At 31.6% G+C, this 243,793-nt stretch overlaps 8 protein-coding genes across 8 annotated transcripts; 6 read left to right on the plus strand and 2 right to left on the minus strand.

The window, feature by feature from the left end:
• Nucleotides 1–14,693: 14,693 nt before the first annotated feature.
• Nucleotides 14,694–18,460, minus strand: LOC121127363 (cytoplasmic aconitate hydratase). The gene has a single exon (XM_040722697.2). It carries the CDS (start codon nucleotides 18,458–18,460, stop codon nucleotides 15,446–15,448), a length of 3,015 nt encoding a protein of 1,004 aa, XP_040578631.1. The 3' UTR covers nucleotides 14,694–15,445.
• Nucleotides 18,461–39,237: 20,777 nt separating this feature from the next.
• TTLL12 (Tubulin tyrosine ligase-like 12) lies at nucleotides 39,238–42,335 on the plus strand. The gene is made up of 9 exons (XM_040724295.2): nucleotides 39,238–39,827; nucleotides 39,987–40,096; nucleotides 40,158–40,505; nucleotides 40,567–40,729; nucleotides 40,791–40,981; nucleotides 41,044–41,259; nucleotides 41,315–41,437; nucleotides 41,499–41,721; nucleotides 41,787–42,335. The coding sequence occupies exons 1-9, from the start codon at nucleotides 39,693–39,695 to the stop codon at nucleotides 42,138–42,140; spliced, it is 1,863 nt and encodes a 620-aa protein (XP_040580229.1). The 5' UTR covers nucleotides 39,238–39,692; the 3' UTR covers nucleotides 42,141–42,335.
• A 611-nt stretch (nucleotides 42,336–42,946) lies between these two features.
• LOC121128705 (neuropathy target esterase sws) lies at nucleotides 42,947–47,595 on the plus strand. Its single transcript, XM_071892869.1, is given in 4 exon segments — nucleotides 42,947–43,271; nucleotides 43,436–43,714; nucleotides 43,785–44,075; nucleotides 44,078–47,595. Coding segments are annotated over 4 exon segments (3,492 nt in total). The 5' UTR covers nucleotides 42,947–43,075; the 3' UTR covers nucleotides 46,804–47,595.
• A 3,186-nt stretch (nucleotides 47,596–50,781) lies between these two features.
• On the plus strand, nucleotides 50,782–54,410 carry LOC121127744 (zinc finger and BTB domain-containing protein 21). Its single transcript, XM_040723225.2, has 3 exons — nucleotides 50,782–51,166; nucleotides 51,863–52,966; nucleotides 53,107–54,410. The coding sequence occupies exons 1-3, from the start codon at nucleotides 50,948–50,950 to the stop codon at nucleotides 53,629–53,631; spliced, it is 1,848 nt and encodes a 615-aa protein (XP_040579159.1). The 5' UTR covers nucleotides 50,782–50,947; the 3' UTR covers nucleotides 53,632–54,410.
• A 5,884-nt stretch (nucleotides 54,411–60,294) lies between these two features.
• Nucleotides 60,295–63,707, plus strand: LOC121127765 (protein spinster). The gene is made up of 6 exons (XM_040723250.2): nucleotides 60,295–60,752; nucleotides 61,559–61,711; nucleotides 61,996–62,343; nucleotides 62,412–62,772; nucleotides 62,822–63,059; nucleotides 63,130–63,707. The coding sequence occupies exons 1-6, from the start codon at nucleotides 60,355–60,357 to the stop codon at nucleotides 63,189–63,191; spliced, it is 1,560 nt and encodes a 519-aa protein (XP_040579184.1). The 5' UTR covers nucleotides 60,295–60,354; the 3' UTR covers nucleotides 63,192–63,707.
• A 7,420-nt stretch (nucleotides 63,708–71,127) lies between these two features.
• LOC121127444 (uncharacterized) lies at nucleotides 71,128–74,484 on the plus strand. The gene is made up of 3 exons (XM_040722806.2): nucleotides 71,128–71,477; nucleotides 71,547–71,763; nucleotides 72,071–74,484. The coding sequence occupies exons 1-3, from the start codon at nucleotides 71,312–71,314 to the stop codon at nucleotides 74,187–74,189; spliced, it is 2,502 nt and encodes an 833-aa protein (XP_040578740.1). The 5' UTR covers nucleotides 71,128–71,311; the 3' UTR covers nucleotides 74,190–74,484.
• On the plus strand, nucleotides 74,484–80,011 carry LOC121127653 (DNA topoisomerase 2-binding protein 1-A). The gene is made up of 7 exons (XM_071892880.1): nucleotides 74,484–74,660; nucleotides 74,725–75,006; nucleotides 75,062–76,420; nucleotides 76,511–77,031; nucleotides 77,204–77,214; nucleotides 77,555–78,756; nucleotides 78,825–80,011. The coding sequence occupies exons 1-7, from the start codon at nucleotides 74,493–74,495 to the stop codon at nucleotides 79,593–79,595; spliced, it is 4,314 nt and encodes a 1,437-aa protein (XP_071748981.1). The 5' UTR covers nucleotides 74,484–74,492; the 3' UTR covers nucleotides 79,596–80,011.
• A 28,275-nt stretch (nucleotides 80,012–108,286) lies between these two features.
• Nucleotides 108,287–242,899, minus strand: LOC121127747 (prestin). The gene is made up of 10 exons (XM_040723228.2): nucleotides 242,438–242,899; nucleotides 229,498–229,677; nucleotides 217,749–217,865; nucleotides 181,292–181,611; nucleotides 173,504–173,608; nucleotides 164,013–164,146; nucleotides 159,642–159,804; nucleotides 157,605–157,781; nucleotides 108,810–109,362; nucleotides 108,287–108,577 (listed from the first exon to the last, which is right to left on the minus strand). Exons 1-10 carry the CDS (start codon nucleotides 242,508–242,510, stop codon nucleotides 108,393–108,395), a joined length of 2,007 nt encoding a protein of 668 aa, XP_040579162.1. The 5' UTR covers nucleotides 242,511–242,899; the 3' UTR covers nucleotides 108,287–108,392.
• Between the last annotated feature and the right edge of the window lie 894 nt (nucleotides 242,900–243,793).

Below are 243,793 nucleotides of genomic sequence, written 5' to 3' on the forward strand. Positions count from 1 at the left end.
ACTATGAACAAATTTTGTTTCATTTAGACATAAAAATGTCTCACTTTCTTAAATTATTGGACTTATACCAAACGATATTTATCCCTCACCTCAATAACATTTTTTACACCCAACGAGTTACAACAATTTAATAATTATTATTTATATTACTTTTGTTATTCCTTTAGCACATTTTTATTAAAGAATTACTTTTAATAAAGTGTTTTTACTTATAATATAATGGTAAAAATATATTTAGTATTGGAAGGATAATCATCTGTTCAGTTGAATAAAATTCTACAATATATATTTTTTTTTTATTGATAGAGGCCCTTAATTTATTAAATAGGAGTTTTAATCTTCAAAAGTATATTTTCCATAATATGAATATGTTATAGAAAAAGGTGGAATATATTTGGTATTTCTACAGCAGATGGATCCTTCCTATAACTTATAAGACGTATAAGACATTTTCGATGTTAATTAAATTATTATTCCAAAGGTTAATAGAAATACAAGGTTTTACCATAACGCATGTACGACTGATGTTTGACTTCCACCATACTTTTAAAATTGACGTCATAGTAGATGATTGGTTGCGTGTTTTGTCAAGACTTGTTTTTCTTGCCCAGCAGTTGGAACGATATATTAAATTGACAATTCTAGCAATAGTGACGTCATAGACTATGAGTGCTTGAATGTTTTGTCAAAATCTGCCTGCCTTGCCTAGCAGTCGGTACAATATATCAGATTGAAAATTATAGCAAGCCCAATTACAATATGGTCTAACCCTGTATTTCTAATAACCTTGATTCCTCTTAGTCTGTGATTCTATAAAATGGGCGTGCTTAAAAGCCCCTTAGTCTCCCGTAAAGCTTTAAACCAAGTTGCAAAACGCAACCTGGTAGCCTGAGGAGATATAATGGTGCAGCGTTTTAATACTTTTTCGCAAGATGTCGCTTTTCAAATAACGTTATTCTATCATTTTTTCTTACTGCCGAGGTAGGCTGGGATGTAATAAAGAGAGTGATATCGATGAAGTACCCTTATCCCACTCTAAAATTGCTGTGAAACAAGAAATTATTTAATTCCTTGATTTTTAATTTTTTGAATTTCCCATTAAAGTGAAGAGGCCGGAGTTTTCAATTATACATTTATGATTCATTGATTGTTATTATAATAATAAATATATGATTTAAGATACAATGGTTTATCATTTTTAGAAGCGGGAACTTGGACTCCCCTGTTTAATATAAAATATATATTTTTACATTAATTACATATGAAAAAATAACACAGAATAAACATCAATCTTTAAACTATAATAAACAAATTATTGGGTTAACAAAACTCCATATTATAAAAGTCTTCTCGAGATAGCCTAAGTCTGTTTCCCGACTTAGCCGAATGAACATCTTTTAAAAAATAAAATATATTAGATAACATCATAACTCCTAATTACTGGGTGTCCACGATGAATTGGAACTATCTTAAAATTCAACCTGCTTGATAAAAATGGAATTTGGAGTGTATTTATTAATATGAAAAAGTTAGACATGATATTAAACAATAAGTTTATTCAACAAGTCCTCCCTCAGCAGCTACCATCTTCTCCATCCTGCCCCTAAAGGATTTGCATGCCCTGATGACTTCCGCGGAATCGACAGCATTCCACTCCCTCGTAATGGAGCCCTTCAGGGCCGTGATGCTCTTGTGGCTGACCTTCCACACCTCCCTCTCCAACTTCCTCTACCAGTAGTAATCACACGGATTGTGGTCGGGTGAGTTGGAGGGCCAGGTGTTGCGATCCCAGAAAGTGATGTCGTGGGAGTTGAAGAGGTTAGTGGTCTTCATGGCGATGTGTGCTGGCGCTGAGTCTTGTTGGAATATGAACTCCCTCCCAGCGGCCGTATCCTTCATCCAGGGGATGACGAACTCCTCCATGACTTCCCAGTACCTTATCGTGTTAACCCTTTCCTTGGGATTGAAGAAGAAGGGGCATCTCCTCACCAGTGCTGCAGATGACACCCAGGTTCATCATGGAGGCCAGGAACTTTGTGGTTAAGACCGCAGGGACGTCTTCTCTCTCCTTGGCAAGCAACCTGTCATTCTGGTCGTTGTAGCTTCTGTCGACAGTCCAGTTATTCTCGTCGGAGAAGAAGATGATTCTTCCTCCATGACTCTTCAGGTCATTGAGGAGACGCTTACCGTTGGTGAGCCTGGTGGCATTCATGGATGCCGTGAGGATGTGTTGTTTGGCCATTCGGTATGACCTGTACCCGAGGTCCTCATTCACAGCCTTGGAGACCATCTGCTTGCTCACTCCACGGTTCTCGGCCAACCTGGACAAGGAAGTCCCCGGGGAAGCCTTGATGGACTTCCGGAGGCCTTCAAGGAAGCGGGGAGTGCGGATTCGGTCACTTCTCATGTTGTGGGCCTTGCGACAGACATTCTCCTCAACCTCCCAGGCATTGAAGACCCGGTACATCGTGGTCTTGGGGTAGTTAAGAAGCTTGTAAATAGCAGAGGGCTTGTGTCCCGCACGAGCCAATTCGAGGATGGCGTCTCTCTTTGCTTGTTCCATGATGACTATTGTTTGTTGTCAAAACAATTGTGGTGGAAGTTATAGTGTATTGTTCATGCAACCTTTTATATTAGTACGATTTAACCCCAAATATCCACATTATGGATCTGGATTAAGTTTAAAGTAGTTCCAATTTATCGTGGACACCCTGTATATCTCCAAATAATAACTAAACAGTACCTCTAGCAAAAGAAATATTTTCTGTACACCAATACATTTTTGAGCTATTGATCACGTGGGGCCTTGTTTTGCTACTTGGTTTAAAGTTTTAGTCTCCCCTACTAATATGGATCCCTTTTAGAAGCTATACACTCCATTTTTTTTTTATAAAACACACTGATTACTTATTCGTTATTCACAATTAGTAATGACATTGCTTCTTTGAAAGATAAGAACAAAATATAGATTATTGAAATGGCATGGGAAGAAATTTCAATACTAAAGTGCATAATGTAGAACTTATGGTGAAGCATCGGAACTATGCTTCAGTCTCGTTGTCTAGACATATATTAAAAGCATTCAATTCTTCCAAAAATATTCTCAAGGAAAGACATGGAAAAACAGGAAGTCTCTGCGATACACTGACACAAACAATATTCATGGGATTGCGAGGTATTGCTTAGAAGTTCTTGAGTTGGAATGATTTCTCTTTATCACGGGATTTATGTATCTACTAATGAAGTCATTAGCTTTTAAATGTAGAATATAAATTCCTGAACTCACTGTCGGTATAGAGTTTCTTGTATTAAACTTCTCTGATAATGATCTAATCAATTCAACCATGGCTGGAAACTTATTGAAAATCACATCAGAGTCCTTGGAAATATATAATTTAGGCCAGAGCACTTGTTTATCATATTTTTGGGGGAAAAAAGGAAGATATTTATCTTTGATTAAGTAAATATGTCTTTCAGTTTTTAAGATATTTAAATTTTTTTATAAGAGCAGTAAGTAAAAGGGGTTCAACTATCATTTAACAAAATTTCATATGTCTAAGATTGACCATATTACCACTGATCACTTACATCTGGCTTGGTCTAGCAAATCTGTAAATTTAATTAACATCAATTGATAGATTACTCAATAAACTTATACATAACATTTTTTTATTAAATATGTAATTGTAGATGACTGTATTTTCTAATACATTGATTAATTAATAATTATTATTTTAATTGATTGAATACATATTTATTTATTAAGGCTCATAAACATGTTTTATCAAATATGTAGATAGAGGAATTGAGTTATGAGTAACATAAATAAACATTTTAGTTTAAAATAATTCCCCTTCCGTGCTGATACACAGAACCTTTTTAAAATATTTGGACAATTTCTTCGACCAGAAATACCAATTGGAGAGTGTATTACGACAAAAAAAAAAAATGACGAGTAACACGAGTATAAATAATTAGTTTCATATGATCTAATAATTCCTTTCAAAGTATTTAAATATTTTGTTGATATTTTCGGACCAAATCAGCTCTATGTTGTCATATAGATCCCAACAATTTTCTGGAATCCTCAAAGAAAAGGCCGAGTATCGCGCAGTAGCAGATATAAAAAGGGTTTGTAATTCTTCAGTATCCAGGGGTTAATGAGCACATAACTTGTTGTCAATAAGAGATTTGGTATTAGACAAAGGAAACCCTAATGCCTTAATATTTTTAGAAGAGGTTTTAATACTAGATACTCCAAACAATATTATCTATAAAAAAAGTTTGGGAAAAACTTTTTTTTTCCCTAATGGCGATTTTTTTTTTAATGGACTGTCTCAATTATTACCTGACTAAATTTAATATGTCTGATATCCAAATTTTAACAAATTCATATCCTTAGGATAAAAAAAAAGAAAATATTTATAAGCAGCTTTTCAGTGATAAGATATTTCTAGCTGAGGAGATATAAATATTCAGAAATGAGAATTTGTAATTTTCTAGCTTCAGCTTTTCGGCATATTTTTTTAAGCATGCTCTCAAACTTAAAAAAAAATTATTCATTATTGTTTATAATTGCCTAGGTGTAGTCAATTACATTCATAATTTCAGGATAAGGATCATCAAGAAGGATAGAGCTTATTTTTTTGTTTTATCTTCCTTTTAAGAAGCGAAAATTTGGACAAATATGTCTTTATACTCAGATTGTTGTGTTTCTATCACCCTATATGACTTCAAAGATTATTTTAAGAAACCTTTGAATATAACATGATCTATCGGAGAGGAAGCAAGTCACAATGGTCTATCATATGAAAAGAAAATATGACTAACAAAATCGACCGCAGAAAAACTGTTGCGCGAGGATGAAAATTTGATTGATTACTGCTAATTATATTAGTTTTACATTTAAAAAAGTATAACGGCAGGGAAAATATTATGAATATATTTAAATTCATATATATTAATTTATAATGGATTTTAAAAATAATTTACAGAAAAGATAGACAATAGCGCTTACTTCAAAGGGGAAGTTAACACCACGACGACCGATTAAATAATGAACAAAAAAGAAGAAAGAGCGCGCGTAAAAACTGGTTTTCCTTTTCTAATTTCAAAACTTATTTTTGTCTTTACAAAAATGACAACCTTAATAATCGTCTGCATTTTGCGCATGTTAATAAAAGAAATCGAAAATAAACATAGTAACCCTGAAAATTTGATGAATACTTTGGAGTAGAGTAGCTTAGGTGTCACGACGTTTCATTAGATTAGCGCCACGCAACTGTGAAAGGGGGAACAAGGAAATAAACATGGGCTTTGGCAAGAATTACTCCGATCTTGATCCTCAATTTTACTCTGAGTCCAACAAGGACTTACAATTATAACTCCACAACAAATCCCTAGGGTTAATCCCCATCTTTTATGAGTACACACAAATGTTCAATCTGGCTTTGTACGAAAATTGAGATAGCAAAGGTTGCGAAAAGTTACGTATTGATAATAGAAATGAACACAGATAAATAGATTTTGAATGGACACCCCAGACCCCCTTCCCCCCCCCATTTTGCACTCAAGGGTTACCCTATGAAGTTAAAACTTTTTACTATGCGTCATATAAAATAATAAATTCATTAAAAAATTGTACAGGGATTCCCCAAGGGTGCAAAGAACAATAAAGGTTTACGCGCGCACCGTTTGATAAAAAAAGTAGGATTTCTATAACTTGATAGTAAAAAGGCAGAAAGAAAACTTTTGCCCTTTTTGCATAGAAAATACAAAATTGTTGAAAGGAAGGATTTTCAACATATTTATAAACCGACTAACAAATTAAAATTATAATTGATCCAATCACTGATGAGGAAACAGATTAGGGAAAAAGAAGTAGAAACATCCACAGCTGACAACATAATACAGAGTATATTTTTGTGTTAGTAAAGTAACACCGTGTTAAGTTTTAACTTAGCTGTGCCAAATTGATGCACATAGAATCAAAATTGTAAATGTCATCTGACCTAAAGAGACTAAAAAAGAAGGAGGAGACAAGATGTTTGAAATAAAAAGTAAACAAAAATTATGTATATGAATTATGTTCAAGATTCACGTAACCTCGATCAAACAATATAGAGTTTAAATACCCTTTGTGGATGATTAGGGTTATGTATTTATCTTTTAAAATAACTTTTTTAATTTTTTAGAGCATACTTATGATAAAGATACAATAAACTATGGTTTTAATTAATAGTTTATGTTTCAGGTTTATTCTAAAGAAAAGTACATAACCCTGTCTGAAACGTTGACTTGTATTAAATTCAGATTTGTTGATCGGAGATTTTTCTGATCGACAATCAATTGAAATACTATATTGCTGATTGTAGTATTGCAATCGGTTCTGATCTTCATATCGTTATATTGCAACGGAAATATTGAAAAATTGAAATCTAATCAATTTGTACAAAATTACATATCATGTAACAGTGCTGTGGTTCTCGAGACCGGTCTTTGTCCTGAGACTGCTATCAACACTGTTTTTTATGGGTTTGGTCTCGTCTCGGTCTCGACACATCAAATTCTGGGTCTTGGTAGTGAGTCTAATACACTCGGTCTTGGCCTCCGTCTTTCTTTTCGTCCCAAACTTTATAAACTCGGTCTTGACTTTGTCTCGCTCCTTATATATGTCGTGGGAAATGATTTCGGCCGATATTTATAAATATGAATTTTTGGCATTGCAAATACTAAAGAGTATCCCAAAAAGATGGATATGGCCAAGCAGGAAGTGAAAAGATATCTGACTGATGACTCTGAAGGTCTGGAAAATATTTGAATATGATTGCAATTAAATTGATCGTACCGCTGATTACAAATGGCTCTGATCGTTATATCGCTATATTGCAGTGAATTTCTTATCGTAAATTTTGATCGGATCCCCATTTTTTCCCCTAATGGCTTACCAGCCTGTTTAAATTACATGAGATGAATTATAGTCAAAAAACTTAATATAACAATGAACTTCGGAAGAGATGAAAAAGCGCATCAGACGAATCAGAATTAGAGATAAAAAAAAACATTCTTGATAGAAATACATCACACCTCTTTCTCGACGTTACCTCGCTAACACAAAAATACCCTATGTATTTTGTTGTCAGCTGTCGATTCTCTCATCTCGCTTGATACGTCATGGCTATTTCATAATGTCTTATTGTTGATAAATAAACAAAGTAATAAGTTAAGAAATTTCGGCTATTATATAGAAATAAAAATTTATAGCTACACTTTTAATAGAATATTTCTTAGCAATATTATAATACAGTATAGAATAATATACTATGTAAACTTTAATATTACAAAATATATATAAAATTTATTTTAAATATGGTGAGGAAGTAAGTTGACAGTGATAGTCTGTAAGTAATAAGAAATATATAGCAGTTGGTATGATTGACTTATTTGTTTAACTACCATATGATTTCAGGCCTTTTTTTTCTTTTCTTTTCGGCAGAGAGGTTGTGTTATATAATAAAAGTAACGAAAAGGTAAAGGTACCCTTATAGTCTCTTTAATATGACTTATCTGTTGTGTACATACGCTTCATAATTACCTTGTCGTATCGGATGAGTAATGATTCCTTTCATTAATGACTATGTTGATGGTTTGATTATATTGATCCGCTTATTATGGATTATATAATTAAATAATTAACAACGACATTTTTAATTGAATATTTATACTCTTTCTTTTTCATTTGATTCATTGTCAGTAGTGTAAGGGATACAGTTCGAGCACACACAAAAATACCAACTATAAATGAAACTACTGAAAAGGTTTTTTTTGAAATATAGCTTTCAATTCATAACATGCAAATAGCCATAAAGTGTTCAGCAAACAAATGGTCTTATATCCTTCTAAAACTGTAAAATTGTGGGCATATTCAAATTTATGTACTTAACAATTACTTATTTTCCCCCAGACTTATAACTACTGAGGAGTATAAATATAACATAATGGTTAAATTGGACACTTATAAGTTAAATCAGGATTATTAAAAAATTTCAGGAATACATAAATAATATTCCCTAACCAGTCAGTGCAAAGAAAACCCCTAGTCACGACTGCATTCCCTCCTAGAATTTAGAATGCCCCTACTAGGATATTAGTATGGTTACAAGACTCCATGTACAAATCACCAAAGGGCCATTTGCATCCACTTTTGAAACACAATAACAATTAAAAGTTGCGTTATGGATTTTTGATGATTATCTGATATCGTTTTTATTAGACTGTCAATTTTATGAAATTGTTGGAGGAAGGATTTTTCAACATATTTTGAAACAGACTGACTCTGTATGACATATTAAATCAATCACCAAATGGCATAGGTATTTTTACAACATGTAATTAAAATCCTAATTGATTTATGTTGTGTCTAGACTTAGTTTAATTGTTGGTCAAATAGTTATATAATTTTTGTTATTAATTGTTATCTTGGTAATAAAACTGGGAATGAGATTAGTTTTTAAGTCCCAGAACTTTAGCGCCATGTTTTAAATGTCTATAATAATATTTTCTTACTATTTTAATGTGATTTTCTGCATACATAAAGAAAAAGATCAAAAATGAATTAGAGTAGGATGAAATATTGATTTATATGAATTTAATTTTTTTTTCTTTATTTTAAGATATTTTTTTATTTTTTTTTTTATAAATGCATTGTGAAGTGTTGGCAGTCCATCTTTTTAACCTGTTTGGTGTCTTTGCCGTAGACTTTATCAATCCATGGGCCATACCTTTATTTACAATTATGACAAACAAAACCAAACAAATATTCTATCTGAATATAAAACACTCCTTTCACATAACAAATATGAGTTAATGAAAAAACAATAATAAGACAAACGACAATAAAAATCACAGCCTTTTTTTCTTTTTTTTTTCTTGCATAAAAGTACCCAAAAGTCCGAATTAATTACCGTTGTCGTAAAATGAGCTAAAACGTCGAGTTCTTTCTCTATAACACCTTCCAAATTTGTTGTTATGGGTGGTTTCTTGTTACATCTCCAAAAATATATCATAACCTACAATTTACTCATGACGGACTCCACCTTAAAAGCCCTGGAAAGATTCGGATTGGTGCCCACTACCCAATCAGTTTCTGACGTCGAGACTTGTAGTTTTTATTTTTATTTTACTTGTCACATTCTTACCAAAGGATTCACCCTATTACACTCGTAGAAAATATGTGCTGACGTTTCTATTTTCTCGCTACTAAATGAGCAGTTCATATTCTCATCCTCGTTACTCAAATTATTCGTATTAATTAATGAGGTAGAGACTTTGTAGCGGAGCCATTTTTGCTTTGATGAAGTAAAGGGGTTTTTAAATAGTATTTTTGTCTCGAAGCCTATGAAAAAAGGAGTTGGTGGTCCAAAAAGCCTAGTTCCTTTGTACTTGAGGACGAGTGAAGTAGTCATCCTGTGAGTTATAAAGTTGAGGCAAATGCTTTGTGAAGTGATGGCAGTTGTTTTTCACCTGCTTGTTGGCCTTGACGTAGTCTTAATCTAACCATGGGCCCGGTGTTTATTTTGGAGCTCTTAGAAGGGATATATATATACAGTTTTTAAAGTAGCAGAGGTCGTTTTTAGCCTGCATGCTATACCTACCGTAATCTTAAACAACCCATGGGCTCAGGGTTCATTTTGAAGTATTCGAAGGGGGTCTAAATGGTTTGTGAAGGGATTGTGGTGGTTTTTAACCTGTTTGGTGGCCCTTCCATTGTACAATGTGACTATTGGGACGAGGTATTGTGATGTTTTTAGTAAATGTCGGGAAATTTTCGCAATTACAATTTTCCACACTGGAAATTTTCTCCAGGGCAAGATGGTGTTTTATTTTTAACCAGGAGAAACTTCGAATGAGTTTACTTTTATTATTGTCAAATCAATAAAAAATTGATGACATAACTCCACTTTTTTACAATTTATTACCCATTGTATTTTGAAATTTCACAAAAAAATTGAATCATGTTCCTTTTTATAAAAGAAAAAAATTAAACTGTGTTAACACGGCGTTACCTCGCTAACACAAAAATACACTATGTATTTTGCTATCAGCTGTCGAGTCCCTCCTCTCACTTGATACGTCTTCATATTGTATTCTGTTTGATAAATAATTAATCAAAGTAATAAGTTATTCTATACTAATGCTCCGTTTTCAAAAGAACATGAATACAATTTCTCGTTGATCCCTTGTCCTTTATATATATTGACCATTTTATTATTTATAAGAAGAAATTTTGGCCATCATAAAGTAATAAAAATTTATGGCTATGTTTTTAAAAGAATAACTATAAGCAAATTATAATACTGAATCTAATAAAATACAATGTAGATTAAATATTACAAAATATATATCATTTGAAAAATGGTGAAGAATTAATATGACGTTGATAGTCTGGGAGTAATTAAGATATAAATAGCAGTTGGCATGATTGACTTATTTGGCTAACTACCAGATGATTTCAGGCTTTTTTACTGCTTCTTTTCAGAGGAAAAGTAGCGTGATGCAATAAAGATAACGAAGTTTTAACAACCTGATTTCATTTTATGATAAATTTATTGGAAGTTTGAATATTGTCAAATATATCAAAATATTTTGAAATTGGCCAACAAAACTTTTGTCAGGAGAAGAAAAATACTTAGAAGTGTACAAAATATGATCTAGAAAGCGGAAACAACTTTTGAATTTAAGATATACATCACCAACCTATATGTCTTGGTTATATAAGGAGTGAGATTTGTATTTATTTCACAGCTGATTTAATGAAATGTCATGGCAGCTAAGCTGCTTTTCTACCAAATGTTCTTCAAGTTGTCAGTATTAACACGTTCATTTTATGTTTCTTTTATCCTCCAAATCTTATAAAAGACAACAGATAGCAACAAGGGCCTTAATTCAGTAATAACATAAGTCTCAGTCCCACTTCCCAGCAGTCACATCTCTCTCAATCAGATGCTAACAGTCGTGAGAGAAAAGAAATAAACAAACATCCACCTCAGTGTACATCAATCAAGGACCTATACACTAGAATTATTCCGATATTAATCCTCAATTCCACTCCGAGTCCAACAAGGGATTTGACTTATAACTCCCTAGTAAAATATCTTTGTTACTTTGTCTTTCATGAGCACACGTACTTGTTATTAGTAATAACAAGGTTGATAATTTTGGTAATAATACAAAAGCGTGCGAGGAGAAGAGAAGAAATACTTATGGCAAGATTGATTAAATAATATACATCTTTTTCTATCAAGAACGTTATCATTCCCGCATTTATTATTCAATATTAATATAATATTGGATACTGATAGTCGATAGAGAACTGAATAAAATGCCTAAAATAACGTCGCCTTCTCTCTGGATTTCTGAAAATGGAGGCCCAGGAATTTGGAAAATACTTACCGGATGAGAAACAGATGGCTTGTCGGATTTATCGATATAAATGTGCCTTTAGTCCCATGTCTAGAATTACACGCCACTCATTATCCTCATCTCATAACAAGAATATGGATATTGATCTATAAAATCAAGTTAACAATGAATACATTAACTTTAACAGACTTTAACTTTGATCTCACAAAGATGCTTATTGCATGTAATATAACCTTATCCATTGCTAATCATCCTACGTTCAAAAAATTTATGAAGACGGGTAAATTCTTCCCTTCCCGAGGAACCATAATTAATTAAAGGAGGATGTTGGTAATGATGTCATTTATAGAAACACCTCCATTGTAAATTGTGAAGTTAAGATAGTTTTTAGCCTGTTTAGAGTCATCCACACCAAATTACGAAATGGAACTCTGAATTTTGTAACATCTAACAGTAAGTATTCATTTTTTTTTTTTTTTATCTAATTATCAAATATGATTCTGTTTTAGCTAAAATTATCAAGAATTATGATACACAACTCATTAAATGGCAAAAACAAGTGCTTAAATGGTCACAACAAAGGGGGTAGTAGCTTTGGATGGTTTGCAACTAGTTTGCCTGACATTAGTTTCTTCACTTAAAGACTTGGGTATGAATCTTAGGTTTTCCAATATATCATAGTCAATAAATATTACTTTTTTTATCACTTAAGGCTTAGCTATGGTTGATGGGCTCCAAGAAACGGTGTTCAAAAAACTCACAAAAGACAAAAACAACTGCTTAAATGGTCACAACAACGGGGGTAGTTACATTGGGTGTAGCATTATAATTAGCAGCAATTGTGCGTATCCTTCATGATAATAGTATGTTGCTATATAAGCATAAATAACGGGGGGGGGATCTTTCTTGATGCTCTTAATAAGGAGTAATATCGCCCGACATTATTACTACATAATTATCTTTTGCTCTAAATCTTTAAGATGGATTTATTTCTAACATTTTTTTATTAGTATGTTTATTGTCTAATTTTATGATTTTGACATTTACTTTATTATCAATAATTAGTTAGATCTCATCGGTAGAGATATACCTATCCTGTGCACAATTGTATATAGTAACTTCCACATTAGGAAAAAAGGGCGATGATCCTTTTTATTAGATCTGGCTTTTGTTTAGCAATATAAAGTTATGACATATTTAACTGAATTCCGATGTCAGAACAAGAAAATATTATTTGGATCAATCTATTATTTCAATATTCTGCATTTATAATTTATTATTATTATTAGTTATATGATTACAATTGTTTAATTTTGTATATTTAACATAAATGTATGATGTTTTATTTTTTAGTATGTAGATTATATTTAATTTAAGCCTTCCTTTTAAACTTGGAACTTCAAATATATTTCAAACTACTCTACTTTGTCGTTTCATTAGTTATTATTCTGAGAATATGGTTCATAATGAATTACAATTTCATGGAGTGTGACGTTTTCAAATCTACTGTAATGGATAAAAAACGTCTAAGTCAATTATACGTAGTATATCTTCATTAAACATTTTGCTATTAAATACTTTCGTTATACCCTCAAATCATAATAAAGCAGGGAGATGATAATCACATCAGTATTTTAAACAATGATACCATAAGTCTTTCTCCCCCCTTCTCCTTGCACGCGTTTTTCTCTACAGAATTATCAACTTTGGTTATTACATTATAGTTCAAACTGCTTTGTCTTGAAGAATAAAATAATAATGACACCAGTTTAGGAAAATATAAAAGCCTATTCAGATTGCCAGCTAGAAAAATCCACTCCAGCTTTTCTAGAAAATATTTTATAGACCTTTGATTATGGAAATAAAAGCATCCGTATTTTTTAGACCCTAAAAAAAGGTAAATTAATTGATTTATATGTCTCCATTTATATTTATCTCCATCATCAATATTTCTTAGAATTAAATTGACATGATTATTAATCCATAAATTGAATGTTCATTGAATAAAATAGAATCATTTATCATTTCATACAGAGTTTATGTTAGTATCATTCAACTTATTTAATTAAAAATAACATGTAATTACTAATGACCAAAAAGCTACGAATATAATTTATCTTAACTCATCGACAAATTTTATTTCTTTATATAATTTGCAATCATGGTCATAAATTACATTTATGTATGCATGTATATAATTTTAATAAATATGATATTTGTATTATGTGTTCCCGGACTATTTCTTTATATCATCATTTTGAAATGTCAGAAATGTAAGAACCTATTACAATGAATCATTTATGTACGTTTTTGTTTTCTATATATTGGTTTACATTCATATAACATGCAATTGGAATTCAAATAATTTAATGATACGTATATGCTACTTAGTACATCGAGAAATCGATTTTATTAGTCTCTTTGTTCTTACTAACTAATCATTCATATCATGTCTTTCATTGGAAAATGTGTTGCGATACAAGGAAGCAATGAGGACTTTTCTAGTGCTGCTTTTCATGGTGATTCGAATAATGAAGCAAGTCGGATCAGAGTCCCTAATAGTATATTAGAAATAAGTAGAAGCTTTCTAGACAAAATTGGAAGACTATCAAGATCCCGCCAAGATTCAAACGTGTTACAATATATTTTTCCATGTGGAATGAATTGCTTTAGTGACATTCAGAATGACGTAGAAAACGAAGGTACAATATAATCTTAAGTTAAATACAATGCTCAATCAATTTCCTTATTTTGAATCTCAGATGAAGAAATTGAAGAAACCACAAACGCTATTTTTCTGAGTATTTATTCCCTAAAGAATAACGCACTCAGATTTTACCATACTGGGATTCAGTTCCATAATACTGAATATACTTTTTGCTATGGAGTTGGGATCGTGAAACATTCACCTCAAATCTGCCAATGGGCTCAACATTTAGAAAATATTTATTTGGGCCAAGTAAACATGTCACAAGAGGAATTTGAAGAACTTCTAAACAGTGAGTCATCTTCATAAGATACTTAATCCCATGATTCCCATTTTATAACAAGCGCATTGGTAGTTATTTCCAGAAATGGTTTCAGTCCTTCAAACTATAACGTAATGAATAGGTCATGTAATAACTTCACACATCATGTTGCTCTAAAACTTGGATTGGAAGAGAAGTATTCCAACGGCGTCATGAGACAAATACGCATGGGTGAATGGATGGCTCGAATGCACAAAATCCATTGAGAAATAAGCGTTGAATAAATATATATATATTAGTACATTTTTACATCAAATCAACATATTTATTAACGTGGTTCACTTGGTTGTAGTTTTAATAATATATCATGTACCAATATCAAGGTATAAATATAATATGTTGATCTAACAAATTGGGATTTTAAGCATTTATTAACCACATTACTATGAACCAAATGGATTGAATCTGCACTGAGTCCAAAAAATTTAATAAATAACAATAGAAAATGCTATAAAACATGGATTTTTGGCAAAAGATCATTCCTTTTAAAAGTATTATTAATGATTGGCAAGCATTGAATCATGATTAATACACTATTTAAAAAAAGATAATAATTCTCTGACATTTAATTAATGAAGACAAAACAATTATGATAATAATAGAATATCTCATTTTTAGTAGCCCATCTGAAAGAGGCTAAAGGTACAATATTTATTGTCGAACATGAATAAAGATTGGCAACGGAGATTAAAAAAGAAAATATACATATTATAATATATGTATTTATATCATTTTAGCTTATCCTAATAATTCTAATGAAAGTAGTTAGAAATATAAAAAGCAATCTGATGAGATGTTAATAAATAAAACTACCATTAAGAAAAAAAAAGGGAAAATCCTAGATGTAATAGAATGATGGGTCAATAGATAAATAAAAAAATGAATAATGACATTTTGAAGGTGATTGAAATAGAAAAACTTTTGAAATAATCAACTTTACACACATCATTGAAACGTTCCATTGGAATATTTTTCTGTGCTTGTTTATATAGTAATCAAGCTGTCTCGCATGTCGTCTTGTCCTTTGTTTTGCTGACAATTTGTGCAATTACACCCCCTGCATGAAAGACATCTGTTTCATAGTCATTGTCGACTCGAACAACAGCTTTAAAGGATCTTTCTGCCTTTCCAACAACCACATCGATGAGACATTTAGGTGTAATATTGTCTCTTATATCAATGCTAAGGCATTCAGTTCCTTTAAGAGACTCATATGATATACTTGTAATTTGCAGGGGAAGAATTCCAGTTTTGACGAGATTCGAGCGATATGTTGGATCAAAGGAGACGGCTAAAATTGCACGAACTCCTAATAAAAATGGACCTCTAGTTGCCCAATCCCTCGAAGTTCCTCTTCCAAAATTCTTACCACCAATAGCAAATAGAGACACTCCATCGTTTTTATAGCGTTCTGAAGCCTCAAAAATGGTGGTTGTTACTTCAGAGGGCAAGTGCAGTGTATAAGGTCCAACTTTGTTCAATAAATGATTCTGTAGACGCATATTAGAAAATGTTCCACGAACCATAACATGGTAATTACCTCTTCGAGCACCATAAGAATTATATTCCCTCGGAGCAAGTCCAAGAGACGATAAATATTCTGCAGCAGGACTACTACGAGTAATACTTCCAGCAGGGCTGATGTGATCTGATGTTATATTGTCTCCTAATTTTAACAAACAACGCATATTTTTCCAATTACGTGCATTAGAACCTATTTCCTTAATATATTCGGGACACTTTATGTAAGTTGAGTCACTTGACCAAGGAAACTTATCAACAGAATTAGGTACAGACAAAGAGTCCCAGTGTTTATTGCCAACAGATACTTTTGAATAAACTTGTCTATATATGCCAGGAATAACTAGTTTTCTCTCTATCTCTTGAATTTCTTGTCGAGAAGGCCAAATATTCTTCAAGAAAATGGCTTCTCCTGTGTGAGAGTTAAAACCCAATGGTTCTCTATCAAGATTTATATCGATACGACCGGCGATAGCATAAGCAATAACCATAAGTGGAGAGGCCAAATAATTTGCTCTAATATCGGGATCTAATCGACCTTCGAAATTTCTATTTCCTGACAAGAGGCCACAACATACCAAATTTCCTTGCTTGATAGCTTGAACAATTGAATCAGGAAGATTTGGCCCACTATTATAAGAACATGTAGAGCATCCATAGCCCACGATTTCGAATCCCAACATGTAAAGATAAGGCATTACACCACTTTCTTGTAAATACGACGTTACGACCCCACTTCCAGGTGCTAAACTTGTCTTTACTACTTTTGGCACGCTCAAACCACATTCTACGGCCTTTTTAGCTAAAAGACCGGCTCCAAGCATTACAGAAGGATTGCTTGTATTTGTACATGATGAAATAGCTGCTAGTAAAACAGTTCCATGGCCTACTGTGAAATATTCTCCATCAATGTTCACAGAAAAAGCAACATGACCTTGTCCTTGTGATAACCCATATCCTTTAGGTCCCTCTTTTAAGTGTAATGCAGACTTAAAATCCGCTGCTATTTCATTGATTGATACTTTGTCTTTGGTCCTTTTTGGACCAGATACACAAGGAATAATATCAGACAAATCAATTTCAATAATAGAAGCAAATCTGATGTTTTCATTTTCATCCGAGGAGCGAAACATTTTGACAGTTTTCATGTACTTTTCCACAGTTTCTATATGAGATTTATCCCTCCCAGATTGTGCAAGATATTGAATTGTAATTTCATCAATTGGAAAAAAGCCAACCAATGCTCCATACTCAGGGCACATATTGGAAATCGTAGCTCGATCAGCAACACTCAATTCCTTCAGGCTGGGACCAAAGAATTCAACAAACGCTCCTTGTACTCCTGCTTGACGTAGCTTCTTCGTTATCATTAACACTAAGTCAGTGGATGTCGAGTAGTCAGATATAACACCTTTTATACGGATACCAACTACACGAGGAAAACTCAAAGTAACAGGATGTCCAAACATAACAGCTTGTGCATCAAGAGTCCCAACACCCCATCCAAGTACACCTAGCCCATTAATCATTGTAGTATGAGTGTCTGTCCCCACAACAGAGTCTGGAAAGAGAACACCTCCTTGACACGTCACCACTCTGGCAAGATATTCTAAATTCACTTGATGCATCACTCCTGTTCCAGGAGGAATCACGGTGATATTTTTGAAGGCAGAATTAACCCATTTTAGAAAGATGAAACGTTCCTTATTGCGCTCAAATTCGGATGTCTGATTTGAACGCAGAGCATCGGCCCAATAAGACATTTTTTGATGAAATGGGCAAATATCATCTTGAATTGGAAGTCCAGGGTTGTCCATTGGAGGAACAGAGCGATTTGAAGTATTGGATGCCGGAGAAGGGGCCACTACCTTGGATTGATAGCTTGAAATGGGGTAGAATGCAGGGAGCGTATAAATGGGCGGAGGTGGAGGATAGGCCAGGAAAGGGGGAGGGAAAGTGGAGTGAACGATCACGGTGGGACAAGGCTGCATCGAACCCCCGAGAACCGGGGTCTTGGGAGAAGGATCAGGCGGACTTGACAGTTGCTGCTTGATTTGGTTGTAGTCCACTTGAACACAGTGATCTACAACCAGATCTGCTGGACAAAGACTGTCCACCACATCCGGACAACCACCGGACTTGGATACAGATTCACGGATCGCTGCTAAATCGATCAATGCTGGAACTCCTGTGAAATCCTGAAGAAGAACTCGCCCTGGATGAAATAGGATATCGTCATCTTCCTCAGAGTCCTCTTCACATCCGCTCAACACACTCAAAATCCGTTCATAAACATCCTTCCAGACTTGTCCTTGCGTTTCCGAACGCTTTCGAACGGCGCACTCCAGGAGAACACGCAAGGAGTAAGGGAGTTCCTCATAGCCCTGGATTTGGGTTACGTCGTAATATTTGTAGCTTCTTTCCCCAACTTGGAAATCCTTGAGAAGGTCTTCATCTTCCATAGTCCCTGATGAGGGCCCTTCTTTCATTAATTTAATTGGAATCGCTGTGGACTCGGACTCACACCTCAGGAGATCAATTCGAACCCTCCTTGTTTTCTTCTTCAAAAATAGAATTAAAAGTTGCAAAGAAAGAAACTATGCAACTGCATACAGGCAAAGAGAGAGAGGAAAAGAGAGAGAGAGTGAATCTCATTTCTATCGCGTATTCAGTCTAGTACTATGGGAGGAAAGAGAGAGAGAGAGAGAGAAAGGAAACACCAGGAGAGATACATTTAACATTTATACAAACTTCATAACTTACATAACATGACGTATCGTCACTCCAAGAACTACAAGAGACTGCAATGGTATCCTTGGTCACCCATAGAAATTATCAAATTTGTTGTGTACAAGTTACAAATTTTGTACCAGTTGCAACTTGTATAAGAAAATTATACAAGTTGAAACCAAAAAATGAGATGACTAATTTTAAATAAAGGATTTACAATACTTGAGATGAGGAACATTGCATTAATGGAATATTCCATGGATGATCCATAAAATAATGGTCGAATTTGACAATTTTAATATTAATTACTAAAATATAAGTATTATGTGGCACATTATAAAGTTCAAATGCCCTCAGTGATAACTTATATGACTCATTAATACATAATAACCATGTCATTTTAATTGACCAAAATGAAATGATAGTATGAACTAATAGTTGGTCATTAGAGTGACTAATATTGTAATTAAATTATGTGTTTTAAGACAAAAAATTTAAACGTTTCTTACAATTTTCTGATGCAATTTCCAATATTGCTGACCTTGTAATATTTATTACAAATCACCGTATTTATTTTAAGTTCAAAGTAAATTATATTTTACAAGATGAATTAACAATATAATAACTTTTTTTTTTTAAACATTTATTAATTCTATAAGAAAATTATTATAAAAAACCAGGTATCACATAAAATGTTTCCTATATTTCTTTAAATGATTAATAAACAGTATGAAAAAAAACAAAAAAACAATGGAAAGTATACAATGAAACTATAGCTTAAACATGTTGTACTGTAAATATTATATAGTAATCTTTGTTTTGGTTTTACAGGTGTTGTTTTTTTGAAAAACTTGTTTTACAGTCTTTTTTGGAGATGCAAAATTGATATCATTAAGATTGTCGGAAGTTTTTAACGCCATTGTAGCCCTACAATTTGTCCTACTACTCTATGGGTCCTAAAGACTAGGAGTAGCCTCACCACGAAATCGATAGACATCTGCCTATATAAGTAACCCGATGTGTGATTGAAGGTATTTAATGTGATGAATAGACAAAATGTTGAAAGGAATGGGCTATGGCATATTTTGTGGTCCCAAGAGTCATTGTTATGATGTTATGAGTATAATTTCTAGTCTCATTTCTATATTTTTCAATTAGGACCATTCAAATCTTAACACTTTTTTGATAAAAACATATCACATTCAAGGGAAAAAAGGTTTCTTTATCTGAGGATGAGTCAAGTATTCATCGAAATCATTTTCTTCCGATAAATCCTCTTCAAGCTCCGGATCTTGCTATTCTTCTTCATCAAGGATATTTCCCAGTTTACTTTAAGAGCTCATTTTTTTTAGACTAACTAATTATAGATTCGATCTGAAATCTCAATAAATTCAAATAACAATTGATTCATCACCATCGAAAACATGTCTTAATTTGTTAGCCCATAACTTTTATTATTTTGCAATTATGTAGTTCTTAACTATGCATTTCTTTGTCATTGTATCATCAAGAGGTACATTTGGGTAACGTTTTTGTACATACATATACTCTTTCTCTCTGTCCAAAATTATCATACTTGGTCTCTACAAGAATATATATTAATATTGGTTTGGAGTTTCCTACATATGTAAAGGATTTTCTAAAATTATTTATAATAATCGGGTTAAAATGACCTGTAAGACAATAGTGTACACAAGTCATTTTCGGTGTTAGTTTTTCTAATGTTGAGGTCTATTAAGGAAAGTCAACAAATTTCAAGTATGAAAAATGTCAATAAAATGTATTCTTTGTAGGTTAAAGTTCAAAACAGGTTCTTTTGACCCGTAAGACGAAACAAGGGTTAATTCCCACAATTCATTGTTTGTATTGTAAATACTGTTATGTATTTAATATTTCCTTACATGTTCTTAACTTCTTGTATATTCGTCTATGTATTAAAGTACTATGTTTTACGTATTATAAATAGTCTTGTATTGTGTAAATAAATTAGAGTATAATTAGAATACACATGATCTTATAAACAGTGTTACATTATTCCTCCACGTGAATTATTCTCCTCATGTCTCTTGGTCATCCTGGATCTCTCCTACTATAAATAAGCTTGTGTCTCTCCCTCGTCAAGACACAACAAATACTTAGTTTAGTTAGTATTTTTAAAGCATGGAATATTTTATTGTCTATCATGGATATCAGTTATCACTCATGAAAGCAACTGCACCCTGAATATCACAATATATATATCTAGTATTATTATTATTTTTTTTTTTTTTTTGCGGACAACACAATGAAGAACATGCCCATACTTAAATAACATTTCAGTAATAATGAAGCAACGCAATTAATAATGAATATGTTTGCAAACTACTACGTATATGAACTAATATTATCGTGAATATTAAAAATAAACGCTTTGGTTTTTGAAATATCGAGTACAATAAATCAGAGAGTAATACTAAGATGAAGAACGCACACTTGTGTACATTCTAATTTTTTCTACACGAGTTAAGTAGACATTAAATATATACAGAGTTTAAAGTTCCAACAAGCCTAGACCATAATGTAATCGGGCTTGCTAGAATTTTGAATTTGATGTACCGTACCAACTACTCGGTAAGACAGGCAGATTTTGACATAACACGCAACTAATCATAGTCTATGACGTCATTATTACTAGAATTTGTAATTTAATGTATCGTACCGACTCTTGGGAAAGAAAGACAGATTTTGACAAAACATGCAACAGTTAATACACTATGACGTCAATATAAAAAAGCGGAGTGGAAGTCAAACATCAGTCGTATACACGTTATTGTGTGACCTTGTATTTCTATTAAACTTAAAGTTCCACAATGCCCCTAAATAAAATTATTTTCAAATCTTATTCCCATTTGAATAATTCAAAGAATTTCTGTTGTAGTAACATACTAAAAATTAAGATGTATGATATAAATGTTTTTGAATTCTAAGAATGTTTCAAGTCATTCTGATATCCCAACACATGAAAAAAATAAAAATCAAAGCACAATACATCATATGTAGTAACTATAATTTTATATTATATGAATACATTACATTGAAAGCCAAACAAAAATTGCAACAATACACTAACTTTTTAATTTTTTCCCCTGATTCATTATTTTTTTTGGCTGTCTTCGTTTTTTTTAATGAAGCTACTATATTACTTCAAAAAAGAAGTAATAGTTGCTTAGTATAGAAAGGAATATTTAAATCCCTATGAAATGCCCATGATATTCTAATGATTGTAGGAAAAAATAGGGGTAAAAAATGTAAACGAAAAAATGGCAAGGGAAACAAAGGAAAAGTGATTAAATGCAAAAAATAGGAAGATTAATTTAATCTGATATATGTAATATCTATCATCAATATAATATATATTAAGATAAAAAAAAATAACACGACAGCAGTTGGAATGGAAGAAGTGCTAATCACTTAATTCTCCGTTATCAGTTATTATGTCATTAGACAGGATGGATTATTCATATTGGACAAGAATATTGGATTGACTAACAAGCATAAGTGACTAGGTACATATGGGTGCATTGAAATGGTCGCAGCAAATGTCAAGAGTTTAGTAGAGGGCATTGAGGCGGCAATCTTTATATTCGATACAGGCGAATACCACCAATTCTATAAATCTGGCCCGTCATTCTCCAAATCAAGAAAATACAAGGAAGAATATATCAAATATGGCTTCACATCCCAGGTCGTCTACGGAGAACAGCACCCTCAGCGTGTTCTGAAGTCCATACTCAAGAGAGTCTGATGCCCGTAAAAATGCTTTGACACCTTTATACTAAGCATTCCCAATTCGCTAATGAACCGATAGAGTTTTTTTTAGGAAAGGAAGGAGTTTTAAGAGGCCAAGGGGAACTCCTAACCCAACAAAGAACTATTTCTGCTAAAGCCCAATGAGCCTCATATGAAGTAGCATGTTTTATTGCAAAGGCAAAAAAACAACAACATACAATTGGAGAAAGTTTAATAAAATCTACCGCTATAGGCATGAATCAGGTTATCTATTGAGACAAAATGACTTCACAGCTTCAATAAGTGCCGCTTTCAGTTAGAACTGTCTCCACGCATCAGTGATATTGCACAGGGTATTAAGTGTTAATTAATTGACGCTCTTAAAGGAAAAAAAGTATTAACTGCAGCTAGATGAATCCACCGACATCTGAAAATTAGAACAGCTTCTTGTTTTTGTCAAATATGGGGACACTTAAAGAATATATGGTATTTCACTACATGATTGAGTAAGCTTGTATTGGAGAGGCTATTTTCAATAGTTCGGACAGGAAGCTAAAACAAGAGTGCCTTTGTTGGAACGAGTGCATCTCAGTATGCACAGATGGTGCTGGAGCAATGCTGGGGAATAATAAAGGATTCAAAACACGAGTACAGCAAGTTGCACGCCACGTATATTTACACACTGTACAGGATAGAGCAGCAAAACGTGTACTCGAGAGATAGATTTAGAAATACATGAATAATTTTCTATTTTCAAGAATAGGAAAAAAAATAATGTACACAAAACATGGAGACAATGTTTTTGCAAAACTTTTTTCATTCAATATGGCCTCATTCATTATCAATCACAGCTGTAAAGACTGGGGGACGGTATAATTTGAAAAACTACATCAGTAACCTTGTGTATGAATAGCAACCCTTGACAATAAATACGATAAATATTTTTACCTCAATATAATAAATAAAAGTAACAATATTTGTGATGAGAATAAGACTATTTTATTTAGAACAGAAAAGCAATTTATACCTCTTCCTGACAATAGCAACTAAATAGCATTGACTGAAAAGAGGGATAATTGTTCAAAGTGAAGAACTCCTTTTGTGGCGTGTATTAATAGTGCGCCAAGTTAGAACTCTTTCTCTCTCTTGGCGCGAATAGACAGAAGGAGAAAATTGGACAACTTCAAACTTGTAATTATTAATTATGCTAACCTGGTTTGTATAACGCAAATTGCAATATTATGCTAAAATGATAGATTTGCCGCGACAACAGTCTTTACACTTCACCTGAAATCCACGCAGGAGTTGATAACAAACTCCTTCTAAAATGTTGTCCCATGAAGCCAATATGGAGGATTCAGTGAGTCCAAATTTGGGTGTGAGATACTGTTGGTTTCCTTCACCAAAGTCGCGAGAAAGGATATCATATCTCTTTGGACCAGAATCGAGCCATGGCACTTGGCAGACATGTGAGAGGGGGGATCCATCTATGGCAAGATGGTGTACCTAAGCACCTTATAGTAGGCCTTGTAGCCGATTTTTTATCCACCCTTGAAAAAGGACGGAGATATCTTCTTTCCATCAGACGCCAGAACGACGAGAACTATTGTTTAGGGCAGTTATTTGGTGGGATAAACCCCTTGGACCTCTTTTTTAGATTTCACAAGCCAACAATCGTTCCAGGGGTTGTGGAATTGATCAACTGTGAAAATCTTCTTGTCTGAGAAAATTGACCAATTTTTCTAGGTCCATGTGAGGATTTTCTTGCATCTCTCGAGCCTCCTGGCTTTCATGCCTTCTGTCAGAAGGTGGCATGGGGTCCTTGTGAAATAAAATAATCCCAAAATGTGCTCTATACTGATGGTACTAGGAGCTGCAGAGAAGTCGTTGGCGAGGCGATTCATCGACTTAGTGGGATCCTCCTTTATATTATTTTCCAAACTTAACAAACCCTCTTTAAATTATGCTTTCCACTTCCTGACATCCTGGAGAGGTCTTCTCAATTTTTTTTTTCCTCTTGACCAACATAAAAACCAGGCTCCTAGAACACTTAACAATGTCTGTAATCTTTATCATATCAACTCCAGCAAATAAGAGATCTGTGACGCACTGCCTTTTTGCTTGTTGCTAGCTCATGAGGATGAAATAACTAAATGATTAGTTTAGTTTGTTTATGTAAAAATGATGAAGGAAACAGAATATCAAAAAATAATCAATAAACCTTTGCAAAGTAATGAGAAAATAAACATTAATAAACAGTCCACGTTTTGCTGCCCTACCCTGTATGATACACCGAGAAGTCCATGTTTATAAAGCATTGAGTGTAGAGTTGAGAGTTGTTTTTGACAAAGTGGTAAAAATTGTTGATTTTATAAAATCACTGCCACTTAACACAAGAATCTTCACTACTTTGTGCAACGAGATGGGATCTGAGCATCAGGGTCTGCTGTCGTATACAGATATATTTCAATTTATGTCAAACTAACATCTTTATTTTTGATCAATATAGTCAAATTACTTATATTATTTGCTCCTGGGTGTACCTTTATAGGAATGATATGGCCTTTAAGTCATCGTTTTGCATAAAATGCACTCTTAATTTTTATATTAATCTCTCAACTAGAGTTATAGGGGTCGTATATTTTTTCCAGCCACATATTTTAAGGGTCGAACTCAATTTTTGGGGGAAACCCTGGTTTGGACCCCCACGATCGTAGACAACAATACTGACGTACCATGAAAAAACTTTATAATAAAGGAAGTATTTATTTTTTTGAAATAAAAAATTTTCACAACGAATTAATATTCTTCAGTGAATATTTATTCTTGTTTGTGTGGAATTATTTAGCAATGAGAAAATATCATATTTCATATCATCAGCAGATTATAATTCGTAAAAATGTATGATAATGCTTTTAAAACAGGTTTTCTTTAATCTTTTATGAACATATAAGTTCGACGCTAGCTTTTAAAGCAGGGCTTCTTAACCTTTTTACATCCATTACTCAATTTCAGAATTGGAGATTTTTTTTTTTTTTTTTTTTTTGTTGCATAGCCCCGTAGCTACCATGACTTTTCATTAGAAGGAGGAAGGGGAAATAGAAATCAACATTGAGTAGGCAGGAACTACTCCGATGTCGATCCTCAATTCTACTCTGAGTCCGACAAGGACTTCCATCTTCACGTTGAGGTCGGAAACTTTTCGGACCAACCTCCTCTTGGTATAAGATGTACAACATGGAACTCAACATACAATGCAGCAGGTAACTTGTTTTTATATATACATACATTCAAACATGTATAAACTATTTTTTACTGGCTAGATTACTTTTGAGTTGAATAAATTTTACTTTTTAAAGACTTTTTCACAACACAGTATTTTTTTTTTTTTTTTCAAAAGAAGAGAGGTTTCACTCAATTCAGTCGAATGGTATCAACTCACTAAATCCTCAAATTGCATACCATGGTCACATAATGAAGAATCCTTATTTCCTTAATGTTTCACTCAATTCAGTCGAATTGTATCAACTCACTAAATACTCAAATTGTAACTCATGGTCACATAATTAAGTATTCTAATTTTCATAATGGTACATCATTTTTTGATCGAAGGAAGAAAGAGTATATATTATTAAAAACACAAGAGTGTACCATGAATTTCTAGACACATGCAACTTAGCTTATTTTTTGTCTGGTTTTCATCACGAAGAATAGAGTGAATAATGAGGGTGACTCATCTTTTTTAATTTATTCAACCAATCACTATATATTATCCTAATGTGGGATGCAAGAGTATTGCATGTGTCTAATAGAATTCCATGAGTGTACACTGTCAATACCATAGAGACAAAATACATAGAGTAGGTATGTTACAAAGTCTAAAAAAAGTCAAAATATGAATTTGAAAAGGGGGTCTTATGTTTTTTTATGTCTTATGGAGTGTTTATATATAACTCAATTATTAAAATCCATTGACTCTTCACTGAGAAATCCAGAGATTTATGGTCGAAAATAAAATCCGTCTTCTCCTTCAATTGCACGTATTAAGAACTGGTTTCTTATGAATTGCGACTTAAATATTACACACAGAGTTAGTTTATTCTCATCTCTCTCAAATTATGTCTCTCTTAATTTAGGACTGTCGTAGTTTCAATCACGGAGCCTACACTTTCCTAGATGTAAATTGTACGAGTTCAGTTACCGGAAAAGAATGAGCATAACACAAACATGACACTCCTCTCATGGTTTATTATCGCCAACAAACTTCTTCATCTCATAAAAACTGATTGCGTCTACCAATTTGTATATTTTTTCCCTAATGAGAGGAAAAATGTTCCAGCATCTTTAAATTAAAAAAAATGCCTAATAATTAGAAGGGTCATTTTTGGCCGAAAACGTCAAAGCCAATTTGTAGATAAAAAAATAGCCTTATTATTTATAAGCGTCAACAAACTTCTTGATCTTATAAAAACTGATTCCGTGAATCAACAAAATACAATTAGTAACAAAAAGTCGTATTAATTAAATATTTCAGGCGTGAGCATCTAGCATCGCATATGTATACAAGGAGAACTTTGGTTTGGTTAAAATGCAAATAAAGAAATATATATTAATTTATATATAATAACATTTTAAACGTAGAAGGTTCTCCTCTTCATAGTAGTAATTTATTTTCTACTCTCAAAATCAAATAGCATACAGCTGATATTAAATAGGATCTTAATTCAGTAGTACCATGTGTCTTACTCTTTTCTTCTCCACGTGCGCTTTTTTCCTTACAAAAATATCAACTCTAGATATGACACAATACTAAGTAGATATTTCAATCCTATACGTACATACGTACATGAATAGACTAAAATCAAGATTGTTTGATTTAAATCAGGTTAATTTTAATCATGCGCTTTCGTCCAAAAGCTCTTGATCTTGTATCTTGAACAATTATTCATACAATTGGCATCCTTGTTGTGTAACTCTTCTACAGGAACTGAGACACTGAGTTCATCACTTTTCACAGGGAATATATTATTATAGGTGTGCACTGGATTAAGAATAGTACATTATAATCTTCCTTAGTTTGGCGCAAGACCTAAGATGAACACGAACAAACTGGTAGTTTTGCTATCGTAGGTATATATTGTAAAATTAAACTAAAATAATGCCACAACAGCCATGATTGTGTTGTTGTTTTCTTCTTGCTTGTGGGACACACAGGCTTAGCCGTACTCAAACTCACGAGTTAACCAACAACTAAAGAGTCCGACTTCGAGTCAGGCTAAAGCCCCAACTCCGAGCGAGTTCGAATCCGACTCTGCAGCTTTGGTATCTAGTCTTGTGAATGTGAGAATAACACTAGTAGAATCCATTAATTGACAATTATGTTTGTATTACTGCTGTTACGATTTTCTTCATAAAAATCGATTTGAATTGAAAAAAATTGGGTTTTAATCATATAATTCTGATTTTTTTTTCTAAAACAACAACCTTGACGAAAATATAAATAATATTTAAAGATGGAGCCTTTAAATTGGAAGCTAAATGAGAGGGGGTTTCCTTCTAAATAAAGCCCAGGGTCTCTTTCAAGACAGAAACCGGGGGTTCTTTGGCCCCAAAAGAATGGAAAGTACTTAGTGAATACCTTTGTTTCTTAGGAGGAAGAGAGAGCCCATACTTCTTTTTAGCCGTATAATAGACGACTCCCAAAGGAAAGGAGACAAACTTCCTTACTCAACTTGATTCTCTAAACTCCATTCATCCTCCTCAAGGACTCCCAGTTTAATTTAAGATTGAAATTCGACTGAAACATGGAAAACTCTGCTCCACATGAAGGACAAGTTGCGGAGCTGTCAAAGCAGATACTTCTCGGAAGACTCTGATAAATAAATATTTAATCTGATCACTTGACATAATTTAATATTTAATCTGATCACTTGACATAATTTAATATTTAATCTGATCACTTGACATAATTTAATATTTAATCTGATCACTTGACATAATTTAATATTTATCAGTTATCATTCCTATAACTCAAACTCTTGTTTTATATTGATTAATATACGAATACATTCTAGTTTCTAACTAGTAGCTAAAGTTGTTATTTGCTTTAAGGTAGAAATAATAGGCTATTATTTTTTATTAGGCTAAGCAAAATAATGCCTCTAGCGCACAAAAAAAGTGAATTTTGAACAATATATTTTTCAGGTGTTGATAAACTGGGTACTCTTCTCGCTTTTGGTTTAGAGCTTTACATGGAACATTCTCTCCTTCTTTCCCTTCCTTTTTTAGACCGACTACAGGGGATTTTTTCTTATTTCTATTAGTAGAATTGTTATGAAATGAAATGGGGAATTGAATAGAAACAATCGTGTAACTAATTAGGGCGTCCACAGGCTTATATTTTGGGGAAGGCTGGGTTTTTGGATTTTTACTTTTTCTTACTCCAAAAATTAAAATTTTTGTGAAAAAAAAATTGAGAAATTAAATTTTTGGAACAAAAAATTCAAAAATCCTCAACTATTTATTTACAAAAAATTTAACTTTTTGGAATTTTTTTTCCAAAATCCAAAGAAACTGTAATAAAAATAAACAAATAAATCCATATTCGTACACAAAAAAATAAAAATTTTGGAAAAAAAATTCAATTTTTTGTACAAAAATTCATCGATATAGAAAGAAAATTATTTTTTTCGAAAAATAAAATCACCTATTAAATTTTCTAGTAAAAAAATATCCTTCATTTGGGAAAGGGGGCTACATCCCCTCCAGCCCGCCCACCGCAGACGCCCCTGTGAATGTGTTTAGGAATTAAAATAACTTCATTTATTCACTAGCGCTTGTACCTGGTATTTAAAGAAGATAACTACCCAAGAAATCCTCAGTGTTACTCACATAAAAAAGAGTTGTTGTGCTAAAATTTTACGCGTCTAAGTCAATTCAACTCGGAGTATTTGAGGCAAAAACAAAAAGTGTCTCTTGAACAATTTTTTAACAGAGTCAAACGCTGAGTACTGTTTGGATGGATTAAAGGGATTGGAGCATCGCTGGGAGAAGTGTGTAGAGCAGGGGTCGGCAAAAATGATGGCACGAATATTCATATTCACTGGCACGCAAACTAGAACACCTTCCAATTGTTTGTGTGTGGTTGTTACCATTACTATTGATAGTGGTACATTCATTGATTAGAAATGTTGAAGTTGTCACTCCATATCTCAAAGGTTGCCTACCCCTGGTGTAGAGATACAAGGGACTATGTTGAAAAATTTAATAAAAGTTCAGAAAAAATGTCTTATATCTTTGGTGGATAGGAAACTTTTTAGACCACACCCGTATTTTTTTGCAATTTTAAATATTTTCGGAACGGCCCTGAATTTATACAGGATCTTTTTTTTCCTGCAAAGTGTTCATTCGTAGAGCGATAACGACCAAAATCGCCCTACGAACGAATAGACATTATCTCCTCAATAATTAAAGAAAAATAATAACAGTATGAGATAAATCAGTGATGATCCATGGAGTATTTAGCCTAGCCTCCGGAACGCTACTTGTCTAAGCCTTGGCTACACACGCTCGATACTACAAACATTTATTATTTATTAGCTTTCTCCCCCATCATATAACAGGAAACTGATAATAACAAGGATCTTATTTCAGTAGTACCACATGTGTCCCTCCCGCCTTCTCCTCTCTTTCTTACACAAATCCCATATCTACTCCTAACTATTGAAAATAGATATAAGTTAATATGTACAGAGGGGGATCCAAAACTTGCAGTAACATATTATTACGATTTTATCTCGTTTATGTTTAATCACCAGGTTTCATTACGCTTTCAAACGATAGTTGAAACAAAAATAAACAAGTTTTGTTTGTATCCCATGTCTTCAAGTGTAGAAATGTCGGAGCGACAACAACAACAACAAAAAAACGCCTTCAATCTCCTCCGAGCAAGTATCAGTGTCAAAAAGGCTGGAGAGACCGTTGGCATCTCTATTTGGACTGCTGTAAACATCAAAAAGTCCATTGAAGAAGGAAACTTTTTTACCTTTGATAGCTGCTATAAGCATCAAAGTATAGGAATTGAAAACTTTTTTACTAATATATATTATAAACAGGGGGGAAAAAATTAATTTTGTTGACAATTGATGACAAATTAATTCTAAGTTAATATACTATTATCAAACAAGTTATATTCTTTAAACAAATAGACATCTTATCTTATTCATAGTTTAGGAAAATTAGCAGTAATAACTTCAGATATAAAAAAATGGTGTCAGAAAAGCTCACCTTTGGAAAACTTGCCTTAGTTAAGTCATATAATACTCTTATACTTTATTATTATATATTTTGCAAAATGCCCGATTTTCCACATTGCTCGTTAGATATAAATATATTCCATTATAAATTAAAAGAAATAGACTATATAAGTTATGCTTGAATTTGTGTTCCTTCCTTCCAACTTGTTTGGACCAAAGCTTTTATTTACTCTTTAGTTTTAGATTCATTTATGGGAGGATACTCACATCTATAGCCATCCAAGAGGATCGCCTCATGAATAATCCGCCTAATCATGTAAAAGGATAATAAGAATAATTGAAGTAATATATTGAAAATTTTAATTTACTTTATCCCTTTGGAATTTGTATTCAAACATTATACGGTCACATTAGGTATTGCAAGTTCCTGGTATAAGAGCGTTTTTAAGTTAAATTGTTTTCTGGAAAAAATATTTATATGTATATATGTAGTCTATAATGGAAACTTTATATACACCACTAATCAAATTATATGGGGAAAATTGGTCCCGAAAACGAAGATCCACAAGATATATTGGCAAACAATGGCAGTGCTTGGATCACTTCAAGGAAACACGGAGGTCAAAATACTCTTAACTAAGAACATAATGAGGAATTGGGGCCTTAATAAATATAATGATGTCTTGAACTCCAGTGAAACTACTCACCCTATAATAGCTTTGCTGAAGCGGTGCCTTCAGTTCTCCTGATTTCATCTTCATTAAAGATGTTACAAGCAAATTTGCGAATAATTTGTGGAAAATTTATGTTTTTAAGTCATACGGATGTTTAATTTTATCTCCTTTCTCCAACTTCCCGTCCGTAAAAGATATACCAAACAAACCTGTACGTAGAATCATCAGTATGAATTTCTTAGTATGAATCGAATTCCTGGAGGATAGGAGAGCGCAAGTCTCTTAAATTTGAACACCATTTTAATTTTTTGTCACTCAGACTTCTAGATGACAATCTCATTGATGCCTTATAAGGGGTATAATTGTGGGTTCTAGGATGATTTGCCGGGAGTATTTTTGCCTTTTGCATATTCGCCTTATGACAATTTTTGTGATAATCACAAAGCACCTATAATATATATATACAAAAGATATCAAGATAATTTACTCCCGGGGCACACAGAGGGAAGCAAAAGGGAAGGGTCGAAGTTAATACAGAAAAATCTATGACTGTGATAACTGATAAGTTAATGAAGTATGTTGATATATACAAGGCGAAAGTGTCACAAGGCGAATATGTAAAGGCAAAAAGGTTCAAGGCAAATCCTCCTGACACGATGAAAGTGGCTTCCTGGCCCCTCCGAAGGTTTGGCTTAAACCGATACCTTTTGACCTTTGGTCATATTATTGGAAAAAACAAGTCTTGTTCAAAATGTTGAAAACGTAAGATAAATAAGAGGGTGACGTCATCGAAAACCCTTGTATCTCTTCAAGCTAACGGTCGCGTTTCGTTACTTGGTTTAAAACTCTAGTAATATGCATAAAGTAGAGTATTATTTGATTCTTATCAATAAATCGATGGTACAAAAATTTTCTTATGAACTTGTTCAATGTATCTATGAGGAAGGTGCGCTTACATCATAATTGTATGATAGTCAGGCCCACGACTACGGTTGTGTATGGGGAAGGGCAATATATCTCCTCCGACCAAAATATTGACAAATTTGAAAGTATTTTTTTTTGTAAAACACTATTATTATCGTCAAACTTTTTAATATATTTTGTCAAAAAGTGTCAAACACTCTTTTTGAAAAAGGTCATTCAAAAATTTATAACTTAAATATGACCTTGATAAAATAATATGACTTAGTCAATACCCAACACTCCCACAAAAACTTGTTCGGAATTTTAAAAAAAATAGTCAACATCCAAATTGAAAATAAACTTACACTGTGGGGATTTTAAATCCATAAATGTAAGGGTAATTTATATTACAATTAATTTAGCAATTCACAAGTATTTTGCTCTTACTTTTAGGGATTGATAGTGAGGTAAATCACTCAAATTAACCACCTACAGCCTCCAACTTGGCCCTGAACCTAGCACAGGCCTTGATGAGGAACTCTTTCTTCATATCGACTACTGCTTCGAGAATGGAAGCCCGGAAGGTATCAAAAGTGTTATGTGCACTTTATTTGACTTTCTCTCTAATAACCTTCACATATAGTAGTCCAAGGGGTTCAGATCTGTTGAACTAGGAGGTTACTTTTCCTTTCCAGTTTTGTCACTTGAATCTGATGAGCAGACTTTTATAAACATAAATCTTCGGATTGCTGAACAAAAAAAGAAAAATTGAACGGAACACCAAAATCTCAGAACGCTTACAAGGCGGGTTGTCCTCCCTGGTTAAAGCTCTTGTCGTCAAATTTGTTGATATGACAACGTTTTTTTCAGTAATTTTTTTTTTTGGTCACAATTTCAAAATTATTGACATACCTTTTTTAAGTATTTTTTATTTGTCTAAATTGTATTTTTCAAAAAAAAAAATCGTCAAAACACATTATGTCAAATATGAATTTATAAATTTCAGCGACGCCCCTGAGGTCAGTAGTGCCAAAAGTTGTAATTGATGAAGAAGACATTCTTTTCATAAATTAATTTTATGATATGATGTATTACTTCACAAATCATATAAATTAGCCATTGATTTCTATCTATCATTGATAATAATTATACTATGTATATGGACGTGTAATTTTTAGGAAGCAATGGTAGGAATTACATGTCTTGTTACATAGTCATTTACTTTCCCTACGTTTTCATGTCACAATGAAGTAAAATAAGTCCTAAGATACTTATATTTATGTATGTACTTACTCAATATTGATCAACTTCAAAGGATTGTTCTGCTTTAATGGAACCTTTTGATGAAGGAATAGTTTGATTCGATACTATTGACTTAAAACAAATAGTCTCAAATAGACCAAATGACTCATTCTAATCTTTCTTATAGTTAGCAAAATATGTTCATCATTAAGGATTGTAATATCGCTCCATCAAGAACAGTGATTAGCTCTCTAAAAGTGTATTTTGAATGTTCCAGATCAATCAATTTGTAAGAATTCTATAAATACATTCTAATTCTACTTGCAAATGTAAAAATAGTGTGTTATAAAAGTAAATTACCTTCAAAATTAGTTTAGTAAACTCGTGTTGACAATGTAATCCTATATGTATCCAATTATGTACATAGTTTTGTGTTTCAATGCACAATTTTAGAATAGTTCGTAATGATGAACTAACTCGTTAATTATAATCACTGTTTTGCAATTTAATATTTATCAACTAATTGATTAATTATATCTACTATAGAGCAGTTCCTCTCAAACTGTGATACACGAGTTCCTTTTAGTCGTACGTGGAGGCACGTCACAAATAGGTTAAGTCTCTGATATAATATATTCGGTTTGCTCATAATTAGGGATGGGAAAATGTCAAAATTGTGGAGCGGGTAAATTTAAAAAAAGTATATACTGGTAAGTTCAAGAAATTAATGTTTAATTTAATTATTTCTTTCTATTTTGAAAATTCAAACCTATCATTAGCAATGTAAAGAGCACTAAAGTTAATAGTGATATCTGTCAGCACAAATTTTGTCTCTCAAAGTGACCATATGACATCCTCTCAGACGTGGTTTTTACGCTCACCGCAATTTGAATAATTTCTCCATCCCTAGTCATAAGTAGTGCTAACTTTTTTATAATGAAGAAATTAGGTTTAGATCTCAAAAGACTCATTCAAAACTAATTCAAAAGAGTCTTGCAACGGAGGAAATGGGTTTCTTTCAGCTCTTTTTTACACTTTTGGTTCCCATACAGCTCTAATGCCCATTAGAGTGTTCAAATTTTAATAGGCCACTTGGTAGAGCAGTACACACCACCCCTTCCCAAAAAAAAGTTTCTCTGGCTCATTCATGAACAAAAAATTTGGGTTTTTTTTTGATAATAGGACAAAAAAAATCAACGCCCTGGCTATTGTCCGGACTCTGGAGCATAGGTGTAGGAGACAGAGGAGGGAAATAGGGGTAATTGCACCCTCTCCCCAATTTATGCAAACCTAATAATAAGTGGGCAATATTTGGTCTTTCATATTTAAAAAAAATGTTTTTATAAACAAAAAATTAGACCCCATCTTCAGGCAAAATTAGTCTTCCCCTCAAAATGATTAATGATGATCATCTTTAACCTCAGCTGTAAGAAAAATAAGTTAATATCACATACTTTTAAGTATGATGTTTATATCAGGATAAACTAGTTACGGCTATAGTTTCATCTTATTCAAACAAAAAATTTAAAAAATGACACTTCATTTCAGAATAGGGGCTAAATAAATCCAGCAACAACTGAATTTTTGAGATTTGATTTTGTTTTGTTTTTGTTTTTTTAAAGCTCAACTTTCGACAAATACATAGGCTGCTAAATATATTTCTGGCCTAAGAACGAAAATGCGAATATTTATCATCAAAAATGGTTTCATTGTTTTTCAAAGTATTCTCCAGCATGATTTATACGCTTTTGCATGCGCTCAAACCAATTTTCGAACCTCTTTTTCCACTCCGATTGAGACACCTCCAAAACATGGTTTTTAAACGCTTCAATAGCATCTTTTGGCGACGAAAATCGTTGATCACACATTTTTTTTCTTGATCTACGGGAATAAAAAGAAGTCATTGGGTACCAAGTCAGGACTATACGGCGGATGACACATCAATTCGACGTTTTAGACGGTCAAAAAGGCGCTGTTTTGAGCCGATGTGTGAGAGCTTGCATTGTCATGGTGAACAAATTATTTGTCCTCCCTTGTTTGTTTTTCGAATTTCTCCGAAGACTTCATGTAAACAAATTGTGATGCACCACTTAGAATTGACCGTCCTACGATGCTTAAGTACAACAGTCGCCCGTTTTGCCGAAGAAACAGGAGACCATTTGCTTCGAAGTGCTTCTTCCACGAACAACTATCGTTGGATTTGGCTCGTCTTCGAAGACCCACACGGTCGATTGTTGTTTTGTTTCGGCCTCATACGCATAGATCCATGATTAGTCACCTGTGATGATCTTATAAACGTCTTTGCACCAATTGGCACGAGCCTTCTTTTGAGCGATTGTCAAATTGTGCGGATCCAACGAGATCAAATCTTTTTTTTACGGCCAAGTGTACATGCAATATCGAATGTATGCTGGTGGATAAAATGCCGAAGGATACCTCTATCTCACGGTATGTCACATGACGATTTTGCATTAGCACTTCACGCACGGCATCGATTGAATTCATTAAACCAGTTTTTTACAGTGCTATAGGATGGTGCTTCATCCCCATACAAAGATTTAAGTTCATCAATGCACTATTGTCGTGATATTCCACGTCGAAAGTTGTGAAAAATGATCGCACGAAAATTTTCACGACTTAATTCCATTTTTTTGCCAAATTAATTTTTTCAAGGCACTGTAAACAACACAAATAATGACAAAACATTCTGACTACAATTATGCTAAAAATTTCAACATTACCAAAGGAAATGTCAAATTACACCTGACAACACTTAGTGACACCTAGGCCAGAAATATATATAGCAGCCTACGTATTATATTAAAATTTGACAATGCATATATTATTCTAATACAATTGCATGTGTAATTATACATATATGTATTTATATCTTACAATGATCTTTTTAATCATAATATTTATAAGGATTATAATCCTTATTCTATACCCTGTTTTATGTAATATGGAGTAAAATTATAGTCATTATGGAATATTAGTATAAGATATAGAATTAGAGGATTAATTGTAATTTTATATTAACTCTTTTTAAGGAACAAATTTAATTTACTGGATTAATCTTCAAATATGGAAAAATATCATAATAACATATCTTTAGCCATAAAGTCTGCTTTAAAGTTCAATAAACAAGAATGCATAAATAATAATGATAAGGGTAAGAAGACTCACTAGGTAATAGTCGCTGAAACCATAATTAATTTTATGACGTTTTTAAAATATTCATTTTAGATTTGGATATGTCATGTGACTTTAAATGCTGGCCTGCACCTTTTGGAATCATCGGAACGGTTTGCACCGCGATAATTCTCTCCTTAATCACTATAATAACAATAGGCGGTAACTTTCTCGTTCTTATTGCATTTGGAGTTAAGCAGAAGCTACGTGAATCCAAAAATTTCTTCATTGTATCTTTGGCTTTTACAGATTTACTCATTGGAATGATTTCATTGCCTTTGTTTTCTGTGTAAGCCAGACATGTATTTTTTTTTTTATATAATAGTTAATAATTATACTTGATGTATTATTTACACTTAGATATATATTGGTTGGCTTTTGGCCACCTCAACTTGGTCCTATCCTATGTGATCTCTGGCTTTCAATAGATCACACAGTCTGCCTTGTTTCCCAATTAACTGTACTCTCCATAACCATCGACCGTTTTTGCTCTGTCCGCTTTCCAGCACATTATCAGATAATAAAAGATAGAAATAAAACTATTTTAATAATAATTGGTACTTGGGCCATTTCAGCGTTGATATTCTTCATACCCATATTTGGTTGGGAACACTTCATTGACAAAAGGGATTTACTCCCCTGGTGAATGTAAAGTTCAATTCCTCAAGGATCCTCTATTTAACACATCCTTAATTATTTGCTACTTTTGGATCCCACTCATTATATTGATTTATTTGTATGGGTCTATTTATCGAACTGCGTGGACTCTTAGTAAAAAATCCATGAATAAACGTGAGTCCAGACTCAATCTTTTAAATAAAATGAACCAAGCTAAAGAGGAATCAAGAAAAGGGCATCAAATACCAAGGCAATTGATTCAAATGAGACCTCGTGAAACAGACAACAATAATTACGTAATTGATGAAGAACACTCGATTCAGAGTAAAGATAATGATATAAAGGTTGCTTCGAAACCAAAGAATCAATTGAGAAACTGGTTCCATCGCCAAAGAAATGACAAGGAGTATCAAGAAGGAAAGGCAAAAAAAAGCATTACGAACAATATCTATGATTTTAGGGGCGTTTTTGATGTGTTGGACACCCTATCATGTTATATCTATTGTAAATAGTTTCTATCCCGCTTCAGTTAATGGTAAGATTTACATGATTTCATATTTTCTTTGCTATGCAAATTCTTCCATAAATCCCCTCTGCTATGCTGCATCTAATCGACAATTTAGGAAGACGTTCAAAAGAGTAATTCTTCATGGAGATCTATCCAGAAAGTGAATAGATATAGGACAATATTAAGTCAATAATGGAAGTTCAAACATACTTATATCAACTAAAATCATTCATAACTTTACACAACCCCTATTCATATCCCATGAATGACTAAATATCTAAAGTAATCCATGCACGGCCATTGGAGATGATAATTTTTATTATTATTATTATTATTTTTGTGAAGACAACTCTAGTTATGGCACCATATTAATAACTAATTTAATGAAAATTTGGGACAAGATTTTTTTTGATGACATTTTAAGATTTTTTTAATAAAAGAAGTTTTCAATTTTAATTTTTTTTTTCTTGAGAAAAATTAAATACCTGAATATATATCTAATTAATTTGGAGGCAAAATCTCTTACGCATATGACTAGTGATGAAAATCGTGTTTATTTTGGGCATACTTAAAAAAAGAATGCGAAAATCAACATTGCCACCCTCACAATTTGAAGAATGTTTAAATGTAGTAGAAAGGGAAGTTCTGTACTCAGGAGTTAAATAATTATGATAATAGCTGAAAAATAAAATATTAATGCTTCAGATTACCAATTCCATAAAATGGAGAAACTAAAAAATACGCCGGATTTTCATCACTGGCTACTGGTTGAGTTTGTAGTAAAAAAAAGTATTTTTTTAAATTAAAAAAGGAAAAACGTTTCTAACATGAACTATTTCTTCTTTTTTGTTCATAATTAAATGGTCGTCTTGGGGTTAAATTCTCCCACTAAAGAATGCATTATTACCTATTTTTGGTGTAAATTGTTTTAAAAATGTGTAATAATATATATATATATTTATATGTGTTATGAATATAAATATAATTTTTAATGTTTTTCTTGAACTAATGTTATTTTATATGTAGAAGGTTCTCTCTCCTCTTTATGGCAGTAATTCATTTTCCCACCTCAAACTCATATAATAAATAGAGGATATTAACCAAGGTATTCATTCAGAAGTACCATATGTCACGCTCCTGCCTTCTCTCCGCGCTCTTTTTTCTCTCATTAAAACTAAAAGACTAATTAAAACTAAAGGACTCTAGGCAAGGAGTGGACACTCAAGGCAAGGAAGGTAGGATTTAGTAGTTCTCAATTTTGATTAGCTTAAAATTAGAAGCTGTTACAGGTTCCTCCAGATATGCAGGCAGTTTGAACGAGATGTCTCCCCGTAGTGGAAAGAGAAGAATAAGGACAACTGCGTCACAACATCAACACGATAGGTCGGTGTTGTGAACATATTACATAGTCTTCCTTGTCTTTTGATTGAATTATTTATTTTTCCCTTAATCGCTCTTTCCTTAAGTCCTTTAATTAAAACTACTCAACTCATAAATTCGATTCTTGTAGTTCTATCGAATTATCTATCAAAGTATTATATTTTGAAATTGTAACTAACTTTTAAATATAACAAGATTTTTAAATCTTGTTATATTTTTATTTAAAAAAACGAAATTTTGGATTTTTACTTAAAAAATATCGATATTAATTATTATTGATATTATCTAGTATATCGAAGCAGTCCACTTCAAAATACACAATATAAAAAATTTCCGTTTAATTTCACTCAACCTTTTACTTGTTATTGTATTATTGCCTCATAGCGAGATTATGTCTCGTGCTTAGTAAGTTCATTACGAATTTGTGGATATTCTACGAAAAGTTTGAAATATGGAGAACAACATTAAGATTGAGAATGGAAAAAATCCATTTGACTTATTTGTTCAAGCCCATAAAACCCAATTACTTTCTTCCGCTGTTCCACAGCATCTATGGAAGTCATTATATTCTAAACTTAATATGGCTGTAAGTACTAAATAGTTAGTAATAGTCACTACTTACTACGAGTAGTAACTATTATTATAAATAGTAATTAAATAAATGATGTACTCATTTGTCTAGTTCTCAAGTATTGCTTCGATTAATCTACGATTAAAACTTTTATATCTATATTATCTTGTATAGGAATTTGACGCCGGAAATTATTTTACACTAGCGCAGGAAGAATCTGAAGATGGGATACTAAAGTGGAAGGTCTTGCTTTTAGATAAAATGTCCAAGTCTAATGAAGATATGTATGAACATCAGATTATAAATAATATAACATGAATTATTAATTGATGAGTACGTTCTTAGGATATTTTTAATTGATCATGCTTGGACATTTCGCCCAAATATGACCCGTCAACAATTGAAAACTGTACCGGGTTTACTCCGTAGAATGGCAAATCTTATGGACATTCCATTTGATGATGGAGAAGAAGAATCAGATAAATGCCTTGAGAAAGTAATGAATATAAAATGGAAATATGCTTGGACATATTCCTTGGGCAATGCTCAAACTGTTGAGGAAAGAATGCCAATCTGGTATATTCATGATGAATTTGGATCTAGGATACAACACAGCGACAAACCCAATTTCCGACTCATTCCCTTTTTTTCAATGATTGATGGTGCTGCATATTCTCTATTATTTCCTATTGAGTGAGGCTTATAATTATTATACATATTCACTGTATGATCCAATGAGTTTACTCTTTTTCAGAGATTGTCATGCAAACGATGAAGTTACGAGAGATTATGTCGAAGGATATTCAGTAACCAATGAGACTGAGACTAGACGTGCTCTTCTGACAGCATGGCAAGACAATGATTTCGCAGAATCTACCTCATGGAAACAATCTGAACCAGAGTCGTCTTTTTTTGAAGTACCTTGATTTCCCTCATTTTTCATTCAAACATAACTTTAAAAAAACTATTTTTTGTTAGACAAGTCGTGAAGTAGAGTCCTTGCCGGATCCCAAACTCTATAACTTTGATATTCCCTCTGATAGAAAGATCAAAGTTTATGCTGAATATGAAGTTATTAATAATAACCTTAAGCATCGTCAATTTGAAATTGTTGAAGACATGAGTAATGCAGATATTTTATGGTTAACTTCTCATTTCAAAGAGTTCAAGTTAGTTAGTTATTGCTTATTGAAATCCTTATTACTTTCATACAATGGTGAATTATTTTTAGGGACTTTAGTGAAACATTTCCTGATAAACTCATCAATCAGTTTCCCTTCGAAAATGTTCTCACCATTAAAGACTTTTTGTGTATTATTTCTCGTCGAATGAAGAGTCAAGAAGAAAATAGTGTAGATGAAACCTTTCCAGAGTGGCTTCCTGTAACTTATAACTTAAAAACTGAATTGCCACAGTTCATAAGCTATTACCAAAACAGAGAGAAAAGGTTGATCATATAGAGTACTATATTTATATAATTGGTGAATTTTTGCTTTTTGTAGAGGCCTGGACAATCATTGGATCATTAAACCATGGAATTTAGCTAGGGGATTAGATATGCATATTACATCTGATTTGCACACTATTCTTAGACTACCATTCAGTGGTCCTAAAATTGCTCAGAAGTAAGTTTTTTTAGGGATATTTACATTAGAAGCACCTTTAAAAATTATATTTGCTTCGTAGATATCTACATAATCCAGTTCTATTCAATCGACCTGAAATCGGTAGAGTGAAATTTGACATCCGATACATTATTCTTTTAAGAAGCGTCTCACCACTCAAGGTCTATATCTATGATAGATTTTGGTTAAGATTTGCAAATCTACCCTTCGAGCTGAAGGAATTCGACAACTATCAAAAGCATTTTACTGTGATGAACTATGATGAATCTTCAGATCTTAAACAAGTATCATTAATTTATCTTCCTCGTCTATAACAAAATCTTTATATTTCTTAACTTTATTTTTTTAGATGTTTTGTCACGAGTTTATTGAAGAATTTGAAAAGCAGTATCCGGGAATTCAATGGAAAAATTATGTTGAGCCCAAAATCTTTAAGATGCTTAAGGAAGTATTTGAAGGATCTCTTAAGCTTCAACCCCCTCAAGGAATTGGTGAGAGCCCTCAATCACGGGCCATGTATGCTGTTGATTTAATGTTGGATTGGAAAAAAGACGTTGGAAGTGAAATAACACCTAAGTTACTTGAACTAAACTGGTGTCCTGATTGCAAAAGAGCATGTGCTTACTATCCAGAGTTCATTGACAACGTTTTTTCGACCTTGTTCCTGGATAATGATGTGAAACAAAATGTCACTCTTTTGTAGTGGACATTCAATGACTTATTTCAATCTATATTGTATTCCAAATATGTACCTAATTCTTGTCATATCTATTACATATTTTATGTACCAAAATGTATATTGATTCGATTCAAATGATAAAAATTATCATCAGATCATGTAAATATTGATTACAATCATTTTATACTATGTTATTTAATTAAATAGCCGTCTAATTAACTGATTTTGGCTCGGATTGTAATAATTCATAGAATCATTCACTTTGTAAAATATGATATCCCTTTTTACGAGTCAAATTTCGTCGTTTTGCAAAATATTAAAAGGGAGATTTGAGCACTACGTATTTCAAGTGTAAACTTGAATACTTTTTGTTGTTGCTTACATTATTAGATATTATCATTTATAAGTCATGTGTCTTCAATCGCATTGCGTTATCAATTCCTTCTCTTTTTTAAGAGAAAAATTTACCTCATCCAAACAAATATTTTATATCTTACATTCATACAATATATTATGTGTGATTCATTGAAGACATGGAAACTACAGTTGCATTATTCTATGTGTATCAAAAATTTTAGGCATCCAAGACTCAAAATAATTTAAGAAATTAATGAGATAATAAGTAATTTCATGATTTAATTGAAGGATAATTAGTATGCATCTGTGAAGCACATTTCAATAATAATATCTCAATAGAAGTATTGTAGTGTAAAAAATAGACAGCTCCTATGATAGAATAATAAATAGTACACAACACCCGGCCCAGATTGTTTTACTTATCAATGTGTGTTCTTTCCTTCTTTTTTCTTTTTCATTACATACATTACTTGCCTTATTAAGTTATTTGAGAGGAAAAAGTAAAAAGTTTTTTCAGCTAGACGTACACAGCCGGATGACTGAGGAGTGAGTATGGATCTGTTTACTTCATTCAGTGAATTTGGAACTTTTTAAATATTGATATGTTTGTCTTCGAAGAGGCCGTTTACATGGCCTATTGGCCTCACATTGTCGCAGTATTTCTGGGATTAATCGTCCTTGGGATGGTTATGGCACTTTTTGGACGTAAGATTGGACCTTCTACCGTGAGGGACTTAGTGGCATCATCAAGAGGTCCCCGATTCCGTAAAAGGGACAAGATTGCCTTCGTTTCGAATAAGGGACTTTTAATGACTCATCATAGAATAATTTAATTATTAATAATGAGATTTATTTAATATACATATATGTAAATCTCGGATTTTCTATCCGTGATTGACGTTCTTCCTTTTGAAGTTTAAACTATTTTATGATGGGTTTGATTGATTCCAAAAATATATATTAGGTTATGCGGAATGCACGAGGAATGGCCTCCTACATCCGTGGTGGCCGTGGTGTGAAACGACGGGCACTTGCTCGATTTGCCAAAAAGATTATACTTTTCAGGAATGATTCACCCCGTGAAGATTCTCAAAGACCTGATTTACCAGAGGCCTTTCTCGAAGAAGCTGTGGATGATTTGAATGAGAGGCAAACTCTTCCTCAAGAATTGGTGTTTGTCTTGAAAAATATGAGAGTATTCGGACACTTTAGTCAAGATATTTTTCTGGAATTTTTAAAAGGTATACTATCGATGTTCCTAAGCTCTAACTCTTTCTCAAATATTGTATATACAATCGTCTCACTTTTTAGAAATCGAAATAATTCGTGTCCCCCAAAACCAATATCTATTTCGTCTCGAAGATGAGGATGCCAATATGTACATTGTTCAATCTGGAACAATCAATGTATTGAATGTCGATCACAACACAAATCAATTGGATTCCAAGTCAGTTGTTTTAAAAAACGTAAAACAGGGTGAGCCCATTGTCTCCCTCCTAAGTTTTCTCGAGTTTATGAATCCAAATTCATCTGACAAACGTACCTACGATACTGTAGCTGCTAAAGCAATAGAAGAGTCAAAAGTTATCAAAATATCCTTTCAAACTTTCAAAAAGCTTTTGATAAACACCCTGAACATTTATCGCGTGTTGTTCAAATTATAATGCTTCGACTTCAGCGAGTCACACTCCTTGCTATTAATAAATATTTAGGCCTTGGAGCAGAACTTATAACGAGTCAAGATCGAGGAAGAATCACAAAAAGTGAAAAATTTATGGAAATGAATTCGAATGAAAATGAAAAAAGGAAAGATTTTGCAATTAGAAAACTAAAAGAATCTTTAGGACTAGGTATAGAGGAAGTCACCATTGAACTTGAATCTGTAGATATAATTGACTTTTCCAAGGGCTCCATCCTAGTTGAAGAAAACATAACTCATGATACATACTTGATATTAGTATTGAAAGGCTGTTTCAAAATCTCACAAAAGACGGATAACATTTCCAAAGAGTTGCATAAGGCCTATCCTGGGGGTCTACTTGGGCAATTACAAGTTTTAACTGGTGAACAAAGTCTTTTTACTATTGAAGCCTGTGCAGACTCTCAGGTTGCTGCTCTGCATAGCTCAGTTGTTCACAAAATTATAGAAAAAAATCCTAATACTTGCCTTCATTTGGCGTTGTCTGTGATAGGCCACCTCTCTCCTTATGTTCGCTCTGTTGATTTTGCTTTGGAGTGGACTCTTGTTGAATCTGGAAAGGCATTATACAAGCAAGAGGATGTCGCTGATTGCATTTATGTTGTCCTCTCGGGCCGTCTTCGGTCTATCATATCTAGATCTTGTAAGAAGGAACTTGTAGCAGAGTATGGCCGAGGTGAACTTACTGGTATTGTGGAAACATTGACAAACTCTAAAAGAAGTACAACAGTGATGGCTATTCGAGATACTGAAGTAGCTAAGTTGCCCTCAGGACTTATTAATTCCATAAAGTTACGTTACCCCATGGTTCTCCTCCGTTTGATAAACTTATTGGGTAAAAAGCTTCAACGAACCTGGGAAACGGGTACTAAGCACACTGGATTGTCCTTAGATGATGACTCATCTTCCTTTTCTACAGTGGCACTCATTTCTATAACTCCAGGAGTCCCTTTATCTGCTTTTGCCCATGAATTGAACCATGCTGCTAGCTTCATTGGACCATCCCTAAGACTTACTGCTGATATTATAAAAAAAGAACTTGGGTCTTCAGCATTTGATAAAACCCATGACTTTCGATTGTCTAACTGGCTGGCACAAAGAGAAGACCAACACAAACTTGTGCTTTACCAGTGCGACAAAGATTTAACGACTTGGTCCCAACTTTGCATTCGTCATGCTGATGTTATTCTATTAATAGCGAATCCAAGTTCAGCCTCCAGTAGCGATGTCTCCCCATTTGAGGAGAAAATTAATAATATTTCGCAAAGGACAAGGAAGGAACTGGTTTTCTTATATCCAGAAACAGTTGAGTATCCTGAAGAGACAAGAAAGTGGCTCAACAACAGGGCTTGGATAAATTCTCATACTCACATTCGTTGTCCACCTCGTGTATTCTTTAAGAAAAAAGAAATCCGTGTTGACGACTATTATTCTAAATTGTTTAATCGTAAAATGCCTATGGAAATATTCTCAGACTTTTCAAGGCTTGCTCGAATGTTGACGGGCACATCTGTTGGTTTGGTCCTTGGTGGAGGTGGGGCAAGAGGTTGCTCACATGTCGGTATGATTAAATCCATATTAGAGGCTGGAATTCCTATTGATCGTATTGCTGGTGTAAGTATTGGAGCCTTTATGGGTGCTTTGTATTGCCAAGAACGTGAAATGACTAAATTTACAGTGAAGGCACGAAGTTTTGCAGAAAAAGTGAATTCTAAATGGAGACAGGTCATTGACATCACATATCCTTTCACTGCTCTCTTTACTGGAAAGGCCTTTAATAGTATAATTGAAGAATTTTTCAAGAATAGGGACATTGAAGATCTATGGCTTCCATTTTTCACTGTTACAACGGATATTACCGAAAGTTCAATGAGAGTGCATGAGTATGGAAGCCTATGGAGGTATGTGCGAAGTTCAATGTCACTGGCTGGTTATCTGCCACCTCTATGTGATCCTCACGATGGTCATCTTCTTTTAGATGGTGGATATACAAATAATCTACCAGCAGACGTAATGCGAAGCAGAGGTGCCTGTCATATTTTGGCTATAGATGTAGGGGCCCAGGATGAGACCAATATGACAAACTACGGGGATTCTTTATCCGGATGGGAGGTACTTTGGAGGAAATGGAATCCTTTTACATCTGCTCTTAAAGTTCCTGATCATACAGACATACAATCGAGACTGGCCTATGTTTCTTGCGTACGACAGTTAGAATGTGTTAAAAAATCAGATTACTGCGACTACATTCGACCTCCTATAGATGAATTTCGAACATTGCAATTTGGTTCTTTCGATGAAATTAAGGATGTAGGCTATCATCACGGCAGAACCTATTTCATGGGTCTTGCTAAGGCTGGACGCATGCAAAATTTCCCTTGGGCTCATAATAATCAATCTTCTGACCCGAGTTCAAGACGTAGTAGTGGATCAATTAATACATTCAATCCGATTTATGATTTAGGAGATTCATCCTCTAGCGCATTCCGTGGTATTCAGTTAGATTATAAACCTTTTAGTGAATCTCCAATAGAACCTGATGATTCTTCTATTAAGGATTTTGAAAATGAAGAAGATATGATTTTTGACACAGATGTAGAAGATGAATCTGGATTCTTGAGTCAGATGTAAAAAGGATGAAAAAAGTACTTAATGATACAGCAATTATTGTATGTGTATGTTATTGGTCATATCAACAGTATTGATTCTTGGATTTCATTCCTTGAAATGTGGAATTCATTTGACCTATATTAAAATTTTAAGATACTTTATTCGAAAACGAAAAAGAGAATTTCTTGAGCTTATGAGAGAAAAGAAGGAATTAAATACTTTATTTTACTATTACAAATTATGGAAAATCATTCATTTCTTAATTATACTCGTATGTAAGAAAAATATTTTATTTTATCTAAATAATTTGTTAGAATGTTTAAATATTACTAGTTATAATTTATAAATGATATTTTTAAAGAAGTTAATTTATTTATATGGTTTTTTTATGTATGTATGTTATTTTAATTGGTGAGATGGAATTGCACTGATTAAGTATAAGTAAACATTATGGTATTTTTTTACAATTACTACTTCTGATCTAAGAATTGTCTTGGAAATTCATATACATAATGTATATTATTTTCTCTAGGAGATATCGAACCTATGAACATTGAGTTCAAGAGAATACTTTATTCCGAGTGTGCTGTCCGTTGAACAACGTCAAAAAAGTAATATCTTTGATGTATTCATATTGGTATTTTAGTGCAATGTGTCCTCATTTTGATTATAGGTCCTAAATTTATTAAAAAAACCACAATATTTCCTTCAAAGAGATATCTTGTGGGCATTAATGTAATGAATATCAAACATGCCATTCTAAGTTGTTATATTTATTGATATTAATAAAATTGACTGCCAAATTAACCTCAACTAGAGGCATCTGGAGGTTTATATATAATTATTTGGGGCGGGAGGGAACTTGGTTTTTGGGATTTTTTCGAAAAAATTTCGAAAATTCAAATTTTTCAGCTGCTGCATAATTTACTCGAATGACGAAAAAAACGCTGATTTTATCAGAACATCATTCCATCAACTTCCTGTAAGACATAGTTTGCTCCCTCAAATCAACAAATGTGTCTCTCTGACAAGTATCCTAAAATTTACATATAGATGGTTAATTTTGTTTAAATTACTTTTACAAGTTTTCATTTAGTTGCATTTCCACAGAAAGATTCATTAAAACATTTTATAAAAACTTGGCCGTAATTACCAGGCCCCTCAATTACAAAAAAAGAATTCTACCCGACTTTTCTATTAAAAATTATTTAATTGGGGAGGGAGCTACAGCCCCTCTGCTGACCCCCCCCCCTGTTTTAGCATAATAAACTTCTGTCCTCACATAATTGTATTACAATTAAGTATTTTGTTAAACAGTCTAATGTAAGGTGATCAATTCATAATTTAAATTATATTTTTATAAAGAGGAGTCGTGGGACTTTTTTAAAAGATTTCTATTTTTAAAGACTTTTTTTTGGATTTTTGTCTTTCCTTCTTAATTTGATTCAAATTATGTTTTCGATTATTTTAAGTCCATTTTTTTACATATTGCACGCTATAAAAAAGTCCCTAGACCCTCCCCGGACAGGATGTAAAATGAGGGAATGTCTGGAGAAAAGTTGGTCACTCTAGACTAGTGAATCCCAACTGGGGCTCCATGAGGTTATCAAGGTAATCAAGAAATGTCTTTTCTATACAAAAAGGTTGAAAAAAATGCTTGAAAAATTACCCTCCCCCTCAAAACCCGCCTAGGGGCTCTGTGGTAATTAAAATGCTGAGAATCACTGTCCTAGACTCTAATGTACTTGATAGATTAATCATATTCAAATTTCATATTAAAAGGTTGATTTTGAAATGGATAATTGAATAAGAAATGATTTGAATGCATTCATTATGCTTGTTGTACTTTGAATAAATAGCTGATTCAAAAATACTAAGATTCTCATTTGAAAGCAGTCTCTATACTCATTCAATGAGATAGTATAGAAGGAAGCTTCTTTTTTACTGTTTCCTAAGAAATCAATTATAGCTTTCCCATATTTCCTACACTGTACATGGTAGATAGAGCTTAGAGAAATGATGGTATAGCTAAAAACTTGACTCTCCCCTTATTCTTATTATTTATTACGTTCAGGGGAAAAATATGTATTCATTTATCAAAATCATTCCACACTTGTTGATATAATTAAATTTCCTCATGAGTAGATCCGTTGAAGAACGTGGGTCAATAATTAAATAATCTATATGCACAAAAAAATACAATTGACATTAGACGGTTATATTTTTATTTTTATGTTTCTTGTGTGATTAAGCGCCCATAAAGAATGTAAAAAAATATAACAAGTTACATGAAATGTGGGTTTGACGCATAGTTCAACTGACAACTGCATACTTACTTCGCATATTATTAAAATTATATTCTTCTCCTCCTCTGTTCTGGATGTCTCAAATAACCTCATAACTAGTATATTCTTATGTAGGTATCTCATATCAATATTTTATATAATATATATAAATATAACTAATTAATTAATTAAAGCGGCTTCTTATAGTCTATGACTATATTTTTTACAAAATATAGTCTTAATTTCTAATATAATTAATTTATAAATCTAACAACTAATGAAGACGTCATTCAATAATAATGTGATTTTAATTTAATGCATTTTGTACCACTCTGTATGTATCATACTATGTATAAGGATTGTATTTGAATTATTAAGGGAAGTAAAGTTATGTTTGTAATTTTTTGATCTCATTAATCCAAGAAGAGTACTTTTTCCTGACATAATTATACAGTCTTACCTAATATATTTCATATATATATATTATAATTTGCAAGATAATTGCTTGCTATAATTATTTCCATATTTATGATGCAATAAAAACTTAAAAAAGTGTGTTAGTAATTTTGAGGTCTATCTGCTGCATAGTATATTAATATCATAATTCATGTCCGCAATTGCAAAATTATTGCCCAACGATAAAATAGATTCAAAGGCTAACTCAATACTTCATCATTAGTTATATTTTTTATATACATAAATGTGTATAACATTGAAAAAGGATTTCAGGAGGAGTGAGAATCGTTGGTGTTTATTTAGTAGAGTTGTATAAAATATGAACAGCTGGTATGCCAAAATAAAAAAAACTTATAATGAACATGGTAATCCTGACAATTTGAAGACTATTTGGGATGAGAGCAGCTCAGCTGTCATGAATATGTCAGTTCTTATTTATTCGGACTATCTATAGTAGAACCACAGAGATAAGATACATGGTTCTAGGGCTCCTATCTTTTCCCCCCTGTTACAATAAATAGCGACCCAACATTCGATCTTTTAACAATCATAAATACGTAATTATTAATTTAACTTAATTATGTATGTATTAGAGATGTTAGATTTATAATAAACATTAAGCTAAACCTTTAAGGATGTTAAATGATAGAATGTTTGGTTGCTATTTATTGTAACAGGGGTAAAGTGCTGGGGGTAAATGGTTCATAGGGTAGAAGGCTGGGAGGAGTGAAATACTAAGGCTTAAAAGGACAGGGGGTAAAAGAACGGGGGGGGGAGCCTTATAACCGACTAGAAAAACGGATGAAAAAAAACAAGAAATATATATTTGAGAGACGTCATGAGGGTCGCAACTTTATAAGTTTTAGGACTGAGATGCACGGGACTGTGTGAAGTCTTTAATCCTAGATTGACTGACACAATACTAGCTGTCATGACGTTTATATTAGATCAGTCGCAAGCAGCTGTGGGAGGAAGGAAATTAATGCGAATCCCGCTCCTTATATAACAAGGACATAATATAGAATTGAATTACTCTGATGTCAATCCTTAATTCTACTCTGGGTCCAGCAAGGAACTTTCCTCATTATTATTCTCTTTCATTGATGAGTATAGGCACTACTATATATGTAGAATAATCAATAGGAGCCTTGGAAAATAAAAAACTACCAAAATTCTCGCTCGCGTTCCATGTCCTATTTTCTACAGCTTAATTAATTTGAGTCATTCAACGCCTACGTCATGAGAGGACTAAGAAGTAGCTTTGTGTGGTTGATTGCCCCTTCCTCATCGAGTTTCCCCTCTTTTTTTCTTTTTTTTTCTCTCTCTCTGTTTCTTCTTTTTTCTTTAATTGTATGAATGTATACTGCTGCTGAGAAGAAAGTTGTTTTGTTTGGGAAATAAGAGGCTTCTTCTCCTTCATTGGGATGCATCAATTCGTGACCCTGAGTCGGGGGGATGCCACCACCTCTGGTGGAGAGGAGGAAGAGGTGGTTCACTACGAAGATCACGATACTTCCACCACAACTCTCATCACGACTGCTCCAGGCACCACTGTGAACATGAATTCCCTCGGATCACACTTCCTCACGGATCCGGATGACTTGGAGCAGAGCATTGGGAAGATTGAAGTCGAAACCATGCCCGTAAGGACGAACTCTCTCTCTCTCTCTCCCCCTTGTCCCATTTAGTCTCCTCCATTCTTGTGAAAGGAAGGTGGAGTGTCCGTCTCTTGAGCCCAGCCTCAAACTCCCTTCCAGGACTCCAATACTCGTCCTCTTGAACTTCTTTCTTTTTCAAAGACAGGCCTTCCCTTGTATCCACATGACAGTTGACACATTGCCTAATCCAATCTAAAGCTTCTCTCTCAAGGACAACTCCATTCATTCACTATTTTGGGGGCAATTCGAGTCAAGAATCATAGTTGCACATTTCTACTTTATAATGGAGCCTTTTCATTAGGATTGGTATAACTATATGTCGAATGAAGCATTATCAGTCTCACGTTTATGTTTTCAATCCTCATAGTTCAAATGTCACATCCTACTTTTATTCGACTTTATGTAATGCTTTGTACAAGTTACATTGTTGTCTAGCTTATTTTAGCTTTGCTATTTTTAGACGAGGATTTTTTAATGAAAAAACACGGATTTTCTTAGCAATATATACACATAAATTATTTTAATGTCCTGAAAAGAAATAATTGAGAATATGAATGCTTCCATATAGAGTATTAATTCTACTTATTTAAAACTTTTTTAAATTTATGATGTGTGTTTTTATGCAAGGCATTTCTGAGTCAAATATGAATATGGTTTAATTTTTTTTCCTTTTTTTTTCAGATTGAAGTTGTTGTAAAAAAGAAAGAAGGCAGTGACGGTGAGAAAAAAGTATGTTTATGGCCTATTGGAGGCGGTATATCCTGTGGAAAGACTTTTACAAAGTTTGATAACTTAAAAAGACATTTAGCTGAAGCACACAAAGGCTCCCGGCCGTTTGCATGTAACCTTTGTGATAAATCTTACGGTAGAAAAGACTATTTGCAGCGTCATTTAAAGTCTCATGCGGTGGCATCTAATTTTTCCATAAACATGAGTTCTCATCAATCCACCCCTACTGTTATTACCACAACAACATCCGCTTCCAATCTAGCTCCTAACAGCGTACAACATTTATCTGATGTAATATCTAAGGTACAAATGACCAATCCTAAGCAGAATATTTTGGTTCAATTACAGCCAAACAATGTATCACCTCATATCGTTACTACTCCCATCACTCAGACAATTTCACCCCAACAAGCACAGTCCCAACAGCAGAACCCTCTTCCCATGTTTAATGTTCAATTGACAGGTGGAAGTATCACAAAACCTGGTGGTAGTAAAATTTGTCGGTGGGTTCAAAATGATGGTACGGTCTGTGGTAAGGCCTTTTCCAAGTTAGATAGTCTTCGGAGACATGTAACAGAACTCCACAAAGGAGTCCGGCCCTACGCTTGTAATCTTTGTGACAAAAATTATGGTAGGCGTGATTACCTCGAAAGGCATATGCGTACTCATGATGCCAATAACGCAAATAAAAGAAAGGCTGGTCCTATAGATTGGGGGCCCAACTCGAGTGTGCAAGTTATAACGAGTGGAGGAGTTTTGTCTTCTGATCAAATAGTTCAAAGAATTCCCAAAAAGAAAAGAAAAGACATACCGGCCGAAGAGAAAAAAATTTGCCTCTGGGTCTTAGAGGACGGAACTGCGTGTGGAAAAACTTTTACCAAGTTTGATAGTTTAAAACGCCATGTCTCTGAGGCTCACAAAGGCATAAGGCCCTACGCTTGTACATTATGTGGCAAAAATTATGGGAGGAGAGATTATCTTCTCCGGCATCTTAAGTCTCACAATGAAACAGATACTGTTGGAATATCTGCGACTCGTGCTCCCGCAACTCAGCTGGTAAAAATTTATTTGTAATATTGATGTGTTTAGTTATTCTCCGTCTGTTGTAATTTTCCGCAATTTTGGAAAAAGTCTGAATTATATTTTTTTTTTCAACAAACTTGATTCTAAAAGACTTTTTTTTATTGCTGTTTCAGGTGAGCCAAGTTGTTGGAACAAATAATACCCTTAATTTTGCACCTTCTGGAGTTCAGCAAACAACCGTTCTCCAACAAGTTGCAGCCGTCGTCTCATCACCTCAACTTGTGCGTACCGTAACCTCACAAACTCCTCAATTGGTATCATTAGAAAACAACGCACCAACCACAGTAACGTTTACCACCTCTCCAGTTCAGCCAACTTCTGGGACGAATGGCACTCAAAGTATTACACAAACTCTAGTGACATCACCCAAAAAAAGGAACGACGATAAGAAAACATGCCGGTGGGTTCTAGAAAATGGAACCGTCTGTGGAAGGAACTTTTCCAAGTTTGATTCACTTAGGAGACACGTTCAGGAGTTGCACAAAGGAATTCGACCATTTGTTTGTTCATTATGCGATAAGTCATATGGTCGCAGAGATTATTTACAAAGACATATGAAGTCGCATGATAATGACAGCATAGCTGGAGCAATAAATGTATCCTCTCCTGGACCAGCGACAGTTGTTGTAACTCAATGAAAACTTTAACAAGGTTTTTTCTGTGCACTTTTTTTTCCACTAGTTATATTGAATTATTATTCTAATTAATTATATTATTATATGTGTTACTACTAATATGTTAAAAAGTAAGTACAATGACTTTGAAAAAAGAGTAAAAAGAAATCCGTTTTATAAATCTATATCTATCTACATATATATATTTGGAAGAAATTGCATGACTACGTCTACATATATTAGGTAATTTTAGGATTTTTATATATTTACATAATATTAGTTAAAGTCAAGCTCTTACTATTTCTTCGATTGTTGTATCATTATCATATACATATATATTATGTATGTATATATATATGTTTTTTTGGTTTTTTTTTTTCAATATCGAATTGATGGTTGACTAAGAAACAATTGATTTGAAATTCTCAAACTTGCAAAAACAAATGTAAAAAAAAGATAAACGCTCGCTACCTTCACGTCACTTTAACCTTCTTTTTCTGTCTTATTTATGGATAATATTTGCTATTGAAATGTGTTAGTAAACGGACGAACTCTGTCGCTAAAATATCATTTATCCTTTTATTTATACGTTTTTTAAAGTCATATTTTCTATTTCAAAAATGGTAGTACTCATTTGTATTGTGTTATATTTAAAAAAAAAAAAAGAACATATTTTGTGTTGAACATTCTATTGACAAACCTCAATAATTAATTTAATTTCCCCCCTCTCCCATATTAACTTGTCGTCTGTAGTAAAAAAAATCCATGAGTTTAACTGTTAATATACAAATAATTTAAACACGCATTGCCTGTCATGATTGGTATTTATCTAACATGATCATTACCTCAATTATATTTTGTAGAAGTGTAGAACAGCCTCTTATCTATATGGGTTTACACTCGTGTAAAGTGTTATTTTCAACATTTGTAAAAGTAATTAAACTGTTCTCTCAAATTATTATTTTTCCAAAGTTTTATTTTGTCTTTAGATATGAAATGACTGTAATATAGCTAAATTATATGACGTATTCATTAATTTGATTGTTTCATTCACATAATCTTGCTGCCTTCCATGTCATATTTATTCAGATAATGATTTATAAATTCACAAGGATCTATTGACATTATATACAATTTGAACAATTATAGTTATAATTAATTAATTGATGTTACAAGTCTTGAGTAAGCTGTTTTTATTTATAGCTGTGGATATGCAATTTTTATTATAAAAAGTCCCTCCTATTCATATCAATTGATGACTTTCGAGTGTGCAAATCACTCTTAATGTATTTCTATATCAATTTCATTAACTTGACTAGAGTTTACTCAATTGCATAGTATAGGAATCAATTAAATTAATTGTTTTAAATTCCTCTCTCTGATTCCGTCATTTTTTGTGACATCATCCATTTATGTTTTAATTGATTCAACTTGACCCTATTCATGATGTAATCTTTTTGACCTCTTGTTTAATTGACAAATGATAACGTACAGCAAGATAATGGTTAGTTTCTATATGGCTTTACAACTAAAGTATATTTTGCAAAGACATGTAGTCTTATCTATTTTTATCGAATTGTATTATGTTCATAGAGTGACATTTGTAATAATTAATTAAGTAGAAATAATATGCCAGTAACTCTAATTAAGTTGGCCTCTAATCATGATTTGAGAATGTAATTAATTTGCTAAAGTTGTAAAATCACTAATTATGTTGTCTCAAACAACAAACATACTACTATTATGTAATTATTTCTTAATTGTGCATAAATCCCCATTTGAATTGACGTTTGAATACGTATTATGTTCCATGAAAGCAGGATACAGTTTAGAGATTATGATGCATATTATGCAGATTCCGGCAAACTAAAGATGAACAGGGTTTTACAACTTAAAATTATATCAATCTTAATATTGCGGATCCTCGTATGTTTACATTTATGCATGGGACCTGAGCAATTGTCTGCTGTGCCCTACCCCCTCTTAAAATTGACATTGACACAATGCCCCCGTTTAACAAATGACTTATTAATTATGTATGTGTATGTGTTATGGATTTCAAAAATCCTACTCTGGGATTATAATTTTAGTTGAAGATGCAGTATGTGGTATACATAATTTATAAAATACATTTTCTTCCTCATGGACGGATTTTAAAATTTATGCTAGGGATAAATGGGATGTTATTCGATAAATTTGGATTATTTATTTCGTGGCTGTAAAAAAAAAACAAATATACAGTCTATCCTAAGAAAAATATCATTTCATATTTGAATCGGGAAATATGGGATGGTCTTTTACTTATCTTATTAAAAAAGGCTATTTAAAAATATAAATTACTATTATTTTCTTTAAAAAAATGTAATTAAATGATACATAAACAAAATGTATTTAAAAAGCCTAGACCTTTACAATGAAAGGTCATTTTTTAAATTAAAACGGAGTTATGGGAAAAATTTTTATGAAGAAAGGCCACTCGTAAATAAACTTTGTGGATGGATTCGCCGTAGTTCATGGACAACACGCTCGGGGGAAGTTATTATCTTAAATTCAATGGGTGTACGCTCGCGCCCAGGGGATTCCTAGATAAAGAAATATACTTTATGCATATGGATTTCACTAAAAGCTTCCTTGTTTAAATGGAGTAAATGTAATATTATAATGTTTACTTATACTTAATCAGTGCAACTCTATTTAACCATTTTAAGGAAAAAAAAAACAAAAAAAACTGGGAATAAAAAGAAAGGCTTATGTAACATATTAAATGTATAAAGGGATCCTAGTTTGAGTGGGATTCATTATAATCCATCTTTATTCTGTTTAGCTGTAGTAGTGTGAACCCAACCTACTTATCTATTTAATTATTCTAAGTAAATAATAATATATGTACATAATATTAACTAATATATTAGCAATTATTGATTTTTATTGAAAAAATTGCTATTTTAGGGTCAGAATTGATGAAAAATTTCTCATCAGTATTATTTAAGGAAAGTTTGTTTGCTTTTCTATAATGGATGATTTTTTTTAGAAAATGTTACATAAGATCTTATTTTCAGGACGTCGGACCTTCTATGATGCTTATTCCTTCACTTCAGCTGGAAGAAAATTTTATCTATAACATTACAATTTGCCAACACTAAATTAAACATTAGAGATTGGATATATAACACATAGGTTTAATTGATTATTTAAGTATTTAAAAAGTAACCTCATTGTTAAAGGATCCAAATGATAATATATTATGATAAAATATTGCAAAAATGAAGATTCTCTCCTGTTTTGTCTACCTAGTGTAATATTAATTATAGTCTAATTTAAATTCTTTAAGTAGGCCATTAAAATTGCTTAAAAGGAAAGATTGACTTTATTCTGCATAAGGAATAGTATTTGATTGTAATGATTTTTAAATTGTTTCAGTACATTTATCAATATGAATTAAATATGAAACCTCTTTCTCATCACCAACTAAAATCCCTTTAAAAAATGTGATCTATAATAAATAATCTGGAAAAAGTCTTATGGAACTCTTATTCAATGTGTAAGACTTCTCAAAGGGTTATTCCTACTTATGTACATACGTATTATATATTTATATAATATGTACTTAAGGATGGATTATGAATAATTATAATATAAGAAAACTTTACCCTCATTTGACATCCTTTTTTGTACTTTAAAATATTCTAATAACTAACAACTTTAATGATATCTTGATCAATGTAACAAATTATATTTGACATGATTAAAAATGTGTACTTCAGAACGTCATATTATGCAATTTTAGAAATGTTATTTTCAGATACAAATTGGCAATTTTTGCAAAATGTAACACTAGTTGAAATGTGATATTTTTTGAACATGAAGAGGGTACATTTTCATTGTTAAAACAGAGAAACTGCAAATCATTGAACATGTCTGGTATCTCTTAAATAATTAAAATAAGGTACACAAGATTTTTAATTAATAACTCGAAAACAAAAAAATATTAAATATTTGACTCGTACCATATATTTAGAATGGTACAAAAGGTTTAAAAATGAACAATTTTGACCCAAATACCCCATTTTTCAGAATAAAATGGTTTTACCACGTCAAAAATGGCTTGAAGGGGCTACTCTAACTTTGTCAAAGTCAGTTTTTTTATTGTCCCAAGCAGAGAATAAAATGTTAACTCGAAAACGGAATAGTCTGATGTAAAGGATTGGAAGAAATGTTTTAATGCTTTAGTCCGATGCAATGGCATCGCTAGCTCCCAAAAATAGAAATATTTTTATATGTAACTAGCAAAGGGTTACTCGGCCTTACTCGGGTCACGGAGGGAGTGGGAAATCAAATTGACAACGGTATTTTTCTTTTCATTTTTTGTCTCTGTTTTTTTTTTCATTAAACGTCAATTTTCATTTTCACCTACAATTACATCAAAACGATGCATTTTGGACATGATTTTTTAGACTATAATATCAAAGTATAGTATTTTCAGAATATTTGCAAAAATGAACTAGTTATCACGGGTTATTTTTTCGAGAACATAATTATCCATAACTTTTTTTTTTTTGCAAGTACAAAATCAGTACTGGTATTTTGTGTTTCTTTTTACAATGCCAATAAGTTCTATTTACTATTTTTTTTTTTGTAAAATCAGTGCAAAACTGTTTTTTCGAAATTTTCTTTGTAAATTTCGATTTGACAATTTTTGACAAAAATAAATAAATGACTTCTCATATAGACAAATTTTTTCATCCATATATGTTGGTATATTATTTCAAGTGATAACATTTTTTTTTTAAAAATCCAAAGCAATAAATTTAATAACAATATATAATATACAAGTGGCTCTATTTTAATCCTCGCTTGCAATGAAGGGGTCTAAGCATTAAGAAGAAATGGAACGACGTAGCTCAATGGACAACACCCTCAGGAGAAATTATTCTCTTGAACGCAATTTGCGTAGGTTTGCGCCCCAGTTGTATATATACTTCAAAGAAGATTCCTGCGTCAGATGGAGTAAATGTAATACTACAATGTTTACTTATACTTAATCCGTGCAACTCCATCTGATCAATTAAAAGAACATAATAAAGAAGAAGAAGAAATGACATTAACCATTGTCAATGTGATTTACCGCTCCCTTCTTGGTCCGAAAAACTGAAAAAAAAAAAAAAAAAAAAATGCAATTTTCACCGATTTCTTATTTTGTCCATATTTTTGATTTTGAATAAATTTAGAAAACGTTGATATTCGTGTAGTAGTTTTCTTGACATTTTTTTTATAAAGCAATATAATAACAATATATAATATACAAGTTTTCGTTCTATAACTCAAGCCCAAATCTAGTCGCCTTGACCTCAAAAAACAGTTTTATGCTTTTTGGGTATAGAATAAACCCCTTAAATGCCCCCTCTCCAAAATCGTTACCCCCGTCTTAGTTTGAGCAGGTTCAAAAGAGGAACCCATGCAAAATTTCAGGCTTCAGGTTCAACGGTGTGCACACCCATAAAGGACGCACAGACAAAAACTCTATTTTATATACAGAGAGATTATATTATGGTTTTGATAATTTTTGGGGCTAAGCCCACCAAAAACGAGCATCGCCCCTGGTCTGATGTATATATATATATAATTTTTAAACATCAAGTGTCAACATCGATTCAAATTTCCCATTTTCTGGCCCTCTATAAGCTTTCAACATATATTACTTATAAGTTATAATTGATCCTCACGGATCATAATGATCCGTTTTAAAACCATTTTTATTTTTTCAAATCAAGGCTGTTTGAATGAGTTCTAATACTATAATAATGATAGAGCTCCATTGTCTGTTTTATATATATATAATGTTTTTCTTTGAAAAGTAATAAGGAATTCTTTACTTTCTTTTACATAGACTAAGAGAGTTTTTGAACTATTTATAACTCTCTGATCGAATGACGTAGATGAAACAAAAAGATCTCATGATTCAATTTTCTTCGATTTTTTTATTTTCACTTTCTAACTGACGCAATAAAATTTTTGTTATTAAGACTCTGCTCATTTATAAATACGGATTTAATCATTTTTCCTTATTCATTAGGAACTTTTAACCAATAACTTACTCTAACATTTAATTATCCGTCTCTTTCAATTACGAGGTATCTAATTTGTTGATCTGATGATTAGTTGGGTAATTAATCATTATCTCATGTTATATTTCTATATATTTATTAAGAGTACTCTTTCTGTGGTTCCTGAAATATCTATAAAATAGTTACTTGCGTATTTTGTTCCTCTCCTTTTAGTGACTAAGTTTAAAGTACAACTTCATTGACGACTTTCCAATCATTTCAGAAATTTTGTGTGCCTACGTTCTCAATGAATAAATACTTTTACTTTCATTGACGGATTAGATAAGTTATTTGTGTACGTTAGAGATGTGTATTTTATTATTAGAAGGAGTATACTCGTACATAATAATTAATATATACAAATAGTATGAATTATCATGATTATTAATTAATAAGAAGCGGCAATGATGGTTCGATGGTGTGATGAGAGCTGCTAAATTAAAGGAAAGTTAAGGGAAACATTTAGTGTATTAGAAAGAGTATCGTACGATTTCTGAGACTCCTCCTTTTCTCCTGAGGCGTGCTCGGCATTGGGCGTGTGCAATTCTTTTCAGTTAGAGTTAATACTCTTTTTTTTTTTTTAACTGAATGAAGTTGAAATTTGAACGTTGAAGTGGGAGATACTGATAGATAATAAAAAATCATGCTAGAAGATAAAAATATAATGAAAGTTCTTCTCCCTTTTCCACAAAATCCTTCGAGCCAGGAGTTAGTAAACCAAGGAAATGCCCTTGGTGATCATGAGGCGGAGGGTATCAAGAGCCGTCAACATTCCAAAAAGTGGCGCTATGTTTCCATTCTCTTCTTCGTGAATCTCATCAACTACATGGACCGCTTCACTGTTGCCGGAATCCTGGAGAATATCAAAGATGAGTACGATATTGCGGATGCAAAGGCCGGAGCCCTTCAAACCGCATTTGTAATAACGTACATGATATTTGCTCCTCTTTTTGGGTATTTGGGAGATCGTCACTCTCGGCGTTTGATTATGGCCATTGGGGTCTTCATTTGGGCCATATTTACGCTCATCGGATCCTTTATGCCAGTAATATCATTAGAAAATCCTTCATTTTAGGTCCATTCCATTCCTTTCCTTTCAATTGTCCTTTTTTCTTTTCTCTTGAAATTTGGAAAGCCGGGCATTTGTTTGTATTCAAGTTCATTTAAGGAATAAAGGTCCAATTGTTCTGCTAATACTTAATAGTCCTTTCATAAGTAAATTACAATACTCTTCCATTATTGTACCCATGAATACAATCACGGCTTTAATTAACTTCGGATAGTCTTGGAAGGCTCCTACTGTTTTTTATAAATAATTAATTAGCCTTCGTTTGATTACGTATTATTATTTTTTTTTGTGTTAAATATGTTAATAATTAAATTGCGTCACTCATAAATATATTTACACTTTTCTTACCTAACATATGTCAAAAAAAAACAAAAAAAATTTGTCCCCACAACTCACAACTTGTGATTATTGATCATATTTTATGTTGTACCCTGTTTGACACGTGTATCGGACTTAGGTGTGCGGAATAATGTAAATTCATTGGAAGTAAACAATTCATTCCTCCCCTCAAACATATGTTTATCACTCTCCCGGACTGTTACATATCTCAAATTACTTATTTTATTTGCAAATTAATGTCCTCATATTGCAAACTTTGATTGAAAAAGATAATCAAATTAAATAATACTTTTGCTATCAAGTATATTGAAATTATTTATGATTTCAACTCTGGATTATGTTAAAAGTAATCTTACCTTGACACATTTTTATAATGAAAACTTTTTGAGTAAATTTGCGTCACGTGATTTGTTTTTTAATGTTGAATTCTTGATTATAGGGTTATTACTCCTTTCTTTTTTTGTCGTGGAATGGTGGGTATCGGCGAGGCAAGTTACTCAACCATTGCACCAACGATCATTAGTGATATGTTTGTCAAAGAGGAACGATCCAAAATGTTGGCTGTATTTTTCTTTGCAATCCCTGTGGGGTGGTAAGTTACATTCATCCATAGAATTTATCTTATGCATATATTATTTGTCCAACAGTCTGAAAACAAACTTCTTTTTTTTTTTTTTTTACTTTTAAATCTTCAAAAAATATTGTCCTATGGAATTTATTTTTCAAATATACATACTAAATTGTAATAATGACGTATAATGATGTTTTCATTTCGTTTCATTATTTATATCATTACCATTATCCTACTAAATATTTTTTTGTTTTGTTTTAAGATATATTTCGTTACTGATTTATAAAAGTTTATTTTTTTTCTAGCGGTTCCGGCTATATGTTAGGATCGGAAATGTCACATTTAACGGGAGATTGGAGATGGGGTCTTCGAGTGACACCTATTCTTGGATTTGCTGCTGTCGTTATGATCTTGTTTATGCTTAAAGATCCCAACAGAGGAGAATGTGAAGGACATGGAAATGAAATTAAAACAACGACTTATTTCCAGGACTTGAAAGATTTGGCGACCAATAAATCATTTGTTCTAAGTACATTTGGTTTCACTTGTGTCGCTTTTTGTACAGGTGCCCTCTCGTGGTGGGGACCTTTATATATTATCAGTGCAATTAAAAGCTTTGGAAATCCGGAACATTATCCTATGCCCGTTAATAAGTAAGTCAATTGTAAAAAAAATATACAACATTCTGGAGCGAATACTAATTCTATTGATTCGTTTGTAGTGTTGCATTAGTGTTTGGTGCTATAACAATGCTCTCTGGAATTGTTGGAGTACCTTTAGGATCGATATTAAGTACCAAACTACAACGCAAGTTTCCTCGGGCAGATCCTATCATTTGTGGCTTAGGACTTGTTATCTCTGCTATTTTTTTAGGCTTTGGAATGCTAACTGTGAGGGTTAATATATATTTAACTTTTTTCTTTTTGTTTCTGGGAGAGGTAGCTCTCAATTTAAATTGGTCGATTGTGGCTGATATTTTATTATATGTGGTCATTCCTACACGACGATCAACAGCTGAAGCTATTCAAATTTTAATTTCACACGCTTTTGGAGATGCAGGAAGTCCTTATTTTATCGGATTGGTAGGTTCAATTTTATACCTGTATTCATAATTACATCATTTTTTTTCAGATATCCGATAGCCTTAAAGGTCATTATGCTGATTCGGGATCATACTGTGATTCATTTCATATTGTGAGCGTGTCCAATTCTACTACAAATACACACCAATGCCAGGAAACAATTGAATACTTTTCTTTACAACATTCACTTCTTTCAAACTGCGTTGTGCAGGCAATAGGCGGAATTTTGTTTTTCGTGTGTGCCATCTATCTCCTGAGGGATCGACGTAATTGTCAGAGGATTATAGGTGAGAGAACTATTATTCAATTATAGAAGCATAGACTTATGTAAATCATTTTTAAATTATTTATTTCAAGATGGAGAATGTGAATCTTGGATGTCGGATGATAAAGAAAGTAATATAACTCAATCGAAATAACTTCATTCAGATCTCATCACTGTCTGGAAATGAGATATAGATTCTATTTCGTTCATTTACAGTATTATTTATCCAGCTTTTGGCACCGTGGCGGGTCAATTCATTTCAATTGTGATATCTAAATCCTCCTTTATTATTCAGAAACCAAATATTGTAATTATCCAAACCCCATGCTCATGTATCTCCACTGATCCCTTTTCTTCAATATTATTATTATGCATTGTTTTTCCATTTGAGATTTATATTTTTTATTTTTCAAGAAGAGTTGAATAGTTTTTAATTAGTATCATATTCTTAAGTGTAGTTAATATTGATATTTTTAAATGAAAGGGGAAAAAATATATTGAATTTTTTACAAATAATTATAAATTGTTACAAGTTTTCTTTCATTGTCAAAATGTGTCGTAGTCGAATTTTGTATAATTTTTACAATCAAGTCATTTCAATATTTAAAGATGTTCCAATATTGTTGTACCTAATAAAACAAGAACTATAATTAAATTATTATCAAATGCATATTATTCTGTCGTTCATTTCTAAATATACTTGTAAAACATTCTCATTTTATTGTTTTTTATCATGACAAATTCACGCTCAATTAGCCCATCAGGATATTTTCATTTAGAAGAATATTAGCAACATAGAGGCATAGTTTAGTGTTCCACTCAAGTAGATATTTGAATATATTGGAGGGAAACACAAACAATTTAAAAATCAGACTTATATGTACAGTATAAATACTGTAAATTGTACAAGCTGTAACTGGTATAATCAAATTGTGTAAGATAAAACTCAGGAGCATACCTTTTGAGTAAATAATTTAGGTATTTTTCATACAGATGATGATGTATTTAAATATTCCATGGTTGATCCATAAATTAATTATTTAATTTTTGACTTTAAAAAAATAAATATTTGACAAGACAATCTGTGGCATAAGAGAGCGTTTCCTGATATACCCAACTCAACAAAGAAAACCCATAAAAAAATTGGGGGAAAAGATGTACTTTTCAAAATAATCTCATTTCAGCTCGATACACCTTACAAAATTTTTTTATTTTTTTTGCAGTTAAACTTCGCTAAATACTTAAATTGGAACTTCTTCCTCTGACTGTTTTTGCTCGAGTGTGAACAAACGCGGCATCCACCTGGTACACAGCTTTCTCATGTCCAATTTTTCAAATAATAGCTAGGTCTCGCACTTTTTGCAATACGTTCAAAGTCTGCTAGCTCCTACACCTTAAGTAGACGATCCACCACTTCCGCTTTGTGGTCTTTGTTCGATCACTGCGATGCTCGTCTTCACAGTTCTTACGGCCTCATTAATTTCAGCTAGCCAAAATATTTGTTGTGTGAACGAAGGAGTAGCCTCAACCCGAGTAAAATCTAGTTAAACTTTTATATTGATCGGGCAGATGCCCTTCAAATAAGAGTATTGTATCATATAACGCTACCTAAAATAAACTAAAAAATGTGGCGCCTTCAAATTGATACTTTATAGATTATGTACTTTCTTACTCGCTGATTTTTTTAAGCAACTACTATCATTTCTTAGGCAGTTCGGATACTTTTGCCACCCCCCTCGTATTAGTAAGTTCTAATATCCACAGTTATTTTGGAAATTTAATAAAATAAAGTAAAGTTTGTCTGCCGAGTCCTTATTTTTAGTGTGCGCTTAATATCTTAGAACTGTGTGAATTCTTGATCTAAGAAATAAAACAATGAACCAACGAGCGTGTGTAACTAAAGTTAAAGGTTGTATGTCTATCGACACCTAATAACACTGAGCGGGTAATCCAGCTAGAATATAATAAATAATTAATTTTGATATGATCTAAATAAAATGAAACCATCAATTAATCATTAAATAGTCGGGAATTAAAAGGACTTAAGTTGTGATTAAATGAAGCCTAATGACACATATAAATTATAACTTGTATAGAACATATAATTCGGTTATGTAATATGATCCTTTATTTTAAAAGCTAAAATAAACAAACAATAGTAGTCTAAATAAATTTGTAAGTATTTGTAGGTTGACGTAGATCTCGCGATATAAACGCAGTATTAACTTTAATTTACTTATTATTTACTATTCTTGATATGAGATGTAATCTTGTATGTGATAACTATTTATAAATTAGAATCTTCTTCTAGACTCTAGAGACAAACAAATAATTAATTATTAGGCGTGAATTAACTCTCTCAAATACAGGTAAAAATATGTTTATTCTATTGTAAAATAATAAAATATTCGTTATTTTACTTTTTCTTATTGTTTACAATCATAAAAAAAATCATTAATGTTTTTCCTATGGAGTTTCCTAAAGGGAAAAATCCCTTAAATTCTAAAAAACAAGTTGTCAAAAGTTGTTATTTCGCTAGCAAATATAATTATAATTCATCTAGGTTCACTTTGTAAATAATATATTCCATACTGTTCATTTTAATCAGGGGTCGGGAACTGGCTGAGGGAGTTATGAACGCCATATATTTTAAAATGTAATCCTTAATTACCCCGCCCCCCTATTTAATTATAGATTTGTCTGTCTGCGGGTGAGATTCCCTCATAAAAAGAATCTCATCTGGCTCGCAAGCCATGGGTTCCCGACCCCTGTTTTAAAGGATACAATTATCTTCTTAACTGTGTTATACATTTAAAATGAATATTTTTTAACAATATCCATATTTGAAACCTTATCAAATATGATGTGTAAGCTTTTACAACATCATCAACTAATTAATCATACGTGGACTCCTAGCATAAAAAAAGTAAGGAAAGGAGGCATATTTGTTTAAAATGATTTTGTTATCGCCAGCAGTTTTGTTTTACAAAAGTAAGAAACATGTAAGAGACGTGTTATTACGGAATTATATCGATGTATTTAAGAGTCTCTTTAGATGAATTCATTATTTTTTGCAATGAAAGCAAATAATATTTGTGTGAAGTAGTTTGCATTAAATGCTGAGACTATATGAAGGGAGACTTCTTTTTGACTCATAAAACTTCAAAAAACGACTTTGAAGTCCATTAATCACCAGTCAGCAATGGAGGGGGGTGAGAGAGGCGAGGACTTGGAAAGATTTTTCATTCATAGTTATTTGGATGGATCTCTCCTACTAACAATTGGATATATGGATCTGCATCCATCCAGCCTTCCCTTGCATGGGGGTACTTGCCACTTGTAGGTATCCTTGATCCTTAAAAACAGCGCCAAAGCATCACATATATCCAAGGAACCCCTCTAATAAAAAAAAGTTCCAAGCCCTCAGATTGCGCGGGGTACTTGAGGGTACTCTTGGATCCTTAATAACCACCGCCAATGCATCACATATATCCAAAGAATCCCTTCAATACCAAAAAATAGTTTAAACCCCTAGGGTGAGGTGTGGAAGTCTTGGCAGTGTTAAAAGTGTCATTGACCGAATCAACAAGGTGCATGTCTCACATTCACTAAAGAAATTTAAAATCTATGTTAGTTCAATGTATACCTCTGTAATATTACTTCAGTAAGCACATATTGTTAACATTTCTTTAAAACCTCTTTGATAGCATATGGAATATAATCATTGTTCAATTTTTTGAATGATTAAAAGCGTGAGACCCTTTCGTGGAGCGAGAACAGTATCCTATATTTTTTTTAACCCATTATTCTCCATCTTCCTGCGCCACCACCCCTCCCTAATAACCAATTTGAAAACCCTTATCTTAAGCAACCTTAGTTTTCGGGTGTAAGGTAGCTGAGGCCCTATTTGTGTTTAATATTATTCGTTGAAATGAAAGAACCGAGACCGATAGAACCGCTGAACCTGACCCGGCAAAACCTTGGTTATTATTCATCATGAAGTTTGAACAAAATACGAGCAATTTTTTTTTTCCAGGGTAATCTTCCACGGGCAGTTTTCCTAGTACCGATATTTTTATTTTCGCATTCATGCTTATTATTTGATTTTCATTTAATAGTCTTAGGTTTCTAGTATAAATTCATTTCTATATTTATTAAAAACATGTACTTAATGTTAACATAATGATATACGTTCTCTTAATTAAAATAAATGACTTAATATATCCCACACTGCTTCTATATAACTACATAATACTAATCAGTCATCTTCTTTTTTCTCTCTTATACCTACTAAGGTATAGAATCAAAATAAGATGCAAGTCCCAGATTAAATGAAACTTAATAGTAATAAGTTAATCTCTTATTTGGATTGAGAGGTTTCGTATTTTTGTTTTAATCGAAGAATTGTCATAATCAATACAAAGAAATAGTTCTTCGATGGAATAAAAACAATTTTCTTTGGCTATCCAATTACACAGGGGAACACCAAATTTTCAACAATCAAATGAAGGCTAGAGTATAATTAATCATTGAGTGTAAAATCCGAAACTGATCTCAGTTTTTCTCTGGGTCGTCAGGTTTTATAAATATTGAGATCATAATAATTCAAGGCTATTATCGTTCAGAGACATTTTTCATCATTGAAACAATCACCAAGTTGAAGTAAGATGAATAAAACTGATACAAAAACCAGTTTTATGACGATAAAGTGTTTTTATTGATTCTGTATCCTCTTCTGAACTCGACACATTTTCATTTTTAGGCTGATAAATTATAAAAAACAACACTCTTCTTGAGACCATTCTAACTTATTCATCATTCATAGTGATAAGGAATATCATAGCTTATATTATAATAAAATATTCCATCTTTTATTTAAAAAATATGCATCTCCAAGGACTTTAGGTCGATTTGGTATTTTTTGCTTGATCCCATTTTTAAGGGGGATAAACCAGGAAAAAACTACATTACTTAATATTGTTTACGATTTCAATTAGTCCAACACGGAATTTTTTTTTCGGTTCGGTCTTAAGTGAGTTTTTCTAGACCGATTTTTCGGTTCATACCACGGTCTCAGACTGTGGACCGATTTTTTTCGGTCTCATATATTATGAGGTTTTTTTTTAATCTCAAAAGTACACGATAAGTTATTATAAAACAAATACTGTATACGTATAAGAGACGGCGGGATCAAAATTAATCCGAGCTATCTACGTTTAAACTTCGTATAACGTCATTGTACTTTAAAAAACATATGATGTGTTATAAACAATTTATGTATAAAACCGTCTAGACTGATTTTTTTGGTATCGAACTAGACCCAACAAATATTTTTGAATGTTATTATTAATATATTTAAATTTTATAATTGTAGCTTATGCATAATATTCATATTCTGATAATACCTAATATTTTACTTTATTTACATCCAGTCTTTTATTTTATTCAATTATAATTGTAGTGTGTGGAAGACTAATGACTTGACATTAAATAATTTAGGATACATATTTACATATTCAACAACGAATTGAACTGAAGTGAATTCTCGATGCTAGTGGAGCTAATATGTTGACATAATAATATAACTAATTGATGATTTGCATTCAAATATTGTAAAAATTATAATTATAACTTTACTTCTTTTCACAAAATTCTTGAATATCTTTAGGTAGAATAAATAAATTTTTTCATCTTTCAACCGACAAAAATTTAGAATCAACCTTCAAAGATACATGGTAATTATGCTCTTATTATATAAAGAAAAATTAATTATTAATAATCAGTGAAGAAATGAAATGGGACACATTCAATATTGTCTAATATAATACTAATATTATTTATCACTTCGATCCTCTCTCTTAATTTTGTATTTAAGATTTATAAAATATAATATATCCTTTATATACATCCTTTTCCAAAGAGATTATTCCTAACTTTAACGGATAAAATGTTCGATCTAAACTTCATTTTTTGTAATTGACTTGTAGAAAAATGTTAAAGGGAATATCTGTAGCAATCTCAGGCTTAAACACTTACTTTACAAAAAAATTTAAAAAGAAAACTTTTTATTCCTGTTAAAAAAGGTTTTCTTCCAGGAGGAAATATTAATTGTAGCAGATGACTTCACAGTTTACATAGATTCTCCGGGACTATGACGATAAAATAAAAAGGTAGTAACATTGTACAAAGTCAATTAGGTTTTTGCCATTTGATTTTTATGTATAAAATACACTTCCACCTACACGAGGTTAAGTGATAAACCCTTTGTCCCCTCCAGATATTAGTAGAACTCATTGCCTAAGCTTCTCTCGTCCATAACATTCTTCAAAAATTGTCAGGGTTACCATGTTGATTTTCGGTTTAATTTTTTAACATACCAGCAGAAAGTATTATTTTTATCAATGGCTAGTGATGTTAATTTTGTGTATTTTTAGCTGACCCGCTTTTTTTAGAATTGGTAATCTATCGGGAATTTTCTTTTCCTCAGTTATTGTCATTATTATTTAACTCCTGAGTGGTGAACTTCTTTTTTACTACATTCTATTTTATTCAAAACCGGATAAAACATTCGTTTGTGCTCATCAAAGACAATGAGGAACCTTGAGGTAAAAAATGGATCTATCAAAAGAAAGAACTAAGCTTACCCATTACAAAAGGAAAAACGGTTTTTGCGTGTGCTCTTTTTTTTTTTTTGTTCATTATTTAATAGGTCGTGGGTGTGTTGACATCTCCTTCTAAAAGAAGAAATATCACCTATCTTGGTTTGAATTGATATATAAATAAATGATAAAGCAAATATAATAGATTGAAGAAAAAGTAATTTTGTATTTTTTGCTTTATTCCAATGCTTTACGTATAAGAAGTGTTCCAATCATCCGATTTAAGCCAAGTATGCCCCGTTTTGTTCAATATCTTGTTGCCACCGAGGATCCAAATTCATAATGCCCTTCTGTTTGATCCCCAGCTTCAAATAGTCAAGTTGTTCACAGTAGAGGGCAGAATTGAGCAGATTTATTTTTTGCTCGAACCTCTGTTGTGCAACACGAACCTAATGAGTATCACCTCCGTATACATCGCAAATTTTCTTGTTCGTTGTCGACGCTTTTTTCTAAGTAAAGTAAAATACAGCAAATTTCTTCCTTTGATACCTCCATACTCGACACATGATAATTCACGACTGAACCGGCCATGTGCAATACTGTCAAAAAAGCCTCTGTAGTATACAGGCATACCTTAAGTTTTTTAAAGTAATCTTTAAAATATTATTAAACTAGTAATTTAAATTGATGAATTTGCCCTTCAAAAATAAAGTGCCTTCTTTGGAGTGGGCTTCTAAAAGATTATGTGTTAAGTTTCATTCAATTACATAATATGAAATTAATTAATTCATAACGAGGATTAGGTATTAGTATGTTAGTTTCTACACAGAAAGGAGTATAAAACTTCATACAGACTGTATCGATTCCTCATATCCCCAATTCATGAGTTTAGAAGTATATAAAATAATTTAATATTTAGTAATTTTAAGTCATTACATTTAATTGAGGCGAGAGTTAGTAAAGTTGCGTGTATTTACACATGACTCCTATATTTGGCGCCGAAACGGAACCAATTGGAAACATCAGTCAGACTTGATCAATTTCCTACATCAGCAGAGTCAAATGTATTCACTCACGGTGTCGGGTTGGAACACAGATAAATATGTATCTATAATTTGGAGTCGCAAATTTTAAAATAGCTACAGATTCGGAGCCGGGATCTCTATATATTATAAATCGAATCAAAAATTCAAATGAGTTTACCAAGTGAAATTGATCAACAACAGGTTGGATGATTCGAGATTGTGCTCAAAAACTGCATTATCCTGCAGCTCATTGGCACTACATTGAATCTATAATAATAAATAATATTTATTTTAAGTAAAAAACTGTGAGATTTAGGTAGATATTTGTTTATATTCAGTTGATGAACTGAATTTCTGCTGTTTTACACAGAAGAAAAGAAGGCTGCCAATTCATCTGGCCGGACTAGTTCTTTATAAACAAACTATAAATAATGTAATATTTTCTTTGCTCGCCCGTAAATGAGACAGAGAGCTAGAGGGAGCTAAGTACGTACTAACTAAATAAATAAACTACTAAAGAACAGAGATTGACGTCCCAAAATAAAAAGGAAAAGAGAGGGAAAAACACGGGTGTTTGAACGCAAAACGATTATTTTCAGAGGGATAACTATTATCATTTATCAATATTAATGTAAAGAGAAAAATCCCATATGGACTCGACTTGTGAATCATTAGATGTGACAGAGGATCCCTTCAACTACGTTCCCTTAACCCTTAGCAAGAAATCCAAGCTGAAAGAGCGGAAGAAAGCGAAGAAGAAGAAATCCTCTAAAAAAAGGGCAAAAATCTCGGATGAAAACATCAACAAGAACAAGGGTAAATAAGAGCTTTGGAATCTTATTCTAATTTCCTGTTGATGGAGTCTTTATCTTTTACATCATGTAGATATTAATGGGCAAGGTGTGCCCTACAATGAGAATAAAGTGCGATGTCCTCAATGTGGAATGCCTTGGACATGTCTGAAACCTTACGAAAGAGTGGGCATGCACAATGGCTTTTGCTCTGTTCAACTCACGCGTCCTGAAGATCGAGAACTCATTCCGGAGTGTCCAGAGGGATCCAATTGTGTAAATACCATGGCATTACACTATGAGCTTAGAAGGTTAATTCACAATCATGTCAAAAGTTCCTTGTACAAATTAGGGTTTTATAGGATTCGGATCTCAATCTATAAATATTGAAGATAAGAAAATTTTAAAAGTGTTTAAGTTCCATGACTGCATTAATATATAAGTTTTTCATGAGTTTTGATTATTGTAATTCAAAGCAATAGTTCGATAAGTCGTAAAAATATCCTGAGTAATTCTAGTTAAGAAAGAGATAATCCATTCGATAGAAATCCCAAAGTGTATACTAACATATTTTATCATAAATTATTCAACCTTTTGTAATTGTTTAATTCATTCCAGACATGAACACATTATCTGGAAGGAATCTACTTTTCCTTCTTCTAAAAAAGTTGTATCCGACGAGGCTGAAGATGTATTCAATAATAACAGTATTTCTATGGATCAAATAGAACCGAGAGTTATTCAGGGAATTGAAAACTTTATTAGAGTAACATCTAGAAATCCTACTTCAATCAGGAGTTGTTCTAAAAGACTTAGTCCTCATGAAAGTCGACTCAATATTGGGTGTTCACCCACTGTTCCTAGCATGAAAGACAAGAAAATGAGAAAACTTTTATCTGAACATCACAAGCCTCTCTTAAATGATGTTGTTTTTTCTGTTGAAAATACAATGTGTGAGTCCATCGATAATCGACTCACTACTCATAAATTCCTTACTCCAACAAAAGCGGACTTGAGTTGGAAGGGTGCTTCAACTGTTTTTCTACCTCATGATTCTAAATCCATAAATATTGCTAGTTGCGGAACTTCTCACAATGCACTGTTTGAACATGAGTCAGAAGGGTCATCCTTAAGTGGAACAGAGGACACTGATTTTCGCTCGATTGAGTCTGATCCGGTTGTAAAGGATTTTATCAATAATGAAATCGAAAGATACAATATCCATAAATCTCCCCTTGTGCAAGTACATTCTACTCCTTTAAAGAACACTGCATTAAATGATTCGTCAATCAGCAATAAACTTGCTGCTCCCGAAGAAGATAATTCCAATGAAGCCAATAACTCTTTCTTAAATCAATCAATTTTTAAACAGTTCATTGATGAGGAAATTCAAAGAAATAAGAATAAGACCCTAAAAACAGTCCAAGAAGACTTGGTCAGTGACAGAGACAGTAATTCTGAAGGGATAACAGAAACACCGATGAAGAATAAGTCTGGAGTGAAAGTAAGTGCCATGTCGAATAAGAAAGACGGTGATATACGGCTATATGTGACGGTAACGGATCCTAAATTGAAGCTTCAGAAACTGGAAATGAACATTCCAAAATCGAGCTCTAATAAAGTGATAAATAAGGATTTTTTCGGTGGTATTTCTAAGCCAGTTGTTAAGGATCCACTAATAGAAATGGAAACTAAGAGATCCAGATTTAATCGTTGCCCCTTTTATAAACGTATAAGTGATACATCGTTTGTTGTTGATGCATTTAACTATGGTTATATTCCAGGGGTTTCGATCTATTTTTTATCTCATTTTCATCGAGATCATTATATTGGCCTTACAAGTTCGTTTTCCAAGCCAATTGTCTGTAGTTTGGTGACAGCTCGTCTTCTGCGCATGCAGTTTCATATTTCAGATTCTTATATTAGAGCATTTGAACTAAACATGGAAAGAACTGTCGATGGAAGTGGTGTCACTGTCACTTTATTAGAGGCAAATCATTGCCCTGGAGCTGTAATGTTTTTGTTCAAATTCGTTGATGGAAGTGCAACGTTACATACGGGCGACTTTCGGGCTATTCCAGCAATGGAAGAGTATCCTTCCTTTTGGGATTGTCAAATTAATAAACTTCACCTTGATACTACTTACTGTTCACCTGAGTATGATTTTCCTGCGCAGGATTTTGTCATTAAAAGAACTGTAACTATAGTAAAAGAAAGACTCAGGAGGGATCCCAATACTATTATCCTTGTTGGAACGTATACCATCGGGAAAGAAAGAATATTCATAGCCATAGCTGAAGCACTTGACAAGAAAATATTTCCAATGGTTGCTCATAAGGCTAGAATTTTGAGTGTTCTGGATATTAATGTTCTTGAACAAAGACTAGTACAAAATAGAAAAAAACCAGACAAATCGTTTCTTCATGTGGTATCTGTCAAGGATGCTCGCAATATTGAATTTCTAAGAAAGTATCGAAATAAATTTAAATGCACATCTCTACTCTCTATAGTTCCTACTGGATGGACTCGCGAATCCTCTTCATTTAAAGTGAACCAAAAGGATAAGGGCATTTATTTACTTGAGGTTCCCTATAGTGAACACTCGAGTTACTCTGAGCTTAAAAGATTTGTTCAGTATTTGAATGTTGATTCTGCTGCCTCTGTTATACCTACTGTGAACATCGGATCCTATACCTCAAGAAATCGTTTAAAAAAAAACTTTTCAGTCTTGGATTGAGAAAGAAGAAACTCCCTTTCGGAAAAATCCATTAATCTCTTGATAAATCAATAATGTTTTAAATTTTCCTACAAATTATGCTTGATTTACAAGTGCATCTATTAATTTATATATCTATATAGTAAATAATTAATCAATGTATCTTTATACGACTGATTGTTCACAGTTTGACTTTATGTAATTTGCATAGTAAATCACGTACTATGTTAAACCTTATTCATATTAATAAATGTTCTTTCATAAATTTAACGAGATTCATGATAGTGAATATTAACAATTATTTTTTCCTCATCAGGATCAATCATGAAAGGGGAAGATAATGTAAATATTCGCTTCGTCTTGCCACTGGGTAAAAATCAAACTACTTGCTCTGAGGATTTAGCCTATGCTTTTGATCAAACTCAGGATATGGGACTTGATCCCATTTGGATTCATCACGATGAAGTTCTTGATTTGAAATATTCAAAAATGGTAATCCTTGAGCTATCTATTGAGTCTTAAAACTAATTTATCTTACATTACTCTTTATTCATAGGACGTCTTTGTCATGGATCCCTTTGATGGCGAAGCCTTCGAATCGATAAAAAACAGTAAAGCTACAATTGTTGGTCCCCGTTGCCTTTTGGCATGTTTACAAAAAAAAGAGCCTGTGCCTGAGCTTCCCTATCCTATGTTTACTGCTGCTATGAAGGGCCTTATAGTTACGTCCACTGGCTTCGAAAAGGAAAAGAAGGCTGAAATACAAAAGCTAATTGAAAGTATGTCTGGTGTATACAGTAACACGTTCCACGATGGAGTGACTCATCTTATCGCTGCCGTGAGAGCTCTTTTATATTTTTAAGCCAGTATTAATAGCAATATAATTATAACAGGTTGTCCATAGTCCTAAATACTCAGTTGCCGTTGAGAAAGAAATTCCTATAATGACAGAGGAATGGGTGCGTAATGTTTGGAAAAAAAGTCAAAATGATAATGTGGCTGCTACAGATGGACAATTTTCTAGGTTTAAATGCCCTGCCCTTATGGGTTTAAACATAAGTGTGTCGCAGATGAATCCAAAGGACAAAGATTTACTCAAAAAGAGTATTGAGTCCCATGGAGGAATCTACTCTAAAGCATTAGATATAAACTCGACCAATGTCCTTATTGTACCCACTCCCGAAGGGGAAAAATTTTCTTATGCAACGAAATGGAAAATCCCAACTCTCAATTCTAATTGGGTCTTTGATTCAATTGAAAAGGGATATTGCCTTGAATCTGATGAATATAAAATTGAAAAAAGAAATTGTTCTACCCCAACTAAAGAAGATGTCTCTCGTCTTACTGAAGTATCATTATGTAGTACTATAATGGGTCCAGTAGGGGATGAAACAACGACCATTAAAGTAAATGAAACTGTAGAAAATTCAGGATCGATTTCTGTGATAGGAAAAAGTGGTATACGTAGTACAGAGAGCTGGTTTAAAAGTTTGGATATTGACCGTGTAATAAAAGCTGGGCCTTTTTTGGATGGATGTCGAATTTTTCTCCATGGGTTTGATGATGTTCAGAAAGAACATCTCAGAAGAGTAATTCAAATAGCTGGAGCAACAAAAATGTCTCAGCTTATCCCCTCAGTCACACATATGGTTGTAAAATCGTTCGCCAAAACAAAGCATCTAAAAGAGCTTAACTTAAATCCCTATCAGGTCACTATTCAGTGGATTGTTGAAAGTATGCACCTTGGTAGAATGGCTCCTGAAAGTGATTTTGCTGCACTAAAAATGCCTTGTCTACCTCCACTTTTTCCCAAAGATGAAAAAGTTTCGACACAAACTGAACAAATTACTCAACTTGGCAACGACATTCCTGGTCAATATGCTGCAAAACAAGATGATACCACCTTGGCTGACCCCCTTGCTCCGGCAGTGAATCAAACAACGACAAATGAGAGCGACCAGTCTCAATCAGCAAAATTCCTTACAAATAAAACGTTTTCTCTTGTCGGGTTAGATGAAGAAACAGAGCAGGAATTGAGTGAATGGGTGGATGAAGAAGGAGGAGAGATAGTATCTGCGGACTACCTGGGTATTTTGGATTACCTTGTCCTCCCTGTTTACGGCTGTAACATTCATAATTTTAAAGCAAAAAATGAAGTCAATCATTTGTGGCTTAGTGAATGCCTTGATAAAGGAGAGTTTTTGAATATTGAATATTTTTGTAAACCGTATTTGATCGATACTAATTTGAAGGTAAGATTTTATATAAATTTATAATGATGTATGATATGCCATACAAATAATTCATTTAGCCTTTGAAAGAAGTTGTAATTGGCATATCAGGATTTGCTTCTCAAGAAAGGCTTTTTTTTACGCTCTTTGGCTGAAGCTCTTGGTGCAATATCCCAAGAAACATTTGTCCGTAAAGAAAAAGAGGATACAAAAAAATCAACTCATCTTATCTGTTTTAGTCCAGATGGAAATAAATATGAGGCTGCCTTAAGATGGAAACTTCCAGTTGTTTCAAAAGACTGGGTAATGGCTTGCATGACTAAAATGGCTTGGATTTCAGAAAAACCTTTCCTACTAGGGAAATCTGATGTCTTTTCCCCTGACAAACCTCTTCCTGAGCATCTTGAAGAGTTATCTAACAATAAAAGTGTTTCTCCTTTAGGCAATGAAGAAGATTTAAATGAAATTAGCCATGATATTGAAAATAAAAACAATGAAAATTCAACTAGATATAATTTCAACACGCCTATCAACAGCAAAACCATAAAAAACTCCATGCTCGCTTTGGAAACTCCTGGGTTAGATATTGAAAAAAATGCGACCGAAGAAGATAGAATTGAGCCCATCTATAGGTAATATGTCTATCAAAACTATCATAAAGTGGTATATAAGAATAACGCACTCCAAAAAATCGGAATAAATATCTCAATTGTGTGACTTATTTTTCTAAAAAAATTTTATTTGTCGTGCTCTTCATCATAATTTTCTACACTAAACCAATTTAATTAAAATTACTTATTTGAGGGTAGAAATAAGTAGGTACAATTAAACACAGTTAATGTATTAACGCTTAATATATACAATAGTTTATAGTGGACATTGATGAAAGTCCTGAAGACATTATAAGACATTTTTTTATAGAGCAAAATTTAATATTTAAATTTTTGTCCATTCAATTATAATACTTCCGCACATCCATTTGGCATTTACTTATATACCTAAATAATTTCAGGAGGAATTTCATTCCAATACTTTTCCCAATTTTTCATTTGTTCTATCTGTTTCTATAAACAAAATCGATTAATCATGGAGAAGTGTAGGGATTATTCTTTGAGTCTTCTTATGCATACTATTTATGTCCTTATTCTGTTTCAGGTGAAAGGTGGTGCCCACCTCCAGATTCGCAACCCAGTCCAAGTCATTTACAACAGTCATATAACCACAAACAAAGCTTGGATGATGACAACTCAAATAAAATATCCGAAATGAAGACACCTGAAAAACCTTTTGGAGCATTTCTCGGTAATGAAGATCCTAGTCCTTACACAAGAAAATATTGGAAGAATCAATATGATATATTAATTTCAAATAGAACTAATGAAAGTGAGAGAATAAAATTGAGGAATGAATTCATTGAACTTGAAGCTTCTAGGTGTAAAAGAGTTCAGGAAAGAGAGTCAAGAAAGTTCAAATTGAAAAATGCAATGAATGAATTAATGGACCCTAAAAATCTTCGTATGCAACATGAAGCAACAATGGATTTTCTTGAAGCTAAAGGACTTACCGTATTGGAAAGGTCAGAAAAGTCATTCGATGATCTAATGGAAGACAAAATGAATAGACAGGGAATGTCTTGGAGATATCCTGGTAAAAGAGTCAAACTTATAAGGGATGGTAGTCCTGGAGATAATAACACTATTTACAAACTACCATTCGAAGGTGTTAAACTATATGTGACAAAAAAATGCTACGGACTTATTGATTGCATATCAAATGCTGTCAATAGACTCGGAGGATCTATTCTTGGTTGCTATGATGATGAGAATGTTACTCATGTTGTTTTCTCTTCAAATAAAGTTAATGATATTACCAAAGAGTTTCGACAGGCGAGATCTGATGGAAAGTATGTCGTTTCCCCAGATTGGGTTTTTGCGTGTGAAGAAGAAAAACGACTGCTGAATCCTTCTAAATATCCTCATACATTGAATGCAAGAAATTCAAATACTATAAATATGAGTGCAACTGTTGATAGTTTAACTACTCCCAAAGCTTGTAAAAATTTCAAAAAGCCAAAAGACGAAGAAAAATTAAAAGATTTGTTACAAGATATAACAAAAATGGATTTGAATACCTCTAAAACCAGTAGTTCAATTAAAAAAATACAAATGAATATGTCATCAACGGAGTGTACTACAGAAATATCTTCTCTTTGTGAAGCATCTAACCAAGATTCGATTGCAATTGATAACCAGACACTTGAACATCAGATACAGTGCGTAGATTCTATGAAGTCTAAAGAAAATATGATATTGTCTGAGAAGGAGAATGCTGATGATAATGCATCTTTAGCTAATAATGTAAGAAATTATGTAACTTATGAATGATATATTATTAGACGTAGTATATTTTCCTTTAAATTTTTTAGAGTGAATTTCAGTCCATGGATATACCTGAGAATATGACCGAAGAAGCACTTTTACAATGTGAAGAAGATGAAACCAATCAGAAATATCGTTTTATGATTGCAGGTTATCCTGACGATCTTAAGGCTGCATTTGGAGATCTGATCGACTCTCTAAATAATAGCAACATTTCTTTTTCAAATCTGAATTGTTGTGACCCAAAATCAACTCATATTATAGCTCCAAAATTATTTCGATCAGAAAAGATGTTATGTTCCATTGCATCTGGAAAAATGTTCCTTCATAGCTCATATTTTGATGAATGTATGTCGCACAAGAGTATCATTACTCCCTTAGACAAATATGAATGGGGACATCCAAATAATCCGTTTCTTTCTCAGTTAGAGGACGGGGGCTTTGAAAAATCACTGGCATCAGCTTCATACAGATGGCGACATAAAATTGGAAGTAAGCGAAAAGGAGCTTTTGAAGGGATTGTTGCCATAATTCATACGACTCCTAAGCGCAGAGAAGCTTTTCAAAGACTAATTGAGTTTGGTGGGGGTAAAGTCATAACTCCTAATCCTCCTTATTATGAACCAGAAGATGCAACTCATTGCTTTGCAGAACCTGTCAAAGTTCCAAAATATAAAATTGATTATGAGAGTCTCGCTACTCGTGGAATAGCCGTTGTAGAACCCATTTTCATCAACGAGTTTCTCATCAATGACCCCCCTCCTCCTGTTGAAACTTATTTGATTGATGAATTTAAAGCCTATTGGAAAAGGCGATAATATATTTACTGCTTGTATCCTTTTTAAGATCCTACAGTCGACGTTGTTGCCCTTCTTGCCCAAAAGAGAAAAATAAACACGAATGAATTTATGTATTTAAACATTGTAATTACTTATCTTAATGAAACTTATAAATTATGTTTGTGTTAGAAAATGGGTCTTAAAAATTCTCATTTTTCTTTGGAAGAAAAGAGCCTCCCAAATAGTCACCTTCAAATAAAAAAAATATCCACATATAATGTAATCAGTAGACTTAGGGAAACTCTAAAATTTTGAAAAATGAGCTCCCAAAAAAGAGTAATTTTTATTTAAAGAAAACTACATTTTTATAATGATAATTTAAAGCTGTTTTATGTTTATCATAATTTATTTAAAAAAAAACAACATTATATTGACTAATCAAGTTTTTAGAAAGATTTACTGCCTTTCATTTTTGCCTCTGATCAGTATTGGTAGTTTTAAACATACTAAAATATGTACGTCCACATTAGCAGTTAAAGCAAATTTGAAGTTGGTGAGATTTTCAAGAGTTTTGTTAGGTGGAGGCATCTTATCATGACCTCCACTGATGTACGTACGACATTTTGCATAAATGGAAGATCATGATTTTATAATTTAGCGCGAAATTATTTCTCCTTTGTTTCAAGATTTAAGTAGAATGATTTAACAGTCAATTTTGTGCAAAATTTCCACTTTCTCTAATTGGCTGTTGTCGGAATCTGGCTCCCTTATATATCCGATCATGCAATCACAATCCTGATTACATCATATATATATTTTTTACATACAAAAAGAGTTCCTAATAAAATAAGGTTTTTTTAAAGCTGTATCTCCCTCCGAAAAATAGCATCAAAGAATCATCAAAAGCTGCAAACTAGAATCCAAATTATCCCTATTTATTTTATACGTTTCATAAAATGATCAATTTTGACACAAAATTAAGCAAAAATAATAATTTCCTGCCAAATATGTCTAAGGGAGTAAAGTTTTAAGAGGGTTGAACGATCGTTCATAAAATCCAAGTCTAGTAATCAGGGACATCCACCACGTCGTTACCTTTATTGCATCAAGCAACCTTTCATACAAAAAGAAACGTAAAAAAGGCCGAATCATCTGGTAGTTAGCCAAATAAGTCAATCATACCAACTGCTATTTATTTCTTTTATATTAGTTAACTATCACTGTCATATTATTTCTTCATCATTTTTAAAATAAATTACATATTATTAAAATCTAAACAGTATTTTATTCGATACTGTGTTATAATATAGCTTAGTAATATTTTATTAAAAGAGTAGTTATCATAAGTTGTTATATTATTTCTATGAAGAAATAGCCAAAAAAATTTCTTCATAAACATACAAAAATCGCCAATATATGTATTATGTGAACGACGAGGGATCAACAAGAAATTGTATTCCTGTTCTATTGGAAACAGAACATATGTATAGAACAGTGCCGTATGTCAGGAAGATTTTTCGGTCCGCTTTACAAGGGTGAACGTGGATATTTAAACAGGGCAAATGCTACAGCATAGATTAAATCTTGCAAGAATATCGTCCAATGGACTGTCTGACCATTATTTTCTTCAGGCAAACATTGGGAAAAATAAAATGAAAAGGAAAAACTCTAGACGGAAAGTCAATGCCGACCTATTCATAAAGGAAGGAGTATAATGGAGTATAAAATGCACGGTGCAAGAATGAGAGAAAATTTTTGAACTATACAATTAAGTCAAACAATTTAAACCTCCTTAAATATTTTTAAAATAATAACGGATGAAGATGATGAACGAGATTATAATATACCATGAAACGGTTACATCGACAGAAAATAAATTATGTTCACAAGTCTTGATGTTCTTAACTCGCATGTATACGTGGTGATGTGTTTGAAAAAAATGAAGAAAAAAATGCATGTGTTCTTTATCATGATTAGAAGAAGAAGTTTTTCCTCTCTTTCCTTGACGCAAAGGTGTCAATCAAACTGTCCATGTCTTCATGTAGCACCTTGTCCACCATCACCCTGTCCATGTTCAAGGGGGTGAGGGAGGAGAGCCTCTCCTGGTCCATGGTGGTCCTCATGTGGTTCTTGAGCCTTCTGAGACAGGAGAATAACCGCTCCGCCTCACAGCTGCTGATGGGCATTGAGGCAAGGATAACGATCACCTTGTATAGCTCCGGCATCAGGCGGAACACTCCCGAGCTTATTAACTCCGCAGCAATTTGTGACGAAACCATGTTTTCTGTGTCAATATCTGCCTAGAGAAACATAAATTACATTATAATATTAACCTTGAATTGCTGGAAGATTGCATGGTCTGACTGAAGCTGCTCGAGTTCAAGTCTGTAGTGCTTGGCGACACGCTCAATGACACAGGTCTCCACTTCACTGTCATTGACGATTGCAATGAGATCCATTGTGATGTTTGTATCGTCGGTGGCAAATCTGCTCTCAAGCTCTAATACAATCTTATTGATTGCAACATCGAAATGGGGTTCACGGAAGTAGGATTCAGTTGTTCCTTTCCACTTTATTCTCCTTGAAATCTTCGCCTCCTTGAATTCCAAATCAATTGAGTCCTCCTGGTCAAATACTGATTTCATCTCAGACGACTTCAACTCAGCAAGTTTCTAGATTGATTCAAAGATTTTCTCATTCTTAAGATCTTCAAGAGTCCTAATCACTAGGTTGACGTGTTTCCGGGCCTTTGTTAGGTCAACCTTTCTGCCTTGAAGTTCATCTGACAAGCTATATGTGGGTCTGAGGAGTGTCTTCAACAGTTCAATGCCGAAAACAAGTTCGTGACTAAAGATGCATTTGAGCAGAGAAGTTGCTGTTGAACTCGACAATGTATCTTTATCTTTTCTCATTATTATGAGGGTCTTCATGATTCTGACCATCCCTAGAGATACAGCGTGTACCGCATCGTAGCGGAGACTCCAGCGGGTAGCAGACTGGTTCTTCAGGGTCATCACCTTGGCATGCTCCTCATCTTTACTTGTTATCTTCACCGACTTGTAGATTGCTGACCTCTTTGGTGACCCTTCAATGAAGTTGTCTAAAATTTGTACTGTCCCCATTGTATTTCTCAACAGGGTTATATTTGAGAGAAGATCCTTGACTACAAGATTGAGGACATGGGCGTAGCAGTGGATGTAGACACACAGTGGGGCTGCTTCCTTCCACCTGGTGGCAAGACCCTTCTTGATGCCGGATATGTTGGAGGCACCGTCCGTGGCCAGGGAGACAGTGCGGGCGGGGTTAAGGCCGAGATCCTTAACAGCCTTCTGAAGCTTCTCAAACAAATATTTGCCGTCAGTCTGAGTAACTTTTACAAACTTGAGGAAGGTCTCTTTCTTGATGCCTTCACTCGTCAGATATCCCAGTAACAGACTGAACTGCTCCGTGTTTGACATATCTGATGTCTCATCAACAATCACAGAGAACCAGTAGTCATCATCGCCGGCACAAGTCTTGACATCTTCAATCATATGTTCTGTCACTTTGGATGCTATAATCTCTATCAGCTCATTTTGGATGTCAGGTGAAGTCCATTTGGAAAAACCTGCCCCAGCTGAACTAAATTTTTTGACTTCGGCCTCCATTTCACCTTTGAGAATATGATTGTCGTGTGAACGCAGGGACAAAAGCTCCAAGAAGTTTCCTCGATTGTTTTCATTAGATTCCGTTAACTATTTTCTTGTTTCGGAATCGCCCCTAAAAGCCAATCCTTGCTTTGCGAGGAACCCAACAGTTTGGGAAAGATACCTCAAATAAGCTCGACACTTCACGACTTCCTCAGCATGTTGAGACTGAACATGGCCGAGAACCGAGGTATTCTTTCTCTTTGATGTGAGGAAATTGATCCACTTTTCCATCGACAGTTTGTGTTTTTTGTTGTTAGAATGAACTTTCAACGAGGAACTGTTTTTCGATATTTTGAACTCAAATTTCCCACGGTTGGAAATGGAAAATTTGGAACAGGCGAAACACTTGGCTGACTTTCCAAACTTGTCATATTCTAGCCACGGGAACTTACGGAACCAATCATATTGAAAGTCTCTGGAGTATTTGTCATCTATCTGAGGACTGTATGTTTGTAACTTGGGCTGTAGAGGATGATGTCTCTCGACTTTAGGCACAGTTTCCCACTCAGTCTCCACTCTGGTTCTGGTCTGGATGTCCTTCCGCTTTGGCTCCCGCCTGGTAAGTATCGGGTCACCCAGCTGGCTCGTGAAGACGACAGGGTACCCTGGGCCTCCGTCCACAAACTCCATCTCCTCAGTCTTGCTCTTCTCACCTCCCTGGACATTGTCGCTAGTCTCAGAGTCCTCTGCAGAGGGAATATTGTTATTGTTGACTACAGAGAGCTGCTCGGGAGAGAAGATTGGTCCGATATCGAGATTAGGAAGTCTTATTCCATGAGAAATCCGTCCGCTGGGGTAATTTGATGAGTCGCCATTATTTTCTGTGTCTGCAGTAATTTTCTCTTCAGCAGAAATGGACTTTTCAGATCTTGGTTCAGGCAGTAAGGCCTCAACTGGAGCAGGGTCATCGGGACAGGAGGAGGCAGTGACTGAGGATGAGGATGTAGCAGAGGAAGTTTTCTTAACAGCAAAGTTCAATGTTTTCTGCTTCTTATGATCAATTTTCACTTGATACTTGCAGCTGGGGTCATTCTTATGGAGTTTAACTTTGTGATCATTAAAGTTGTCCTTCTGTATTTCCTTCTGACAGATAGAACAAATCACCAACTCTCTGTTAAAATGCGTTTTCCGCTTCCCGTGATACATTTCTGATAATTAATAAATTACTGCAACAATCCACTCTAAAAAGTACATAACTATTATTTATGTCCCTTTTAAGCAGTAATAATTTAGTTTATCTTGTATTCAATGAAACAAATTCTCACGCTCTTAAATATTTCAAGAGTACTCCATACGAAAAATGTTGTGTGCGTCTTTTTTTTTTTTTTTTTTTTGGCTGTAAAGTACTTCACATTTGCAACCAGTAACGTTAAACGTAATATCTAACTCAAATATCCACTCAATGTGAAGTACTTTAAATCTATACGAAAAATGTTATGTGCGTCTTTGTTTTTTATTTTTGGCTGTAAAGTACTCTCGAAATAATTGCAGTAATTTATTAATTATCAGAAATGTATCACGGGAAGCGGAAAACGTGTTTTATATTCAAAGGTTCAATCATTTATATTTATAAAATGACAGACAATATTTGAAAGAGATATTACGGTAAATTACAGGATTTGAATTCAAATTTCTGGGATGAATTGAGATACCCGAGAGTGTTAACTGTAGTTTAAAACCTCCATTTTATCTATCTGACTTAATTTGGCCCCAATATTGTCTTAGAGATATAATTTATTAATTTACTAATTCTATAAATGTGCCGGTGAATTTTGGCTACTTTAAGTACAATTTGTGGTGCCTCCAAAGGATTAATCAGAATCACTTTTTCATTTAAATGAACTATAATTTGTTGGAAAATGTATTCCATGTTCAATTTTGAGAAAAATTATCTAGCTTCCTTTTGGGTGGACGTGCTACAAATATGTAATTTTATTATAATGACTCAGTACTATTATGAGTTTGTCATAAGTTACATATATATAATAGATTTTAATAATTAATTATGACTTAATTCATCTATATTTACATACCTATATGATTGGTGGACGGTTGAGTAAGGTTTTTTTTTTTTTTTGGTCCGCTGAAGCGGACAAAGCGCAATACTGACGTACGGCCCTGGTATAGAATAACTTATTACTTTGTCTATTTATGAAAAAGAATAAATTATAAAATAGCCATGACGTATCAAGGAATCAGCAGCTGAAAAAAAAAATACATAGGGTATTTTTGTGTTAGCAAGATAACACCGTGCCCCTGGATTATATTTTTGGGAGGGCTGTTTTTGAAAATAATTCAGAGTGAAGATTTTTCATCCGTGTGGTAATTTCAGAAAAATACCTTGTTTTTAGGGAAGAAATCCTTTCAAAAAAGATAAGCAAGAATCCTTCATATATAGGTAGATGTTAACTCACCCACGACTTATTAAATAATTAACAAAAGAGACGAAAGAACAAACAGATCATCTGTTTTTCCTTTTCTAATCGCTATGTTTAGTTTTTTCTTTACACAAATCCCTTTTTTAGTCATATTCAAAAGTTGTAACATCATTCTCCACACACTCCCTTCTTCTTTTCCTCTTCATTTAAGCATGGACGTCTCAGAGGTATGAGTAAATGAGTATCTGGAGTGGATCAAGGGACAATCACTTAACCTCATGTAGGGTGGAATTGTATTTTTTATGGGTAAAAATCTAATGACAAAATCTTATTGTCTTTGTACAATATTACAACCTTTTTATTTCAATAGAATCAGAAAATCTTTGTCAAGACACGTGCTATAATTAATATCTCTTTCACGAAGACACATTTTAAAACTGAAATAAAAATGTTTTTGATTAAAACACTTGCGTGGAGTAAAGGTGCGTTCATTGAAATGCTTACTCTCAATTTTGTACACATTTATTCTTCCTTTTTATTATTAATATCCTTGAATACATCTTTACTGCAATAGCTCCTTTTATTCTGTGGATCTTTTGACAAAACCTATCCTTTTCATAAATTCAAGTATTTTATTCTGATTTCAAAAAAGAAAATAAGAAAGAAGATATCCCACGTACTGATATGATCAATGAGATTAAAAAGTCTTAGATTTTATCCGTGTAATGCTCTACGAACACCACTAACAGAGGGAAGTTACGGACCGGAGTAAAGCTAATAAGAACACCTTTGGATTGGGGGTACAATCATACACTAAAACATATATTCTATAAGGGATTACACTTAAAAGGATGTACATACATATAACTATTAAAATATATCAACTCGTAAAACAAAAGGTACATTACTATCTATTTAAAACAAATCCCTACGTCATGATCTAAAAGTAAATAAAAGACAATACATAACAGTCCGATAGATTTCGAGAAAGCTTTTGACAGTCTCCTACAGGTTCATTCTGTAGCAATTGTTCAAAGTATCTCTTCCACAACAGTTTCTAAGAACAATAGCCACTTTTCCCTGGAGTGTTCCTAGTATAGTACAAATAGGAGGACATATGTCCAGTTTCCATAGCACAAGGAGGTGTCGACAATGAGATAGTTTATGCCCATCTTTGCTTATATCGTTGATTGATGTCTTCACCGAGAAAAAATGAAAAATAGAAAAATTAAGGGCTTCCAATATGGTGATAAAGTTAATAAATCACTCTGGTTTGCAGATGACCTCACAACCGTCATGGAGGACTCCGGGGAGACCTCAACAAAATCTGTCAAATAAGTATTTCTCCCACTGGAGAGGTTTAATAAGAACTCTGGATACAAAGTTATTTTGGAAAAAAAGTGGTTCTCACGTCCAAAGAGTTAACTCTTAAAACAAAGATAAGATAAATAAAAGGCACATATAATAGAAGAGTAGTTTTATATTAAAGGGTGAAGCAGGTTGAGTGCGTAGTCACAATAGTCCCCCCCCCACCCAATCTAAGAATTAAAGAGGTTTGAGCTGGTTGATATGGCGGGTGGAATTGTCCTCACAAATCCTGATACTCCATAAAGCGTTACCAATTCCTACGATGGTTTCACCAGCTATTCATTTAGGTCTTCCTCTACTATCATAGGTTCTACACCAGAAATTCATATTTGGACGAAATTTTGCAGTACAGTCTTCAGAAATGGACGTTAGTTGGATCATAGCATTTATTCGTGTGCCAATAGGACGACCAAAAAGAAGTGGACCAGGAGATTTCTCCCCTGCTAGAGGAGTCGAACGATATGAAAATAGGAGCTCGTCTAGGGATATGTCTTGATTTTTCCTTACTAACTCCTTCATAATTCGAAAAGCCCTTACTGCTAAACCATTGGATTGATGATGATATCGAGGCGATAAACTATGTTAAATCTCCCATTCGGTTAACTTTGCACAGAAGGCTTCGTTGGCAAATTGAGGCCTATTATCATTATTTTCAAGGGAAACCCGAATCTTGAAAACCATATAAACACTTTCAAAGTCGTTGTCGATTTCATGAACGCTGCTTCCATCCATTTAGAAACTGCACAAATAAGAACTAAAATTTCCAATCCACTAATTTTAGTGTAGTCAATGTGAAGTCGTTCCCACTCAGCTACAAGTGGAAATTGGATGAATTCAGATGGCGGAGACTGTGAGTTCTTCTGACAGGTTCGACAAGCAGCTACAAGTTCTTCAATCTCTAGATCAATATCGGGCCGCCACGCTAAGCTTCGAGCTATTGACTTCATTTTTCTATACCCCGATGAGACAGATGAAGTTCTTCCAAAAATTTCTTCCTCAGAGTAGTAGGTACGACCAATCTTATTCCCCAAAAGAGGCGTCCATTTCTCATAGATAAAAAGTTCCACTTTCTGAGAAAAACAATCTCAGTAACCTTCGACCAGTCACCTGATATGGCTGCTTCAATGGCTAAAGAGAGAGAATCATCCTTCGGTGTGACATTAAGAAGCTCATCTTCCTTTACACTTGATACATCGATAACCATACACATGAACATATCTGCGGAATCATTCTCCCGAATAGGGTCATCTAGAGGACCAAGGGAGAGAGAATTGGGATGAGAGATATTTGAGCCTTTAACATGTTCGATGGGGTAATTAAACATTAACAATCTAATGGCCTCTCTTGAAATTTGTGCAGAAATCACAGCAGGTAGCTCTTTATTCGGGTTGAAGATGTATTTTAGAGGTTGGTGATAAAATGCCTTCCCATGAAGTAGTGTTCAAATTTGTTTAATCCCTATACAATCCCTGTGGCCTCCTTGTCGATTTGAGAGTAATTTCGTTCAGCTTGAGACAGCTTTCATAACGCAAATGCCACGGGACACTCACCTTCTTCACCAACTTGGGATAGAATGGTACCCCAGCCCAACGGTGACGCATCTGTAGCCAATATCAAGGGAACATTTGGATCATAAAACATTAAACATGGGGAATGAGAAATGTTATTCTTTATTTTTTGCAATCCTCTTCCTTTTTAGATCATGATAATTTCACTGAAGCTTTCGTTAGCTCAGGAAGAGGAGCAGCAGTAGAAGAAATATTTTAATAAATTGACCATAATATTGGACAAATCCTAGATAGGACTTAACTTCAGGAGCTTACTTTGTAGTAGGAAAGTCAACGGCAGGACGTATTAAATCAGGATCTAATGATCTACCTTAAGAAGTAACCTCGTATCCTAAGTAGTTAAGTCCACACTGAAGGATAATACACTTGCTCTGCTTCAAGTGAGCACCTACGCTGAAAAGACGCCTAAATACACGCCTTAGAAGTGACCTGTGTTCTGCCTCTGTTTCATTGTAAATAAGCAAGTCATCAATATATACCTTCACTCCCAGTATGCCTTCAAGAAGTTTCTCTTGAACGCATTGGACGATAGCCGGCGCAGAAGCATATAGGTTGAGTGTAATCTGCACAAATTCTTACTTTATCATCCGGCCTTACTACGGTGGCAATAAGTGAGGCCCATTCTGAGTTATCAACTTTGTCTAAAGTGGCCACGGCTTATCATTTCAGATAATTCATTTACAACTTTCTCTCGATGAGCCAGAGGTACTGGTCGTGACCTGATGTACCTAGACCTAGCATCGTCTTTGATATGGACTATAGCTTAAGCATAAAAACAGAGTCCTCAAAAAGAGTAGGAAACTCAGTCATTAAAGAACTTGTCTAAGTTTCTCGTAAAATTGTGGACTTGCAATGAAAACGAGAACTACCATGATTAATAGATAGTAACCCGAGGTTGATGCAAGATTTAAAACCTGGAATTTGGTTGTCGAACGTCTGTTACTAAAAATTGAAACTTGTCTTTAGAAGATCCATTATACTTAACAGGAAGGGTTACCGATCCTTTCGCAGGGACTACTCTGCCTCCAAGAACTTTAAAAGATCCAGCATTCCTACAATCCACAGACTTGCGTACCAAAAAATTTCGAAGAATGTTCACATTGGCACCCAGATCAAGTAAAAACTTGATCCTCCTTCAATTGACACTGAGTTTAGCAAATGCCCGTGCATCCCTCGTACTTGTTATTGCTGTAGAGAAATTACCCTGAATTGTATTACTGACGTAGGATTTACAAAACTGAGTAAAGTGATTCATACGATTACATTTCATCTTTTACCATACGCTTTACATTTGGGTTTTTTTAAAGAAATACATGAACATTACCACAAAATATGCATTTCCCTTCTTTAGAGTAGACTTTTGCATATTCAAAGTTTATATCTTTCCAATAACTTTTCACTTTGGCCTCGATATACTTGTAGGTCCCATGTATTCTGATGAGAAAATAGTTTAACTTTTCACCATTTCTCTCGAGTGATCTTCAGGGGACTCCATGGCTCTACCTGTCTGAACCACATCATCTAATTTGAAAAACTTTCTTTTAAACACAACTTGTCTTAATTTACTAGAGCAGGTGTTTCTTAAAATTGCGCCCACAATTGCTTCGTCCTCATAGGACTCTTTACACCCCCCACAATGAAATTTTCCAAACCGAATCTGTGCCCTTAATCGGGTCATGAAATCATGAATGGGCTCAACCTGCATTTGATTGAGTTCTGACAAGCGAGATATCTCAAGGAGTAACGAGTCTGATGATGAGAAAGCCTCAGTCATTACTCTACAAAGTGCTGTGTAAGCATTCTCTTCTGAAGTAGTGGTTACAGTTAGGGGTTTCCTCCATTGTTGAACATCGGAGCCGGTGTAGTGTAGTAAATATGGAAAAGAGCTCATTTATTCTTTCAAAATGTTTATTGTATCTCGTGTTATGTAGGATTAAACCTCGATGGAGGTATCTCCTCCATCACAAAAGAAAGATATTTTTGAGAATTTTGCTTCTCTTGTGAAGGAGAAAAGGGTGGTTGAAAAATGCTGGGCCCTGTGTATAACTTATATTACTTTTCCAAACAAAATGTATTTATATTTCTCCAGAGGCTGAAAGACAGCTGGAGAGGTGGTCTCTTTAAAGGAAAACTGTATCAAAGCTCCAATTTTAGATCTTTTGACCCCGTCTTAGAGATAAGAACTGATACGTCTCTTCGAGGTTAAGGTATTTATTTTTGCGATGGAAGAGCTTTCTAGAGGCTCTGGAAGGAAGAATTGGATCAGCATATAAGTCAGTTAGAGCTCTGGGCAGTTTACCAAAGTTTAGAATTTAAGGAAACAAGTTCTAGTGTATGTATTGTTTTTCATCAATAATACTACAGCTCTTTTTTTACTTAAAGAAGATTGGTGGGACCTGGAGTAAGATATTATCCGATGTGGCATTCAGAATATGAAGGAAACTGGAGGGGAGATAAATTTGGTCACTTTTTTGTTGGATTCCAACGAAAGAAAACGTGGAGGCAGATTTTCTGTCTCGAGAAGCGCTTTGAACATGGGACTTTCTGCTGTTGACCCAGAGTCTATGATACACATAAAGTCTTTCTCCTCTGGAGGTAACTGATTGCATAGAGACTTAAAATAAAAAGAGATAAAAAGCCTCAGTTACCTAAATCTGGGAATACTTTACTACATGGAATCCACTCCTATTTCATACATTGCCCAACTTAAGGGATTAAAATATTCCTTTACTTTTCTTCATTCAATCTTTCAAGTCTTTTCATTTTTTTGAGGACTAACAAAAAACAAAACAAAAACAACAAAACCTATTCACAATATTAAAGAAGACTACTATCGGAAATCTTAAAATCGACTTAATACCGTATATTATTGAAAACCGAATTTTTCGGTGTGTTGAAAAATATCAGTTTATAGTGAAAGACTATGAGATATATTATATTTTTATAATAAACACCAGGTTGTGCGGTGTCACGTGAACATGAGTCTATTAAAGTACGAATAAAGGCAAAGGAGGGGTTTAGTTCAATTTTTCTCTTTTGAAGTGTTGTTCACCTTATTGTTCGTAATCTATTTAGTCTCAAAGTTTGGTGAATTTGTCAAGTGATGCTTACGTGTTGTCGCCCACCCTGTCGAGCCGGTTATCCTGTTTTAAAAATAGTGAAGAACGATGTTCCTTCGGCTTTCCAACCGAAATTATCCCTCCATATATTTCCAAAGGACAAGGAGTTGAAAAAGAAATGGCTTCGAGTTATACCAAGAGTGGATTTTGTTCCCTCGAATCATTCTCGCGTCTGTACCAGACATTTCCGCGAGTCATGCTTCAGTAAGGAGCGAAAAAACTCCAACTCTACAAGAGCTAAAAAATCAACATATTTTAAAATTCCAAGGCTCAAACTAGATCCAGTCCGGAGTGATAATTTTGCCTTCTATCAAATATTTAAAGAAATTTTCTAGTGCCTTCAATATTAATGGTGGAGTTAACGTTTCGACTAATGAATACCTACAGAGAAGAATAACAACTTTGCTACCTAAAGATAATTATCGTGTCTATAATCATAGATGAAGTTTATTCTACTCAGAGGGTAGAATTTGTTGGAGGAAAAATTTATGGCTGTCAAAATAGTGTATCATTTTCAAAAACATTATTATGCTTCATGATCAAGAGTATTCTTGGTCGATATAGTGATATGGTCGCCATGATCCCTATCCCCAAAATCTGCTCCACAATTATTAAGAACTGTTTCATGGAAGTTTTAAAACTTGTTACAAAAATTGTGAAACGGTCGCTGTCATTGTGGACCCTAATTCAGCAAACAGAAAATTTTACTATAAGGATCTTGGAAAAGACACTTCATCTTCCTTCATCTGGAATCCATGCACGGCAGCTGAACAAAAAATATTTCTGCTCTTCGATCCAGTTCACATTTTCAAAAACTTTTAAAATAATTTTGTTAACAATAAAGCATTATCATGTCCATCCCATGACGACGAGGGGTTTGTCATCTACGGAGACTTTAATAATGTCAAGAAAATGTATGAATTGGAGTCTGACATTGGCTTAAAAGATACGCAACAACTATGTCATAAAGTTATTGCTCTACAACCCATTGAAAAATGTAATGTAAATTTTTGTGTCAGATTTTTTCACGAATTAACAATTAATGCCCTGGAATATTACGCAAAGCAGGAAAAAGAATATCAGCCCTTGAGAGAAATTGCAAAAGTCTTGAAGATATTAAAAAGGTTCTGGGATTGTGTAGATGTTTGTTCGACTTCTTTTCTTGTATCCAAAAAGGATTCTTCTATAAATCCCATTTCAGTAAATGACAGAGAGCAAACAGGCTTTTTAATTTCATTTGCGGATGGCTTACGAAATTGAAAATTTATTGCAAGGCTTAAGGTTTCAAGGGATTGAGCCCGAAAACCTTTTATGCAGCTCATAAAACATCATTGGGGCTGGCTGAATACCTTTTGAATGCAGGAAAGGGAGAATTTATTCTACTTCCAAAATTCAATTCTGATCCTTTAGAGCGTCGATTTGGGTCGGCACCTTGGAGGTGGCAATTACCATCTTAGCTGCCGACAGTTCCTGGAAGCTGAAAAAAAGATTCGTCTGTCTCTGCTTCTTTTGTTGGTAATTACATCTATATCCCGGATGAAGGAAATTTTCTCGTCAGAAACTAATGAAAAAATTGAGGAAATTGATCACGATGTTAAAATAATTTTAACTTCAATTCGTCAGAAATTTGTATCTTCGCCGTGAAACATCGAGTTTGAAAAATCCGATTCCGATGCAGAAAAGCCAAGTGATATTATGTATATATTATGTGCACATATTTATCAATCACTAGATTACAGCTTTAATAATGAATAAATATTTAGTTCTTTAATTGGTATGTCTCATCCTAGATCAGTTTTTGTGAGGGCTGAAAAAGAACTATTGCTTTCTCCTGACTTTACTTGGTTCTGTGAGTCATGTGACCAAGGCCATTCTTTGAGTTCACATTTTATTTTTATATGTACCATTTTTTTAAATATGTCTTTCAAAAACTTTGCTTCTGATTCCAATAGTAAAATTCATTCAAACAGAAAAAGAAATAATTTATCTAAAATATGTAGTACTTCAAAAAAGTTTAAAAATCTAAATTCTAACTAATAATTTTATTATTGATATTAAATAAATTATTTTGAAAATTTATGTAAGTTATATTGTATTTCATTAAACAGAGCCAAGAACCAAAATGAAATAATGGTCAGATTCTTCTTTTGTTTAATTCCCTTTTTCTCAATTTTCTTCATTTAGTATGTCAAAAAAAGGGAAGGAAAAAAATAGGAGCGGATTCTATGTCTAAATATAAGGCTACTTGGGATATCGGATCCTTATCAAGTATTTAGTATGTAAAAGTCTACCATCTGATTTCTCTGACTTGGAACTAGCTACAAATACTCTAGCTTTAGTTGTCCTAGTGACTCTATGCTGCCTCAGTTCTATTAAGTTGATGGGAATAAATGTTAAAGAAAGTGAGAATTCCACAACGAGACATTTAAGAGGTTGGATTACAATATTGCTTTTCAATGAACCTGAGTTGCACCCAGTACGCCATATGCTTGGTTGGAAAGTAAGGGTAGTAAATCTACGGAGTGATACTGAACATTTGTTTCCCACTCTAAAAGGTCCTGTCAAAGAAGCGAAAACGCAATCTCTAAGCACGTGGATAAAAGTGCTTATGACAGACGCAGGGATAAATGCATAAATTTTTAAGCCTCATAATACAAGGTCCCTGTTGTCGTTTTGAGACGAGGTAACGGTTATTCTTTGAATGAAATAATTGATTCTGGGTTCTGGTCTAAAGATTATTGTGCTTTAAAACGTTTTATAATTTACCTTTATTATCTGACACATAGGAAGAAAATAGTACAACCTAGTTCGAGGTACATCCCAAATATAATGTTTAGTAAGATTTTTAATATATGTTTATTTTTCGTTATACATATTATTTTAAAAAGTTTTTTCTATTATATAGTTTAAGAAATACATTTATCTTATAAATTTAAAAAAAAGGAAAATGAGATATTTTTTATATTTTGATAGAATTAAACCAATTTGAAGGAAACTATTGTATATCCACAAAACGACGTGAAATGTAAGAAATTGATTAAGTTTAATTGTATTAATTTCATATTTTACGAGCGAGTAGATATACAATTGGGTCCAACCCGCCGTCCTTTTATTCTCATGATCAAGAATCATCAGGAGGATGAGGAATAGTGATATGGAGGATGTGGGGCCGGTTTTTCTTTTGTTTCTTTGGGTGTCAAAGTGGGAAAAGAAGTATCGTTCTCGAAAGTACGCGGATTAAGGAAACAAACAACACACCCAATTGTATATAGGAAGGAACACGCCACGAAGAATTACTAACCTAAACTGAATGTATTTCAACAAAGTTCTCATATACCATATATAAGGGATCTCAACCTTTCTTATCTTAAAAGTCCTATAATACTTCTCCAAGAGTCTGCGTCAATTACGATCCATTAATTTCTTTATAAAAATGAGTTACATGCGAATACATTAATAAAGTAATTCGAAATATGGATTAAATGAAAGTATACAATTTTAAATTCAGGATTTTTATCACTGAGAGGTGTCTTTGTATGTAGGAAGGATATCCCTAACTCCGAATGCCTGTTTCAAGCTGTAGATTGACACAAAGTCGGTTCAATTTCCCATGTTCAGACTAAAAGTTCTGTCCGACTCAGACAGGACTTTAAAAGGGCGCAAATATTTAGGAGCCAGGGATTGTTTAATCGGCTTATTTCCTACCAAAACATAATCTGACTTCTTAAGAGCTTTCAATGCGGCCCTCACTATTGCTGGGGGCTCGGGGATAACTCTTGGTGGAGCATGCTTCATCTCCTTGAAGCTCTGAAACAAGCTCTTATCGTTGGGAGCACCAGTGCATTAGGCCAACGATAACGGTAACCTCAGAGCAAAACCTAAGACGTAGTGCATTGGAGAAAATATTGCTCCTGGAATGACAGGACGAAGGCCCAACATAACGAATGGAAAAGCATCTACCCAAGATTCACCTTCCTGGTTCATTCTTGAAGCCACAAAATTGACTTGTCGGACTTGTGAAGGATCTTCTAGTGAAACTCTGCTATGGATGCAAAGTATTTGAATTGCCTCGAAGTCCAGGATGGATTACGAGACTCCAACTCTAGAGCCGAAGCCAGTGGCTTGTGATCAGTAAATATTGTGAATGTAACCCTTTTTATGGACCAACAGTAAAGGGATACCATTTCCTTAACAGTGAGGAGTTCCCTGTCGAATGCAGAATAATTCTGTTGTGCTGGGGCGAGGGGTTTGGATCAAAAGGTTTAAGGAGCCCATGAACCACGAACCCACTGCTCGAGCGTTGCACCCATAAAGAGCTGGAATGACTGTACCTATAAAATTTTGAAAAATGAGCTCCCAAAAAAGAGCAATTTTTATTTAAAGAAAACTACCTGTTTATAATGATAATTTAAAGCTGTTTTATGTTTATCAAAATTTATTAAAAAAAACAGCAACATTATATTGACTAATCAAGTTTTTAGACAGATTTAATGCCTTTCATTTTTGCCTCTGATCAGTGTTGGTAGTTTTAAACATACCAAAATACGTCCACATTATCAGTTAAAGCAAATTTGAAGTTGGTGAGATCTTCAATAGTTTTGTTAGGTGGAGGCATCTTATCATGACCTCCACTGATGCACGTACGACATTTTGCATAAATGGAAGATCATGATTTTGTAATTTAGCGCGAAAGTATTTCTCCTTTGTTCCAAGATTTATGTAAAATGATTTAACAGTCAATTTTGTGCAAAATTTCCACTTTCTCTAATTGGCTGTTGTCGGAATCTGGCTCCCTTATATATCCGATCATGCAATCATAATCCTGATTGCATCATATACATATTTTTTACTTACAAAATGAGTTCCTAATAAAATAAGGTTTTTTAAAGCTGTATCTCCCTCCAAAAAATAGCATCAAAGAATCATCAAAAGCTGCAAACTAGAATCCAAATTATCCTTATTTATTTTATACCGTTTGATAAAATGATCAATTTTCACACAAAATTAAGCTAAAATAATAATTTCCTGCCAAATATGTCTAAGGGAGTAAAGTTTTATGAGGTTTGAACGATAGTTCATAAAATCCAAGTCTAGTAATCAGGGACATACCCCACGTCGTTATCTTTATTGTATCAAGCATCTTTTCATCCAAAAATAAATATAAAAAAGGCCGAATCATCTGGTAGTTAGCCAAATAAGTCAATCATACCAACCGCTATTTATTTCTTTTATATTAGTTAACTATCACTGTCATATTATTTCTTCATCATTTTTAAATATTATTAAAATCTAAACAGTATTTTATTCGATACTGTGTTATAATATAGCTTAGTAATATTTTATTAAAAGAGTAGTTATGATATGTTGTTATATTATTTCTATGAAGAAATAGCCAAAATTTCTTCATAGAAATAAAAAAATCGCCAATATATGTATTATGTGAACGACGAGGGATCAACAAGAAATTGTATTCTTGTTCTTTTGGAAACGGAACATATTTATAGAAATACTTATTACTTTGTCTATTTATGAAAAAGAATAAATTATGAAATAGCCATGACGTATCAAGGGAGAAGAGGGAATCGTCAGCTAAAAAAAAAAATACATAGGATATTTTTGTGTTAGCAAGATAACACCGTACCCCTGGATTATATTTTGGGAGGGCTGTTTTTGAAAATAATTCAGAGTGAAGATTTTTCATCCGTGTCTTAATTTCAGCAAATTACCTTTTTTTAGGGAAGAAATCCTTTCAAAAAAGATAGGAAAGAGTTCTTCTTTTATAGGTAGATGTTAACTCACCCACGACTTATTAAATAATTAACAAAAGAGACGAAAGAACAAACGAATCATCGGTTCACAAAAGAAAATTAGAAAGAAGATATCCCACTATCCCACGTACTGATATGCTCAATGAGATTAAAAAGTCTTAGATTTTGTCCGATAGATTTCGAGAAAGCTTTTGACAGTCTCCCACAGGTTCATTCTGCAGCAATTGTTCGAAGGATCTCTTCCACAACAGTTTGTAAGAACAATAGCCACTTTTCTCTGGAGTGTTCCTTGTATAGTACAAATAGGAGGACATATGCCCAGTTTCCATAGCACAAGGAGGTGTCGACAATGTTTATCCCCATCTTTGTTTATGTTGTTGATTGATGTCTTCACCGAAAAATAATGAAAAATAGAAAAATTAAGGGCTTTCAATATGGTGATAAAGTTTATAAATCACTGTGGTATGCAGATGACCTCACAACCGTCATGGAGGACTCCGGAGAGACCTCAACAAGTTCTGCCAAATAAGTATTTCTCCCACTGGAGAGGATTAATAAGAACTCTTGAATTGTCTCGAAGTCCAGGATGGATTACGATACTCCAACTCTAGAGCCGATACCAGTGGCTTGTAATCAGTAAATATTGTGAATGTAACTCTTTTTATGGACCAACAGTAAAGGGATACCATTTCCTTAACAGTCAGGAGTTCCCTGTCGAACGTAGAATAATTCTGTTGTGCTGGGGTGAGGGGTTTGGACCAAAAGGTTTAAGGAGCCCATGAACCACGAACCCACTGCTCGAGCGTTGCACCTATACTTTTCAACAAGGCGTCGGTTGTAAGCGATAGAGGCGTACTATCGACACAAAAAGCTATCAAGTTCCGCTCCAATAAAATTTTTCATGCTTGACCAACAACGGATGCAGTTCGCCTGTGTATTGTACGATATTGGAAACAAATATGGAATAGATTGCACCATACTGAGAAGAGCGTTGAGTTTTTTCCAAAACTTAGGAGGAGGAAGATCCCTTATTGTTTTTACACGATCATTTAAAGCGGAATTACTCTTGATGACACTCTATTTCCAAGAAAATTCAATGGGCGTTTCCCAATTCACAGAGTAAGTCCATAAAGTACTGGAATGACTGTACCTCTTTGTTCAATTCAAATGGCATCCATTAGTACTCAAATGACAATTGCTCAGAAAAGAAAATTTATTCTTCAGATTACCAATTCCCAAAAACGGGACAACTAAAAAAATCACTGCATTTACATCACTGGTGTTGGAGGATTCAAGTCTAGAAGACTAGCACGGTGTTACAAAGAGGTAAGTACTAAAAAAAAGTTATACTTTATATTAGGGGTAGGCAACCTTTGAGAAATGGTATGCCAACTTCAACATTTCTAATCAATGAGTGTGCCACTATCAAAAAAATGTTAAAAAACGCAGACAAACCACAGGAATATGTTTTAATTTGGAATTTTATTTTGCATGGAAAATGTTCCTAACAAATATAAATAATAAAATTATTTTTGTATTACTACTTATATCTTAATCATATGTTACTAACAACACACTATAATTTTTATTGTTGTTATATTGTTGGCCTAGGCATACATACCATAATGCCTGCAGCCACAGCATTTTATGTGAGCAAGCAGCAACTTAACAGTGTAAGCTGAGGCTATATGTCACAATTCATCTGTCCTACAAGTCAGTAGGATCCCTGCCCTTGCCTTTCTTGGTTGAGCTTTCTTATCTTGGGTTCATTGTTTGTCACTTTCAATTGTAAACATGACTCGGAATTGTATGCTGTCAAATAGCTGCGGATAGGGCTGAACAAACTTTTCATGTGCGAAAACACTTGTTCACACAAGGAAGTTGAGACGAAAAATGGAAGAGGACCGCCAATGAAATATTATTTGGACATCCGAACTTAGCTGGAGCAGACACAAAGCATTGCAAAAAGCAGGCTCCGTGCTGTTGTACAAGGATTGATTCCAATAGCTTTAATACAGTGTATCGGGTTTTGTCTCGAAGTGCCTCTTAATGCTGGAATTTCGGGACACAACATTGTCATAGGAGAGTGTGCACGAATTTCGACGTATATAAAACCATATTCTTCTGTCCAGGAGGGATGGAATGCCCTACCTTTGTTTATTTTGAGACGGAGGCTGGGTCATCCGTTATCTCAGGTACTAATTACAGCTAACTGATTTTGATCAAGTTAGATCCAAGTTCTTTAGTTTGATTAGATTAGAGTAGGGTAACTTTATATACACCTATAGGCTTGTGGGAAAGTGGGCAGTAGTTGCAGAGAGTTGAGGTTTATGGCAGTTCAACGACCTCTTTTCACTAGTGAGGGATTGGATCTTCGCGCCCTTTTGCTTGCGCATCTTTTTTCCTTTTCTTTAATCCTGTAAATAACGAAATGTCGTACCCCTCTTCCTCACAACATGAACAAATTTGATTGGAGTATGGTGCTGTCAGTCTAAGATTTTTCTCTGATACTGTCCAGCGTGGTACATGCCAGTGAGTATGCCCCTGCATGGCATCAGTGACACGTGTGCCATAGGTTACCAACCCCTGGTTTATCTTGTTGTCAGCAATCGATGTTTCCGCTTCTTTTCTCATAATCAGTGTTCTGAAAGTTGATTGGTTGAATTATAATAAGCTCTTGTTATGATCGGAACAATTCTCAACAATTATTTATATTAATTAATTATGTATTGTTTTACATGGAACATCGAGCGTGCGTGTCATATTAAAAAATAGTTTTATAGAACTGTATACTGTATAAAAAATGAGTTGATGACTCATTTTTAACAACAATTCTGTGTAGCTAAAACCCAGCCAGGCAACGTTCTAGAGACTAAAGTATTCACTAGCTCAACATGTCATTTTTTGACGCTGTTAATATTAATATTATTTTTGAGAAGAGTTTATCTAAGTATTGAGTAACTGCGTTTGAGAGTACTCATGAAAAACGAAGTATAACATTGAGGATTTCTTGAAAAGTTATCTTCCATATAATTAAATCAAAGTGTGTCTATTCATTGGCGCCTAATAATACCGGGTACGCCGTGTACTTTGTTAGTTGAATGATAACACTATCCAACAAAATGAAACTTTTTTTATGCTCCAGAACAGCATATGCTCAACTTAGTACAGATTGATCCCCTGATGCCACACATGGCCTCATTTTTTTCATTCAAAGGCTAGTGGGCTTCAGAAAAAGGCCATAAGGATATATTATGTTAATATATTTTAAATCCAAATGTTAAAAATTCTGAAATTCTTAAAATGTATGCATCATACTTATAATTCGAGTTATCTTTGTTTAAAGTGAAAAATAGGTGCTTTTTATTCAAAGCCTCATATCTTCAAGACGAATAGATTCAAATAGTTTAAAAGAAAGTATCTTATTGAATAGCTGAAAGTATGAACTTTAATAAAAAAAAAGAATCTCCACTAAAACACTCTATATTGTTGTCAATTTTGAGATAAAGTCACGACAATATTTGCAAAATAAGACTCTTTTTTCATAATAAAAGTCCATATACATATATTGGTATACTGCATACTCTAGAAAAGATGAAAAACAAGGAATTTTTGTATTGATGAAGAAAAAATGATGGTTTTAAAGAACACAGGGAATAATTTTTTTTTAAAGTATTTATTTTCTAAAAAAAATCCTTAGATCAAACTATGGGGTGGAAAATATTGTATCAAAAATTCAAAAACCAAGCCCCTCTCGCCCTTAAACATAATCTTTCATAACCGACTGTGTATATAATTTTACAAATACAAGGGAAGAACTACATAGTATATTGCTAATGATCTAAATCGGGCGTGTTTTTTAGCTGGCCTGTTGATTTGTAATTGATAATATAAAGAAGGAATTTTCCTTTCCTTGGTAGCTGTCATTATTGTTTAATTCCAGAGTATTGACCATCCTTTCCTAAGTAGATTAAATTATATTCAAAACCGGATTGAACGTTCCTGTCTGCTCATAAAAGACAGAGCAGTCGTAATGTCTTACATAATTAGATATGATCTCTTCCGGCCTCCCCCCCTCAATCAACGGATGGACTCCGAGATAACTCACCCCCTACCCTCCTTCCAATACTCCATAAGAGCCAAGTTCACAACTTTTTCAACACAATGAGACCTTCCATATCATTTCGTGACCTTTCCAAGGGCTAATTATCTAAATAACTCCTAAAAGTCGAGATCTTTCTTTTCATCCTTCAATTATTCTTCACTTCCCGTTATTTCGCTTGACGTACCCCAAAGTTATTTATCTATTATTAAAAGGTTGCAAAAATTGAATTTCAACTATACTCTGTCACTGTCTCCAATTTTGAGATAGAAAGAGAAATTATGTCATGCGAGCAAACTTATACTGAATAGCCGTAAATTGTTTAATACAGTAATACGTGCTTTTGCTGACTGATGAAGGAACTTATTTCCCTTAATATATCTAGACTACAAGATGTGTTCCTAACTCCTCTGATATTATTCGGGGTCACATCTAATGTCGCTAAAGCTCCAACAAAGACGTGTAACCTAGAGTTTGCTCTCTCGAGCTGTAAAAGTAGAATAGCTTGGATGTTAACTAAAGTCGAACCAGTCAGAAACCACTGTTCAGCATTCACCATCAAAACCCTTGATCTCGATGCCGTATCGTGGAAATATATGGGGGATCTTATTCGCAACTACCCTTCAAGTTCGAATAACAATAGGAAATTTCTACGTCGTCTTATACACATCCAAAGACAGTTTAAAAAGTTATACGCCTCAAAATTTCAATAGTTTTCTTTTTTTATTGTCATTGAAACTATAGCTTTTGTTTCTCTCTTTCTTATTTTAATATTTGCTGTATTCCTATGGACATATTTTATCAATCTTTAAGAGAAAAGCATGTAATAATGTATATCATCTATTCACTATGTTTATAATGGGTGGCCCATTTAGCGGTTACATTATGAACTACCACTTTTTTGACGTCTGACAGCTGTAGTAACATTCTCATTGCGTCTAGTATGTTGTAAAATGTCTCCGGTTGACGAAATGGTTAAGTTTACGCTCGAAGAAAATTGGGAAATACTGAAGACTTACTTCCAAAAAGGGAGAGTCTTCAAACGAAACTGCAAGAAAATTTCGTTAGTCGAAATAAAGCGCCTTCTAGGCAGTTTGTGGATAAATTTGTAAAGCGTGTGCGCGAAACTGTTTCGTTAATGGATAAAACAACCCGTTCCTGTGTTCGTCCAGTGCGCTCAATCGAAAATATTGCTGCTGTTGCCGAAAGCGAAAAAACGAGCAAGGAGCTGCCGTTACGGTCAATGGTGAGCGTTGTTGGACCATGTTGGAAGATTTTTTGTTTCCCCAAATGGAAAAGGAAGACATCGACGACATTTGGTTCCAACAGGATGGCGCTACGTGCCACACAGAGAACGTTACAGTGGATCTTTTGCCCACTGTCTTCGACAATCGCATCATAAGCCGAAACGGCAACGTAAACTGGCCACGTCGTAGCTGCGATTTGACTCCATTGGACTATTTTTTGTGGAGAACCGTCAAGGATAAATGTTACGCCAACCATCCAGAGACGATTGACGATTTGAAACACGAAATTGTAGTCGCCATTGCAGCTATTGAAGCTCACACAATCGAAAATATATTGAAAAATTGGGTCGATAGAATGGGCTACTGTAAGGCCAGCGACGGCGGCCATATCAATAAAGTGGTGTTCCATTATTAACCGGAATGTTTAGGCTTTCAAATAAAAAAAAATATTGAAAAATATCTTCCGTTTTTTTTTATAGCAATATCAAAAAGAAAAAGTTTTGTGGGCCACTCTTTAGTAATCATGTCTTTTCAGTTCATAAACTATAATGTTTAGTCATATATTTTTGCGTACGTAACTTCCTACACCGATAAAGAGAAAGGAGGAAAAATACCTAAAATCAGTTGGTAGTTAGCCAATTCCTTCCAACTATGGAACTATTATTCAATATTTATTGATAATTGTTAACAGGATAAAAAGGGCTAAATCTAATTCAACCAATCAACGTTCGTAACACTTATTAGGAGAAAAAACATACAAATGATAGATGACAGCAAAATTCACTTTTTACTTTTTGTTAGCAAGATAACACCGTGATAGTACTAATAATATAAAAGGCAGATCATGTTAACAAGGGTTTTATTCGAGTTGTACCATATGTATTGCTCCTGCCTTCTCCTCGCACTCTCTAAAACGTCCATCCGTAGTCATAACCAAGGTCTATAATAGAGAGCATTTTCATTGACGTCATAAATTGCATCACAATTGAAGGAGGATGTCTTCTTCAATTGTGATGCAAAGTCTTGAGGGCAAAGTCTTGAACACTTTTCCAATAAATCTCCATTACCGGCCTTAAAAAAAGACTTAGAAGCTGCATTGATTACTAATGGATACCAATTATAAATATTAATATTTAAATTAAATTAAAGTAACATGTACTGACAATACTTATTATTAATTTTTTTTTTTTTTGATTGATAAGGAAAAGAAAAGTAAGAAAATTTAGGGGGAAATATCTTATTCTTGCTTCATTATTGTTAATTTATTGTCTATACTAAGGAAATAATATTGTATCGGATATTCAAGCTAGTCAATAGAGGGATGGATTTTTGATAGACATTAAGGTTTAGGTCCTTATATTTGTTGGCCCCATTTTGACAACCCATTATTGGGTATTTTCCTAATATTAATAAAAAAAAGGTTTATATTGTTACAAAATTTGGTTGTTTAGGGCTCCAAAATGGCCAATATCAACAATTTTGACATCTAAGGACGCTGCTAGCTTTCATAATTTCGGGGACTAAATGATCAACAACGTAATACTTATACCAATAGGTTTGTTATATATATAGATATGCTAAACATTTGGACGGGGGGAATGAACATTATTTCAGGCTTGTAAGTGTTCTGTTCATTATTTTTGTTCCGTTCAGCGTTCTAATCATAAGGTAGTACCAGACTTGATTGAACAGTTTACATACTTAAACAGGCGTACTCGTTATATGAGCCTGTAAAGTTTTTGAGGCATAAAAAATCTGAAACTCCTAATGAGATTGCTAAATAAGATTGAGCTTAGAAAAACGAGAACGTTTTCATGAATGTCTGCGGTGTCAAAGCTTTTTTTGTCTGAAATTTCTATGGGAATCATTTAAAAAAATAATCAAACTAAAGTTCAAAACACTAATAACCGACTAAAAATAACAATTATTTATTTGCAAGAGTAACTTTATCCTTCGAATGAGAACACACGAAGTGATGTTTTTTTTTTTTTGAATAAAAAGGGGGACGTTGTTAAACCCAAACATAATGGATAAACCTTTCCATACTTTAATTATTCTTTTTTTTCTATTAAAAAGGTGAGTCTTACTCTCCAGATCCAAATCCCCGAATAGAAGGGCCAAGGAAAAAAAAATCAGAAAATAAACTATATAAAATATGGAGCTCACTTCCTTCACTCGCAAAGTAGATTTTGGAAGGCCCAGGAAAAAATCATTTGAATTTAATTTAATTTTATTAAGAGCCCTCTATGACTCAAATTATGTGAGAATTGGATTTTATAATAATCATATAAGAAGTATAACTAATTCATATTTAGGAAAAAAATAAAATATCTTAATATAAACGTGTATTTAATTGATATGTCCCAAATTTGGTACATCAGGCGCACAAACATGTATAATTATATGGTCAAGTATGTCACATTGAGCATACAATTGCAATATATCATAATATATATTTATTGGTCGATAATACTTAAAAGAATGATTCCATGGGCAGCTAGCTCATAATGCTCATAGCACAAAATTGTTAAAGCGGATGAGGAACAATTAAAACACGTGCAAACCTATTAATGTTTAGATGTCACTGAAATACCACGTCTGTTTCTGCAAAATACATAGTGTCAGTGTTGTTCCAAAAGTGTATTTAACTGGTATGATGAGTTTCTAACAGATACATTCACAGTTATTTGATTTATAAGTAATTTTCAAAATATGCCAAATTTGGCACATTGGGTCATAATGACCAAAAGAGATCACCCAAAGAAAAAGTATTCAATAGCTCACCCTCAGCTCAAAGAAAAGAGATAGGATGAGTTTGACAGCTTCTTAACAACAGACGATATTTAAAAATTGTGTATTGATTTATTTTTACTATTTTATTTGATTAAATGAATGGATATTTAAAAAAACTACATGTAATGAGATCGTTTCAGAAATATTTTATATTACATATATACTAGGTATATGATCATGATCCAAATATTATATGAACATTTCATAAACATATTTGTGCCCAAATTTACTTTAATTTTTCGAAAGTTTTATCCTTTTTCTATCATGCCTAGTCAATAAAAATACCTAAAACCTTGTATCATGGTCAAAATATAGTACTTTACTTAAATTCCTAAAATAAAATCCTGCCAATTTTTAAAAGTGTGACTAATTTCAAATTTCAAAATGTAGCTTGGCTTATATGCTGGTGAAGAATAACGACTTATCATTTTTGTAAGCTAAATATTCTACTTGCAAAGAAACTGCTTAAGAAACGCCCTCTGGACGTGCTTCATATACATGGTGGGCTGACTTTTTCTAATTGAACTAGGGATATACAAATGCTCATAATGGATTGATTATCTTATGAACAAAATCATAGATCTTCCATTACGTCATAATCCTCAGCCTCAGACCCTCGGTACTTTACTTACTTGGATGCATGCTAAGTATACAAATAAATAAGGATAAATTATATCCTATTTTTGCCTGATATAAACCCCCACATGCTTCACTATCTGACTTGACATTACTGTAAGTGGAGTTTTCGAGCTGTTGATAACTCTTTTTCTCAATTATAATTCACAATTGGGGGAGAAAAAAAAATACTAAAGTCATATGTTTTTTTTTTCCTTTCCATTATGAGAGACGAGGTTGAGAGTGAATAAAAATCTAGTCGTGAAACAGACTTGATATTGACTTGTGACTAGAGGTTGACTTGTAAAAAGTGACTTGCAACTTAAGTTTGACTTGTAAAAAATGACTTGCAACTCAAGTTTGACTTAAACTGAAATGACTTGTAACTTTAATTTGATTCGAATTGGCCTCACCTCTACTTTCAAGGCAAGCCTCAAAACTGTGTTACTATACAAAGAACATCTATTTTCCTCTGTTTCTCTTGTGCATGCTATAGGCATGAAATAATCCCACGAAAGTATGACGCTAATTTTGGGGAAAAAATCAATACATTAAAAATGAATGGTCAATTTCTGAAGATTTAAAAGTTATTAGCTTAGCATGTAACTAGGCTATAAAAAAATTACTAGTATGAAACCTCCATTACAGAATGTTCCTGTTCCAAAAACGGTAATAGAACAGATTGGAGTTGATTTAGCATCACTTCCTGAATGTAACGGATATTCTTACTTTATACTTGCCATTGATTATTTTTCAAAATGGACTGAAGGAGAGCCCCTGAAAGATAAGACATCGGTTTCAGGCGTAAGCTTTCTTTATAAACTAATTTGTCGTCACTAATGTGTGAAAATTTAAATTAATGATTAAGGGTCAGAGTTTGTAAACTCTATATCCACTCAGTCACATCGATTCAATATTTTCGTAATATGTGTAAAATCACACATATTTTAATTTTAATTGGACGGGACCCCTAATGTATATTGTACATATTCTTATGTTTTGTTAGAGGATTGGAGTTATTCACATATACATATAATAGACGATATTGACCACAACTTTTCTGTTTCCGAATAATTATTGTTCGGTAAGATCTGACATCTTTGTATATCCATTATCCATAGATTACTTAACATCTGGATATATTATTTACTTTATGGATCATACAATTTCTATAATATCGCCTTATTTTAGTTTGTTGATTCAATTCTTCTTACGATTTATAATATTTTACCTTATTCATATATAACAATAATTAATTTAAGCCCTTAAAATAAGTAATTCCATCTTACAAATCAATTTACTTCCTTTTATTTTCTTTCATTATAGTAATCTAATCGGAAAGACCCAAAAGTTGTATTTTTAGGTATACTAATGAAATATTATCTAACTATATATAATGGGTATAATTACATGTTTCATATAATCCTCTTTGATATAAAAATGTCTTTTCCAAAGCTGGGGAAAACCACAAATAACCCCATGGATAAAAATAATTGGCTTCCTTCATATAAAAGAAACCCCAAAAGTTAAACTAATTTCTCAAAAAAAAAAAAAAAATCTTCCAAAATTAATCAAATTTCTCCATAAATTACAGACACATTGTCATTTTACTAGGGCTTTCAAAAATATTGAGATCATAACTTATCATAGGTTTAGCCCTTAAAGCCTTTTGATTAAAAAAATAATAAAGTTTTAGTTTAAAATTAGGCTTTAAAGCATTATTTTGACTTGAAATGACTATTTATATGAAAATTAAAGTGAGCTACATTGTAAATATTAACTATTTAATAAGTTATTTTAATTGAAGTAACTAAAAAAAGTGTTTAATTATAAAAATACCCATTAAAATCAATGGAATGGATCTTATTTGGAAGCTAATACTTTTTCCACTTTATTCAACTGCTTTCTTCTCTCCTATTCTTTCAAAAATGTGTTCCGAAAATACTTTTTATACCTCATGAAGTTACACATTATACCCCTGTCAAGGAAAATGCTCTATGATTTGAGAAGTATTGCTTGGACGTACATTTTCTTTAAATTTTCATAATTGGTTTATTTGGATGAAATTATATTCTTTAAAGAATACTCAAAAATACTTTATTTATTTCTTATAATACTTATATTTAAAAAATATAACAAAACAGAGAAGTGTGAGCTTGCAACTGATGACTAAAAAAATTTCAACATTTTTATAAAACGTTTTTTCCTTTTTCGGGATCCTCTTCGTTATATCCCTGGTTGATATAGTTGGGTAAACTCTTTTCTCTACTTATTATCAATTTCTGTAATGAAATACGTCGATCAGCTTCTCCAATAGTAGAGAATAATGTGGATTCCTTCACTCCACACCGAAGAAGCATTCTATCAGGTTGACCTGGGTACAAAATATAACGCTTAATAAAATTTTTGAGGAAACATGATTATATAATTACAGTTTTTTATGAACTATTTCTTTTATTTTTAGCTTTCTCTAAATTAATTATGTTTCACTGTGATTACTAGTTCGTGAATTATTGAAAGAAATAATTCATAACAACAATTTTATTATATAAATAACACCATTAGATATGATATTAATGACCATTATGATTGCTTATAACACTTACTTCCAGGCGTTGCCACTAAGAAATGATAATGTGGAGCTGTATCTAACCATATTTTTAGATATTTAACAGCCGTTTGGTCAATTTGTGGAGAACAGCTTAAATCCAACACAAAGAAGAAATGTTCTTCTTCATCCTCGTGCCGCTTGCAATTAACTTCCTCCCTCAACTTTTTCAAGGCTTTGATTGCAATTTCATAATTGGTAAAGTCCACAACTCCAATCACTCGAAAAACAATGAGGCCCTCCTTTCTACAAGTCTCCGAACTAGCATTCAGCTCGACCCACAGCTCTTCCTCGTATCTTTTCTCGGAATCCTTGATCTTCTTCATTCCCAACTCTACAATCCTTGGCTCCGAATGACGATTGATGAGTATGAGTAGAGATACTCCGATGGAGGCGTAGAGACCATAGTCGATGTCCAATATAATTGTAAATATAAAGGTTGAAATCCAAATGATTCCGTCCACTTTAGATTTCTTGTAGAATTTCTTAAAGTCATGGATTTGGAGAAACATTCCTTTAAGAGCAACCACGATGATGGACGCCAAAATGGCCTACAAACAAAAGAAAGTAAAAATATATGGCATTATAATTGTTTGATATGGTAAATAGTTACAGCATTTTTATTATCTACATATAAGTTTAGAATAAAAAAATGGGCCTTTACCGATTTAAATATTATTTAAAAAGTTTTTAATGTTAGAATTTATGTGATACACAAAATAGGTATATGTATTGTATACCCCTACAACTGCCTGTATTTATATATAATTTTAAGTTACATAATGTTTCTTTTTTTACTCTCTTAACTAATTTACACAATGGGAAAGGATATTTCTACAGAAATTATTCAGCAAGTTGATGTTCAACTATTAATAACATCAGGGCCGTCTACAGAGGGTGAAACGGAGGGGCTGGAGCCCCCCCCCCCCAAAAAAAAAGGATTTTATGCTTTTTAGTAAACTATTTAATATTTATTTAAAATTTGTATTTTTCTATCCAAAATTTTTTTTTCTGTGAACGTCAATGGATTTTTTAAAATAGCTTTTTGAGAATTGCTGTGTATTTTTAATTTTTTCCAAAAAATTTAATATTTGAAACTTAATTTTTGAATTTTTTTATCAACAGCTGTAGATTTTTTTTTTTTTTTTTCCAAAAATTTAATATTTGACTTTTTTTTCCAAAAAAATTAATATTTGCCTTTTTTTTGAACAACTGTAAATTTTTGAATTTCTTTTTTGAATAGCTATAGATTTTGATTTTTTTTTAAGAAAAATTTAATATTTCAATTTTTTTTTAGAAAAAATTTAATATTTCATTTTTTTGTCAAAAAATTTAACATTCAAGATTTTTCGGAAAAAAACAAAATTAATTTTTCAATTTAAAAAAAAAAAAAATTGAAAACCATGTCACTTTAAAATATTCTCCTGCCGACGTTCCAAAAGATATACGTATTAGGATCAAATGTCTGTCTGTGGTTGTATTTATAAGGAATTGTCAAAAGGACATTTTCCCTTATAATCTATACTAATAAAGCAAAGTTTGTCTGTCCTTATGTATGAATCTCTGAATATATGAAAGTGGGTGCACTGTATATACCGCTCCATGAGTTATATCATAAACATATTTTGATCTAAGAAATAACAGTGTAGTCGTATAAATGAAATATTGTAGACGTGTGTATACAGCATTGAACGTTACTATTATAGCATTAAAGTACTGTCCTTTATTTTTGCGTTTAAAATGGGTGTTCCTTCACTTGAAGTCCTTTGTAACTCATTTTTTCAACTCCCATTATATTAAGGAGCTTGTCAAAGCCATCAAAGCCTAAAGTTTGTGAGACTAAATCAAAGCTTAAACTTCAAGACACGCACTGAGGGATTTATTCGAAATCACTTATCTCTGAAGTGACTACGAATTAGAATGAAATCCCATTAGCTTTACTCCCGAGCACTTTGAGTTTGCCGAGGTATATACGATATTGGTGACAAAAACATGATAAAGTCAATCATATACCTTTGATATATAATATATATCAAAGATATTTAATATAGGGATTCCTCTCAAAATGATGAAAAATAATGGCATTCATTATCAGCAGACCTTATTTTTAAGAATTCCTTAAGTTTGTATCAATAGTTCTGACCTTTTGAAGTTGAATATTGTTGAATTATATGTGAGAATATATATTTTTGCTATAATATATATTTATCTGATGGGAAAAATTATCCGGGTGAAACTTCCACAGGGCCAAAATTCCCGGGGTGAAACATTCTAGAACTTCATCGAACATGTAGACGTATTATTTTTGTTTGTTTTTGTTATTGGTCTGTTATGTATATCATAATTCTCTCATATATCCTGTTGTTAAAAGTGATGTATGTAACAAAAAAACCATATTTTTTTCTTATTGTATAGTTTTATCTTAATTTATAAGCAATACAGAACCTATTTAAAAAAATAAATATTTATGACCGGTAAGTTTTTAAGCTGATTTTAGTAGCACAAAGTGACGTAACTGCCAGGGCTAAAAAATAACCAGTGCAAAATTGACATAACTAACAGTTACGTTAATTTTGTACAACGTAGAACATGGAAAAGTTGGTACAAAATCAATGTAACTGTACGTAAAGACTGTAGACCAGGACAAAATTTATAGGACAAAAAAGTCATTAGTGACTGTTGTTAAGTATTATTACTTATGGAGGAAAAAAACCAAAACAAAAAAACTATCCTCAAAACTGAGTCAATATACATTAAACAAACTTATAATAAACATATCTCCGATTGACAAAATTTTCAGATACATCACTTTTGCACTAAACCCAAACTACAGCCTTCTTTATAGTTAATGCCTCGTAAATATCCTACATTGGAAGCAACTTGATTATTTTATTTTGATATTTTTCCACGACAACTTTCCTGCCGTCTCAATTTCAGGAACTTTTTATATCATGAAAGTGTTGATGGTGTCAGTATTGCTTTTTTACCGCGTATAAAAATGAGCCTTTCCAGAGAATTTGATTAATTTTTTCTTGATTTCTATTCCTGATCTCCTTTTAATTCTTCAAGTATCTAAAAGCAGTCAATTGATTTTTGGGTTACTTGCTAAGAGTTGAAATTATTAGTAAAACATTTCATAAGGAAAATGTTTCCTAATAAAACATAAACACTTAATATATTTTATTTCTATAGATTTTCTCGGTATTTTCTTGGCGCCTTCATTAATGTTTTCTTTTATTCCATTCAGCAACGTTTATATGTAACTATTATTTTATCATAATGCCATGGAATAAACCATTTAAGAAGTTATTAACAATTTAACATCCATATTATAAATAGTTTGTGAGGTGCATATACCTAAAATTGGTTAACCATAAAGGTTAATCATTATCATAGGTGTATAAATATAACCGGCCTGTATGTTAAGAAAAGAATTCAAAAATTGATATGGTAACCCTGATAAAATTCTACAACTATAACCTACATACTTTTGCAGGTGGTTGATTATGATTATAAGTATTACTCTAATTAATCATTAATGTGGGTCAAGCTTGAGGTCCACAACCTGATCTACTGAGACTATGTAATAAAAATCAGTAAATGAGGCTAATATCTGAACCCTAGTATCTTTTAAAAATACTTGAAACTTTGCGTTGCAACTGAATTGTGCATTACTTGTATAAAAAACATTTGAGCCAAATTTAAACGAAACCGGATGTACTTGATATCAAAACATATTTTTATAATCTTATTATGTATATTAATTATTTTTTGCTAAGATTTCCTATGAACCAAATGTCACTCGGGTAAAAATGTTTTCCACAAATCACCACATTATTTATATTTTGACTAAATTGATAGTTTACCAACTTTTGTTCTCAAATTTTATGATATCTTTGCAATGAGTTTTGGACAATAACACAGATGGCAGTCGTTATATATCCAATTACAACTTTATTATGTCAAACTCCTTATGCCTTTCATATTTCTATCATTTTCATATTTATTACTCAATGGAAGACATACATATATGTATATGATGGACATATGATCGATAAAAATATTCCTCATATTTTGGATATGAAAAAAAAATATATAATAATATATATTTTGCTTTTATATATTTCTTACATTTATCTATTGAATTGTTTCAGTCATTTTATTTTATATATTCATTTTATATTATGATTTTGAGTCGTATGACTTACAGGTCATACGACTCAAATTAGTACAAACAATTATATGAGAAATACAAGATAACTGGGAATGTAAGAATGTCTTCCATAGTTTTATCTCGACATGTCTCTTAATTTCAATTTGAATGTGCAACCTATTTACATCTCTATTTTAAATAAAAAAATCCTGATGAAATAGTCTATTCAATATGGTAACAACGATAAAAAAACATTTGCCGTTTTCAGAATGGAATAGTTAATTTTGAAGATGGAGGATTATATATACTTCAAAATTGATTTGGAATGATAAATTGTGGCATATATTATTACATTTTTTAAATTGCCACTTAATCCAAAACCTCTATGTAAATTAACCCAAAAGCTCAATGACTGATATCAGTGGTATTTTTAACTAGAACTGTGCATATTCTTACATCATTATCCAGAATATAAATACAGGAGCGTCCGTAAGATTAAATATATATTTTTATAGGGGGAGGAGGCTTGGTTTTTGGATTTAAAAAAGAAAAAAAAGAAATTCAAACAAAATAGTTTTTGTAAAAAAATTTCAAAAATTAATTTTGTGAAAAAAAGTTACAAAATATTATTTTTTTTGGATAAAAATTACAAAAATCCTCCATAAAAATTTCAAAAATTAATTTCTAAGCAAAAAAGTTACAAAATATTATTTTTTTTTGAAAAAATTACAATAATCTACAGCTACTTAAAAAAAAATTCAAAAATTAAATTTCAAATATAAAATTTTGTTGACAATCTGTAGTTATAATCAAAAAGTTAATTTTTTTGGAAAAAGATTCCAATTACAAAATTTTTGAGAAAGAAAATTAAAAATCGACAGATATTAAAAAAAATAAATTAAATTTTTCGGAAAAAAATTTCAAAAATTAAATTTAAAATAAACAATTATAAATCTATTTTATTGATATATCTAATTAACAGCAAAGTTTCCAAGTATCGCCTACTTCTAAATAAACAGTCCATTAACTTATAATGTTAATAAAATAATGATAAATTAGGCTGAATATAATTTAAACAAAGAATGTTTTTATAGCATTGTTCTTTCTTAATTGTTCCATAACTGTGTAATTATTCTGTGTATTCACTTTTTTTTAATTGGTTAAATGGAATTGTACTGATTAAGTATAAGTAAACATTATAGTATTAAAATTACTCCATCTAACCTAGGAATCTTTCGGTGAAATCCATATACATATAGTATATTTATTTCTCTAGGAATCACCGGGGCGCGAACGTACACCCATCAAGTTCATGAGAATAATTTCTCCCAAGTACGTTGTCCATTGAGCTACGTCGTTCTATTATTAACTTATTGCCTCATTTGTCAGTCTAATACTCATCAAACTTATTCGGAATGGAATATACATTGAATTTGTATATTAAACGTATAAAACCTTTACAATTCAAGTTTGGAAGTCTATATTTGTTTGTTAGTAGGATTTGTGTTGAGGATATACTGCGATGTAAACCTTGTGAATTTTTTAGCTGGTCCATTTTTTTGGAATTGGTAATCAGAAGAATGAATTTTCTTTTTCTTAGCAGTTGTCATTATTATTTAATTCTTCAGTAGTGAACATACTTCCCTAAATAAATTCAATTCAATTCAAAAGCTGATTGAACATTCGCGTGTGCCCATAAACACGGAGTGTAATCCCGGAAATTTGTTGAGGAGTTGTAATTGTAATGCCTTGTTAGACTCAGAGTAGAATTGGGGATTGACATCGGAGTAATTCTCGAGAATGTCCTTTTGTTTATTTCCTTTTCTCCTTCCTTTCTTGTCACAGCTGATTGTAGCTGATCTAATTAAACGTCATAAGGATTATTCTCTTTCTCTTCCTAAACATTCTTCAAATTGACAGGGTTACCATGTAGATTTTCGGTTTATTTATTTTTAAGATGCCCATTATACTCAAGATTTTCATCACTAATGATATATTATGTTTTTAGTATGAATGGTTTGTATTTTCATTTGTTTAACATATAAAATTGCAATAATATTGAAAAACTTCGTGTGAAATGATTCGATAACTTTTAAAAAAAGGTTTTATTTCATCGAAAAAATATTTCTAAACGAAAGAGAGAGTCACACACATAATTGGTCGAGGCTGAGTTGCTGAGATGAAAATTTTTCTGAATAAATTAAAAAAAAAAAAGATTTGCCGCAAAGATAAATTCTTTGCACCACTTAACCTTTCTTTTGAGAAGAGTAAGCAAGAAAAACCTTAGAATAATATGATAACCGGTGTATGTCATAATCTCCAACGGTTGGATTATTCTTTATTTAATATCAAGATATTCACAAAAATTTTGTCATCGAATCTAAGATTTTATGTTAGAGGCAAGAGTAGAGGGTTAAAAAAGCATATGTTATAGTAGGATAATAAGAGTCTCTGCAAATGAGAAGCGCTATAACAAACGTTTTTCAAGTTTCAAGAAAAATAAGTAAATTTTTTTGTAAGTTTAAACTTGTATATATTTGGTATGTGAGGGAATTCTAAGCTCAAATTTGAACTCAAACCTCTGTAAGATCTATCCACTGACTTTTTGTTCATAGACTTGAAGTACAATTTTGTCAAAAACATGGTGCAAATTCAAAATGTAACATTTAAATATAGTTGATAAATGAGACTTGGATCATTTTCACAAATGTTTGCCTCTCAAAGTCTCATTTTTGTAAGATTTAGAGCTCAAACTTTTTAAGTATGTAGAGAAATGATTGACCAATAGAAATATACATAAAACCTATTTTTCTCAAATAATAATATGTACTAATAAAAGTAAAATATGGAGTAACGATATTGAGACTTATATATTTTATTTAAATTGTATATTTTTTTGTTATTCATTAGGGCTAGTAACTGAGTTACTTACATATTTGGTATCAATCCCTTTTTTTCAAAAGAGACTCTAAATAAGCAAACATTCTGTGTCCTGTTCACCAAATTGAAGAAGAAATAAATAGAGCAAACCGATAGTCGTGTAAAAATCTCTTTAACTATTTTCTTTTTAGCTTACTGTTTGTTGTTTTTGAAGAAGATGAAAAAAAAGGAAGAAATATTTTAACAAGAAAAAAATATATTTAAACAAGGGGAAAAAATGGAATTTCCATATTTTTCACATCAATAAAAAAAGATGGATTTTTTTATCATAAGATTTGTCGAATATCAGAGAAAGTGTTTTATGTACATTCTATACGTACATATATTGTATAATTATATGTAGATAGAACTACGTGAAAGTAGTCTATCTTTCATTTATGTAATGAAGGGGCATCCTTTACCATTTGCCTGTATTTTTCTTATCCCAAGGACGCATAAATAGGATACCAAACCAATGGAGGGTGTCCCAGCTGAAAAACCTGACGCTTTATAAATGTTCTAAGATCTTTCATTGTAAATTCTCTACTTGTTTCTTAAATACGTTTAATAAACGTTTTTTGTAGAAGGTTTTGTGTGTTTAAAAAAAATATTATAGGACGTATTGTATATGTCCAGAAAACCTTTTAAGAACGCTGAAAATTCTTTAAGAATGCTTAAATACTCCTTTAAGGGTCTTTAGAAAACCTAAAAGAAGATTCAAAATTTCGTGATGCATGTCAATGTTCTCCGAGATGCACTATTACACCGTGGCATACAGTTTAACAAACTCTGCAAATAACTTTGGGGGAAAAATATAAAATAAATAAATAGGGTTTGAGCAGAACATGAATTACTGCTATAAAAATGAGAACTTTCCATTTGATAATAGCATTTGTACAGTAATTTTTATATAAATTTATATATATTTATTTAAAAATGCATTTTTAAAATAAGTTAAACCAAAATTAGGGAGAATGCTTACTTAAGAAGGAGAACTTAACGCCACGACCACTGATTAAATAATAAACAAAAAAGAAAAAAGATCTCAAACTGAAACCGTTTTTCCTTTTCTAATTTTTTAAACATATTTTTTGAACAATCATGTCAACTCGGTGAATAATAAATTCTATGCAATGCTTAGCATGAATCATAGTCAAATTAATTTACTATTTTTAGCTCAAAGGGCTTTCGGTGAATTGTCATATCTTCGAACCCTTTTCTTAGCAAATGTTGATAAGTCTTATTATAAGTATTTTTGATCTATTATCTATGTATGTATTTAAAAAAAATCCTTTATTGATTTTCGCCAAAGTCTTGCCTCACTAATTCAAAAAATTACATTGAATTTATTGTGAGCAGTGTTCTGAACGTCGATTGGTTGAATTCGAAGAAGCTCTTGTTAACCTATTAACAATATCCATCAATTATAAAAATAATATTCTTTTTCCGTTGGTGGGAAGGATTGGCTAATTACATCTAATTAATTTATGCCCTCTTTGAGTTTATTTTTGGAGGAAAGGTTGCGAGATACAATAGGAGTAACGATATAATGGAGTATTCATTGTTGACGGTTTTCAAAATCGGAGCAACAAGATTTTTTTTGTCCTCTCGCAACCTCTGTCGAAAATCATATTTCATGATTTTATAATACTGCTATGAAATATTCAAGAGTCAACTCAAGAATAACAAGTGAAAGGCAAATCCATTGTATCCTTGTTCATTTATAAAAGCTAGTCGTGAATGAGAGAATATATATATATACTTAATAGTTGGTCCCTGAGTAATAATAAAATATATTTAGTACGGTTCGACGAAATGAGCTTGTGACAAAATACAATTCCATTTGGCAAATTTCCTAAAACCATTCCTTCCCCACTTATTAACAGGAGTGTTCACAGGGGGTGGGCTGGAAGGCCTGTAACCCCACCCAAATTAAGGTTTTTTTTCTTTTTATTAGAATTTTTTTTTCACAAAATTTTTGTTTCTGTGAGTAGCTGTGAATTTTTGAGATTTTTTTTCAAAAAATTTAATATTTGAAATAATTTTTCTCCAAAAATTTAATTTGTCAATTTGTTTTCAAAATATTTAATTTTTGTAAGAAACAATGGATTTTTGAAAAAAAAATATTCAAAAAATCTAATAATTGAAATTTTCAAATAATTTTCAAATTTTTTTACCAAAAATTTAACTTTAATTTTTTATGAATAACTATGTACTTTTGAAAATAATTTTCAAAAAAAAATTTAATTGATCGATTTTTTTAAATTCCAAAAACCAAAACCTCCCCAAAATATAATCCTTCAGACGCCCCTGATTAAGTATAACAAATTCTTTCATAATATGTTTTTTACATTCGACAAAATATTTATTATGTCGAAGAATCATGGATAAATAAATACATGTATATTTGATATTGTATATGGTTTATCTTTATGCATACGATCACAAATACCTCATAAATCTAATGTTTTTTTTTTTTTTTAATTTTCACATTTATCAATGTTTTGATTTTACATGTACATATGTACTCGAATATACAAGTATGAATTCCTTGTCATAAATTACTTGAACTTTCAATCCTATTTATAACATATGAATACATGTTCAGCTATGTATAGCATATTTCACTCATTTTTGGTTTTTTGATATCTTGTGCATGTTTGAAAGCCATTTGGTGAACAATCGTATTTCAAATATTTTGTAACTCGGGCTTGTTATAGTACAATTGTAGTGTGTGATGATTGGTAATATATAGCCCATGTTTCTAACAATTTATTTCTTGGGACTTCACAGGAAAAATAAGATTTATTGAGCTCAAAATATGGAACAGTGAGTTTAATCTGATGATTGATTTCTGCAAGAATATTTAATTTTAGCAGCTGGGATTGCCCGGAGTTATTAATCGTCAACGAACAGACCAGCCTGTTTTAAATAATATTGATAAATCATGAGCACACTCACACGTAGTTACTCAATACTAAGGTGCTCTCCTCTCATGAATGAAATAATACAAATAAAAGCTTAAGAAATATATATATAAACATTGTTTAGGTTGCCACCATACAAAAAAATCGTACACTAAAAAATGCATAGGATTTACAGCCATACATTAATGTACTCCCCTTTTATTTTAGTTTATAATATGGAGGGCTGAGCCTACACACGTTCGTTTCTAATCCATATTTTCATTGTTTTTTATATGTACTCCGCCTTTTTTTTATAAGACGCACTGAAGCTGAAACAACACACGCTCGTTGTTAAAAATGAGTCATTCTCTCTCAGGAAAACAAACAAACTAACCATGCTTTTCCCTTTCTACAAGTAACTATATTTCGATATGAATAAACTATATACCTAGATGAATATCAAAGGTCAGATCAATTTATGAAAAAAACCTTTCAACTTAACAAGATTAGCCTTTAAAAAAAGGTCAATTATGACCGGCTATATGACTTATAACAACAATAACAAATGTGGGTTTTAACCAATGAACAAATATGCTGATACATAGTGTAATAAAAGTAAAATTAAAAAGAAACATTCACTTAAAAATATCACCAAAAGATCTTTTTGGAATTTTTCTGAAAAAAAATATTTAAAAATTAAATTTCTAATATGAGATTTTTTGAAAAAAAAATCAAATTTTAAATTTTGTATAGAAATTTTTTTAAACTACATAGTTATTTACAGAAAATTAAATTAAATTAAAAATATTACATTTTTTTCCAAAAAAATTGTAAATATTAAATTTTCTAGTAAAAAACAAAAATTCCTTATTTTTTTTTTTTTTTTTTGGGGGGTGTTTTTTTGCATAGCTTAGAAAAGAAAAAATAGTGAAATTAATCGTAAATTAAATTTTATTTTCCCGATGCCTTTTCCAGAAAAAACACGAGATTTTCGAATTTCTGATTCCGATTATTCGTCCCATCACTAACACATGTAAGTTTTGTTAGTCTTTTTAAGTTTTATTAATTTCCATGACAGTTTGGAGTCACAAAACAAAGAACATCAAAACTATATTTATAATTGCGATTGAATCTATTAACAAACTAAAAATATTTCTAAAATTTACATCAAATATATAGTTCTGCAATTTCAACAGGATGGAACGACTTAGCTCAATGAAAAACGCGCTCGCGAGAAATTATTATCTTAAACTTCATGTGCGAAGGTTTGCGCCTCGGTTGTTCCTAGCGAAGGAAATATACACAATGTATATGGACTTCATAGAAGATTCATAGGTCGGATGGAGTAAATGTAATACTATAATTTTGACTTATACTTAATCAGTGCAACTCCATTTAAAGAATTAAAGGAACATTAACAATTTATTTATTTTATCATGCCCTCAGCCACATTAGAGTTGCTTTCTTAAAATACAAAATTTAAGTAGTACTAATTTATTTTAATTGACTAAGTTGTTTTTTTCTGTCTAAATCTCAAAATACGTAATAATAAAATCCTTACACAAATAAATATATTTAAGATAAGTATTTGATCTTAAAAAAATTTGTCTCTCTAAATCCCTACCAAAATGCATGATTGTAACATATTTAGGTACTGAGTTGAGCGCACACGTTTTTTTGACATTAACTATAATATCCATTATCATTTAATTGATTATTGTTTATAATCTGAAAAATACTTTTTTATTCGTAAGTGCATCTTGTATAATTTTAAATGATAAATAAAATGACCTTATAGATAAAATTTCGACACTATAAAAATTAATATTCCTTTTAAGTATCATAGTTTTTTAAAGAGTTTATTGGGATACAATGTATTTGTTTATGTGGAGGAACAGAGCAGTAGTAGTTGTCATATGGTAACATTGAAAGGTGACATATCTGCTGACAGAGACCATTATTAACTTTATTTCTTCTTCTGGATATTATCATAGATGGAAATGATATTATCTCCCGGTATGTTAAAAAAGAGACCCCCACTGGTGAAGTCCCACCTATACTAATAAACCACGTGCAAACAAACAAATAAAAAGCTCAAATTGATTTGAAGGATTTTTCTTAAGTCTAAAAATATATTCTCAATTTTATTAAAAACCCAACGTATCTGTGTCAAATTGAGAGACAACCATTAGCAAATTTATCTATGAAATTGATTAACGTTCTTGGGTAGAAGACAGGTTTAGAAAGTGCAATGTATTTCGTATTTCCTTCCCCCTTGTTCTTCTTATCGTCTTGTATTTTCTTTTATTATGTATTAAAGTACTGTCTTTTACGTAGTATAAATAGTCATGTATTTTGTATATTAATTAGAGTAGGTTTTTGTATTATAAAGAATAGAGATGTTCCTTTAATAAGTGTTATATTATTCCTTCACGTGATTTCTTCTCATTTGTCTCTCGGTCGTCCTGGATCTCTCCACCTATAAATAAGTTTGTGTCTCCTCTCCCTCGTCAAGACACAACAGAAAGTGAACTATTTTTTTATATATCATAGAGGAAAAAAAACAACTATATGAAAAATAAATATGAGAAATCAAAATAACTCATATTCTACAAATATTAAAATACTCACTTTAATTCCTTAAAATATTAATATTTTGTGTATTAATTGCATTGGGATTCTTTAACAGCTTGCAAGTCCTTCTCTTTTAGTTCAAAGAAGACCATATCGTCATTGTTACCAACGTACTATGACTATTTTAAATAATTATGAGCATTGTGAATTTAAAAAAATATATGTTTCTGTTTTTCTATTATATCATCTTTATATTTTCTGTTAATTTAGAAAATATATAGAAAATACAAAGTTAATAGAAAATAGAGGACCCAAAAAATCGGAATACTTTATTTTGTCTTTTTATTTGATATTGGTTTAGTAATATATAACTTATCAGAGTGATGAATTGATTGGTATAGAGTTTTAAAGAGAGAAAATTGACAAGGAAAAAACCTATGCCCAGAGGATTGTGACGGTTCCTTCGATTAGTACCGCAATGAATGAACTGAAATTAATATAATTATGAATAAAAGTAAGGATAAAAAGGTTGGAATGATCTCTTTATTCTCTGATGTGGTTTAAATATTGCAACATCTGAAAAGTGATTGTTTAAAGTTCTCGCTATTTGTTTTTAAAGGTTTTTTTAGAAGGATCTCATTCTAGGAAATGAGCCTGGATAACCTTGCCTGTATATTTAGGGAATTCAACAGATGGAAATTTTCCAGGGGGAACTAATCACACAGGAACTAAAAAAAGCTCTTCCATTATAATAATATTTTCATCGATGAATATTATAGAGAGTCATTCATAAAACATGTCATCCTGGTTTGCAAAACAAAAGAAACCAAAAATTCATGTGGTCACCCTAACAATTTTTAGAATGTTTGGGAGGAGACCAGCTAAGCCGTAATAACGTTTTATTGGTTCAACTACAATCACACGTGAGATGAAGGAAGTAAAAATAAGCCCCACTCCATATATACTCCGTTTTTGGCCCTCAATTCGACTCATAGACCAACAAGAGCTTACATCTCCCGGACAAACCCTCATTCTTACTTTTTGTTTTTCAGGCACTAGGGATTCGTTTATACTTATAATTTATCTCTTGAAGGATATTAGAATAATAGTGAGAGCCGTGGAAAAAGAAATATATATTCAGTTAGCAACTACCAACTGCTCTTCTATTGTAATATTATTTTCATCTATGGATATTATATTAAAGAGGGATAGATAACACAAAGAGTATGGTTATGGCTGGATATAAATAAATATAAAAAAGAAGACTTGATTGTAAATTTTATATATTGATAAGTGAAGACGTGCTCGTCCTTCAAGGTGCATAATTAAATCTGAAAAGGGAAGTAAGAGGTTGTTTTTTTATATTGAAAAAAATAATTTTTGGAATCCGGAAGTTATACGGGTTTCAATTAGTTCACATAAGTAGTGTTAAGTGTTAGCATATATATTTTCAACGAGCTTTACACCTTTCATAGGATTTATACTATATTGAGTATGCTTGCTGTCGTATTGTCTATAAAATATCTTCTCCATTTGTACAATGATGGCTTCCAGGCGGTGGTGAAAGACCTGACACCAGGCGACAGAAACTCCAGGTCTTCCCTTTGACATACAACATAAAGGTGGAGTCCAGGGGATAGCATGAGGGCTGTAGGGGGAGGGGCAAAAATGTCAAAAAATATTTCATTGGCGGTGTCAAAAGTGGCCTCTCCACCCTCACAAGGCTCTTGCCACACAATTTTTTTATAGCTCACTGGACAATCCGGCACAGACCTACATGGACTTGAGGGGATTAGCCTGAACTGTTTTCTTTAGTCCAGTTTGGCCATTTTGACAGAGCCTTTCTTCTTTTCCAACGTTTCTGACTTTCTGACGGCGTAGACATCGGTCCTGGAGATACCCATCTTCTTGGAGTGTGTGAATGGAAATTCGTCGACCACGTTCAAGTGTCATTTTCTTAATTTGTACGTAAGCTAGAGAGCTCTAGTTTATTCTGTCGTGTAAATAATTGCTTATGCATTAATATATCGAAATATGAATTAATTTCAATCACTCAATCTTAATTAATTATTGAATTAGTATGTATTCAGATTTCAATGGACCACCCAGTACTACAAGCCTAAGTTCATATCAGCTAGCCACTCTCCCTATCTATATCTCAAAGGTCTTAATCTATACCTTTAATTAGGACATTCATTACATGAGACTCATAGCTACTTCTCGCTTTTTCTCATTTGCATAAGTAGTGAGCAAATGATCCCTATTACCAAAGTCTCTCACACTCCCTTTTTTTCATTCTTTTTCACAATTTGTCTTAAGTATGAAGCTTTTTTTTTAAAGAAAGGGATGGGAAAAAGTAAATAAATGGACAATAATTTTTCAAGTCCAAGGTGCGTTACGTGATCCCTTTCATAATCTTTTTCCTACTTTCTCTATTAATAATAATATTTTAATGTAAAAATAAGGTATGAAATTTTTCGTAGTAAATCATTTTTTATATATGTATAGTGTATACCTATTTTATATTTATAAATATGACTCAAAACCAAAAGAAAATTAATCATTTTAAATAGTTATTCTTAGGTAGAAAAAGTGAAGAAAAATATGTGTAAGGGATCTCATAAATCAAAAAAAAAAAAAATCAATTGAATTGATAATTGACAAGAGCTTGCTACAAATTAATTATATTCGTTTCAGACTTTTTAACTATATATAGGGTTGATCTAATCTAAAAAGCCATTATCAAATAAAAACTGGTTAACAAATAGAAAGCTATTCTAGAAAACTTAATTTAAATCTTAATAAATAGGAAGTTATTCGTCGATTGTCTTCAAATTTGGCAAAAGATGGGCTTTGTGATACAAGATTCCATATGTCAACTTTCGACTTAATTAAAGACAAAAGAAAAATGGAGCAACAAATTTTGAAGCTTCTCTAACGCCACATGTTCCACATGGCTATATCCAAGGAGCTCAAGTGGTGCAGCTTCAGTGATACATGTTTCCAGACCGAAAAATCCAGTTGGAACCATAATCTTGGGCGTTGTGGCCATTTTTTGTTGAGAGGAAGGAGCGATTCAATGCAGATGCTTAAATCGAACTTTTGGGTAAGAAAGTGCTACCTTGGGCCAGAGAAATGTTCGGGGAGAACTTTGTTATCACTCAAGACGGAAGTTTGTATCATTGTACCGCTAAGAGCTAGGCTTTCCAGAAAAACAACATTCTGGACTTTTGGGACCTCAACATGTGGCCGTCCTCATGTCCAGATAAAAAACCCATGGACTTCTTTATCTAGGTTATTCTGGAAGAGAAGGTGTGTGCTACTCCTTACAGGAGTGTCCAGTCTCTAAAATCAGCTTCCATAAAGAAAGAGTGTACCAAGCTCGAGTCTCACTACATAGTCAAGGTCTGCAAGGGAGTTATGTCTTGTACTGAGACAGTTATTAGAGATGAAGGATCACATATTGGATAAAAGTTGTACCAAACATTATTTTGAGATGTTTTTGTTAAATAAATGTCTCATAAAACCTTTTGTTTAAATTTTACTCTTGAAAAATTGGAAGTCATAAAATGTGTATGACTACATAAGATCAACCCAGTATATTTTCCCGAAATCTCAGGAAAAAGAAAAAAAAAAAATACAATACATTGACAAAATTGGCTATGATTTGTATTTCATTAATTAATTATAACATTAAAAGACTTTGATCAAGTCATTGGGTACATTACATTTATAAAAAAAAAATTATCTTCAAAAACTTAATGAAAAAGGTACGATATCAGTTGAAATTGTAATTGGATAAAATTAGATCCTTATACCCAAGAAGTTAAATATTATTTATTTTGTAGATGGTATCATCTAAATAAAAAATAATTATTTAGTTCCACAACCTTACAATATAATTACTAATGATTATAGGACTGAAAAATAATAATAACTGACTTGTGAGTATAAATTTTTATATTATTGAGTACCTTCTCAATATTCAGACAAAAAAAAAAAAAAAAAACAAAAAAACAAACTCAAGGTGTCGGAACAGCTCCTGATCAAAATTGGAATTACAAATTCATTACAAAAGATGAACATAGCGCAGAAAACAAATTCAAACCAATCATAATCAGTTTTTTTTTGGTAGTGGCCGTATTAAAGTGCACAATGCTCTCTAAAATTATAAGAATAAGTTTTGGAATAAAAAAAAAAGGAATAATCAGAATTAATTAGCAACAGACAACAAAATACTGTGTAAATTTAATTTTCTGTAAAACATCAACAAAAATAATGTGTTATCTTTCCACTGTCAATTGGTCTATTCTTACTAATAACATTCTGTGATCTGAATCTGGATTTGCTAATTTCAAATTAAATCTTGTTAAGCTTTGAATATCCCTACTTTTAAATACAGTATCGTACAACAATGGCAGAGAATTACATAATTGCTTAGATACAATATAATTTCAAGCCTTTTATTACACTATTTTTGTATAAAAAGCAGATTGTTATTAATCCAGGCAGGGAAAAAGAATCTACAAGGACTTAATATCCATCTAATTTGAAATTACAAATTTTAAGTTTGTATTTGCAGAAGAGGACATTCGGTAGGACAAATTCATTTGGTGGTCGAATGGAGTGTTTTTCAAACTTTTTTTTAGCCAGGACACCTTTAAAAAATACGTCCCCATTGTAAAATATTATTAAAAATGATACTGCATAGTCTAAACACAAATGATCTGTTTATTTAGACAGAGAATAATCATCAAAGCATACTACTAACTGTAAATATTAATAGTAATAATTTTAACCTCTAAATGCAAGTGCTTTACAAACTTGCCTGACGATCCAAGCAATACAACAACACATGAACCCAACGGCAATACTAGGACAGCTCAAAGGAAATGCCATTAATTAGGAAGATGTTCCATTTGACAGTCAATCATATCCAGTTTTTTAGAAATCGCTCCATGATGTTTTACTCGTACTTTGCTGTTTGTGTAATCTAATGCATTTTCGTGGTACAATTATAAAACAATATGATGCTCACCGCAGTCAAGCTAACCCTCGTGGGCTATTGACAATAAACGAAGTTTAACATTAACTGCGGAAATATTATTCTTTTTTTCCATCAAGAAAAATATTTTTGATACCTCAAACCACTCTTTATTGGAGTACTTCTCCAAAGTTTTTGAGCTGTCGGAAAAATAAAATTTTCAATCTTAATCATAGAGAAAGGTTTTGAATTTTTTTGTTTTATTTTTTAATTAAAGATTCTTATTGAAAAACTTTTCAACCCCATTGAAGCTGCTTCACGTTCCCATTATAAAATTCAATCCAGAGTTTGAGAATCATTGTTTAATTCATGGTATTTATTCGAATAAACTTTATATTTTTTAAAGTCTTTATGTGAAAAAAAAGAAAAGTTATACCAACAATGTGTAAAGTAATACAAAACCTTAAAATTTTTCACTATTTCTATCTAAATGTCGTATGTGTTTTGAAAAAGTCATTTAAAAAGTCACTTTTTGAAGCAGCAATAACGTGTAGAATAAATTTTCCATATAAAAATCATCGAGTTAAGCAAATTATGTGTATGTGTGCTTTTATATACAACTATTTTCATATGTACCTATGTAGTATTTATATATATATGTGGTCCAGATAAATTGAAACAATCTTTAAAGGCTTATAAGAAACGAACTAGATCCAACAACCTTCCAACAAGATATTATAACGATCCACAATGCCAAAAAAGTACTGGATGTTTTGGCCACAAAATGTCCTCACTTTTGGAGCCCGCATTTTTGACTTGTAGCCAATATGGACCTGAACCCTTCGGGAGGGTCATGCATGAGGCCTGTATATAGTATCATTCGTCTGTGGAGGACCTGAAGACGTAGAATGGCAAAGCTGGATCTGCTTGAGGTTCCCCAAACATGTCAAAGCTTCCGGTGCCGTGTGGTTGATGTTATCAAGAAAAACAGATGTTATTATGAATAAGATGTCATTCATGTAGCCTTAAAAAAAAAAAAAAAAAAGAGATTCTACCCCCATCTAGTTTGTTCGATATATGCCTTTAAAGATTTTCCCAATTTAACTGCAACACATTATACATTTATATATAACATAATATTTAAAAAAAAAGTTAGAAAAGGAAAAGAGAAAAAATAATTTAGTCCGAAAAAAGTTTTGACAACTTTCCCCAAGAAAACTTTTATTATATTTGAAACATAGGTTATACTACCTACCTACATATATATATATATACATTCCTTTTTGATGATTGATATATTTTGATACCCTATGCCAATGTCTAGATTTCTTAAAGTGATACACATACATAGAACCATTTTCTACGTTCTGCGTTCCCTTTTTTATACTTTATTTGAGTTCAATGGTGATCATAACTATAATTATAATCTAATTCATAGTTTCAAAGTGAATGAACTCAATTTTTTGTTTATTTAAAATAAAAGTAAAGCAAACTTGTCAAAATGTCAGCATTAAATTTATTATTTTTACATAAATATAATTAAAATTAAGAGAGGCATTTAATATGTTACAATATACACTATATAGGGTGGGGATTTTAAATCTGGAATAAGTTTAAGGCTCAATATCTTAGGAACCTCAAGATCTATGTTTATGAAAGTGTACTCATCCGATCAGCTTTCAGAGCTGAACCGGGGGGTGATGAGTAGCTGGTGCTCGACTTTGGCGCGCTATAACTTTGTTATTAATTGTCGCAGAAAGTTCATATTTTGTGAGAGGTTGCATGATACTTTAATTGATCCTGCGTAGAAAATATGTTTATATTGATTCTGCATGCTTATTGACATATTTGACCATGGAGCAGTTGCAAAAAAAATCGTGGAGCGGATCTTGGCTGGAGAAAACATCTTGCCGGCCAAATACTGCTCGGTTTTGTTGGAAGTGATGGTAAAGATTTTTCTCCCATATTGTTAAACAGAAGTGTCAATGCTAATAACTACAAGCAAGTACTTCAGAGTCAATTTATTCAATATCTTGAGACAACCCATGGTCGTGGGGGCTTCAACTGGATGTGAGACGGAGTCCCTCCCCATTACTCAAACGCTGTTCAGCAGTATCTTTTCTGTCTGTCAAACCTGTACCCCCTTGATTTCAACATTTCAAACATGAGAAGGTTGCCTGTGCTAAATCTCATCTAAATTTGGAGTCTCCAAAGTTTGAGGTGAATGCAACCTAGACCAATATGTCTACCAGCTTTGTTGAGAAGACCTGTACATAACAATGGACATGTGGATTGAAGCTAAAGGCTCAGTTTTTGAGAAATAAATCATCCTTAAAATGTCCTTGATAACCACGAAAAAGCTTTTTATTGTACAATTTCCGACCTTGGAAGCACTTTTAATCCTGTGCATCGGGCGTGCACCAGCTACTTGTCCCAGACGGTATAAGATAAAATGCAAAATTCTTGAGATTTCTTCCACATACGAACACCGTACAATCATTATTGTGTGCTTCGGTGTCGGACGTACGCCCAAGGACGCAAATAACTCTATAGATGATGGTGCAAGAGAGCTTCAATTTATGTTAATAGACTGTAAGAAAAGACGTTATAAGTTATGTCTAAAGATAATATAATATCTTTTTTTCAATGCTGTATCTGTGAATCTCTGCTGTCTTTGGTTGACAAGTTTGCCTCTCATATATCTGATCACTCTAAGAATACTCAAACATCAGTTCCCTTACAGATACCCACTATCTCCTTTGTATGGAGAGATTACATTGGAAGGTAAATCTTTCTTTTTTGTAAACGAATTTTCCTAATTGAAATAGGGTTTTCTTATCTTTTTATATAGTAAATCGAAATAAGATCTTATAATCTCACGCACACATAAGTTCAAAAGCCTAAGAGCCCTGCGTTTAATCTCAAACTAACTATCAGGCTTAAATAGATGATCGTGAATGAAACCTCGTAACTACATGTGCCCTATGATAGTGGTTCCCAATTTTTTTTTGCGCCCATGCATACCAAAAGAAAAAGAAAAAATATTTGACACATCTATTTTAATTAAACAAATTATTTGGATTATATATGTTATTTGAAATAATGGATGGGTTATCACAAGACACACTGTTTGGGAACCACTAACCATTGCCACATAATATTATCTGATTTGAAGGTAGTAATATGAATTATATCAATTTAATAATTGTTTTTAAAAGTAATTGGAATATTTGGCGGAATTGCCGTTGATCTAATCAAGCACAAATATTAACTTCTGATTTATACACAGCTGTCCTCAGCTACAGAATGAGAGAGTATTTTCTATAGGTGGTCAATTATTTAAGGATATAAATCAGAGTTTAATTGATAAACACTTTGGAACAAAATTAATTTTGTCAATGAATCAAATAATTAATAGTTAAATCATTTTATGATTTTTTTAAATTTTATATATAATTTTAGATCTTTAAGTTTTATTTATTATTTTACGTTATTTCTCATCATTTTTTGGAATAAATAATATATATAAGTTTCCGAAATTTAATTGCAAACATAAGGAAATGTCAAATTCAAAATACTCCTGTACGAGCGTAAGCTCATTGCTTAAAAAAACGACCGAGTGAAAGGCGCGTACACAGAAAATTAGTATCTGAGAGAGAGCAAGAGAGCACTCAGGATTTCTTGATTGGAGTTATGCTCTGCTCAAGGCAGTGACCAACATAGAAAAAGAGTTCCTCATTAAGGAACTGTGTCTTAGTGCGTACGCAAGGGTGAGCTGGAGGGGCTGTAGCCCCCAGCTCAAAAAATTAATGATTTATTTTCTTAAAAAAAGGTCATTTAGGCCCGAAATGCAACAGAGTAAAAAATTTAATATATGAATGTTTTTGTGAATAATTATGGATTATTTAAATTGAAAAAAAAAAATGATATTAGAAATTTAATTTTTGAAATTATATTTCAAATTTTTTTTTTTTGTGAATAGTTGTAAATGTTTCAATTTTTTTCAAAAATATATTTGAAATTTCTTTTTTGAATTGTTTTTCCAAAAAATTTAATTTTTCACATTTTTTTCCAAAAAAATTTAATAATGGATTTTTTTTTTGCAAAAAGTTTAATATTTCAATTTAAACAAAAAAAAAATCAGTGATATTGAATATATATTTTAAAAATTCAAATATTTACAACTATTCACAAAAAAAAATAAAATAAAATTTCAAATATAACTTTTTTTTAATTATTCACAAAAAAATTCATATATTAAAATTTTTGTGAACAGCTATGGATTTCTGAATTTTTTTCCCAAAAAATTAGTTTTTTGTGAATAACTATTGATTTTTAAATTTTATTAAAAAAAATATATTTTTGTATTTTTCTGTGAAAAAAACAAAAACAACTCGCCCCTCCCCTTAAATATAGTCCTGTAGACGCCCCTGGTGTCAGGTTCAGGGCCTGATTGGTTTGAGCGATTGACCTCAACGTCATGGTGGAAAAAAAGATTTGTGATTTGCTTAATTAATTTTTAGGTAATTAATTGTAGTATACATTATCCTTAAATTTTTCGGATTTAAAATTCCCATCTCTATGTACATAATACATGAATTGATGGGTATAACATATTGACTTATGAAGAAATAATCATAGGCTCACTTATGATTCACTATTTGCATTTATTGATAAAATCTTATTTCTTTTTTTTAAAATTCTTTTTCATAGTATTAAAACAAACACGATTTTAGAATGAATTACAGATGAAAATTGAATAAAAAAATAAGAAAAGACAAGTACCAAATAATCTGTAATAACTAGGGAAAGGAGTGAAAAGGAATAGATATTGAATATTTATTGAAATTTTATTCAATTCACTTTTCTTTTCCAATTGTTTTTTTAAACATACATTCATATATTTATTTAAATACTCACAGCGTGTCTCATTTGACAAAAAAGTATAATGTTTTAAAGACTCTTAGAAGAACTTTTTTTTTACAAATATTATAGCTTTGTAAATGTGTTATTTACATATATTAAATTTGCTCAAACGTCTCATATGTAACGATACATCTTGAAGGGTTCATTTAAAATAAATTGTCTGATTGTAATCGGTTATTTTATCCCGATATCACTCAGATTATTTGATTATTTTATAAATCTTTATAGTATTCATAAGAGTAGTACTAGAATCATAGGCCCAAATCCACAAAATTCAAAAAATGGGTATTCTTTCAAATTTAGTCACTCCCTAAAAATTTTGTATCTAGAATTTGAAAAAATGGGTATTCTTTCAAATTTAGTCACTCCCTAAAAATTTTGTCACTAGAATTTGAAAAAAATATTTTTTGTCTCTCGTTGAAAAAGTTTTTGTCAAATTTGTCATCAAATCCAAAGACACCCCTGATGGAATCTCCATTTAAATTTTCTATGATGATGACGTCATCAGGGGTGGTGGTAGGTTTTTTTTTTGGGGGGGGGAGCGGCATTGTTTTGGGTTCTTTTTTTATCACAATTTCGACAGAATCTATAAAAAAAAAAATTTAGAAGAGAGGAACAGCAATTTTGAAAAATTTTAGAGTCAACATTTTTGTGGAAGGAATAAAATTTTAAATTTTGTTTGTTTGATTTTATATAATGGTTGTAACCTTTTAACTAGTTCTCTCAAAGCTTACATTTCTGATGTGAAAATGGTTTTTCAATGTCATATGTTTCGAAGGAATTCAAATGGGATTCAGGGGAATAATTTCATTTAGAATATTTATTTTCCCATTCTGTTTTATTTTTGATGTAAAATATGTTTGGAATATATTTTTGTTAATAATAAAAACTCATTAAAAATAACCCTATTTAAAAAAAAACTCCTAAAATTTGAATGTTTTTTTTTAAAAGGCAAGACAGTTTTTTTCTCGATCACCATAAAAACTCTGCTCAAGTGGTGGGTTTCAATGACACCTATGATTCTGGTGTTACTGGTATTGAGGGCCATGTTATTCACTCCGATCGAAAACCCATTAGTTTATTTATTTTTTAGAAGAAACAGCTGCATAAATCTTTTCAAGAATGAATAAGAGATTACACAGAAAGGTAGTAAGTATATACGCTCCTAGTTTACTCATTCTCTTTTAATTTATTTTCAGCAAATTCATTCTTTGGACATTTCATTAGCATTTTTAAGAGGGATATTTTGTGACGTCATATTGTTTATGCTTCTATACTACTGTGTAGCTTTCTCACTTAATACGTAGAATTAAATAGTGACAAGGTCCAAAAAAGAAATGAATTTTCAGAGGTAATAGCCAATAGGAGAAAAGCTATGATAGGATTGAAGTATATTTCCACATGTATCAATTAGTGTTGGGAATTGGTCCAGCACCAATTTTTTTTTTTTTCGTATCAGACCGATTTTTCAGTGACCGCGGTCTGGGAATTTTTTTTTTCGGTCTCACATTGTGCACCAATTTTTTCAAGTCTCAAATTATGGACTGATTTTTTTCGGTCTTACTCTGTGGAACGATATTTTTCATATATTATGAGAGACCCATTTTTTTTTCTTAGTCAACCGTCATTAATTTTTTCAAAAAAATATCAAAACTATCCAATACATATGTTCTAGAACAAATACTCTATACATATTAGAGACAATGGGTTTAAAAATCATCTGAGCTAACTCTATTTAAACTTTGTATGACGTCATTGTACTTGAAAATACATACGATGTCATTTTATAAACAATTTATCGATAAAATTGGTCTCGATGGATTTTTTAAGACCGAACTCGACAGATTTTTTCCTTTAATTGATGTACACTAAACTTTTCCTTTAGAAATATCTAGACCGAAATTTTTCTTTGGTCCAATCTATACCAAATTTTGAAATGAAAAATGAGTTTTTTTTGCTGGACCTAATTAGTTCGGTCCAGAAAAAGATAAAACAGTCTTAGACCGGTCTAGGATTTCCAGACCGAAACCCAACACTAGTACCAATATTCACAAATTCTATTCATTTTTTAAGACATATCGTGACGTCATTTCAAATCCATGTAGATAGAGATAGGATGACCAACCATTCTCTTTCCCCCAGACATGTATTCTTTTTTGATATTTGCGGAGTTCGAGGACTTTATTATAGACAAATGACGTATGTCATATAAGCATTTTAAAGCAAAAAAAAAAGAAGCAAATTCAAATTATCTTAAATAAAAGATAAATATATAATAGAAATTATGGATAGATAGGTATGTATATTTCATTCACAACCACTGGCTCACGTTTAGTTACACACAAAGGAAATTATTTAAAAAAGTTTGTTCTTTTAATTTAAAAAATCATTGTCTTTACTTATGTGGAATATTTTTCGAGTTTGAGTAATACTCTAATATAAATATCAGAGAAGCAACTTAACAGGTATTTATTTAACAGTTACAACGCAGAACACATATAATGTTATCTCCCATCCACATGGTTTACTAAATGTATTTAAACTTAAATATACATTTATGCTATTTTATAGAAGATTTTATGTAAGAAGTAAAATTTGTATAAAGTTTTTAACGAATCCCTTAAATGTCAATTTATATAATATCCTACATAGTTAAAAAAGTGGTCAGATCTAAAATTGGGGGAAAAATCAATCCATTATCCAACTGAAAATAAATAAATAACATCAAAGTCATCTATTTTGAAAATAATAGCACATCAATTTTAGACCTTTCTTCCTAAATCATTATAAAGAGATTATGTCAATAAAATTTTATAATTGATTTGTCATTTCCTATATATTTATTTTCATGAAAAAAATAAAATAATCAAAAACCATTTCTTGACATTCTTTCTTTCTTCCCCTTTATCCTAGCCTCTTTTACTTATATGTACATTGTACATATATATATTGATAAAAAATCCTTAAGAAAGGCAAAAATATTTTCTCTTTTTTGAGGTTTTTTTAAAATACTATCAGATATATAAAGCAATTTGTCAGCACTAAACATGCAATCACAATAATCACACACATAGATAAAACATTCTCATGATTGTGTCATTATTTAAGTGCATTAATTTTAGGTTGAAAATTATATGATACTAAATTTACATTAATACTATTTCATTATATTTAAATGAGCTTTCATTTATGATTCCCATAAGAAGGAATATTCAAATAATGGTTTAAATGTTTATTTCACGTCTAGGAGGTATAAACAACCAAATTTGATTAGAATATGAACCCTGTTTATTCAAGTAAAGATGAATTAATACACGATGCATCAAAATTTAGGTCTATGAACGCCTGGCGGATATAACTCACATATATTATTTATATTTAAGCCGTAGAACACGAAAATGGCCATTACACTCTTCAACCGCAATAGGTTTGGCCTTTATAGCCTTTTTTTAAATATCAATTTTAGAGTATAGTTACAATTCAAAGCTATACCGGGTCGTCGAAAAAAATTTATCCTATTTGATGCATCAATATTTATTTACTTATATATATATATATGTATCATAAATATTAATATTGTATATCGAGTAGATAAGTATTCATATGATTACCATTTTTAATCAATATAGCCGCCTTCGTCAGCGGTGCAGCGCTCAAGGCGAAGTTGGAAGGCGGCGCAGGTTTTCCAAAGGTACTTGGAGGACATTCAGGCCTTGTCCACCGCAGCCATGAGAGAGTTCACGTTGGGGTGGCGAAATTTACAAGTCTTTTCCTCATTATGCGCCTAGATGTTGTAGTCCAGTGACTTGAGGTTAGGACTTTGGGGCGGGAGACAAAAGCCCTTAGCCCAGTAAGCAACTTTCATGGGGAGTTTCTTGCCGAGGAAGTTTTGGACGGCTTTGGTTGTGTGCGCTGGGCCCCGTCCTGCGTCCGAAAAAAATTATATACTGTACTTTCTCCTTTTTTTTAATATTATTAATATGAGTTGAAAAAAACAGCTGCTTTTCTACAGTGCTCCTAGTATATAATACTACTGTTTTCTCTATATATATTGTATTGGCATATGAATCAAAGAGTACTATATATAGTGTACCCGGTGACGTCTTTTCACACACACAGACATTTAGACATACTTAAATTACTTTTTTACTCGCTAGATGGCTCTTAATTGGACTCAGCGTTCGTTTTAAAACATTTTTCAGGACAGTAGGCACGATTTTTTTTGCAAAAGAACAGATTCATTCAAATTGTATTAACTCATGTTAATAATCAAATTGTATATCTTGGTAAAATTATTAAATGCTTAATTTCCTAAATGGACCATCCTTTTAGATCGAAGGAAGCAAGAGTTAATACTATCTCAAATAAAAAGGAGTACCTCTTTGTTATATTAATAAAAAAAATAACTGTACTGTAAATTAAGCGGATATATATTATATGATGTTTTAACAAGGACCATCCCTTGATCTAGCTGCCCCCACTCTACTCTAACTAGTTATTGGTAGTCTACAAAATAAATTAATATCTGCCTCGTGATTGGTATTTACATTGAATCATCTAAATTGTCATAATTTATGTTCCCATCTCAAGATTGTGTACATAGGGAAATAATATATATGATATTACTAACATGTTCATTTATCACTTGACCTCAAAAATGAAATAGTAAATATTCAATTGAGCATTAAATTAAAATAAGAATAATCACTTACAAATGTAGCTTTACAGTTGTAAATTCAAAGCAATTTACTCGCGTGTACTTTTTTTTGCAGTTGGTAGTCTGAACAATGACATTTGTTCTTTAAAGCGGTATTAATTATTTTTTAATTTTTTAGGAGAGAACAACCAAATATAAGGTAACCACAAGTGCCTGCACTCATTAATGAGAAAGAGTAACACAACTTTCTTGAAGAGTTATAACTGTACGAGGGACTAGGGAAGGAGCCTGGTGAGTGTGGAGAACACCAGCATTGAAATATATTAATTTTATCAGTTGCAAGACTCTTTTGAACTAATTTTCGATACTTTTGGTGCACTTTCAGCCCTGATGCTAACCCATTTGGCATCATCTTTTGGGTGCATGTTGATGGGAAGGTCTTCAGTGTCCATCATCCAATCAACAAGGCAAAGTCATACAGTACTGGGGCACTATAACAGAGGACTATATCTGCATCCGCCTTCCACCGCCACCTAGGTGCCATTATTGCCGCTAAGGGCAGCTATATTAATGATTAAGAGAGCTCTGACACACATCTATTTATAGTATTAATTTTGTTGAAATTCTATTGTTAACTATTAGATTATATCTTCTTGAATTTTAAAATCCAGAATGTTTAGATTTTAATGGACCACTCGGCATGTCTAGGCAGAGCATCAAATGAGTAAGTGGAATATTCATCAGTGACTCTTATTTTTTATTTGCAAAGAGGTTTTTTTTTTTAGAATTCAATCTAATTGAGTTGAATTTTATATTCAATTTTTCCTAATATCTATTCCGTATAATTTCCAAAGAAATAGCAAAAAATAATGTTAAAAGTTTTAGTTCAAATCAATTTCTTTTGAAGCAAAAATAATGGAAGGGAGTTCAAAGAAAACAAAGAACTATGTTATGGTTGTCAGAGAGGGAATGAGCCAAAATATGTATACATATATATTATGTAGTTAGATAAGAGAAAAAACCATTTCACACACACACACATACAAAAAAGGACATTTTATATGTTACATACATACATACTTCTTTAAATCAACATAACAAGAAAAGGCGGAATATCTACTTTGTATACAATATTTTAACATTCACACACACAAAAAAATAGACATGAGTGAACTTTTTATGGAGGAAAAATCCATGCTTGTTTTTTTTTTGTTTCTACTAAGAAATACGAGTATATATTCTATAAAATTTGTCAAATCTGCTTTATTACCCTGCAACAAAAATAATGCAATCCATTGATGCAAAAATTAGACGGCTGATTATTATGAATCTTTTATGGTTGAATGTAAAATGTACATAAATCATTTAACGACCCGGATTTGCGGCGGGGGGGTATAATTTATATATTCTTTATTATAATGATTATAATCCATATATATTTGAAGTAATGTTTCAACCGCTTCGAAAAGTAAGGATCGCAAATAGCTTTCATTATGTGACAAACGCACAAAAAGCAAGAAATTGATTGTTAGCGGACTAATTATGTCACATTGCCCACAACTATTGTGCTAATCTCTATTGAATATGTAGTAAAGATATTCACAGCTCAACAAATCAACGTTTAGAACGCTCAACAGCCAAGGAATTGTTCATGTTTTGGAGATATAAATGTAATTAGTCAAGTCCATGTCCATTTCTGTAGTGAATTAAAATATTTTCCTTGTTAAAAATATTAATTTTCTTCTGCTGCCTATGTATAAATAGGATTTGATTTTTTTATTTGCTCTAATAAACATAATGGCTAGAATTTTGTCCATTTGGGACACGCCATTACATTTTCTAAAAACACTATAAAACCATCATTAGGAAAATGATGAAAAATCATTTTTTTTTTCTTATGGGCCTCATCCGAAATACACTTATCATAATCATAAAGTGATATTATAGATAAGTATTGTTTGTAATTGATTATACAATATCTACCTACATCTTACATGCACAAAAGATTCCGTTCTGAAATCTTGTAAGGGATTTTCAACTCTCCTGCCATCTACATACAGTGTGCATTAACAAGCCTTACTGCACAAATTAGAGCTCCACAGACCCATCATTACTTCGATGTAAGGTTAAAAAAAATTTAAATATTTAATAATTTATCAGCTTACAGACGCTGTACTACTGCCTGCAATACGTCTAAAAACAACGACAATGGAGGCAAAAAAGGACTGATGAGATATCTTCTACATGCCCATCACTCTATAAATTGTGAATTTCTCTGTTGAGCTTGTCTATAGGGTTAGGAGTCTCATTTCTAGCTCTGAGAGCCTCTCAAAGAAAACAATTATTATAGCGGGTGTGTAATTAAAAACTAGACATTTTGAATCTTTTAAGTTTAATTTTGGAAACCAGGATAGCTACATTAACTAAAATTTTTAGGGATGCTTACAAATTTGTTGCCATTTTTAATCTTCAATATAGCATCAATCGCCTTAAATAATGGCCTTGATGCGCATCTGGAAGCTCTGACAGGTGGTAATAATGCCATTGGGGCACATAGAGCTCCAAAGCTCATCGACGGAAGGCTTAATAGCTTTAAAAATCGGTTCCCTTGTCCGGAATCTTCTGGCCTCAACATGCGGCCATAAATAAAAGTGAAGTATGTATGTTGACATCTGGCAAGTATGGCGGTTAGATTTTTTTTTGTCCAGAATGGAATGTTTGTCTCCAAAAAGGACTATATAACCTTTGATGTGTGTCCTGGTGCAGTATCTTATTGAAACTTCATCCTAGTACCATTGTCAATGGCCTTTCTGTCGCTGTAAATAGTCTGCTTACATTACTAAGTCATATTTCGAATCCCTATTGGTGTGTAGTCCACTCGATGGAGATGAACAGTATATATTTTTTTGTTTCTTTGTGAGGTCATTTTTCGATTTGTTATGTTGTTGTTTTTTTTTGAAGGTGGCGTCAATACACAGAGTTTGTCCGCTGAGGGGATTCTTCCCATGTCTTTTTCTTATTCTTCTCTTTATAAATTTTTAAACTACGCAACCCGTATTCTAATATTTTCCCAATAAAATCTATGGAATTAAAAAATGATTTCAAATGACAGTCCCTCGTTGGAGGTTTTTATTAGTCACTAAGTAGTTAAATATTAGTGAGCGTTATTGTACTGTACTACCTGCTCTATGTTGGTATTCTTACATATTTTGCACATAAATAATATTTCACTTGCAGATGACTTCTTCCAAATATATTAACTTTACTTATTGTTTCATTTTGTAGGTATTTGTTTTGTTTGTCAACAATGGGATTCATGAGGGAAACCAAAGCAGAGAGAGAGAAAGAGGGAAATTTTCAGTGAACAATACGACCCCCGCCCCCCTCTCCCCAAGTTATATGTCACTTGACTTTTATACATAACATAAACTATTTGATTTATTATATTACTCATGTGCATATAGAGTTACAAAAATGAACCAAGAATAAAAATAAGGGAACATATGAACAGAAAAGTAAAAAAACAAAATAATAATACGTAAATCCAAGTTGCTGTGAAATAGAAGAAAAAAAAAAAGACATGGACAAGAATATAAAAAGGTTCAGATCAAACGAGACTATTGATCTGAGAAAAGAAAAGAAACAAAATCAATAAGGAGGAGCGGGGTTTCTTCAGCACTTGAGTAGAAGAACTACTTATTTGTGCTGCATTAGCATAAGCCTCTCATAATATCTAGGTATGTTGTATCTGTATTAGTGTTGTGTTAGTCCATATTTGTTCGGACCAGTCTTAGGACGGGTTTTATGAGTCCTATGGACCTTCCTTAAGACTGTCAGTACTAGAACTGATTAAAAAGAAGAAATGCAGTTGAGTAACGTCATAACTTACTAAGTTTTAGGACTGATGCAAAGAACTGAACTGTATTGTGTTAGTCCTTATTTGTTCAGTCCAGTCCACTCTTAGCCCCCGTTTTATCAGTCCTTTAGGACCATCCTTAAGGCTGTCACTACTAGAACTGATTAAAAAGAGGAAGATATATAGTTGAGTGACGTCATAAAGGACATACTTCATATGTTTTAGGACTGATATAGAGAAATGAACAATCCTTGGATTGTCCTTCAGACGTTCAGTACTTGAACTGATTAAAAAATGAAGAAATATAATTGAGTGACGTCATAAAGGAGAAAACTTTAAAAGTTTTATGACTGAAAAAACAGAAATGAACTGGACACCAGTTATCAAGAAATCAAAAGAAGAAACAAAGGAACACCTTTTAAAAAGCAAAACAGTGTATTACATTCACTCAACCTACATAAAAAAATACCAGACTATATGAATAAATAATAAACTAGGATTTTATATAATTAGATTGAATGTCTCTGTAGCACACTGAAAAGTATTACTGATAAAATGTAGATTTAAAGGAATAAGAATCATTTTTCTAAATCTTGTGTTGTAAAAAAATATATACAAAAGGCTTAAAACTTCGATTATAAATTGGTCATAACTTCCTTAATATTGAAGCTAGAGACTTGATTTTGGTATCAAAATGTCTTTTTTTACCATTATCTGATAGATAAAATAGGTTTATATGAATAAAAAAAATTGAATTTTAACCTTATGGTATCGATATTTTATCACAGTTCAATCCTGTGATGTGACTCATTTTATAAATTTACAGCTTAGGAGTAATTTTTTCATATTTTAGTAGTTTTCTTTTTGTAACTATATGTGTTTGAAGTCAAAGAGTAAATGGAGAGCAAGGTTGCTCATGCTACTTGGCACAGTCAAAAAATGAAGAACAAAAAAGAATAAACACTTAGCCAAAATGACTTCAAACAAAATTTAGAGCTCTTACAAATTTTGGGTATCATTTTAATTATTTATTTTCTGTATTTGTTTATTAAAATATTTCAAATATGATTTTTTATTAAATTACATTTTGTTTCAATTATAATCATAAATACTATTAATTATTTATTTATTGATAATTACTACTAAACTAACTTGCCGTAGGCCTAAAACAGTCCTTGAAGGCATGCCCAGGGACGTGGCTTAACGTTATTTCCTAAAAGTGCAATTTGAACCCTGTAATAGTGTCCAAGACCATAAATACTGGCCTGAGGATAAAGTAATGCCGCCTTTATAAAAAACGTATCTTTACAGACAAAATTAATGCCCCTGGGTTTCCTACAGAAGAAAATTACTGAACTTTTTGAAGTCCCATCATAACCTAATCATCTATTGTACGGATGCAAAACTATGGACTGACAACAGATCCCACATAAGACAGATGATTGGTCACAGAGAGAGCTAATTTCCCCCACGTCTTTAAAATCAAGTTTCTGGCCAGCATAATTCCCCTTGGGATCATTGGGAGTAACAGCAGTCTCATGGCTTCCAACTTATTTGAGTCAAAACAGAGGGTGGGCGCTGACAGGTACTGTGAACTTCTATCTGACCAAATGATATCTTGGATGAAAGCTGTGACTAATCGTATCGTGTTCCAACAAGACTAGGACCCCCTAACAAAGGCCTGTCCGATCCAAAACTTGTCTTAAAAAAGAGAAGGTGCCATTTTGGGACATCCAGACCTGGCCGTCTAACTCCCCGATATGAATCCCCTGGATTACTTCTTTTAGGGGGAGTTACAGAGGAAGGTCTCGTATCGAGAAAATCATTGGCGAAGATGGGGCACACATTGAGTAATGTTTTTTTGAAATTTATATTACTAGAACTTGTGAATAAAATTTCAAACCTGTAATTACTTTCATTATTGATTAAGATGTTGTTAAACTTTGTCTAAATTTACCTGAATTACCCTGTACATCACCACTGCTTTATAATTATGTCGAAATTATTGATAGATGTATGAAAAGTTTTTTATTGTAATGTGATTTCCTTTCTTTTTGTGTGAATTTTTTTTTGATGTTTTGTGGGCGAATTTACATCAACATCATATGTGATTTATGATTTAATAATAAGTTGAAATATAGTTGTATTTGGTTACAAAAAAATATCCCTTCTACAGTCTGAGGGATATGCCAAAAAGTGCGCCAAATAGCCTTGTTATCCTCCTATCTATAGCAGGATTTTCAATGTTTATGGTTATGTATATAGTAAGAGCGTTAATCTATCTCAAAAAAATTGTAATGATCTAAGAACCATTATTACGCTTGTTATACATCCATACAAGATAAATGGGTTCGTTCACTCAATTTTTTATTTTATTGTGGACTTCTAAACCAAATTGATGATTCAGTTCCGATGATAAGAACCCATACTCCCTTGTAGGACAAGACTCTGACATACATACACACATACATGTTAGGCTGTAGGTGGAATCATTGATCAAAAGATATCCTTGGCTAAAAGAATATAACTGAAAGGGAATTGGTTTGATCAATTATACATAAAAGATAAGAAGTAAAGGGGAGTTTGAAATATTTCCCTTTTGTTGACGTTTTTATACGTCAATTTACAACTAATCTTGATAACCAATTATAATCTATATTGATATGTTTAAAGTAAATTTTACTGTACATTAAATCATTTAAATATGGTTTTTTATTATCCAGGAATAAAGTCGCTTTCTATATACCAAGTGGTTCATTAAAATCTGAACACTTTGAATTTTTAATTTCAACAAGATATAATATATTAATTGAGTGAATGAACCCATATTAATTAGCAATACAATTCCAACAAAATTAATAGATGTGTGTCTAAGCTCTCTTTATAATTAATGTAGCTGCCCTTAAAGGCAATGATAGCTTCCAGGTAGCGGTGGAAGGCTAGGCACACGCTGCAGATGTGGTTCTCTGTCATAGCATCCTAATAGTGCCTTACAGGAGGTTTGAGGACCTCAGTGTTTGGATGACGGACGCTGCAGGTCTTCCCCTCTACGTACACTCAAAAGTGTAGTCAATGGGTTAGCATGAGGGCTATAGAGGAGGGAGGGGGGGGGGAAATTTGTCAAAAAAATAATTAAAAAAAACCCTCGAAAGATTAAGTAAAAACTCTTTCAAAAGAATCTTGCAAAGAAGGAGATGGATTTTGTTCATTTTTGGTGTCAGAAGTGGCCTCTCCACACTCATAGGGCTCTTTCCACCAACTTTTTAAGATAACTCTCTGGACATCAGCCTGGTGTGAAACCTCGAGATCTCTTGCGTGGACCCTCATGGGGCTGAGGGGATTGTCCTGCCATTATCCTCTGTGAAATTTTAGCCTTTTATGAAAGAGCCCTTCTTCCTCTCCAACGTTTAGAACTTGATGGCAGCGTATGTGGTGCTCCTGGACACGCCCAACTACTTAGAGTGTGCAATTGGAAATTCGTCGATCACGTTCAAGTGTCATTTTCTCGACTTGTAAGTAAGCTAGAGAGCTCAAGTTTGTTTATTTTTGTAACTAATTGTTAATGGTTTAATATATTGAATTATGAATTAATGTCAATCGCTCAACCTTCATTAATTATTGAATTAGTGTGACCAATTGACTTCTTTTTATATTATATCTGCTGCGTCTGGGTAATTTGTTATAAGTTCATGAAATGGATGAATTCTTGTGAAACAAATAGAAAATATTAACAATCGAATTATAAAAAATATTGAAGATAAAATTTTCAGTTTTTTAAAAACATAAAATATGTTTTGCAGTTTAGAAAATAGCACATAATCAAAATGTTATTTAGAATAGTAACACTGTTACCCTAAAATTGGCACTGATCAGGCCACGAATAATCTTGTTTAGAAATCAATAAATGTTCACCCTAATATATATTAACTTTTTAGATTTATTCCATTGGCTTACTAAAAATAAATCTCAAAATTATCTCACTACAATAAATATTTACAATGTATATTTTTGTTAACTCTCAATTTTTCTGTATATTTTCCTTTTATTTGAATATAGATCAGATTGCACATAGTAAGTGAAATTATTAATGTACCTGGGGGTTTAATGTATGATTTTATAGTTAATTAGTATCATGAAAATTGGTTAAATTCAAGTAAGCCTTGTATAAGATGCAAACACTTCCAAAAAATTATTAAATATTCATTCTACTAACTACCAACATATTTTGAGCCTTTTTTTTGTTTGGAATGGTTGCACCAAAGATACTAAGATAGATAAAACATTCCTTATCCTTCCAAATGCGTTATTATTTATTTGTCAGGAGAAAAAGGTATCTTATTAGTTATAATAATATATGTAACTAATGACATAAGAAGTCACGGTGAAAGATTTGTGTATAACTAAAATCTAGAGCAGTGTTTTTCAAACGTTTTTGAGTTTGACCCTTAAAATTTGTAGCAGACAATATGCGACCCCTACATCTCTCATTGAAATGTGAATTTGGAGCGGATTTTATTCAAATAAATTACTTGGTTTTTGTAATTTTTACCAATTTTTTAGAAAATAAATACACAAAAATTGTTTATACCCTATTTTGCCGTAAAACTTTTTCATATTTAGACTTCAATAAAAATAAAAACGAAAGCCAAAATTCCTTGATTTGGGTGAGGGGAGCTATAGCCCCTCCAGCCCCCACCTGTAGACGCCTCTAGGCATATCAAATATGTTTTTGTGGATCACTATCTTTTGGGAAATACTTTTTTAAATGATCCAGCAGATATTTATAAAAAATATATAAATTCATCATTATTTAAGTTTTGACGGCACAATCGAAATTGTGTTCTTCTTTTTTGGAAATCATGTCGTGACCCCTCGCTAGTTTCCTACGACCTCCACTTTGGGAACCACGGATCTAGAAAGAGTATGTTTAAACTTTTTTAGAAGTTACAGGCTCAACCTGGAACGAAAATAGTCCCTCCACATCTTTAGCAACATTGAAAGGGTCAAGTATGTTATGCATCATTATTGTTGTATATCAAAATTCTCCATATACTTCTCGTTATAGACGCAAGCATTCAAGTTTGAGTGTCCTTTCTTGAAATATATCATTAAAGGTAGAAAAATACGTTCCAATCCAAAAGAAGCTATACATAGGTTTATCCATTTTTATTAAATAAAAAAGCTCAGATAATGTCAATCAGTAGCACAAATGATAGCAAATTATTGGATTTTCATACAGGTGTGCGCCTCTAAAACTGAACACTCCTTTAAATTTTAAGCTTTTTTCCTTGTCTAAAGGCTTGAGGACTTGACGAGGGGTTTTCTTGTAGACCTTAAGATCTTTATTATCTAGCCGGTCCATGGTCCTTCTGCTGACGTTGAACTCCCTGGAGAGGCCGCTGACGGCAACCTTGCCTGTCTTGACTTTTTTACGGCAGTAACCATTTCGTCCAACCTTCGAGTCCTTGACTTAGATCTTGTGGTCACCTCAGGAGTCCCTTTGGCTACCACGCTGTAAACGGTGGTGCGGCTGGAGTTCAGAACCTTGGCAATTTCAGCGGAAAGTTCCAAAATTGCGACTCGACGTCTCTCAATATTATCGGTTGTTGTTTCACTGGTGCTATTTAGATTTAGCTGGAGTTTTGTTTATAACTTGTCAAGACCCTTGCCTCAAAGTATAAACTAGTTTCAACTTAATAAAATCACGAATATGTGCATGGCGTAAAATTTAAAAGAGTGTTTAGTTTTAGACGTGCACACCTGTATATCCTGTTCATAACTTCCTTCCATATTTTGTCATTTGACGTTTTGTCCACGTATCGTTTCTACAAAATACATATGTTAGTTAGTATTACTTCATTCTATTTTGCATTTAATGCACAATGTCTCTTTTCTGTTATTAAATTATTTTTATCAGTTCGTGTATCTTATTTGCTAATACTGCAAAGATCACGAATAGCAATAAAATGTTAGTAGACTTCTTGAATCAATTTATTTTTCTCCTTTTATCATGTTCTGTTGATTTTAATCATTGTTTTGATCCATCTGGAACGAAATAATGTTATCCATGACTTTCTTTATAGCGCATTTGTTGAGTTTCACTACCAAATTTAGCAAAAGTAAAAGAAGACTAGGCCTGTAAAGACTCTTTATGTCTTATCTACGTTAATGTTATGACCAATATTTTTATTGCTAATATCTTTCTATTTATCTTCTATATCACCAAAGTATGATTACTTTTTAACGATAGAAATAACTTTTAAATGGATATAGCCCTACCTACAAATGCCCTATCTGTGTATGTGTAAACACATCAAATGAAAAACCCAATAACAACTATGTAACAATAAAGACACTAATTTAACTTAATTAAGCCTCAGGTGAAAAACGTATATTTTTTTCCTTCTAAAGGGTCGATTAGAAAGTATATGAGCTTTCATTGAATGTAAAGTTTAGTAAATGATGTTTGTGTCCTTTGATACAACTTATATAGATGGCTACACATATTTAGAGGCGTAGATTTGTCTAGAAAGTCAACTGACCACTTAATTTTTTCATTTGGTATTTCCTTTTCAATTGGTACTTTTTATTTACTTGTGAGCAGTTGATTAATTAATATATATTTTAGAAATATATATAGCTGATCTCATAACTTGATTAAAACGTTATTATATTTAATCAGAGGAAAAAATCAAGGGTTCCAGTAGGTTTCTCCTTGTGAACTTTAGCCTCATATATATATATTAGCAAAATATACCCTTTCACATATAGTTTACGTTTTTAAAATGGTCTATCTCCACTTGAAGTCATTTATAATGCATTTTTGCATTCATTAGCGTAAAATGAGCAAATTTAACTCGATTTTAATATATTTTAAAAATAAAATATAAAGTTTTGGGAACCTAAGATATCTTCGGGGGATTGAAGAAGTATCAAGATTTTTTTACAAATCATAATATGTAAAGTCAGTTTGCTTAAATCAGAAAGAGTCAATTGATAAAAACCCAAGTTCATGTAAAATACATTAACCGATTTTTGATACCCAAAAAGTCAGTCTAAGCTCAAAAATCTAGATAGTATTTTATTGTCACCTGTCGAGTTCTGCTTCTTTTCCTCCTATCTGACCGTTGATTGGGCAAATTAGAATTCTTTTTTATTATGCTGTGAACAATTTTAACAAATATTCAATAATAATGACATAGGTAATTGGGAAGAATTGTATATCTACAAAACTATTTTTGAGGGAAAGGTTTAGTAATATAATAAAAGTAACGATGTGTTAAAGAAAATACACTAATGAATAAAATTCGTGGCCCAATATCATAACTCGGTCGAAATAATTTTAAGAGCCCCAGAATTAGACTAAAATCGATGGCTTTACTCATGATACCTACAACTTTTTCTTAAAGAACTTCTTACTACAAATGTTCAATAGGTGAAGCCGATGTCCCAAATTCTTAAATTTTCAAGAATAACGCTTTCCTTTTTTTTTTTTGGTACTATGGATGGGCCTAATGAACTAATAAAACATTATACATTTGCTATAATGTGTTATCATTCATAACAAAGTTTGAATAAAATACGGACAATTTTCTCTAGGCAGTTTTCCCCACACAATCATTATGAGTCATCTTCGTTTTTGATTCTTTTATCAGTCTTTCAATTTTATTTTATTTTTTAATCAGAGCACATTTCAAATCTCTATTAAACAGTCAAGCAAAGGAAACTGAAAAAGCAACTGCTTAGTACAGGTTACTTTATAAACAAGGTTTCCTATTTAAATTTAAAAACTGGATATGGCCGCTAAGTGCGGCCATATCCTTAAAAAAGGTAACTGTTAGACTTAGTTTGAATGTATATAGTGTCTCAATACCCTTTAAAATATGATGAAAAATTACATAGAAAAATACAATACAATGATTGGACCTGAGCCTGATATAATGCAACTGCAAAGATGGATGAGAGTCAGACACGGATCTCCTGGTCCACGGTCCTCAGTCACTTTCTCTATGATTGTTCTTAATGTGTGTCAGACTTGAAAAGCTCAGACCATATAGATAAGTTTTGAAGAAAAATAACAGAATATCACTACTAAAACCACTGGATACTCCTTTTCCCACTGATGTCTAACACTTGTCAGACACCAGTGTTCTGCACTCTCAAGTGTGCTTGAACTCCAAAGATTACGGACCTAGTCAAAATGTGCATAATACTCCAAAAGAAGATATAGTTTAATTTTAAATACTCGTGCCCCACTTGATGTCCGGTACTTTGCCTCTACCTTACCTTAAACCAATTTGCCAACGGAAATTTAGCCTTAAAGTTAATTTGTTTCGAATTAGATATTTTGCCTTATATATAGGTTTATACATCATTACTGTTTATTTTTGATTAAAATTGACGTTCCCCTTTCAGTTTTTTAATTAAAATAGGTAAAGCTTATTAAATAGTTGCTTTTTTTAGGAGAATGATATAATTATGACCGAATTTATATGCATACCATGGAAATCTCATTATGTAATGAGTTCGAGCCAGAGGCAAAATATGTAATATAGTAAGATAAAAAAATATATTAAAACCCTATTAGATACTGATTCTGTCTCTGTTATAAAGTATAAGTAGACATAATGGATTAATTCGGCATATTGGGAAATAATCATGGATTCACGACATTATCTTGAGAAAAGCAGTAATTTTCACATCGTTATTATCCTTGATATCTTTGAAGCTGTGGCAGTTGGGTGTAGAGAGGCATACCATTGGAGGATTCAGGGAGGCACTCAATGGTTGAACTCTAGGAGCACACACACGAGAAATGAGAGACGTAAGGGAGGAAAACTGTAAAGCTCAGTATAGGTTTGAGCAATTTGGAATCAGAATAGAAAGATAATAATGATGGTCTTCATTTCTTTATGAACCTTTTCTCTATTTTTATTTTTATAGTAATAAACATAACATATTTTCATTACAAAAATAAAAAGGAAGCATTAATTTATATCCAAAAATAAACAATAAAGACGGATAAACCTCATAGGTGTATATATTAAGGTGAAATATCCTTCAGGTAAAATAAATTTCAAGCAAAATGGTTCAAGGAAACATATTTTAAGTCGACAGTACCTATTGCCACCCCACCTATTCTTTATTTTTACCCCAAAATCAATATAAAAAAATAGTATAACCAGAGCCCAGGGTATTTAAAAAATGTTAAATGTAAGAATCGATAATTTTTAGAGGCACCTCAGAGTGCCATGACATTTAGAATTGCTGGGCTGTATTATACCCAGATACCCTTGATCTCTCATGAATTCCTCTACATATTTAGTAAAATGGGTAAAAATATCCTTAGAAGAATATAAAAGTATATTTGATAACATATTCCAACAGCCTTTAAAAAAAGTTCACAAAAACCCTCTAAAAAAGCTTTCATTGATCAAACTTTACTATGTTTCTTCCCACTTCTTTCAACTTTAATTAACAACGCCATATAACTTTGCTGCTTTTATTCGCCCCCCACTCCCAAAAAAAAAAAAAAAAAAAAAAAAAAAAACCACACAGAGCATGTAATATTGATGCGTATAAATTATTCTACCACTATATTTATAGATAACGCATTTCCATACTCTTAAAAACAAAGTAGACTCTTAGAGAAAGTTTAAGTAAAAAAAAATTATGAAAATATTTTACAAACTATATATTTATGCTAAAGGTAGTAGGCGGTATTGCCCGGAGTAGTTAGGCATCGGCTAAAAGATGATATACATAAGAGACCAATAATAAAAAGAAACAAAAATAGTGCTCTTGTCATACCAGGTGGTTCATTGAAATCTGAACACTTAACTTCCGTAACGAGTCGAGAAATGACATTTGAACGTGATTGACATATTTCCATTCGTGCACTCCAAGCAGTCGGGCGTGTCCAACCCATGGGCCCTCCCCGGGAGGGGTCATGCAAAAGATCTCGAAATTCATCACAGATATATCAAAAATTGAGTGGAAATAACCTTTTGAGGACATCAGTAATGAAAGAAACCCCTTCTTTACCCTGTAAGACTCTTTTGAATGAGTCTTTTGAATTCTTTTTTTTCTTACACTTTTGCCCCCCCCTACAGCCCTGATGCCAATCCCCTCAACTAAACTTTTTGGGTGCTTGTCGAAGGAAAGGTAGGTAGTATCCATCATCCAAACACCGATGCCCTCAGAGCCACTGCCAGCCTGCTCTGGCACTGTATGACTTAGTACTAGATCTGCAGCGGGTACCAGGCATTCTGCCGCCTGAAAGCCAACATTACTGATAAGGGTGGCTACATTAATGATTAAGAGGGCTCAAACACACATTTATTTATCGTACTAGATTGTTGAAATTCAATTTTGTTCATTGATAGTGCATTATTTCTTGTTGAAGTTTAAAATTCAAAGTATTCATATTTTAATGGACCACTCGGTGCATGCACATTGCACACGCCTAAAATATTTCATCATTATAAAAATATGTTTATAATATATATACGGGAGCACTCTATACAGGTTGATGCTATATGCAAACCCCTGCAACATTTTATCAATACGACTACATTGTTATTTCGTAGACCAAAATATCTTTATCATATACATCATGGAGCACTTTATCCCGTATACCTTTTAACTTGTTGGAATATATTAATACTGACAAACTTTGCTCTATTAATATTAATAATCTGTATGAAGGATTTATCTCATCAATCTTTTCATTCAAAATATAACTTTATATATGTATATGTTTGTATTTATTTTCCATTTTTAATTATAAAGATGCATTCGAGTACGGAGTTCTATCCTTCTACAGTTCTATCTACATTATTATGAGGGTTGAATTTAAATGAATTTTGTATGAAGATTGTACGACGTACGTACATGCATATGTGAATGCTTTATAATTATTATTTTTAGAATAATGATTAGTTTTGGCCTCGTTACTCTAGAAGCACTCCAAGTAGTTACACAATTCAATGTCCCAATTAAAATATCATATTTAAAATACGTTGTCAAAAAGGAGGAACTTGCAGGACTTATTAATGTTTAGATATGTGAAAATGTGTGTATTTTTAAGGGTGGCAGGATACAGTTATACAACACTTGTACAAGTAATTATAACTCTTTCAAATGGTTTAAATATCGATTACTCTCAGGAACATTGGAGGTTGGTGTAAAATTCTTTAATGATACGAGGAGTATTATCCCGTTTTGTAATGAAGGAAAAGGGACTACTGACACTCTCTTCTGGAGCTGCAGGCTTTTAGGTGCAACTTATGAGTTGATCTCATATGTACTGCTGGATAATTTATGAGCAACAACTGGAAAAGATTAATTTTTAGGACAATATTGTGGGAAGGAGGAAACGCCATTCTTAGAAAAACTCAACAATTAATATATGCAAAAAGGACAAAGTAGGACGTAAGTCTTACAGACATCATCCCCATTATTAACTTATACATCAAAGTCATTAAAAATATGTACTCATTTCTTCAGTAAACTGAGGACTATGACACCCATGCTACTTAATTTTTAATTATTTTCCTGTTTAATTTTATTTTTATTATTAGATTGATAATTTTCTTGTTTTTACGGTTTTTATTTTATTTTAAGCATAAAATTTTATGTGCTTTATGCGATGCTTTTGGTTTTGTCGACAAGCTTATATTTGGCTATGAATAGAAGCAACATCTGATATAAATTTATGAATTCAACTTCATTTAGCCGATAACTAATCGTTTCTTGTAGTTGATATTGAATTAGAATATAATGTGACAATTTTGAACAGGTTTTCTTTACACAATTTTAGTAATATTTATCGAATTACTATATTTACTGTAGAAAATAATGATATGCAAAGTATTTATTTAGGGGTTAAAAGAAATGTTGTGATATTTTAAGTTCATTTGATGACGTTAAATAAAAAAGAAGGATCAATTCAAGTTTTATTGAAAAAAAACCATATCATTTTCTCCAACTCAAATATGAAATGATCTCTGTTTGGATGTATAATTCAATTTTCCAACCGACATACCTTTTCTCATTAATTCAGATGAATAATCATTCCATTTTCAAATGAATGCGTTTTGGTTAAAAATAAATCAAAATGTGAGAGTTTATTCATTTCTAAACAAAGTCCTTAAAAAAAGTAGATTTTTGATATGTAAATATTGACATTTTCTCAGGAATCGTTAATCCTACATGAAATTTAAACTCATATTCGGAATCAAAATTAAATTTTGGAAAGTTTTTATGATGATTGACAATTTCTTTTTTTAATTCAAAAGTTGACTTAAACCAATAAAAAGTGTAAAATAAGCAAAAAGTTCTAATGAAAAAGTCTCTAAAAAATGATTTTACCAAGTCCACTAATCGCGCTATAAAAAAGATGTTCACCTACGAAGGCTTAAAAAAAGCAAAGATTCATAAAACAAACCAGATCTATTTTCTTGAACATCATGCGCTTTGTTTCTTTTATTAACATCTTCATTTTTTTTATTTAATCTTTTATAGATCCTTCTCAAATACTAAATTATTGTTTTTTTGGCTTTTTCTGATCAAGGATTTATAGAAAATATTTTTGCTTTTCTACAGAAAATTAGTCTTAATCCTACATAATATTTTTCATTTAACAGTACAAAAATATTAAATAGTTACATTAACACAATATGAAAAAAAAGTGCTCCAATTGTTCATAGATAAAAAATATTGATTGGAAAAATATGTACACAGTTAAATAATTATAAAAATAATAATAATAAAATCATAGTTGTAAATTAGGATTTAATGGAAAAGTAACAAAAGATGAAGCTATTTCAATTGCCTTTTCTTATAGTTTTAAATACACTCAATGTTTTTCATCATTAAGAGTAGAAAACTAAAATGGGAGTAGAAATATACTCAGTGATATATATTTTTTAAAATATTTTTCATTTTTTATATGTAGTATTTTGATAAGTGTTTGATAATAAAATAAACTTTTCGTTATGGACCGTAAAAATAAATAGGAGAGACTATGTGAAAGTAGGCAAGTGAAGAACACACACACACACATATAGAAAAATAAATATATCATAATAATATGATATTTCAAGTTTAATTTATAGAAAATTAACTGCTTTCACCTTAATCACTAAGGCGAGATACGGAACAAAAGAAATGATTAAAAATGTTATTTCTACCCTATCAGATATGACTCATTCTCTGAAGCGAAAAACCAAAATAACAGCAACAATATGTATAATCATAGAACTCATTCAATATGTACCGGGTGTAAACTAAAATTTTAATGACTTTACAATTCAGAATTGTGAGTTTGCCATCATAAAATCTCTGTTGTTGGCGAACATTGTTGAATGGAGTAACTAAGAGCATCGGAGCGGGACACAAGACTCACAACTTTAATTCCTACAAAGAATCTCCATAGGTGGATTTAGTTACCAGAAATAATGTTTCAATTTAAAAAAAAGAGGTTGAAAGAGACTGGGAAAATCCTTTATATATTAAAACTTCACATCATTGACGTGATATCACAAATTGATAATAAAAAAATATTCTAAATGTTGATATCTTGATGCCCAGATATGGAGATCGATGGAAAAAATAAGCTGTTATTTTAGGAATTATAATATTGTATTAGTTAATATAACTTTGGAAATTTTTAATTCTATTTCTTGATTCTGGGATGCTGAAAATCATTTGTAAGAAGTAAACAACGTATCAGTGAATAGGGAATTATGTTATGAATCGATAACCAGGCACTTTGTTGTTGTAAATGAATTTCAAAAAATAATATTGGCTCTGACTATTTTTTTTTTAGAATGGGAACATTAGAAAAAAGGATGACTCTGGAAGGAAGCATATTATGAATACAAATAAACTCAAGAATATAATTGAGACCTTATCTTCCGTGTCAAAAATATGTGCAGTCTCTCACACTAGAGTAAACAATTCCTTAGTAATGTTAAAAGGAGTATTCTCAGAAAGAGAATGAAGGAAATCCATCTGCAACGATCCAAAGGACTTTTAATGGATCTTTAATACGCACCAAGGGGAAAAACAATGATCATTCTCAAGGATAAACATTAAATGGTGACTCCGTGTCTGGTTGCATGCTTAGATGAAGGCCTGTAGATAACAGCCGTAAGTATTGAGTAAATTAAAGCAGTTGTTGATAAATTGTATATAAATGAATCTGGACTACATTCGTAATTACTGCAGTGCATCTCTTTCCGTGAGATAATTACTACCATGCTAACAATAAATAAAGATATAATTGAATAGAGAAATAATTGATAGTGATGGAGATAGTTTTGTATAAAAAACTGTGTAAAACATCAGTTGCCACCGTGTACATATAAAACAAGGGGGAATTTTGCAAATGTGTGTTTATGTACATTGAACATGTATACCTTTATATACCTATAATATTTTCTTTAGTCTATGAAAATAATTGTTTTATATACTCATATCCATATACATACAAGACGACAATAATAATTAGTTTTTGTAATAATGTGTTTGTGAATACATCCTATACAATACATGCTTAGGTGGTACATATATGTAGCACATATTAGAAGCGAGGATTTGTTTTGTTAATTAAGCATTAAAAGTATTGTTAACATTCGGAAATAGCTCTGTTTTGTTCTTCTATGTATTGTACAAACACAAAAAATATACATATTGACTTAATCTTTTGACGATTTTCAAATTATTTCTACTTATAATATTATTACTTCTTGCGAAAAAGAATGTATGTATTGATTAGTACTAAGAACGTTTTACCACTGGATTACTATGATTTTGGCTGTATTACAATATATACATATTTTCTCAATTCTACGTGAAAATCGTGTACAATTTATGTTAGTATAAATATTTGCCAATATACATAATATGTACAATTTGAGCTAGCTGCATCAGTCCCAGAATGCCTTTACAAGTATGGGCCAATTTTTATAAAAGTGACGTCATTTGGAGTGTTTGCAGTTTTTTTTAAGGCTGCGTGGGCATTTCTGTTTTTTTAGGCAATTTTGACAAAAGTTTTTACGACTGTTTATAAATGAGAAAAAAATGTTTTTGAGTTACAATTCTTTGAAACTGATAAAATTGAAAGAAATTCAATTTTAGAAAAGGGTTATAACCTTTACTCATTTTTAGCAATCGATTGTGATCATTGTTTATCAATCTTATATGCTTAAAAAAACAAATGGGATGGTGGGCTATAACAAAGGGGTATAATTTTAAATTAAAATATTTATTTTCGCGTTCTCTCTCAATTTTTTATTATTTTATGTTGTATGTTTGGTATATTTTTTGCGAAAAAAAAATCCCTTTTTTAAATGACAAATTCAAAAAAAAAAAAATCATCAGATTGTGACATTTAGCTCATTATAAAAAAATCCCAAATGTAGGGGCAATGTTGCATTACCCTCTATGGCTCTACTACCATTGGCTAGGTGTATGTAGAGATGGGGGGATGCCCCCAACTTTTCTAAAGTTTCAATAATCCGTTTTCTCCAGACTTATAACGTTTAATTATGCCCTTGAATCTCCCTTAATTAAAACATCAGAACCGACCGAACGCCGTTTTCTGAGATGGAATTATAATACAAATGGATTGCGATATAATGACTATAAGAAAGTGTGGGTCACAGTACAAGACTGGTTCAAAATCTTTTTGTTACATAATGACTCAATGCCATCTCTCGACATCCCCCATTCAGGCCTACAACTTCATTCATGAGATATAGCATCATTTGTCTAATTGCTCTTAGTTTCCGATACACCAATGTTCCATTGTGAGGATTGATAAGTGCTTCATCTCACATTAGACCATTATCTAGTTCATAAGTCAGCAACGCCCGGCCCGCGAAGCATAAAGGCCCATGAGTGAATTTTGACAGGCCGTCCATCTTATCATTATCTAAATGTAGGCATACTAATCCAAAATGACAGTTATTAACATTAAACGACACTATGAAACTCCCCATAACTATAATAAAAAGTTTTGCTCATGTCATAAACAAATATTTCATCTAGTATGGAAAAAATATCACAAAATAAAAAGAAACAAGTGTCTCATTAAATAATTAATACTTTTTTTATACTAAAATATAGATTTTTTTTACTATTGTGTTTATATTTAATTTCTTTATTATACTTCATCTAGTAAAAAATAAGGGTATTGTTTAAATAAAATTAAACGGAATCCTTGTTTTATCTAAACACACAGAAAATCAATTATAAAATTCAATAACATGGTTTTCCACCATGATTATGCAGCAATAGCTGTTTGGCCCTCCGCTATGATACTACATAGCTGTTTGGCCTTAGTCTACAAAAGGTTCCCGACCCCTGGTCTAGAGTCTAGTCAATTTTATCAATTTATAACTCAAAAAAAGTATTTAAGTTGTACCAACTTATCGTTTGAGTGTAATTTTTCATACTATGAATAAACTTTCTAAGAATTTCATTAAGAAAAAAACTTTTAAAACATATTTGAGCCTTTAATTTGAAGTTTTAGCGTACATTTTGTCATGTTGAAGGTTTAGTTGTTGATATACATGCATGAAACTAAGTGGGCACAAAAAAAAAAAAAAAAAAATACTGGTAACCTTCTTCTTAAGGCTTTACCTATACATAAGGTTGGGTCAGTCCTTATTTAGGACTGAAGAATGTAGTCCCTACCTGTTCACTTTCCGTCAGGTCCAGTTCATTGGTGTATATCAGTCTTAAAAACTTATAAAGTTCAGTCCTTGGTGACGTGACTCAACTTTATTTCTAGTACTGAAAGTCTTCAGGACTGGTCCCAAGACCTGATATAATTTTTTTTGGTTACGCTTCCATGATGGATGACACAGGGAAACAATTAGGGGGGGGGGAGGTGGAAAATCGTGTACAAATAAATTAAAGATAATAATCGGATTTCTCTATGAGTGCAAATCTCTCAGTCAGCTGAATCCCTTAATGTCTGGGATTATACTAATTCGGTACTATTATCGTTCAGAGTCATTTTCACTCTTAAAACAACCACCAAATTAAAAATAAGATTAGTAAAACTTATTATTACGATTATATAGCGTTTGTATTGATTCTGTATCATCTTATGGACTCGATATATTCTCATTTTTATGCTGAAAAAGGATAAAAAACAACACTCTTCTTTCGACCTTTATAACTTATTCTTAGTTCATAGTGATAAGGAATATCATAGCTTATATTATAAAAATGACTAAATGGGGTTCCCCTTCCATACAGATGACATCACGTGACAACGATCTATTGTATTTCTATACATGATTGTGAATCAATAACCAAAAAAGGGAAAATGCATTTTAAATGTCCTTTCTCCGCCCCTCAACAATGAATTAAATGGTCTCTTATTTGTAATATATGTATTGGAGTATTTTTATTTTAAGCTATTGATTTGAAAGAACAAAGACCTTTATTTTTTATGGTTTTTTTTATTAAAAAAATTGTATTTAATCAGCATTATAAGAAATATATAATTTGTTATTAAAAAACGGAACATATTATTTGAATCGGTAAAAGAATTCAATAAATGTAAAATAAAATAATAAGATAACAATATTCATTTAAATACCTACATATGTAAATTACCTTTTTATAGTATTTTAAAGTACTTAATATTGTGTATTTCCTTAAATTTGTATGTACATAATGCGTAGAAGGGTATTGAATTCATTTTAAAAGCAGTATAAATTGATAAAAACTACATGTTTATATAACCATAGGTACAAATGAAATAAATATTCATTTATGTGTAAATAAATGACCTTACCTTCGGCAAATACTTGAAGAAAGGTCCTGCAAAGAAGATGAAGAGAAGAAGAAACGTAATGGAAAAGACGGTTGTGAGCTGACTCTTACAACCAGCTCCAACTTGAACCATGGAACGAGACATGGATGCACCTACTGGCAAACTACTAAAAAAGGTACCAAAAAGATTGGCTAAGCACTAGGGAAATAAAAATAAGGTGTCATATTAATTATAAAAGATAAATTAATTGCATAATTATAAATTGTCAAACTATGCACGTTAAAGGGTATCACGGAAATTAAAAAAATGAGTTATCACGGCCTTAGGCATCTGAAAAATTGCCACAAGTATATAAGAAACCTTGCATTAAAATAAATTTTCCAGGAACCTTTTCCAAACTCAACCCTTTTGCCCGGAAAGTTTTACTTATGTATGAAATAAATTTTTTTTTGTCATAAATAAAAAAGCTTGGCCTATTAAAAAAATGAATTTGTGCTTTTGTATTATATTCTTAAAGTTAAATCCGTCACTTCTAAAGCACGATAAATATTGCACACTCCTGTATTTAGTAAGAAAATAGACGGAAAAATATAAAAATTAATTATAACAAGGAGAAAATTTTGCTAATATTTTTTTTTAGTCTATATAAGTCTGTGTATAATAATATTGATAGCATAAATATTAATAATATTGATAGCATAAATATTAATAATATTGATAGCGTAAATATTAATAATATTTCCCTATTCTTTAATGATTATTATTTTTACATTAATGATATGTACAAATGTGTTATCAAACTTAATACTAAGACTTTGGTTAAAATTTTCTAAGCTTTGCTCTTGATTTTAAAGTTGGCAAAATTTATCTTTGATTGTATTCGTAAGCCTTACAGTATGTCTCTGATTCAAGATTTACTGCCCTTTCTATAGATTTCTTTAATTTGAAAGGCTCATTCTTTACTTCATAAGCTTTTTATAGGACCAATATTGCAAGATTTGGGAATTGTCTTGGACTCGTCAATCATATTCTTAAAATGATTCGATTCATAGTTTATTTCATTAGGGAATGTGAATTGCCAATAGGGGCCATTGAGAATTTTAGCATTCAAGACTTGGTTGAATGCAAATTTATAAAATCTTCATCCACAAAAGCTAATATCAATATCTTTTCATTTTAATCAAAAAAAAAAAATATATTACACAATTTTTTGGTTCCTCTGATACCCCGCCTAATTTACACAGTGTCAAGAAAACAAATTCTTAAGAGATCACGGCCATAGACATATCTACAGTTGTCTATTGAAAAAAAAATACTGAACTTACTTATCCAGTTTAGGATGAAGTATTGGCGTATGAAGTCGAACTTTTTTATTTTTTAATAATGTGTAATATTTTTATAAATACCAAGTTTAGATTTGGTAAAGTTATTAAAACTTATTTTCAAAAAAAAAAAGAAGTTTAGAATTTTCTTCTTGAGCACGAAAATGCTTTTGAATGAGGTTTTTAGGTATTCATGTAGATAATGAACAGAAAGGATCTTGGATTTACTCGGATACAATAGGGAAACATATTTTTTTGAAAATGTTTCTTTAATATTTTGATACTATTTCATAGTATAGATCCACTTAATATTATAAAAAAAATATTTTTCATTCCACAAATTTCCCCCCAAATTTAAAAGAATTTTTTTACGAAGTTTTAATTTCTCAAAATAAAGCTATTGAAAAGCCTAAGCCCATGTTGTTGTTGTTTTTCCTCTCAAAATTCCGTGTTATTTTTACCCTCTAATGTACATAGTATTCAAATGCACCAAAAGAAAAAAAGTAATAAGATTGTTTTCAAATTGCTGTACCGTATAAATAATACAATGTATTTGTTCCTGTACTTTATTTGTATAATAGTTAAATTGCAATTGAAAAAAAAAAAAAAATAATACGCTACAGTAAATGAAGATCAATTTAATTCATTTAGAGAGATTCAGAATATTTCTCTATAATTTTCCTTAATAGTAATTACATAACCCCAAAAAATGATTAGATGGTCTTTTTTTTTTTACCTCTGCAAGAATTTCCTGACCTCCATCTATCGCATAATTATACTTTGTTGCAAAAATTTTCCCCATGGAGAGTGTAATACTAAATCCCACGATGGCAACTACTAAAGAGTCAAAAATAATACGTTTCATAACGACCAACCGTGGAAAAGATGGTGCAGGAAGACTGAAAACAAACACAAATAAATTTGATTATTAAAAACATCCATAATTGTGTCATAGCAGTATTTTTTTATATATTAAGTATAATTTCATAACCCTATGTATAAGTTATACTTGTATTATAAACCAATTTATATAAATTGAGTGTATTTATGTCATAATCTTAAAGGAATATCTTTATTTTTTGTGCGTTTTATTGAGGTCACGTTTCTTTATGTATCTATAGACGAGTATAAAGTTCCGATTTTTTAATGTCATAAAAAAAGCAGTATAAATATTTTTATTACTTTCAAATGCAGTTGAAGAATACATTATATACCTTAAACTACCTAAGTACGTAAGGACGGATTTGTAAAGATGTTACATTCATGCCTATGTATATATTATACTTGTTCATAGGGAAACATTTGTTTTGTAGTTTAATTTTATAACTAGAACTAAATTCATGATCATTTCTTTAGATATCGCTATTTTCGATATCTACTGCATACATACAATAATTTATGATAAGATATAAATATTAATTTATCATAATAGGACTATTAATTTAATATGTCAAAAGATTTGAAAAGTGTTTTTGTGTCTCGTATTCACAAAACCAAGCTATGATGATTATTCTTAAATCTGAAATACATTTTTCCCACTAATCATCTTTCATTTCAATTAATGAATTATAGTAATTAATCTGCAAATTGCACTTAAATTGAAGAAAATGTTGTATGTATTTCATTTGAAAGGGTCAAATTGAAGCCACATAATGTTTTATTAATAAAAAGAAGGATCTACGCAGACCAGTGGTTGTCAAATATTAGATTGCGGAAGGCATATTTCGTGTCCTTCAACATTTTTATAATAAATAATGCCAAGTAAAAAAATCAGGTATTGGAACGGCCGCAGTCTAAAAACCCATGTTTATAATTTTTATTGAAGCTATAGAACACGAAAGGGATCTTTACAATTTGGCAATTGTTATAGGTATACCCTTTAAAATCGGGTTTTTAGAGTATAACTTCTATTTAAAGCCGTATTTCGAAAGGAAGTAACTATATAAATGATAATTAAAGATTATAACAGTTGATAATACAAAGTACAATTCATCATTGGAAAGATAAAGTATGTATTAAGTAAACATGAATACAGTTCCCACAAAATGGGTCTAATCATACAAAATCAAGTGACATGAAAGGTCTTATTTAGAAGCTAATATTTTTGCACACAAAAATATAAGATTTGCAATAAAAAAAGGTCGATTTTGATTGATTTTTCAATTTTATTCTTAATTTTCATATAGAATATTTAACATAAATGTCATGGAAGGTTGCAGGGAAATGTTTCGGAATTAAACATTATTAAGTCAGTTATTTGACTAATTGTAAGATGCAAAAAATATGTTATAGACAGGTTTAACAAATTAATCATAAATAAGTTGATTATATGACTTAATCTGTTATAAATACCAATAAAATAAATTGAATATGAAATATATTTAAATGCCTAAAATATTAATTACTTATTACAATTAGTCAAATAATTGAATAAGTTATATTTAATTAAGTTAATATATTTTATTTATTAGGAATATCTCATTTTCTTCATATGTTTATGATTACATTTAATTTTTATTGTTTGGCGTTGTTGATGAGCTACATACCTATGTAAAAGTTAGACATATTTTTTTTATTTATCGAAACAAAACTGTTTAAAACTAAAAACTCATATATTTTGTAAAAAAATAAAAATTATATCTAATGTCTTTGCTTTTATTGAATTAAATTTATATTCTACTCAATTAGTGAGTGCTTTTTTTCTACATATCTGAAAAAACAAACATGAAAGTAAAGTATAAATAACGGCTCAAAAGAAGTAGCTTCCTAGAAGAAAAAATCAATTTTTTTTCTTTAAATAATGGTTCAAGAAAGAATGTTCAATGCAAATTATAGACATTAACTTAATTTCTAATAATCAATACATAAATGTACTGATATGTACATTAGTGATGAGTCTAATACTCACGTATGTGTAGCAAAATATCAGAATTTGAAAAATATACAAATACACATTCTCATATTTTTTGATAGATATCCCGTTCATAATTTAAAAACAAGTCTACTAGAGATGGAGACTTGAAACAGAATGATGTTGTCTGCTGATTGTGGACAAAAATTCAGTTCATTTATAACTTTTATATTGCATTTGTTGATAGAGTCAAATATATTTTTCAAATTCAAAGACTTGTTTTAATCATCATTTGATTTATTCAAATATGTATAATTTATTCTTTCAAATCCTTTTGAACTTGTGAGGTAAACTAATTTATACAGTAAAAACATATTGCCTATGTGGTGTACTATTATTTTTTTTTTCAACTTTAATCAATCTAATAAAGCAACAATATGCGTAAAGTATGCAGTCACTAAATCAAACATCATTCTCACATTGAATATAAAGATACAAATAAGAAATGTGACAAGTGATAAAATGGACTTAAATATTAAAAAAAAAATTTGTTTAATATCGATATTTTTTTGCTACTTAATAGAAAAATGATTCTCTAAATTTCTAATTGAACCCATTTCAATGTTGCAGTAGCATATTCAAACACATACGAGACATATACCTACTATAATACCTTAGATGTATGATGTATACCAGGGGAAGGCAACCTTTGAGACATGGAGTGCCAAATTTAACATTTATAATCAATGAGTGTGCCACTATCAACAATAATGGTAAAAACCAAACTCAAAGTATGGGAATATGTTCTAATTTGCACGTGCCAGTAAATATGCCTATGCGTGCCAGCAGTGGCACGCGTGCCATAGGTTGTTGACCCCTGGTGTATACGATGTGTGTTTAAAATGTAAGAGGACTTTGTATTTTTTTTTAGGAAAAAATATTTATTTTTTTTTCATTAATATATATGTTATCCCTTTCAAAGTAATACACCTCAGATACAATACAATTTATTTTTTCCAATTCTCGAACCACTTTTCGATAAAGCATTGAACTCTTCCGACGATGCAGTCTTTATCTTCTCTATCATTAGAAATATCCGTCCTTTCATAGGTCTTTTCAGTTTTGGGAATAAAAAAAAGTCACATGGGGCCAAATTCCCTGAATATGGGGGCTGAGACATGATTGTTCTGTTGTTTTTGTCCAAAAAATGCAAGAATTCTCTGGTCATAACTAAGCAGTTTTCTAAAGAAACTTCGCTGACACTCGTTGCATTCCCAAAACGTTTGAAAATTTTATGGAACGAGCCAACCGATATACTAATAGATAGTGATTCGATGGATTTGAAAAACAATTTTTTCCACTGCATCAACGTTTTCATCGGTTGTTGGCAAACTTGTGCGTCCAGAGCAAGGCTCATTATTGACATCTTCCCGGCCATCTTGGAAGTGTTTGTACCTCTTGTAATCTTTTTTTTTTGTTTTACTCAGAACAGTTGTAACGTATGCTGCCATTGTCAATATATCAAATGTTTTGAAGCATTTAGTTTCATTTTTAGATAAAATATGATGCAAATTCTTTGATCCATGTTTTTCAATAGCAAAAATCGCCGAACACACAAAATACTTCTTACTGTTATGCCTCTCACAAACAAACTAAACATATTATATTGCTGAACAGTAAATATATGTTCGTGGCGAGTTTACTAACTTAAAAAATTACAAAAAAGAGTATACAAAATGCCACTAAATTTGAAAAGTCATCTTACTTTTTGAACACACTTCGTTAAATTTTTTTTTTTTAATAGGCTTGATGCTCATAGACAAACTTGCGGTCACAATCAAGCATCATAGTGAGAAATGAAGACAGAAAAAGTCTATCCCAGAGTCGAGGACAGATTCAACTCTATTTGCAAAATCTATTTATAAATATTCATACCAATTTGAAAACTTTTTAGTTAAAATATACATGGCTCAACAGCCCTTTTGAAAATAAGGAGTCTACCTCCATTCTAAAAAACTGGTTTTTTTAGTGGATCAAGGATGAATTAGCTATAAATCTATCTACATGAATAAGAGAATGGAAATTGGTTGTTACTGCATATATATATATATATATACATATAATTTACTACTACAATTGTAAAAGGGGGAGATAGGGGGATGGGGGGGGGAATAAGAGGGCTTCTCCCCCATAAATTCCGATTTCCCATCTCCCTAGTAAAGGGGTAATTTTATAATTAATTTATGTCTTTTTTACCCAGAAGGTATGTCTTGTATAATGGAAACACCATAATTTCCATACAAATCCACTCCAAATGAAACCCCTGCTCCAATGACGACTACAATGGCTTGAATGGGTATAGGAAATTTGCAGAATTTAGAGACACGTGGCTATAAAAGAGTAGAAAGTACATATGTTATTGCATAATAATATCTATAGGTACATAAGTAAGTAAATATAACACTCCTTCTTATTTATCAGATTCTTTACCTATTCGAAATACATTTTTTTTTACTTAATTACACTTTATAATCTCCATCGCTTCTTTACATACATTCATTGAACCCACATGAAAATAGCAATTCATTTTGTAAAAAAAGTTGTGAGGTAAATGCATTATGCATTCAAGCGAATAATATAAGTACTAAATAGGCATTTTGAAAGTTCAAAAATAAGGTGCTTTAATTTTATATTCAAATTACTCACAATATTGTATATATTTTTGTATGTTACAATACAAATTACAAATCATTTTCTAATAATAATAATTTCTTCATGAATATTATGGCATGAACAACTATAAACAAAAATAAAATGTGGGGAGTAAATTCTATTTATAATGACTGTGGGAGTAAACATAAAAACAATGTTGTCATAAATATCAGGAAGAGAAGGAAGCTCTAATATATTTTTTCTAAGTAACCATAATACATAAAGCCTAATATTTCACATACTTACATATTTCGGCTCCCGGAAAACTGGTCATAGAAGATTTTAAATTCTCTGAGAGGAACAAAGGATGGCAGAAAATTTACTGCTCAATTCCAAATCTCTGCTGGAATAATTAAACTTTTTATGCCATACAATGATTGGGGTAAAATATATAATGATACTCTACATGCGGTCGTGGATTGTCCCGCCTTGGGTACTTTAAAGTCCCTGGTAAAGTTAAATATACATACAAGGATTAGAACATGCTAATACTATCGTTGCAAAAGGTATGGTTTTGTTCGGGATTTCCAAAAGGAACAGAGGATTGTAATCTGAAACCAAGGCTTTAGATTTTGCTTTACTGAACTCTAAAGCCTTAATAGTTAACAGAGTAACAAATAATGATGTATTGGATCCTCAGGAGATGAGAGCAATTGTTATTGCTGCAGCAGCAAGATATACTACTCTTTCCATTAAAGTTCCGTCTCTGGGGAATAATTCGTAGACTTTGGCTGGAGAAGAAATTATGTAACTTCCGTCAACTTCAAGATACCATTTAAAAGCTTTAAAAAAGATTTTATGACATTCTAAAATTTAAATTTGAGACTGTTTTTTGTATTTTCATGAATTATCCATGTTTTATTGTGAATGCCCCACTTTCTTACCTCTGATATTATTAATTTTCCAGTTTTATGCTCGTATTTTTTTGTAAATTTTAATAACATTGCGATGTAATCTTATCCTGAAGCTTTAACTTTAAACTGAAATGTTTATTTATGCATATATTTTAAGTAACTGCTTAGGTATTTATGTGTAAGAACGAAAAAAATAAAAAATATAGGATCTGTATTAACATTTGTGCGAGTCCTTATTTGATTTATAAGACTTCATTTTATCTTCATATGATCCACACGGAGCAAAATAGCAAAGTGGACAAAACATGAAAAAGAGAAATCAGTGAGTGTGAGTTCGATATATATATGATGTAAATCCTTTGAATTTTTTAGGCTGCCCATTGTTTGATATTGGTAGTCTGAAAAATGAATTTATTTTTCATAAACTGGAGTCATTATTATTTAACATCAGAGTAGTCACAAAAATTTTCTACTGCATTCAATTATGTTAAAAACCTGATTTAACATTTGTGTGTGCTCATAAAAGACGGAGAGTAACCCTGAGGATTTGTTGGGGAGTTATAATTGTAAGTCCTTGTTGGGATCCAAGTAGAATTGAGGATTGACCTTGGAGTATTTTTCGCCAATGTCCTTGTTTATTTCTTACCCCCCTTCATCCCTTGTTACAGCTGATTGAAGCTGATGTAATGAAACATCATTACACCTAAGCTGCACGTTTTTTATTATTACATACCACCTATAATAAGTTTTGTTTACTTCAATTTCCAGGTTTAGATAGAGTAATTGTAGTACAATTTTCCTAATTGCTTCAATTTCCTCCGTCTAATAAGGGGAACAATCTATTCATTCATGATAATTACATGGGCTTCTTTAAGTTCAATTTATGGCACTTTTAAAGGATTCATCCGAATTGTTCATTGATAAAAATGAACGGTGATGAATTTAAACTAGACTCAATTTTGGAGAAACAAATTTGAGTTTGTTTTTGTGTTGACAAGCTATGATTATGCTTTCTTATTCATGAAACCAACAGGATGTGGAGTTCATACAAAATTCAGTTCAATTATATATATTTTCATATAAAAAAACAAAAAAAAAGAACACTGAAAATATGTGCAATAAATGTTTAATGTCTAATGTGTACTTTATGTTGGACCCCTATAAGATAAAGGAAAATACATGGATTTGTTTGTGGTAGAGTTTCTTAATTCCTATGTAGGCATATACATGTGTTATTTGTATGATTAATCGCCCTAATAATTGGAGCTAAAAGAGACTAGGGACAATTGTAAACTATATCAAATCCTACCACATTTTTTTAGAATTTTTATTCTATAAGTGACAGAAAATCATTAAAGATTAATTAACATAAATATATTACTCTTACATCTATAAATTATAAAAGCTGGTAAAACTGATTGATTTTTAATCACAATAATTTCCATAATTTATACATTTGTAGCGATTATTTTTTTAATGTTCCTTTAATTGGTTAGATGGAGTTGCACTGATTAAGTACAATTAAACATTATAATATTACATTTACTCCATCTAATCTAGGACTCTTTTGGTGAAATACATATTTATAAAGTATATTTCTTTCTCTAAGAATCACCTGGGTGCGAATCCCCACATATTGAGTTCAAGAGAATAACTTCTCCCCAGGGCGTTGTCCATGAGCTATGATGATTGAAACTAGTAATGGAAATAGTGTGTATTTTGGGAATGTTTAAAAAAAACAATCCCAAAATCGAAATTGTAAACCTGAAAATTTGAGTGTAGCTACAATCAGCTGTGGCAAGAGAGGAGTGGAGAAGTAAATAAACAAGGATATAGGGAATAAATACTCCAATGCCAATCTTGAATTTTACTCTGAGTCCAACAAAGACTACCAATTATAACTCCACAACAAATACTCAAGTTACTCTCTGTCTTTTATGAGCAACCCCTAATGTTCAATCAGGTTTTGAATATAATTAGATGTAGTAGGAATGAAAGTTGACTACTCAAGAGTTAAATAATAGTCAAAAAAGGTAAGGAGAGGAAGTGCAAATAAACGGACCAGTTAAAAAAGTCACAAGATTTACATCACAAGCCATTTTTACTGTTCAATGCTTGCTAATACGTTTACTTTCCCTTAAATTATACTTCGTGTACTTTCTTGGGAACAACAACATTAAAATGGACATTTTAGTAATATAAAACCGTATTTGCCCGTGGGTGTAGTTTGTTACATATGATACTATAAGCCTCAATGAATCTATTTGTACCATTATATTTAATACTTGTGGGCTTACAATCTAAAATAGTGAATAAAATTAATATTTTGTAGAATTTAAAATTGCAGAGGGGAAATTAGGGTATATTGCATTAGTTTTTCCCGCAAGTAATACCTTCTCTTTGTGTACCGAAATTGGAGACAAAGACAGCCAATAGTTGGAATTCAATTTTTGCAACCTCTAAATAATGAGGAAATAACATTGCAAAACGAAGAATATATTATTGGAGGAGGAATATCGACTCAATTGATTTAAATTTCTCGACCAAGTTTCCACGTAGGATTAGACAATCATTGGAGTTTATAATGTATATTTCTTTTTATGAATGCTAATTGCTTATGGTACTTTTCAATTTTCCGGAGTAAATGGATTTGATGACATAGAAGTTATTCTCTATGGTACCTATGACGTTGATCCTGTAATAGTTCATGGTAGATACAAGAAAAAGTCGTAGTGCTTTACTTAATGAGATGTGATCTCCTCTGTCCTGTCTCATTCCTTGGTCCATTGATCGACTCCTATCCCCCTTCCCCCCAGAATACTTCATACGAGAAAAACTCAAAGCTTCTTCCACAAAATAAGACGTTCCATTTAATTTCTTTCATGATCATCCAAGGTTTTAATGTTTGAATATCTCAAAAAAGTTTAGATTCCTCTCATCCTAATAAAATAATATATTCTTCCCTTTGCAAATTTATTTCCTTATTAATAAGAGGTCGCAATATTTGAATTTCAACTATCCACTGTCACCATTTCCAATTTATAGATAGAAAAAGAAAGTATGACGTGCAGTCAAACTGATACAATGTAGGTAACTTAAAAAAAAAAATGCACGCCAGAATTTTGACCTTTTTCCCATCCCTAATAGTCATAAAAAGAATTTTTTTCCTTAAATATTAAGGATTCATGTTTTACTCAAATTGGAAGAAAGAATATATATGTGTAGAACATCGTTCTTGCAATGTTTAATTTTGTAGGAGTTGTATATAGATAATCAAAAATTACTGTAATTAATGAATACGTAACGGAAATTAAATGTCAAAAGGTTTCTGTACAACAAAATATTATGAATGATTACTTTTACTTATTTACTTTTCTACGTTGTTGTTTTTTGACTCCTCCTATTTCCTATATGTTGCTGTGAAAAATATGACTTGAAAAAAAAAACAGCCCTAGATTATAAATTCGTTACTGCATATTTAGTAGTGGATTATAATTGAATCAAATTCAATATAGATACCAAAAATTAAGAAAATATTATTGAAAATAATATTTATATAGCACATGGCCTGAAAAGTACGGAGCTTCACGCATAAATAGTGTTTTAAAAAAATAAAATTATCTCCTTTTCAGTTAGTACTAACTTTCAAAAGACATTTGTCAAAATGTTATGAGAATCTGCTCTCTAGTTTGTGACTTGTTGTGCTTAGTGTCAACTAATGTTATTTCTAAAACAATGGATCGAAAACAATTTTGTATTTTAATTTTGCAAGACTATTTGATTATAAAAAAAAAAAATTTCAGTGAAACCATGGATTAAAAAGTGTTAAAGAGACTCCCATAAAGTGAATAGTAATGAAATAAATAATAATATTTTAAGAAAAGGCAATTTTGAACGAAAAAAACAAACCAACGTGTTTTCTTTGTTAAAGCCCAGGACTTTTCACCCCATGTGTTGGATATATAGTTTTATATATACGTAAGTAGTTTTACATTTAAGTTAACATATATTAAGTTATTTTAACGATATCATCTGTTCATTAACAAACCAAAAAGTGAGGTCATAGTTGTTGACATTCTTAGTTATTACACAAAAATTCTACATTATCCTAAGGAAACTTAATCTAATAGATTTAAAAATAAACAAAATACCCTACAATATTCTATAGGATATTGCAAAGGTACAAAAAGACCAAGATGACACACTTTCAAAATAATCACATCACGTGAAAAGTCTCTATAGAGACAATATGTATACATATAATAAAAGTTTAAAAAAAAAACATTTATAAAAGTTAATTTTTGTATTTTTTTGCAAGGATATTTTTTAAGGATAGAAGGGTAATGTGCTTTATTTGAAAGGATCAAGTATAAACTACAGGGTCATCCTTAGAGACTTTTATCATGTGGATACATGTATATATATACGTGTATTTATTCAATTAAATATCTATTTACTTGTACATGTATACACATTTTTTAATGGCACGGTGTATAATTACGAATATTTAAAATCTTATGTAATTGCAAAGATCTTCGAGAAGCTCAAGTACTAAAGCTATTTTACTCATCAAACCATTTAATATCCATACATTAATTTCAAAGCCTATTTAGATGGTTAGATTTTGTTTTATTGGGCGTGGATGTCTTGGTAGTGTTAAAAGCCAAGTGTCACGGCCGAATCAACAAGGTGCATGCCTCATATTTGCTGATTAAAAAAAAATTATAGGGGATGTTAGTTCAATGTATACTTTTGTAATATTGCTTCAGCACGCCCATATTGTTGACATTTTGTTTAACTCTCCTCATGGCATATGCAATATAATCATGATGCACTTTTAAAAAAAATTAAAAGCGTGAGGCCCCTTCCGTGGAGTGAGGACGGTATTCTATATTTTGTACAATTCTTAGGATGTATGTGATGCTTTGGCTGTGATTTTTAAGGATTCAAGGGTACCCTCAAGTACCCCGCGCAACCCGAGGGATTAGAACTATTATTTGATATGAGAGTGGGTCTTGGGATGCATATGATGCTTTGGTGGTGGTATTTTTTTTTGGTTTCAGCCAAAGGATAAGTTTCATTGATCCTCTCTTTATCTTGTTCTGATTTCCATTTTTTCCAGTCACATAAGTCTAACTCTTGATAAAAAATCTGCTGATTTTACCAAATGTGTGTCTTAGAATAAAACCTCTTTCACTAATTTCAGAAAAATGGCGAAAATATTTTGGGTCTACTTTGGGTATTTTTTAAATTGAGCGGAAACAAAAAGTTTATCTTCTTTAAAGCAAATTATTTTTTGCCTTTCGATAGTGTGACTGAAATGTCTAGTAATGCCCCTTATTGCCAGGAATTCTCGAGCAAATGCTGAATAACGTTGTTTTCTTTCAGTGAAAGCTCTACTAAAGAAGCCTAATGGAAGAAACATGCATTCTTTCCCCCGTTCAAGTACACAATCGATACCTTTATCTTGTGTATCCATACATAATTGTATCTCCTACCCAAGAATAAAATTTGATAGGGCTGTAACTTCATTCCGACAATTTTTAACTCCAAAAAGGATCAAAATAATTCAGATGACAATGTGAACATAGCATTGGCTTTTTTATTCTTTATAATATCATAGGAGAGACTCCAAAATTCTCCTAAACAGGCAATGAATTGACGGTAATAGTTCATAATTCCAATTAATTTATTTACTTCTTTGACAGTTTTTGGCATATTGAATTATTTCAAGGTCAATATATATCGATAATATATGACAAGGAATTGACCTTTTGGGTTCAAAACTGGGATTTATTTCGATTGTAACTGAAGCCATTTTCTTTAAGGGCATTCAAAACCTTCATCATTAGTTCATGGTTGTCATATTCTTCTTGTGAGTACAGCAATATGTCGTCGAAATATTCAAAACACCCTCCAATATTTCCAAAAATCCTAACAATTATTCTTTGAAGTGTTCTTGTGGCTTTTTTTAAACTAAATGGTAGTCGATCATACTAAAAAAAGTCAACAGGAAATGGAAATAAATGTGTTTTCTTTATCTTTTTCCAGCCTATTTTTCAGTAATAGTAAATTTTTAAACTAAATGAACAGGAATTAGATTTAGATTCCTGGCTAGTCTTAGTCTCTTTCTTTATTATCTCAGTTTTTTTCAGGTTGAAATTTACGAGGGCGTGCCACAACAGGCATTCCATTAGTTCCTAAAATATGGTAGACCCTATGTAAACATTCTATGAATTTCATAAAATTGGAAAGACTACTATATTGAGTGGGACTCTCTCCACCTAAATTTTCCTCCGTCCTAACACACTCCTAAAACTCCTCCCCAAGACTGTATTTTTCAAATCCTTGTGTGAGATGTTGATGTGAGGAAGATGGATGGCAGGATAAAACCACGTGCTTCACTAATACCTCATCTAGATGGCTATTTTTTTTAGTTTGTATATCAGGTCCCATGCTTTTGCTTCCATTTCACTAACACGTATATTGTTACTTTTTGGAATGAGGTCCACAAGTTCATTTATTAACTGCTTTGTAAAGCCGACGTAGAGTTTTTTCAGCAAGTTTTTGAGCTGTGTGTACGGTTGTTGAGATAACTCACATTAATTCAGTCAAAAATCTGAAAAATTCGATATTATTCTTTCTGAGAGTGCACTAAGAAGATAATAATAGCAATTTTTTTCTTACATTATTTTGGCTAGTTCGAGTTGGCCTGAAATCCTTAAAAAATAACCGGAAGAAGGCTTGGGCGTGAAGGCTGTCAACTTTATGAAAAAGGGATTCACTTCCATGATTTCGGTTGAATCCTCACTTGTCTTGGTCTCTAGAATCCCAAAATTTTTCAAGTCATGGTCACCAATGTAGCTTTTTGATCTAAGTCCACTGACACCTCAAATTTATTCATATTCGAGAATTGTAATAATTAATTACTTGGAATTTTTCTTTTGAATATCTTTTTATTACTGATATTTTTAATAAAAGAGAAACGAATAATAAAAACGTACACGACATAATTTTCCGAAATTAATATTCGGAATCAAGTTGATAATTAAAAGAGCTCACGCACCACACATGTGCCTCAAGACGAGGTACGGATGTCCGGCATGCTCTGAAAATGTTGGTGGAATCAATGGAAGCCCACTCCTATACCAGGGAATCTTTTAAATCAATGATATTATCATGGCGGGTCCTACAGGTCTTCCTCTCAATGCCCAGATAAAAATAATAATCCAGCGGATTCAAATCTGGTGATGATTGGGTCATTTATCCTTAGAACATAATCTCTTTATGTTGTTCAAACACCATTTTTGGGTGAATAAGTTAAGATGCACTTGAACCCGGCTTCATATTAAATAACAAAATCGACTATATACGTACATATAATGTTGTATAAGAGCGTTATTTAAGAATGAATTAAATCCTCGCAGGTGTGTAGGTCAGCTCATATTTTATACATCTCTATACTCTATAGATTTGACAGCGAGTTTGTGTAGTTAAAGCTCTTGTTAAAAAAGAAAGAGGAAGTGCCTTATACACAATGTGACTTGAGTTGTGTGTGTTTAGGTTCAGGCAGAGAGCACTCTAGAGACTAAAGTACTCAACATATCATCAAAAAATTATCAAAGGATTGATATTATTATTTGTTCATTCTCGAGCAGATAACATGAAAGTATTGATTTATTACGTGTGCATGTACTCACTAAAAAAAAAGAAAAGCACTGAGGATTTCATAGGGAGTTATGTTATATATTGTTAAAGCATAGTTTGTCGTTTCCCATAGAATAAAGTAAAAAAAAATTATTTTGTTTTTCTATTTAATAACACATTAGTTTGTATTTCTTGAATATAATTATTCACAGTTAAAAATATGCTCATTACAGCATAAATGTAGAAAACGTCTATTTTTGCTTATTTTACTAATAAAAATTAATCCCTTAAAAAAAGATGAAAGGAAATATTTTTCAATAATTATCTTTACTTTATCGATTATTTATTTTCTTACAAGAGTATTTTCCTACAAAAATCAACCCTTGTTAAAAACAAAACTTTACAAATGCAAATATGAAGGAATGGTATATACCTACATTTAAATTTATTAAAAGTCTTTTTAAGTTCTTTCAAAAAACAAACAAAAAAACCATTATATCCACTTTATATAATATCAATTTTTGTTTTACTTACCTTAATATATTCATTATTCACAACTTGTAAAGTAACAGCTACAAAAGAAACTATAAGTGCTGCAATATTAATGTTGGCGATGTTTTTGAAAAAATCAATGCATATCTGAAACAAAAAAATGTATGAAAATAAATATAAGTATAGTCAGCATGATGAGCTTTTTGTCCAACTAAAAGCCCGATTATAAAAAGAATAAGAAAAATTGACAAAACATTATTATACCTATTTGATATTTGGGCATGCTAAGACAAGTGAAAACTTGTGAATTTATAAATACATAAACTCAGCTGCTATAAAAAAAAGATTCAACTGATAAAATAAGGTGAATATCCCAGCGTTTATCCATAAAAACGGTCCATGGTAGGATACTAATAGTATGATTGTGTTCGTTTTAATATAAGATCAAAAGTCGTAGACAGATTGAGTCTACTCCAGTCATATAACTGTCTCAGAAGATAATAAAAATCTGTCTTTTATGTGATAAGTATTGAGAAATAATTTTTATAATGTTCTTTTTATTGGTCAGATGGAGTTGTATTGATTTAGTATAAGTAAACATTATAGTATTACATTTACTCCATCTGACCTGGGAATGGTCATTGAATACAACATACATTATTAAGTATATTTCCTACTCTAGGAAATACCAAGACGCAAATATACGCACATTGAGTTCAAGATAATAATATCTCCCGCTACGTCGTTCAATTATTTTTATCATCTTCATCAAAATTAAAGATATAAAATATTATTTAAATAACTCTCAATTATTGATAGGAATTTGTTGTTTTCCAAAATTGTTAATTTTTTGAAATGATTACATCTAGTTTATTTGATTCATTTTGGGGTGGTCTTAAAGATTAAGTCTATTTTGGTATTCATCAGGGTTCTAAGCATAACTTTTACTTCAATTGATCATGTGTGTTTTGAATTTAAAGTATTTTTTTTTAACAAGTAGGATAAATAACCAATAAAAATGCTTTCAAACTTGGATCATAAAGCAAAGAACCAATTTTTTTTTGGACTGAGCTGGAAAAGAAGGGATCAATAATTTCGAAATATCAGAACAGGATCTTTAATAGGTATATAAACAGTACATATTTTGTAGTTTTTTTAGAAGGGTTGGATTTCGGCAAGGAAATCCGAGACTGGCATCATACCTTAATAATTTTAAATAATTCAGTCTAACTCTGGACTGAACCAGTCATATACTATTTCAAAATGTCCGTCTTGATCCAATTCCATGTCAGTTTTTTCTTTTTTAGAAAATAACTTTTTATATATAAAAAAGAAAGCTTATATCTTTTCAGATTGGACTAGAAAAAATACAGTCCCTGGCCAAGTTTTATCATTAGTTTTTGCTGACCTAAATAACCAACTTTCAAATGCGAACAACACAAATTTTTGTTTACTTTTTCAAATTAAGTAAATCCCGATATTTTAATATTTCTCCTTCTTTGTAACTAACTTATATTTCGCTTTTATTAATAAATTGTCTAGTGATAACTAAAGTGCTTATAAATATTTTTGTTCTTATTTTGTTATATGTTGTAAATAAAAGATGTGATATGGTATTTAAATTTATGCAATGAAGCTATTTTTAATTACTTGACTTTTTAATTATTTTGTTTCCATGTTTTTTAATTTCATTTGACAAAAACAATGTCAAATAAATGTCAGAAACAACGCAAATTGGAGGGATTATTCATCAATTTTAACAATTTAATGTAAAATAGTGATGAAACAATTCCAAAAAAATCCCGATGGCAATCCCGATGTAATTCTTGTAAAAATTACCGATTCCGATTCATTAATATTTTAGAAAATACCATTTTGCCATCAATATTATTTATGGTGGCTTATAAAAATTAAATTACATATATTCAATTTGATATTTAAAATTGTCCCTGAAATTCTCAATAATTCATAAAATTTTTTAAAAACTCAATGTTATTCCAAAAAAATAATATTTTTTAGCAAAAAAAAATAAAAAATGCATAACTGTTTAAAAATAAATTCAAAAATTTATTTTTTAATGTAAAAAGTTCCATAATAATTTTTTTTTGAAAAATGGAATATTTTTTTTAAAATTACAATGAAAAAAAGAAAAAGAAAGAAAAAAGAAGTTAAATAACAGTAATAAATAAGAATCGGATTTGCAAGTTAAAGATTATTTTTAAGATGCCCATACCGATTCCAGAAACAAATTCACCTATGTAAAGTTCATAAAACCAAAATGCTGTTTCTACTTAAAAATTTCAATTAATATTTATTGGATGACCATTCATTGTTTTGATTGGTTATGCTTGTACAGGGGGCTAAACCTTTTTTTTAAACAACCAACACGATTTGAAAAAGATTGTTTTTCTCCTTAAATAATTTTCCGATTTCTATAAAAAGCTGAATAAAAAAAATGTTATTATTTTATATAATCGCCTTTGGCGTCAATAACATCCTCGACTCGACCTCCGAAACGGGAGCTGGTATTGATGATAGTTTCCTTTGGTAAAATACAAAATTCCGTCTTGATCCTGGAAATCATCTTGGATGTTGTGTTGGAGGAGGATATGTTAGGGTTTTTCTCAACTACACTCCATAAAAAGAAGTCCATTGGGCTAAGATCCAGTGAGCTTGTAGACCAACCAATGGGCACAACAAAGTAAAAAAAAAAGTTTATATATCATCTTCTGATCAGCACACCTTGTTATTGATTCATGATCACCTTCAGATTAATCTAGTTCCTTCCTGACTCTCCAGGCAAAGGACAGGTTTAAGAAGTTTGCAATCCCAATATTGTCTTTTCTGGCAGGAATTGCAACAAGCACACTCCGTCTTTTCCACGATTGTAGAATAAATACTTCGTTGATTGATTATATATATTTTTAAAATTTACTCCATTGACTTTTGGCTAGCCGCCAACATCAAACAACGTCCTACATGCACATGCGCTCAAAGTTCGCTGTTAAACAACAGCTACATGCTATCTCAAATGTTTAGCCTGGACTTACAAACCCTTTATTCCACCATTTTATAGTATGACTTATGCTACACAAAAGCATATGTAGGCATTACGTTATCCCTGTGAATTAACAAAGTCTTTACTAGATTTTATTATTTCCTAGGCAACTTTGTAAATGCTATAATATATCTTTCTTACAAATAAATAACGAAATGTATTAATTGATAGTCAGTGTGTTTGTGTGTTCTTATTCCAAAGGATATTTAAGAAACAATTCATTTAGTGGTGACAAATTAATCCTTTTTTCAGTGACCATTTATTATTATTTATATATAGGTCATCCACAATGAAGTAAAGTTGACTCCAATTTGGTATGTGGGACATACTATAAAATGAAATTTTAGATCCGTAACTCCATCTGACTCTAAGCATCTTAAAGCACGTCGTTACTTTTATTGTATCACGCAACCTTTCATCCAAAAAGAAACAGAAAAAAGTTTATAGTTTATTATAATATTGCTTTGTAATATTCTATTAAAATATTAATTGTACATTTGTGTTTGCGTATTCATCTCTTCATAAAAATAATAAAATGACTAATTTATATCTGATATAAATAATGAACAATCAACAAAAAGTTGTATTCCTGTTTTTTGAGAACGAAGCATAAGTATAGAATAACTTATTACATTGTGTATTGATCAAAAAAGAGTAAATTATGAAATAGCCATGACGTATCAAGCGATATGAGGGAATCGGCAGCTGACAACAAATACAAAGGGTATTTTGTTGTCGGTGAGGTAACACCGTGAAAAGTGAAGAAATTAGTATTTTGAAGAACTTTTGATGAGTTTTCTATTGTTAACAAAAGCAATGCAGGCAAGTCTAATACATCATTGAGATACTTTCAATTAGCTAACCAATTAAAAAAAAAAAGATTTAGAGGAATAACTACAATCTTAGGTTTTAATCTCAAATATTTTATGGTTGAGGGTAATTTTTTTAAATAAAAATTAATCGTCTAAAGATAGAACACTCTATAAAGATGTATTGTAGTAAAGTCATGTGATAAATTTAGTATTAGTTTTACGTAGAAATAAATTATATTCCAACTTTGAGTTATCGGATCTTAAAGATGAAGAATTTAGCAATTTAGCATGCTTGATTTGTAATATATTGTAAACCAAAGCAATTATAGGCAAGTATAATACATCATTGAAATACTATCAGTTAGTTAAAAAAAATTTATATTAAATTTAATTGTAATTTTTGTCCTTTAAAAAAAGTTAACCGTGACCTTAGTTTTTGACACTCATTTTTTCAAGATTACTTTTTGATTATAAACTAACTTCCTTCGATTAGGTTGTAAACCGTCGAAGATGTACAGAAAAACTAAGAAAAAATATTTTGCACCCTTTTATGAACTCAAAAGAAAAGTGATTCCGCTACAAGATGACTACTTCAACCCTTTTTACAAATAAATCGATAGTCGAAGATACAGAAAGAGAGAGACTGCACATTTAGTAAGTCGAGTTTAGAGGCTTCAAGATATCCGTTTTGGAATTTCCCAAAAGTGTTAACATTCTGCACACGACCACTGAGTTTTTAGGAAATACAACAATTCAGAAATAAAGATGGGGAACTTGCTGATTATGTCACTGTCTATACATAGATTTCACTTCAAAATGTAATACTTAATCACTTAAGGGCTATTTATTCTCTAGGCTGCAAGAAGTAAGAACTGTTACATACTTGTCTGGATAGACTCCTCTTAATATACCACGAATTACTGGAGAGGTTCGATATGAATGGAAATGGAATGGTCTTATATTATTGTTTTTTAATTTAATTGCTTAAGCAGATTTTCGTTACGATGTTATTTTTTGTTTGTTTGAACAATGCATAACAAATGATTGTTATATTAATTAATTAATATTATGTTGTGATGAAGTTACTATATGTTTTTTGGAATGTATACATATATGAAATCTATGTAGTGAGAATAAAGTAATTATGTAATATAAAAAAAAATGAAACTAACTAAAGATATAAATCTTTATTAAAAAGATTAGATTGTTAAAGTCATGAATGGGTGTAGGGGTGGGATTTTTAAAAACCATAGCTTCATTTCTATATAGTAAAAAAGAAAAAAGAGGTTTAATCCAACATACACTCTTATATTATAATATAATAAATGTAGAAAAATACTATAAAAACATATAACAATGAAATCTGGATTAAAGCAACAATTCTTTTGTTTCGAGAAAAATGTTAGTCTTCGGTATTTGAAGAATATCTAAAAGTTGATTTAAAAAATGTATTTACTTGTGTATAAGGAAAAATAATTAATAAACCCTATTAAAAATATATATTACATTTAATGGAATTTAGCAAATTTGCTGGAATTGGCAGTTAAGGATCATAAAAGTACTTATGTTGAAGAAGTTCTTATTACGAGCGGCCAATTAAAATCTAAATACCTTGAATTTTAAACTTACTAGATACAATTGATTAATTAAAAATAGAACCTCAACAAAATTAATATAACAAATAGAAGTGGTTGTGAGCTCACTTAATCATTAATGTAGTCAGCCTTAGCGGCAACGATGGCTTCCAGGCAACGGCCGAGGGCCTGGCTCCCACTGCAGATATAGTCCTCTTTCATGGCGTACCAGTGCTTGCTGACAGTGTCTTTGAGGGCCTCGGTGTTTGGATGACTGACACTACACACTTGACATGACCCCAAAAGGTGATGTATAGATTGTTGGCGGCAAAAGTGTCAAAAAAGAACTCATAAGACTTATTCGAAAGAGTCTTGGAAAAAAGGAGATTTTTTTTTTTCATTTTTGATGTCAAAAGTGGCCTCGCCACTCCCACAAGGCTTTATCCAGCCAATTTTTGATAGCTCTTGGTACAATTTCGTGTGGAACCCCGAGATCTCATTCATAGGCCTCTTGAACATGAGAAGATTGGCCGGGGCTGTTTCCTTTAAATCCTCTGGGTCCAGTTTGGTCTTTTTGACAGAGCCCTTGTTCCTCTTTCCCTGTTGAGACATGCTTACAGCGTAGAAGGTTGTCCTGGATACTCTCAACTGTTTGGAGTGTGCAATTAAAAATTCGTCAATATCGTTCAAGTGTCATTTTCTCGAATTGTACGTAAGCTAGGAAGCTCAGATTTGCTTTATTTTATAACTAATTGTTTATGCTTTAATATATCGAAATATGAATTGATTTCAATATTTCATCCTTCATTAATTATTGAATTAATAATGTTCAGATTTCAATGAACCACCCTGTATATTAAAGAATAACCACATTTGTTCCAATCATGTTTGTGTCTGGGTCATTCCATGGGAAATGTACACTATTATATATTTTGATTTAATTTGAATAAAATTTGGTAAGAATAATAACCTATTATTGAGAAACTCGAAAATGAAATTTCAGAATTGTTACTCAAACCAACTTTGAGTGATGAGCTCCTTTTCATGATAAATTTGATCAATAATATTCTAGAAGAGTTTTGCATTTTATAGTGTATTTCGTAAGCCATTCCTTTGATGGATGCATATCCATAAGAAATAAATAAATTATAATAATAATCATTTAGCCATATAATTTACAAGTAAATAGCTTTCAAAAAATACTTAACTCAGTCTGTAAGCATTAAACCCTTCACAACCAATAAATGTGATTGTCTATTAAATACTTATATATATTAAAATAACAAATTTAACCTTCCATATATATCAACCCCAAAGATCACTATTAATCTTTGTTCCAAAAGTAAGAAATTGACTTGATTTTGTTTTCATAGATTTTTTGATGAAATTTATCGGAGCTCTTAACTCAGAGCTGGATTGAGTTACAGATGTAAAATTTTATTTTTAAGCTTCCCAATACTAGGTAATTTGATATACATCCTTAATTTTTCAATTTAAGTCGAATGAAAAATATAAAACAAGTATAACTTTTTTCATACTCGTAAAATTATGGATACCATGTTCGAAGGACTATTGTGGGTAGGGTAAAAGATAAACTCATAGAAGAAATATGCTCTAAAAAATAGTTTTCTATACATATTTGGGAATTTGACAAAGCTTATATCTAGATATTTTTAAAATTTACCCGTTGTAACATTAAAACTTGCTCTTATCTGGATAATTTCTAAGTACACACATTGTTTTTATGCAAAGCACTTTATAAAGTAAACTCACTATTTCTGAAAAAAAGGTTAATCTTATACAATTTGATCATTTTTGTATTTATTTATCTAATAAACAACAACCTTTTGGAAATGACGTCATACAAAATACTTCCTCTACAATTTTTCCAAATTGTTACATGATTATAAGATTAGTACTTGTAAGCAGTAACATGGGGTAAATCATGCAATCTATAATAGGGATGTAATTTTTTTAGCTTCTGAGAAAAGGATTATCAAGCTTCCCCCCTTAAGGTATTAAAAGTCACATAGTCTTACAATTGAATGTTATTTACTAGGAGGAAAAACATAGTAAATATTTTTTCTAGAAGATAGAGCCACAGCTCTATCTTATACTTTTAAATTCAGAGAGCACTAGATTTAATTAATTTTTAGTAGATTAAAACCAATCCAACAATCATATTCCGATATTTGCCCATGTTTTTAAAATTGGATTGGTACAAAACCTCTAAAAATAACCAATGTTCCAACATAAAATCCCCATTTTAATGCCTTCTATTAAAAATTACCATAATGTAGTCAAATAAAAATCTCTCCAAAAAAACAAGACACTTGAATTTACATAATGCAGTAATTAATTGCATTAACTCTATTAGAATACTTACAAAAAGCAACTTAGGTATTGAGTCATGACTTCTTGACATGTAATCCTCCAGTCCAAAAAGTCCCTTTAACTGCGATGATAAGACGTGAAAAGCAGCTGCTGTCGTGTATCCACTCACAAGGACTTCGCTCAACAACCAACTGTATTTCCCTAGTCGAAGTATATAAAAAAGGAGTAACCACAGACTTGAGCAAAAAGTTAATGCAGAAACAATTTCTAACTGTGTTGTATCTTTTGGAACACTTGAGTCTATTACAGTGTCTGTAGGTAGGATATTTGCTAATACATTGGAGACGAGTATTGAGGTAAGTGGATTTGTGCCTGAAAAACAAGAAGAAGAAAATAAAATTGATGAAGTATAAACAATGTACAATAGTCAGAATCCATTTAACATTTATTTCTTTTGATTGAAGTAAAAATCTAGAACAACTTTATTGTCATTTTTGAAAATAAAATGTTTATGACGTTTCAGAACATACTGCCAGACATAAACAAATTTGTCAATACTTAATACTTAATACTTATGTAAATAAGTAAAGGCTCCTTCATAAGTCTTAAAGGTATTATTTTACGCGAAAATTATTGTTAGAAAATATTAAAAATAAAAGTTATTTATATAAATAAAGCAAAGTTCATTTGTATGAATGTTTGTATAGTGCTTCCTGATGTATAATATATAGAAAAAGCAATATAAAGGGGAGGGGGAAATGATTATAATATACAGGGAGCAGTGTATTTAAAGAACTAAATCTTGTAGGGGTTTCGCTCGACTCATATTAAAAAATGTAAAAAGGGAAGTACTTTATATGCAATCAAAAAATTAATTTGTCCTCAAATGAAGTTAATCAACGAGCTAAAGTAGTGCCTTGCTCAACAAATCGTTTCATTTTTTTTCTCAGGCTATTGTTATTAGTTTTTTATTCTTGAGGAGAGAATGTCTAAAAATTGAGGGAGTAGCTACATTTGAGTGGGCTCATAAAACACCAAAAAATTGTTGTGTGGGATTTTCTACATTCCTAAAGCAAAATTTGTTTGTTCGTCGACGCATAATAACTCCATGTGATGCCGTGTACTACAAATAGTAGTCTATAGTTCTGTTAATATTTCATATAAACAACTTATTCAATATAACTGCTGTTCTTAGTCAATACATCCGATAGACTAGAGTGGAAAGTGTTACATGCTGTACGAATGTATTTTCCTGGACGATCTATCCATTTTTTTTCGATGGCATTGTGGAGGAATAAAAAAATCTTATAGGAGTAAACTTTCATCTTTCATTCTACATAACCTTATGCAAAATAATCGAGGGGATTGAGATCTGGACTTGAAGGAAGCTATATCGATTATTCATAAAATTGATTTTTTTTCTTTAATTCCTGAGATTTTCGACCAGAATTTATTGGAGCTCTATCTTGCTGAAAAAGGATTTTGTTGTTATCCGAAGAATGCCACAGCGACGAGCTTTTCGAAGCTTCCGGATTGTATATTCAAATGCACCATGCTGTATGGAGTCATCCAGAGTCCGGTGAGATTTCAATCTTATGAGATAGTATTATTTTTATTTTATCTCTGATAAAGTTTTCTAATAATGACGTAATTCCCATAAATCAAAGTGTTATAATACAAAAGTTGAAGCTACTCTTATTAAAGTTACAAAAATTAAATCCATGATATAAAAAGCACTACTCTTTTATTCTTCGTGATTTATACACATCATTTGCTGATTCATGTGGTAGTCCTTGCTTGAGATCAAAAGATTTAGATAAATTCCTATTTGTATTATCAAAGTTACATGATGTGCATTGTAATAAAAAACGAATAGATTAAAATAAATAAAATGAACAACGGAAACTGATGAGTTATACGTTCTAATATATTTTTCAAAGATTATATAGGAAGTTTTTTTTTCCAAATAATTTGTTGCTGAAGATAAAATCTTGAAATAATTTCACGAAAGAACAAAATAGATGAGAAGTAGATGGTAACCCAAAAATTGTTATCTTAAGAAAAATGAATATTATTTGATAAAAGTGTTTCCAATAATTTCCATTCGTTTTTATAGACTTTAAAAAGAGTATTTCTTTCGTTACAGAAATCCAAAGGCAAGAAATTCTACTTTTGATATTCCATTCTTACCTCCATTTTTGCGAAAATATTCTATTTAGGAATTGATAGTGGCAAATCAGAGTACAATATTCCAGGTTTTTAATAAATTTATAGGAAGAGCTTTTGCACCATCAAAAATTTAAATATTTGTCCCTTTTCCACAATCCCATCGTCAAAAAGTTACTTCCTCATGTTCTAAAGGTCGGATCTCAGAGATATCACAAACAAATGAACAACAGATCGGGGGACTTATTATAATATACCTAATCGACAAAATAATGGCGTCAAAGGATTGAATAATATATTTAGTAAATAACTTCATTTCAGATCAACCTGTTAAGAACCTCATTCTACTCATATAAATGTTCATTTATACTTATAATAATAAAGTTTCATTCTTTGTCATCTTTGAGAGGATATAGCGTAATCAAAAATAGATAAACTTCTATTAAAAATTCATTTAAATAAAATTAAAGATTCTTAGCAATAATTGGTGGTATTTTTTTTTTTTGAATGTTTGGGAAAACAAGTAATTCCTGGTGTGAGTAAAAACTACCCTAGAAATGAGTTGATAAAAACTATAGTGATTTAGAGAGACATCATGTCAGTTAATATGCTGTCGAGTCTTAAATGAAGGAAGCTATGTAAAAGCTGTTATTATTTAGTAGCTTATCTAAAGGCAGTCTATATTTAATTCATTTGGTGAAGCTGTTACGAGAACGTAGTAAGGAGTGATTCTTAATAAAATATGTTAGTAATATGAGCCACTTTTCATTTCATTTTTTAACATATTTGTAATGTCAAAACAAATGTGTCCTACACTAAAATGAAGAATGAATGATGTCAACTTTAAATGAAATGAATATATAATACATTGGGTAATCTTTCATAATTCAACGCTTGCCGGAAATGACCTTTTTCAATCACCTATTTATCTTTACAGCGTAGTTTCCTTACGCGTAAAATTTATCACTGTGCCCTTTTTTCTAGGGGAACTTTCCTCAATGTACTCTTTCCATATGTGGTGATAAGGGTCCAGTGAACCTTTTAACACAGGTTATTAGTTAGTGTTGAGACTCTGATTGACTTTTTTTTGGGGTTCGGTATTAAGCTTTTTTTTTATATACCAATTGCAGTCAATATTTTGGTCCATCCCACTCAGACCTTTGACCGAAATTTAATGTTTTTCGAATGCATATTTTTTTTTTTTTTTTTTTTTTTACAGAGAAATGCAAATGTGGCATTTGTCGGACCCAGGACGAGACGAGTGATCAGTTCCTCTTTGGATGTGATTTTACTTTTTACAATACATAAAGCCAGTGGCAAACTTTTACATGAGCAATTTGTTTTTTGTAACTTGAAAAAATATGATTTCTTGGCCTTTTACTCCGTAAAAGAGGAAACTGTTATTAACCCAGCTATTACAAAGGCTCATCATATTGTAGATGGGAAACGTGCTTCCTCGGAGTATGATATCTCCCGTGTTGTATCCGATGTGAAACTTCACCAACATATTTTAAACAGATAGTCCTTTTTCAAACAAATTCTACAATTCACTATTTTGAACGATAGGTATTTTTCCTTATTCTTGATATTTGTTTTTTTTTAACATTCTTTATTTGGTTAATATATTATACAGAGCTTATACACTTTAATAAAACGAAGCAATTCCGTAACAAATACACAAATAAACATTATAGTTGATACTTAATGCTCTGGGGTAGAATTTCCACTAAGCGCTCAGCATCAATCTTTAAAATAAATAAATAAATAGTAGTAATGCAAATTAACAATCATGATAAATATTTCTTTGATTACATGAGGTGGATGGAAGGTAACAAAATTCTTCTTCTGCAAAATTCCATGACTCAGATCCTGACAAAAGAATTTTCATTACGAGACAGACAAAATGTGGGCGGAAGGTGCCAAGATGGGTTTTCTCAATTCATCTTTGGTAAAGTATATATACAGGGTAGGGCAGCAAAACGTAGGCTGTTAATTTATGTTTATTTTCTCAGTACTATGAAATGGTTTAGTTACTATATTTTTTGATATTCTGTTTCCGTCGTTCTTTTTACATAAACAAATCATACTAATCATTGAGTCATTTAATCATCATAAGCGAGCAACACACAAAAAGGCAGCTTATCTCAGATATCCTAGATTCTGGAGTTGATGTGATGAAGATTACAGAAATTGTTAAGTGTTCTAGGAGCCTGGTTTTCAAGTTGGCCCAGATGATTTTTTTTTGGAAAAACCTCTTGAGGATGTGAGAAAGTGGAGGGCATAATTTAAAGAGGGATACGAAGTTCTTGTTAAGTTTGGAGAAGTATATAATGGAGAATCCCCCTAAGTCGATAAATTGTCTCGCCAACGACATCTATGTGGCCCCTAGGAGTATCAAGAGGGATATGAAGCACAACTTAGGATTATTTTCTTTCACAAAGACCCCATGACACCTTCTGACTGAGAGCATGAAAACCAGGAGGCTCGAGAGGTGCAAGAAAATCCTCACATGGATCAAGGCAAATGGGTCCATTGTGAAAATTTTCTGGGATAAAAAGATTTTCACTTCATAGTTGATTAATTCCACATTTATTTGTAAGACCCATCCAAACCCAATTTTTCTTGGGGACCGATATATAACGAATTCTGTACAGGACCAAATTATGTAGTTTGGTACAATAAAGTTACTAATAGTGTCAGATCAGACTAAGATTTTCAGACCAAAACCCTACTCTAGGATTAGTGCATCTATTACAAATACATAGATAAATATTTAGTATGTTGGAAAAATTGATAAGGCTATTCTATTATTGCTTTGGTAAAATTCGAATCAATCATTAATTTTTTACCTTTGTGGCTCACAAATGCAAAATAAAAATAGTCTAAAGAGGTTTGTAGCAGTGCAACCTTTTATCTTTTTGAGTAAAAAAATAAAAATATTGCCATCAATAACCCAATAGGAGAAAAATGAACCTTTGGTTCATAACAATCCATCTTCCAAATGGAAAAAAGGAAAAATATTCAGACAAAAATAATGAAACTTTCGATTTACACCCCTAAATATCATCTTTATTTTACGTCCTATATTAAAATGGACTATAAGCTTCGAGGCTATTATTAATATTGTATGATTAATTAATCAACAATATTAAGACGAAGAGACTTTATGTGGACACTGACAAAGGACCATTTTTGAAAGTCTTTAGTCTGAATATTATTGTATAAAGAAGAAAAATATGCTTACGGAAGAATCATTTCTCTCAATGGATGATTTAATATTAAATGAAAGTATGCGGTGGTTATGGATTAGAGTTGTTACTTGCTCATTCTTCCATATGAGTGACTTTCTTTCGATCAAATAATATTTATTTATGAATAAATTTTACTTCATTTGGATTCTTTTTCTCCTGCAAATCCTTCCTTCAACAGAGCATTTAAAGTGGTTTTTTTTTGTCGGTGGGGGAGAACGAAAACTAATTATAGCTAAAGCCTATAACTAATTTAAATATACCCATATTAAGCAACAATACATGCACATAATTGATTGAATTGAAAGTTCATTAATAAGCCTAATTAATCCTCAATATGCTCTACTTTTTAAGGAGGTGGAAAATATGTTGTCGTATTTATGCCTAAAGTTTTGTAAGGATGTTTTTTTTATTCCATATATACGCAAATACATTGTACATATGGTATATGAACGTTCGATTGGAGAAACAAATTTGTAACCAATAATACCAAATGCAATATGTATATATATAAGCCGTCGTCTCACATTTAATTCTGACACACTTTACATAGATTAATTGAAAATCTATTATAAGCCACTTGATATTTTGACATATCGTAGGATAAAGAAGATACGACTTATATTTGGCCTCAATAACGCCCTTCAACCAGCCTGGAAATGACGCGCAGATCTTAATAATATAGTCTGGCTCAAGTTTTCTCATTTTTCCTTTATATTCTTTCCATGAGAATACTCAAATTTGGTGGACATTTACTACAAAACTTGATCTCATGTACTGTACTCAAAGGGGTTGAAGTCAGACGAGGATAGAGACCATAAGTTCTTTGGCCAACATAAATCATTTCAATTTTTTAGGAATTTAGGATAAAATGTATGGAGGATGTATCTTTTAAGGAAGTGTTGGAAAAACGGGGGATATTTAAGATATTACACTTAAAAATGGAGAACTTGGCCCGAGATATTGTTTTTTATTTATATCGTTTCTCTTGGAAATATACAGCTTTTCATTTTACTACTACAAGACAAAGTCAAAACTCAAAACATAAGGCAGATTGAATAAAAGATAGATACATAAGGTAAAATAACTCAATCGATTTATGTTTTAAGGAGTCTATCGAATAAAATTATTGATTGTGCGTTATATTGGTTATGATATAAAATTGTTACCAATACACTTACTAGGGACATAATTTTTGGAGCATCGCTGGACGATAAGATGTGTTTCTTCTCTAAAATATGCATTGAGACAGCTGTTCATTTCCTGCCTTAATGAGAAGCAACATCATACATCTCACGGGAAATATAATATAGTTTATCTGCATTTGAAAATTATACTTCAAACTAGTCATTTTACTTTTATATACATAGGTCCTTATCAAGATGGAATCAATTTTATTACGATAGAAGTTAAAAACTTTTTGTACAAATTTAGATCCACGAAAACACTACAACCAGAAAATAAAAGTTTGGTTCTAAATAACTTATTCAGACGCCATTAATAAATGATATATGATTTATTCGGTCCAAGCCTTTTTTTTTTTTTTTTTTAAACCCTCATATTGTTTAAAGCATTATACTAGAAAAATGGTTATATTTCAAAATTAATTTAGAAATACAATCAAGGGACGCCTTATTTACATTATCAATAGCTTCCTTTTGCCTTAATGCCCTAGTGCAGAACTTTTCACAACAGTTCTTTATAATGCACAGTTCTAGATTGGCTCGAGAAGTGTTAATGGTGTCCTTCAGTTGGTCTATTGTTGTGTATCAGACTCCAAAAACTTCCCTTGAGGAATATCAAAGTTCATGGGGGAACACTTGGGACTGTGGAGAGGCCAAGAGTCTCGCCTTTCAAGCTTGTTGAGAAGGATTTTGCTCTAAGTTAGACGTTTTATTCGATCTATAGGCTTCAAACATGACAAAGAGTTCTCTTGTACGCATTAAGGCTTAAGTCTGGCTTCACTAAGTGGGGCATGGTGGTGTAGCTGCTGCTAAATTCACATCCAAGGCTATTGACGCTCAACTTGCCTCTTATGCCTTCAATGGTACTTTTAATGACTTTAACTAATTATTTTGACCTCTTTAGACTTGATTTGGAGGTTTTGAAAGCTTTTTTTGCCTCTCGTGGTCACTCGTTACAGAGTAGAGCGGTTACATTCCATCACTTTAGATATCTTTTATTGTGATTTTCCATGCATAGATAGCTCCAGAAATTGAGCTCTGCGTTGCTCCATGTTTTTGGGTATGAGGCTCGTATTACTTATCGGTGGACTTTTCTTATTTTTTGTTTAAAGTTTCTTTCGAGAGTTGCTTATAATAATTTATTTAGGCAAAACATCGAAATATAACAAATAGGACCAAAGCGTCCCATTTAAAAAAAATGTTGCATTTTAGACAGAGAGCTTTGTATTATTTATGGAACTTTGGATTGCGATTTATCCCACCTTTAAACAAAATCATTTAATTAAGTGTGGCAGAATTTCATTGACTTATATATCTAAATAATTTGATCACTTATTATGACCTGGATCAACTGTGATAAAAGTAATACAAACAGCCTCAAACCTTTTATTCTCTAAATACATGTTTTTACGAACATTGTTTTTAATTTCTTGCAATTTCTCGGGAGCTCTGTCATTTCCTCATGGTGGATCATCCATCAACGGCTGATAAACAAAACACACACGTTATTTTCTCATAAACGATGAGAGTTGATAGTTCACAAACACATACGTACTTCATCTCCTCTCATAAAAACTCAAATGATCCATAAATAACGTATTATCTATTTATATTTATTTTCTTTTTCCAACTCACAAACCCATAATAATAAATTCAGACTATTTCTTTCATATATTTTTTGTGATTAATTACTTATCTGTTAGAGAAAGCTGCAAAATTACATCGTAGAAATTAAAAAGTGGATAATGAAATTAGTACATTCACTCCTAGGCATATGATTTTAAATTGTTGTTTTTTATCGCACGACGTTTTTCTTTGGAAATATTTGAAATACAAAAAAATATATATCTCAAATTTTGACAGCAACAAGAATCTACCTTATCTTGATTTGAAAATATTTTTTTCATCCCCTTAATTGACTGAAAAGTATAAATCTTATATTAATGTATTTTTTCTTACTTCAAAGTTATTTTATTCAAAATCGATAACTCTAGCTTTATCAATATTTCAAATATAAAGAAGGCTTTTTAGGTTATTAGCTATGAAGGTTAGTTTTTTGTTTTCTTTAAAATGAGTGTATTTATATTCTTGAATCTTAGTGTTTATATCTAATAGGTATGAAGAAACACGCCACAAAGAATTACTGACTTAAACTGAATGTATTTCAACAAAGTTCTAATATAACATATAAAAGGGACCTCAATCTGTCTTGTCTTAAAAGTCCTATAATACTCCACAAAGAGTCTGCGTCAATTTCGACCCATTAATTTCTACGTAAAATAAATAAATGAGTTACATGCAAACAAATTAATAAGGTAAAACGAAATATGGATTAAATAAAAGTATATAATTTTAGATGTAGATTATTATCACTGACAGTTATCCTTGTATGTAGGAAGAATATCCCTAACTCCAAAAGCCGGTTTCAAGCGGTCGATTGACACAAAATGTGTTCGATGTCCAATGCCCAGAATAAAGGTTCTGTACAACTTAGACAGGACTTTAAAAGGGCCCAAATATGTAGGAGCCAGAGATGGTTTAATCGGCTTGTTTCTCAGCCAAAAACATAATTCTACTTCTTATGAGCTTCCAACGCGTCCTCACTCTCGCTGGAGGCTCGGGGATAACTCTAGGTGGAGTATGCTTAATCTCATTGAAGCTCTGAAACTGCTTTTATCGTTGGGAGCACCAGTGTTTTCGCTCAAGGATAACGGTAGCCTCAGTGATGAAACTAAGACGTAGTTTATATATAAATACGTAGACGTATATTGGAGAAAATGTTGCTCCTGGAATAGGTGGAATGACAGAACTAATGTCCAAGATCACTAATGGAAGAGCGTTTACCCAAGATTCACCTTCTTGTTTCGTTCTTGAAGTGAGAGATGTCTTCAAAAACCTATGAAACCTCTCAATAATGCCGTTGGACTCAGGGTGATACGAGGTGGTGAATAGGCTGCTCGAAACGTGGAGTTGTCCCAATTGTTTCCATAGTGAACAAGTAAATTGAGCTCCCCGATCTCAGTGTATGGTCTGAGGGACACCGAATCTCGATACCCATCCTGCGAAAGTGGCACTCACTATATTTTTTGCTTTAGTGTCTTGTCAAGGAAGTGCTTCTGTCCATATCGTAGCCCTATCCAAAACTGTTAGTAGGAATCGATATCTATTTGATAGAGGAAGAGGCTCAACGAGGTGACGTGGATGGTACTTAGTCTACCGGGATTATGATCAAATGGCGTTGTAGCTATAAGATTTTGTGTGCACTAACGGCTTGTTTCTTTGATAGGACAAATACTCACCTGTCCAAGACTTGACGTCAGCCCTCAGACATGGCCATGCAAAGGACATTGCTATTTCACGTAGATTCAACTTAAATCCAGAATGTACATATTTCAACAAAGTTGTCATATAACATATAAAAAGGATCTCTACCTGTTTTGAGCCTTATAACTCCTATAGGTATATAACAATTTCAGTGCATTTTGTATCTGATTTTATTCAAGGCTTGTTCAAAAGTTGATATTTTTCGCAACGGTTCCTCCACGAAAACTTACTACGAGGTAAAGGGGGGAGGGATCAGTGCCTTTGGTTCAAATGAAATTTAGTACGATACAAATACCAGTCCATACGGCTAGTGCTGTTTCAGTCCTTATTTAGAAACGAAGACCGCGGACCAGTACAGTCCTATATGTTATTCCTTAAAGAAGGTGAAATCGATCCCTTGTGACGTCATGGAGTATGTTTTCCTTTTTTTAAATTATTATGTTATATAATAAAATAAATTAGATAATTAATTATAAATGTAATATGTTCCTATTATATTGTATCTACGAGCATATATTAAATGTGAATGTCTGTGTGTGTGGATGTGTGTTTGTCCAGGAATCACACCCAAACACTGTGTTGATTTTGTTAAAAACTTTCATGCAGATTCTTTAGGACTGAAGAAGAAAAAAAAAAGCGGATAAGATAAAGGATTTTTGACAATAATATTAAATAGGAGCAAACGATAGTTCAACTTGAATTATTTTCTTCTCTAAATCTTATAAAAAAACATAGCAGTTTAAAATTAGTTTTAATTTCTTAATGTTCCAGGCAACGTCGGGCAAGCCTACTCTATTTCCATATAAAAAAATGATGCAAAGATATATAACAAAACCAACATGCAGCGATAATAATTCTTAAAATTTTAGAGCCTTTATTTTTTGTTTCATATTAAGCTGAAGGCTTTTATATTAATTTTAATTTCTGAATGCCCTTCGCAACGCCGGGCAAACCTACTTTAGTTATAATGAAAATAGGTGTGTTTATGCAAGATATCTTAATATTTATCATATCTACTCGTATTTATTTAGCTTCATATAACATCTACATTAAATAAAAAAATCCAAGGACAGGCCTAAGGACCAATAAGAAACCCTAAGAATGGACTAGATTGAACGAATAAGAAAAAACACTACACACGGCCACGTTTTTAAAGTAATTATGTATTTATTATTCAAATTCAAAAAGTTTTGTATCCATACAAGGAAGAAATCTCCTTGATCCGAGCCGGCTTTAAATGTTGATGTATATAGGGAGAATCTTATTGTATATAAAATTATTTCCGGTTACACTGTCTACACGACTACGCATAAATGCCTTGTCAGATAATTCCACTTTTAATCCCATTTAAAATTATTTTTTTATATGTAATAACTTATAACACCCAGGTTTTGGTGTAGATGCAACCCCAAAACTAAAAATATATTGTTTTTCATCAGAAAATGTTTAGTCGTAGACGGGGCCTGATTATTATTGCATTGATGGAATGAAAGTACTCAGAAAGAGGGATGTAAATTCTGGGATTTTTTTAGCTGGCTCGCTTTTTTGGAATTGGGGATCTGAAGAATCAGTTTTATTTTTCTTAGTAGTCGTCATTATTATTGTAGTGAACTACCTATCCTAAATAGATTCAATTATATTCAAAACCTGATGGAACATTCGTGTGTTCTCATAAAAGATGGAGTGTAACCTTGAGGATTTGTTGCGAAGCTATAAAAGTCCTTGTTGGACTCAATGTAGAATTGGGGATCCACATTTAAAAATGCCCTTCCTTATTTTCTTCTCTCCACTGCTTGTAGCTGACATAGTGAAACGTCATGAGCATTATTCTTTATCTCTTCTTTTTTTAAATATACACATTCTACACCGAATTTTAATCTCTATTGATAAACATTTATTATTGACCTGTAAACTTTATAGATGAGTAACAGAAAATACCATTTCAAATACTCAGAAGAATGTTGTTGGAGTAAAAGTAACAGTATTAAAAGTGATATAAAAATCAATTCAAATTTATTTCAGTTGTTCGAAACGTGGATTAGATCGAATTCAAAGAGTTCAGTGTGTTAGTCTCAGGGGGTTTGTGGAGATCAAGACACACATCCATCTCATATGATCTCAAACTTGAAAATTGAATAAAATAATAGATTTTTTTGTAAAAAAAACAAAAAACAACAACAACAACTAGGTCTTACTCTAAAAAGATTTTCCCAATATAATAAAAATATTCTTTAAAAAAAGTCATTCGATAAATAAGTGAATAAATATTTATTGTGAAGAAAAGCCTTTTACTCTTTGAACCGAGCCTGTTTTTATATTACAAGAAAGCTTTTTCATAAAAATTGATCCGTTTTATTTTCGAATTTTTATTTTAAAGTAACAAAACTTCATTTCATACATTTACAGATGTTTAATCGTCAAAAATTATTATAGTATTCATACTAATACAAATTATTTTTTTAATATCGATACTGATATCCATGTTTTAAAAAAAAATTAGCATTCATTTTATATGAAATTATGGAAATAGATATAAAGTTATATATTATATTGATTCTAGTTTAAATGTTTATTTTTTTATGCATAACCTTTAGTAGTTTGAAATCAAAGTAATAAATAAATTTTTCAAACAAGTATGAACATCAAATGCATTTTAACTAAACAAAATAAAAAGACTTTAAGTGTTTTTTCTATCGAACTGAAAATAAACTTTTTATTTAGAACTATATTCAAACTAATGATTGACTGTAGAGTATAAAAATGTGTACAGACATATTTTAATACAATTTATTAGATTTATCACTTAAGAAACCTGAGGGAATGTCAGGTCAATGGATAATATATGCTCGGAAAATTAAAATATTCATAGCATGGTTTCATTCAAAGAAAATTTGTTAGGTTATTACTAGTGTTCTTGTGTTTTGATTTATTTGATGTGACCTCTTCATGTAATCAATAATCTTCAAATTTGGGTTATTGCTATGTCACATTTCAGTCATCACAAAAAGCAGGACCCTCTCAGAAAGAATGACTTAGTTGCCTCAGAGGCATGGTACGTGGCAGAGTCCTTCACATTGTTCAGGCTAAACTTCACCTCCATCCACGGAAGCATAACGTCCTTCGGGTTCTTCAGGTCATCTGCTATGTTGGTTTTAAATCCAGCATCGATGAAATATGGTGGAATAATGGAACCATCGCTGGTCACGGCTCTAAACGGAATCCTGGGTTTCAAAACTAGTGGGACTTCAGTTGGATCATAGATGATGCCTCTTTCTTTTTGCAGATTAATTTCTACATCCACCAGAAACTTTTTCTCGTCAGCTTGGACAATGACTTTTGTAGCCTCCTTGTGCTTCAAGTAGTTGAAAAGTTTTGGAAAGCAATCAGGCAATAGGGGCTTGACTTTTTCTGTTAACACAGTCTCATACGAAAAAGATAAAACAATCATGGCAATTAGTGCTTTCAAAGTGGGATATTTTAGCAATTTGAAAAATTCCTAATTTATGTGTATATCCCTACATATTTAAAGTTGATATAATTTTCATTCAAACATAAATGTTATTTTATTTTTCTGTCTCATACGAAAAAGATAAAACAATCAATCATGACAAAGCAATTTTTAGTGCTAAATTCAAAGTGGGAGATGAGCTTTAGCAATTTGAAAAATTCCCAATTTATGTGTATATCCCTATAGTATTTTATTGAAAGAAAGTTTGGTAACTAATTCATTTAAAATGGTTATAATTTTCATTCAAACATAAATGTTATTTTATTTTTTCTGACTTCAAGAAATATGAAACAATGTGGCATCTATAAGCTTGACATGTATGCTGGACTCAAACTAATATAAATGTAAAATGTATATGCTTATGTGAAATTAATAACTTAAGTCCATATGAATTTAACTTGAGAAGCCTCAACAAATATTATCAATCTTACTTTAACTAGAGAACAATATGTCATATTGTAACTTTTTTCTATGAATATAAATACTTTATTATAGATAATCTTTAATACATACTATTATTATCTGCACTTGAAATGATTCTTTCCCAATTCCACCAAAAAAAACCAAACACAATTATAAGAAGTAGTAATTTTTCACACACTTATTTGTCTGAAATCAACTTTCTTTTCATCATATGTTTGTATTATTAAAGTGTATTTATATTCATTTTAAATAAAGCAGATTCCATCTTTATTTATTGAATATATATTTTTTGGAGACTCATTTTTTTTTGTCAATGGTTTTTTTGAATAAACATTTATTCAAGGAAAAATATTAAAATCAATTGTTGAATCATTTTTTTTAAATGTTAAAGAAATACAAGTGTGACTCATATGAGTTTATAGTCAAAAAGAGATGGAAAATATTAGTTTACGGTTATTTGAACAATTTATAATGAATGCAAATAATGTTAAAGTTGGGAAATTCTCAAAAAGAAAAAAAATAATAATAGTCAATTAAAACCTTTTCTATTTAGACAAGGAAAGAAAAAAATATATTCTTACTTTTTATATGGGCACACAGTTCCATAAAAAAACAATTCACACTTATACTTAATTGCTTATGATCAACATAGTTGGAAGCAATGACATACTCTTTAGATGTTTTTTATTTGGCAACATGGTCGTTCATTGAATATTACCTCTTAACATTCAGAATAAATACGTAAGGGAGTGGCAAGAGTATTCAAAAGTTTAACTATAGGAAATAATATATTCATTTACAACAAATGTTGTTTTATTTGGTATGTTTTATCTTACCTAAATTTACCTCATTGTATTTATAGAAAGCTTCAAAATGCTGATTGACAAAATTAGAACAGTATTCAACTGTTAAAAGTGAAAAAAAAGTCATTATATTGCCCCCCAACGATTATAGACTCAATTAATTGATACCGAGTCGTATCTCAAGCTTTAGCTTACAAATCTAAGAACTAAAGACCTTTTTTTGTTCAGTATGAGTTATTTGATTATAAAAAGGTCCTAATTTTTTTATAAGGAAGAATAAAAACACAAGTTTAATCTAATTATTATTAACTTGTGCTTTAGCCACAGCAATCCTATTTATAAAGCTGAGCAAAAGGTTCGGATAAATAACTGTTTTGAGATTAGAAAAGGGAACCCGGTTGTTGTGTGTACTTTTTTTTGTTCATTATTTACCAAATCATTGTTGTGATAACATCTATAACGTTACTATTTAATATTAAATCCATAGTTTGCTGCTTACCTTTGTGCAATATAGTCGATACTATTAGTGAAATGTCTATAGAATATAAACTTTTTTAAACTTACTCTCATCTAGTGTTGCTTAAAATATACCGAGTAGTATATAAAAATGTGAACACTTTTAAGTTTAACATTCAAAAAGATTTAATTTATTAATTAACAATAAAATTTCAACAAAATGTATAACATAAATAAATGTGTGTTTGAGCTCTCTTAATAATTAAATAAGCCACTCTTAGTGGCAATCATGGCTTCCTGGCGGTAGAGGAAATCGTGGTACATTCTGCAGATGCAGTTCTCTGTCATGACGTCCCAGTGAGAGCCTCAGTGCTTAGATGATGGACACTGCAGGCCTTCAGAGCTTTAGGGGGACCAAAAGTGTCAAAAAAGAGTTCAAAAGACTCTTTCAAAACTCATTAAATAGATAATTACAATGGACAACATTGGTTTCTTTCATTGGTAGTGTTAAAAGGGTCCTTTCCACCATCACAAGTACCCCCCCAATTTTTGATAGCTCTCTAGACAGTCCGGTGTGAAACCCCGTGATTGGCTTGGGCTGTTATCTTTAACTCTTCTAGGTCCAGTTTGGCCTTTTTGAAGGAACCCTTCTTCCTCTCCAACGTTTCTGACTGACTTGCTGATGGGGTAAACGGTGGTGCTTTGAGACGCTCTACTGCTTGGAGTGCGCCAATGGAAATTCGTGGATCACGTTCAAGATTCATTATCTCTAGTTGTACGTAAGCTAAATACCTCAGTTCTTTTTTTTTTTTGTACCCAATTGCTTATACTTTAATATAGTGAAATATTAATTAATATCAATCATTCAACCTTAATGAATTATTAAACTTTCTAAGTGTACAAATTTCATTGGACCACCTAGTAGAAGATTCTCATTTCTATAGCAGAGATTTTCATATAAAAACAAAACAAAAAAACAATAATACCATATGTATTGCTCCTGCCCTCTCTTTGCTCTCATCCATATACCCAGCCTTATCTATGTATAGAGTTGGAACTTTTGTTGAGGTGCTTGCCATTGAAATTTGTTTCATTCCATAACCTTTTTTTATTGACAATAAATATTAAATAATACTTATTGAACATATTAATGTTCTAGTACCAACTGTTCTTTTTCTTTCCTTCCTTAAACTTAACTTTATCCTAACTTAAAAGATCATACATTCCAGATATAATAGATTCTGACTCAAATTGGAATTAATTTGCTTCTAGATGTAAGTATAATTATAATATATTGTTCATAGAGGAGTATTTGTTTTCTTTAAAAATAAAGATTTTTTAATATATGAAAAAAAATAAAATAATAATAGTTTTACAATATGTTATATAATTTTTTGCAAAAATAATATATTACTATTAATTTTCAGTTCTAAAAAAATGGTTTTCAGAACCAATAAAAATAAATAAACAATGTAGCTATGACTTTGGAAATATAGAAAATATGTAGAAATAAATGAACCATTAGCAATAATGAAAAATAAATGTAATGACTCTCAAAAATTTCATTTACTCACGTAAAGATTTTTCATACTTTTTTAAAATATTTTAAGTCATAAAGGTGAAATAATTTTTTCAAAGATTTATATATAAATATATATTCATAAATTTTTTCTCCCTTAAACCCCAGGTCAATTTTATGCCATTGTATTCCATATGTATTTAATACAACCATTCACTAATATCTTACATAAAAAACTAAACTAATACTGACTAACTTTTTTTGATTTCTCAAAAATGCAAGGTAATGTCTCGAATCATTAATTTTTACTACTAAGTAAATCTTAAGTTTAATTTTTAGAGTCTTAAATAAGTTCCAAGTATTTAGCATCACTTGCACTCAATTTTTTATCTCTAATTTGCTCTAGCAAGTCTTAAGTCTTCAAAATTTAGAATTGAGTTAAAATTTAGTCTCAGGTTTTGAGCACAAATATACATCTTTTGAGAAGGTTGAGATTGAGGTAGGTAATCAGATATGAAACTTCCCTAGCACTGAATATTTTCAAGGGAAAATACATTGAGACATCTTTTACAAAAATTATAGTTTCCTGCAAATAAATGAAATTGGAAAGGAGTGGCAATTATTGTAAATCTATACTGCAGTGTATTTCTACTTAAATCACTCCATACCCATACTATACACTTTTAATTTCTACACTTTGGAGTCTATACTTTTTAACTATATAGTTGTTTTTGTGTTGATATAACACAAAAATAATGAAAGTTCTTTTTTATGAACATGTGGACTCGCCCCTTACTTTAGAACAATAGAAAGAGCTCTAAAATAATGCTAAATTTGTTTGCCTATTTTATAAACCATATACAACACATCGGTATCCAATAATCCAGTTTGAGTGGATCAGTGTCTCCTTTAGGGAACATATAACAATCAAGAAGTACATTTATGTGAGAGGTATTTCAGAGCTTCAATATCATTGGTAACCATTTACTTTTTATCTCAAAATCATTTTTTATTTTCACCGTATATGTATGAAAACGATATCAAGGCATAGTCACTCTAAGTTAAACTATCGCGACAAATTTATTTAGAATTATTTTAATCATTGTCTGTCAATAATTCCTAGCATTAGGCCCTTTAATAAGAACAATTCTTAATATACCCCTACGGAAACTAAATTAAACTCAAGACATTTTAAAATAATGCCATGGAATAAAATACACTATTTTATAACTAGAAAATAATCATCCAATGCAGTGATATTGGCACTTTGGTGATTTAGTTTAGTAGTTTTCGTTTATAGGTGTTTATGGTTCGGTAAAAACAAAATAACCCTTTCTCAGAGTAGTTTAATAAAAAATATTATCTTTGAGAGTTTAATTTGAATTTTTTTATCTGTTGATTTATTTAACATATTAGCTTGTTAAGCTAAAAAAACAGAAAAATATTTCGTTCAGAAAAGCTTAAGCTTATAAAAATTATTTATTAAGAATCACACTGAGATAATTAAATACTAATATACAAAAAATTTAAATGGAAGCAATTAGAAGCAAAGTAACGTACACAAATATAGAAAATAGTATTAGCTAGTAGCTTTAAAAAAACAACAACTTTAGAATTTTATTACTTTAGTCCACTTCAACACCATAAACGGAATTATATATTATTTTCAAAATGTTTCAATGCAAACTGAGAAAAGAAAGAGGAGAACACAAATTTTATCACAGTTAATATTTTTAACATTCTCAATCAAAAATATATCATCTAAGGAAATAACCAATTAATTAAAGGTACTTTACTATTACCAAGAATATATCAGGAACGTGAAATAATTTATCTAACAATTTTATAAAAAAAGGTTATTAATTTTTTGCCAAAATAACCTGTTGCCAAAAAAAAGTTACATGCAATACTATTTAAATGCATCTAAAGCTTTCTTTTGAGACAGTTTTTTTAAACTATTCAAGTCATTTACAAAATGAATAAAATAATGTAAAAGTTACTTATTTATATAAATAATATTTAAATACAAAAAATTATATAATTTCTAATAACGGTACCTAGTAATAAAAATATAAAAACAATTAACAAATCATCAAAAAGATATATTTTCTTGCTAATTTCTATAATTCAAATAGTAATAGCCTAAAAGCATAATCAAAATTATTTTAATAACGACTTAAATAAAAGGGGATTTTTTTTTGACGATGTTGTCAAACCTCCTCTCTATTTAGTTAGTACTGTTCCGGGGGCTAACTTACACACGTGTATTACATTGATTGGAGAGGTTCTGTGTGAGAAAATTAGAACTCTCTGTAATGGTGTAGGTATCTCAAGCACCTGCTGCTTTTTTATTTTGTTATAAATCGGACGATAAATGTCATCTCAGCGAAATCAAGGCTTTAGGCATCAACTCTTCTTTGTGCAGGTCATACTCCAACAGAAGTGGCCAAGCTGACAGGAATATTTTTTAATAACATCTACAATGTTAATAGGAGGCTAGACCTCAACGAGACCATAGAGAGGAACAAGGGCTCTAGCATAAAGCTCATTATTCCCTACAACGGTAGTTTGGTGCCCCTGATCTGGTTCCAGAAGGGCACAAGCTAAACACATCCTTGTAAATCGTAAAACCCCGCTCAGACTGTGAAAATGACTCAAACCTTCGTAGCAAACAACATCGCTTTCTAGGACCAGAGAATTTGGCCCCCATAAAGTCCAGATGTCGATCCCCTTGACGGTTCTTCTGGTTGTAAAGAAATGAAGGCTTTTGGCATCTTAAATCTGAACCATAAAGCCTTGAAGGCCTTTGTCGACAAAGAGTTGCCATCTGTGAGGTCAATGGTGGCAGAATAGAATAAATCAATTTGGAATGGGTTATTTATATAAAAAAAGTAATATTTTTTTTATATAATTAAATAATGGCAGGCTATATTTTTTTCTTTTCAAATGTGTAAGTTTTAAGTTTCCACCCAGTATATCAAATACCATTGTATCTATAATAATTACTAATAAATATTGATTCATGTATGTCAAAGTTTAATGAAAAAACCCGATATATGTCTAATTTGTTTAAATATAGTTACAAAATAACAAGTCATTAATATTCTTGTTAATTTCAATTTGTATGTGACCTGTCAAATGCTACAACTTTATCCATAGTTTTGGACAGCAACAACAGTTTAAAAAATTCAATTTGAGTTAGAAAAAAAGGGAATAAAACAAATAATATTTTTTCAAGAATAATTAACGAGACCTTTTAAGTTATTTTTTTAACTTTTGATGTATTATAGCAGATTGAGATATAAATAGTATTATTTATATTATGGGCAAATGATTAGTATTATAGGTTTGATAAATTAACTCAATTTTTACTCTTCAAGGCTCTGTCCCATTGACCAACATGGTAACCTGACTATTTGAAATTTTTTGGAGGAGAGAAAGAATAATACTACCGAATTTTCGGGTTACAATCAGCTGCAACAAGGGAGGAAGGAGAAGAGGAAAAAACAGGGCATTTGCTATATTTACTGAAATGTCGATCTCCAATTGTACTTAAAATTATAACTCTCCAACAAATCCTCAAGGTTACGCTCCATCTTTTATGAACACCCACAAATATTCAATCAGTTATGGAATATAATTGAATCTACATAGGAAAGGAAGCTCATTACCATATTAATGACAACTGCTAAGAAAAAAAAATCATTCTTCAGATTACCAATTCCAAAAAAAAACGGGACAGCTAAAAAATTCACAGAATTTACATCTTCATCATAATATATGTCTTACAGGTATGTAAAAGTAGAAGAATAAAAAATTTACGTGATTAACTTGACAATGTGCGGAATGTTTTTTTTTTTTTTTTTTGGGGGAGGGGTTAGAACAACTTATCTTTCATGATGTTTTATTGGATCAGCTGCAAGCGGCTATGAGAGGAAGAAAATAAACAGACACATGTGAGAGGAAGGAATTAACACGAATCCCACTCCGTGTATAGCAATAATATTTAGCCTGGAGATTATACTCCGAGCCCGACAAAGAGTTACACATATAACTCCCGAGCAGACCCTCATTGTTACTCTTTGTCTTTAATGAGCACACACACTAGTTATTACTTTATATCTATATGTTCTGTCTTCAAGAATTAAAGTATAACAACTTATTTGTAAAATAAAAAAATCTTGTTCTGATTACAAATTAAAAAAAGCCGTTCCTACTTTATGGGCATGTTTTTCTACACCTTTACTCTTTCCTGTCTAAAAAATATGTTTGGTGTGAAGCTTAAATATATAAATAGAAAAAAAATACGAAGAAAATTGCAGCACTGGTTGTAATTGACTTCTTTGTAATGAAGGTTTGAGACTAAAATGAAGAAATTAAATAGTAATGTATAAGATGTATAACATTTAACATCCAAAACAATTTTATTGATATAATTTACAATAATGTAATTATTGATAATTAATCTTAAATATGAACACAGTAGGCAGCAATAACGGTTCACAGGCAGCGGGGGAATTCGCTGCAGGGTCTTTCAATGTAGGCCTCCACCATGGCAATCCAATGCTCATTGACATATTTTTTTAACACCTCAAAATACTTGTACTTGGAATCTACTTTACGTGCCACCAAATACTATGTATAATCTAGGGGATTCAAATCTGGTGATTGGGGTATCCAAGAGATCTTGTTCCAGAGTTCACGATTATCCTTCCTGGACACTCTTGGGCGTCTAGTTAGGGGCTCCATACTATTCAAGATAAATTCAGACCCATTTGAGACTTTCCTTGCCTACGGTAGTTATATTAGAGAGCAATAACTACTCTTATGGGCATTTCCGTGGCAAGCACATTACCAACTTTGGGTTTTGTTGTTCTTGCAACATTACAATAAATTCTAATGTTAAGTCACATTGCACCTTGCTGAGATCTTTTAATCATTAATGTTGCTGCACTTAGCGGCAATGGCCTGGCACCCTCTGCACATGTAGTCCTCTTTCATGGCTCCTCAGTGTTGGTTGACAGTGGCTACGAGAGTCTCATTGTTTTGATGACGGATTTTGCAGCCTTCCACTCCACATGCACTCAAAAGGTGTAGTCGAGGAGATATATATCAGGGCTGTAGGGGGCCAAAAGTTAAAAAAAAAAAGAGTTCAAAAGAATTTTAAAGACTCATTCAAAAGAGTTTCTTTCATTGCTGTTGTAACAGTGGCTTCTCTAACCTTACAAGGCTCTTTCTAACCCCTTTTTTTAATAGTTTTCTGGACAGTCTGGTGTAAAATCCCAAGATTGCTTGCATGCACCCTCGTGGACTTGAGGGGATTGGACTGGGCTGTTTTCTTTAACTCCTCCAAGTACAGTTTTTCCTTTTTGTTAGTGCCCTTCTTCCTCTCTGACACTTTGGGCTTGTTGATGGCGTAGACGGTGGTCCTGTAGACGCTCATCGACTTGGAGTGTGTGAATGAAAGTTCGTCGATATCATTCAAGTGTCATTTACTCGACTTGTACCTGAGCTTAAGAGCTCAGGTTTATTTTGTTTTGTAACTAATTGTTTATACTTTTATATATCAAAATATGAATTAATTTCAGTCACTCAAATTTCATTAATTATTAAATTAGTATGTGCTCAGATTTCAATGGGCCATCCTATGTAATCATTAATTTAAATGATATTTATAAGTTAACGTAAATAGATTAAAAACACAAACTACATTATAACAGTAAGTCAGTTATTATCAATATTTAAAAGAAAAGAGCCAAAATTAATTGTTTTTTTCTCCACAATAATTGACAAGATATTATACAATTGTGATGTAAACTTGGTAATAGAAGATTTTTTATGTTTGACAAAGGATCTGTTGCAATTGTCTTTAAATTCTTCTACTAAAAAACATTATATTTTCCTTTCTCTCCATTTTGATTATAATCGTAGTCTTTTCTTAATTCCCTCTTTGTCCAGTCCTATCTTAGAAAAACCATTATATACTATAAATATGTACATTAGGCTGGTTTGCTGCTTTTCAACTTTTTTTGAATTTTAATTACGGTTAGTTCGGAAAAGGTCTTATAGGGTACCTGTTTAAAATTTTGTTGCTCTATGACGTTATCTTTAGGTTCCATATTTCGATTAAAGATTGAAAGGAGACTAAAGTTATTTATTTAATACAATTCAACATTAATAGCTATTTCACATAAATTTACCATGACGGACATTTTTCTAACCTATAAAATATATTAGTAAAGTGTTTTTCTAAACCTACCCTATGGATCAAAAAGAGAGAATTACATAAAATAATTAGGAAAATATAAAAAAGGATGCGCGTTAAACGCAGATCATACAATTTTCATAACTTTTTTCTCTTGTTTTGTTCCATAGGACAATTTTAGGAAAAAATTGTTATACACTTTTTATAGTTTAGAAATGTTTATCAAAGTTATATGATATAAAATAACTAAAAATGTCTTTTTAGAATCTACCAATTTACTAAGAAAATAGTTTTTGCCTCTTTTCATCATTTGATCTAGATATACAACAATCAAAAAATGACCTCGTAAGACAATGCAAGTTTGCATTGCCAATTTCATACCATATGTCAACTTTTTTTATACTAGTTGAAATCGAAATTCTAAAAAAGCTGAAAATCAAACTGCTTCTTTTCGATTAATGATTTCTACATCTATTTATTTATTTAATAAGGATTTTTTAGACTGATATAATGTTATACTTGCCAAAAAATTATTATATATTCTTTGGTTATTAAAAAGAAAAAGGAATACTTTATAAATTACAGACTTCTTCCAAAATATTAAAAAAAGTCTGAAATTAAAGTTTCTTTCTTACTTTTTTCTAATTATAAATTATTGCTCGAATAACCTATTTAACATTTTTGTTGAGTCTACTAAAAGAACAAAGAACTCAGAAAAAAACTTGTTAAAAAGTTGAAAACACAATTTTTGGTTGCATAAATGCTTGGAACCAAAACGTTCTTTAAAACCCTTTGTACTAATGAACATATATATCTTTCGCAACTATCATACTCATTTTTAATATAATTGTTGAACAAATTATGATTTGCTGCTTGTAACCAATTGTTTGTATGTAAAGTGTTCAGTTTATGAATGAGAAATTTCCGCCTACTTATAGAAATAAAATAGTAATAATACCTATGTCAAGAAATTGATGATACCTTAAGAAAGAGTCAATGACACTGTAAAAACTTAAAATATTATTTATTTGCCTATGTAACCACCCTTTGATTTTTATAAGACTGTTTATAGAGTCTGACATACATGATATACATTATTTAAAATATCCGGACTTTTTTTTGAGAAGGACAATTTTACACTTTTATCAAGCCTTTTCACTTGTTGCTAGATTCAAAGATTGGAGTTCATTTTTGAGAATGGATCATTTTCAATTGGAGACCAGTCTGGATTGTAGTTAAACCATAGTACCTTTTTGCCAAAATGAATCCAAATTTGTTTGAAGCCAATCCTGTGCCAATTGGAAGTGATGAGTAGGAACCCCGTCCTGCTAAAAAATCCCTTGTACATACCTTGCAAAAGTTTTCTCTTCAAAGTTTAACAATTTTCTCTACTCCTTTGTATTGCTGGCAGAAGAGAATTATCTAGGATGGTTTTCAGATAGTATTTAACTGTAAAACTTTACCCTCATGGCATAATATGGAACTCACTCAGTGCTCTGCAATTCATAAGTACTTTTGAATTTTCAGAGGAAAGAGAGTGGAGAAGTCTTTAACAGGAAACCTTGTAGTGGTGTGTACAGCAAAATATGCACTGATGAGTTATTAAGTTGTTTATCGGTGAAAATTGAGGCCAAGTTAAAGAAAACGACTACCTGAACATAGTTAAGAATTTGATCAAGTCCTGGTTAGACAATAACTACCCAGAAGGGAACAAAATTCCTCTCCACCGTACAGAGTTAATTGGCGCTAGAAAAACTAGGCAGGATTCTAAAAAAAGGTCATTGGCCTCCATCATCACTAGTGATGTCAAGTTTATGTAAATTAAATTTATTTTCATTTTTGACTTTTATTTACATTTTTTTTTTTTCAATTTCGCATGTACTCAAATTTTTTGGGTAGAAAATATGAATTATTGCAACAGTTTCTTAGTAACAGCTCTGATTACACACTCTTATGTTTTCCCCTCCAAACAAAGAAATAGATCTGTCTCTTAGTTCCCCCACCCTCGTTTATCCTATCCATCTTGCTATCAAAGCTATACAGGTTTTTAGAGTCCATTTTTCCTCTATAAATAGTAAGTGCATCCAGTTGTCTTTTAATCACCGATATATAAATCTACTGGAAGACACTTAGCTTTTATACCGTGTCACCTGACTTTTAGCCTCTCAATAATGTTGTGCAGGGCAAAGTTGAGAGGAAAAAAACTACTAACTAATCGAATTTAGTATCTTCTCCCCACGTCATCACATCCATCTCACGTATGTCAGAATATTCCCTACAGTCTGTCTTTAAAAATTTGGGGGAATTGAAAGAAATGTAAAAGAACGAGAAAATCATTTTCAAAGACTTAAGGAAATGCTGTTAGCACGTGATTGTCGACCAAGAGCTATTGATCCTTTGATTGAGAAAGCTAAGCTAATGGAAAGGGATAAAGCACTAAAAAAAAACCGATTCCAAATCTAATGATTGCCAAGTATTTGTTTTAACTTATAATCCACAGCTGAAGCAAATTTCATCCGTACTTTACCATCATTGGAGAGCATTAACGCTGGATCCAAGAATGGAAAGAATGACAGGTCAAGATAAAATATCAGGGATCTACTTTGTCGTGCAAATCGTACGTAGAACCACCTGTTCATATGTTCAAACAAAGTTCAGTTATCAAATCATTGGCATAGGTTGTTACACAGAAACTGTTTTATGTGATTGGTTGTACCGAATGATCAAAGCAATATGTGGGCCAAACCAAAAGAACATTAAAAGATCGGATAAGTGATCACATGAGATATGTCGATAAATGTTTGGAAGCCACAGGAGAACACTACAATTTGAGAGGACATAAAAAATCTAATATGAATGTACAGGTGCTAGAACAAGTCCAGCCTAGAAGATCCAATGATGATATGATACAATTGCTTTTGGGTTGAGAAAAATTCTGGATCAATCAATTTCAGTCAAAAGCCCGCACTGGAATGAATAGACATTGAATTGGAATTTGGTTAAATTTACTATAAAACAATTTCATTTAAAAAAATAACTTAAAAAATATATATAATTATAAATTTATGTAAGATTACGATCCTGTATACAGAAAATATTTTGATACTTTATTATTAATATATTAATTATCTTGTATCTATTATTTTAAGTATTCCTAGCTTTAAATTCTAATGTTTTTATTTTTGAATTGAAGAATATTGTTTTATTATTATTTCTGAAGAGGTCCCCAATGGAGACAAAATCGATTAAATATTACTTGTCCTCGAAACATATATTCTCTATTGTGATGGTTGAGTCCAGTCTGTCTTCTTTAAAGCTTATGTTAAAAACTTCCTCAAAAATGTGGCAGATCCCAATGGGAGATAGGCAGTTGGCCAATATGTCTACAAATTTCGTGGTTTCGTAGTGCAAAGTGTTCCAGGGCAGTGAAGAGACAATGTTGGCTGAAGAGAGAGGGCATTTTGAAAAATAAATTTTATATCTACAGATAATCTCCTGCAAGCATAATGATTTACCAAACTTTTGTGGTTTATGAGATTCAGAGTGTCAAAATTAATAGGGATAAATATTTTTAGTTTGGGATCCCAACACTGAATAATTTATATATTATACTATTGTGGGCAATGCCGTGCACTAGCTATTTCCCCCTCTAAAATGGGTGTATCATTTTTTTTTTGTTAAACTACATTAATGAGCAAATATGAAAGAATCTACAAAATTGGTCGACTCATTCCAGAGCTGTGCATGAATGGGTTAAATATTGAAAAAGTATGTCATTAATATAGTTTCAAGATAGAATTAATACACCATAAGATATCCCCTGACGGTTGGGGGACTTTGAAGAGTTTGACAAATTTAAAAAAAATAAAAATGTGTAATGAAACCAATGATGAACAAAAAAAATATATTTTTGGATCAAATGTAGCTAAACAGTTATTCTTTAATATAAATCATTCCTTTAGAAATTGGTTTAATAAATCTATTTAAAAGCAATTGTACGAACTCACTTGGTTATCCTCTATATATCTACAAATTGAAACAGAAGGAAGCTATATATTTACAAAGGTGGGTGTGAGTATTTACACTACACTTTAAAGTTCCATAATTTTATATATTTCTTTTTTGAGCATAGTTCTTTATTACAATAATCATTTGCAGCAGCTATTTCTGGACATTTTTTACTCGATGTGGCAACTATTTGCTTAAATTACAGAGTCTAGACGGTGATGGAAGGCGAAACACAAACTGATGACCTCAAATGTATTAAAGATGGCTATATTTCGCTTAATGCAGCGCTTTAGGGAGACAAACTTTAATGGGGAGTCTTATTTACCTTTCTCCTCAGCTAAGACCACAACTAATGGTCACAGGGATTGAGATCTAGGCTCTTAGAAGGCCACTCGTCCGGCTTGACGACTCTGTCAAAATGTTTTTCCAAGAATTTAATTGACTTCTTGGACACGTGAGATGAAGCAGAGGCCTGAATCCACATAAATTTGGTGTTTGGAGGGTATTGGAAGGCCAGCCAGGGCAAAACAGCTGTTTGAAGAAGCTCCAAGTACCCACCCGTGTTCAGCCTGGCCTTAGGCGGAAAGATGTAGGGGGCAACAGCTTTCTGCCACCGGTGAGCTGTCCAAAGACCATGGCCTTGGATGGATTCTTGGTTTTCAATACCAGAGGGCTGAAAACCTCAAAACTGACATCCACCGATCATTTTTCGGGCTGTAGGAACCATCAACAGTGAAGTTGGACTCGTCATATATTAATTTCATGAGGCCTGGATTTTTTTGCACAAACAACGCAATTTGATCCCTTCCCCCCCCGACATGATTCATCTTCTCTGAGAGGAGGTGTCAGCAGTCTTTGACGTTGGAGGAAATATTTAAGCCCTCCTTGACCACTGGCCCAAAGTCCTGCTCACACTCCTCCTGTTCGCGTGCACTGAAATAAGACAGGCGGGTTAGCCATGATGGACCTCTTCAGCACGCCAAACAGGTTGGAGTTCGTTTTTTGGCCTTGTGAGGACCGCTTGAAGCATGCTTGATACCCCTGCCATCTTGTAGCAATGTCTCAAAACATTCTTGTTGTACTTTACCACGGAGATGATATCTTTTAGAGCGTTGCCGGCAAAATACAAATATTGGATTACTTTGCGTCGTTGCTCGTTTACATTGATTTTGAAGATTGAGAGCAATAAGGTTGCAGTAAATATTATTTATATTTTTTTTTTTGCAGATTCTTAGATACAACAACAAAAAAAGTAGGGCACCGTGTTTTGACCATGCAGGGTTCCTGTTTAAAAGTACAATGTATGGATTATGTATTTATGTTTGAAGAAGAAGACTTTTCGTTTATTTCTTGAGTTTTTACTCATTTTTAAATATTGTAAAATAAAATGTTAACTCCTCCTCACTTATGAGCCTATTAATCATTTAATATTAAATTTAATAGTTGGTTTAAAAAAACCTTTTTAGCATGTCAACTTTGTTATCAAACTTTTTTTCATGGGTTGAATAAATATTAATGCAAATGCCTTAAGGTGCCAGTTTTAAGTTTTGTTACATTATATTTTTAAAAAATTCTTGGTCCTACTTTGTTTTGTTTAGATTGATTTGATATTTTACAATGGCTCTCTCCCGTTTTGACATATTTTGAGTTCATATATTTTATAGTTATTATCATTTTATAGAATATAAAAATATTCTTAACTAAAAACAAATCAACACTCGAAATTAAGGAATAATAAATTAAAAGGTCATATTTTTAAGAGTTTAATAGTCAGTTTTTGTAATTCAAAATTATATATTGGTAAAATAGGGTGTCTTATTTCGCATAAATTAGCGACAAAAGAATATTTGATAGTAATATATTAGACACTTTGTATAAACAAACGAGATTTGAGTAGTAAAAATGGAGAGAAACGTCTAAATAAACGAGCGTTATGGTAAAAGATAATATTTATTTATTGGATGTATGTTCGGAACTAAAATACTCATTTTTTTAAGGCAAGTTAGAGGAAGCTTGTTAAAATATTGTCGCAAAATATGTATTTTATCTATAATACTGACAAAAAAAAAAAAATTATAACTGGATTCAAATAAATAATTTTAAGGAAATAACATCCAAATTTCCTTTTTTCTCGACCTTGTACAGAATTTTAAATGAAAACACGTCCATAAAAGGACTATTTTTTTTTAATTTGAATTTATTTAACTGTTTAGAGGAATAAAATACAAAATAAAAAATATCCAGCGATAGCCATTTCCCAACTTTTGTCATTACGATACACTCTATAATATTTATTCGAAAGACCATATTGGATTGAAAAAAAAAAAAAAAATGGACTCACGGAAAGAGCATTTAAATATAAATTTGTTGTTGTTGGCCATGACCGGTCATTTTGCTTCAAACATTTTCGCATTTTATTTAATATATATAATCGTGACAAAGAAATGGTGAATAAGCTCAAATACCATTTGGAGGAGTATAATCTTCTATCACTCAACCTGTCGTAGTGAAATTACCATTTCTCATGAAAAATTCCTGTTCTTAAAATAAAATGAATATTAAATGGAAATAAAAAACTTTACATCAATAACTGCGTCATTCCATGTCAAGTGTACACACTTTTTTGCAATTTCAGGCATGGCCATCACCGATTTGGATGATTTTTAGTGAGCTCGCGTTCTAATCCTAACTTATTTTATTAGTCAACAGAAACTATGCATATTATATAAAATAAGAGTTTAAATATAGAAGAATAATACACATATACTAAAAAGGCGGCTTTACATATTCTAGTTAATGCTCTCATTGCAAGTGATCCCCTTAAGATCCCACTTTGAATTTTGGATATATTTGAAAACATATGCTGAGACGTAATCTTCCAAAATTAAAACCAAATTTAATTAGCTACTTGGCAAGGGCGTCATTTTGAAGGCTGCACCAGTGCACTGAACTTTTATTCCTCATTAAAATAGGATTATGATGAATATACATTTTAGTTTGTATTCTTGTGCATCTTTTGATGTAATCGTTGTTAAAATTAAGCCACTATGAGAGTAATTATGTCCTTCTGAACAACAACTTTGAGTGGGCCTAGAACGGCCCAAGTGAGTCACAGGACTTTAATATTCCACACACTCTCTTCTTTCATATAGAAAAACCAGCTCACTAAAAATTATCAAAATCGTTGATGGCCATTCCTTGAGAGTGTATTCACTTGACGTGGAATGACCCAAATATAAAAGAAATAAAAAGTCCCTGAAAGCTACAGACTGGATATAATAAGAGAAAATATCCTTGCTAAAGAGTACGGATGGTCACTGAAATATATTGTATAATAAACTGTTTCAAATAATTGAGAGAATAATCATTAGAGGAGGCCATTTTCTGGTTCATTATATTAAAAATATGGACTTTTGTATTAGTTGAACTTTCAATAAGTTATTCACAGAAACGTTTTATACAAAAATATTTACATATTACGTATTTGTTGACTTAACTAATGTAACCATAAGTCGATTGAAAAACATTCTAGAAGATGAAAGCTAGTTTTCTTGACAACAACATTGTTTTGTTCATGGTGTTATGACAAAACCAAAGCAACTATTAAAAATTGGCTTTTATAATACAGGATATACTTTATATGCATATATCTCAATGCCTTAAAATTTTAGACTGCTCTTCATCTGAAGAAAGTTGGACTTAACCACATTAGAACATAGTAGTTCTCTGATGATAATGAATATATTTATCATAATTATCTTAAAGTTTAGTTTGCCATAATTATAAACAAATTTTACAAAGCGGCAAACTAATTTTCTGTTTTAGAACATTTCAAAAGCTCGTTTTAATTGAATCTCATTAAGGGAAGAATACTTCTTGTGGATAAACAATTTTTCATGATGGTCTATGACAGTGACTTCTAATCTCGTAGATCATCGACTTAAGAAAGTATCAGCCGCTATTGATCTTCATTGGATTCGTTTTATACTCGAATTAGAACTGAGGAGTGATTAATTCGATATAACAATAGAATAGGCAAATAAAAACCCAGTCAGATATAGGGGAAGTTCTCATCTTCCAGCTACTTCATAGAAATTCTTGCATCTATTCCTCCTAAAGTCAATTATATTTTGTATTTTACCCAAAGCAAACTCTTTGTTCGATTTAAGTTCTTGAGTGCCTTTAAACAGAAAAAAAAAAACCAAATTACTCATCTTTAACACATTAATAAGTTGTAACAATTTCATTTATAAGGCTGAATTCTTGCTTTTAAGTCCTTACGGACAATTATATATCCATTACACTTCAATTCTCGCCTCCAATTCCCAAACAGTTATTACCTCGATTTCTGAGTCTCTTATGTTATTGAAAATAGTCTTGGATGGTATTAGACTTTCAAAATCATTATAAAACAAACATATGGAATGTAAGACTTTTTTTTTTGTATGGAAGAAGGTGATAATTGCATTTCCATGATTAGTTTAACTTTCTGACATAATCTTCAGATGAATTCAGAACATTATTATTGTCAAATCGGTTTTATTTTTATTCTTAAGAAACTCCGACGAACAATAAGGCTTTAAATGATCTTAATCTTATAAAATCGTCCAAAAAATTATCAAGTTTATGACTTTTATCTCTGATATTGAAGATGCCAATTCTAATTATTATATAATGTTAAAAATAATGCAAAGAAGATATGACTACTAAAGTTATATTTGTACCAGTTTTGAAATAAATAAGTTATTTAGTTGTACCTATACGCTTACTATTTCGTATATAAAACTAAACTTACAATAACGTAAATAAATATACTTATATGTCTTTGAAAATTTGTCGATTTCACATTTGATCTGAGGAGGTTAAAGCTCGTATGAAGTAAAATTTATATATAGAATAGAAATGTACTTAAAAAGAGTATTTTTGTATTGGACATCTTTTAAGTTAATTTTTATACAACCCATCAAGTTATACTTAAAATATTTTGCAAGAGTATTATTAATAAATGTAAATGATAATCAATAAATGTGTGAGAAATTCTGCTTCCATAATGCATTTACTCTCATATTCGTTATGAGGTTATATACAAATTATATTTGCAATACAATAGAAAAAGTAACGTAATTTGAAGTTTATTAATTTGGTGGAGTAGTCTTGGAATCATTTTCTATTGACTATTAGAGGGAAGCCCTTTTGAAGCTAAGAGCTACTTATATCAGAATTTGCATTTCAGTCTTTCATTGTAACTATTCCTTGCCTATGAAGGATATAAACCTATAAGTAGTAAAAAGCTCTTCTGGTTGTTGTTAGGTTGTTATGTCTGGAAAAAGCTTGGCGCATACTTTGAAATTCTTATCATACACAACGGAGAAGATACCATTTTTAAGACTAACAGCGATCTTGGTTTCAATTCATACTAGACAAAATTATAACAGGAATGAAAATGTAAAAAAGTTTTCATTTATATTATAACGTAAGCATGCTAAGCTTGAATGGGCTTCTTTTTAACTTGATATACTAGAATACATAGTTGTATGGGAAGTGGATTTCTTACATTTTTGTTATTGAATAGAGGTAGATTTCGAAGATTTATAAAAGGCAGTAAATAAATTTTTGAAGTTTGTTCTCCTATATGTATCTAGTATTTTCGAAATTCCCTTCGTTTACTAATAATATAACAGACGAAGTCACCATAGTGAAAGTGGAGTGAACAAACTTTTGTATACTGAGAAGATGCTTTGTCTAAGAATAACTCATAGCCAGTAACTTGGAGTATTCGTCTTGAGAGAAATAATGAGAAGATAGAGATATTCGTTGATTCAGTTTCCTAACCGGAAGATAAAATTAAGAAGAACATTTTTTTTTTGGCATGATGAGAAATAAACTTGACAGAGATCATAGTGAAGAAAAAATACCAAAACTTTGAATCCCATCACTCAACGAAAATTCAAACTGAAATTATATGTACAGCTAAGCGTTTTTTAAGTATTTCTGTGACATTTTTATGTAGGTTATTAATAAACAAACGTATCTATGAATTATTTTGTGCTGATTATGAGGGTACGGAGATGCAGGGAAGTTTAATAGGAGTCCTGAGGCTTAAGAGCCCCAATCAAAGGAAATGAGATTATTAACATAAATATCTACCTGAAAAAGTGAAAATAATTTGGGGTTAGTCACAGTGAAAGATGTATTAAATGCAATAGGGATTCACCCTCTATTGGTGATGCTGAAGAATCAACTCCAGCTATACTCCTTCAATCCAAAAAGGAGCAAAGAGGGGGCCTTCAAAGTTGCCACATCGACTATAAGGAACAACATCTCCTGGCAAGACCACACCAAAATAAATGTATGTACTTGAAAGATCATATTTCGTTTCGGGTCTTTTTCACAGAAGGTCTCTTTAAGGACGACCGGGAAATCTGCACGGAGTGTAATGAAAAACAAAACAAAAACAATATTACATAAATTTCAGGGACTGCAGCACCCTGATGTGTATTATATAAAAAATTACCCAGGGTGAGGAGTCCAAATTCGGTATTAAGACCTCAAACCACGAACTCTTGTATGTTTTTGGGGGAGCTTGTGATCTCGAGAGAGTGGCCCCGAAGATTTCTATAAAATTGCAGTATTTACAATCTCTAGCACAATATCATAATGTTTATCCCACAAGGAGTTTTGCCTTGGCTGTTCTGAACAAGTTAATGTGGAAAAAATTAGTCGGAGGAAAAAAGAAGATAGAGTGTGAGAGAGGAATATAATGTTTAAAATAAAATATATATTCACCGGTGTGGAAGCTAGGCTTCTAAGGATGTATTTTCTAAGTGTCGGATTATTGAGACAAAAAAAAAAAAAATATGTGTATTTTATGACGTAAAATTCATTTAATACCTTGTTTAAGAAAATTTAACTATGAATAACTGTTATTATTTCCCCACATAATATGTCTTTTATTATGTATATAATTTAAGAAGATCAATTTTATTAATAATAAATAAAATAAATTATGATTAAAATAAATATATATACCGGGTCGTGCGATATGGATGTACCAATAATCAACGTGAGCAAAATTTTGCTCCTCCTGAGTCTCAATTAAGTCAAACAGGATAGGTTACTTAAAGACACTTATTAAGCACACAATGACAGATATATTTATAAATTTGATCTCCATTGCTCTCAATGATGACCTTCAAGTGGTCAGGAAATGTGAAGCACACTCTGGCAATATAGTCCTTCTCATAAGCTTTCACTCACTCTTGATGGAAAAATTCAGGTCGGTAACGTTGCTGTGGCGCAATCTGCAGGACCTGGACTTTACTTGCCACCAGAAATATTAATCCAAAGGATTCAGATCGGGGCTATGGGGAGGCCAAAAGTTCTTGGACCAGAATTCCATGTTCTCTTCCACCCAGCCTTACATTGGCTGGGTGGGCGGGTGCCCATCCTGCTGGAACACTTAGGACACCTTGCCCGACTTCTTGATGATTTTGAGGACCTTGGTCTTCAACCTTCCCACCCGTCGTGGACACGTGGTGGAGGTCTTCAGAAGTGTCTTCAAAGCAAACAACCCGATTGCTCTGCTTGTTGAAGGGGGGGTCGACAGTGAATGTTTTTTCATACGAGAAGAAGATCACACAGCTGCCATGCCATTCAGGTCGTTTAGGAGTCGTTTCGTCCTCTCAAAATAGACATCTTCTTGCTGACGAGTCATTAATGGTCTTTCCACGTGACTCTTGGATATTTCCGGACGGCCTTTATTTACCTGGATACGGTGGAGGGATCCACTGACTTCTTTTTGTCAAATTTGGCCATGGACATGGTGTAATTGGCATCAAACGCCTTCTTGGCCACTTCTGGGGTCAGTTTGACCGACCTTCCACTACTGGGCTCAATTTTAAGGGCTCTCACCTCTTTCATGAGCTTTCCCACCCATCAAATGGTGTGCCTCTCGATCCCAAAAATACTGACAATTTCAGGTGTGCTGTGGCAGGCACAAATCAAAGCAACAATCTGATCTCTTTTTACTTCCGTTTTTGTTAACAAAAATGATGGAGGCCATTACAATACTTCATTCAAAAGCTTAAAGATCAGCTGTCACGTCAAATATTGGTAATTTATGAATCACTATACCTCGAAAAGTTAATCTATGGTAGTGATACATCCATTTTGTGCAACCCGATAGATATAAATGTAAAATTTTATTTTTATCCCATGTCTCTATGTATAAAAATGTCGGAGCAACAATAAAAAAAGAAGTTAAGGATCTCTTCCGCACCAGTCTCAGTGCAGAAAAGGCTGAATAGACCATTGCCATCCTCATCCAGACTGTCTACAACATCAAGCATCAATCCATTATAACCCCATACAACCAAAAAGAACCAAAATTATGTAGGGAAAATATGGAGGACTTCTGGCCGGCCTCTATGTGGTCCTTCACTATCCTTGATCTTAACCCCCTGGTGTTTACAGTTTGAGGCGTCTTGGAGAATAATTTATGTTGCATCTCTCATTCAATTTTGAATTCACTCCGAGCTGCTATTGCAATGATGTGGTACGCCTTTTACATGACCTTCATTGTCAAGATCTGCCAATTTGTTCGCCGGCGTGTCTAGGCTGGCATTGCTTTGAAGGAGACATATTGAATAAAAAATATAGATAAATATAATATTTAACCATATCATAAATTAGTTTTTAGTGGTTTTTCTTGATTTAATATTAAATATTTTTTATCAATATAGGGTTACTGCAAGTTTTGGGTCCTCACTTTGTAATCAAGAGGTTTGATATCCTAGTTGTGGGGGAGTCACATCAATTTGATCAAAAATTTGCCCATTTTCTTCAAATAATTACTAATAAACTTTTTGAGGTCTGGATTAGGGAAGCATCTTGTTGCAAGAACATCCACAAGTTTGAATAGGAGTTCTAGATATTGTCATCTTGGAAACATTTCAGTCATCTACATGAAATCGCAGATTCTTCAGTGAGTCAGCCTTTCCAGCCTTATTCACAACATAGCAATTTTATTTTAGCTATTTACACCTACTTCGACATCCATCCTCCTTTTAATATTTTATACGGTCACACTGATTGTTCTTATCCGCCTGGCTATCTCTGAAAGAGTTGTACATAACTTTTTGTCACGTTTTTTAGACATCCGACGTATTTTTTTTGGTAATAAAATATCTGATTATTTATGTATATCTTGTTCGATTTGTTTCAAGGATAAAAAGATGTCGTAAACCAAGCAAAAATCATTTTTGCAAGTCTTATTTTTTCCCTTATGTTGGCTTTATAGAATTTATGCATATATATATGCATGTTTATAAATACTTATAAATGTTAAAAAAAAGAAAAAAAGATTAAACTAGATATTATTTATATGTCTTACTTAAAAAGAGTACATATTGACTTTAAACGACGTATTTCTCCCTCACTAATCAAGAAGATTGTATATAAATATAATCAGTTTCTTTTGTTTGATATACACAAGTTCTGTCTAATATATATTGATATTATCTGAAGCATAAAGAAATTGTCTTTTATTTTATAATGGAAAGCCATATTCTCTCATGGAATATAAATTAATGATTTTTGTTGATATATTTTTATTAAGACTAAAAATAAGACAATAAATAGTATATTAATAAAGGGATGATCCTTACCTGAGGAAACGTGTGGTGATGGACAAAGGAACAAATATATAAACACGGGAAATATGGCTGTGTATAAACCCACAACAGGGTTACTACCAAGGCCTGCAAGAAGAGCATAGGCCATACCTGCATAAAAGAAAATAAATTTTTAATAAAGTAACTTCCATTGAATCATAGATGTAAAAATAATGAATTTGGACACACAAAAATTATAAGTAGAAATAAAAATAGATATGTTAGTAAATATATGTCAAGCTCATATTTGGAAAAGTAATTATTTGTCTTGTAAATATATATATATTTGGTGTAACTCGATTATCCTAATTTTTTTTTTTTTGCCAGTGCTAGAGAGCCCCAGATGACAAAGGAGGAGATAACATTAAAAATAAATCCCAGCCTAAAAAAAGACGTCCATTTTTACATTTGCTGTATTCGTATTTATTTAATCCTAATGTCGCATATATCCTTTATGGATCTCAAAACTATTTAAATCAAAATCTTAGATATGTAATTAAACTGTCATTATTATGTTTTTTGGTATTTTTTGGTCTTTATCTAACTAACAATAAGTATAAATAGATGCTCTTTGAAATGTAATATATATTAAGTATAATACTATATAATAAAATGTACGGAATGTAAAAAAGCTTTTGTAAAAATAGCTCAAAGTACAGATGTTAGTGAAAAAATAATATGTTTTTGAATATCTGCTAACATTTCTTGTAGAAATAGTTAGTTATATATTATAGAGCGTTTTCACGGACGTCAGATATTTCACCAAACTGGAGAGTATGTAATCTTTATAATTTATTTAATCAAGTTCCACTCCTGGTTATTTAAAATATCCATTCACTGTTGCTTCCTTCTATCTAAAAGATGCTACATTAAGAAAAATAGGGCATTTCATTATTTGATCATGAAATAGAATTTGATTAATTTTGTACAAAAATACAAATGTAACAACTATTTTATTTAAAATATTGTATCCATCTACCAAATGAACTGCACTAACTTTTAGGTAATTAATTGTTCATAAGAATGTGAAATGGTTTAGAATTCTATAGAATTGTATGGTTTTTGGATTTAACCTTTTTTATATATAAATATAAAGTATTTTATTTATATTTTGTAATATGTTGCTGTAAATAAAAACAAATATTTTTATGAATAAAAAATAGTTGTATGATATTTATTTACAGAAATGTAATATCGGGAATAAAAAAAAAATTGTAGTGAGAGTCGTACAACTTTTGTGGTCAAATTTATATCATATATGTTCTTATTATTATTATGGAGTAAACTAAAAATGACATTAAAAGTTCATAAGAAAATGAAAGAAAAATATAAATCACGATTATGAATATTTATCAAAGAATTTCTCCAAAAACTTCATATAAAGCGAATAAAACCAAATAATTTAACAAAATCACAACTTTTCACAACAAAAACTTTTTTTTTATATCATGGCTGGGACTTTTCACGCCGTGTTTTTTGTAGTTTTGCTTTGAATAAATAAGTATTAACTGAACAGCCTTTTAGTTAATAAAGGCTGTAATTTTAAAAGATAAAGAATGGAAAAGACATTGGACTCGGAACAAGTGTTATTTATTGGGAGTTTTGATTTCCTCTAGGAACTATATGCATATTACATGTATTCCTTCGATAAATTTTTCTCCATGGTGACGACGAAACGATAGCGAGACGAAAATATATGTATAATGAGCAAACACAGCAATGACAAAGCAGAGAATAGAGTAATTGACGACCTCTGAGAAAATGGAATCTATTGTGAACTCATAAAATGATCTAATTAAATAAATAATCATTAACGAACCATTTTTACTGTATAATAATGAAAGCCTAACAGGTAAAAGTGTATGCAAATTTCCTATACATGTGTAGCTACTAATAAATACATATCAATTAATCACCTTGTATATAACGTGTAAATGCAGTGTTACCATATGTTATTTCCAGAAGGAAAATCATAGGAAACAAATATGGTATGCATTAATCAAAGGCTAAAAATAACTTTCTTTCTAGGAAAGTCGATAAATAAAGATCGAAAGGAGAAACAAAAGTGTTTCTGTATATTTTTGTAGGCCTCTTATAAAATTATATAGTAGTTCCATAAAGGTAAATAGGGAAACTATTTTTTTTTCTTCGTTTGAGGAACAAAAATTTAATTAACAACTAATTCAGTCAAATTCACAATGATGTATTAAAAAATATACATTACATAAAGAGATTTAAGCAACAGAATTTAAGGTAAATTTATTTTAATGGGATACTTGTACAATTTACGTAAAACTCACAGTTGTCAAATATATTTGTAGATTACATTTACGTAAGTATTTTACAGTTTCTCAGCTATGAGACATGAGGTTTGAGGAATTGAAAAGAAAGATCGGAGAAACTACTAAATTAGGAAATGTTTTAAAGTCGTGATGGTGGATTTGGTCTGCTAACATCTATTTGCTAGTTCTCGTTCCTTCATTTTTTTTTCATATAACATAAGTTTTATCTCATTTTATTCACAAAAATAGATTTAAAAAAATGAGAGATGTGTGGATCAAAATGATTCATTGTTGTGCTACACAGGAAGTTCTTTCTTTCTCATGATGACACGTTGACCGTTCAATAATAATTAGCAATCCTAATGACTTTCGTCACTCTGCACTTTAGACTATGTGGTATGACACCAACTTCAACCAAACCAAAATCCAAATTGATTATAACATGAACTTAAGTAATAGTAAGAATATACTGCAATAATTTTTATGTAACCGGAATTTGAAGGGCTTCTTCCGGCCAAAGCTTCCATGTATCAATAAAATTCCTTCAAAACTGATCCAAATCGGATGAAAAAACATTTATATGTATATTCCTACAAAAACGGGTATGAAAAGAAAAACTTATTATTATAAATTTTTTAATTGCTGAGTTAAAAAACATGTTAATTTAGTTTATTCTTTTATGGAATCCATGTACCGTAGCAAATATAGTATTAAAATGCACATTGTGTGCAAAGGGTTTTTTTTTACTTAAAAAAAAAAAGGAGTGGAAACGCTATTATTTTTCTTATATACATTTCTTATTCTCATAACATGCAAGGCAGTATGCTCAAAAAAATAATTTTTATTCGTAAAATATTCAAGAGCGAATAGGAACTTCAAAGATTATATTACTGGTGCCTTCCAACTACAAAATGACTACTACTCCACATATAGGGACCAATGATTTGGAAAGCCAAGAGGTGGATCCACATAATCGTAGTACAGATTACTTAACTCATATTATAAACTTTAAGGGGGATACAGTCCCGATTAACAAATGCAAATGCGAGTTATATCGTATATGCACGTTCCTTGCACGATATTAGACCGAAGTGACAAGAGGAAGTCTAACTCTGGAATAACTTTAAAAAAATATATATTCCTTCGTGTTTTTTCAAAAAAAAAAAATAATATATAAAATGGCAAGAAATAAGCTTGTCATTATAAAATTATTTCAACGACTTTTGAAGGATCATTGAATAAAATAAACATCGTTAATTTGATGAAAAGATAAAACTAAGAAAATAACTGAAAATATCATATTCGATTGATATGTGAAACAAAATGTACTTGGCTACTTGGAACTCCTTTAGTAGAAAAATTAAATAAAATTGAGTAAAGTTACGTCATTATTAGAGAAGGGAAATTACCTGCATTTTTAAGCGTGCTAAGATACCTTATAACAGATGCTAAGGACTACGTAATTTGTACTCATTGTACAAATTACGCACTCCTTACCATAGTTTAAAAAAAAAAAAAAATTAAAGGTCGCACTATTTTTGTAATGGCAATATGAAAACGATGTTTTATTTTTGCAAATCTGTTATCGTTACTCTTTTATTGTTGAAGCGAGAACAATAAGTATAGAGTTATCATTAGTACATGAAAGCCTCAGAGTAACTCTGAAGATTTATTGTGGAGTTATAAGCTTAATTCCTTGTTGGTCTATGAGTATAATTGAGGATCCAAATCGCTGTAATTCCTATCTATGCCATTGCTATATACAGAGTGGGATTCGCTTAAAATTTTCTCATCTCATTGCTTTTCGTTGCTAATATATTAAGGGCATCTCAAAAGTTTGTCAGGGTGCCCACTTTTCGTTTTTTTAAACATAACGCTTCATGTTATATATTAAGGGCACTTTATGGCAGCTTAACTAATAAACAAATCAAAATCACTTGCTTCCCTCCCAAAAAAGTACAAATTGTCAGGGTGCCCACCTTTATTTTCGTTTTTTTTTAAACATAACGGCAGTTCATGTTATTTGAATCTATGCACATGTATGTTGAGCAATCAATGATTGAGTTTGAAATGGCGCTAAGGTCCTTGATTTATAAAAACTAATAAACAAATCAAAATCACTTGTAATATCCTTTTAGATTATATTGTATGTAGAGTCAGCCTCTGTAGATTAAACATGAGTTAACTGATCTGAGCCTGTAACCCTCCGGGAACAAGATCAGGGGCGTCCTTGAGGGCATCTGGATTAATGATTTTTTGGTAATAAAATATGATTACCAAAGTTTGAACAATTTCTATGAATATTTAGAGGTGGCTCAACACCCTAAAGTATTGAAATTTTATATATTTTGTTTTAATATCATCCCTGTAGTACACATTACAGCTTGTTTGTAAAATGAACAAATTTAGTGAGGTTAAACTTCTATCGAAAATTTTATGATAAATAATTTTTACGATAAAAACGATAAAAATATTTAATTGAAATGTAGCCTTTTTGTCCATCTGTCTGTTTACCTGTGTATCACAGCCAATGAGCGGTTGCTGAAAGGTTTTCAAATACGTTTTTTACATATATTAACAAAAAAAAAAAAAAAAAAATCGAAAATATTTATAAATGGCAATTTTGATGACCTTAACAATAATGACCTTTTTGTCCAAAATATCTATGTAGCCAAGTTGTATAAAATAAATCAAAAAATATTGTGTAATAAAAAAAGATTATAATGAAAATAGGAGTAGGAGTTAATTTTATAAAAAAGGAAAAAAAAATGACCTCCGAGCTCATTTTTTAGTCGACCCTTAAAACTCTAGACTCGAAAATTTTCTTAATTTAGTATTTTCTCTTTATCTTTCCTTTCAATTTATCAACCCTATTCCTTTAATTTATCGAGAAATCGTTTTAATAATTAAAATTCTATGTTCTGCTTAGAAAACTAATATGATTAAAATAGAAAAGGTTAGTTCAGGTGAAATCGTATACTATAGCCGGCTTTTTATACTGACATTTAAGTACAAACTGAGAATTTTAATATTCATACCGACATAATATTAGTTCTTATGATAACAGAATTTATTAATAGGTAATCAAACCATTGCCAAACTAAATGATTTATGATGATTTATTACTATTAAACTGAAGAGAAAACTTTTTGATGGTAAATTTATATCATATTAAATCATTTCAACTACACTAAGGCATATTTCTTTAATATATGTTAAAAATCCTAATTTGATTAAACAAGTTATGACTTTATACTTGTAGATACGATTTAATATATGGAATAAAGATTGGTATTACCCTCCCCCCTAAAAAAAAAAAACAACAACAAAAAAAAACAAATAAAACAAACACCTTTATTTAAAAATATCCATTAATATTTTTTTTGAACGTTTTCCCCATTTTCTGATGAAATTTCCCAATAGTTTTGATTTAATACAAATAAAAAGGTGCAATGTGTCATTTTTAATTCTTGGGACTTCCATATTCATAAATAATAGTATATCATTCCGTATAGATATATATATTTAGCAAAGTAAGGTTCATAATGTGAAACTAGCAAGGCTTTATGTAATGTATTGTCATTATGTAGGATCCTTATCTAAAGAAGGAATCATCCTATTATTATTTCTGCAGTGTTCCTTAATTGTCATAAATATTTTAGATAAAATATCATTAATGACACCTGCAAAGATATTGTACTTTGTGATATTGCCAAGATATATATTTACATTGTACATACATTTTCTACCATTTTATAAGTGTATTTGCTTATACGTATCTAATTATTATTAGAGCTAAGAAAGTAGGTAATCGTGTTAAAAAAAAAAAAAATCACTCAAGCGTTTACAATTAAAAATACTATTAAATTATTATTATTTTTCTACGTATTTAAAAAAATCTTGTTTTATAAATTTATAATTGAGCGGAAGGGTGGAGCTTTAAACTTTTGAAATGATTGGTCTTTAGGGATTCAAAATTTTCCTTTTAGCCCAGAAATAAAATTTGCAAATATTAAGCCTGTTTAAAAAGTATTTATTGGTAGCTCAACGGTCATAAATCTTTGAAAATTTAGAGGGTTTAACACCGTACTCCACGGAAACCCATAAAAAAGTGGGTGGAAAGAGCCTTGTAAGGGTGGAGATGTCACCTTTGACAACAGTAATGAAAGACACCCATGTCCTCCATTGCAAGACTATTTTGAGTTCTGTTGAACTCTTTCTTAACACTTTGTCTCCCCTTAAGCCCTAATGTCAACTCCCCTCGGCTACACTTTTTGGTTGCAGGTAGAGTAGAAGGCCTGCAGTTTCTGTCAACCAAATACCTAGGCCCTCAAAGTAACTTTCAGTCCGCACTGAAACCCCATGACAGAGGTCTACATCCGTAGCTATAATTATAAATGTATAATTTTAGATCTTTTTTTGATTATATTGACTCTGTGTTAAGTTTTATCTTGGTGGTAACAACTTTAGAGAAGTAATGAATTTTTTACCATCTAAATGGATAACAAAAACTATTTTTATAATTTTCGCTTCGCGATTTTCAAAGTCCCTATTTTTAGTGAAGATTATAAAACCATTTTATTAAATTTTGGACACCCATTAATAATCACTATAATTAATGTCAATTAACTGGGGTTGGATCTGTTTACACTTTTTGAGTTTATTTGTTCTATTTTGAAACAAACAATTTGATAAAGGTGCGTATTTGTCAAATTGTTTGGTTTTTACAATCGAAACAACGAGCACATTATCAATTTTATCATTGTCCCTCTTGACGTATACATTTTTATCTTCACTTTGCAGAGTTCAATTAAAGAGATAAATCGTGGAGGTTGCATATTTAGTTATTGAGTAATTCATGACATCCTCAGTCACCCAAGCAAGGCAAAAACCTTGTATCCATTAAATTATTTTCTATCATTTTAAAAAGGAAAAAAGAAAGGAACAGATAATTTTTAGGTATTAAAATATTATTTTAGTTGATCGTTCAATTATTTTCTGTTCAGACATTTACAAATAAACGTAAAACATAAGCTTAACTTCTTTTAAGTTCAATCTCCAAGCATGTACTTAATCAAATAATATTTTTGTGATCAATTCTCGTTTATTTCCAACGATCTGTAATTCGTTTTTAGAGTCTAGATACAAGAGTCTAGATGACGTTACAAGAAACTATGAACAAATTTATATATTTAATTTAGAAACTGATCCGTCCCGTCATTAACGTCCGTATCTGACGTAGGGTCAAGTTGTTCTATTCTTCTTTGATAAATGCCATCTTTATAATTCTCCTCCAATGACGTCATCACAAATCCATCTCCACCATCAGTACTATCTACATAGTGATGAATCGATCTAAAAAGACTGCAGCTCTATCAGTCTGGTCTTAATAAAATTTGTCAGTCCCACGACCAGTCCTTATCCTTTTTTATGGTAACTATAACATCTGAGATGACGTAATTCACTAATTACTTTACAAGAAGTATGTAACTAGGACTTATTATAACAAAGTATTATACGTTCTACTTATCATTCATTATTTTCTTCCTTTTTATATTCTCCAATTCTAGCTAGAAATGAAGAAAATAAGAATATGGCTGGAGTTCTAAGATTGAAGGACTCACTAATCGGTCCTCAGGACTGTAGAATGGTAAAAAATATCGGAAGGATAAATAAATACTTTTTTGGAAACACAACAAATACTCATTTGTAAAAACTAGTTTTTACGTCCCATGTTTGAATATATCACATTGAAACAACTCTAACCTCAACACTAATGGTCAAAATGCAATGAATTTTTTGACAAGTACTGTATGAAAGTGAGTATAAACCGTAAATCACATGGGGTTTGTCTACAATGTTGCTATTTAATACGTTGGGGAAAAAGTTATTGCATATTTTATAAGAAGCCTTACAGTCATCCAATTTAAGCCAAGTATGCTCTGTTCGGTTTCATAATTTATTGCCAACGATAATCTAACTTCAAAATGCCATTCCTTTAGAAGCCCTTTTTCCTATTGGCATAAAAATAATTTTCCCAGGCCACCATTGATGCCAAATTTGTACCCACAAGCATGTTGCCCATAGATAAGAATAGGTAGTAGTCACTTGGTGTAAGGTCTAGACTGTAGGGAGGATGCATAAGAACTTCCCATGCGAGCTTTCGGAGATTCTGGCGCGTCATCGAAGATATATACAGCCTGGCGTCGTCTTGAGGATGTTTTGTTGTCTCCTATTTACGAATGCTGGCTGCTTCTGTTCAATTGCCAGCTTCAAACATTCGAGCTGTTCACAGTAGAGAACTGAATATAGCAAGATATAAATCCCAGTGTTGGTTGTGCAATACGAACCGAAAAGTATCAGAGTTAATGTATGAAATCAATTTGTTTTTTTTTTAAAAACAACATGTATAATTTGTATTTAATAAGATGACGAATTTAATAAATCTTTGTTTATGATATAATTTGATTGAAAACAACAAGATAAATATAAATAATTCTATTATAACTTATAAATTAGTTTTATGCAATTGAAATAAAAAATGTATGTATTTTTTAGATCTATTTATTTATTTGTATGATTGATTCAATTAGTATATACAAATATATATGCTGTATACTTTTGTTCCATCATATAAATAATAAATGTATATAATTCAAGTATAGAGTGTTGCTTTATTTGAAGGAAAATTGAGTTCTTGAATATAAACAATAAGTCAATTTTTGGTGGAGCATTGGGCAAAAAGGAAAAGTGAACTTGAAATCATAGTTTAATTGCCTCTTCTCAATGGCTTAGATTAATAATTTGAATTTAATTTGGTAGTCAATCAAACGATAGAGCTTTGTAAAAAAGTACACTGTTCGACAGCAAAAATGGTCATGAACGATAGATATTCAACTTAGTAAAGTTTGATCCCTTTATTCCAAATATGTCCTTATTTTTTTTTTATTATGCTCATGGCCTTCATAACTGGCCCATAAGTTTTTTTCTATTTTAAAGATTCAAAGCTTTTTTTGAGCATTTTGGGTTGAAGATAAGCCTAAATTATGTGAACGTATTGTAAAACCTAATGTTGAAAGATTTCAAAATGCACATATGTACATTCGTAATTATAACTCGTTTACTTCTGTTTAAAAAAGGAAAATGGATACTTTGTATTCAAAAGCTTTTAGTTACTATAAGAATATACTCAAAAAGTTTAAATATCTCATTTGATAACTGAAAATTTTAACTTTAATTAGAAAAAAATGGTCCTCAAAAACAGTCTACCTTGTCAATTGGATATATGACCACCGCAATATTTCAAGGATAAAACTCATATTTAAATTAATCTTACATATAAGAAAAGTCATTATATTTGCCTACAATAGCTAGGAAGAGAAGAAAATTGGAAGAAAGAGTAAGGAAAAAGGAACCCGTAGAACTAAAAAAGTCTAAAAATAAATCCCTCTTTTGTGAAGGATCCCGAATTCGGGATCGGTGTTTATCATTGGAGAAGTTTGCAAGCGTGGGAAGAAATCCATGACAGTAAACTTCACTCTGAACTCCCCGTGGTCACTAGGATTTGGTTTTGTAAAGATATGCTCCGAAGATTCACTTGAATATCCGTCTCTTGGAGTTCCTCACTCACTACGGGTATGCAATGACTAAACTTGTGTCTAAGGAGGTTGAAATAAGGATAATGCCTTTAAACAAAGATAATCCGAATTCTAAAAAAGGTTCATCAATTTAAAAAATGGTTTTGAATACGTAACGTTATGCTTCGAAATATGTTCCATAATTTATCCTTATCTTCAACACGTAGGTTTGAATTTTAAAATTATCCAAAAATAGCAAACACTTTATGGCCTTTTTTTGAAGACCATGAGGGTAATAGAGAAAAATCAATGGCATATTTGGAATGAAAGGATCAAATTTTACTAAGTTCATCTTCTTTTTCGAATTGCATGTATGCCTTTTTTTCTAATAGACTCCAGGAAAAACGATACCAGGAAGAATACATAGACCAATAAGGCATAGTTCTAACTTGTCTGTTGCTCCAACACAAATCGATCCACTATATTAGGTATTTATTATTTTATTATGATGTATAAATCATAGTTTCCAAATAATAGAATCATAAATCTGTTATAACTTACAAGATTAACATATATCATCCTTTTTTAGGATTTATTTATTTATCATCCACACAATTTCGTGACGAAATTATTTGTAATTTTTGTTGAAACTCACGAATAAAGTAAAAAGTTAGTATGTTATCCATATTTAAATGGTATTTACATGTAAATAAAACATATTGAAGTACCTTTTTTTGTGGCACAAGAGATGCATGTTATGTATAATGGGTCATTCCAATGAACATTTTTGATAACACAAAAAATATTCCTAGAATTTTCTCACATAACTCAAATGTATTATGTACATGAATCCATCAGATTGGTAGTTTACAAACTATTACTCCTAAACAAAAGTTCCTCAAGCCAATTTTTGGTAAAACATATCATTTAAAAGAGCTCTAAACACCATCTTAGATTGAGTTATAGAGTTAAGTTTCATTTTTGCGTTTCCCAGAAATAGTTTATTTGACATTCAAAATTTAATTCAGTTTGGTTAATAAAAATAGTGTAAATTTTCCACCTATATATATATCTACAACAAACTGTTTTGTTTAAGAAAATATATCGTATTTTTGTGCCACTAAATAGTTTGCTGGATTGATGAAAAATAATATTTTTTCTCCATAATGAGCTGATTTTCCAGATATATTTTTTGAATACACATCAGAAAATCCATAGATGTAAAATAAATCAAAGATCACTTAAAAATGGGACTGTTTTATCTTTAGGTATATGTTCTAAATATGATTAAATAGTTAAATTTTCAAAAAGGAGTTCTAATTTTGTTAGAATGGACGAGACGAAATTTATTCTTTAACGAAGGTTTTTCATGACAAAAACAAAATGTATCGTCGCATCTTATAGTAAGAGTTAAATTCTAATATACTTTAAGTATATTACAAGTTTTAATAATATCACGGAAGATTAACACCAGTGGTACTGACAATTTCATCAGATGTAAGCTAAAACATTTTTTTTACAAATTGCATTCATTTATATATTTCATGAAGAAACGAAGAGAAGACAAATTGCTAATTTGATGGCAAAATTAACATTGTCCAATAAAAAAGATTCAATATTTTTTTTTATCAACCAGCGAAATTATAATTTGTCATACTTATTCTGCGGATATCTTTGTTATTATGGCAAATAATTTCTCTTAGAAATACCAATGTGAAAGGCCATTTCTTTCTTTCTATATTATACAATATTAAAGATACATATATAATGATGAGTTAAATTAAATTTTTCGTTCCAATAAAATCAATTATATAAAAAATTACATTTTTGTCAAATCCTTACAGACTGTGCATATCGAAAAATAAATAAATTATGATAACTTACCTTGAGGAATGTGCATTACAGCTACAACAAACCCTACCATTATCTCAGGGAAAAAGTCGCCTTTAAAATTATAGTTTTTCATCCATTCTATAATTGGTAAGTGCTTGAAAATTAACTTTTTAGTGCATTGTAAATTCTTCTTTTTGGATTCAAATATTCGCTTGACGGATGCTTTCAGACCTATGGATTCCAGGTATTAAAAAAAAATAATAACAATTAGTGACAGAGAATAGTACCGAAAATCTGATTATAACTCTTTATTTAAGTTAGTTTTGGACTGGAATTAACTTCGTTATGATTCATTTACCTTGATAACTCATGAACAGTGCTATATCGGGTTGTAAATGTAGCTTATTAAAAAAAAATATTTTTTAAAATAAACAGATTAGTAAAATACATACGCTTATAAATCGGTTTATAAATATAATATAATTCAATAATTTTTCTATGTGCTCATAAACATATTGAGATAATCATTTCAGCTTAATCTACAAAATTAATGTATTAAAATAGGATTTTCATTCAAATATTGAAATGGTTTAATTAACTAACGTCTACAGTACGAGTATATTAAAGGCAACTCGTATGCCTAGTACACCAATGCATTAGTAAGCAACTCTTAAAATTTTTATTTTCTGCTTAAAGCGAAAGTAGTAATTTTGGTACAGTTGTAAATGCTAAGCATTTTCACGCGTAAAAGGTTTTTTTGTAGCTGGCAATTTCAACAGTGTTTTTAAAAAATATTTCTGAAGCTGTTATCATTATTCTGTAATTATTGAGGAGAGAACTTCAAAATATATAGTCGCCACTATACCTAAGTATGGTCTATATTTAATTTTAATAATTAAGGCTTGACTACCCATGAAAGTTCCATAATTTTTCCATTAGATTGACGAATAGAGCATAAACAAGAAGCACTAAGAAAAATACCCAGTCTCCATCTATTTCGTGGAGAATCACTTAGCAAAATCCTAAGAGGTGGCAATAGCCTCCATTTTATCAGGTCTACTTCTCCGTTTAGACGTTGCAAACGTCTAAACTGACATGATGAATATATATTTTAAATAATAATATTTTGATATGGAATATTAATAAAGTATGTATGTACACTTTTGCTATGATATATTCAAATTACCAAATAATTTACTCAATTATTTAATAAAAAGTTACTAGCCCTGGTACGGTACTGGGTTATACTATGGCTCGGTTTGGTAAATTTTTACCTTGGGTGTCGTACGGCGGTACGTATATATATAATCACATAAAATTTTGGTTATTTCTTTTAATTAATAGATTTAGATAATGAAGTAAGATTTTAATCCATAAGCATCCTGTTATATAAAAATAATTATGTATTTTATAACACAAAAAAGAGATAATGACTAACCAATGGATAAAATACATCCCTATTGGCGAAAACCCAGTGATGAGGTGGAGGGATAGTTTAAATTAATTTTTTCTAATGCTTCCAAGTTAGCTTGTGGATACTTCGTTACAACAGCTGGCGATATTGTTACTGGTAATTGGCCTCCTTTATTACACTAAAGTATGACACAAGCTCATTTTTTTTGCAAAAATTTTATAAATTCACGAATAATAGTATTATATAACCTGTGTTTATTTTACATCAAGTGTTATTGTTTTAGAAAAATTAAAAAAAGGGGAAAAAAAAATGATTAAATAATAAAATATCGGGAAAAACTACAATGATTCTTTTTAAGGAACATTTTACAAAATACTATTAGAAATTTAAATGAATTTGTAATTAAAAAATTACATCATATTTTTTAAAAGAAGAACGTTAAACTTATCATAGAACTTATGCACCAAATATTACAACATAACGATTGATTCAATCACGGCTTTACTGTCTAAATATTAGTTCCCCCTTGGATTACTTTAGTAATTTTTATATTACTATTCATAAGATTTTTTTTTACAATTTGATTCAATAAGAATCGACATTATTTTATTGATCATATGGATAACAATTGGTGTTGAAACTCGGTCTAGCACCGCATTTTAATTTCTGTTATATCTTAAGTGATTTTTTCTAGGTTGCTTTTTCGGTCCAAACTGTGGATCGATTTTTTTTCTTTTTCTCTCAATTGACCCATTTTTTTGGGTCTCATATATTATGAGAGCCAAAGTTTTTTTTTGTAGATCAACCTTAATTTATATTTTAATTATATGAAACAAAAATATTGCAGAGATTATAAATATCTTTATACCTTGAAAGTCTACAAAGTACACAGTATGTTCTAAAGCAAATACTGTATACATATGCCATTCAGAATTATTCAGAATCTATCCATTAATGGATATGAAATCACATTCATTAAACTAAAACATATAACTATTTGAAATTTAGATATGTTTTTTAATTTGACAATTGCTAAGGCCTTTGATAATTGGTGATTCATTAAGACTGTGCTCACAATTTCAAAACACTTGTAATGTCATAATCAATTTATATTTAAAATCAATCTATACCGAATTTGAAATAGACGGATTTTTGTACGACTGAACTAGACCAAATTATTATTTTCAGATGGGCCTAGGATATTCATACCAACACTAATAACAATGATCTTTGTAAATTTACAACGAATTCCCTATCAAATTATTTAATAATTTATTTCTTGAATTATGATAAAACAAATTAAAACTGAGCAATGATTAAAAAAAATTATGAATGATTCCACAGTACAGTAATATATGTTTATTGAGAATACTCAGAACGATTGGTTTTAATTCAATTTTTTCTTTCTTTTTATAACTATTAGACCCTAAATAATGACCCTCAATACGATCAATTAAGGGCAAAAAAAGAAAACCTTTGTGATTGTTCCATGAAAAACTAAATAAATGTAATGTCAAAACAACTCATAGTATTAAATTTCCCAGAAAAATTCAGGTTTGAGCAGCTATTATCCATCAGGCAATATCATACCTACACTTGATTCACTTGAAAAGAAATAGTCACCGCCAAAAATTATGCAACATATTTAAGAAATAAGTCTCTGACGTGACTTACCCACGAAAATATGTCTTCAATGAAGAGGATAAGGATATTCGACATATCAAACGCAATTTCCAGCAAAATGTTGCTCCAGCTCACCACTCAAAAAAGAAACGAGAATGGTGTTAAATTTTTTTTAGATTATTTATGGGAGTAAAGGTTCAGGGCCCTCCTGCAGTCCTGGCCTGTATCTAATTGAAATTTTGTAAGTACTAGTCTAGATGGAACTAAAAGAGAATCTGGCAGCAACGTCAGATGCTAATTAAAAAATCATTTGAAAAAAGCTTGGGAAAAAATCGATGAGGGAATGTCAAATGAATGACAAAATGTTTAAACTCAAAGGTCGACATATTGGGAATTTTTTAAGCTTTCAAAAATTCAACATCAATTTCTAGACACATAATTGATTTAGTTGGCATAATCCTGCCATATCACTTAATTTTCCTTCAAATCCTAAGGAGAAAACTTATTTTTGGGGAGCTTTCAACATACCAATACAAAAAGTCATATTATGACAATTTATTAAGATATTTTTCTATGCATGATTTTTCTGGTCAATGTAAGGATATATTTTTATGGCTTGGTATCTGTTAATTGATTCCTTTTGGGATCGTTATATGTACGTTTATTGTGTTGATTAATATGTGTAACAGGAGCATATGAAAACATAAAAATCTTCATATAATTAGTTTTAGGATCAACAAAACTTCTAGTTATCACATCCTAAGTTGTCGGGGATAATTAATTAGTAAGTAACATATACTATAAAATATCTTATCTATTTTTCGATAAAAAGGTTTTTTGATTTGTCATACGGAGCCTGATATTTCAATTGCTCTGACTTATTATTATTCAAGTAAAATAAAAATATGCACAACCAGTATAAAAATATGTAATAGGCACAATATAAAATCCCAGTATTCAAAGTTTGTGGCAGATCGCAGAAAAGAAAAACCTACAAAAACACTATGTTATACAATATAAAAGTTACTATAAGTTGGGTAAAAAGTAATTTCGTATTTTTCGTTTTAAGAAGTGTTACAATCATATAATTTAAGCCAAGTATACTACATTCTCTTTGATAATTTGTTGCCAACGAGAATGCAACTTCATAATGCACTTCTTGTAGAAAACCCTTGTCCCTCTTGTGACAAAACTCGGACAACCAAATTTGTACCCACAAGCGTGTTGGTCATAGACAGGAGCACGTGGTAGTCACTAGGTGCCATGCCCGGACTGTAGACGGATTACCAATAACTTTCCACCCAAGCTCTAAGAACTTCTGGCGCTTCATCAAAGATTTGTGCGGCCTAGTGTTGTATTGATGAGGGTTTGCTTTCTCGTATTCACCAATGCTGGCCTCTTTTGTTCTACAGCCATCTTCAAACGGTCGAGTTGTTCACATTAGAGGACAGAATTGAGTAAAAATAAAAAAGATTGCTCGAATTACTGTTGTGCAACACGAACCATAAGAATATCAATCCCATATACATCACAAATTTTCTAGGTTGCTTTCGACGCGTTTTTCACTTTCAGGTAGTAAAGATGCAGAATATGGGAAATTTCTTCCTTTGACACCTCCATATTCGACGTAAGATAATTCACAACTGAGCTGAACAGGGCAATACTGTCCAAAAGCGCTTGTAGTGTACACTCACACCTTTACTATGCCTTGATGTAACCAATAATGAAAAATATATGCACAGTTCAAAAAATGCAAAAAAACGAAATTATTTTTTCCCCAACCTAAATAACCCGAACAAAAAAGAAACACATGTAAAAGAGGGAGGCATTATAAGCCGGATTTTTAATTCTAAATAAGTTAAAAAATATAAATTATACCTAAATACCATTGATTATTAAAGATATTTTAAAATTCTCAATTGTCTGTCTATAAAATCATCCAGACCGTATGTACCCAGAGTTTTACCCAACGTTCAGCTCTGGTAAATTTTGTAAATAATAATTGTAAGGATAGAGTTTGTTTTTTAATGGGATCGAGTCTTTGGAGACATAGCAAATGACCAGTCTTTTTTATAAAGTTTCTAGCCAGTATTCATCCCTTAATTTGTTTCTCCACTAACTTTCTCACTGGTTCCACGTTTACTATGCTCTTTAAATTTCATAATTTTATGTCTTTCAGATGATGAAAAAATATGTTCAATATTCAAGTCAAAAAATAATTTTCTAAATGTCTCTGCTTCTTTTTCTCTATTTAATGGTCCGAATATTGATTTGTTGTATTAGAATTATCTCTTTAATAAGCTGTAAACAATTCTCAGGAATGATTAAATTACTATTTCCTTCTTCCAAACTATAATCAGATTTTGGGCCTTTTTTTTATATGAAAGCTTGGGAGTTACATTAAAGTAAACGACGTGCTTTTGGGACATTTTAATTTTATATTTCATTTTTTTCTCTTTTCTTCTAAATATTTAATACCCAAGGTCAACTATTATGCAATTAATGAGTAAATAAAAAACAATACGAAAGGATTCCAAAATCCTTCGGTACTCATGTCAGGTTTATTAAGGTCATAAAAGCTATAAAATAGTAAAAAATTGTCTGAAAGTGTTTGTTTAAAGATGAATAAATTTTCATTTAAGTAAGACCAACATTGTTGCATGATTTGAGAGTACAATATAAAAACTATCATTGATTAGGAAAATAATAAGTAGTAAAGTAAAAAAATATCTTTTAAATACAATTATTTTGTATCAAACGAAGCCAATAGAAATTTTCTACTGTAGTCGGTAATTGCATTTAAAATTAATAGCGAGGAGAAACTATGCGATTATTAATCTTCAAAAAGTAACAATATCTCCGTTACCATCTTAAATATTTTTTTTTTTGTGATAGCATTTGATAACTGTAATTGAAATATACATTATGTGTATGATTACAGAACTCTAATTGAACGTTTTTGATTACAAGTAACAAACCTTCAATGTATAAAGACTTATACAATAACTGTGCCGAGATCTGAAATTCATCTTTAATTAATATATAAATAGACCAATTACGTCATCAAAATGAGCATGATAAAGGGGATAAAGGAAAACATGTTCTTTATTAATAAAAAAAAATTACCAAATTTGTTATAACAAACATATTGAAAATACTAAGAGACGTTGGTCAACATTCAAAAAAACAATATCAAAACATACAATTTGCAAATAAAGTTATGATTAAAAAAAAGCATTTTATTATATTTACACGTTGAGCCATATTTGTGAATAACTTTGTAATTTAATTGGCATTTAGAAATTTTTACTTATTTTGTCATAAAAGATTCAAAGCTAAAAAAAAAAACTACCTTGAGGCCCCATTCTTCACTGAGCATCTAGAAATCCTTCTAATAACCCCACCCCGTCCCTCAGGATGTACAGGTGAATTACCAGACCTCAAGGTAGTTTAAACTTCACAACCACCCCTTCTCTTAGCACAAATAACACCTTCCAATATACTATAATAAACCACAGCCCTTGATGTCCCAGAGTGATGTTAAATTTATCTGCCACTTCCGTGAGCATCAAGGAACCCTCTTAATACCCCAAAATACATCCCATCTCTCAGGTTGTACAGGTGAAGTGTTGGACTGAATTACTGTTTAAACTCTACCACTGGTGTTTTTCTAAGTACCGAGAACCCTTTCAAATATGCCGGGCCGCTGGATCGTGAAACAGGTTAAATTCTTCTACTGCTGCTTCCCTGAGCCTCAAAGAACCCGTATATTATCAAACATACACCCCGACCCTCAAGTTGTAAAGGAAAGTACTAAAAATGCTATTTGAGGACCGTTATGGTCCTAAGGACCCAAAAAAAATATTAGCAGAACCGTTTCTGGAGGTATAAAACCTACATGAAAAATTTCAGCAAAATCTACCCATTGGTTTGGCGGTGATTGAAGGACATACCCACACACAAACACATTCACATTTAATATATAGCTAGATAAAATTAAATTATTGGGCTGATAAGATCTATAGATCTAAATAAGTATAATAGATCGGGGCCAGTTGTTTAAATTTTTTGTTTTTGGTACAATACTCAGAGTTGGTTTGATTTAGCCTCGACAAATTTTGAAAGCAGACATACTCATATATGTCTGCTATAGTTTGAACTTATTTAAAGATTATACCATTCAGTTGCTTTTCCACAAACTGCTTACATTGATAAAAAATACCGAATTTGCGTTACAAGTTTAAAAAAATGGACAAAATAATAATTTTCATGAATAAATAACTGGACTAGCCATGACTTCAAATTGTTAAAGAGCGAGGACTCAAAATTTTGTATATGCATGCCTAAATTCTAATATAGTTAAGAAAATACAACTCAAAACCAATTTTTGATATATTTAAATACTGCATATATTCAATATGTCCTACTGCTTTATAACCAATAAGAACCTCCATATGCGGGCAAACAAATTGACAGGCTCTCACGATGAAAGCCGTGTTCATGGGATACCCCACTATCAGGATGACAGCTCGGAGCGAATTTAAATTTGGATGGGAGTTGCGGTAGACATTCTTCCCTAAGACAGCCAAACTGCAAAGTCCAGGGGGTTGAGGTCAGGGCAGGAAAAGGAGCACATGGAGTCAGTCCATAAGTGAGCCATATTGTTGCTCCATAATTTTTGTTTCTTTTTGGCTGTGTGGGTTGATAATGGACTTTTTGATGTTGTAAGCAGTCCAAATGGAGATATTAATGACCTCTGAATCCTTCTTGGCACTGACACTGATGCAGAGGAGATCGCTCACTTCCTGTTTTTGTTGTTGATGCTCCGACATTCTTACACTTAGGGACATGGGATAAGAACAAAACATATTTATTTTTGTTTCACCTGTCGTTTAGCTGTGAATTAAAATGAAAATAACATTGTTAAATCTTAAGCTACTACAACTACATGTTTTGGCTCCCCACTCTGTATGCCTTCAGGCCCAAAATTGAGGACAAAAATTATGTAAAGACTTTTGGTTTAAAATATATTTATATAAAATTATAAAATTTTAGTTATTTTATTTTTACAACTAATTGTCCTTGATAAAATTAAAGTGTGAAAAAATAAGTACACTCGGTATACTATAAACAATTAAAGAGTTTTCTTTATTGAAAATAACCCTTTTAATACTTGAACAGGCTTTGGAAATGTTCTAAAACAAAAAAAAAAAAAAAAAAAAAAAAAAAATTGGCCTTTCCTTAAAATTTGTTTATAATTATGGCAAACTAAACTTTAAGATAGTTTTAGATAAATATAATTATTATCATCAGAGAACTACTATTTTCCAATGTGTTTAGTGTTTAAGACCAACGTGCTTTGGATGAAGAGCAGACTAAAATTTTAAGCGATCGACATATATGTTTATAAAATATATACTTTATTACAAAAGACAATCTTTAATAGTTGATTTGGTGTTGTAATACATGATCAAGACAATGTTGTTTCCAATGTAGAATAATTAGATTCAGAATACAAACGTCAACACCTTTACCATCCTTAATGGACTTATTGATGCTGTAAGCTAACAGATGGAGATGCCGTAGGTCTCTGCAGCCTTCTCGGCACTGACACCAGCGCAGAGGAGGTTGTACACGACTTGCATTTTTTGCTGATGCTCTGATATTTTTACACTTAGATACACAGGATGAAAAAAAAACTATTTTTTTTTGTTTCAGCTTTCGTTTGATTGCGTAATAAAACCTCATAGTTAAAAATGGCACAGATAAAATTGGAATAAAATACTTCAGTAAGTTTTGGGTCCTCACTCTGTAAATTTTGTAAGCTTTAATGACCATACCATAATGGAATTTATATAAAATATCACTTATATGGGAAATTCACGCACAAAAAACTCTTCAAGACCCAATTTTGGCTAAAAACATGCTAGAAAGTATGTTTTAATAATATTTAAAAAAAAATAAGTATAAACATCTGGAAAAAAATGACGGTACTTGATACAACTGTTCCCTTTGTTCTAAGCATTACAATATCTCAAATTTCTTCATGAGAAAATTTACCTAATATGTTAGCTATTATTCTTCATAAGTTTGTGGATAATATAAATGTTACTAATATTTCCTTAATCTATCATTTTATTATTTTTACATCTATGATAAATATCAAACCTGATACTGATTCTTTATTTTAAATTACCTTAGCTTTGTTCTTGATTTTTGAGTTAACAAAATGTATCTGTACCCGTTTTCATGGAGAGTAAAGAATGCATCTCTATTTTGTTCTTTTCCTATCTTAGAAACCCAATCTTAACCAATATCCCCGGATAGTGAAATTGCAAGCTAAAAATCCTTTAAACCATTTAAGCAATCTGGTGTAAATTTAATTTCAAACCACATTAGCTAAGAATATATTCTACCTTTTCATGATATTTTTGATAGTTTTCTTTATAAGATATAAAACAGTAAGATGCGAATGGAGACCAAAGGGAATTTTTTCTGACTGAATTGACAAGAAAATGTCGAAAGTGCTTTGTCTTTAAATTAATCTTATAAAATATCTTCAATCATTTTTTTAACTTTTACTGCTGCAGTCGTAAAATGAATTAATAATATTTTTGTTAAGTCCTCAATTATGGATTGTCCTATTGAGCCTTTATAAAAACTTTGTCTTTTCTGCCAACCATCTATTTGTTTGAACACCTTCTTTGATGTAAAATATTCATATGAAACTCATACATTAACCACTAAAGTGGCGTTTGAACAAAAATTTACAGCCATCTTAATTTGCCAGACCAAATTCCTACATTAGTGTTACAACCATCACGTAGGATAGTAACGATTGATTCAAGGCTGTTGTGGTCGTTTACTTTCAGGTAATTTTGCCTTCAACCATTTTGTCTTAAATACATTTTACCTTAAGGATATTTCGCCTTAACATATAAATAAATGAGGCTTATACGTCGGTTGTGTTTATTTATTTTTGTTTTGTGTTATTATACTAATTTTATCACCTACTTTGTCTCTGGTTAAAATTCATTACATAGTGAGATTTTGTAAGTGTTTGTGTTGAAAATTAGGGTATGATTCCATTATTTTTCCAAATTAAAATAACCATTTAATGCGTTTTATAGTAATACACATTACATATTTTCATTAAAACATTCCAAAAGAACATTAATTTTTACCTAAAATAACAAAAATGTCCTTTAAATCTATTTATTTATAAATAAGGGGAAATATTCTTGGTTAAATGGCTTTAAGGCAAAATATCATAGGACAAAACATATTAAAGCAACAGCACCTGGCTCCCTCTCGCTTTCTACATAATAAATATATTTATGATGAAGGAAATGCATGAATTTTCTTGTATTTTATTTTTAAATTTCAAAAAAGAATATTTTGATAGTTTATTACCGTCAACATAAATTTGATGTTTATGATTATGAATATGACTATATTTTAAGGAAATAAAAGTGAAAACTAATTTATGTCAGTCTATCTTTAATAATGGCTATGTTTCTCTTTTTCTGTGCTGAATATATTTTTTGAGCGGAAGCGGTCATCACTTTTCTCTTGACATTCAACATTTAAAAAAATTTCCATTCTATTTTCAATTATTTATATTTGAACTTTTTCCCAGTCTATGGTATTTGAAGGCGTAATTAATTGTATATCTTTTAGAAGATAATTAGTTATATATAGCATCTACTGCTGTATATTTAATATTAATGCCATCCATATAATTATACACAAACTTATATAGAATAAAAAATAAAATATTAGCTGATAATTTAGTGATTTCTATCTTTTTTCCTCAATTTTATCACTTAATACAGGGGGGTGCACAACGTTGATTATGTTCTAGAAGTGACAGATGCAACTTTATAATTATACAAGATTATCCCAAAAGGCATTTAAAAAAAATATATTGATGAAAAAATATAGTTTTCTTCATAATTATTTTTTTTTAGTAAATACAGAAACCTTTCCGTAGAAAAAGGAGGAGAGGTAATTTTTTATGCAACGATTTATATTTAAAAGAGGGAACTTTTGAGATGGTTAAAACCCTGATATTTCATTTTTTGGTTCCTGTGATTAAGGAAAATAAGCTCATTTCATTCAGTAGTTTGGGAATGGATATGGAGTAGAATGAAATAAGTATAGAAATACAGGATCCAAAACTATCTGTGCCGTGAAAAGGATTTTTTTCAATTGCAAAATTCTCTCTAACCAGTTATCAGATTAAAAAATAAAACCAGATTTTGAAAGTTTGGTGGATTTTGATTTGTTGAATTCATTAAAATCAACTCCAGCCTAAATTACATTCTTTATACGAAGCCAAGAGTTCGAGAAGGCTTCGTCACTTGCTCTCTTGGCAAATCCTGAAATTCCTTTTTGATCCGACTGATAAGTCTGTTTTAAGCGTTGCATGGAGTTTGATTGGTTTTTATTTGATCACGCCCTTCACACAAAAAATATTAATCAGATTCAGATCCAGCGACTTTGGAGGGGGCCAAATTTCCGCCAAGATGAAGTCGTAAAAATGGCCTTGGATCCCTTTGATACTTTTTTTGAAGGTGGGGAAGGAACCAAGTCCTTTAGAGTCGTCCAATTCCTTCTTAACCTTGAAAACAAAGGACTCGTTGATCTTCAGAGTTCGAAAAATGGTTATTTTGTCGTTCTCGACGCAGATTCTAAGGAGGCCTCTGTGTCTTTTTTCAAATATTTGGGATAACAAATTCGTCAATTAATTTCATTTTTTTCCAAATGGAAAAGAGAGTACGCTTTATTGGCGGCATAGATAACTCGCGCACCCTGTATGTTTGTATATTTTCCCTAGATAATCTTAGATTTTTGTTCTGAATAATTTTTTACCAAATAGCCAAGATCAAATACATAAAAATGTTCAGAGTACACCAAACAAATAGTTACTTTGTTATTTTAATATATATTTGAATCTCATAAAACCAGGCTTAATTAATCACAAATTAACTTTTTTCTATTAAAAAATTTAATTTTAAATTGATCAAAATAATGATTTACTAAATAAGTTTTTAATGGAGTTTATTTTTTATGAAATGGGTTACTTTGTGTTAATACAATTCATAGTTACTATATAATGGAAATAAAACAATATATATATATAAAACAAAGTTTTCTATGTGATTGACAGATTATAAATATCTCTCAAATGATTTTTCCTTGGCTCATTGAAAAAATAAAACTATTTGTTTAACTTTTAACAAAGAAATAAGAAAATGAAACCAAAGGTAATCATTCAGACTGTTTCAACAATAGCTGGGGCAATGTATCTCTTTGTTCACTAAAAATATATCAAAACCTCCTTTCATAATACCAAAACCATTATTAATTTGCGCTTTGTTGCTCAAATACAAAAGCCTCAACAATAAAAAGAGCAGTCATGTCAACAATTGTTGTTCTTGGCTCAGAGAAGCTATTTACTAAAAGATTATAATACTTTCTCATGCTAATACTTGCTACTATAAATACATAGAAAGTCAGGCTTCAACATAAGTAGCTTCGTTAAATTTCATATAACTATTTTTTCAATATGATAACCGCTTCATCTCTTAATAAAAATAAACATGACATCATGAAATGATCATATTATTTTTTTACTTTTTGAACAAACAATAAGAGGGGAAAAAAAATATACATTTATTAATATGATATTAATAATATTTTTCATTAGTTAATGGAGCATACCAGTAAAAACACGTAATTTGCCATATAATTGGAGTCAATAAGGACCTTTTCTATCTCTTTATATTACTGTAAATAGATATAATATATATTACAATGAATTAATGTTGATATATTTCACATTGACTAATGGTTTTAGTGCAATCCCTGAGAGCTTTGAGCTATAAAGCTACACACATTTAATCTAAACATGTGCCTTAAATAATATCCTAAAAGAAAAAAACTACTTACTTCTATCCTTGTCCTTGATCCCAAGTTGCTTTCGCACACTCAAATAAGGTAATGTATCTTCCTTCTCACTCATGTTATGTGCATTCACAATTTCACTAATATATAACAAGTGAAGCCTTTCACTTTTTAATATATTTACTTATACAAGATTATATAATATTTAAAGGTGTATATTTTAAAATTGCATAGGAGGCATATACTCTACGGATCTTACTATCACACTAATTATTTATCTATTAACAGAGTGTGTATATATTTATCTACTTATTTATATAAGATATTCGTACATACGTATTTCAATATGTTCATAGCGTATGGAAAATCAGAGAGTTAGGAATTTTATATAGGTAGCCTCAGAATTCCCCACGCGAGATCTACGTTCTGCTTCTTCCTTTTTATAATGCTTTACGATATATATACAATACATACAAGCTTATAACATATCTTCTTGCATGATCACTCCTTTATTGAGTTAAGAGAATAGATGAATAATATTTGTACAACTTTTTTAAAGGGAAATAGTATATTTTTATATATTTACATGTTATGTGTGTAATTGTATATCAATAGAAATCCGTATTTGTATAGAAAAAAAACCCCGAAAAGAAACATGGTAAACATGACAATTTGAAGAATAATTTGGAAGCCGCTGTGACAAGGGAGAAGTGGAGAAGCAAATAAACAAGATAATTGGCAAAAATTACTCCCATGTCGATCCTCAATTTTACTCTGAGCCCAACAAAGACTTGCAATTATAACTCTGCAAAAAATCCTGAAGTTTACTCTTAATCTTTTATTACCACAAATGAATATTCAATCAGGTTTTTAAAATAATTAAATTTACTCAGAAAGGAAGTTCACTCCTCAAGAATGAAAAAATACGGACAACTACTAAGGAAAAGAAAATTCATTCTTCAGATTCAATAATTCAAAAAAAAAAAAAAAAAAAAATGCTGGCTAAAGAATACCGATGATTTACATAACCAGTTATCTAACATATCTAAATACTGTGGGCATCAAAGTGTAGAGATATCCATAATTAGTTGTCCACAATATGAATTTCATTCCAAGCTTAATTATAATAAATAATAACAGTTTGCTCTAGAGATGATTTCAGCTCTCTATCTCAATTTGTCAAAACTTATGGTCGATTAAGCGTTTTCGACCTTAAATCTTGAGCTTGGATTTTTTTTTATTTTATGATACATCTTTATTAAACCTACATAATTACAACAATATGATCTTTGCACCTCAGTATGTATATATACCTAGACTTTTACCTCTCAACATTTAATGGCATCTTATGGTGACAATACCGAGTGGTCTATTAAAGTTTGATCACATGAAATTTTAAAA

Source organism: Lepeophtheirus salmonis, chromosome 13 (genome assembly GCF_016086655.4).
Source record: "Lepeophtheirus salmonis chromosome 13, UVic_Lsal_1.4, whole genome shotgun sequence".
In the NCBI taxonomy this organism is placed as follows: Eukaryota; Metazoa; Arthropoda; class Copepoda; order Siphonostomatoida; family Caligidae; genus Lepeophtheirus; species Lepeophtheirus salmonis.

Excerpts from the sequence above, each read along its gene's own strand:
- LOC121127747 (XM_040723228.2), bottom strand. The coding sequence starts at position 242,510 with ATGAGTGAGAAGGAAGATACATTACCTTATTTGAGTGTGCGAAAGCAA. Across the intron at positions 173,609-181,291 it reads CAATACCTAAGTTGCTTTTT|ATATGCATTGATTTTTTCAA; the intron begins GTAAGTATTCTA and ends TTTTTGTTTCAG. Across the intron at positions 109,363-157,604 it reads TCTTCAAGTATTTGCCGAAG|GCCATTTTGGCGTCCATCAT; the intron begins GTAAGGTCATTT and ends TTTTGTTTGTAG.
- TTLL12 (XM_040724295.2), top strand. The coding sequence starts at position 39,693 with ATGGAGAACAACATTAAGATTGAGAATGGAAAAAATCCATTTGACTTA. Across the intron at positions 40,097-40,157 it reads TCCAAGTCTAATGAAGATAT|GATATTTTTAATTGATCATG; the intron begins GTATGAACATCA and ends GTACGTTCTTAG. Across the intron at positions 40,982-41,043 it reads TCTCATTTCAAAGAGTTCAA|GGACTTTAGTGAAACATTTC; the intron begins GTTAGTTAGTTA and ends AATTATTTTTAG.
- LOC121127744 (XM_040723225.2), top strand. The coding sequence starts at position 50,948 with ATGCATCAATTCGTGACCCTGAGTCGGGGGGATGCCACCACCTCTGGT. Across the intron at positions 51,167-51,862 it reads TTGAAGTCGAAACCATGCCC|ATTGAAGTTGTTGTAAAAAA; the intron begins GTAAGGACGAAC and ends TTTTTTTTTCAG. Across the intron at positions 52,967-53,106 it reads GTGCTCCCGCAACTCAGCTG|GTGAGCCAAGTTGTTGGAAC; the intron begins GTAAAAATTTAT and ends TTGCTGTTTCAG.
- LOC121127444 (XM_040722806.2), top strand. The coding sequence starts at position 71,312 with ATGGACTCGACTTGTGAATCATTAGATGTGACAGAGGATCCCTTCAAC. Across the intron at positions 71,478-71,546 it reads AAACATCAACAAGAACAAGG|ATATTAATGGGCAAGGTGTG; the intron begins GTAAATAAGAGC and ends TACATCATGTAG. Across the intron at positions 71,764-72,070 it reads TTACACTATGAGCTTAGAAG|ACATGAACACATTATCTGGA; the intron begins GTTAATTCACAA and ends AATTCATTCCAG.
- LOC121127653 (XM_071892880.1), top strand. The coding sequence starts at position 74,493 with ATGAAAGGGGAAGATAATGTAAATATTCGCTTCGTCTTGCCACTGGGT. Across the intron at positions 76,421-76,510 it reads TGATCGATACTAATTTGAAG|GATTTGCTTCTCAAGAAAGG; the intron begins GTAAGATTTTAT and ends TTGGCATATCAG. Across the intron at positions 78,757-78,824 it reads ATGCATCTTTAGCTAATAAT|AGTGAATTTCAGTCCATGGA; the intron begins GTAAGAAATTAT and ends TAAATTTTTTAG.
- LOC121127363 (XM_040722697.2), bottom strand. The coding sequence starts at position 18,460 with ATGAAAGAAGGGCCCTCATCAGGGACTATGGAAGATGAAGACCTTCTC.
- LOC121127765 (XM_040723250.2), top strand. The coding sequence starts at position 60,355 with ATGCTAGAAGATAAAAATATAATGAAAGTTCTTCTCCCTTTTCCACAA. Across the intron at positions 61,712-61,995 it reads TTTGCAATCCCTGTGGGGTG|CGGTTCCGGCTATATGTTAG; the intron begins GTAAGTTACATT and ends TTTTTTTTCTAG. Across the intron at positions 62,344-62,411 it reads TATCCTATGCCCGTTAATAA|TGTTGCATTAGTGTTTGGTG; the intron begins GTAAGTCAATTG and ends ATTCGTTTGTAG.